At 39.5% G+C, this 288,358-nt stretch overlaps 4 protein-coding genes and 1 pseudogene across 6 annotated transcripts in view; 3 read left to right on the forward strand and 2 right to left on the reverse strand.

Annotated features, from left to right (window-relative positions):
• The first annotated feature begins 86,507 nt into the window (after nt 1-86,507).
• On the forward strand, nt 86,508-241,977 carry COL8A1 (collagen type VIII alpha 1 chain). Of its 2 annotated transcripts, none has more exons than XM_030861014.2 (4): nt 86,508-86,602; nt 185,991-186,110; nt 234,255-234,585; nt 237,387-241,977. In XM_030861014.2, exons 3-4 carry the CDS (start codon nt 234,258-234,260, stop codon nt 239,291-239,293), a joined length of 2,235 nt encoding a protein of 744 aa, XP_030716874.1. In that variant the 5' UTR covers nt 86,508-86,602; nt 185,991-186,110; nt 234,255-234,257; the 3' UTR covers nt 239,294-241,977. The 2 variants fall into 2 exon arrangements, with proteins under 2 accessions (XP_030716874.1, XP_060153953.1); XM_060297970.1 differs by lacking the exon at nt 86,508-86,602 and adding an exon at nt 121,980-122,020.
• Nucleotides 181,199-182,020, forward strand: LOC115855695 (mitochondrial fission regulator 1-like pseudogene; annotated as a pseudogene).
• Nucleotides 241,978-255,666: 13,689 nt separating the features above from the next.
• CMSS1 (cms1 ribosomal small subunit homolog) overlaps nt 255,667-288,358 on the forward strand; it is a 382,976-nt gene continuing 350,284 nt past the window's right edge. The window contains exon 1 of one of the 2 annotated variants that reach the window (XM_030861019.2): nt 255,667-255,854. In XM_030861019.2, the coding sequence (XP_030716879.1) occupies nt 255,791-255,854 (64 nt within the window). In that variant the 5' untranslated portion in view covers nt 255,667-255,790. The remainder of the gene's footprint in view (nt 255,855-288,358) is intronic. The other variant, XM_060297972.1, reaches the window with a different exon arrangement.
• The window catches only part of LOC115855628 (filamin A-interacting protein 1-like), a 163,044-nt gene continuing 141,139 nt past the window's right edge, over nt 266,454-288,358 (reverse strand). The window contains exon 5 of the mRNA XM_030861023.2: nt 266,454-266,586. Coding sequence (XP_030716883.2) covers nt 266,454-266,586 — 133 coding nt within the window. The remainder of the gene's footprint in view (nt 266,587-288,358) is intronic.
• FILIP1L (filamin A interacting protein 1 like) overlaps nt 281,221-288,358 on the reverse strand; it is a 31,621-nt gene continuing 24,483 nt past the window's right edge. The window contains exon 2 of the mRNA XM_030861015.2: nt 281,221-284,336. Within this exon, the coding sequence (XP_030716875.1) occupies nt 281,540-284,221 (2,682 nt within the window). The 5' untranslated portion in view covers nt 284,222-284,336 and the 3' untranslated portion in view covers nt 281,221-281,539. The remainder of the gene's footprint in view (nt 284,337-288,358) is intronic.

Raw genomic sequence — 288,358 nt, forward strand, 5'->3', positions numbered from 1 at the left:
GCATTCATGACACTGTAGGTAAAAGAGCCTGTGAAATTAACTTTTCAGGTTTTGAAACTGATACATCAACATTTAGAAAGATAAAGCATTTAATGAGTGTTCTGCCAGCTCATTTAAACTCCATTCCCAATCATTACTCTTGATTCCCCAAGGAAACAGAAAGAAAACCAGAATAGTATGTTCAGAACAGAACTGAATGCTATTTGGAATAGGGCTTAAATACACACACAACATTTATTTTTACCATTATTTACCACTACCATTCCTACTATTATTAATGTTGTACATTAAAGTAGTTTACAAAGTGTTCTCACATATTTTTTCTCATTCTTACGTGACCTCCCCAATCCTTTGATGTAGATACAATAACAAGTATTCAGGTATGTTAATTTAACATCTATTATCATTATCATCACCACCACCAACACCTCTACTATCAGCAGAGTGAGCACTTACTATTTGCCAAGGTCTACACTAAATGTTTTATGTGGATCATCTCATTTAACCCTCACAACAACTCTATGCAATTGCTATTATTATTATCTCAGTTTTACAGATGAGAAAACATGGTTGATTGGGGCCTAGAATCTGGGGCTTCTGAGTCCAAGTCCAGTGTTCTTTCCACATTGTTTTAATAATATAGTTAAAGAAGAACAAAGAGAATGCTAAAGTTTCCAGTTCATTTCAGACAAAAATAAAGCAAGAAAGGGACCATGAAAAGAAAGTTAAATTTTCAGCCTCTTCCCAAAATAAATACAAAAATGCAGGAGGCAAAAATATTTGCCAGACTCTGGAGCTTTTGTAAATTGCAGTAAGGTTGCAATTCCACTATACTAGCAGCTAAATGCAAAATTCTACTTTTAAACCTGCTACTGACCAAAAAACAAACAAAAAAGCTATGAAAAAAGAAAAGAAAGAAGACTTTGTTGAAAAGCCTGACAGTGTGGGGTGGCCTAATGTGACTGACAAAGCTCTTGTTTCCAAACCACCCTGGTTGCAGCTTGGTTGGTCTTTGGCTATATCAGATTCAATTTCTACTCAGCAAGTATTTAATGAGTGCCTACTGCATGTTTGATGCTGAGGGATATGGTGGTGAACAGGACATTTATTGTTCCTGCCTTTCTGGAGATTATGAACCAGATGCGGAGACAGATATAAGAGATTATTTATAGTATAGTAAGTTCCACAACAAAGGATTCATCCTAGCCTTGGGAATCAGCGGAAGCTTCCCTGAAAAAAAATGACATTTAGATGAAACCCGACAGAATGTAAGAGATCATCTGATAAAGAAGTGGCATGAGGACTCAGGGAAGAGAGAATCTAGGGAGCAGAAATGGGGGTCATTCACAAACTTGGAAGGATATTTACATCCTCCATGAGATGAAGGGGGCTTCCGAGGTTTCTGTAATCTACTCCAGGGTGAAGGTTCAGAGGAGTGGTTATATAGGACCCTACACACCTACACACACACACACACTCACACACACACACTCACACACACACACACACACACACACACACACATATGTGAATATATGTATATGAATATATATAGTCCATCTTTAAAATATTTCCCTTACTTAGCCAAGAATTCCCACATGCTTAAGAAACTAGCCTATAACTCCTTTACTCTGGAAGGAAGCTGAAGGAAACACACTGATAGTTCTTCAGCTAATTACAGCAGTGATTTTATCAATGTCAGGGAAAAAAAAAGGTATTCATTTAAATGGATGTGAGAAGATAAAATGGAGATAGAAAAAGAAAGATGATTGGGGTAGGGATGTAAATATAGAAAAGGAAGGAATACCCTAAATGAAATAGAACCACAGTAATGAAAATAAAAATTTTAATATGATGAGCTCTCAGTTACCTGCCTCTGGCCTGAAGAATTCACAACTCATTATTCATTATTCCCAATTTATACCATACTTAGTATCACAAGAGAAGACTGTACAGTGCAGCAGATTTACTTTCCTATGTTCTGGTTAAGTTTGTGAATGAAAAGTGAATACACTAGAACCCTTGATTCTTTTCCTTTACTTCATGTGTTAGCTCCCTGATTCATCTGAACACTCACATAAGTGTTAGTTTTGGATTGTTAAGGACACCAGATAACAGGATAAGAAAGCACCCCAAAGAGTACTAGGAAAGGAGGAAAATGACAGTTTCCAGAAGTAATTCAAGTGCTAAGTATTCTCTATATGTCCATCCAGATACACACATCAATCTTTTCTACCTTGCTCTGTGCTTAAGAGGTTGACGTGCATCAAGGCATTCCCTTGGGCTTCCAACTGACTGTGGTCAACAGGAGGTACCAGTAGGAGATCAGAGGATAGGAGACCAGTGAGACTGAGGTGCTTCCCCATCCCTGGTTGGTTTTTATTAACTTTGCCCACAACGTTGAAAATAGCCCCTCCGTTAATCGCTCCTTTATGGCCTAAGTTCAATGGGCCATCCCTTTCTTCACGCTGCCCACCCCCCACCCCCCAAATGGAAAAAGACAATCTAGTTACCCAGAAGTGCAATTCAAGTTTAGGGCAAGCATAATTGACAAGGAAAAAGTACATTCATGAGATAATATGTTAGAATAAGAAACCCAGCTGAAAACATCTTTGGGGTTATGTCCATCAATTTTTCTTTCATATCAAGAAGTGAGAGAAATAGCACTGCATTGGGAGGAGATGAGAAAAGAGACAGCTAGAACCATTTTACACAGTGATTCAGGATAACCATCAAGGGATGGAACAATGGGAGGAACTATTTGGAAAGAGTTGATGAGAGGTACACTGGACTTTTCTGTAGCATCTAAAAATAGTAGAGCCTTCCAAACACTTACCTGTGCAGATCTCCAGTGCCCATTTCCCTCTTCATCCAGGCTAAGGTAAGCCCAGCCAGGATGACCTCAGTGGCCTTTTTCTAACCCTTCTTTCCAAAAATGAATATTTTATAAGAATATCTAACAATTTGGCAACAATTTTATTAAGTTACAGACCTCAGGCTGCTAATAATATAAGGAGAAAAGAACTTCTTATCTCTTTACTACCACTGTGGTAAAGTTCTACTGGCTTTCTCTTAGCTATAGGCATTAGGGTAATACAAACTTAGCTAAATATCAGGTACTAACCAATAAATGAATCTCTCTCTCTCTCTCTCTGAGAGGTTTAAACCAATCACCAAATGTTTATCTCTGCTTCTTAGGTGAAAAAAATATATATTACATTATTCCAGATAAAGCTGCTCATTCTAATTTCTGCCATCTTCCTGTGTTGCTCCTTCAGTAACAATGACAGCTAAATTATTTTTTCTCAGCCCAGGAGTAATGTGTTAGGCTTCCTTTTTAGTGACAACAATCTTTTTGTTGCCAAATGCTTCATGTCTTAAATAATGGCTTGAATCTTGGCTGCAATTATAAGATAAGATTTTTCTCATAACGTTTTCACAATGGATTTTCATCAGCTCCTTTGTAAAGGAAATTAAAATTTGCATTTGACTTCAAGCTCATTTATCCAAAATTGGACACACCATTGGCACATTCAGACATGGTATTTAAAAAGGAATAAAATTTGCTTTATAGGGTTTTGTTTAATATTTTATCTCTAAAGAAAAAAGAGAAGAGAAATCTAATTGAAATTCATGAAGAATCAACAGGCTGAATGGTAGAGTGACTCAAAAGATAATAATTTCTGTAAACATAGGGTGCTAACTTCTAAATATGCCCAAAAGAAAATCTATCTACCTTCCAAATTTTCTCAGTAACATTTGAGATCCAGACAAGATGACTATAAGCAGATTTGATGTAAAACAGAATACAAATCACCATATAATAAAGGCCATGATGGCAATAGGTTCCATACAGTGAGTAACACCCTAATTGTTCAGCATAGACAACACAACAGATACAGCCTAATAAAAGCAAGATGTCCCCAGGAACTAGGAAGAAACTCCTTTCAGGCAAAGTAGTCAGCTCATTTTTTCCAGAACCCAAGCTGGGATTTTGCATAACCTGAGAGTAAACATCCCTGACGCCAGAACTTGAGAAATACCAAACTCTAAACTTGTGGAGAAGTGTCTATCCCTGATTCTGGATTCCAGATCCCTGGCTGGCCCCAAATGTCTCCTTCCTTTAATGCTGAGCAAGTACTTCCAGCTTTGATGGTAGGGGAGATTTGCCCATATGATGGTCTCAGATAGGAGAAAACATTTAAAATGAGACAATGGTTAATTCAAAGGCAACATCTGTCGGAAATATGATTGCAAACTAGGAAAGCAAGTTGTCTATCAGGAGACAAGTGATTCATAAACGTTTCTGGCAGGGGCTCACACAGATGGAGTCATGCACATATGCTATTTTTTCCCAGTGGGATTTTTGCCCAACAGAGTAAGTGATTGCAGACCTGAGTATGCATTGTGATCGAAAGCAAATGTAATAAATTTTCTGATCAAATCTCCATTGAATCTCTTCCCTTGTGATATTCCCCACTCTGGCTCCTTCCCTTCAGTAGGCAACTTGGGGACGTTCTTGACTGAAATGTTTGTGCAGATGCAAATGTTGTGACTTCCCTACTGGCAGGGATCTCAACCCTGACAGACTACAAGGAAAAGAAAAATCCCATGTCCACTTCCCAGCAGCTCTAGAAAAAATGCCATCAATCCTATTCGGGCCAAATGAGGTGTGGGAGTTGGTCTCTAGAGTGAAGACACCACGCACACAGAACCTGGAATGTTAGAATTGGGATCTTAAGGCTCGCAGACCAGACTTCTCGTAATACAGAGACTAAGACACAAGGAGGTCAAAATGGCGTGCCAAATGCCTCATAACTAGACAATGACAGAACCAGGGTTATTAATCCAGCTCTCCTCATTCCAAGTTTAGTAGGCTTTTTCTCCACTTTAGCATATAATTTTTTCATTCATGAATTCATTTATACATCAAATTTTTTTTCAAAGCCCACCATATTGCAAGCAATATTCTGAGTGCTGGAAAAAACAGGAAACAAGAAAGACAAAAATCTTGACCTTAATTAGCTTACATTCTAGGGGGAGAAAATAAAATTCAGAAAAAGAAATAAATATATAGTATGTCAGATAATGGTCAATGCTCCAAAGAAAATAGACAAAGGTCAAAGGACAGAGAGTGATAAAGGGCAGCTATTTAAGAGAGGGTGGTATTTGATCAGAGCCTGAATAAAGTGAGGCTGCAAACCACACAAATAGCTGAGGGCAGAACTTTCCAGGCAGAGAAGAGTGAGTACAAAATCCAGGGAGTTTGAATGAACTTAGTGTGCTTTGGCGGAGGTAAGGGGGGGTGTTGCATGAACTAAGTGAGGGGGAACAGTGGAGGTGAGGTCAGAGGAGCCACTAGAGGGCTGATCTTACTTAGATGATTTTTTTTTTTTTTTGCGGTACACAGGCCTCTCACTGCTGTGGCCTCTCCCGTTGCGGAGCACAGGCTCCGGACGCGCAGGCTCAGAGGCCACGGCTCACGGGCCCAGCCGCTCTGCGGCATGTGGGATCTTCCCAGACCGGGACACGAACCCGTGTCCCCTGCATCGGCAGGTGGACTTTCAATCACTGCGCCACCAGGGAAGCCCTTACTTAGATTTTTTTAAACAGGTTATTCTGGCTGTTAGGTGAAGAAAAGACTAAAGAGAGGGGAGAGAGAAAGAAAAGATCAGGAAAGGCAATAAGGAGGAATCTCCTTAAGACAGAAACTAAATTCCTTGAGAACAGGGATTCTTATTTGGCTTGTTCATTGCTGCAAAATCAATACCAAGAATAGTGCCTGGCACACATTGGGGTTTTAGAGGTATTTGCTAAATGAATGGATGCCTGAGAGGTAAGACCAAGGAGAAAGTTGACAGTGGCTTGAATTGAGACAATAGCAACAGAAACAGTGAAAAATGGATGGATTTAGGGGATGTTTTGAAAGTAGAAGTGACAAGAAAAGGTTCAAGATTGGATAAGTATACTTAGTAAGAAAGAACTCAAGAATGACCCCTAGGTTTTTGTCTTAAGCCCTCCGGGTAGATAGTGGTGACTTCTCAGGGAAGAACAGATTCAGTAGGGAAGATTAAAAATTCTGTCTTCATCATGTTACATTTGAGCTGTATATTTGTCTTTCAAATGGAAATGTTGGGTAAGCAGTTGAATAAAAGTGTCTGGAGCTCAGGGAAGAGATTAAGGTTGGAGATAGAAGTGGATGCACTTAAAACCATTGAACACCATAAGGTCACCCAAAAGATAAGTATACATGGGGAACTGAAGGGGTCCAGGGAGCCCTAGGGCATTCCAGTGTTTCAAAGTGTGCAGTGGAAGAAGAATCAGCAGAGAATTTTTTCCCATAAAGAAGTAATACAGGCAAAGAAGTCTGATGAAAGAGGACAACCAGAAATTGAGGTGTCCTAGAAACTAAGTGATATAAAAATGTTTCAAAAGGAAGGAGTGATGAACTGTTTCAGTTGTTCCTGAAAGGTCAAGGTGAGGACTGAGAATTACCTATAAGATCTGGCCACACTGAGGTCACTGGTGACACTAAGAAGTGCAGTTTCACTGGCATAATGGGGACAAACCCTCATTGGAGTGAGTTCAAAGGAAAGGAGAGAAAAGGAAGGGGAGACAAAAATAGACAAATTTTCTAGGAAATTTGCTACAAAAGGAATAAAGAAATGGGGAAGAAATTGGAAGAGGATGAGGGGGTTGAAGGAGGGTTTTTTTTGTTTGTTTTTCAGATGAGAGTCATGACAACAAGATTGTATACTGATAGGAAGATCCAGTAGAAATGGAGGAATTCATGTAGGAGAGAAATGGGATACTTGCAAGAGAACAGTCTGAGTTAGACAAAAGAAAATGGGACCAATGCGCAAGTGGAGGACTTAGCTTTAGAGCAGAGCTGGCACAGTTAACCTGGAAGGGAGGAAAGGCAGAAAACACTGGGGCAGATATGATGTGGTGGTAGAAAAGAGAGGAAGTCCTGCTCTGATTGTTTCTTTATTACCAGTGACATAACAAGAAAGTTCATCTGTTGAGAACATGGAGAAGGAAGGAGTGTCTGCAATTTAAAGAAAGAGACAGTGAGGAAACAGCTGTAGGAGATTGATTCCCAGCAAGACGCTCTATGCAGCACCTGCATAAAGTAGAATAGCCTCGATGAATCAAATACAGTCACGGAGGTGCCAGAAATTGAGGGACACTCTAGGAGCCAGGTGTGGGCAGTTAAGGAGGAAGGGGGGTGAATACAAATAAGAAATAGGTGCAGAAACAGGAGGTGGGAAGTATTTTAGACAATGTTCTCCTACCTCAAAAATTTGGAAGAAAACACTAAGATGGAATAGATCAACATTGCTCTTCACGGAGATGCAAATATCAAAAATTAGTAACAAATTTATTTTTGTGAATTCAGGAGGAAAACATTTTTCACCAAAAAGCTTTAGTTCTTTCATTTGAATAACTCATCATGAAATAATTAATATAAAGCCACACTGTGAACCAGCAACCGTGTATCCATAGTATTACACCATTTAATTATATAGTAATACATCTTGTACAGGACAAAAGATTAATAACTTGTTAAGTTGAAGCAATTATCTAATAATAACAGTAATAATGACAGAATTATACGTTCTCTCAGAGTGCTTCAGTGGGCAGGAACCGGAAAGACTCATTTAATCTGAAGAGTTCTATTTATTCTCTATGGTAGTTTTATTTTTAGCTGCCTGCTTCTTTTTTTAGTGGAAGGTTTTGATTAATTCCTTTCTGTTTTATAAATGTCTCTCTTAAGTACAGTTTTAGATAGCAAAGCAGTTCAAATCTTTGAGTAGTTTGAAGGTTTTCTTTTTCCTTCAACACTTCTAAAGCACTTAAGTTCCAATGTGAGGTCCAAAAAAAGCAAAATAAATAGCTTAGCAATTTTGGACCTCCTCTAGGTTAAAGGAACCACCACATTGTCATTTTCAAACTGGCTTCTTACACCACTTTGTGAGGGAGGGGATTAAATAATAAACCACACACACAGTCGTAGTTTTTGGGGGCTGCTTTAACAAAAATATCATAAACTGGGTGGCTTAAACAGCAAACATTTATTTCTCTAAGTTCTGGAGACTGAGAAGTCTCAGATCAGGGTGTCAGTATTGTCAGGGACTAGTACAACCTGCTGACTTCTTGCTGGGCCCTCACATGGTGGACGGGGTGAGGGAGTTCTTTGGGGTCTCATAATCACATTCATGAGGGTTCCACCTTCATGACCTCATCACTAATCCTAATTACCTCCCAAAGACCTTACCTCTTAATATCATCATATTGGAGGGTAGGGTTTCAACACACAAATTGGCGGAGCAGGAGACAACAAAACATTCAGCATGTAACACATACACATATACACACACACACATCTCGCAGCTTTTTTAAAAAATTCAGAGAGATTTAGGACAAGTCTTTGCCTATCCTTTAGATTTCATTGCAAGGAAGTGTCCTCATAATTATTTTTGTTTTTATTCTGACCTTAAAATGAAGTTTATACTGAAAACATCTTGTGCTCATTCAGGTCTTAATAGAATGTTTTCAAAGTGGTTCAATGCATTCTACTAAGTTAAAACTCTTTTCTGACTTTCAAAATCTCCTTTATTCCCGCTGTTTAATTTCTTTTACCTTTTGCTGGTCCACACTCCCATTGTGTTTCTGGAGGAACGTCACTACACACACAAGATGGCACCTTCATGCACCCATTTGGATTTCTCTGGGTGAAGTAGAAGCCCTCTTGTCCCATATAGTTAAGACTACAACTAGGTGACTACTCTTTTGAATGAGCTGAATTCAGCAGGAAAGAAAGACAAAAGGAATATTGTTCTATAATGTTCACTCTGCTGTGATCAATGCCCTCTATCTAAGCTACTGCGACAAAGTAAGTCACACAATATGGGGGCTAATCAGGAATCTGAGCAAACCAGGACTAGATGATATAAAGGCTTGAGAGTCCAACTGAGATGCAAAAATGGGCCTGGATTGGGACAGTTAGCCAATACAAAGTCATGTAACATGAAGTAAAAAGCTCAGTCTTTGAAGTGAGACTTATGTTCAAGTCCTAGCTATACAATTTGATGGGTGTTTAATCTTTAAAATGTTATTCAATTTCTCTGACCTTAACTATAAAATGGGGATAAAAATGGCCATACCTCAGAGAGTTGTGAGCATCAAAAGAGATGATATCATAAGGCAATTAGCATATACAAACATGTGTTATGCTTTTGTTGGCCTAGTTTATAAAGGAGGAAATGGATCTCAGTTAATACTCAAAACAGTCTTATGAGGTAAGCTCTATTATTACCATCTCTATTTTATAGACAAATAAATTGAAGCACAGGAGCTTGAGTAACTTGCTTAAGGACACACAGCTAATCAAAGCCACAGACAAAAATCTAAACCCAAGCAGTCTTGCTCTGGAGTCTGTCCTCCTAATCACTACAAAAAACTACCTTGCAAAGTTCTTTGTTTTGAAAGGTCTGTTTGAAATGGGAGTTAAATCTGTGACAGGAATTAGTCAGTGGGTGGAAAAGAAGAGGATATAGCAAAAATGATGCCAGGCAGAAGTCAACATTAGGACACAGATAGGCAGTACTTGCTCTTATGAATGATATGTCTGTACAAAGATAGACACCAGAAAGTAGGCTGAGAGGCAGGAAAGACTGGAAGAATCTTTGGGGGGGACCCACGTCTATCTGGTGTCCAGTGCTCATAAGGTGAAGCTTCAAAGCAGGGAATAGACATGCAGGTAAGGCTTGAACTACAAGATATGTGGGAAGAGATGCCGCCATATTGCCCTGGATCCTAAGTCTAATTGGTGGGGAAAGTGACTTGGTACACAAAGGACAGCTATAGACCTTAAAGAAAGACAAATCAAAGCAAGGACTGGTATCATGCATTCCAGGGCACCATCCATAGGATTTGTTGAGACCACCCTCCATCAACAGCAGAAGATTTTATACTTTGTTTCCACTGATTAGCACTTTATGATGGTTGCAGATGTAAGATATTAGTCTGGATGTGCTTGGCTGAGTTTGCTTAATAGAAGCATGACTCATGGCTCCAGTTAAGACATAAAACGTTATGCTGGTTTGGGGCTTCTTTTTTCTAAACCTCTGAGTGTCTGCATCTTTTTGTACAACCTTCACCCCTCTTCTTAAACCAAAGCAGTAGCTTGAGGTTGTGGAGATGTAACTAAACTAGTTTTACCATGGTTCTGACCTCTCTAAAAGGCTGTTTTCTTCAATGGGTTACTGGATACATGGCAAAAAATCCCAGGATCAAGTTGTATCTGGTTTCCTTCATACAGTCAAATTAGTATTGGGATTCTCTCTTGATTACCTACAAAGCGGCTGAAAAACAGCAGCCAAACTGGACATCTTTACCCAGTTCAAATTTATATCTTTATATTGTTCCTCTCCACTCCTTTCTTCTCTCTTCCTGTCCCCTCCTGGTCTCTTCTCTCCTCAGGTGTCTCTAGATGGGACTCACCAAGACCACCAGCCTATTAACACACAACTTCTTCCTGTTCCCTGTAGGGCAAAGGAGCTGTGGGCAGTCAGCACCAAAACTAGGGACAGCTCCTTTCCCTGGGGCTTCCCAGCCCGGTTCCCAGTTTTGGTCTTACTGCAGGACTGTAGCTGGTAGCTAGGAGGTTCTCTGATCTCCCACGCTCATCATGGCTTTTAGTATCAGAGTCTGGCTGAACCGTTAAATTTGTCTTCTGCAATATTTTCAGATCTCTCATGGTCCAATGGTAGATAAATGGAGTCAATAGAGATTCACAGGAAACATCCAGTCTTAGCATTTGCAAAAAGGAATAACAACTCCACATCAGCATTTCAGAGTCCATCCTGATCTGAGTTGAACTTGCTAGGCTGGACTCCTGGAATACCTCACTGCCTCTAGGTCCTCACCAACTTCTCTTGATGCTTCCGTAAACTTCCAAGAGGACAGACTGACTGTTCCAGCACTATGTGGACAAACCTTAGAAGCTTGAGCTAGCAGTTCTAGAGTTATCTGAGCATATTTCAGGACATGTTCTCTGAGATATTTTAGACTGTCTCAGGGATTACCATCTCAGGTTCAAAAGTCCTCTGTGGGCATCCAGAGGACTGAGTTGGAATGTCGTTTTGCAGAGTCCGTGTGCGGTGGGGAAGCTTAAGGAGCCAGTTAAGACTCTATAGGTACTAGAAGGTACTCTGAAAAGTATTCTTATTTGGGAACACTGGTTTCTCCAGGTATAACACAGAGTATTGAATTGTGGCAGGGCAGTCACTAGATTTTTCAAACTACCTGTCCTTGCTCACAGAGAAATTCAGGACCTGTCAAAATGGAATTCTAAGCATATATTTCTCCTTTATTAACATAATAATAAAACACTTGATTGTTCACTGACTCTCTTGTTTGGGTCTAGCACGTCTTTTTATATATTTTTAGGGGGAAGTAAGCAAGAGCTCAACTGGTATGGACTTCTTAGGCTAAAAACACTTTCTACAACAAATGGCTTTCTCAGATTCAGTGTGTTTAGCTGAGACTATGCAAGGCAATGCTAAGTGAGCAGACTGACACTTGCCCTCAAGTGTAATAGCAGATTCAGTTAAGTGAGCATGTTTAGAGGAATTCAGAAAATTAGAATCTAGGTCCATCTGTGCAAGAGTGATAAGTGAGTGTGTAGTTACAGTTGCAAGGACTCAGTGATATGAGTACAGCTAAAAGAATGGGCCTTATTTGGCCATCTCTAGGTTGAGGGAGGAGGTCCATTGTATTAATTTCAGGGACTCCAAGGAATCTCTGGATCTGTATTTAGAAATTACTGCTACTGGTGGATCAAGGCATTTTGCAGGGACAGTACATGTTCATCTTTAAGTTCCTTGAGGGAAGGTCCTTGCTTCAGCTGTTTACTGTTGAATCACTGGATCCTAGAACATGCCAGAACATAGTAAATGCCCAGAAATGTTTGCTGACTGATTGACGTGGCAATCCAGAACACAATTCAAATGCCCCATAAGCTTTGACCGATATGGTCAAAGAAGGCTTAAGGCTTCAGGAAATCCAGATAAATAAGGCCTGTGTCTCAGGGTATTTTCTGTGCATCAAGATCATTCTGGTAGCCTGTTAAAATGCATGTTCTAGAGCCTCTACCCCCAAATTCTGATTCAATACATCTCTTAGAGTGGGGCATTAGAACTTTATATCAGGCACCCTATGAGGTGAATCTAAAGTAGTCTGTCATTTGATAACAACTGCACTAAAACCTCCAGAGATGTAACTGAGTTGGGCTCCAGTCCTAGAGTGAGGGGCATGATTAGATTGGGAAAGGAGTACAGGGCACTGGCTTAGGTCTCTTTAGGCCATCTCTAGAACAAACTCTTCTCCCAAGAACACCCAGAAGCTTGTCTGAATGCAACCAAAGACATTTGAAAACCTATGTTCAAAGAACTGCTTCAAGTACAGGTAGGGAATATGAATTTTTATGGGCACATCATTTGGATGATGAGTATGACAGTGCCTTTTCCATCCTGAGTCTAAGGAACAAATTTCTCTATAATTTCCAGGCATCCATAATAATAAAATTACCCTAGTTTCATATCTTTACATTGTCTTGATGACGAGAGCTTGTTCTGGGCTCCAATATACCAAATCAAATTGAGATATAGATATTCCCCAAGTATTCAAGTGGGGCCATTGTGACTCCACAACATATCCTATCCTACCACTAAACTCACTCACCTCTGTTTGATGGGAGAGCAGAGGTGAACTGTGTTCTAGAAAATGTCAGGAGCAGCCAGTCAGCTACAGAGATCTCAGGAGATGGAGAAGGACATTTCTAGGCACTTTTACTGAAGTATCTTATCTATGGCTGGATAAGATATGCATTCACATGTGAGTTCCTTTGGTGAGAAGTCATGAACTTATTATAAGGTAGGGCACAGCAGAGTGATTGTGATCCTAGATTTTTACTCAATAAACTCCTACATAATTCCAGAAAGAATACTTAGGGAAAAAGTTTCTCCTGCAAGAATTGTATTAATAATTTAACATTTTCCATGTACCCAACAGTAACTCGTATACATGTCAAAGTTACTTGAGGTAATGGTGTCTTTGAATGCTCTTATAGCTCAGCTGGATTCCAAAGTGAAGCCTCCTGTAACCTCAGGCATGGTGAGGGAGCAAAAGAAATAGTGGATCATTGGAAACTGACTAACAACAGACAAAGTCTTGGCCAAAGCAGCTGAACACATATACTTTTGAATTATTAGTGTGTAGAGGTCAAGTGATACTCTGCTAGAATTGGCCTCTAGTTGAAGTCCCTAGAAGCTCCAGGAGTGTATACATGGATTGAGAGCTCAAGAACAAAGCCAGAGCTTCAATTTAATTCCTTATTTAATCCACAAGGCAAAGATAAACTTCTAAAATCTGATAGGGCCAAGAGTTTTACCGAAAAACCACAAGTGGATTTAGAAGGTCTGTCAGTCAACTATTACTAAAATAATGCTGTATAACAAACATCTACAAAACATCAGTGCAACACAATAATAAGCACTTAGTTAGCTCATGCAGTGTTGGTTGACTGGAGGTTAGCTAATCTAGATTGAACTTGGCTGGATGGTTCTGTTCCACATGTCTATCAATCCTCTCCTGAGACTAGCATTAGTCTGGGAATGTTTTTCTCATGAATATAGCAGAAGCACAAGAGAACAAGTGGATACACAGCAAGTCTCTTAAGGCCTAAGCTCAGAACTGGCACAGTGGACTTGCACCTGATGCTATCAGCCAAAACAAGTCTCAATGCCAATCCCAAACTCAAGGGGTGGGAAAATAAACTTTAGACCTTTAATGGGAGAAACTGAACAGTCATATGGCAAATTAGATGAATGCATGGAAGATAATGTGATCTGCCACAAAGGTGATCAACAAGCATGCCAGATGCAAAGGGGACCATGATGGGACTTCTGCAAAGATGTGAAGATGACCAACAGACCTGTCATCCTAGGTCGGGCTGCTTCTGCAAAATACATTCCCCTCACATATTGACCTTTGTTACTACTGACTCCAGAGCAAGAATAATGAATATTGAATCAAATCTCCTCTGGTCAATGTACACCTTCTGAAATAGCTCTACAAGAATGAAACTAGTGTTCATTCTTCCCCTTAAACATTATTCTTTAAATTCACTTAGCATATCATTAATACTTGTGAATTAGCATATCACTAATACTTTGAATAACAAATCAGTTATTATCTGGATGTAGAAGGGGCTTACTACTTATTGTACAATAATTACACACAGAAGGAATAAACAGCCTCTCTGCCTTTGCCAGGCTTTAACGGTCTGATCATCTGGGTGTGGAGAGAATGAACTTCAAAATCTCTCTTCAGAGACTTCCAAATGCATTAAATTCTCAGTAGGTTTGGCAGTAACTGTAAAAATAATTGTGTTATGACTGCCAAAGGAGAAAGCTGGGTCTATCAGTTGGCTACCCAGGAATTATTATAAAATTAAAATCAGCTCAATTGGGTCTTGGCAACTAACCATATCCTTGAATTCTGAACAGAGTATGAATCTATTCAAATTGCCTTTCTGCAGATTTCATAGAATCACAGAGGAATTAAGACACAACTTGTCATTTCTTTAATTTTTGGATCATACCTTAAAGATTGTTCTGTGTCTTCACAAACTTTCTTCTTTTTCTCTTTTATGTGTCTTACCAGAGAATTTTATCTCAGAATACTTCACCAAGTACAACTCAGCAGCTGTTCTCAGTTAATAGATTAAGTCAGTACACAAAATGTAAACTAAAACCTGCTTTGGGTGTTTGTTTTTAAAGTCAGAAAGTACATACACAGCTTTGAGACTTGCATTTTCCTCACAGGAGTTTCCAAATCAGGATGTTCCAAAGAGATCAATTAGGTAACTGCACTTGGAAGAGTGGGTATAGTTTTCAAAGAAAAAAAACGTCATTAAGGGAAAATACAATGTGTATTATGTTGGTTACCTGGATAATCAATGACTATTATCAATACTAGAAAAATGGATCTGCCTGTATAACCATAGTTTCACAAAGGCATCTAGCAACATTAAATAAAATTTCATTCACTAGATAATCCTCTTTATTTTTCTAAATAAGGCATGCCATCTAGCTTCCAAGGAAAGAAGTAGTATTTCAAAATACTCTTTCTCCAACATGGCAGTTAAAAATGTAAATTGACCATACATAAGGAAATCATATGAGGGTTCTTTATACCTTTCAATACTTGTTGAAGTAAGGAGTTAAATGACCAAAATTGCCACAGATAGGACATTTGTGAATGTGCAAACAGAAGTCACAGTTATAACATAAGCTCATTACTCCATGTAGCCACTGCCTAGACCACTGGCTTTCAAAATTTTTGACCATGACACACAGTAAAACACAAATTTAACATCACAATTCAAATACACATATTCACATCCTCAAACACACACACATAAACTGAAATAACAGATTCAGGAAATGGGTACTTAACTCTCATTACATATGGTACAAGCTGATGATTTGTTTCTCCTCTATTTCATTGTTTCCAAATGCTGATAGCAATGCGTTATAAACGATTTTATAGCCTACTAATAGGTTGTGATCCCTATTTGAATTTTGGAGAAGTTGTTGAGCCTTAGTGGGTATCAAAGTCCAGGTTCCCTGGAAATCAGACCCCAAAGAAAAGCTTTAGTGCTTTGAGAGTTTTTATCTCAGGAAAGCAAGAGTGAGAGGAAAAGGAAATGAGTCAGGGGAAAAGGAGGAACACATATAAAGTGGTACATTACTGATTTGGCCACAGCTTCATAAGAAAACACAGCTGGTTGCTTGGTCACAAAGGAGGGACATCTCCAGAATATCTGCATAGAAAAGTCCTTTGTAGAGGGTGGAGGAGGAAGGCAAGCTTTAACTGTAAACTCCTTCTCATATATAGTCTCTCATTGGTCAAAATTCACCCCATTTCAACTCCCTTACATTTCTGGATTATGTCGCCCAGTTCATCTGGGCAGAACCTCTTCCAGTAAGGTCAGACCAGGTGTTAAGGCAGCTGGGTGGGGTACCTGCCCATGGACCAGATGCCGATGCCCATATCTCGTCCTTGAGGGAGGCTGAGACAACCTGAGATGAAGGGATGGTCATGGCAGCCAGTCTTTAAGACCCTGGAGAGGACACAAGTTGTCACTGTTCTTTAGCCAGGAAGTGGGACAAGGCCCAGGAGTCCTGTAGAGCTGAGCACACATGGGAGGCCCCCAAATCAGGGCCACTGTGTTGGGGAAAACACAGATCTTGGAGTTGGACAGGCCTAGGTTCATACATATCCATCTCCACTTTCCAGCATGTGATATCTATGTAAGTTGCTTTACTTTTTTGATCAATGATAATTATATCCTTATAATTTCCTCCAAAAAGTCCTTTCGTATCTTTATTATACTTATTCTTAGTTATATTTTTTATGCTACTATAAACGGTACCTATAAACTTTATTTTTGTTAATTAATGCAATTAACTTTATATATAGCAAACTTGCTAAGTTTTTATTAATGCTAATATTTTACCTGTAGTTTTTAAAATTCTCTATGCAAAGAAACCATATCTGCTATTGATAATTTTGTTTACTACTTTTTAATCCCCTAATACCTTTTAATTTTTTTTAACTTTACTTTCTAGAGTCTTCAGTACAACATTGAATAGAATTGTAAAAATAGGCACACTTGTCTTATTGCTAATATTGAAGAGAAAACATTGTTTCACATTTAAATTTGATATCTGCTGTAGGCTTTTTTAAATTATAGTTGCTCTTTATCAAGTTAACAAACTCCCTTTTACTTCTAGTGTGTTGTTTTTTTCATGAATGGATGTTGAGTTCTATCAAACCATTTTTCAGCATCTATTGACAATATTTTTTTCTTTGATCTGTTAATGTGGAGAATAAAGTTGATTTTTATACTGCTTTTTAAAACCTTGCATTTCTAAAATAAACACAACTTGGGTATGATATATTTTTTTTTTAGACATTGCTGGATTGGCTCTGCGAATATTTTGTTTAAGATTATTGTACATATGCTCCTGAATGAGATTCACCTGCAATTTTCCTTTCTTGTTTTGTCCACATCAGGTTTTTGGTATCAAGGTTACACTGCCCTCATAAGATGAGTTGAGAAATATTCCCTCTTTTACTCTACTTCAGAATAGTGTCTGTAAAATTGAAATTATTTGTTCCTTGAATGTTTGGTTGGACTCCATGGTGAAACCATGTGAGGCCTGGAGTTTTCTCTGTGGGAAAATCTTTAACTATCTGTCAATTTTCTTAATAGTTAGATGACTTTGCATGTGTTTTATTTCTTCTTGAATCCGTTTTGGTAAGCTATATTTTTCTAGGAATTTGTTCACTTCATACAAATTTTCCAATTAACTGGCACGAAGCTGTTCATACTACCTTTTTATTATCTCCTTAATGCTTGCAGTTTTATCCCCTTTTTCATTCCCCATTGTTTGGTTGGGACAGCTCATTTTTTCTTGATTAATCTTGCCAAAGATTTGTCAATTTTATTAGTCTTTCCAAACAACCAAATTTTGTTTCTGTTCATCCTTTTCATTCAATGCTCATTTTCTATTATGTTAATTTTAGCCCAAGTCTTCATTATTTCCTTCCTTCCATATTCTTAGGGTTTAATTTGCTATTCTTTTCCTATCCTCTGAAGATGAATGTATCACTCATTGACTTTCAATCTTTGCTTCTGTTTTGATATAATCATTAAAACCTAAAATTTCTAATTGCTGTTCTATTTGCATCTCATAAATTTTGATAGTAGTATTTCACAATCATTCCATTCTAAATATTTTCTACTTTTATTATGATATTTTCTTTGATTCGTGATCTTCTTAGAAATATACTTCTTAATTTCTCAATATGTGGAGTGTCTTTGGTTATTGATTTCTAGCTTAACTGCACTGTGTCCAAAGAACAATACAGGACTTTAAAAATTATTGAGACTGCTCTATGGTCAATTTTTTCAAATGTCCCTTGTGTTCTTATACAGAATGCATATTCTGTTGTGGGGATATGTTACTATCCATGCCCATTAGGACATGATTATTAATCATTATTTAAATCTTCACTTTCTTTACTGATTTCTTTTCATCCCATCGCTAAGTTTCTGAGAGGTACATTAAAACCTCCTTTTGTAACTGTGGACTCATTTCTCTTTTAGTTCTATCAGTTTTTGTTTTATTCCTTTTGAGATATATGAGGTACACACAAATTTTACATTATTATATTTTCCTCATGAATTAAATATTCTATCACTAAGAAGAGATTATCTAATTATGTTTTTTACTTTAAAGCATATTTTGGCTGATATTAAAATAGCTACAGCATTTTTCTTTTGGCTACACTTGCCTGATACATTTTTCAATCCTCTTCCAATCTATATATTTTAGCTGAAGCATTTATTTCATTTACATTTTTTGTAATTATTGACTTTCACAATTGTATCTACTATTTTTTTTGCAGTACATGGGCCTCTCACTGTTGCGGCCTCTCTCGTTGCAGAGCACAGGCTCTGGACATGCAGGCTCAGCGGCCATGGCTCATGGGCCTAGCCACTCCATGGCATGTGGGATCTTCCCAGACCAGGGCACGAACCCGTGTCCCCTGCATCGGCAGGTGGACTCTCAACCACTGTGCCACCAGGGAAGCCCTGTATTTACTATCTTAATTGGTGTTTTCTATTTATTCTGCCTTTTCCATACTCCTAATTCTTCTCATTTCTTGCCCTTTTAAAATTATTTTCCTCATTCTTATTTTCCTTTGCTAGTTTTGAAGTTGTATACCCTATTTTTATCCTTATAATTGTCTTTCTATAAATTATAGCATGTATACCATAAAAATCAACATTTTTACCTCCCTCTCAAACAGTACAGTTTCTTTTTTTTTTACTTTGTTGCATGTATATTTTAATAGAATTTAAAAAAATTTTTTATCCACACCAAAAGTTGAGTGCCAGGCTGGTTTTCTCCTGCTTCAAACAACACAATTTCAACTTCAGCTACTTTCTTCCCAACTGTAGTTCTATTGATTTCCAATATTTTAGTTTTGCCCTTTATTTCAGTATTTCAGTTTTAACCTACTCCTCATTCCCATCTTTATTTAAATTTACCATTGTTTTTGTCCACCATTTCTTACTGAAGCTCAGATTTTTTCATCTAGGATCACTTTTATCATTTCTGAAATACATTCTTTGGAAATACATTCTTTAGAAATCAGTTTAGTGATAATATTTTGGAAGTAAACTCAGTTCAGACTTGCCTGAAAATGTCATTTTGCCTTTGATTTTACAGAATAGTTTTACTGGGTTTAGAATTCCTAATTGACAATTATTTTTGCTTAGCATACTGAAGATATCACTATACTGGCTTCTGGCTTCTATTACTGCTGTAAGAAACCAGCTGTCAACCATTCCTTTGTAGGTGGCCAGTTTATTCCTTCTGACTACTTTAAAGTTTTTTTTTTTTTTTTCATTTTTCATGTTCTCTAGTTTCAAGCTAATGCATTTTGGTTAGGATTTCTTTTTTAATATCTGCCTCGGATTCTTTGGGGTTTATGCATCTGAGGATTTATGTCTTTCAATAATTCTGAAAAATTCTCAGCCATCATCTTTTTGGATATTGCTTCCCGTTCTCTTTATTATTTCTTTATGAAACTAAAATTACAATTCTGTGCAATATCTCATCCTCTCCTTTGTGTCTCTTAATCTTTTTCATATGTTCCCTGTATTCATCTCTCTGAGTGGAGGGGCAGCATCTACAGTTCATCTTTATGCTGTGGGTAGAGTGCTCTTATCCCAGCTTCTGGGAGGAGGCTCCTTTATTAGACTCCACACCTGAGTTTTGTTTCCTGTCTCATAACTCAATGAGGAAATCGAAGCTGAAGATTACTAGGTTCAACAAATGTCCTCAAAGGGACTTCCCTGGTGGCCGAGTGGTTAAGTCTCTGAGCTCCCAATGCAGGGGGCACGGGTTTGATCCCTGGTCGGGTAACTAAGATCCCGCGTGCCCTATGGTGCGGCCAAATAATAATAATAAAAAAAGTAAAAAAAAAAAAAAGTTTATTTTCACCAAGGGGGGAAAACCGCGGTGTGGTAGGGATGGTGGTGTGCTGAATTGGGTGATTGGGATTGACAGGTATACACTGATGTGTATAAAATTGATGACTAATAAGAACCTGCAGTATAAAAAACAAAACAAAAAAACCCACAAATGTCCTCAGAATTAAAGTGAAATTTAGAGCTAGCTTAGCACTCTGGATCTCTGTCTTCACCTACCAAGATTTTAGCCTGATAATTCCTTTCTTTGTTGCTTACTCATTGATGATTTTAAGTACAATTACATAGCATTTTTAGTAGTTTTCAATGGGAGGGTTGGACTGCATGTCTGGCCCACCATATTATCAGAAATAAAAGGTGATATTGTTCATGTAATTATAAGGCATAGACTAGGCATTCAATAAACAGTAGCTATTATTATTGTTATAGCTTATTCTCCGAGCCTAAACAACATATCTGTTACCTTCTTCCCCTCATGGAATCATCATACATGAAAAGAAATTAGATGTTTTTAAATCAGTAAGGAACTAATTCTTCATTGGTTTTTTAATTAACAGAATGCCAAGGCTGAGTCCTGAATTCGAGTAATTTGAACTAAAAAAGTAAAATGCCATGGCCATACATATATTCCAAGGCTCTCTAATTATAAGACAGGAAAAAGAGAACCAGCTCCCTTTATTTAGGTTTGAAAACAATACTTTTGATCATGCAAAACACCGTTAAGAACTGAAAAAAAAAAAAGCAAAAAAAAAAAACCAGATCAAATTATGCAGCAAAATCTTTTCCAGAAAACAGAAAATGAAAGACCCATTTTTCCACATAAGTCACTAACATCAATTGGTTAATATAAAATAAAATGTTTTTCATTGCTCTGTGGCTGCATCTGATCAAAACTCCAGTGTTTGGTGAGTGTTGCTGCCTCTGTCTTCAGGAAAAGGAAAGAGGTTTGACACTATAATTTCAGAACTTCTAAACCAGACAGGGTCACTGTAAGGATACATGAAAGTCATCATAATCCTAAATCACAAAAGTAAATATGAACATGCCTAAATGCCAATATCTTCTTAGTATTATCTCTTGCCAAGTTTGTACTGACAAATCAAATTAGAGGAAAAGTGACATTTTTCCACATTTATCTCATTCGTAAAATATCAACCACATGACTAGCTTTTGAACTGTCAGGATGATGGCAACATTTAACACTTCTCAAGGGAAGATGTCAAAGAGAGACCCAAGCTGTTACTTAATACTGTTGCCCCTTTTCAGATGTGAAGCAACGGTTCCAAGGACAGCAGTACTCCAAGAATGGCACATCTGTAGAAACAGAATCAATCACGATAGAATAGTTCTTTTATTTGTTTATTTGGTTTTGACCAGATATGTTATATGGATCAAAGTTACTGAAACCCTAAACTCTCCCAGTTCTGAAATGTGAAATGGTCATTAGCCATCCTATCAAAATTTAAGAGTACTTGGATATTTCCTCACAAGTACAGGAATCATAATGGACATGAAGCTTGGAGTCATTTAGGGTGCATCCCCATTCCCAGCCTAGAGATAAGCAGTAAAAGGAAGGGAAGTAAGCCAGTCAGAAGACAGTTTGGAGTTAGTGCAAACTATACAGGACCAGTCATTTGTGGGTTCCCAGAACCGGTCTGGGGAGAGAAACTGAGAACTAGGACCAGTGGAGATCAAAGGAATGAGGAGGCAGGCTTCAGACACCTGCCTGGCACATGGGGGAACTTCACCCTAGAGCATCAAAATGCAAAGGCAGGACCAGGGCACCCTGCACAATCTCAAACAGTTACAGGGGGACAAATATTTGGTAACTATATGTTGAACACTCATACAAGTCACTAAGGGAAAAGCACTAGTTAAGAATAGTTACATTAAATTTTTGAGAAGCAGATACAAAATAACTTCTGAGTTTGCTGATTTTTGTATCTGCTCCCAGCCTTACAACCTGGAACATATGTTGATGGTTGGGGCATTTGAACCATGAGCCACAAAGACTCATAATTAATCTTAGTTACAGAACCAAAATAGGAGTTACATATTTTAAAGGGAGAAAAAAAAACACCTAAGCATTTAAAAGATTTTTTTCATCTTCACTTACAATATAAATTGAAGGCCAAACCACAAATCAGAAAGTATTCTCTAAAGCATAACTTCCAGCCCACACTTAAGTCTTTAGTTCTTTACTCCCTAGCACTGTGTACTATTCAGCCAAGTGTATTTTAAAGCTATTCAGTTTAGTAGGACAAATAGGAGTTAGTACCAACTGTGTGCCAGGAAGGTTTCATGAGACAGAGAGATGAATAAGACATGGTCTTAGCCATTGGAGCAAACATTCTTTATACAGAGGCCATCAAGTCTCTGAGAGGAACCTTGCATAATTACTTATTTTTAGTATTTATTTAGTGTTTGTGTCCATGTAGCTCTAGACATTTGGACACAAGGCAAGAGCTCCATAAATGTCACTGAATTAAAAAGTACCACTAATTTGGCTCATGTATTAGTTTTGTAAATAAACACAAACTTAGTGGCTTATAACAATACCCACTTACTATCTCGCAGTTCTGTGGGTCAGAAATTCAGGCACAACATGTCTCAAGGTATTTCTATTCAGGGATCACAAAGCAGAAATCATGGTGTTAGCTGGGCTGGGATATTATCTGGAAGCTCTGGGGAAGATCCCACTTCGAGGTAGAATTTAGTTCACTGCTGTTGTAGGAATGGGATCTCCATTTCCTTGACAGATGGCCTCTTCATCTTCAAGCCAAAAACACACCTCAAATCTATGACTTCCTCTTCTGCTCCAGCCAGAGAAAGATCTCTGCTTTTCAAGGGTTATGTAATTAGATTAGGCTTGACCACATAATCAAGGATAATCTCCTTAGTTTAAGGTCAGCTGATGAGTAAGCTCAATACATCTGCAAAACCCATCATGCCATGTAACATAACATATTCACAGGAGTAACATCAGGGGGACCAAAATTCTGCCTACCACAGTTCATTTGATTGCAAGTGATGTAAATCTGCCCCAAGTAGTTTAAGCCAAAAGGAAATGTATTGGCTAACTGGGAAGTTAGGAGTGATGCTGCCTGCATCATAGATGGATCCATGACTGAAGACATTAGACCTCAGACTCCATCTCTCAGCTCTGTACCCTCCTAAGTATTGCTTCATTCTCTCCTACTGCAGGTTGATCTCCATCAGTTCCAATTTTGTATGTTCTCAGATTACTGACCCACAGAAAAAGGGAACTACTCTATTCCGATATCCAATCAGAGTCCCTCTTTTTGGACTTTGGATGTAAGCAGAGTGTTCCAATAATGACGAAATCGCTCGTGCTCTTTCATTCCAAAACCATAATAATTCATTCTTGATACTGAGACCCACTATGTCCTCCAGAGCACTCTGGGTTTTGATCTTTTCTGAGTCTTACCTCCTTGCCCTCCTTTAGTAGATGTTGTGGTACCCTGACCAGATCCCCTTTACCAGCCAGGGTATTCATTATCCACCTGCTATGTGTACTGCATCTAGCAGCTTTTACCTGCAACTTTCTCCACAGCGTCACCCTTAGCTGACTGGGACACCTCACTCAGAGATATCTGGGAGGATTCAGTATCCTCTACCCCAAGGCAGCCAATAATGGACTGATAGGGAGGTGCAAAAGTTCAGCCTCCTTGCCTTAAAATACACACTTTCAAAGTAATAGTAGACTTTACCTGAGACCACATCCTTGCTTAGCTCCTCACACTTACCTATACTGTTTTCCTTCTTCCTTACAAGTTTTCCTGAAGAGCAAACCCTCAATGAATCATGGGGCCCTCAATCTCTATCTCAGGCTCTGCTTTTAGGGAAGCAGATACTAAGATACTTCCTATTAACTCTGCTGATTGCCTAATGCCCCAGCCAAAGCCCAATTTTTGCTCGCCTCAGCAAGAATTCATTTCTTTTGCTTAAAATCTAGGAACTCCAACTAATATCCTAAGAACAGATAAAGGGAGGAAAGGGGAGAGTGTTCCATAATGACAAATGCACTAAAGCCACCTGGAGCAGAGGGAAAGGTTGCGATGGGAAAAGTGGTTACTTCTGAGTATCTTAAATCCTTGACTAATTTGTATGATCCAGGAAATCAAGAACCATGTTCCAGTAACCTTTATATCCTCCATAGCATGTAGCAGAAAGCCTTGCACAAAGCGGATGCTTAATAAACATGAATGGATCAGTCTCACAAAGCTAAATCCCCCCCGAGTGATTACTATCCAAAACACAAAGTGGAAACAGACAAATTGAAAACGAATAGAAGTGTTTTTCTTACATGGATCACATTAATTACAACTAACATTTACATAGTAAATTACAGTTTACAAAATATGTCTACATTCATCATTTCAGTTATTCGTTTCAGTTATCATGCAAGATGAGTTAGCAACAGGCCCATTTTACAGATGAGCCTCAGGGAGGTAGAGACTTACCCAAAATAGTATAGCTAGTGAGCACTGAACAAGAATATCTGATCTGGGCTTCCCTGGTGGCGCAGTGGTTGAGAGTCCACCTGCCGATGCAAGGGACATGGGTTCGTGCCCCGGTCCGGGAAGATCCCACATGCCGCGGAGCGGCTGGGCCGGTGAGCCATGGCCACTGAGCCTGCGCGTCCGGAGCCTGTGCTCCACAATGGGAGAGGCCAAGACAGTGAGAGGCCCGCGTACCGCAAAAAGAAAAAAAAAAAAAAAAGGAGTAAGGAAGACCTCATGCCATTCAGAGCTCTCAGGGTTAAGTTATATTGTTACTCTCCTCTAATTCCTGGCATCTATTGTTTCAGCTGCTGAGCACTTTTGAGTTTCTTCCCCAAGAAAAAAAGCAAGGCCAATCCAATTTCTCTTCAGTTACATAGTTTCACTCACATCCTTTAAAGTGTAATTAATCAGGGTGGTGTGTGGCCACCTCCCACCCAAGCAGGAGCCAAAACTTTCCCTTTAACCATTAGGAAAACATCTCCCACCAGGGAGAAAGCTCTCCTTGCTTGTTCTCAATGCCAGAAAGCAGAGAGTGAGAACAGGTCATCTGTCTTGAATCCATAGGTATCATCTGGACCCCATGTCTGGTCTTTGAGGTCCAAGAAAACACAGAATTTCATCTAAGTAGCTCTTGAAAAATCCTCTGCAAATCTGTCTGAAACTGTCTGCTGACGAGTTTTCACACTCACACCGATAGTGTCTGATTTTCCATTCTTTTCTTTAATAACGTTTTTCTACCTGAGGCCGCTGATTTCAAACCATTTTATTTTAGGGCTGTCAGGCTTCCTACCAGCTGGAAAAACAGGAAAACCCTCCTGTCTGTCACCAGGCTTCCGCTGCCTGCCCACCACCCCTACAGGCTCAACAGCAATCATGATCTTGTCTGGCAATGTCCTCAATGTCAGCCAGATGATCCTTCCAAGTGAAATCCAAGTACACATTGAAGACAAAATTATCTGCCCCTATACATTTGTCCTTTGACCAAGAATTTTAAAGCCTCTTCCAAGAATCAAAAGGTGAAATCTCCCTCCACAGACAATATTTTTTTGGCCAGTATTGCTACAGCCAAAATGGTCCCAGTCACACATTTGCCTACATTCTGATTTAAGGGTCAGAGAGGGTAAGGGATATGCCCTAAATCATCCAGGCATTCAGCAATCAAGGGTTTCTTGTCCACAGTTCTCTCCCTAAGGTTCAGGTTGGTTGTTTATAAACACAATTTTCTTTGAAAGGGCTTGTTTTTCTTAAATCAAACCAATTATCTTGGTGCCAGATACCAAATAAAGGACTGCTTCACCACCTCTTCTTTTTCATCTTCCCTATTTAAAAGGTTTTTTGTTTTAACTGAAATAACATGTAGTGCTCATATTTCACAGAGAAAAGGCATAGGGTTGAAGAAAGAGGGACTAAAATCCATTGGAGGTCCCAACAAGAAAGTGGAGACATACTCAAAATAGGATAATTCAGAGCAAGGCTGTATTCCAGAGGCATGATTCACAAATGTGTGGGTTTAGGGGAGCTACAAAAGTAAGTGCAATGACCTGGAGGTAGCTGAGATTTTAGCACCAGTGGGACTGAGGATAAAAGGGAGGAAGCCATATCAGAATCCAGAAGGAGAGAGAGCTGGGTGGAGTCTACCTTGTGAAGAACAGTGACTTTTGGTAGCAGCACACAGTTTGGTCTCACAGGGAAGGAGCCAAGGGAATACATCCTTGAGGTCACTGTCAACCCCCACACACAGCTTCCTGCAAGAGCTTTCCTTTGGCCAAAGGCAAAAGAAAGCCTGAGGGCTTGGAGAACCCTCTTGATTGAATCCATACAGGTCAGCCTCTCAGGATCAATCATTTTGCTGGGTTGTGAAGATTAGAAATTATAAAAAGAATCATTCCTGGTATGTACCAGGCACTAGTACTTTATTTCTTCTAATCCCTTTACCACCCTCTACTGTGCGTATTTTATCTCTATCTCACATATGTGAAAACTGAGGCTCAGAGACTTTCAATAACTTGCTCAATGTGGTCACACAGCTAATAAGTATCCCACCCTGATTTTGAACTCCATTCTGTTCTTTTTAGGATGTCCCACTACATATAAAGTGCCCATCATTGTGCTTAGTACACAATGAGTTCAGGCAGGTAATACTGGGTTGACCCAAAAGTTCCTTCAGGTTTTCCAAGTTACGGAAAACCCGAAAGAACTTTAGGGTCAACCCAATGCTATTAATGATGGTAAGAAAAGAGCTGCTTCTTATTATGCAAAACTATGTGCTATGCTAAGCCCTTTACATACATAATCTCAGTTAATCTTCATAGCCACCAATGGATCTCATCCAAGAAAAAAACCTTTCCTTGTCACTGAAGAGATATACAAATTTTGACCAAGGACTACATGGTGACCATGAGAATCTGCCTCTCGGATTTCCCTGTGTAGGGAGTGTAACTGACTAAGAGCTCCAGGGGCCACACTCTAAAATGTCAACCCTGCCTTTGCTCCGAGATCACACTTCCCACCAGCTACTCTCAGCGACTGAGTACAAGTAGGATACTAAGTCACACCGTTTCCTAGAAGATGGAGAATTCCTTTGATAAGCAACTTTGGCTTCAGAACTCCCCAGTGGCCTCACCAAACTTTTCTTAGAACTGCAATTCAGTCTAACATGTTTCCACCCACCTCCCTCCCTTTCTTCTTTCCTTCCTTCCTTCCTCCTTCCCTCCATTTCTTCCTTCCTTCCTTCTTATTCTCTCTCTCGTTTGGGGTCAGACCTGCATTATACTCTGATGTCTCTCCCCATTTTTGCTCACAGGCATTTCCCCTAAATTTTTCTTGCAAGTTTAATCCTGCCTTGGTGTCTACGTTTTGGCAGACCTGCCTCTTGGAAGACCCTACTAACATGGACCATGGCAGTCTCATTGAAATTTGTCTTAAATATAGTATTTGATAGATGATTATTGAGTATCTGTTGAGTATCCTTTACTGAGTTGCTAGAAAGGACAAGAGAAATCAATCAAGCACTTATCCACAAGTAGCTTACAATCTAGCAACACATTTAATATGTACAAAGATAGCTGTCAGCTAGTTACCTGATATGACAGAAGAGATCACACTGGATGGTCAGATTCCATCCTTTTGTGTTTTATGCTATTATCAGTGGGAATTCCATGCATGTTCCCTGGCAATGTTTCTTTGAAAATTTGGTTCTGAATCCAATATCAAACTGTGGTTTTTTGAATCCTAAGTGGAAATGGCTTGGCAAGAAGAAAAAAAATGAACGGCTGTCTTTGTCCAACTATTTAAAATATGTATTTTCCAAGTATCCCGTTCTTTCCACTGTTTTTTTGTTTTTTCAACAAAGACCCCACAAAATATGTTTGCACTCAGAAAGTCCTCTTCTCTTCTGAGACAGATAAAGATTAGCAAAAAAGTCATTGGTCTAAGCATTCTTTTTATTTATATAACAGGCTACTACGTGCCCCACCCAAAGAAAACAAAAACTTTCCCTGATATTTTCTTATGTAGATATTTGACCAACATTCTTCTCTTTCTTCGTAATGAATTTTGGGGGTGTATGTGATATACACAAAGAGAGAGACACACACACACGTACATACACACAGAAAGACAATTCTGGTTATCTTTGTTGTTGGGTATAAAATATATCTTGCACAAGTCAAAGAATTAAGAAATGAAAGACAATTCCAATTTTCTATTATTTTCTCACTTGAGGGAATTCACAGTCTGTTTGTTTAAAAGAATCCTAAAGTCCTAAAAATAACTACCACCTTTTTAACATGCATAGAGTCTATAACAACTAATTAATCACTCTGGAGACAGGATGAAGTATCTAGAGATAGACCATTTTAGTAACTTCCAGTTATGTTAAGTTAATTTACTTAGTGATTCAAGTGATTTCTCACCTTTGATATGTTTTTGAAAAACCGAACAAAAACTTTGTCAAACTATTGGCTGAAATAAAAAGGGAGCCTCCAAAGCTTGACATATGTCTTCATAATTTCCAGGATACCCATTTGTACTGAAAACAGCCTACAAAATGTAAGCAGGAAGTTAACGGAAAAAGTCGCTGCTTTCCTAAGGGTGTCTAAGTTATGTGGCCAGATGTCTTCAGTTATTATACTTGGGGCATCCAGCTGATTCTGAGAATCCCAGCATGATTGTGGATAAGAACTCAATGAAACATGGGTCCTAAGGAGTTATCTCCTCAACTGTGATCACAAGTGATATCTCATCCAGCTTGACCACAGATCAGAGCAGAAGCCTCCCTCAGCTGCATGGCATTCAAGACACCTATTCAGCTGAAGGGGCAGAATCTTCTCTACCTTCCCTTTCACACACCCCAAAGAATTACCCTTATTTGAAAATAATTCTTGACAGAGCAGAAGGAAAATATGGGAGGGTTTAAGATGAAATGAGGAAAATGGCCATCTCTGGTCAGTTTCATAAACTTCATTAGAGTTCAATAAACGCCTATTCTTTTTATAGAAACTTGCCTCCCTTCTCTTGGTCTGTAAAATTTCACAGCCTTAACACAGAATTTAGTCTGAATCTGTTTTAAATGAATCTGTTTTATACTTATCTTCCTTTAATGTAGCTTCTTGAGGGTTAGAACCAGGCTGTGTCCTCCCTCCCCCTAAACCACCCCTCCCAGCAAAGTACACAGTGGTTTGCACTTAGTAGACCAATAATTAGGTAATAAAAATTGGATGACCAAGAAAAATAAATCAATTACTTTTGCCTTCACGTATATTTTAACTTTCTGCATTATTGATTCATGAGTAATTAAAAGAGAAGAGTTTCAAAAATTCATAAAGATCTTTTATGTAAAAAAAATATATATATATACACACCAATATTTGTAAACTGAACAATATTTATCTTTAAATTTCTGTGACCAAAACTATCTGTGTGACCACAGAATTGTTAACTGGTTATTTTTGTCATTTAGAGTCATTTTTTAATTTTCTTTCTCTTTCCTGGCTCATTTTCCTTCATTAAGTCTTCCTGGGAAATTTCCCTTTCAGATTGGGTCAGAAGGCTGTGGCTTTTCTACTTTCTGTGAGGCAGCCCACCAGAGAAAGATGCTAACTGACCAGGAGGGGTAGAGATAAGATTCCTCTGAGGAATAGTTGAACTTTAAGAATTATTCTCCAATGTTATATGGAATGACATTTTGAGATGGTTAAGTCAGAATTGTGGTCATGGGAGGGAATCAAGATTACCGTAGGAAGGTTAAAGCAGTCAAAAGCTGAAGCAGAAATGATCAAGATTTAAGGAGCTGGGCTTCCCTGGTGGCACAGTGGTTAAGAATCTGCCTGCCAATGCAGGGGACACGGGTTCGAGCCCTGGTCTGGGAAGATCCCACATGCTGCAGAGCAACTAAGCCCATGCGCCACAACTACTGAGCCTGCTCTCTAGAGCCCGCGAGCTACAACTGCTGAGCCCATGTGCTACAACTACTGAAGCCCGTGCACCTAGAGCCCGTGCTCCACAACAAGAGAAGCCACTGCAATGAGAAGCCCACACACCACAACGAGGAGTAGCCCCCGCTCACCGTAACTAGAGAAAGCCCACACACAGCAACGAAGACCCAACGCAGACAAAAATAAATAAAATAAATAAATGTATTTAAAAAAAGATTTAAGGAGCTATCTGGGAAGTAATTCTGACCCCACAAGCAGCATTTACCAGTCTACCCATTTTGTTTCATGCCCAGAATTTTTGGAGAGATGATAAGAGAAGAGGCAGGGCAGGAAGAGGGTAAATGCTTAAAGAAAGCTTGCCATGCCAAAAGCTTTTATCTTCCTTATATGTTCCCTTAACTAAGCAACAACCCATAATTCGTATGAAAGATAAACACAACAGTGGCCATTTTCACCTAAGAGTTGCACTCTATAGCTGAAGCTACCATGTCTTTTCCCAGCACATATGGTGTTACTAATGACCTGGAATATGGAGAGATTTTTCTAATCCCTCAAACAAAAGCAAAAGTGGCCACATCAGTATGCAGCACTAAAGAGAATTTTGAGCATCTTCAGTATTTAAGTAATTAAGATGGCCCAGAATATATCGGTCTGTTATTAAGCACAGATAAAAATGAAGTAGTTTCCACAATTTGAAGATGCACTCCCCTTCTTATCTTACTTGTATCCTCTAGAGCAGGGGTCTAGACCTGGGCCGTGGACCAGTACTGGTCCTCGTCCTGTTAGGAACTGGGCTGCACAGCAGGAGGTGAGCGGCAGGCAAGTGAGCAAAGCTTCATCTGTATTTACAGCCACTCCCTATCGCTCGAATTACTGCCTGAACTCCACCTCCTGTCAGATCAGCAGCGGCATTATAGGAGTGAGAACCCTACAGTGAACTGCACATGCAAGGGATTTAGGTTGTGTGCTCCTTATGAGAATCTAATGCCTGATGATCTGAGGTGGAGCTGAGGCAGTGATGCTAGCGCTGGGGAGCGGCTGCAAATACAGATTATCATTAGCAGAGAGGTTTGACTGCACAGAGACCATGATAAATCAATTGCTTGAAGGTTCATAACAAAACCCCATCAGTGAGTGGCAAGTGACAATTAAGCTGCATCTCGTGGCAGGCTTTATAGTGGCAAGGGAGTTGATGTACTTCAATTGTACAGCTGCATCTGGTGGCAGGTTTTAAGTCAGAATCTGACACTTATTTTAGTCCTCACATAGCCCACCCATTATTTTATTTACCACTTCCACCTGAGCCTCTTTCCCACACTGTGCACTTGTCTCAGGCACAGTTTTGGTAAGCCCACAAGCTAACCCTAGTCAAAATGAGTAAAAAACAAATGTCACTGTAGGGCTTCTTTGAAAAGGGGGAAAGACCCAATGATGAGACAGCAGAAGATTCTAAGACTGCCAACAAAAAGAAAGCTGCATTTAAAAAAATACCAAGAGTCCTACTTAAATTACGAGTTCATTGCAACAGGTGATTCACCTTCTCCAAGCCTGCTTTGTGTAACATGTGGCGACTGGCTATCCAAGGAAGTCATGAAACCTTCAAAGCTGCTTCGCCCCCTGGAGACCTAGCACTCTGCGTTAAAAGACAAGCCTTTGGAGTTTTTCAAAAGAAAAAAACGTGAACACAAAGAACAAAAGCAATTATTGAAGGCCACCACTTCATCAAATGTGTCTGCACTGAGAGCATCATTCTTAATGGCTCACCGCATTGCTAAAGCTAAGAAGCCCTTTACTATCATTGAAGAGTTGCTAAGGATATTTGTCGTGAACTTTTAGGAGAGGCTGCAGTTCAAAAGGTGGCATGTGTTCCTCTTTCGGCTAGCACCATAACTAGATGAATTGATGAAGTAGCAGAGGATACTGAAGCACAATTGTTAGAGAGGATTAATGAGTCGCCGTGGTACACAATCCAGGTTGACAAGTCTACCAACTTTGACAATAAAGCAACAATGCTTGCTTTTGTGTGATATATTTTTCAGGAGGATGTGCACGAGGATATGTTATGTGCAGTTTTGTTGCCAACCAACACCACAGCTGCAGAGCTATTCAAGTCCTTGAATGATTACATCTCAGGAAAACTGAATTGGTCATTTTGTGTCGGTATGTGCACACACGGAGCCATGACTGGACGGCTTTCTGGTTTCACTACTCAGGTCAAAGAGGTCACTTCTGAATGTGAATCTACACACTGTATCATCCATAGAGAAATGCTGGCTAGCAGAAAAATGTAACCTGAACTTAACAACGTTTTGCAGGATGTGACTAAAATTATCAACCACATTAAAGTACATGCCCTTAACTCATGTCTGTTCGCACGGCTCTGTGAGGAGATGGACACAAAGCACACATGTCTTCTCTTATACACAGAAGTGAGATGGCTTTCTAAAGGTAGATCACTGGCCAGAGTTTTTGAGTTATGAGAGCCGCTCCATAGATTTCTTTTAGAAAAACAATCACTACTGGCAGCACATTTCAGTGTCACAGAATGGGTGGCAAAACTTGCTTACTTGCGTGACATATTCAACCTGCTCAGTGAACTCAATCTGTCACTTCAGGGGAGAACGACAACTGTGTTCAAGTCAGCAGATAAAGTGGCTGCATTCAAAGCCAAACTGGAATTATGGGGGTGATGAGTGAACATCGGGATTTTTGACATGTTTCAAACATTGGCGGAGATTTTGAAAGAGACTGAGCCAGGGCCTTCTTTCTCCCGGCTGGTGCATGATCACCTATCTCAGCTTTCAAAAGAGTCTGAGCATTACTTCCCAATGATAAAAGACTCCTGAACTGGGAAGGAATGGATCCACGACCCATTTGTGAATAAGCCAGGTGAATCAACTTGTCTGTGCTAGAAAAGGATCAACTGCTTGAGATCACAAATGACGGTGGCTTTAAGAGTGTGTTTGAGACAACTTCAAACCTCCAAGCATTCTGGGTTAAAGTCAAAGCGGAATATCCTGAGATTGCCACAAAAGCACTGAAAAGGCTGCTTCCGTTTCCAACATCCTATCTTTGTGAAGCAGGATTTTCTGCAATGACAGCAACCAGCGACAAAATGAGATTACGGAGTAGACTGGACATGAGCAACACACCTTGGGGGTCACTGTCTCCCATCACCCCCAGGTGGGACCCTCCAGTTGCAGGAAAACAAGCTCAGGGCTCCCACTGATTCTGCATTATGGTGAGCTGTATAATTATTTCATTATATATTACAATGTAATAATAGAAATAAAGTGCACAATAAATGTAATGAGCTTGAATCATCCCAAAACCATCCTCCCCGCATCCATGGAAAAACTGTCTACGAAACCGGTCTCTGCTGCCAAAAAGGTTGGGGACCACTGCTCTAGAGGTTAAGCCCTGGACTTAGAGTTCCAAGAACTGTAACTGAGCTCCAGTACCACTTAGTACCTTGTAACTTTGGGTAGATTACTTAGTCTCTCTGAGCCTGAATTCCCCCACCTTCAAAACTGGAATATGTTTATCTGCCTTAATTAGACAAAAGAGGTTTTGTAAGGCTCAAAATGAGAAATGGATGGAAAAGCATTTTGTCAATTATAAAGCACTTTGCAAGAAATTGTATTAAATGGATTATCTGTTGGTGGGGGCCCTTTGATGATCTTTACTTGAGTTCTACCAACCATTCAACAGTTGATCGGTCCTGACATGACCACCATCCAGTCCTTGGGCCGATCTTCCATTGCCTAAATACAGCACCGAGTAGGGTATAAATGAATTGAGACCAAAATCTGTGTTCTCCTCGTTCCTGACAGATCTCCTGGTAATCAGAATTCTAGAGTTGTTTTCAAAGATAAGTGTTGGGAGAGAAGTCATAATTACATCAGTTTAGGTCCTTAAACTGTAGGGGACTGTCTGTTTCATGTATTTTATTAAATTATTTTTGGAGAGCCCAAATTAAATTATATAAGTGTATGTATTTCATAAGAATGTACATAAATATTCATGTTCTTTGCTCAAGTTCTAGAAAACTCTTGTGAAAAGTATTCCTTTGCCCCTTGGATTTCAGTAAAGATGTTTTATTCTTCCTTTTAAACCATTTTAAATTATGTTCCACACCAGCAGTGTATGTGACATATCCTGCCAGCCAATAGCTAGACTGCAATGGCATTCATCCAGATTCTCATTTGTACATAAATTGTTTTAAAACACGTTCTCTATATTACATCCTAATCTCATTCCCAGCAAAATATACATGATTCAATATAATGCAAATAATATGATGATGAGAAAAAGTTACCAAGGAGCCAAAATGGTGTTATAAAGTCTGACTATAAAATCCATATGCTCACTCTGAAAATGTTCCAAATAAGCACTAGAAACTGACAGTTTAATGTAGTACTGAAAAGGTCATATCAAGACGCAGGAAGGCTCATGAAACTGAAGCACATGCAAAGGAGATAGTCAAAAGAGTATCAGAACTCCTGTCAAGAATTCAGTATAACATGAGGCCCAAACTTCTAGTCCCAAACTTAATATACTTCTGTTCATATCAGAGACAAAATATCCTATCTGTATTAGAAACATTGGGAAAGCAGAGTAACATAGGTATCGTATGTTTGCACTAATCCAAATCAATGAAAATTTTAGCCACAAGATTCCTTCCTTAGAATTAATAAATGTGAACAACTAGATTTTAAATTTCCCCACATACTAAGAAATTATACATCCATCTGCCATTTAATTCACTTGTCTGATGAGAATTCTTCATGTGCATGATACTTGACTATGTCTTCTATACAGTTTGCTGCTGGCTGTTTTAGGATAATGTTTCAGGCATGGTTGTTGGCTTATATATTCCCATGGTGCTTTCTCAAGATGAATCTCTTAAATAATTTTTTCTTAAGTATAGCTTCAAATGTGCATCTTATAAAAAGGACGATGAAAGATTTGCCAAGGCCTTTTAATTATTTTAAATTTATGGTCTACTATAACACCATCCCTATATTTCACCACATTTCCATATTCCAGATGGAGAAACTGAGGCAGAAAAAGGAAACTCTGATTCAGAACATTCAGTGATTGAGACAGAACTGTTGTTTCCAAATTCCAAATTTACAAGAGTTTTCTGGAGCTGCCTTAGAAGACCTTCCTCCAGGCATGATCAGAACTCTGACACACAACTAACTGCTTTTGTAAACAAGACAATGGCTACTGGAACGCCCTCTAATTGGCATGAGTGAAATCAAAAGCCAATAGAACCAAATAACCTTGGCCGAGGCTACATGACAATTCTGACAGTAAAACTCTGAAATGCAAACATGCAACCATTTAGCAGAAAAAATTAGAAGCTTCAACATGTTTTTCAATCCAACATAAATCAAAACAAACATTAATGGAGTCATGAGATGCTTCCAAACTGGCCTGGACAAAGCAAATCACTAAGCTGCAAAATAAAATATTCGAGGAGAAGCCCTCTTCCTTGAATGAGGCAGCAGACCCCAAGGTAATGTGTCCTTCCGTCTTCTACTTTTCCCACCAGTGTAGTCAACTGACTCAGTCTGAAATGGAACTGCTGCCTCATGCACTGGGTCCCATGGGAAGTAGCAGCCAACCTTCAACCTCCATTTAAATGAGAACAAGAGACAACACAGTGTTAAATCGGATATTTTCTGTATTGAGGAAAAGCCCAAGAAAAACAAAAAGGACCAGAGAAATCATAGGGGGAAAGTAAGCTATCCCAGCATTCTCCTACCCTGGGATGAGAAGTTGGTACAATGACAAGAGGAGACAGAATTTTGAGGATTATCTGGTTTGCGGCTACTGCTACATACTCTTATGTTTTGATTCAAACTTTATTAACTCTTACAGCAACATTGCATAATTAGAAATTGGCTTTTAATTCTAAAATTGAGATACTATTTCTCCCTCAAAAAGTATCCTAATAAATTAAGAATTAGAAAAAAATACAAATAACAATGTCAAAGCAATCAATTGTAAGTCTCTAAAACTGATAGTAATAAAAGTAAAAATCCTAACTCACTAGCTCAGACACACTGCTCTCCCCTTTCAACAACGTTTGTTACAGCATAGGTGTAATTTTATGTCTACTTCGCAATGTGTTTCATGATAAATTCTTCCTCAGTTGAGGGATCATTTTGAAAATATTTTGAATGGCAAAGTGCAGAATTCAAGGCAGCAACTTCCCTGGTGGTCCAGTGGTTAAGAACACGCCTTCCAATGCAGGGGACGTAGGTTTGGTCCCTGGTCGGGGAACTAAGATCCCACATGCCACGGGGCAACTAAGCCCACATACCACAACTACTGAGCCCACACGCCACAACTAAGACCTGACGCAGCCAAATAAATTAATAAATAAATAAATTATATATATATATATATAAAAGAATTCCAGGCAAACTAAAATATGTAAAACTAAATTTTATACAGCTCCTAGATTTCTAAATTGAAAGCTATTCGAAGAAATTATCTGTTCACATATATACTAGTATTCCATCTGTTACAAATTCATGACTTTTTGAAAGGAAACAGTCCATTAGGAGCATAGACTCATAAACCTGATAAACTAAAGCGTTTGGAGACCACTGATTACAATCCCCCAATAGAAAAAGGAAACTGGGTTAATAAGCCAAATCCTAACCTTCAACATGACACACTCAAATAGAAAATAAATCTATCAGCAACTTGCTAATGACCTTTTAAAACACGTTGCAGGATCTTGCTCTTCCATTAAAGGCTCGTTCCATTCCTCTCCCACTAACTCCAAAAAAGAATTCAGATTTGACATCTTGTAACTTGCTCCCTTAATATAAGAAGTTATGTGTACACTCAGCAAGTTCTTTGTAATTCTGATTCTCATATATTTTTTTTCTATTTTCTCATCCCTTAGAAGATCTTTTTCAAAGTTATGTATGGGAAATGTGGGGAGGGTTAGAAATATCATGAGCACAAAGGAAATCTGAGTAGATGTCTCTCTGTGGCCATTGGAAGAAAGTAATGACTAGTATTCATGGCTGCATGTAAAGAATTTTCACTGCTGAACTCATTGTGACATTTCAAGGAGAAAAAGTCCCCAGATACCTAAATAGTTATACTGAATGTATCATAAATTACACCAACTGGTTGTGCTCTCTTCCTGCAAAGAGAATGTATTAAATTCGTAAACATGAGCCAATACATTAGAATGTGCCAGCTCATGGAGTTCCTTTCACCCAAAGAAGAGACTCCATTTGATAACTATTCTTCTACTCCAAATAAATCCAGATCGGAAAAACACACCTTTCAGTAAAGTTGAAGGGCAGATACAAAACAGCATGATTCCTGCAAATCCTCGGAAACAAGACAGAAGCTTATCTGTCAAGGAACTGCAGAATCCTAAAGGTCAAGACCATCTTGTTGAAAATCCTCACTTCAAAGATGAGAAGCCTAGAGAGGTGAAGTGCCCTGCTCAATGTCACAGACAATAAAGGGTGGTTCCTAACTAGAACTCTGAAGGCCAAGCTCCTGGAGTTCTCTAGTCATTCTTCTGACTAGTTCTGTAAGAGGACATAGGACAGGTGATTAATTGTCCTTCCTGAAATCAGAATGTGACCTATATGTTTACTTGAATTGACTTTTTCATCTGTGATTCTTGGTTGGTACTCAACTATCATGTTGAGCTGATACTCACATGTTTATAAAATAAGCCTAAACTCCAAATCCTCCACACTATTACGATTAAAAATATTTATCTTGTTCCTTCAAACTCTGTAAACCTGCTCTTAAAACTTTTACATAAAAGTCCCAGACACGAGTTGTGGAAAAAATATTTATTAGATTTATAGATAGAATAAGATTTGTAGTCTGAACTTAAAAGCTTAAAGAAAAAAAATACTTCATTTCTTCAATATATTGAATATCTTAGAAACCAAGTCATTGCAATCAGTCCTTCATGAGCACAGAGGTTGCCCTCAAGGACCCAGAAAACTCCTACTGTCTTCTCCTTGGGATTTGTTTGAACTGAGGCAGGGAGAGAGCCTCCCTTTCCCCACCAGGCTTGAGCTGAGAAGCTGCTGGTCCAGGGCCGTGGTGTGAAGCAGGCTTACTGCTTTGAGAGAATAAGGGGGACGGGGAGAGTGTGTTCTGGGTATTTTGATCCCAGGTTCCTGTCAGCCCTAGGGCCAGCTCTGCTCCCACCTTTATCATGAGCAGTTTAGGTGAACCAAAGTATTCTCCTTGTTAGCTTTAGCTGGTTGGTTTGGGTCTTCCAACTAAAGAGTCCTAATTACTGTTGAGGAATGAAGGGAGAGACCTATGTTAATGCCCTTGTGGGTAGAATTAAGCTGTATAATTTGGAGAAAAAACCCCATAATGACACATATTTAATATTTGGGTCCTCATATAGCTTCTTCCTGAGGAAAGTTTTTCTCCCATCTTCTTGCCTTTTGACAACTCTGCAGGTTTGACCCCTCTCTGCCCTCTCCAGGGATTCCTCTCACCAAAGTCAAGGATCTGGTGGCACCAGGATGAGCCAGAGGGCACGGTGTGGACCATTTCCTCCTCCTTTCTTCTTCCTTTTGGTTCTGGGATATGAGGGAACCACAGTCACTGTGGATATTTTCTCAGCTTATTATGTGACTGGTCTCCAGATTTAAAAAGAAAATACTCTGGAAGAGTTATCAGTCTCTGATGAAGACATTAAAACTGTTTAAGCCCAACAGAGTACAGAGTTCGGATGGTGCCTGCATCCTAACTTCAACAGCTGGGGGACTATGGTGCCATTAATTGAAATTAGAAACTCAAAGGGGCAGATTTAAGGATAAAAAGGGTTCTGTTTGGTACAAAAAGAGTTTGAGGTGCTGAGTGATACCCCTTAGGTAGTGTGGTACATGGTTCTAAAGTTCAGGAAGCCAACTGGTGTTGGAGTAGCATGTTTTAGAATGATTGCCATTAAGTTGGTTTCTTATGTTTTGACTCCAAGTTGCTCGTTGTAAGACATTTTGTTAAGTGCTGGGTAGGGCACTGTATCTATTCTAGGAATGAGTTTGGAGCAAGAAATATAAAACCATCGTAGAGTTGATCAGATAGATAGTGATTTCTTTCTTTTTAAAAAAATATATATAATTTATATTTTATTGAGATAAAATTGACATATAACACTATTAGTTTTAGGTGTACAACATAATGATGGGACATATATATCTCAAAATGATTACCACAATAAATTAACATCCATCACCAAAATTTAAAAAAAGTCCCCCACACTACTGTATATAAAATAGATAAACAACAAGGACCTACTGTATAGAACAGGGAACTATATCTTGTAACAACTCATAATGGAAAAGAATCTAAAAAAGAATACATGTATAACTGAATCACTTTGCTGTACACCTGAAACATTGTAAATCAACTATACTTCAATAAAAAATAAAAAATAAAATTAAAAAATTAAAATAAAAAATTAAAGTCTCACCTATAATTTAAAGAGTATCTTAACTCAATCTCCTCCATGATTTTCTGCAGTCTTCAGCTGGAAAGGGAACTTGCTAAGCCCTAGGATACCTAACTTACACCTCTTATTTAGCATTTGCTACATACTTCCTTGTATTGCTGTTATTCATATATGCATTTCATCTGCCTTGCTGTGTCTAAAACACTTAGAGTTTAGGTCAGGACAGTGCCTCTCCCTCAGTTATACTCCTAAAATACATTTGTCTTTTGGGGAAGCCCATCAGCCCTTTGGAAGTCACTATCTGATTTGTATCAGAGTGAATTACTTATGGATCTGGATCCTGCAACAAATTAGGAAGTCTGCTGATTTTCCACCATTTTGTCTGTTTTGTTGTCATTGTTGTTGTTGTTTTTAAAAGCTCCCATTGCACTTATTTTTGTATCCTACACTTAGGGAAATTAAGAACTAAAATAACATCATGCCTGGCATAAAGCATGTACTCAAAAAATATAGCTTTACAATACTGTGGAAATCTTTCTAAGGTGCTATTATAACACTAATCCATTCTTTTAAAAGCTGTGCAGTATTCCATAGCATGAATAAAGCCACTTTATCCAGTCATGTCCCTATTGAGAGTTCTTTGTTTCCAGTTTTTGGTCACTACAGAAAGAAAAAAAAATCCTGCAATAAACAGCCTTCCACACTAAGTTCTGCTATAACATGATATACGCATCCCTAAAACTCACCTGGCTATGCAAAATTGTGCAATAAAAACCACAGGGCTTCTGCAAAGTATGCGGTTTGGGAGCACAATGTACAAAAACCTTCCCCAAGAAAGCAACATATTGAAAACTAGGACCCTAAAAACTGGTAGCACAATTTCACACATGATAAATGGTTAAGAAATACATAAATACTGCAATAGCTATGTCACTCAACCTTGAAAAAGACCTGAAATCTGCTTTAGGAAATGGGCATCAGAAGGGTTGTTGCTTGTGAGTTATCGTGAAGTGGTGGAAGAAGGGTTATCTGGAATCAGATAGAAAGTTATAACGCCAGATGTGGACGGGTGTAGCTCCTAACACACACAGTGAACTAAGGTAACTGGAGATGTATGAGGTGTATTTTGTGTTTTCCCAGGCAGCTGGGTTCAGCTGGGTGCAGTTTCCTGCCATCCCTTAGTATTTTTTGCATAGGAAATTGTGTATAAGCCAAAGCAAAACTCATGTTATGCTCAAAGTGTTCCCTAATATATCAATTGCATTGGAACAAATTCACATTTTCAGAGTAAAGTGTTATAGCAGAAGTGACTGCATAGTATCTTTAGATGCCAGTGTTTTCATTCCTGTGGGTTAGATTTCCAAGACAGAGATTGATGGGTTGAAGGATTTGTGCCTTATGTTGGTTTTTAGATACTGTCAGATTGCATCCTAATCAGTTTTAACAATTTTAAGAGATTTTCTATTTTCATATCCTCAGAGAAAACAATTCAGTCCCAGACTCTACACCCATTTCTTCCCCAATTTGAGATAACAACTCTCCGACTTCCAAGAAGAGACCATGGACCCTGCTTTGCACTAGCCAAAGCAGCCAAATGGTTAATTTAAAGGACAAGGCATTTCCTGGGAAAATCAGAGAAGAAAGCTACTCCTACTTACCTGCCCTTCGTCTCTGTCTATGCTGCTAAGGGAGAGAAATAAAAGATTCTTCAGACCCCCAGGTACTTTTTAAAAAAAAAATTTTTTAATCTCTTTTGAAAAAGGTTGAACTACATAAAACAGAGAAGGAAAATAACATTTACTTATGACTCTACCAAGTAGAGATAAGCATTTTTAATATATTGGTGGGCTATGTCTGTGTGTTATGACATCATGTAACATTTAGTTTATCTTGACTACCTCATGTCATCATTATCATTAAGGTGCTGCTTATTAACACTATATACCTGCATAATTCTCCATTTTACAATGTACCATAATTTACCTGGACACTTTTCTATTGTTAAAAATTAGATTGTTTTCAAACGTATTCTCTCTCTTCCACTGGTATTTTTCTGTATATATAAATACATATGTGATTCTTTCTTTTATATATATATAATATAGTCATATGTAAATAATTATATGTAATTACTTCTTTAGAATAATTTCCAAGAAGAAGAATTTCTCAAACATAAAGAATACGTTTAAGGCTAATGACATAATTTGTAAAATTCCTTTTCAAAAAATTTACACCAATTTACAGTTCCACAAGTCCAGCCTTAACCAGATTTTAATATTATCTTTTGTGAACCTATCTCACTTTGATGTTTGAAATATTACATGCTCTCATAATTTGCATTTCTATTACTTGTAAGAATAAAATATTTTATCCTGGGCTTCCCTGGTGGCGCAGTGATTGAGAGTCCGCCTGCCGATGCAGGGGAAGTGGGTTCGTGCCCCGGTCCGGGAAGATCCCGCATGCCGCGGAGCGGCTGGGCCTGTGGGCCGTGGCCGCTGAGCCTGCGCGTCCAGAGCCTGTGCTCCGCAATGGGAGAGGCCACAACAGTGAGAGGCCCGCGTACCACAAAAAAAAAAAAAAAAAAAAAAAATTATCCTGTTTAACAGCCACTCGCTATCCTCTTCTGAAAATTTTCAGGTTCTGTATCATGCCTTTTATTAATATTCAACTTTAAAATAATGGTACTAATCCTTTGTCTATTGTATTTACTGCAAATATTTTAACAGTTTATTGTTCATCTTTTTATTTTATGAGGTTTTATAATATTAGAGATTTTACTAAAGTTTAAAATTTTTATCTAATGAGATTTGTCAGTTTTCCTTTCGTCACTCCTATTTGTTTACAGTTTGAGGATTTCTTTTTAATTTTTCAATTTACATACAGTAAAACTCACTCTTGTTGTACAGTTCTGTGGGTATTAAAAAAATAAATGGAGCCCTATGATACCATCACAATCATGCTAGAGAATGGTTCCATCACAGCAAATGTTCCCTCCTGCTCCCCTTTATTGTCAACAACCACTAAGCCTTAATTCCCAGAAACCACTAAGCCCTAATTGCCAGCAGCCACTGCTCTGTTTTCCATCCATGTAGTGTTGCCTTTCCCAGATGTCATATGATGAAATCATACAAGCTGTAACCGTTGGGGTCTGACTACTTTCACTTAGCAAAGCAAATTTGAGATCCATCCTTGTTATTGTGAATCATAGTTCATTCTTTTCATTGTTGAGTAGTAGTTCATGGTATGAATGTACTACAGTTTGTTTATCCCTTAACTAGATGAAGGACCTCTCAGTTGATTCTAGTTTGAGGCAAATATGAAGCTACTATAAACATTTCCATACAGAAAACATGTTTTCATTTCTCTTGGATAAATATCTAGAATAAATTCTGGATCATGTGGTAAGTATATGTTTAACTTTATAAGAAAATATAAAACTGTTTTCCAAATAACAATAGATTTTTGCATATCTATCAGCAGTGCCTGAGAGTTCCAGTTGCTCCAATCCTGGTGAGCACCTAGTACTGTTACTTTTTTTTTAGTCATTCCAATAGATAAAGTAGTATCTCATTATGGTTTTAATTTCCATCTCCCTATGACTGATGAAGTTGAGTGTCTTTTCTTGTGCTTATTTACCATCTGCATAATCTTCTTTGGAGAAGAGTGGGTTCAGAGGGTTGTTGTTGCTATGGTTACCCTCAGTGAACCTCAGGCTTCAAACCGAGGTTTGAAGAACTACTTTGTGTTTACGGTGGGGATAGTTTCCCCAGATGGGTTTTCTCAACATCTAATCTGCCCTCAGTCTTAGGTCTTCCCTTTGCATTAACCTTAGAGAAAGTATGGTCCCACACTCTTGAAACTCCCCCAGGAATTTTCCACTAATATTTGTTACTTGACATTTGCTGGCCTAGGGTGGGCATGTGGATGTGGGTGTGGGTGTGTGTGTGTGTACGTGTGTGAAGGGGTGGAAAAGGGTGGAAGCCTCTGTTCTGATTAAGAATCAGTGTTAGACATGCACTTTGACCCTGGATCTGGAGCGTGTGTTATTCTCAGTGTCCCTGCCCCTCCCTCAGGGATAGAGGATATTTTTCTATTCACTTCCCCCAGATGCAAACACTTTTTACCAGTGCCCTCCTCCCTGCCACCCCCCACCCCACATAAATTAAGCCTTTGGAGGATATAAGAAAGAAGGGTCCTGGTGGGGTTTTGGACATTCAGCAGTGATAGGAGCTCTATCAGTCTTCATGAGTGGCAGCCCACGCTCTTGGGCTCATACATAACGGCCAGCACTAGGAAGACCATCGTGTTCGATGCTCCCTGGTAAGAATGAATATCTGATAAAGAGATCTTCGCACTTTTTTCCCACTCCATAGATCTATTCATGTGCCTCTTCCCCAGACTTCCTTCTAATATTCCAATGTTTCTCCTTTCATCACACCTACCACACCCTAGTTCAACCACAAAACCATTAACAACTCAGGAGTCCATGTATATTCTTACCTCAAGCTGCTTTTCCTTCCACATAAAGTAGATGACTAAAGCTCTGCTCATTGAATTTTCCCTCACTACTGTCTTTCAGGGTTATCCCAAGTGGGGCTTCAGGGCTATCCCAAGTGGGGCTTCAGGGCAGCAGTAATCCTTTTCTAACTTGCCCCTATATATCAAGCCTACACTTACACGAAAAAAACTCTTTTTTCCTCCCTCTATTGGCTGATTTTAAGGAACCCCCATGATTGGAAACTGAATGAGGGGCGCTGGTGCAAAGTTTTAGATGGCAAGTGAATACAAAACCACTTGCTCTTGGGACTTCCTTGGTGGTCCAACGGTAAAAAAAATGTGCTGGGTCACTGAATCTTCAGAGTTTATTTCCTACCGTGTATCTTACCAAGACCTCCAACATTCTTGTTTGTCTGGTACAATTAACATGGTATCAGCAATAGATCAATGTGATGTTTTATGGAACATCCAGGTGGTCCAGATCCTGTTGGTCCATATCATGACAGAAGGTAGGAGAGCTAACAGGGCCCTGGGGTAAGGCCACAAATGTATACTGTTTTTTATCATGTGAATGAGGCTTGCTTCTAATCCTTCTTCATAGGTATGTGAAATAATGCATTTCTTAGATCCGTGGTTACATGCTTTGTACCTGAGGTGCTTTGTTAATCTGCTCTAGCAAAGATACAGAAGCTATCATTGGAACCACCCCTTGACTGATTTGCTGCCATCCTCTGGGATCCAGTTCTTTCTTTTAGGGGCCAGACAGGTGAATTAAGTGAAGATGTGATAAGGAACTCCTCTTCTGCATTCTTTAAATATCTAACCATGGCATTCATATCTGTCACCACCCCTCTACCTGAGATGTGTATTGTTTTATCTCACTGTTCTAAACCCAGGCTCAGAACCCAATATGTGTATTCTGCCATCTACCATGTATGGCTGTTCATTCAAGGATGGGGTAACTAACAATAGGGTGAGCCCATGGCTCTAGTGAGTCCATGTGAGCAAGACTGCGGCCAGGACTCCTATATAACCCCATTCTAACAAGGTACCATGATGATTCTTCAGACCCTTTTGTATCAGAGTCAGCTTGGGCCCTGTGTCCACTAGCCCTCAGAATGCCTGGTTATTACCCTTTTCCCAATGAAGTTATCTGAGTAAATAGTCAAGTTCCTTTGGGGAAGGACTGAGGGAATTACTGCTATATACACTTGCCATGGTGTTTCAGGGTTCTTCCTTGTCGAGACCAGGCCTCTCCCTGTGTCAGTGCATCCAGGAAGCACAACTTTTGTTCAGGTGTCTGCTTTGGCATCTTGATCACTCATTCTTGATTTGTTTGTATAAATTAAATAATAACCTCATTGGCTCCCCATCTATTCTGCCCCTGGGAACGCTGAGTGTTTTTCAACCAGGGCCAGAGCCCTCTGCAGGTAAAGGTCTCTGGCTGCCATGGTGCCTGTGATATTCATTATGGTAACTGCACCCACCTGGCTTATTATGGTTAGTGCTACCACCTGGTCTTTTTACCCGCCTCCACTTAAAGAGGACAGCTACCAATTAGCTTCTCAACCATGCAGATACACCTCTCACAAGCAGATTGTTCATCACCTAGGTAAATAACATGTCGTTCGGGCTCTCCCATGCAGCACAGCCAGCTGGTGGTTAGCCTAACTTAGATGTCCACCCTGCTGGCCCTGTCCTCTCCAGCCTTTTGATCCCGCCTCCTCCATCGGCCATAGAAGTCCTGACATTTCTACTTCACTTCACGTGGGCCATGATTCCTCCCTAAGCCTCCAAGAACCATCTTAGGAGCATATTCGCCCCATCTCCTGCGTTCTTGATAGGGTGTTAAATCCTGTAACCTGGGAGAGTGCTCTCATGGAGATAGATTTTCCCTTATCCAGCCTAATGGTCTACCTCTTTGCCTTGATCCAGCATCCTAAGGATACACACACACACACCCTCCTGGCTCCTGCCAATACATATTAGCCTGGCCAAATAGTTCCTTGGGTTTAAGACTCTTTGCTCCCTTAGCAGGTGCAGCACTCCTTGACCACTTTATATTGTGAATTAACCTTAGGTCTTGGGCCAGTGTCCAGAAATGAAGGTAAGGATAGCACTGAAGGGAGTGTGTGTTGTCTCTCAAAGCCTGTGTGTCATCTTCAAGCAGCAAGGGGGACTAGTATCTAACAATGTGGAGTGGGCCACTTCTGTGGGTCCAGAGTTTTAGGAAATCTGAGGACTCAAGGATTTGGAAGACAAACACAGATGTCCCCATTTCAAGTCTCCAATCCTACTACTTTCTAACCAGGGCCTTAATCTCAGTATACCAGACTTGCTGGGGTTGAAAATTCAACCTTCTCTGAAGTTCCGCTACCCTCATAATCAACCCCTGGGCTTGATCTTCAACTTTTTCTTCCTCTAGTTGTAAGAGACAAAATTTTATTTGTATTCTGTCAAGAAGACCCTCTGGCTTGCATACTTTACCTTAAAGTTATGAGTTATTACCTCTTAGCCCTTGCCTTTCTCCAATGCACTGCTTGCACATAGTAAAAGCCATCTGATTGCATTTGTCTGATAATTACTACTTTACCAGAACCTCTCAAATGCCTAAGGTATTGCACCTGGCAGGGCATTTCTTCCACTGGATACTACCCTGGTTCACCACTTGTGCAAGTTCTAAATGCACTGCTACGGCATCCCTCCACCAGGGATGGGGTTCTCATTGCCCTCCAGATAGCAGGTAATCCAGCTCCAAAATTCCATTGTACAGTCTGGATCCTCAGACCACTCCTGATACCAACAAGTATTTAAGTTGGGTTCCCCAGAAAACAGATTTTAAGGCTGAACAACACCTGTAAAGGAGTAAGGAAGGAGGACTGAGCAAAGGGAGAAGCTGAACTTCTGCAGTGCAGTTCTAACAGGGGCCTTAGCCAATCCTTCAGGAAGCCCTGGATCTAGAAAGGTCTTTCAGAGTTTTCTAGAATTAAGGCAAGGAGGCCAAGTCTTTAAGGTACACCCACATAGACCAATTACTTAATTGTGAGCTGTCTCCAGGGAGTGGGTGTAAACTTGAGCAAAGAAGCTATCTTTATTCTAGAGCAGTTTCCAAAGAGATACTCAGCTGTGAGATATTTGCAGCCATTACTCCCTGCAGGTGTGGGAACAGGGGCCACAGACCTGCAGGGAGAATCTGGGTGACACACTACAACACCCACTACATACTTCCACAACAACAACAAAGTGGTAGTTGGAAAAGATGTTCATGGAGGTCAGTATAATGATCAGGTAGGAGAAAAAATGATGTTACAAATGGGGAAGTCAATAAGTTCAAGCAAAAGGGGAGTTTTAATATTAAAATTATCAGGAAAGATGTTCATTAAAATCATCATAATGAACAGGTAGAAGAATTAATTGTATTATAAATGGAGAAATTAATATTAGATAGCCACCAGTAAGTAAAAATAGGACCAAACCAACACTGGCTAAGAGATAAACTCTCCTAAGCACAAGATGTGTTCTGAAGCTGCACAACTGCCCCACCCCTGAATCAATCTCCATCTTAAAGTTGCTGTGCTGCCTCTACACAAATGTTCATCTGCCTTCCTTCCATGCTACTACTAGCTGTGCTCAGACCCACAGGCAGGAACAGCAGTAATGGTGGGAGGTCTTGGTTTCCAAATGGATATTGTTTTGTGCAATTACACCAACCAGCACTATTCAGTCAGCTCTCTGCTTTAAGTGGGATGATGAGGGCCTGGGGGATGGGGTCTGGTTTCTGGTTCCTCGTGTAAGGAGCTTGGAAGCCATAATCCCATTCTAACAATAAGTGAAAGGCTGAAAAGACGACAATCAACAACTCATCCTGTATCCATAACAGAGGAGAGGACACAGGGCAAACCACTGCTGCCAAGCTTAGAGAGACAGGCAAATATAAGGAATTACCTTTGGGAACCAAGTGTAGGGCAGGAAGCCGGGAACTGTAATTGACGAACTGATGGCGGTTCAGCACGGACAAGTCTGAGAGTTAAAAATCTCCATGGAAATCCAGTAACAGGGGGATTTACCTCCAAGAACCCGACCAGATTCCCTCATAAAACATCAGAGAAAAATCCTCTCATGCTTCCAGCAGAGAGAAGGAGATAAGGAACCATTTTGAAATATCCCACAATGCTCTGTTCTTGATAGGCTTGCCCTCAGGGGAAACTAGTTAACCAGAGCCTCACCTGCTGGGTATTAACAAAACCTAACTGACTTGGGGGAAGGGAAATACCCAACTCCAGCCCACTCTAGCCATCCTGTCCCACCTAAGGAGAAAAAAAACAGAAAGCTTGTGAAGTTCACAGTCCAGAAGCATAGGCTCACCAAAAGACTGAGGCCTAGTGATTGGACTACAGAATGCTTCCCCTCTTCCACACCTCACCACCTCGTTACTACAGGCTTATTTACAGCAGTTCCTCTTACCTGTTACAGTCATGTTCAGCTACCAAGAAAAAATAACAAGGCATACCAAACAGCAAGAAACACACTTTGAAGGACAGAGCAAGCATCAGAACCAGACATGGCAGGGCTGTTGGAATTATCAGACCAGGAATTTAAAACTATCATTAGTATGCTAAGGGTTCTAAGAATAAAGTAGACAACATGCAAGAACAGATGGGCAATGTAAGCAAAATCCTAAAAAAGGACCAAAAAGAAATGCTAGAGATAAAAAAAAAAACAACACTGTAACAGAAATAAAGAATGCCTTTGATGGGTTTATTCAGGTAAGGAAAGAATCTCTGAGCTTGAGGGTGTCTGAATAGAAGCCTCCAAAACTGAAAGCAAGGAGAACAAAGACTTAAAAAAAAGAACAGAATATCCAAGGGCAATTACAAAGGGTGTAACATATGTGTAATGGGAATACTAGAAGGAGAAGAAAGAAAGGAACAGAAAAAATATTTGAAACAATAATGATGAGAATTTCCCCAAAATTAATGTCACATACCAAACCACAGATCTAGGAAGCTCAGAGAACACCAAGCTGGATCAATACCAAAGAAAAGAGATTGAAATTACTTGAGTCCTCTTCCCTCCCATCTGAGGGGTTTTCTTTTTAATTGGAATATAGTTGATTTACAATGTTGTGTTAGTTTCAGATGTACAGCAAAGTGAATCAGCTATATATATACATACATACACCATCTGAGGGTTATTAATCAGCATAGATTATTGTAGGAAGTGTTGTCAAACCCAAGTTCATGTGCCTGATGCACAGTGAGGCCAAACAAACTGAAATGTCAGACTTCAAAGCAGAGAAAAGTTTATTGCAAGGGCCAAGCTAGGAGAATGGATGGCTCATGCTCAAAAAGACCCAAACAGGGAAAAATTTTTAAAGGCAAAATATGGAGTGAGAGCTGCAGGGTGTGTGACTTTCTTCTGATTGGTTGGTGGTGAGGTAACAGGGTGGTGCTCCAGGAATCTTGCACTTAGCCTCAAGTTACCATCCTCTACTTGGGTGGGAGCCTAAGTTCCTGCAGAAGAACTCAAAGATATACTTTTATGTATACTCCTTGAGGAGGAACTAGGTTTGACTGCTTTTCCTTTGTTTCTGCATTCCCTCATTTACCTGATTAGTAACTGTTTGAATCTGCCCTTTGGAACTCAGGGAAGGTCTAGGAGGGCTGAAGCCTTTTCCCTACAAACCAGAAACAGGGGACACAGAAAGGCTTTTGTACCCAGGAGGGACCCACAGGCCCTGCTTGATTTCAGAAGCATGCTTTTCAAAATTCTGTGGCCTGGATTATTCTTACCAGTTTTCTAGATCAGTCTTCTTCATCCAATTTGGCATGTAAACTACTCTAGTTAGAGACTCTTAAGACCCACCAGTCCCACTTCTGTTTCTCCTGACAAACAACATTCTTAACCCCATTAATGGTAGGAGCAACACCATTTTAAATAAAAAGAGTCAAATGAGGTGGTTTCTGAACTTTATTAAAGTCACAGATAAATTATCATGCTATAAAAATTATAGAAGTTATTATATTGTAAATATAAATATTCTACTAATCCTCCCAAGGCCAACTTTCAACTCTCATGAGAACTGGCAATATTGAGACAGGAGGGAAGGAGACAGGGCACAGCGATTAAAAGAATGTCACATCCATTGAGAAGAAAAGGACACAACAAAAACTGGTTAGAATCTACTAGGCTCAAGATGGTGAAAGATTCAAATTCAAGTAGACCTGGAGCCTCATTATACGCTTGTTGTAACGCATAAGCGTGCTAATGACACACTCACAGGAGCCATGACAGTTCCAACACTGACCATAAAAGGCCAACACAGTGGGCAGTGGCCCAATTCCTGGAAATCTCCACCCCTCCCCCCAAATAGTTAAAATATTCCTCCCACTAGTTAGCCCATGAAATTACCCAGTTCATAAAAACTAATCACCCCATATTCCGGGGCCGCCTCTCACCCTCTGAGACGGCACACACTATCTATGGAGTGTGTTTCTCTCTAAATAAACTTGCTTTCACTTTATTATGGCTTGCTCTTGGATTCTTTCCTAAGCGAAGCCAAGTACTCCCACTTTGGCGGCCCATTCCAGGGAGTCAACAGAGACCTGGGCTGTGACCATCCTCTCATGTCCCATTCTCCTGCAACAGTATGACCTAGCCTGGTCTTTGGACTTAAATAAACCTCAGTCCTGGCTCTGCTATCCTGTAACTCTGTTTTTATGGGCAAATCATTTAACTTGTCTACACTTCATTTGTCTCTTTCATAAGCTAGATATATTAATGATACCTACTTCATTGAGTTGCAGTAAAGATCATTTTGCAATAGCATAAGCAAATAGCATTGGACCTGGCACAAAGAAAGCCCTTAATTAATGATACCTATACTAATTAGTATTATATTTAGTGTACGAATTACTATTATTTGTGTTACTATTAGTCACCGTGTAAGCAATCTCCTTTCTCGGTGTTCTTGGGTTGTCAGAACACAGCTTAACAGAAGCAAGAGTTGATCTTTTCGTGTTTTAAATTGTGGCCCTCCAGAGGAACAGCAACTCAACCCTGCTTGTTTAATGTGGTCTGTTCTGCACCATATGCGTGTGGGCTATTAATAAATGATGTTTGATGATGATGATGAGTTCCTAGAGACAGAGCAGCATTCAGCAGAGTCACTACATTATGCTTGGCCTAGCTTTCTGCTACTCAACTCCAGGAAGGCTCTTGTGAGCAGTACAGAAACTTCTGAAAATTTCCATTTGAGGTGAAGTACCATTGCCAGCAAGCCTTGTGAAAGGAGTCATTAACCCTCACCTTTTTTTCTTGTGGCTCCTTCCAAACTGACCCTAGAAGGACCTTCTCTGCAGGCTGCCTGGTTCTCAGCGGTTCCATGCATTCTACAGCAGTGCTATCTGCCTTGAGCTCAGTGGGCCAACACCCAAAGTCCAAACTATGGAGAACAGTTTACCACAACTTCACCAAAAGGAAAAACAAAACCAAGGACTCACAGTCTTCAGTCCCTAATCCATGCAAAATGAGCTTACAGCTCCAGGGTCTCAAACAGGGTTCAAACTTTTATGAAATGTTTGCATTAAGAACAGTGACATGTGAGCTTCCCTGGTGGTGCAGTGGTTGAGAGTCCGCCTGCCGATGCAGGGGACACGGGTTCGTGACCCGGTCTGGGAAGGCCCCACATGCCGCGGAGCAGCTGGGCCCGTGAGCCATGGCCGCTGAGCCTGTGCATCCAGAGCCTGTGCTCGGGAGGGGCCACAACAGTGAGAGGCCCACGTACCAAAAAAAAAAAAAAAAAAAAAACAGTGACAGGTTAAACACCAAGGCTGAAAACTGAGATCAAGTGCAAAGACTTTTTTCCCCCATAACTTACATTAAAGTGACTGGGAGGCAAGAAGGGCTTTTTATCCAATGGGGATCAGGCCACATGAAAGAACACAGGCTCTTTTCCATAGGTAGCTCGCTTTCCAATCCAAGAAGAGTTTTCGACTTAGTTTTGTGTTGGTAAGTTCTCCTCACTACTGTAAAACTATATTTACCAGCTGTATTTGAATTAAAAGTCTCTTTTGTTTCCAACGTGTCCCCTTATTTTTAGAAGATAAAGAATTTCTTCTAGGGTGAAACGTTAACTTTCTTACCTAGGAAACTTCTACCCACCTGCCCAAGAGTTGTAGTTGGAAAGGGTCTAGTGACCCCTGGTACAGCCTTCCCAAGTAAGGATGCTTTGGACAGAGTGCTGTCGATGAACAATGCTTCCTTTCAGACAACCTTGGTTCTCCAAACACAGAGATAGCTGTGATGCTTTGCCAGATCTGGAGAGAGCCTGTGTTTAACAGTGATGACCTGGACTGGCAGCAACATTATGAGCTTTGCAGACAGTCTGTCTATGCAGGCTTGGACCTGGTTTCTAAGGTTCATTGAGACTATTGCCTGAAATAGAGGGGAAGAGTGAAAAGAGATTCAAGAGAGCAGAAGGACATCAAATCACATTTGGGGGCAAAGGGGACACAGGGAGAGGCTTCAGACAACTGTGCATCTCCTTGGTAAACAACAAGAAGCCTATGAGTTTAATGTTGCAAAAGTCACAGAAATGAGAAATCTTGCTTTGCTGCACCTAAGTTTATGTGTTTGCTGTTACACTCCAAGCCACTCTTTGATCCATTTAATCAAATTGTATAGCCACTTGATCAATCATTTCATCAAGCTTTTAAATTCATCCACAGAGACTTTGCAACATTATTCTAATTTTTTTCTTTTTTTTCATTGTGGACAAGTCTGTTGTTACTGGCAATGTGTGCAGGAACTAGTCCTGGTGACCTCTCTGTGAACCCACCTAAAAGTCAAAATTTGCAATTTCTTGTGCAGTGTAAAGCTGAGCTTTGACCTTGAGGACTTTGTTGTGGTGGCTTTCCCCAGGAAATCAGAGAGACTGGTCATTTCCCAAGTCCCCAGAAGCAGCTCTGTTGTGAGAATCTCTCAGGGGCCTCTGAGTAAGAATCTTCCAACTTAAGGGTTCAAGTACCAGTTTTCATTGGTATACAGAGGCTATAAACTAAATCTCAAGTCTTTCAAGAGGTGAAAGGAAGACAAAAGGAAGAGAAAAAAAAAGAAGAAGAAAACTGTTTCTGAGAAAAAAAGAGGTGAGATAATATAAAACATAATAGGAGGGGGTAGGTTTGTGCTGCATGACCATAGCAGTATTTGCATCTTTTGGGAGTGTCTCATTTCTTTTGTCAGCCCCCTTCCATTGTTCTTGCCGGCTCTTCTCATGTAGAGAGCAAATACTTTCTCTGCCAATTACAATTGAATCTCTTACACTTCTGCTGGGAACAATCTGTATGTTGGACTTTACTCCAGTTTACTTGGATGCCCTTCCTATTGGCCTTATTTCCATTGTGTATCATTTATCAGCTCTCCCTGAGAAATTAGGTACTGCTAATCTACACCTCACTCAGATATTGACATAACTTTTTGTCACCTGCAATTCTACTTGTAAAAAGCAATTGTGTATGCAATCAGATGTCCAGAGCCCAGCAGATCATCTTTACGATACACTTCAGCAAGATGCTCAACTTGTAGATTTATTCACCCATATCCTTCTCCTCTTGTTTATCCAACCCATGAGACCACTTCTCTCTCTTAGAACCACATGGCTTTGTGAGGGCCAAGATTAGTCAGTAAGTATTTACCTTTATTTGCCAAAACTTTGTTAGATAAACAAAATATATATCATGAACAGAGCTAAGAAAGACACTACAGGTTTAGTCTAAAAGTGTCATGTCTCATACAAAGAAATGGAGATCTAGAGAGGTAAAATAATTTTTTCAAGTCACCCTACAATATTGTGGTAGGACTAGGACATGAAAACAGTTCTTATCACAACTGCTGAGTTTTCACATGTTCATGGGGCTTCCAACTAAGTTGCAATGACATCTTAAATTCTATAACATCATAGCCCCAAAACATTTCCATGTGAACTTACATAGTCCCCTCTAGTTAAAAACTTCTATGCTGTTTGAAAATGCTTATCGATGCCTCATCTTCCTAATATTTTCCACAAAAGCAAACTCTAAAGAGAAAGTTAATGAATTCTTATATATTTTTCATGGTTCAAATTCTCACTCACCTCATAAGTCCTGGGAAATCTTCCCTATCAACAGTCCCAAAAGAGTCATAAAGTAACACACAAGTCAGCAGGGACCTCAGTGAATACAGAGCTGCATTGGACAGGAAGTCTGTGATGAGGAAGCCTCAGAATTGTATACAGGAATTGAAAGATGGTAACTCTTATTCTGATCAATAACAGTTCTGGTAAATTAGGCAAATAAAGCATGCAGTCAAATCCAAGCTAATCCATTCACTGCTAAACACATGTGCCTTAAGTCTGGTCCAAGGTCCCTTCAAAGCAAGCATGCACATGTGTGTGTGCATACATGTGTGTGTGTTTCATCCACACAACTTTCACTTAGTGAGAATTTGTAGAACAACTACAATGTGCAGAATAGAGGGACTTAGAGAAGAAATGAGAGCACAGTCCCCGTGTTTGAAGCCATCTTGCTCAGCCTTCAAACACACCTGCCTTCATCCAGGTGTCTCATCATTTGACTTAGACTAGATATATCCCAGGTGCTGAGAAGAAAACACATGAAGAGCAGCCTCTCCTTCAAATGGCTCCTTTCAATACTTATTCTATGCTGAAGTTCATTCTTGCTTCTGGTATGTGTAGTCCCACTTTTTCAGATCTATTGAGTCAGATCCTTAATCTCTTGTACAAACCTTTGGCTTGTATTATTAATACTGTATCTTCTGATATTGCCTGGACCCTTGAGCCCTTAAAGGTCTCTCATTTTCCTGGCCTGGGTTCCCTGTCTCTGTAGCCCCCGTTTCTTACTGACTTTAACACAAGACACCTTCTTGCTCTCTTTGAATTTGACATAGTATGCTCTTGATACAGTAATTGCTAGTGTCTTTCTGACTTTCCAGTATCTTCTATTTCTGATGTTTGAGAAAGAGATTAATATTGACAAACAGAAGATGTGAGTAAGGTCTTAAAGAATATCAGGCTGTGGATAAAACCCTCTGGGGCACAAGCATGATCAAAAGTTATTTATTAAGATTTAGAACAGCTAGTAAATTAGCAGAACCTGCTTAACTCTTACTTTCAAATAATCCAAACATTTTTTTAACATGTTCAGCCTATTGTTAGAAAAGTTAACAAACTTACATAAGGAATTGGTCTAAAAATTTTCTCCCTAAATGTATGTCCTGGGTTCAGTATATATTCAGAATGAGCTCTTGCATTCCATATATTCAATTCCAGAATCTCACACCAACGGTCCTAGAGCAACGATAGTCTTTTCTTCATTGATTTAAGATTAAAATGGCCACATGACCTTGTGCAGACATAAAGTAGTAGCAGACATTGATGAGTGTTGGAATAATTTTTAATATCAAAAGTTTGGCCCCTTGGACTTCCCTGGTGGCACAGTGGTTGAGAATCTGCCTGCCAATACAAGGGACACGGGTTCGAGGCCTGGTCCAAGAAGATCCCACATGCTGCGGAGCAACTAAGCCCGTGCACTACAACTACTGAGCCCATGTGCCACAACTGCTAAAGCCCGTGCTCCACAACAAGAGAAGCCACCACAATGAGAAGCCCACACACTGCAACGAAGACACAATGCGGCCAAATATATAAATAAATAATAAAATATGACTCAATAGGAACGAACCTATAAAGTTAAAAAAAAAAAGTTTGGCACCTTAATTTTTCAGCAAAAACTAATTAAATGGACAACACTAACTTCTAATATTTCAATTAACTGAAATTTTAAAATATTTAACGTAAACATTGATTAAATATTTAAAATATTTTAAGATATTGAATACAGTGGAAATCTAGTATAACCTAATTTGTTAAATGAGTTTTTGTCTGAGAGCTGAATGTCAGTTCCCTAAAATATGCCTGCACTGAGATGACATCACTAATCTTGCATCAATCAGTAACTATACTTAATTCAGTAATTTAAGGTCTTTAAGCCTCAATTCTCTCATGTGTAAAATAGGCTGGTATGTGTTCAACTAAATGACACTTTAAATTCCTTCCAACTGTAAAGTTATTTGATTATGTGAATTCTGTAACACTGTGTCATATCATAAATATCACCAAAATATTAATCCTGTCCTCTGGCAATAAAAGGAAAAAAAAAAACATAAGCACAAAATAAAGTCTCATACAGTGTCTCCAGTGCTAAATAAAAGCCTGTAATTCTCATTGACTCTAAAAGGAGTTCTGCAGATGTGGAAGGAAGAACATAAATACTGTGCCTCTGTGAAGTGAAACTGAATGACTGTGAACCAGACAGCTGCACCAAGAATGACTTCACTTGAGTTGAGCTTTTGTACCTGGTACTCAAACCAGCTATGTACAATCTCAGATGCAATTTTATTTGCAACAAGAAAGTGTTAGGAGATGCAAGGGAGACAATGTATTTACCTGCAGGAGATTAGAGATTGAGAGATACCATAACTAACTTGCAAGTCATTGGTGACTATAGGAAATTTCTCAAACAGAAATATTTGCTAGGTTTTTCTGTTTTGTTTTATTTTGTTTTAAACCAATATCCACTTGAGCATCTACCAAGTCCCAGACTCTGCAGAGAAAGAAGGATAAAGAAAACAGCTCTTGCCTTCAACTCTGTAGGGGAGATAAGACATACACAAATAGATACATATACCACATAGATATAAATGATATGTATACACACACATACACACACACACACACGTTACAAGTCAAGAAATATGACCATGGTAATTAAACATTTTAAGAAAACAATAATGAACTGGATAAACTTGGTGAAAATTCAGTGAGCATATAATTATAACCCTAATGACTGTTTTATCTCATTAATAAAAGTGTTGGCACTTGTTTTAGCAGAGATTTGTAAACCTGTTCAAATCATTTCATATGTATCCTTCTATTACATAAAATATTTCTTGGAAACACTAAACTAAGAGCAAAATGGATGACTCCACCCCAACACACTGTTCCTTGGAATTTCTGACAATCTTGTTGAAAACCTAGAGGAGTAAAATTTCTAATCTTGTTTTTTCATCTAAATAGTTTTTAACGAAATCTTTAATATCTTCAGTGGAAATAGCACACTAAATAGAAAATAAAGAATAAACCTGAATTTCTATATACCAAGAGCTTAAACTTCCTTATAAGTTTGGCCACATGCATATAACTCTTCTCTCCAAAAATGTGCTAAAATATCAGTAGAGGTATTACCACTGCCAGCATGGCAGTTCCTTCCTTTGCCTGCTGGTCTACTGGAATGGGGATCCCAGAATGCCATAATGTGGCCTCTGTAGTTTTAAATTAAGTTAGATTCTTATTATATTCCCAGGTGGAAGAATTCCCCTTCCAGGAACCAGGATCGCTAGACCCACAGAACCAAGGGTTGCATAGTGATGGTGAGCTGGGTTTTCCATACATCCTGTAGGTCTCAGATGCTTATAGGCTACTTGCTAGGGACAATGCAACATATAAAGGTCACTGGTTTAGGACAAATACCGGATCCTGAAGGACAGTGTCCACCATAGGCAGCTGTCAACAGGTCCCTAAATTGTACCATCAAGAGGTCATCCCAGGGACTTCCCTGGCAGTCCATGGTTAAGAATCCACCTCCCAATGCAGGGGATGTGGGTTCGATTCCTGGTCAGGGAACTAAGATCCCACATGCCGTGGGACAACTAAGCCCATGCGCCACAACTACTGAGCCCACGTGCCTCAACTAGAGAGCCTGAGCGCCACGACAAAGAACCCATGCACCACAACAAAAGATCCTGCATGCCAAAATGAAGATCCCACGTGCCACAACTAAGACCTGATGCAGCCAAAAAATAAAAATTAAAATAAAATAAAATAGGTCATTCCAGTGCTCTATCAGGCCAGCAGCATCTGAAGAAGACTGCAGATGTAAGCCATTAACAAAATAACACCCCCTGAAGCTGGGGGATGCAAGCACCAATCTATTAAAGGGAATCTGGCAAGGCACCTACAGCATCTGCTACGGGAAGATCAATAAGAATTGAAAATTGAGCCGATTCATGTTTCAAAAACCCCAAAAGGCTAAGGACTCCAAGGAAACAAGTAACACAGGGAACAAAAAAACGAATCATCACAAAGTTTAAATTCTCAAAAAGGTAAGAAAGAAATGGCATTAATTCAACCAGAGAGGGAGCATTAAAAAAGAAACAATCCAAAAATAATAAAGAACTCAGAGAAAGTAGAAATGTGATAGACAAAATTTTAGATTCAGTGGAAGGATTAGAAGATAAATCAAGGATATCTCTCAAAAATAAAATGAAAAACATTAAATGGGCTGAAAGTTGCTAAGAGTAAATCTTAAATTCTCATCACAAGAAAAAAAATTTTGTGACTATGTATGGTGACAGATGTTAACTAGACTTACTGTAGTGATCATTTTGGAATATACACGAATATTGAATCATTGTGTTGTACACCTGAAACTAAAATAATGTTGCAGGTCAATTATACCTCAGTTAAAAAGAATGAAATGATTGAAGAATGAAAAATAGAATAGATAGAATGACAAGTTCAGAATATTCTAATATTTGATAAATGAGAGTTCCAGAAACACAGAACAGATTAGGGGAAAATTTATCACTGAAATAATTCAAGAAAATTTCCCCAGCAAGACATGTGTCCACAGATTAAGAAAATTCACTAAATGCTCACACAATGAATAGATCTATAGGGCACGTATCATCACAAATATCCACAAGCATCCAGGATAAAGAGTGCAGAAACTTCCGGAGAATAAAAGGGGGGGAGGTGCAGTACATGCAAAAGAATTAGAATTGTATTCAAATTCTCAAGCGATACATCAGATGCTGAAAGACAGTGAGAAAATGCCTTCAGAGTCCTGAGGGAAGATTATTTTCAACCCAGAATTCCACATCTAGCTGAACTATCAATTAAGGATGAGGAAAAATAAATTCTGCCTTCCCGGCATCCTTCTTTGGGAAGCTGCTAGGGGACGTGCTCCAGCCAAATAGGAAAAGACAAGATGCAGGACATGGACATAGAACATAGAAAAACTAATATGGATGTAAAACCCAGCATAACAGCTATGCAGAAGGCTTGAAGAATAATCAGTCTAGAATGGAACAGAAGTACAGAGACCTCAAGGAGAAAGGTCCCAAAAGAGAAAAAAAAATTATATGTTAATCAAAATGTGTCACCATTCGAGAAAATATACTGATGGGTATATGACCTATCTGATAGAACAAATGAGAAATAGAAAGAATAGGTACAAGAAGACTGTGTAGTATAAAATAAAGGTACATAATTAACTTAAGGAAAAATAGGAAGATGCACAAGAAAGTAAATGAACCCACAATACATTGTAACAGAACAGTGGAAATATTTGCATTATTTTCTGTTATTGTTATTTTGTGTTATTATTGGTATGACCACTGTCTACTGATTTAACTAAAAATCTTCCTTTATCATAAAATAAAATCAATGGATAAAGGCTAAAATTGATAACCCTATATAAGAATTATTATTTAGGAACACAGAAGCAACTACCAGAAGAAGTATCTTTTTAAGAGTTGAAAGTGTTGTCTCAGAGAGTGGTGATGATTGAGGGATAGATCAGAGAATTGCTGATGATCTTTATAAGCCTTGTCTATAAATATTGCATTATCTAACCATGTGTATGCATTACCATGATAAAAATTTAAATATTATATTAAGAAAATGAAATAATCTGTGATAACAAAAAATATGTTTTACATTTATAACTGCCCTGTATAGATAATACAGGTAATTCTCAACATGCTAAGAAGGAACATATGAGCAAAGTTTAGCAAGTAGAAAAACCAAAGGTAATCAAATGAGAACCTGAAAGCCTAACTTGACCCCCTCTTGATTCTCTATCTGCTTAAGATAGCACTAATCTTCATTTGTCTTCAGAATTATTTTTATAAGCTTAGTTTGAAGTATTATTAATTATTGTTTTATGTATTTATAAAGTGCTTAGGACTATATTCATAACTTTACAAATCAAATTGCACAGAATATTGATAAAGCATATATCTGATAAAGAACTTGTATCCAGAATATAGAAAGATCTCTGATCCAATTTATAAAACAACCAAATTTTTTAAAATAGGCAAAAGATTTGAACAGATACTTCACCAAGGAGATATATAGATGGCAAATAAGCACATAAAAAGATGTTTGCCATAATTAAACATTAGGGAAGTGAAAAATAACCACAATGAGATACCACTACACACCTATTACAATGGTTAAAATTAGAAAGATTGTCCATACCAAGTGTTGGTAAAGATATTGAGAAAATGCAATACCCATAAACTGTTGCTGGTGAGAATGTAAAATGGTGTGCAATCACTTTAGAAAATAGTTTGGAAATTTCTTTTTTTTTTTTATAAATTTATTTTATTTTATTTTATTTTTGGCTGCGTTGGGTCTTCATTGATGCACGCGGGTTTTTCTCTGGTTCGGCGAGCGGGGGCTACTCTTCGTTGTTGTGTGTGGGATTCTCATTGTGGTGGCTTCTCTTGTTGGGATCATGGGCTCTAGGCATGTGGGCTTCAGTAGTTGCAGCACGCGGGCTCAGTATTTGTGACTCACAGGCTCTAGAGTGCAGGCTCAGTAGTTGTGGCACACAGGCTTAGTTGCTCCGCAGCATGTGGGATCTTCCCAGATCAGGGCTCGAACCCATGTCTCCTACATTGGCAGGCGGGTTCTTAACCACTGCGCCACCAGAGAAGCCCTGGAAATTTCTTAAAAATTCAAAAGTATACCATATTTAAACATCATACCATAAAATATAGCCATTCTATTCCTAGGTATTTACCCAAGAGAAAAGAAAGCATACTGACCCATACAGAGACTTGTATGTAGTTCAAGTCTCATTGAAGTATGTACACTGTGAACAAGATACATTGTTCATAGTATCTTTATTTGTAATAGCCAAATGCTAGGAGCAACCCAAATCATCAATAGGTGAATAAACACACAAATTTTGGTATATCCATATAACCAAATACTACTCAGCAATAAGAACTAGTGAATTTAAAAAAACAGAAATGAACTATTGACACATGCAACAACAAGTCAACATGGATGAATCTCAAAATAATTATGCTAAGTGAAAAAAGCCATACAAAAGGAGTATATATTGGGGGCTTCCCTGGTGGCGCAGTGGTTGAGAGTCCGCCTGCCGATGCAGGGGACGCGGGTTCGTGTCCCGGTCTGGGAAGACCCCACATGCCGTGGAGCGACTGGGCCCGTGAGCCATGGCTGCTGAGCCTGCGCGTCCGGAGCCTGTGATCCGCAGCGGGAGAGGCCACAACAGTGAGAGGCCCACGTACCGCAAAAAAAAAAAAACAAAAACAAGAAAACACTACCTTTGTGTCCAACTGGGATCAGAAAGTCTAGCAGTATAAAGAAAAAAAGAAAATTTAAAACAAGAAGAAATGGTGTAAAAAGCAAGGAAACTGCTTTAAATAGACATTTCTCCAAAGAAGATATGCAAAAGTTAACAAGCAAGTGAGAAGATGCTCTACATTATTAGTCATTATGGAAATTCAAATCAAAACCACAATGAGATACCACTTCATACTCATTAGGATGGCTATAATCAGAAAGACAGACAATAAGGTTATAATAAAAAAAGACAGGCAATGACAAGTGTTGACTAGGATTTGGAGAAATTGGAACTCTCATCCATTATTAGTGGGAATGTAAAATAGGGCCACCACTTTGGAAAACAGTCTGGCAGTCCCTCATACAGTTAACATAGAGTTATGAAGTGACCTAGAAACTCCACTCCTAGGATATACCCAAGAGAAATGAAAACATGTTACTACACAAAACTTGTACATCAATGTTCATAGCAGCATTATTCATAACATCCAAATAGTGAAAACAACCCAAATGTTCATCAACTGATAAGTGGTAAACAAAAAGTGGTACATACATGCAATGTAATATTATTTGGCAATAAAAAAGTAGTATGATGTACAGATATATGCTAAAACATGGATGAATCTTGAAAACATTATGATAAGTGAAAGGATCCAGACACAAAAGGTCACATATGTACGATTACATTCATATGAAATGTCCAGAACAAGCAAGTCCACAGAGATAGAAAGTAAATTAGTGGTTTTCAGGGAAGTGGAGAAGGATAAAATGGGTAGTGACTGCTAAGAGTATGTGTTTTCTTTTGGAGGTGATAAAGTGTTATAGAATTAAATAGTGGTATTGGTTGCAAAACTTTGTTAATACAGTAACAATCACTGAACTGTACACTTTAAAACCATTAATTTTATGGTACATGAATTAAACCACAATGAAAAATACAAAAAGGAAGCAAACCACATAAAATGGCAAACTTATGCAAAGTAATCTTTATAAAAACAAATTTTAATGGTGCTGTATATAACCTAATACAAAGTGAAATGAAATATTAGTACCCATTGAGTCTCATGAGGGAGACTGAAGGAAACCAGTGTTTAAGAACCTCAGTGGGCCAGACACCAGCATAAGTGCATTTCCTGTTTTCTTATTAATCTTTTGAGGAATCTATTACTCATTATAAAGATGAAGAAACCAAGTCTCAGAGAAGTTAAGTAATTTTCCCAAGATCACACAGTAATAGAGAACAGACCTGGGAATCCTGTTCAGAAGCCTAATTCCAAAGCATATTTTTTTCACTCTAGCACAAAACTCCTTAGATGGTTTTCAAATTCCATAAAATTCATACTTGTAAGTTCCTTCAGAAGTTGTGAAGTAAACTAGAACAGACTTATTTTCAAAAGCCTATGCAAATGTTGGACAAAATTAATAAGCCCAATGCATGCCCTGATTTGTCCCACCTGACTTCCTGACCACCTCCTGCATGACTGCCAAAGTTGGGGAGAGCAGTTTACCCCAGAGCTTCTGCCTATAGCCAGTGGATACTGTATCCCTGCAGGATGTCTAGTCCATCGTTATAGTTCCCAAGCACTCAACTGTACTTTGCATTCAGTGGGGTTCAAGGCATGATTGTGGTGATTGAGTAAACAAACATTTTCTTCCCCTTAAAGTTCTTATAATCATTGGAGGTGTAAGCTGAGGACACAGTAAAATAACCACTTTACAATTCCATGGCCAGGTGCACCCAAGAAACCTCTTTTGCAGGAGAACACAGCTGTGGACAAACTTAACAGATGTGAAGTTATTCCCGAATCCTTCTGGTAGAGGATTATAGACTGATGGCAATGGGCATTTTCCACATAAATGATAGGCTTATACTCTATAGCCCTCTTGGGTGAGACCACATGGCTAGGCTGAAAGTCAAAGGGGCAGATGTTACTTCTGGACTAGGCATAATTGCTGACCTCTTGTGCAGCTCCTTACCGCTGCATAGTGGCGGGCAAGTGCTGAGATGGTAGCTGTTCCACCAGGCACACGAGGAACTGTGGAGCAGAGCTCTCAACACACGCACGTGGGTATTTTATAAGTCACTAAAATTTTGAGGTTTTTTTGTTTCTATAGCATGACCTACCCTGTCCTGATTGGTTCAAGTCTCTAAAGTCAAGATTACATGCAAAAAATAGGGAGAAGTACAATTTAACTGGAATAGGCTTTACCATGAGGAACTGGAGGAGATAGGATCCGAAAGATAGTTTGGGGTCAGATAATCCAAATCTTTGAAACCTAGTCTAGTGTAGAAGGTCTACTGAAGGAGAAAAGTACTATAGGAGGGAAAACTAGTTATGTTAAGTCCAGAGAAACTATTGTGAGAAAGGAAACTAAAAGCTGAGCAATGCACAGTTGGTAGCAGATATCATGGCATGGATGATGCCCTCACTCTGAGATCCAAGAAGGGCTGAAGGCAGTCAACTGAGGTCTGTGTAGAGGGGCCAGTAGACAGGAGATACCAAAAGCCAATCTGAGAAGTACAAAAGCCCATGGCTGTGAAGGGAGCTGTATTAGTTTTCAATGCTGCCATATCAAGTTACCCCAAATTTAGTGGCTTGAAATAACCCAGATTTATTATCCTGCAGACCTTAAATGAGAAGTCTGACCTGGACCTCACTGCCTAAAATCAAAGCATCAGCAGGTCCTTTCTGGGGGCTCGAGGGGATAATCCATTTCCTTGCATTTCCCAGCTTCCAGAGGCCACCTGCATTACCTGGCACATGGCCCCCTCCGTCCGTCTTCGAAGTCAGCAAGGTCGCTGCCCTCTGACCCTTCTTTTGTAACATCTCTTTCTCTAAACAAGCTAGGAAAGGTTCTCTGCTTTTAGAGACTCATGTGATTATACTGGGCTCATTCAGATAATCCAAAATGATCTCCCCATCTCAACTTTCTTAACTTCATCACATCTGTAAAATCTCTTTTGCCACATAAGGTAACATGTTCACAGGATCTGGGGATTAGGCATGGCCATATTTGGAAGGCCATTATCCTGCCTACCACAGTAGCCAACTATTAAGAATGAGGAAGAGTCAAGGTATCAAGAAACAAGAGTGTGGGACTGGGCAGGACAATGACTTCATTTTAATGTACTCTGAACTATAGCGGGCCAGCCCTGTGTCCAGTGGCTCTTGTTCTGAGACCCCTAAAGGGCAAGTTCAGTGGTCTAAATGAGAAATGATTAGGCCTGTACTTTGCTTGTGGTAGGGGATGTTGTAGACAGCAGTGCCCACGATGCCCTGAGATTAACCCTTTGCATGCACAAAGTAGAGGCCCAATAAATACAAGCTGATGAATGGGTGGGTGAATGAAATGTTGCCCAAATAAACAAGACTTGACAACAGTCTGGATGCAAAAGGTGATAAAGAAGGAGAAGAATGAAAAAAGTTGACAACCAAGGAAGCGGCCAGGAGAGGGGCAAGACTAGACATTGAGGAAAAACATGGCAGAGCGTTACATGGGCTTTTTTTCCCAACTGTGCTCTGAAATTTCATTGTTTTTCAGAATTCCTGTTACAAAGCTGAAGGAGTAAACATACTGGCAAATAGATGTAAAGCTTGAGAAATTTAAGAAACTATATTAAATGTATGTTTAGAAAAGGATTCTTGGGCAGATATTTTTCAGGAAATCAAAAACTAGACATAATATTTGTGGAAAAGAATGGGGGGAACTTCTAATTAGGAGAGTAGGATCATTTTTAAAGGAGATTTTATATTCAAAGAGATCTAAAGAGATAGAACCATGTTTTAATTGTGAGACGATGTTTTTGAACGTGTGTGCCCTAGATCTTTCCAGTTAGGTATGCTGCATCTGGGTCCATTGACTTAGTGAGATGTGGTGGAAACTGAAAACTATAATAAATCACACCCCCTGTGGGCAACACCCGATTAAATTTCTTTCTGGCTTTTGCACAATGGTGGCAATGGCTTTAATCCAGAACATAAACAAAAAGCCATATGGAAGCAACAAACACATTAAAAAAATCTTTTATTATTCCCCAGTCCAAAGAACTTTTTGTCTAAGACTTTGTCTGTGACTTATTTATATTACTGAGTAACTCCATGCAAGAACGTAAAGCACAGATGACTACAAAAAGGCAGAGTTTACATAGTCTAATGATTCCCATATAAGGGCGATAGATGTGCACGCCAAGAAGTTTGGCAATTCCGTTTTGGAAATTGATTTAATAAGATGGTGATAAGATGGTCAGTCCCATGATAACCCAGACATTTCTATTCTCATCTCCAGAAAATCAAGCCCATTCATTCTCCATTACCAATGTGCTTCAAAGCAACATGTAAATAATGGGCAAACTGCCACATGTTGAATTTGCTAAAATCAGTCCCATGGTATAAATAGAAACCGGAGCTATAACCACTACTAATGCAATATGATAGTTGACGAGAATGACACAAGTCTTAAACCTCCTGTTTCTTGAAGCTTACCCTAGGGACTTGACAAACATCGATAAAGACCAGAAAGAATCAATTCAGCCTGCCACTTGCATTATGAGTTCTTCCAGATATCCACAATGAATATCCTACTAATGTAAATTGTCTCTGGTTAAACTTTAAATGTATGCTGGTTTTTCCTGCCATGCAATACATTCTTGCTGACAGCGGATCTGTGTATGAGAGTGCTGCTTACCTAGGAACACTATCTACACAGGAAATGAATCAAGATTTGAAATTCCCATTAGATCTTGCTACTTTTTTTATCAGTATCTAAAGGGGTTTGCATCATTGGGGATTTTATAAACATCGGTCAGGAAGAACTGATCCCACACTGTGGAATAGTTAACAAGTATATGCCGGCATGCAATACGTCTAACGTAAAACCATGAGAATGTATATCTGGAGTTTACCACCAATCCATTTAGCCTTTAATGAGGGTGGCTAGAGCCACACTCTCAACACACTCTTGGTTTCCTTCTGTTTCTGTTTCCAACCCTATGTCACTTTTAATCCATCCAAAACCTGGCACCATGAGGTTTTGTCTTTTCATCTTTAATGCCCTTTCAGACTCTTAGCACAACACCTTGATTTCCAACTTGCCTTTCCCCATCAGACTTGGTATTTTTACCTGGTGCCCTTGTCATTTTCATTCATCAATCCATATTTTCCCATAAATATTAATTGAACCATGGTAGGCACTGAAAATATATTGGAGAGCAAGACACCAATGTTTGACCCACAGCTTCACTAACAGATCAACCTTTAGCTTGGTTTCTCCAGGTATGGCCCCTCAGTCTTGAAAGGTTCAAGAGAGTCCCTTGGCCCACTATCCTGCCACTGATTATGATGCAAGTATCATAGCCAAGCTGACCCTGATCCTCCAGCAGGGACATAGAGGAGATCTATAGAATGTCAGGGCCCCTGGCCTAGATTGGTCCTTCAGCATCCCACACTGCACTGTCTCTTTTTGGTGTTAGGGCAGATTCTACAAAGATTTGTAGGCACTCAGCCTGCAAGTGTTCAAAGGTCATTGCCTAAACCATGGTGGAAGAACTCTATTGCTCTTAGGTATTTTTTCACTTTGGTTATTTTTTTTATTTCTGCTGTTAATGGCTTTGCTTAAATCTGTGCCATTCAGGGACATCAGGAAATGAGTCTCTTTGATACCACTCACTGCCTTTATACAACACTAATGGCTTTTGCTTCAAAGGAAGAGGGATGTAAACGGGAAAAATGGATTAGGTATAGGGAGGAATGCCTTTTTAGAGAAATGTTGTCTGGAAGACTCACTCCCATTACTCACAAGCCCTTTTCTCTCTGTCTCTCTCCAAATGTCCTTTCAAAGGAAAACAAGAAACAAAAAACTCTGGTTACTAAACTAATTCTATAGACTTAGGTAATTTCTATTTAACTTCTGCTTGCCCACAACATGTTGTTTACACCCACCCATTGAAAGTAGCTTCATGTTAGTATCAAATGGAGAAAATCATAAACAGTTATGGAAATTTAGTGCAGACTACACACATCAAAAATATATGAATTTCCAAATACAAATTGGGGACAGAGAGAAGTTTCTAGAGCATCCCAATGAGTGGTCTGTGTTCAGAATTTCTAACAAATCCGTATAAAATTCTCTGTTATGAATGAAATGCTTTGGTCAAATTTCAACCTTTTCCTCCAATTTTCTCCCAATTGTATTACGGTCTGTTTTACATAGGCAAATGCACTTGGCACACTGACAGTGAGTCAAACCATCTGAAGTGTATCACCCTCCACATGGGACAGTGTCTGAAATCATGTGGATATCACCTCACGCAGTAGAAGAGTTTCCTCTGGGTAGGGCGCTGAAAGGGAGCAAAATGTTTGCAAAATAAAAAAACAGAGAAAAATCCTACTCTTTATACTTCCAAGGATTTTCTAGACATGGACCTGTGTTCTCTTTACCCCTAAGCAACTCAGGAATTCTCTGACACACTGCGGCAGCAACTATTGGGATAATGTGTCTCCTTTCTCATCTACTAGGTTGATAAATTCATACTTGCCCTACCCTAATCACAGCTAATGAAAATGACATGAGATAATACATGTGGAAATGCTCCAAAAAGCATCAAGTGCTATCTGTACTTAAGAGGGAGTGGTGATGTTGGTATGAGTGTTGGTCCTGGTGGTGCCGGTGTGGCAATTTCTCTGACAGGATTTCCCAATTTAGGGCCCACAGAGCACTAGTTCTGTGAGAAGTCCCTTGGAAAGAGTGGGGAAAGAATGGCTCAGTGTGGGTAGGTTCAAATAGTCTTGGAAAACACTATGTATAACATCTGCATTTTAGAATTTGAAAAAAACACATTAGCCATGGAAGCTTGGAATAGCCCTGCTGTAAAGAACTCTATCTAATTTTAATAATCCAGAATTTCTGAAACATAAATGTATTGGAAGTATTTTTTCATACATATAACACCTATTAATATTCCAAGGCACCAGAGTCCCACAGAGAATTATTATTATTCAGAGGGGAAAGAAAATTAGATTCTCACCTGGACCAAATGCTTAAGGTATCCAGTCATCACTGTGGGTCCAAAAATAAGTGGTAATGAGTAACAGGCCAACTCTTTTCCCTCATGAGAAGGTATGCTAACAGCATGAAAGGAGGGATATTTTTATTTTAACAACTTTATTGGAGTAAAATTTCTTTACCATGGTGTGTTAGTTTCTGCTTTATATCAAACTGAATCAGCAATACATATACATGTACCACCATATGTCCTCCCTCTTGCATCTCCCTCCCACCCTCTCTATCTCACCCCTCTAGGTGGTCACAAAGCACCGGGCTGATCTCCCTATGCTATGTGGATGCTTCCCACTAGCTATCCATTTTACATTTGGTAGTGTATATATGTCCATGCCACTCTCTCACTTAGTCCCAGCTTACCCTTCCCCCTCCCCATGTCCTCAAGTCCATTCTATATCTCTGTGTCTTTATTCCTGTCCTGCCCCTAGGTTCTTCAGAACCTTTTTTATAATTTCTTTTCAATTCCATATATATGTGTTAGCATACAGTATTTGTTGTTCTCTTTCTGACTTACTTCACTCTGTATGACATACTTTAGATCCATTCACTTCACTACAAATAACTCAATTTCTTTCCTTTTTTTGGCTAAGTAATATTCCACTGTATATATGTGCCACATCTTCTTTATCTATTCATCTGTCGATGAACACTTAGGTTGCTTCCATGTCCTGGCTATTGTAAATAGAGCTGCAATGAACATTTTGGTACATGACTCTTTTTGAATTATGGCTTTCTCGGGGTATATGCCCAGTAGTGGGATTGCTGGGTCATATGGTAGTTCTATTTTTAGTTTCTTAAGGAACGTCCATACTGTTCTCCACAGTGGCTGTATCAATTTACATTCCCACCAACAGTGCAAGAGGGTTCCCTTTTCTCCACACCCTCTCCAGCATTTATTGTTTGTAGATTTTCTGATGATGGCCATTCTGACTGGTGTGAGGTGATACCTCATTGTAGTTGTGATTTTCATTTCTCTAACGATTAATGATGTTGAGCATCCTTTCATGTGTTTGTTGGCAATCTGTATGTCTTCTTTGGAGAAATATCTATTTAGGTCTTCTGTCAATTTTTGGATTGGGTTGTTTGTTTTTTTGATTTTGAGCTGCATGAGCTGCTTGTAAATTTTGGAGATTAATCCTTTGTCAGTTGCTTCATTTGCAAATATTTTCTCCCATACTGAGGGTGGTCTTTTCATCTTGTTTATGTTTTCCTTTGCTGTGCAAAAGCTTTTTAGTTTAATTAGGTCACATTTGTTTATTTTTGTTTTTATTTCCATTTCTCCAGGAGATGAGTAAAAAAGGATCTTGCTGTGATTTATGTCATGGAGTGTTCTGCCTAGGTTTTCCTCTAAGAGTTTTATAGTGTCTGGCCTTACATTTAGGTATTTAATCCATTTTGAGTTTATTTTTGTGTATAGTGTTAGGGAGTGTTCTAATTTCATTCTTTTACATGTAGCTGTCCAGTTTTCCCAGCACCACTTATTGAAGAGGCTGTCTTTTCTCCACTGTATATTCTTGCCTCCTTTATCAAAAGGTGACCATATGTGCATGGGTTTATCTCTGGGCTTTCTATCCTGTTCCATTGATCTATATTTCTGTTTTTGTGTCAGCAACATACTTTCTTGATTACTGTAGCTTTGTAGTATACTCTGAAGTCAGGGAGCCTGATTCCTCCAGTTCCATTTTTCTTTCTCAAGATTGCTTTGGCTATCCGGGGTCTTTTGTATTTCCATACAAATTGTTAAAATTTTTGTTCTAGTTCTGTGAAAAGTGTCATTGGTAGTTTGATAGGGATTGCACTGAATATGTAGATTGCTTTGGGTAGTAGAGTCATTTTCACAATGTTGATTCTTCCAATCCAAGAACATGGTATATCTCTCCATCTGTTTGTATCATCTTTAATTTCTTTCATCAGTGTCTTATAGCTTTCTGCATAAAGGTCTTTTGTCTCCTTAGGTAGGTTTATTCCTAGGTATTTTATTCTTTTCGTTGCACTGATAAATGGGAGTGTTTCCTTAATTTCTCTTTCAGATATTTCATCATTAGTGTATAGGAATGCAAGAGATTTCTCTGCATTAATTTTGTATCCTGCTACTTTACCACATTCATTGATTAGCTCTAGTAGTTTTCTGGTAGCATCTTTAGGATTCTCTATGTATAGTATCATGTCATCTGCAAACAGTGACAGCTTTACTTCTTTTCTGATTTGGATTCTTTTATTCCTTTTTCTTCTCTGATTGCTGTGGCTAATACTTCCAAAACTATGTTGAATAATAGTGGTGAGAGTAGACAACCTTGGTTGTTCCTGATCTTAGTGGAAATGCTTTCAGTTTTTCACCATTGAGAACGATGTTGGCTGGTTTGTCATATATGGCCTTTAATATGTTGAGGTAAGTTCCCTCTATGCCTACTTTCTGGAGGGTTTTTATCATAAATGGATGTTGAATTTTGTCGAAAGTTTTTTCTGCATCTATCGAGTTGATCATATGGTTTTTCTCCTTCAATTTTTTAATATGGTTTATCATATTGATTGATTTGCATATATTGAAGAATCTTTGCATTCCCACTTGATCATGGTGTATGATCCTTTTAATGTGCTGTTGGATTCTGTTTGCTAGTATTTTGTTGAGGATTTTTGCATCTATGTTCATCAGTGATATTGTCCTCTAGTTTTCTTTCTTTGTGACAGATTTGTCTGGTTTTGGTATCAGGGTGATGGTGACCTTGTTGAATGAGTTTGGGAGTGTTCCTGCCTCTGCTATATTTTGGAAGAGTTTGAGAAGGATAGGTGTTAGCTCTTCTTTAAATGTTTGATAGAATTCCCCTGTGAAGCCATCTGGTCCTGGGCTTTTGTTTCTTGGAAGGTTTTTAATCACACTTTCAATTTCAGTGCTTGTAATTTGTCTGCTTATATTTTCTATTTCTTCATGGTTCAGTCTCGGAAGGTTGTGCTTTTCTAAGATATGTCCATTTCTTCCAGATTGTCCATTTTATTGGCATAAAGTTGCTTGTAGTAATCTCTCATGATCCTTTGTATTTCTGCAGTGTCAGTTGTTACTTCTCCTTTTTCATTTCTAATTCTGTTGATTTGAGTTGTCTCCAATTTTTTCTTGATGAGTCCGACTAATGGTTTATCAATTTTGTTTATCTTCTCAAAGAACCAGTTTTTAGTTTTATTGATCTTTACTATTGTTTCCTTCATTTCTTTTTCATTTATTTCTGATCTGATCTTTATGATTTCTTTCCTTCTGCTAACTTTGTGGTTCTTTTGTTCTTCTGTCTCTAATTGCTTTAGGTGTAAGGTTAGCTTGTTTATTTGACATGTTTCTTGTCTCTTGATGTAGGATTGTATTGCTATAAACTTCCCTCTCAGAAATGCTTTTGCTGCATCACCTAGGTTTTGGGTCATCGTGTTTTCACTGTCATTTGTTTCTAGGAATTTTTTGGAAATAAGAAAGTGTATTCTGTTGTGCTTGGATGGGATGTCCTATAAATATAAATTAAATCCATCTTGTTTAATGTATCATTTAAAGCTTATGTTTCCTTATTTATTTCTTTTTGGATGATCTGTCCATTGGTGAAAGTGGGGTGTTAAAGTCCCCTACTATGATTGTGTTACTGTCAATTTCCCCTTTTATGGCTGTTAGAATTTGCCTTATGTATTGAGGTGTTACTATGTTGGGTGCATTAATTTTTACAATTGTTATATCTCCTTCTTGGATTGATCCCTTGATCATTATATAGTGTCCTTCTTTGTCTCTTGTAATAGTCTTTGTTTTAAAGCCTATTTTGTCTAATATGAGGATTGCTACTCCAGCTTCCTTTTGATTTCCATTTGCATGGAATATCTTCTTCCATCCTCTCACTTTCAGTCTGTATGTGTCCCTAGGTCTGAAGTAGGTCTCCTGTAGACAGCATATATATGGGTCTTGTTTTTGTAACCATTCAGCTAGTCTATGTCTTTTGGTTGGAACATTTAATCCACTTACATTTAAGGTACTTATCAATATGTATGTTCCATTTTCTTAATTGTTCTGGGTTTGTTCTTGTAAATCTTTTCTTTCTCTTGTATTTCCTGCCTAGAGAAGTTCCTTTAGCATTTGTTTTAAAGCTGGTTTGGTGGTGCTGCATTCTCTTAGCTTTTGCTTGTCTGTAAAGATTTTAATTTCTCCATTGAATCTGAATGACATCTTTGCTGTGTAGAGTAATCTTGGTTGTAGGTTGTTCCCTTTCATCACTTTAAATATGTCCTGCCATTCCCTTCTAGCTTGCAGAGTTTCTGCTGAAAGATCAGCTGTTAACCTTAGGGGGATTCCCTTGTATGTTATTTGTTGTTTTTCCCTTGCTGCTTTTAACATTTTTTAATTGTATTTAATTTTTGATAGTTTGATTAATATGTGTCTTGGTGTGTTTCTCCTTGGATTTATCCTTTATGGGACTCTCTGCACTTCCTGGACTTGATTGACTATTTCCTTTCCCATATTGGGGAAGTTTTCAGCTATAATCTCTGCAAATATTTTCTCACTCCCTTTCTTTTTCTCTTCTCCTGGGACCCCTATAATTCGAATGTTGGTGCATTTAATGTTGTCGCAGAGATCTGTGAGACTGTCCTCAAGTCTTTCCATTCTTTTTTCTTTATTCTGCTCTGCAGTAGTAATTTCCACTATTTTATCTTCCAGGTCACTTATCCGTTTTTCTGCCTCAGTTATTCTGCTATTGATTCCTTCTAGAGAATTTTTAATATCATTTATTGTTCTGTTCACCTTTGTTTGTTTGCTCTTTAGTTCTCCTATGTCCTTGTTAAATGTTTCTTGTATTTTCTCCATTCTATTTCCAAGATTTTGGATCATCTTTACTATCATTACTCTGAATTCTTTTTCAGGTAGACTACCTATTTCCTCTTCATTTGTTTGTTCTGGTGGGTTTTTACCTTGCTCCTTCACCTGCTGTGTGTTTCTCTGGTTTCTCATTTTGCTTAACTTACTGTGTTTGGGGTCTCCTTATCGCAGGCTCCACCTTCATAGTTCCCGTTGTTTTTGGTATCTGTCCCCAATGGGTAAGGTTGATTCAGTGGGTTGTGTAGGCTTCCTGGTGCAGGGGACTGGTGCCTGTGCTCTGGTAGATGAGGCTGGATCTTGTCTTTCTGGTGGGCAGGACCTCATCCGGCTGTGTATTTTGGGGTGTCTGTGACCCTATTATGATTCTAGGCAGCCTCTCTGCTAATGGGTGGGGTTGTGTTCCTGTCTTGCTAGTTGTTTGGCATAGGGTGTCCAGCACTGTAGCTTGCTGGTCGTTGAGTGGAGCTGGGTATTAGTGTTGAGATGGAGATCTCTGGGAGAGCTTTCACCATTTGATATTACATGGAGCTGCGAGGTCTCTGGTGGACCAATGTCCTGAACTCGGCTCTCCCACCTCAGAGGCACAGGCCTGACACCCAGCTGGAGCACCAAGATCCTGTCAGTGACATGGCCAAAGTCTACAGCTGCTCCCAAAGTCCACCGCCTCAATTTTGGGATAATTCGTTGTCTATTCAGGTATTCCACAGATGCAGGGTACATCAAGTTGTTTGTGGATATTTAATCCGCTACTCCTGAGGCTGCTGGGAGAAATTTCCCTTTCTCTTCTTTGTTCGCACAGCTCCCGGGGTTGAGCTTTGGATTTGGCCCCGCCTTTGCATGTAGGTCGCCTGAGGGCGTCTGTTCTTCGCTCAGGATGGAGTTACAGGAGCAGCTGATTCGGGGGCTCTGGCTCACTCAGGCCGGGGAGGAGGGAGGGGTATAGATGCAGGTCGAGCCTGCAGCAGCAGAGGTCAGTGTGACATTGCACCAGCCTGAGGCGCGCTGTGCATTCTCCCAGGGACGTTGTCCCTGGATCGCGGGACCCTGGCAGTGGTGGGCTGCCCAGGCTCCTAGGAGGGGAGGTGTGGATAGTGACCTGTGGTTGCACACAGGCTTCTTGGTGGCTGCAGCAGCAGCCTTAGCGTCTCATGCCCGTCTCTGGGGTCCACCCTGATAGCCGCGGCTTGCACCCATCTCTGAAGCTCATTTAGGTGGTGCTCTGAATCCCCTCTCCTTGCGCACCCCGAAACAATGGTCTTTTGCCTCTTCAGCAGCTCCAGACCTTTCCCTGGAGTCCCTTCCGGCTAGCCGTGGCGCACTAGCCCCCTTCAGGCTCTGTTCACGCAGCCTACCCAGGTCCTCTCCCTGCGATCCGACCGAAGCCCGAGCCTCAGCTCCCAGCCCCCACTGGCCCCGGCGGGTGAGCAGACAAGCTTCTTGGCCTGGTGAGTGCCGGTCAGCACCGATCCTCTGTGCGAGAATCTCTCCGCTTTGCCCTCCGCACCCCTGTGGCTGCGCTCTGCTCTGTGGCCCCGAAGCTCCCCCTTCGCCACCCGCAGTCACCACCCGCAGTCTCCATCCACAAAGGGGCTTCCTAGTGTGTGGAAACCTTGCCTCCTTCACAGCTCCCTCCCTCTGGTGCAGGTCCCGTCCCTATTCTTTGTCTCTGTTTTTTCCTTTTTCTTTTGCCCTACCCAGGTACGTGGGGAGTTTCTTGCCTTTTGGGAGGTCTGAGGTCTTCTGCCAGCATTCAGTAGGTGTTCTGTAGGAGTGGTTCCACATGTAGATGTATTTCTGATGTATTTGTGGGGAGGAAGGTGATCTCCATTTCTTACTCCTCTGCCATCTTGAAGGTCTCTGCGGGATTTTTTATTTATGAGTAAAGTCAGTGATACCGTTCCTCCTTCAAAAATTATGACCCAGGTTGGGATCTAAGAAGAGGGTCCCAAATACCTACAATTCATTATTTTTTAATAATATGCCTATAACTACTTTTGTCATAAAGAGAAATAGTCAGATGCAAATATATTCATGGATTTTAAAGATGTGCCATCTTCAAAGTCTGAAAACACAACAAATCAACAAGTGTTTATTAGTGCACTTAGCCCTATGCTGGTACTTTGAGCAACACAGATTTCTGCTTTCAAGGAGCTCATAGACTTTTTAACTTCTCAATTTGAGAAATTTATAATCTAGAAGGCAGAAGTGAAGAAAAGATTACACAAATTAAAATAACAAGTAATATCCATGTCTGCTGATATAAACATGGCTTAACTTCAGAAATGTCCAGTATGAAACCCTCTTGGTCTAGTTGTAGAGAAAGTGGGGATCGGGGAAGTCCATCTGATCCTGAACAGTGTTCTTCCTGTGCCAGATGGCCAGATGTGATCTGAGTACCTACCTGAAACTCTCTGGAAAGAAATCCAACACAGAAAGTAATAAAAATGAAGGTTCCAGAAAGGATACAAAAGACATACAACAAAATTAAATTTAATTGAAAACTAGGAAAATGAAGAAATTGGAACATGGAAGAAATGAGGATATGAAAAATAAGATGAAACCAAGATAGCATGACACAGACACCTTCTCCAAAATCCAACAGGACCAAAACTATAAGTAGCAAGTTACAAGAGTTCCATGGGACCTGGCCACTTTTTGCACAGGAATTTAAGTCTCACTTCTTAACAGGCCACTTGTTTTCCCATTCCCCTACGTAGTGATCTAGAGCCCATTTACCCACATGTCAATAGCTGTGATGTTTTTAATGTTATCTTGCAAATAGACTTGCCTATTTCCTTATACATAGAGTGAAACTCGAAGATTGTGACTTTCCTTCTAGGAAAATGAGTGGACTACCAGATACGAAGAGATCTCATATTGGCACACTGAGTGTGCTCACAAAACCATGTGGTGGCCCTAAGCAGAAATTACAGTGGCCAACCATTATATGCCCACATTTAGGAAATAAATTCATGAATAATACAGAAGCCAGCATAGAACTCTAAATTGTTGCCTTTGTTGTCATGGAGACTCTCTAAGGCTATCTTGGAAGATGTTTGCCTTTAAAGGAAATAGATGGGAACCAGATACCCTGAGGTGGTGTCCAGCCATCACAGAGCATCCAAAGACAAGTGGCACCAACCCTTTTTTTTTTTTTTTTTGCGGTATGCGGGCCTCTCACTGTTGTGGCCTCTCCCATTGTGGAGCACAGTTTCCGGACGCACAGGCCCAGCGGCCATGGCTCACGGGCCTAGCCGCTCCACGGCATGTGGGATCTTCCCAGACCGGGGCACAAACCCGTGTCCCCTGCATCGGCAGGCGGACTGTCAACCACTGCGCCACCAGAGAAGCCCAGCACCAATTCTTAAGTGCATTCAGCATGAGGTGCAGCCTATTATTCCTTCATTTAGTCAGTCAAAACTCTTAGTGTGTGATGGTGTATAACGGGAGAGTGTATTCAGGTCCCCTTTTTCTTTTATTTCAAAGCAATATTGAAACACATCTACTCAAATAAGCATTGCACATTGACTGAATTGCCAGGCAGGAAGGCTCAGTGTTCAGGTCAACATGCAGACTGATCCTCCTGGTCCCACACCAAAAACACAAAGCATATCATTGCATTTTCCCCCCAGCAGGCACAGAGAAGGACCAAGCTTTCCTTTTTTGTGTGCTTCTTGATGCCATCCTAGCATTCAGAGTAACCACCAAAGATTGCCCTCATGAGCAAGGACCTTCTCTGAGCTCCTGTGGTGCCCAGAACTTAGCTCACCCATAGTATTGACCATATTGCATGGAAATTGCCTAGTTATCTCTGTCTCCCCAAAAAGACTGTTTAAATTCCGCAAAAATGGGAACCAAGCTATAATGGTCTTTTGAACCCCGGTTTCTATGACCCTGCTAGAAACATACTAGCAGCTCTAAAATTTTTTTGAGTCAAATGGAGTAAAAGGGGCTAGGAATAGAGAAAGATAGGAAAGGATTTAATGATTAATTTTCAAAGAATGTCCTACAGCTCCATTTTTCATTCTCAAGATTGCTTTGGTTATTCGGGGTCTTTTGTGTTTCCATACAAATTGTGAAATTTTTTGTTCTTGTTCTGTGAAAAATGCCAGTGGTGGTTTGATAGGGATTGCATTGAATCTGTAGATTGCTTTGGGTAGTAGAGTCATTTTCACAATGTTGATTCTTCCAATCCAAGAACATGGTATATCTTTCCATCTACTTGTGTCATCTTTAATTTCTTTCATCAGTGTCTTATAATTTTCTGCATACAGGTCTTTTGTCTCCTTAGGTAGGTTTATTCCTAGATTTTTTGGTGCAATGGTAAATGGGAGTGTTTTCTTGATTTCACTTTCAGATTTTTCATCATTAGTGTATAGGAATGCAAGAGATTTCTCTGTATTAATTTTGTATCCTGCTACTTTACCAAATTCATTGATTAGCTCTAGTAGTTTTCTGGTAGCATCTTTAGGATTCTCTATGTATAGTATCATGTCATCTGCAAACAGTGACAGCTTTACTTCTTCATTTCTGACTTCAGACTATACTAAAAAGCTACAGTAATCAAAACAGTATGGTACTGGCACAAAAACAGAAATATAGATCAATGGAACAGGATAGAAAGCCCAGAGATAAACCCACACACATATGGTCACCTTATCTTTGATAAAGGAGGCAGGAATGTACAGTGGAGAAAGGACAGCCTCTTCAATAAGTGGTGCTGGGAAAACTGGACAGGTACATGTAAAAGTATGAGATTAGATCACTCCCTAACACCATACACAAAAATAAGCTCAAAATGGATTAAAGACCTAAATGTAAGGCCAGAAACTATCAAACTCTTAGAGGAAAACATAGGCAGAACACTCTATGACATAAATCACAGCAAGATCCTTTTTGACCCACCTCCTAGAGAAATGGAAATAAAAGCAAATATAAACAAATGGGACCTAATGAAACTTCAAAGCTTTTGCACAGCAATGGAAACCATAAACAAGACCAAAAGACAGCCCTCAGAATGGGAGAAAATATTTTCAAATGAAGCAACTGACAAAGGATTAATCTCCAAAATTTTTAAGCAGCTCATGCAGCTCAATAACAAGAAACCAAACAACCCAATCCAAAAATGGGCAGAAGACCTAAATAGACATTTCTCCAAAGAAGATATACAGACTGCCAACAAACACATGAAAGGATGCTCAACATCATTAATCATTAGAGAAATGCAAATCAAAACTACAATGAGATATCATCTCACACCAGTCAGAATGGCCATCATCAAAAAATCTAGAAACAATAAATGCTGGAGAGGGTGTGGAGAAATGGGAACACTCTTGCGCTGCTGGTGGGAATGTGAATTGGTACAGCCACTATGGAGAACAGTATGGAGGTTCCTTAAAAAACTACAAATAGAACTATCATATGACCCAGCAATCCCACTACTGGGCATGTACCCTGAGAAAACCATAATTCAAAAGAGTCATGTACCAAAATGTTCATTGCAGCTCTATTTACAATAGCCCAGAGATGGAAACAACCTAAGTTTAGTCCATCATCGGATGAATGGATAAGGAAGATGTGGCACATATATACAATGGAACATTACTCAGCCATAAAAAGAAATGAAATTGAGTTATTTGTAATGTGGTGGATGGACCTAGAGTCTGTCATACAGAGTGAAGTAAGTCAGAAAGAGAAAGACAAATACCGTATGCTAACACATATATATGGAATTTAAGAAAAAAAAATGTCATGAAGAACCTAGGGGTAAGACAGGAATAAAGACAAAGACCTACTAGAGAATGGACTTGAGGAACTGGGGAGGGAGAAGGGTAAACTGTGACAAAGCGAGAGAGTGGCATGGACATATATACACTACCAAACGTAAAATAGATAGCTAGTGGGAAGCAGCCGCATAGCACAGGCAGCATAGCACAGGGAGATCAGCTCGGTGTTTTGTGACCACCTAGAAGGGTGGGACAGGGAGGGTGGGAGGGAGGCAGATGCAAGAAGGAAGAGATATGGGCACATATGTATATGTATAACTGATTCACTTTGTTATAAAGCAGAAACTAACACACCATTGTAAAGCAATTATACTCCAATAAATATGTAAAAGAAAAACAAAAAAAACGTTAAGGAAGAGTTACATGTACAAATTAAAAAAAAAAAAAATAGAACTCAGGCCCATCGGACCTACTGAATCACAATCTGCACTTTTACAATCTCCCCAGTGTACTCGTGTACCCATGAATAGTTGAAAGGTACATTTCTACCTCGACATGTCTTTTCTGTCTGAGAAATACACGCTTTTTATCCAATTTGATGTAAATAAAACACTCAAAAATGCAAAAAAAAAGTCCTACAATTCACAAATATATATTGACTACCTATGCTATGCTAGGCCTAGCATATATAGTCAATATATATTTCTTTTCAGCGGAAGAAAAGGTTAAGCCTTCAAGGAGGGAGCAATTAATTTGAGGAGAAAATAAGTGAGTATATGTAATAAAATAGTAAACAGTGGAAAATGTCTTAAGTACCAATTTCCCTGGGAGGTTCAGAAAAAGGATCAGAAAACATTTCCTAAAGAAGGTGGTTCTGAAGTAATAAAGAATTTGAGCAATTGTCCATATTGATCTGGCAACCGGTGCTCCATCGACCATAACATAGAAGATGAAGAGCTGAGCGCACGGATATTGTGAAAAGCAAATTTTTTCCCCTAGCTGAAGCACAGGGTATATAAATGAAATTGGAAGTGAAGACTGGGCTTGAATCTTGGAGTGGGGTCTTAAATGCCAGAAGATGAATTTGAATTTTTTAATTGAGGTATAGGTGATTTACAATATTATGAAAGTTTCAGGTGTACAACATAGTGATTCACTATTTTTAAAAGTTACACTTCGCTTATAGTTATCATAAAATATTAGCTATATTCCCTGTGCTGTATAATATATGGATTTCTTTATAAATAGTGTGGTGTCACTAAAGGTATCTGAACGAAGACATGACATAATCATTGCTGGGTTTAGGATGACTGCTGTGGGAGCAACAGGCAGGTGATTTGGGGATAGGACGTGCCAGTCTAAGGTCAGGAAAACTGTTAGCCCTCTTATCTCAGACAAACATTTTTGCCTGTCAAATTGGAGTTTTTCATGAAAATCTTAGGTTATATAAGATATAACTCAGCAGGAAACATGGGATTTATTAAAATTGAACATGAGGTAAATATTAATAAGAGCATAAGAGAGTAAACCACAATTAGAAAGAGTGGAAGATAGAAAATAAAGCAGAATTACGAATTATTCAGCAAGGGAGCTCTAGGGTCAAGACATTCCCATTTTTTAGATAGGATCAAAGATGGCACATGGTAAGAGTGAACTACATTTCTCTATTACCTTGGAAAGCTTTTACTTTTCCACTCTTGAGTAAGAAAAAAAAAAAATCCCTGGACGATATTTCTCCCTCTTCATTGCACTGCCCCCGTGAGAGAATTCCTACAATGAAATTTTTCAAGAAACAGAAAAAGAATGGAGTGACTTAAGGTGTCACTGGTTATGGGGAGGGTAAGAGCTGGAAAAAGGTTCAGAGATCCTAGTAAAAGTCTATTAGTTTGAGAAACTACAAAGAACTATAATAATTTAGTCTATATTGAAAAGGGCAATCAAAGTTTTCCTAACTAAAAAAATAAAGAGGTGAAGCACGAGGGAGAGGGAAGAATTCACAGTGGGAGAAGAGTAGAGAGCTTCTTAGGAAATCAAATCAATGTATTTGGACATCAAGCAAATTTGGCACAAGAAATAGAATTTTCAGAACCTGGGGCTCTATGTGGGCTGGTTACATTTACATCAATCAAAAGGAGAATTACTACTTGATTCAGAAGAAGAAAGTTAAAAGGCCTCAAGGTTTAGAGGCTGATGGCTAAATCTGGGAGACTTCTGCCAAGTCCTAGACCTAGAGAGACAATGGTTACTGTTAAGTGACAACGGTATATTCCACCTTTGGGGATTCTCTATCTAGAATACAGACCAGGTTTAATGTTGGGGTGTGACCCCCTTGTAGCAAACACTGGACTAATGTATTATGAGTTCTTACTCCTGTGCCTAAAATTGAGCACGTGTATCACTGAATATCAGGTTGGCTTCATGGGCATGTTGAGTAAGAGAAGCATCTACCAACTAGTACAGAGCAGGCATCTAAAAGGTGAAAAGAACTTTAGAGAATGCCTAGTTAAGCCTCCTTATTTTACATACAGACCCTGAATCCAAAAAGGATAAAACATCTGCCCCAAGTTTTCATGGGTCATTAGTGACCCAGCTGGGACTAAACCCCATATTTCCTGACTCTGTGTCCAGTGCTCTTTATAAAGCCAGCGGGAGCTGTGAGGCAGTCATCTGTGGGATCACCGGAGTCAGTCAGCTCTCCACCATCTGGGCCAACAGGGAAACAGTGACTCACAGAATCCAAAGTTCCTTTGGAATGCAAGAGAGGTGTGCCTTTCTTCTGTGCTCTGAGCCTTTTCAATTTTTGTAAATAAAACCCTACTTTAAATGTCCTAGGAGAGCTGGCAATTGTAAGTGCCTTGCGGTCCAAGATCATATTTGGTGATACTTAGCAGAAGCTTAGGCTGCTGACTGGTGGGTCATTTGATAGATGGTGAATACATTTCTGTACATCGAACTTCAAATCATCAGTGATTTTTGTTTAGCCCCAAAGCCATGTTCATTTGCATTTTGATGCCCTCAGGAGTGGCAGGAAAAATTGGACTTTGAAATTTGCCAAGGGTAACACACAGGAAATAATTCAAAGTATTAAAAAAAAACCCATAGATGTGATGGTATAGTTTTTAATGCCAGGGTCCACTGTTTCCTAATCCAGGAACATTGAAAATGCAAGGATCTCTACATCAGACCTATTATCTCGGGACTGATACTTTTTGACAACATTAAAGCTACAACAGGTGAAGAAAAGACTGGTTCCTCTGACACACAGAGCACCCCCACACTTCACATTAATCCCATCTATCATCCTGGCCACACCCTGGGAGAATTCTGCCTTCCCATCTTCTTACAGTCACCCAGGACACTGTAGGGACACTCTGGGTGAGAATCACCATTGCTTCTGCCACCTCACCCAGACTTCCAAGTCTGCAGGACACAGACGCTCTGTTTTCTCTGTTCCTAAGTATGCTAATGGCCCTGGACATACTGGCAAGCATTTATATGCAAAGCTACTATAAAGAGCCTATTCAAAGAAAAGTAAATTCTTAATAATATGCCATTTCCATCATGCCATTCTACTGCTCAAAAGTCTTCAATGACTCCTCATTGCCTACAGTATACAGTTCAGACTACGAGGTGACATTTAATGCCTTCCCCGGGCTGACTCCATCTCTCCTTTCCTGCTGCTTAGCTTCATTGTTCTGCTACACAGACCCTTCACTTAAGTCATGCCGGCCATTCACCATCGCCCAAATATTCCTGTGCCTTCCCTAGTTGTATACATTTCCTCCCTTGTTGTACTATTCATCACTCATCTATCCCAATGTTACTTTCCACAGTTAGCTCAAATGCCAGCTCCTCGCTGAAGTCTCTTTGCTACCCAACTCTCAGGAATTTCATGCTTTTTTTTCTTCCATGAGAGTAAATCTACATACTTGTTTTCCTCTGCTTTGAATACCCCACACTGCCTGTATCCATTCTTAATAAATATTTGTTAATTGAATAATTCTAAATAAGAAAAAAAAGCTTCCATTTTCAAAGCCCTTTAAAATAAGGTAATCATCTGTAGTTGTTATTATATTCACACAATGGAAACTTCAGAGCCATCTAATATGTTGTCATTGGATTCCTTTCTTTCTACAAAAGACCAAACTAGGTCATTTCAAACCTAAGTCACTTTCAAGAGATTCTAGAAGGGCACTCTAAGAGTCAGCAAAGAGATCACATTCCTGGATTCCTGACTTGTTGTCCAGATCTGCTACTGAATCAGATTCAGGCAAGTGTGAACTGGAGAAACAAACTAATCTTTAGCACCATCCAAACAAAATGAAAGGAGCTCTTTTGTTACCGTGGCTGGACATTCAGGTTTGAAAGGAGGAAGTGGTGGAGGAAAAAGGAAAAGAAAATACAGCCATCAATTGCCTTCCCTTTGAACGTGCTTTTCTTGCCTTCTCTGTTTCTTTTTTTCACAACTATGTGATGGAACTGGAATGTTTGGAGGCATTAAATTAGAACTGAAAAGATGATTTGCTATAACCTGATGAGGCTATCTACTAATACGTTTATCACTCAGACGTGCCTCTAACTGGGTCCTATTTAGTTTGCCCAGAAAACATTTCTTTGCTAAATTATAAAGTTCCAGAAGTGGTACCTTCCCTGTAAAATCCCATTTGGTTTCAGGGGTCAGCCCCAGAAGAGTCAATGCAGTTTTATTTCTAGGTCCGGTTACAAGGGTTGTTCATATCATAGACTTCTTTCAGTGGATTTAGCCACGTTCTCAAAACACAACATACTATTTCTGAAGAGGGTCTAGAGATGAAAAATTATACCTATTAAGGCAAATAATTAATGTCATGAAACATCATGAGTAACATTCGAATAACTGTTCTAACATCAAATTTGTGTTTATGACAAAGAACTTAAAATTTTCATCTCATACGTCACTAATCCTCCTTCATACCCTGGGCACAAGGGAGTCTACGACTCCCAGGTGTAAAAAATTGAGAGTAAGCTTAGTTACAAAGAAAGCAATTGAGACTTTGAAGTCTAGAGGCAGACAGATGGAAATATGAATATGTAAAAACTATGTCCAGTGTAACCTTAACACATATGGCAGCTATTATTACTATTATCCAAATGCCACTTTGGGGTATTTTCTTAATGGATTTCTTTAAAATCCTTTTACATAGTTGTGGACCTTTTAAAACCAATGGTTCTTAAAGGGAGGAGGGTACTTTTGCCCCCTGCCCCCCCCAATTCGGCTAAGTGTAGGGACATTTTCAATTTTCATAACTCAGGGAGAAGGGTGCTACTGGCATCTGGTGGGCAGAGGCCAGATAAGCTGCTCAACATCCTACAATGCACAGGAAAGATTCTCACAAGAAAGAATGATCTGGCCCAAGATGTCAATAGTACCCAGTTCAACAAATCCTGCTCTTGGCCATCATTTTTCCTTCTCTTGGAGTCTGGTAACACCCCGTCCCCCCAAACCCCCTCTCCACACACACAAAGACATCAGGACCTAACCTGTGACCGGGCTAGGTGTTCTATACGGTGGTCTGATGCGCAGAGTGCACATGCTTTGCAAGATCACCAGCTGTGGCTCCCCCTCTTGTTAGCCTGAGCTAATTGCTTAACCCTTTGAAATTCCTTTCTTAAAAAACGAGAAAAAAAAATCTACACAATATGAATCATACCTAACCTCATAAGGTTGTGGTGAACACTGAATCAAGTTTTATATACGCATATATATAGCTATACATATTGTATAGTTATGTATCAATATTTTCAGTAAAAGTTATTTCCCTTATTCTTTTCAGCCCCACCCATCCATCTCCCGGTCCCTCCCTTCCCCCCCCCGCCCACCCCCCCCACGGTCAGTGTCCCTCATCCCCTAGGGTTCTCAGGTTCTCTGAGGGTTCTCATCCCTCAGGTTCTCTCTTTTAAAATGCCTTAAGTCCTTTGGTGGCAAAAATCAAGCTTGGACTAGGAAGTGAGTCACCACTCAGCAGCTAAAGGAGTTTGTTTTTCTTTCTCTGAATGTATTTCTTAAGAATTTCAGCCTGATCCTTCAGCCTCTTGTTGGTTGAATCCTCTCTTAATGTTTAAGACACACAAAGAGAGAGCTATGGCACCAAGACGCTTTCCAATTGCTAGGAATGAAAGTTTTTGAAATACCGAAAATAACCAGAGGGCAGAGAGCCCTGAAATCCTGTTACATAAGCAGATGTTGGAGGACCGGGCTGGTTTTGAGGTTCCTTTCTCCAAACGCCAATCTCCGCTGATCCTTTCCAACCTTTGCTGGATTTGCCTTAATGCTGCAGAGAAGTCTCAAGAGGGGCCTCTGGATGCTGCTCACTACCGGCAGCACCAGGAGAACTTGCTTGTCAAAAAGCACAGCCAGGAGTGTTGAGTGAAGGGCCGGGTTTTACCAGCGGCCGGTGGGAGACAGGGGCTTCGGGGCGCAGCGGGCAGCGGGATCGCGGCCGGCGGGGGAGACCTCTGCCCCGCGCTCCGCCTGCTCTGCGTCCCCCAGCGCCTGGGATGTGCCACTCCGACGGCCAGCTTCCCCGCCTTTCCCTCGCCTATGAACTCTTCAGTAGCCCTGAACCGTTATTTAGCTTTTCAAATTCGCAGAAAACACCTTTTGTTATCACGATCACCCACGACTCCCGCCCCCCACCATCATCAAAAATGTCATACAGGGGCTTCCCTGGTGGCGCAGTGGTTGAGAGTCCGCCTGCCGATGCAGGGAACACGGGTTCGTGCCCCGGTCCGGGAGGATCCCACATGCCGCGGAGCGGCTGGGCCCGTGAGCCATGGCCGCTGAGCCTGCGCGTCCGGAGCCTGTGCTCCGCAGCGGGAGAGGCCACAACAGTGAGAGGACTGCGTACTGCCAAAAAAAAAAAAAAAAAAGTCATACAAAATGGAAAATAATCCATTTCCCCTTTCCTTCTATATATTGCTTGTTTGACTGTCTCTGTCTCCTATTCATTTTCTCCCCAACCCTCTCCCTGTCTGTGGGCTACATCTCTTTGTCTATATCTATTTCTCTTCGTCTTCTCTCTCTGTCTCTCTCTGTGTCTCTATCTCCCTCTCTCTCTCTCTTTCTCTTTCTCCCTCCCTCTCCCGTTTCCACTGCTTCCTCCACTCCTGCACCCCCCCTCTCTCCCTCCCTCCCCGTCTCTCCTCCCTCTTTCGGGCTCTTTGCTCTGCCCTCCCCGCCCCTCCCCAGAGAAGAGTGTCCAGCTCCCCCCGGGGCTGCTCGCCCGCCGCTCCTTCTCTGCCCACCTACTGTGAGAGGCAGCTCCTCCCACCTGCGCATAAAAGCCAAGTGCATGTTACCAGCAGCGGATCAGAGCACTTTCCCGGTCCTCTCCTGTGGGAGTCCCCGGCCTCTCTTCTGGATCTTACGTGCTCAAGGTAAGATAACACTTCTGCAGGCATCTGACCTACTAGGGGTTGCTTCGGGGGGAATAAATTTCCTCTGGTCAACATGCTTACTGTTTGGGTAGAGCTGATTCTTACGGATTCCAGATCAGCTGCTCCTTTAAACCAGCAACTGGTTTGAAAACAAACTTCTGTTTGAACGGTAGAATAAAAGTTCATTTGGGGCAGAAACAGCAGCATAAATATTGCAAAAACCTTTTCTCCTTCTAAATCACTTTTCCCCTTTTGCCGGCTGTTGCGGAGGTTAAAGTGTATCTGTTGGGGTGCTTTCCTGACCGTTTTTCATTGTAAATATTTCACATATCAGTGGGGCAAGGAAAACTTTGTCCCATTGTCAAAAATGTACTTTAAAAGAACACAATGAGTTTCCTAAAAATATCACAGTCAAAGGTCTGCTAACAATTTTGCGATGTTTTCCAAACCCCCAAGACAGCTTCTGTGAGTCCTTTAAAAAAATATCTTTCCAGGTTTAAGTGCTTGGAAAAAATGATGCGAATGGGTGCCCTTTGCACAGAGACGGTAATCAGGTGGCTGGTAGATAGGAAAGAACAAATCCAAATTGACAAGCTGGGGCACAGTGTGAGAGCGCATAGCTATCTTTTCAAGACGTCCTAAAATGAGAATTGTGTTGGAATAAGAAAGTGTATAAAAGAACTTCATGAATTTCTATACACACACCTGAACATAAAGCGTTTCAATGTGTTTCACAGTCAGAGAAGAATACAGGCCAGATTATCCAATACCTCTGTTTACACCAGAGGGTTGTAAAGAATGATTAGCTAAGAAGCCTTTGGAAGTTTGATCCCTGCTTGTCACCCTCTTTTCCCTCATCTAGTAAAAATTGACCTGATTGGCACCCGATTCTTGCAGAGGTATCATCTTTAAGCTACTCTAATTTTTAAAGACTTCAGTCTTTACCTTCTGATTTCTGAAGTCTGAGAATGAGTGTTGTGCACCTGTGAAAGGAAAAACGTCTTCCGCAGCTACTTCTGGAAAACCAGACACTTGGTCCATGAAGTCTGCCTTCAGAATCTGTGGGCTGTGTGGGATGAAACTCTTTCATGTGGGAGAAAAACCCTCTTCAAATATTTCCTCTGGGGAATTGCAAAAGGCTGCTTAGAGACAGCAAACCAAAGCTGGCAGTCAGGAAACCAAACCACTATTTCAGCCCTCAAGGTTCTTAAAGTAAGAGAGGAAAAGTTTTACTTTTTTTTTTTTTTTTTTTGGTTTGCTTATATTGTTTCACTTGAAAGGGGAAAACTCCAAAGATGTAAAAAATTCTTCACTATTAAAGAAAATAGAATCATTAGAAGTCTAACTGAGGGTCTTCCAAACCTTTCCTCCTTGTTGTTTGCATATCAAAAGAAATAATAAAGGTATTTTAAATGCCTATTTGGCACAGAGAGGATTCAATGCTATTATTCAAATGAAAGAGTCATATGTAAAACTTTCTGTCATGTGAAATTTTGCTTCATTGGAAAAAAATTATTGCTAGGAGTGCAGTTTCCTTTAAGAAAATGATATAAAATTACTATTGGCCATGATAATATGTGACCTGAGCATATTAAAATACCTTTTATCTTGAGCCACAGTGCAGACTGCTTGCTTCATATTTGCAGTAAGTGGGTAATCAACCATGACAAGAGCACAGGTATGGGACCAGGCCAAACCAAGTATGTGGTATGTCCAAGCTAATTCCTCTTTTATGTTAGTGCCGGACTCACACCCATCATCACAAGGGTGAAAACACACTGCTTCATTCACCAGATCCCCTTGAGGAAAGCTATCTTTTCTGGGAGGAAAAAAAAAGTGCTGCTAGTATAAAAGAGCTCCCTGTTATTCCTAAATTTGGGGATGAAAAGTGTTCTCCCACGGTTTGCTTCTGCTTTTCCTGGCAGTTAATCCACTCTACCGGCTATGAACCATTTAACCGTAACTGCCTTCCCCATGTGCCATCACATTCAACACCCTAAATAACTGGGTGAGATCATTCTAGGCTGCTTATGATCTAACTTTCCCAGGGGTCTTTCCCAGACACTCAAAGTGATGCTTTCTCCACACTTTCCTTCTTAAATGTATAGAAAAATCAGTGGTGGGGTTTCATGGAGTTACCCCAATGTCTCTCCCTTTGCACAGGATGTGGAGGCATGAGTCTCATCTATGCCATTATATAGCTGCCCCCGGATTGGCTTCATGGCCATACCTACCCAGTACCATTCCAGCAGGCTTTGAGTGACTCTTTTAATGTTTCTCATAAAAGAAAAGATAAGCAGCTGCCTGTTTCACTAGAGACACGGGGAGAGCGCTCTGTTGATTTTGAGGGCCTGCTACACTTAGGGAGACACACATTTTAGATCTTCTGCTATTCCCAAAATTATAAAACAATATTCTTTCAATGATCAGAAAGTATACCCCACCTTAATTCCATTTGTGAAACAAATATCAAGGAGGGGAGGATGGGGGTGAGCAGAGAATTGAGAGAGAAGCTGGGCGGAATCACTCCTAGGAAGTACCCCAGAAGAGAAAGATCAGAATCTCTGTTACAAATGCAGCTGCTGTTTGCTCTTATTTATGTGGAATATGGGGAGACACTGAAGAGCAAAAATCCGTATCTGCTTTTGTTTTTTTTCCTTAAATCAGTGAGAGTATTTCCAGTAATAAGTTAAGATCCATCTCTACTATGTCCTTCTCTAACAGAAGAGAACAGCTCGGTTCTAAAGACCAAAATGATTTCAGGTCTGCCCCACATTAAAACCCACAGAAATGGAGCTTCCCTAGTGGCGCAGTGGTTGGGAGTCCGCCTGCCGTTGCAGGGGACATGGGTTCGTGCCCCGGTCCGGGAAGATCCCACATGCCGCGGAGCGGCTGGGCCTGTGAGCCATGGCCACTGAGCCTGCGCGTCTGGAGCCTGTGCTCCGCAGCGGGAGAGGTCACAACAGTGAGAGGCCCGCGTACCGCAAAAAACAAAACAAAACAAAATGCAGAAAACCCATAGAACTTTGCCAGTTATAATTTTAAAAGCTACATTATGAATATAAAAACCTCAGAACATATTTTTAACTAATGGGTGGTTCACATCAACAAATCCACCCCTAACTCTCCCAAAGGGCCCCATGTTCAGTAACTACGCACAAGTTAGAAGTTACAGGCAGCAGTTTACTCCTTCCTATCCATGGTCTTCCACTTTGATATGGCAACTTGCAGCGCTATTGAGATGCAGCCGTATTTCCCAACCTCTGGTCCTCCAAGTATCCCTCTGAAAATCAGGTCTTTCTTCAGGCCTTGGTTTTCTTCTCTTCCGCCAGGCCCCCATAAACGTACATATGCATAATTCAAAGAAGGTATAGATCTCCAGACTAGAGTGCACTCTTCTGAGAGTTTCATTGTTCTAGCTGTTGAGTGAAAAGAAAAAAAAAAAAGAGACAGAGAGAGAGAGGGGAAGTTAAGAGAAGAATGAACACCCTATGGAATTTAGAGAATCTTTCATTTTAACATTGTGTAAAAAGAACCCCTTACTACCCAAAGCATCTAGAAATTTAAATTGAAAAAAAAAAAAAAAGGGCCAGATTACAGGTTGTTACAAAATGCTAAGGATATAATGAAAAAGATCTTCCAATGACCTGGCAGTCATTGACATCAGTTTATGCCCCACAGTACCAAATTAGAGCTCTGCTAGACTTCCCCTTTGCAGAGACCCAAGGAGTGAAAACTGGGAAAGAATATTAACCACATTTCAGCACCAAGAGAGAAGCCACTAATTAGACATTCCACTATCACTTTGGTAACTATGTTTGCTGTTTAAGGAAGGAGGTTCTTAACAGTCTATCCTCAAGCAAATGGATTTGCAGCAAGAGGGCTAAAGAGGGTCACACACAAGGTCGGAATGTCTATGATCTGGGGGCCCTATGAACACAAATCCACAAAGCAGTTGGAACTGCATGGAATCAGACTGAAGTGAATGAAACAAAAATGTTCCCAAGAACTGATCATAGAGTAATCAGCTAAAATAATAATGAATTCTAACTTCTCAATGTAACAAAAAGCAAAAGCACCTCAGGACACCCATAGCTGACTATGTAAAACATTAAAACACACAGATGGTCCACTTTCAATCTCCTCTATTAATTTTGGGCTCACTTCTATTGCCCTTCCTGGAAAACAAAAGCTGTCCTTCTCTCCTTCAGCACAGGGTTTGCAGATGTGGTCATGCCCCTCTGTGCTACCTCCTTTTTTTCTTTCAGTGGAAGAAATCTCTTTTCAATGCTTATAGATCAAGTTTCTGGAGTACCACTCATAGTTGTGTCATTTCTCATTATCAAAAGTCTCATACTTCTCTTAAACAGGATGTAAATTTTCACTCCAACAAATAAAAAGGCTTTACATTTTTCTAAACCACAATTCATATACCTAGAAGAGAGGTAATTTAAACTTGCTACATGCCTCCAAACTGAAATGAAGTTTCTAAGCATTTTATTTATCTAGGCCCTATTCTAACTTCTTGGGGTTTAAAAATTTATTTAGGGAATCACACAGTATAAATTTTGGAAGGATCCTCAGAGCTAATTTTAACTAAAGTTAATTTTACAGATGAGAAATGTCAGAGAGGCTGATGTCTTGCCTAAGATCACCCAGATGTGTGTAGGAGAAGCAGGGCTGGAGTTCATATAGCCAAACTCTCTGATCAGCACTCTATCTGTAATAACTATAATGTGTCTTCCCCGTATAGTGTGTATCTAAGATGTTTCTAACTATGCCGAGAATTCTGTTGGAACATAAAATATAGGATTCTCAGAAACCATAACCTGGTAGAGGTTTGGGGCTGCAACTATACCTCTGCAGAATATTTGGAAACACTGATACAGCCCCTTGTGAAGAGTGAAATCATTGTCACCATCACAGGGACCTTGTGTGTTTTTCTTCATTCCAGGGTCTGATACGTAATAGCTGCTTGGTAAATCTGTGTTGAGTGGGTGAATGAATGAAAAAAAAAAACCAAAAAGCCTAAGTATAAAATATCCATATTTCTTAACTCCTTCCATAAAAATCCTTATGAGTCTATAGGGACTTAGAGAGACTCAAATCTCAAGTATATCAAATTTAAGATTCCTTTGTGCTTTAGGAAATGTAGGAGAGTTCATTTAGCCTTATCAATGGCTAAGCCCTTTCCCTGCCTGCAGTGTTTTCACTAGTCCTTACATTTGCCCGAGTTCTAGAAATAGTACTAATTTTTGCAGCAGGCTTAAGATAGAGTTCCAATTTCTATGTGGCAGAAATAATGTATTATTTTTATGTGATGATTTACAGAATAACCTTCCTCCTCTCCTACCACATTGACAGTGTGTTGCCAATATAGCCACCTAGCATCTCCCCAGGTCTTTAATGAGAGAAAGGGCAAGGTATGCATAATGGACCATCAGAGGAAACTTTGAGGGACATACTGGTTGAGGGGTGTAGGCATGAGAAGTGTTATGACACAGGGGAGGGGTCATCAAGGGGCCAAGAGTATAGAGAGAGGATAGTGCAGTTAAGAGGGTCCATTCCTCTGAAACAGAAGAGGGAGAAACTCTGGAGAGTTTTGAGGTGCTAGAAAAGAGACTTTTAATACGATCATCTGAGCTAAGACCTACTCAAAGTTTTGGGAGGTGAAATCCTCTTTGGGGCAGGCTTCTTTCGGTGTAACACCATTCAAGGACTGCCTCACATTGGTGAAAGCTTTATATGCTTTACATCTATTAAAACTCTTCTTAACCCTTAACTGGACTTCCAGTTAAGAAAGAAAAGAGACCTCATTGTAGACCTGACTCTGACCCAGAGTACTAACTCCATGGATGTCATGTCATCAAAATGTTCTCTGCTAAGATAGCAATACAATTTTTAGGAATACATAAAGTTACCGCAATGTGGAAAATGATAAAGGTAGAAAAGAATATTCTTGGATGTTTTCTAGAAAGAAGTTACCCTGTGGACAGATGTTACCCCAGATGCTTGTTCACTTTCCTGTGAAGCATGCCTGACAATTGCGTATCTTTGAAACAGTCACTGTGTTTCTGAAATTGACTTATTGTGTGTTAAAATTTACATGGTCTATGACTAAGCATCCTTGTGAAAACATAGTTTTAAGTAAGTCTTTCTTGAAGACTGTCTTTCTTAAGCTCTCTTGATGTGTTTACATCTCAGGATGTTTAGCCGTTGGCATCATTTGATGTGCTGAGGTTAAAGACAACTAGTCACTTCATGTACTACTTTTCCAACTCTAACTGAATAGGCCTGGGTGCGGGTGTCAGCTGTTGGCTTCTCCAGGAAATAAAAGGTATCAGCCTGTTGGGGAGCTTCTCCAGTCCTCTCTGTTAGCGAGATAAAATAGAAATTCTGGGCCATCATTAAGGTTTCATGTATTAGGGCAACTATGGCTTGTTTATGCAGATATTTCACTACCCAGTAGCAGAGTGGCTAAGCCACAGCTGTCCTCAGTTCAACAGGAGGACAGCAAACTTTCAGAGCTGGTTGAAGGGCATTGTCCAGGACAGCTGGGAGATGTTTTGTCAGCTCTCATCCCATTTACTGTGTTCCTCTATCATGCCACGTGCACGCTAAAGATAAATCTAAATTTGGTCCGTAAATTCAAAGTGATGGCTGCACATTATTATATTTCCTTAAAGATCTGTACTTAACAATTGTCCTGTCTTAAAGTCCAAAGGTCATGGTGTTCATCAGTGCTATAAATGCAAACAAGTGGCCTCTTGTTAAAGGGCAGACACAAGGTAATGCCAAGGACTACATGAAGGGAGACGCTAGGTAGGGCTAAGAATTTGTGGCTGAGGCGGCCAAGACTGTTGAGGTTGGAACAATGAGGGAAGAAAAGGGATCTGCAGTAAAAATATGCTATTGGAGTCACAACCCCTAGTCTAACATCTTGTCTAGTTCCCCACCTAGCTCCCAGTTGATTCCAGTCCCCTGCTGTTCAAATGAGTGGGGAGGGAGGTTATGACCAGTAGAGGGAGCCAGGGGGTTGAGTGTCTCAGAACAGAAAACTGACTTGTTCCCAGAGGGAGCCTTTAGATTTGCATTTTTCTGATAAAAGGCAGAACAAGGTGTCCTTTTCAACCAGTGGCTAAAATGTACCACAGGAGTATATCACATTGTTGGTTTTCTTTAAAAAAAAAAAAAATCCCAATTTAAGCCTCTACAAATAAATCACCTTCATTTCAGCAATGCCAGAAATGTCCAGGCTTGTAGAAGTCTAGTTGAAAGAAAACCAAGGCAATCTTAGAAAACTTTCCTTCCAAGGCCACCACCAGCCAAGACTAAATGCTCAGTTCAGTAATAAATAAACCACAGCAGCTGGGAGTCAGTGAGAGACAAGTGCAGAGAGAGCAGAGAGCCGAGAAGATCTCATGGGTTCCAAAGGGAAGACCCAGTGTCCTGCCAGGACCAGCCCCTGGTCACCAGGACAGGGGAAGGGAAATGCAAGAAAGATGGAGGCGGAAATGGGCCAGACAGGCTTCTCCAATCGAGATGGCCCAGAACCTGCACTCCAGGATCCTGGTCTCTCCAGGAGCAGCCAGAGCGTTGCCTAGGCCGAAGTGAATACCCTTCAGTTGAACAGTTCCATTGCGCAGTGGTGTGGGGATGGCTTGTTAAGACTTGAGACAATTGCGTGAATTCAGAACGCTCTGGAGGATAGAGATCAATTAGGACCATTAAAAAAAATCCTTGGCACACCAGGGAAGGACCGCTTGCTTTGTAAAAATTATGACATTCACAGGAAAACAGAGCAGTCCTCTCTCTAAGACTATTACTGATCTCAATAGAAATGAAGCTGTGAAGTTCGTATGCGTGTGGCCTGAGAATCCCGTTTCAGAAAATCTTCAGTGTTTTAATTCCCATAACACCTTGCCTCATTCTGAGGCCTTGATCATCTGTGTGCCTTAATTTATTTATCTTAAATAGAAGAACCATTCTCAAATAACCACTCTCTTTACCATTTAGAGACACTAGAGGTCTTGCCAAGTATTTTACAGAATGGTGCTGCTTAAGCATACATACATAGTAAACGGATTGTACTCACGATACCTGGAGAGGGCTCTTGGTATTTATTCAGAACCAAGTCGAAAGGGAATACAATTCCAAATAAGCAGGCAACTTGCCAAGATGTACCAAGGGCATTTTTATTTCTTAGAGTACCAAGAACAATTCTGCATGTCTCAAGGGGCCAGATAAGGTCAAGGGTAAGTAGAAAAAGGAAAAGAAACAGTAATTAAACTATGACTTAAAGAGTCTCAAGAGGCCTATATGTTCCCCTATCCGTATTTGACACCAGTCAACAGATAATTCCTCATATAGAAAAAAAGGTTTTGTGATTTTAAAATTCTATTTTAACTGGAGAAAGATATTTTTAATAATGACGGTTACATTGTATAAAATCTCTGAATGTCACTGCTTCAACATTCTCCAAAGTGTGTTTCAAAAACAGTAATACCTGGGATAGTAAAGCATTTATGCAGAAAAAGGTTCTGTGGTCAAATAAATTTTAGAAATACTCAATGAAATAATATGACCAATTTTATTCACTGCAAGATTTCACAAAGAGCTTAATATGCTCTGTATATTTTCATTCTTCAAAAACGTTACAGTAAATAGTGTGCCCTCAACTTGTTTGATGACAAATCTTCCCAACTTGAGAGCATCTTCCTGGTATTCTATGGTACGGCTTGGGAACAGCTTAGGAATCACTGTCCTATTTCATTATTTCAATATCTACTGGGACATGGTATTTTCAGTGTTGCTAGTTAATATGTAATACACATGGAGTGTCAGTATATATTATGTGCTATGTCAAACCATAAAATAAGAAACAATCCCAGTGTGATTTCCAAACCCAACGGAAAAGGGAACAAAAGAAACAGATGACTATGTCTTGGTCCCATGGCTCAGTTCTTTATAATAATAACTGCAGAAATGTCAGAATAATTTGTTCGTTACATACAATAGGTGAGAGAGAAAAAGGGGGGTGGGGAGTGATAGGAAGAAAGAAATATAAAGGAAGGAAGGGAGGGAGGGAAGAAAGGAGGGAGGGAGAATATTGGATAGATTGAAATGATCTCTTCCTTCCCTCATCTTTCCCTGTGTCTGGATATTGTTACAAATAGAGAAGTGGCCAAGAATGAGCAATAAGTCAGTAAACAAGAAGCCCAGATAATTTCATGAATTAGCTCAACAATCTCTGAGCTGATAATTCTGTTTCATCATAACCACCACTAATTAACCAAGATCATTAACCAAACATCTTTCTTGAGCATTTACTTTTTCACCATCAAAAGGGAGCTAATTCCTGGAATAGGAACACACTGATATTCTAATATATCTTGCTACATCGGATATTATTTGTTTACCTGTGACACTCAGACCTCCTGCCCCCACCAAATTGACTATTTCTCTTAGGGCCCTACTCTGGGACTTCTCTTTTCCCTTTACAAAGATAATGCCTGGAGGCCAGTATCCCAAAGGCAGTGTGGTATAGCACCCTCTGCTTTAAGAAAATAAGTAGCCCACAGTCATCCAAGGGAGAAACTCAAACTCATCATTACTAGTTATAGTAATAGATACTATCTAGTAATGTACTGCTCTCATTATCTCTGTTCCTTACATCAACCCTACAAGGATGGAATTACATTCCCAATTTAAAGATGAGAAAAATGGAGCCTCTATTTGGTCAAGCAACTTGCCCAGGCTCACACAGCTGGAAGTGGCAGAGCCAGGACTCCCATCCAGGTCATGCTCCAAAGCTCATAGTTTTCCTGCTTCTTCATGGTGCCTCTCGTGAGGTCTTGTCATATCTTGAAAGGAAGAAAAAATACTGACTCCCTCTGTCACTACCTCTGACTCATAAAGAAAGTGAGAGAATTCCAGTGGCTCTGTTCCTAGACACTGCCAACCGGCTCTGCTTTTTGTTTAATACTGTGATTTTAATTTCTTTTTTTTTTTTTTTTCCTAAAAGCATGCTGCCACTTCAGAGCCAAAGAAGTAAGGGCTGTGTGACTAGAAAAATAAACAAAAAAAGCTATCAATTCTCCCTAGGGTGATTTATAAGGGCTAAGGTTTCTCCATAAATTCTCCCCAAGTGATCCCAAGTTGCCTGGCATGAGGCTGGGAAAAAGAGTGACAAGCTAGCATGTCATTCCTCGGGCAGGAGAAATTCCCATGATTATATGAGAAACAGACGAGAACAAAGGCACTACGGCATGTTAAACAAACTTGAATCCAGCACCCCATATCATTCTCTTTGGCGTTACTCTTACTATATTCCATACCCAGGTGATGAGAGTGAAGACAACTTAACTGAGGTCCCAAGCCACGTGAGTCACCTAGACAAAAGTCTGTGTTGTCTACACCGGCTGCTTAACCTGTCTGAGCTTGTACAGGTGTCCCCCGCTTTTTTAAAGTTCACTTTATTCCACTTCACTTTTACGAAAGACCTACATTAGTTCCTGTTTTCGCTAATGAAACTCAAAGAGGATTTTCACTTTTATGGAAAAAAGCGAAAAGCAAAAATAGCATCCAGCATCCCTTTTGCAGCACCGCCAAGCTCCTTCCTCAGGAACAACACTCAGCATCAAGCCACCATGGCTTTGAACTGTGTCTGGGAGCACCTGTGCTTCATCTGGATTTATATTTTGCATCCATTAACAAGATGCGTCCCAAGGTACTTGCTTCCTCGCTTTACGCCATTTTGCCTTACGAAAGGTTTCATAGGAATGCTCTGATTTCGGAGAGCAGGGGAAGCTTGTATATAGAAAATAATATACTTCGAGCCCCTCCTTTGTGCTGTGCCAAAGACAGAAGAGGAAACAAGGTCTAGCTCTTTCCACGTGGTCACATTCTGATGTACTTCTTTGCTTGTGTACTGGATCTTCCCTCTCTGCCTGGAGCATTCCCCATTTGATCTACTGAATTTATTTGTACTCCTCCTCCAAGATTCAGATCAGGAAACTCCCCCTCTGAAAAGACCTGCCTATACCAGGCCTGTCTTGTCTGCATGTGAACCTCCCCAGGCACCCTAGTACTCTGTGCACAGCCGTGTCACGGCCATGTCCACGCTGTAATGGCATTAGCTAATTTTTTGTATGAGACAGTGAGCTCCTTGCAGGATTCATGTCTTGTTTATCTCGGTGCCTACAATGCTTAGCACACAATAGGAGCTTAATAAATGTTAAAAGAAAAAAAGGGATGTGGGAACAAAATGTAGTGATGGTAAATGAGAAGGCTCTAAATATGCTTTTCTCTATCCCCATAAATTTTTCCAAGAGATACATTCTCACGCACACTGCTGTGCACGCATGCACACATGGTGTTACTAGGCTCAACTCTGTAGCTAACCGTGAAGCACAGGATGAACTCCCATTAGTAGGCTAATATTAACTATAAGCCATCTGTGTACCAAATTACATGAGGAAACATTATTTTCTGGGTAGTGCCACTGTCCCAGGACTGTCAGTACCCTACTCAAAACCATTCAGTGGCATTAGAAAACAGGACTAACACCTTAGCTTGCCAGCCAGTCCCTCTGTCTCTCACCCCAATCCAGCTTTCCATCTTCATCCCTCCCCAGCCTACACCAGGAATTTGACCTAAGCCAGATGGACTATTCTTCCCCTAAACATTCTTTTCTCTTTTCTCTACTGAATATCCCCTACTGCCCTTTACGCTTGTTAAAATAACCATAAATTCAAGGTCCTATTAAAGTCTTCCTAAACATTGCCACCTGCATTGATTTTCCCCTATTCTTAACTGACAAGCAGTTATTATAAATGTCACCTATGTGTTGCCTATACCCTGTATTGAAGAAATCGGGGCTGTCTACTAGAACTTTCTGCAATAATGGAAATGTGTTATATCTAGGGTAGCCACCAGCCATATATGGCAACCAAGCACTTGACATGTGGCTAGTGCAACTGAGGTACTGACTTTTTAATTTATGTTTTTGTAACCTCTTTAAATTTAAAATTAAATAGCCACATGTGGCTAGTGGCTACTGTACCGGACAACACGGAATATTTAACTTTTCATGTGCTATGTCTCGTATCCTCGATGAGCATATAAACTATTGAAAAAAATTGAATAAGATGCTTTTTTTGTATCCCCAGGGAATGCCATGACCACAGTAGTATTCATTAAATATTGTGTTCAATGCATTACTGGCTACTGGGTCTATCTCTAATAGCTATAGTCGCTTAAAGAAGTCCTCTCCCCTACATATAAAATTTTAATAAAGCAGCACAGATTGTATTTGCTTTTTTTTTTTTAATGGTTTAAACTCACTTAGAATGGCACTATATCACTACCTGGATCCTTTAGCACTCTACAAACGAAATGAGATGAAGAATGATTTGAACTGAGTCTCTGAAAGAGAAAGTTCAATTATTCATTACTATCTCATTTTTTTCCCCTTTAGGGGAAAACATGTTTTAAATGTTTTCTAAATATGTTTCAGACCTGCTGAGACATAGAATTGCTTCAATTTTCAATATGACCTTTTCTACAGAAAAAGACTGTCCCCAGGGACCTGAAACAAGCTCAGCCACCAGATTTTTGCTTTTCTTTCCCCCTGAAGCCCCATCACTTTCTGAAGGAAGGTGGTTCTCCATCATAGATTTTCCCAGAGTATTCTTGTCTCTATATCTAGTGAACAACCTGAGCCTCTTTGAAGAAGACTAAACCTCTACCAGCAGGTCAGTGGAGGTCACAGGTCTTTGGAATTTGAATGATGTGCCCCTGGCACTTGCTGGCTCACCGATGGCCCTTCAGGAATCATCAGGCCAACAGACCAACCACCCAATAAAATCCCATGCCTGGCAAAGCCAAGAGCAAAGTGATCAAACAGTCTGGCTGAGATTAGATTCTGACTTATTAATAAGCTTTCAGAAGATAAACCAGAATGTGTCTCTAACAGCAACAGTTTACAGGAGATGTTTAATGATTTTGGAGGTGGGCCACACCACATGCCTTTCTTCTGACTCAGTGAAGACTGGGACAAGGGCAGAAGAGACGCACGAAGCCAGGGCAATCCGCTGTATCTTTTCCATTCACAGCTAAGTTTATTTGGAGTGACTGGAAAAACATTCAATGAAAACTGTTTTTCTTTAACATCTTTATTGGAGTATAATTGCTTTACAATGGTGTGTTAGTTTTTGCTGTATAACAAATTGAATCAGCTATACATACACATACAACCCCATATCTCCTCCCTCTTGCGTCTCCCTCCCACCCTCCCTATCCCACCCCTCTAGGTGGTCACAAAGCACTGAGCTGATCTCCCTGTGCTATGCGGCTGCTTCCCACTAGCTAGCTATTTTACATTTGGTAGTGTACATATGTCCATGCCATTCACTCACTTCATCCCAGCTTAGGCTTTTCCCTCCCGGTGTCCTCAAGTCCATTCTCTATGTCTGTGTCTTTATTCCTGTCCTACCCCTGAGTTCTTCAGATCCATTGTTCCTTTCTTTTTCTAGATTCCATATATATGTGTTAGCATACAGTATTTGTTTTTCTCTTTCTGACTTACTTCACTCTGTATGACAGTCTCTAGGTCCATCCACCATGCTACAAATAACTCAAATTCATTTCTTTTTATGGCTGAGTAATATTCATTGTATATATGTGCCACATCTTCTTTATCCATTCATCTGTCGATGGACACTTAGGTTGCTTCCATGTCCTGGCTATTGTAAATAGAGCTGCAATGAATATTGTGGTACATGACTCTTTTTGAAGTATGGTTTTCTCAGGGTATATGCCCAGTAGTGGGATTGCCGGGTCGTATGGTAGTTCTATTTTTAGTTTTTTAAGGAACCTCCACACTGTTCTCCATAGTGGCTGTATCAATTTACATTCCCACCAACAGTGCAAGAGGGTTCCCTTTTCTCCACACCCTCTCCAGCATTTATTGTTTGTAGATTTTTTGATGATGGCCATTCTGACAGGTGTGAGGTGATACCTCATTGTAGTTTTGATTTTCAGTTCTCTTATGATTAGTGATGTTGAGCATCCTTTCATGTGTTTATTGGCAATCTGTATATCTTCTTTGGAGAAATGTCTATTTAGGTCTTCTGCCCATTTTTGGATTGGGCTGTTTGTTTTCTTGATATTGAGCTGCATGAGCTGCTTGTATATTTTGGAGATTAATCCTTTGTCAGTTGCTTCATTTGCAAATATTTTCTCCCATACTGAGGGTTGTCTTTTCTTCTTATTTATGGTCTCCTTTGCTGTGCAAAAGATTTGAAGTTTCATTAAGTCCCATTTGTTTATTTTTGTTTATATTTCCATTTCTCTAGGAGGTGGGTCAAAAAGGATCTGTGATTTATGTCATAGAGTGTTCTTTCTATGTTGTCTTCTAAGAGTTTTATAGTGTCTGGCCTTACATTTAGGTCTTTAATCCATTTGGAGTTTATTTTTGTGTATGGTGTTACGGAGAGTTCTAATTTCATTCCTTTACATGTAGCTGTCCAGTTTTCCCAGCATCATTTATTGAAGAGGCTGTCTTTTCTCCACTGTATATTCTTGCCTCCTTTACCAAAGATAAGGTGACCATATGTGCATGGGTTTATCTCTGGGCTTTCTATCCTGTTCCATTGATCTATAGTTCTGTTTTTGTGCCAGCACCATACTTTCTTCATTACTGTAGCTTTGTAGTATAGTCTGAAGTCTGCGAGTCTGATTCCTCCAGCTCTGTTTTTCTTTCTCCAGATTGCTTTGACTATTCGGGGTCTTTTGTATTTCCATACAAATTGTTAAAATTTTTGTTCTAGTTCTGTGAAAAATGCCATTGGTAGTTTGATAGGGATTGCATTGAATCTGTAGATTGCTTTGGGTAGTAGAGTCATTTTCACTATGTTCATTCTTCCAGTCTAAGAACATGGTATATCTCTCCATCTGTTTGTATCATCTTTAATTTCTTTCATCAGTATCTTATAGTTTTCTGCATACAGGTCTTTTGTCTCCTTAGGTAGGTTTACTCCTAGGTATTTTATTCTTTTTGTTGCAATGGTAAATGGGAGAGTTTCCTTAATTTCTAATTCAGATATTTCATCATTACTATATAGGAATGCAAGAGATTTCTATGCAATACTGTTGTATGTTGCTACTTTACCAGATTCATTGATTAGCACTAGTAGTTTTTTGGAAGCATCTTTAGGGTTCTCTACGTATAGTATCATGTCATCTGCAAACAGTGACAGCTTTACTTCTTCTTTTCCTATTTGGATTCTTTTTATTTCTTTTTCTTCTCTGATTGCTGTGGCTAAAGCTTCCAAAGCTATGTTGAATAACAGTGGTGAGAGTCGGCAACCTTGTCTTGTTTCTGATCTTAGTGGAAATGGTTTCAGTTTTTCACCACTGAGAATGATGTTGGCTGTGGGTTTGTCATATATGGCCTTTATTATGTAGAGGTAAGTTCCCTCTGTGCCTACTTTCTGGAGGGTTTTTATCATAAATGGTTGTTGAATTTTGTCAAAAGCTTTCTCTGCATCTAATGAGATGATCATATGCTTTTTCTCCTTCAATTTGTTAATATGGTTTATCACATTGATTGATTTGCGTATATTGAGGAATCCTTGCATTCCTGGGATAATCCCCACTTGATCATGTTGTATAATGTTTTTAATGTGCTGTTGGATTCTGTTTGCTAGTATTTTGTTGAGGATTTTTGTTTCTATGTTCATCAGTGATATTGGCCTGTAGTTTTCTTTTTTTGTGGCATCTTTGCTTTTGGTATCAGGGTGATGGTGGCCTTGTCAAATGAGTTTGGGAGTGTTCCCCCCTCTGCTATATATTGGAAGAGTTTGTGAAGGATAGTTGTCAGCTCTTCTCTTAATGTTTGATAGAATTCGCCTGTGAAGCCATCTGGTCCTGGGCTTTTGTTTGTTGGAAGATTTTTATTTTCAATTTCAGTGCTTGTGATTGGTCTGTTTATATTTTCTATTTCTTCCTGTTCAGTCTTAGAAGGTTGTGCTTTTCTAAGAACATGTACATTTCTTCCAGGTTGTCTATTTTATTGGCATAGATTTGCTTGTAGTAATCTCTCATGATCCTTTGTATTTCTGCAGTGTTAGTTGTTACTTCCCCTTTTTCATTTCTATATCTATTGATTTGAGTCTTCTCCCAATTTTCTCTTGATGAGTCTGGCTAATGGTTTATCAATTTTGTTTATCTTCTCAAAGAAACACCTTTCAGTTTTATTGATCTTTGCTATCATTTCCTTCATTTATTTCTGATCTGATGTTTATGATTTCTTTCCTTCTGCGAACCTTGGGGTTTTTCTGTTCTTCTTTCTCTAAGTGCTTTAGGTGTAAGGCTAGGTGTTTATTTGAAATGTTTGTTATTTCTTGAGGTAGGATTTAATTGCTATAAACTTCCTTCTTAGAACTTCTTTTGCTACATCCCGTAGGTTTTTGGTCATCATGTTTTCAATGTCATTTGTTTCTGGGTATTATTTGACTTTCTCTTTGATTTCTTCAGTGATCTCTTGGTTATTTAGTAGTGGATTGTTTAGCCTCCATGTGTTTGAATTTTTTACAGATTTTTTCCTGTAATTGATATCTAGTTTCATAGTGTTTTGGTCAGAAAAGATACTTGATACGATTTCAATTTTCTTAAATTTACCAAGGCTTGATTTGTAACCCAGGATATGATCTATCCTGGATAATGTTCCATGAGCACTTCAGAAGAAAGTGTATTCTGTTGTTTTTGGATGGAATGTCCTATAAATATCAATTAAGTCCATCTTGTTTAATGTATCATTTAAAGCTTGTGTTTCCTTATTTATTTTCATTTTGGATGATCTGTCCATTGGTGAAAGTGGGGTGTTAAAGACCCCTACTGTGACTGTGTTGCTCTCAATTTCCCCTTTTATGGCTGTTAGCATTTGCCTTATGTATTGAGGTACTCCTATGTTGGGTGCATAAAGATTTACAATTGTTATATCTTCTTCTTGGATTGATCCCTTGATCATTATGTAGTGTCCTTCTTTGTCTCTTGTAATAGTCTTTATCATAAAGTCTATTTTGTCTGATATGAAAATTGCTACTCCAGCTTTCTTTTGATTTCTATTTGAATGGAATATCTTTTTCCATCCCCTCATTTTCAGTCTATATATGTCCCTAGGTCTGAGGTGGCTCTCTTGTAGATAGCATATATATGGGTCTTGTTTTTGTATCCATTCAGCCAGTCTATGTCTTTTGTTTGGAGCATTTAATCCATTTACATTTAAGGTAATTATCGATATGTATGTTCCTATTCCCATTTTCTTAATTGGTTTGGGTTTTCTTGTAAATCTTTTCTTTCTCTTGTGTTTCCTGTCTAGAGAAGTTCCTTTAGCATTTGTTGTAGAGCTGGTTTGGTGGTGCTGAATTCTCTTAGCTTTTGCTTATTTGTAAAGGTTTTAATTTCTCTGTCAAATCTGAATGACATCCTTGCTAGGTAGAGTAATCTTGGTTGTAGGTTTTTCCCTTTCATCACTTTAAATATGTCCTGCCACTCCCTTCTGGCTTGCAGAGTTTCTGCTGAAAGATCAGCTGTTAACCTTATGGGGATTCCTTTGTATGTTAATTGTTGCTTTTCCCTTGCTGCTTTTAATATTTTTTCTTTGTATTTAATTTTTGATAGTTTGATTAATATGTTTCTTGGCATGTTTCTCCCTGGATTTATACTGTATGGGACTCTCTGTGCTTCCTGGACTTGATTGACTACCTCCTTACCTATATTAGGGAAGTTTTCAACTATAATCTCTTCAAATATTTTCTCAGTCTTTTTTTTTTTCTCTTCTTCTTCTGGAACCCCTATAATTCGAATGGTGGTGCATTTAATGTTGTCCCAGAAGTCTCTGAGATTGTCCTAAATTCTTTTCATTCTTTTTTCTTTATTCTGCTCTGCGGTAGTAATTTCCACGATTTTATCTTGAGGTCACTTATCCGTTTTTCTGCCTCAGTTATTCTGCTATTGATTCCTTCTAGAGGATTTTTAATTTCATTTATTGTGCTGTTCATCATTGCTTGTTTGCTCTTTAGTTCTTCTAGGTCCTTGTTAAATGTTTCTTGTATTTTCTCCATTTTATTTCCAAGATTTTGGATCATCTTTACTATCATTACTCTGAATTCTTTTTCAGGTAGACTGCCTATTTCCTCTTCATTTGTTTGGTCTTGTGGGTTTTTACCTTGCTCCTTCCTCTGCTGTGTATTTCTCTGGTTTCTCATCTTGCTTAACTTACTGTGTTTGGGATCTCCGTTTTGCAGGCTGCAGGTATGCAGTTCCCATTTTTTTTTTTTTTTTTGGTGTCTGCTCCCAGTGGGTAAGATTGGTTCAGTGGGTTGTGTAGGCTTCCTGGTGGAAGGGACTAGTACCTGTGTTCTTATGGATGAGGCTGGATCTTGTCTTTCTGGTGGGCAGGACCGCGTCCAGTGGTGTGTTTTGGGGTGTGTGTGACCCTATTATGATTTTAGGCAGCCTTTCTGCTAATGGGTGGGTTTGTGTTCCTGTCTTGCTAGTTGTTTGGCATAGAGTGTCCAGCATTGTAGCTTGCTGGTCATTGAGTGGAGTTGGGTCTTAGCATTGAGATGGAGATCTCTGGGAGAGCTTTTGCCATTTGATATTTGTGCGGCCGGGAGCTCTCTGGTGGACCAATGTCCTGAACTCAGCTCTCCCACCTCAGAGGTTCAGGCCTGACACCCAGCCAGAGCACCAAGACCCTGTCAGCCAGATGGCTCAGAAGAAAAGGGAGAAAAAGAAAGAAAATAAATAAATTTTTAAAATGAAGTTATTAAAATAGAAAAGAATTATTAAAAATGAAAAAGTAATAAGAAAAACGAAAGAGAAAGTAAAAAGAGAGCAACCAAACCAAAAAACAAATCCTCTAATGATAACAAGCGCTAAAAGCTGTACTAAAAAAATAACAAACAAAAAAAACAAAACATGGACAGTCAGAACCCTAGGACAAATGGCAAAAGTAAAGCTATATAGACAAAATCACACAAAGAAGCATACACATACACACTCACAAAAAGAGAAAAAGGAAAAAAAGAAAATATATATAAAATAAAAAGGGAAGAGAGCAACCAAATCAATAAACAAATCTACCAATGATAATAAGCTCTAAATACTAAACTAAGATAAACATAAAACCAGAAACAAATTAGATGCAGAAAGCAAACGCCAAATCTATAGTTGTTCCCAAAGTCCACCGCCTCAATTTTGGGATGATTTGTTGTCTATTCAGGTATTCCACAGATGCAGGGTACATCAAGTTGACTGTGGAGATTTAATCCACTGCTCCTGAGGCTGCTGGGAGAAATTTCCCTTTCTCGTCTTTGTTCGCACATCTCCTGGGGTTCAGCTTTGGATTTGGCCCTGCCTCTGCGTGTAGGTCGCCTGAGGGTGTCTTTTCTTCACTCAGACAGGACGGGGTTAAAGGAGCAGCTGATTCAGGGGCTCTGGCTCACTCAGGCCAGGGGGAGGGAGGGGTACGGATGCAGGGCGAGCCTGCAGCGGCAGAGGCCAGCATGACATTGCACCAGCCTGAGGCGCGCTGTGCGTTCTCCCAGGGAAGTTGTCCCTGGATCACGGGACCCTGGCAGTGGCAGGCTGCACAGGCTCCTGGGAGGGGAGGTGTGGATAGTGACCTGTGCTTGCACACAGGTTTCTTGGTGGCTGCAGCAGCAGCCTTAGTGTTTCATATCCGTCTCTGGTGTCCGTACTGATAGCCACAGCTCACACCCGTCTCTGGAGGTTGTTTAGGTGGTGCTCTGAATTCGCACACCCCAAAACCATAGTCTCTTGCCTCTTAGGTAGGTCCAGACTTTTTCCTGGACACACTCCCAGCTAGTCGTGGTGCACTAGCCCCCTTCAGGCTGTGTTCACAGAGCCAACCCCAGTCCTCTCCCTGGGATCCGACCTCTGAAGCCTGAGCCTCAGCTCCCAGCCCCCACCCACCCCGTCAGGTGAGCAGACAAGCCTCTCAGGCTGGTGAGTGCTGGTCAGCACCGATCCTCTGTGCAGGAATCTCTCCGCTTTGCCCTCCGCACCCCTATTGCTGTGTTGTCCTCCGTGGCTCCGAAGCTGCCCCCCTCCGCCACCCCCGTCTCTGCCAGTGAAGGGGCTTCCCCGTGTGTGGAAACCTTTCCTCCTTCACAGCTGCCTCCCACTGGTGCAGGTGCCATCCCTATTCTTTTGTCTCTGTTTTTTCTTTTTTTCTTTTTCCCTAGCCAGGTACGTGGGGAGTTTCTTGCCTTTTGGGAGGTCTGAAGTGTTCTGCCAGCGTTCAGTAGGTGTTCTGTATGAGTTGTTCCACATGTAGATGTAGTTTTGATGTATTTGTTGGGAGGAAGGTGATGTCCACGTCTCACTGCTCCGCCATATTGAAGGTGCCCCCCCAACCTTTTTTTAAAATAATAAAATAAAAGAATTTACCCTGCGATCATCAGCCAGACAACGTCAAGAAATAATTATGGGTGTGTATTTTCCTCTGCCTTGTAAAATATTTACAAACTCTAGGATAAGCAAGTCTTAGAGTATGGTAAAGATAGTAATAACATTTCAATTGTAAATTTTTTTATATTTAGTCATAAAAGAATCACCATGTGTTTAAATAACATTTGAATATATATAAATAAAATTCTCATCTGCAGACAGGAGCCAGTGGCTAAAGAAAGAATCCATGACTCCTTTGTAACAGAGCAAGAACTCTGGAGAGGTTTAGTATCTTATTTTTATAAACTAGAATTCATTATCACCACATGAGCAAGAGAGTGTTAGTGATTATCTTAATTTGGGGCCTTTTAAACATGAAGATAGTGATATGATAATAACCTTTGTAGAGAAATTTACAGTTTATGACATATATTCTATATACTTTCTTTTATTTGAATTAGAGATTTTTATCTATATTTTACACACGAGGCTGTGGAGACTTAGAAAGATTAAGTAAATTTCACATCATTTAGATACTAAGTGTTGGAGCTGGAAGATGAGCCTGAAGTCCTCTTCTTTCTACTAACCTAGGCTGAGACTTAACGGTGTCACATCCAGGAATGGTCCTGGCAGCATAAATGAGAAACTGCAGCAAAGGAAAGCAAAATGATCTTTAAGGGTTACTTATCAGATTCAGTGATAGAGAATGTGCTTTTCAAGAAGTTAGAACCCAAACTCCCAACAATGATAGCAGTTAATGTGTATTGAAGGTTTACTCTGTGCCAGTCAGAATGATGAAAGCTTTTTTTTTCTTAGGTATTATTGCATTTTATCCTGATCACTTTCCTGTGAGACAGGAAATGATGTGAGAGAGGTTAAATAACTTCCTCAAAGTCACATAGCTAGAAGTAAAGTTAACCAGAATATGAAACCAGTAGATCAGATTCCTGAGCTCTCCTCTTTAACTGCGACATCATTGACATTTTGTGACATCAGTGACATTCACAACACCCTATTAATAATCTGGGGACAAACAGATTTGCAGTGGTAGAAGGACCAGCAACATAGGAAATGCCATTAATAATCATCAGGAATAGTTTTGTAGGTTGTTTTCTGTACAGCTTATGATTTTAAAGAACACCCAATTCACTTGAAACCCACCTGTAATTTGTAAAGGGTATTTTTAAATCCCCCTTTTAATTAATGCCAAAATGCATGTCATTTACAGGAGAAAAAAATGAAACATCTTAAATCATCGATGAGAAGCCACTGTCATAAATAAAAGCACTAAATTTTGCATAAGAAGTCACGGGTCATGTACTGCCTCTGCTACCTAGCAACACAGACACCCTGGGTGAGACAGTGGGTCTCATCCAGTGTTCGTTTTCTTTGCTCTGAAATATGTCTACCTCTCAGGATTGTTACAATGTTCAATAAGATAACATATGAGAAGTGGTTGGCACTCATTAGGTACTCAGTAAAAGTTATTTGATAATAATGACTACGAATTATTGAGGGCTTACTTAAATATTGCTTTCTACATAATGCAAATAAGGGCACTAAGGATCTCTTTGCCTTGTAATTCATTTGATGAACTCTGGACTCCTACTCCAGGGTGCTTCTTTGAGCTCATCATGGTGGCAGTGTGGGCTATTTATAGGCTCATCTGTAATTCTGGTCTTCTGAGGATTTTTGGTTTTGGAGTGTAAGAGGGTTGTTTTTGTTTTGCTATTGTTGCTATTTGTTTGTTTGCACTAAATGGCACTACATCAATGTCCCCACCAGTTCCCCAGTGGAGGTTTCTGCGATTGCATAATCCCTTTCCAGTTCAAGGCCACATCCCTCCCTTCACCATGGCAATGTATGTCACATACAGGCAGTTGTGGTATCATCAGAAAAAAGATGGCCATCCTGGGTGCCTCATCTAAGGTCTTAGCTCATCCCATGGGCTTCTGGAGCTTTATGCTGCTATGCCCTGTACACTCCCATTGAGGCTGCTAGCATCCCAAATGCATTTTGATCCCTTCACTTTGATGGAGTAATATACCTTCTTTTTTTATTGAAGTATAATTAACTTACAATGTTGTGTTAGTTTCTGGTGTATGGCAAAGTGATTCATATATATATTCAATGTAAATATTCTTTTTCAGAAGTAATATACTTTCTTAAGCCATGCCCACTCTCCCTACAATGTTTAATGTCAGCACATCAGGATCCTGTCTTATGTGAATCCCATTTTCCTATTTTAAAAAGCCCTAGTCTTCTTATCTCTGTGCCTTAATTATCAAGAAGACTTTCCATCCAGTCTCTCTCAATAAATGGCTCTAAGAAGCCCAATGTTAGAATAAGAAAAACTGCAAGCTATAGTGAAGGCATTTTAGTTCATAAAGACAAAGCAAAAGGGGCCATAAGAGTTTTTAAATACTGTCTCTCAAGTTCAATTACCCTAGTTTTGTTTGTTTAGGACTTCAATCTCAACCTTACTTACTCATTCACTCAACATATAGCTTTTGGGGACCTATTATGTGCCGAGTCCTGTGCTAGACACCATCAAGGACTGTTTCACCTGCACTTATGACTAGCAGCTGAAAGGCCTAGAAACCAATAAAAAGCCACTTGGAGCATAAATGCACAGGGAATATAAGAACTCCTTTTTTCTTTTTCTTCAAAGGGGAGGCCACTTTTGGGGCCTTTTTCATGCTGGTCATGTGTTCTGAGCCTTCTTAGGGGCCAGTGTCCTCTCACAACACACCCATCCTCACTCAGCAAAAGGCTTTCACTCAACAACTGTCAAGGATTCAAGCCCCATCCCACTTTCTAGGTGCCAAAAATGTAACAAGTCAGTACCTTAATAGACACACTTCAGACATTCAACACACATACATAAAAATGTACAAAACAGTAAACTATCTTTTTTATGGTATTCTTTCAACTAAAATTGTTATGAAATCTTCTTAATTTTGTTGCCAACAAGATAAAATGAATAGTGAGTGTCCTAGGGATGACCCCAAGACAGTGAGAAATCCTAGGGCCCTGGAACAGAGTCAGGCACTTTGCTTTCCAATAAATGCTGGTTGGATGAATACTATCTGAATCACTGGGAAAAAATAAGTTATTCCAAGCTGAGTTTCAGAATTAAAATATATTTAAGGTAACTTTTCATTTATCTAGCATTCCAATTTCTGAAAACTTCAACCCTACAGAACGCAACTGAGGACAAAAAAGTAAGTCAAAAGTGCTCAGAGGTGAAAAGATGGTGGTCATTAAGGTTCATATTCCTAAGCAATTACAAGAAGTCCTCGCATCGAGCCTATTTACTTCTATTTTGCAAATAATTCTAACAAACTTAGTTCTCTGAGTCCTGAGAACATAGCAAACTTGAAGTACCGAATTTGAAAAGGGAAAGGGGATGCAGTAAGTAAGTGCACTAACAGCAGGAAGAAATAGAATTGTAGAAGCCTAGCAATACAGGAGGAGGAAAAGAAGCTATAAAGTGATAAGAATTTCTAAGGCGTATAGCATTCATTGAGATAAATTGTTGTAAAGCCTTAGGAAGTTCCTGGGGGAACCACTGAATCACAGCTGAATATAAATATTGACATATTGAGTAGTATCTTTTAAGAATTAAGGAAATTCTATATTTCAAATATATAATATCAAAAATATCAAAATAATATCAAAACAAGAATATTTTGGTCCTGATGGGTCTAAAACATCAGCTATTAGGAAAATTTTAATTATCCAAAATGTCTCATTCCCTAAAGACTCAGGAAAGTTGATGTTATTCTACTACGTATGAGTGTGTATGCACGCACATATGCACACATGTATGTAAATTATATGAAGTAGAATTACTATTACGATAGAATTCCTAACATGTAGTATAATGGATTATTAACTTTTTGGTTGTCAGCTTCCTATAAAAGCATGATCAAAGTGGTTACCTGGAATCCAAAACCTTGGGTTCATGCTTTCTTTGTTTTTTTCATGTAATACAACTGAGATCAGGGAAATTACTTCACTGCTCAGTGACTCCATTTATCTATTTGTATAATGAGAAAAACAAAAGCTTAGCTCACAAGGGTCTGGTGGACTGTTTCCATTTCAAAACCTGGAAATGTTTAATGTAAATCCCAATAATACCCTGGTTTGTTTTTGTTGTTGTTGTTTTGTTGTTGTTGTTGTTGTTTCTTGCGATACATCCCGGACGGGGGCACGAACCCGTGTCCCCTGCATCGGCAGGTGGACTCTCAACCACTGCGCCACCAGGGAGGCCCCTGGGGTTATTATTTTTTAAGCAAACACTGATCAAAAAAAAAGATGCAAAGGAAGTCAGTCTTTCTTTCTCCACAATCTTTCCAAAGAACACAACAAAGAAACAAAGAGCCAAACGCTCTGACTCATGCCTTTTTCTAACCGCGTTGTGGTTAATTTGCTCCTGCATAAAAAAGTAGTCATGGGGCTTCCCTGGTGGCGCAGTGGTTGAGTGCCATAGCTCTTGTCTTTTAGGGCGTTCATTCACACTGTTCTGTCTTTTTGCCTAGAACACTCCTCCTTCTCATCACTTCCCAACTCCCTAAGCATTCCCAGAAGCCTTCCTTGAACCCCAGAACTGGATTAGGTGGCCCTGCTCTATGCTCAGACATTGCCCCAACATCCCTCTATGGCATCTAACACTCTCACCATAACTTTTTAATTAACTGACTCTCTCTCCTGCTGATGCCATTATAAATCCCATGATGGTCTGAATTGAGTCTGTCTTACTAAGCAGTGTGTTCCCAGCACTGAGCCTAAAACCAAGCACAGATATTCAATATTTGTTGAATGAAAGAATGAGTGAAAGATACACAAATGATAATCAGAGAAGCACAGATATCAGAGACAAATCAGCAGATTCAAGAATCAACCAGGGTTCTAGAAAAAGTTAGTGGTCAAAAGTCTGGTCAAAGAAGTCAGAAATCAAGAAGTCTTTAACAACCAACAGTGCAAGTGGGGAAGAAAAGGTCTAAGACAGGCCCTTACCAATAACAGCAAGCAAAATCTGATAGTCACAAAGCCCAGCCAGTCCCTCATGCTCATCCTGGGCAAAGTTCCCCAGAGTATTAGAGTGTGGTACAGGAACTATGTGCATCATGAGTCTACATCCCCACCTAGCCTTACTGACTCAGAATCTCATGGGCTGGGGCCATAAATCTTCACTTTCAACCAGCATCCCAAGAGATACTTATGCACCTTAAGGTCCTAGGCTGGAAGTGGGCATAATCACAATAGCTGATTGAGTAGACAGAACAAGAGTGAGAAGCAAACACCCTTCCCTGGTGGTGTCTAGCTCAGCATCGTGAGCCCCCAGTTGCTCTCCATGTGGTGTATGACTCGTGGATAAGGATACTTTTGCCCTGGTCCATCCATAATGAGCTAATGCACAGCTGGTCCATGGTTGACCCTTGAAGTTCCAACAAGGGTCATGTGCATTGGGTGGGGGGGGGGGTCCTTTCACGGCACTTTAGTCATAACTCCCACTTAGCTTCTCACTGTGGCCTCCCTTCTCCTATTCGGGGCGTGGCCCAGTATAATCCATCTCTGCATTCTGTCTGGACAGAATGAATATTTAACCAACATTCAATAAACAATATTGCTTTGTCCATGACCTGGACAAAGGGCTAATAATAATAATAACTATGAAGAATTCATTGTAAGTTATCACTCCTCTGAGGAAAACAAAAATGTCCCCTTTAGCCCCACTAAGCCTGTGGTTTTAAAACCCTTTCCAATTCTGCGTTATTGTCAAAGAAAAATAATTAGATATGGATGACTGAAAAAAAACATCTAGAAAGTTCTATCTGAGGAAAAGAAGTTCACCTCAAACCAAAATTTCCTGTTTTGATCTTGTGCTCCAAGCAGTCTCAATTTTTCCTTTGGGTTTTACATATAGTTTTGTCATTTATGGTCATGCCTGTAATCTGTTATGCTCACAATGAGTCCAGGATAAACACTGATTTTTGTTACTATTCTATTATTTATAGCTTAATATTACTCTTCACCTTTCTCTCAAGACTCTGTTCTAACACAGCCATTTGACGTCAGTACAAAGCACCTTAAGTCCCCAATAAACCAACATGTATGTGATGTGGGCAGGAAAAACAATGCATCTTGACTTTCCCAAAGTCATTTGAATCAAATGTTTTAAGTGTAATTGAAAACATATTTTTGTAAGCAAATAGAGCCAATAAACTAGAAAAGCTCTATGGAAACACCAGGCTCCACTTCTCTGGTTTTTAATAAACTGCAGTAGAGGACCTTAGGAACAGTGAGGCAATTGTGTCTCTACATGGAATCACACAGGAGGACAAATGCTCATCCACAAGCATGGTTCATCTCTCACAAGTGCTCTAGGTAGAAAGTCTAGCAGGGAAAGAAGAGGAAATATGTCAGGGCCCCAAGGCTTTGTATAACCTCCCTCCTGTCAGTGTGTGGACCTGATATGCCTTTATACAGGTGGTAAGATTAAGGGGGAGAACCTCATTGCCTTTGTGCCCCTATGACCCCAAGATCTAAAACCATGATTATCTTCCTATAATTATTTTTTTAAATAAAACCACAAAGGAAATATCCTCGTGGGCCAGGTCCCTTTCTCAGTTGCAGTGACGCAACTCCCACTAAATCTGTGTGATACCATCATCTTTCTTCCTAATGTCAAACATTCTGCTTGGTCTTTCCAGCCCCTGAAACTGGAATCCTATACTGGTGCAGTGGGGCTGGCACTGGGAAGGATTCTGAATGATGAGATTGAATCCTTGGCACACATTGAATCATTCTGGCACGTTGGCTTTTCCTATAATTTCTCTAGCTATGAATTGGAGCAGATTTATTTATTCAATTTATAAAATGGCACGATTCATTAAAGTAAATCACTTGATGTAAAAGAACTAATTATAGAGCTTTTAGTAAAAATAAGTAAAAGCTTTTTACCCTAGCGCTGGGGGCAGAACCAATTTCTGAACTATAGGTTTTTGCTGTGTGTATGTGTTAAAGTTCCAGGGGACATGATTTGACCCAAATTTGTTTAATAGCTAAGCATGATGTAACAGGCTTTTACTTTATGAAGAACAGAATAGCTATGTAAAAAAATATCCTTTTCACTGTCTATGTCTATGTCAATTTCTTTCCTTTTTTTTTTTTTTTTTTGCGGTACGTGGACCTCTCACTATTGTGGCCTCTCCCGTTGCGGAGCACAGGCTCCGGACACACAGGCTCAGCGGCCATGGCCCACGGGCCCAGCCGCTCCGCGGCATGTGGGAACTTCCCGGACCGGGGCATGAACCTGTGTCCCCTGCATCAGCAGGCGGACTCTCAACCACTGTGCCACCAGGGAAGCCCGTCTATGTCAATTTTTAAAAATGGATCTCTTATGCAGTGCTGACAAGGGAATGGAGATAGGGAAATGATCATACACTATTGGTAAGAGTCTAAATTGCTACAACTTTTCAAAGTTGAACTAGTAACTCCACCCCAAGAATCTATCCTACAGATATACTCACATGTTTGTTTTAAGATATAAGAATGATGATGTTCATCAAAGGACAAAAATCAACAGAGTGACAAGGCAACCTTTGGAACGGGAGAGAGTATTTGCAAATCATATGGTTGATAAGGGGTTAATATCCAGAGAACTCCTACAACTCAACAACAAAAAGTAAACAACCCAATTTTAAAATGGGCATAGGATTGAATAGACATTTCTCCAAAGAAGATGCCCAAATAGCCAACAAATACATGACAAAGATGCTCAACGCCACGAATCATTAAGGAAATGCAAATCAAAACCACAGTGAGGGGCTTCCCTGGTGGCGCAGTGGTTGAGAGTCCGCCTGCCGATGCAGGGGACACGGGTTCGTGCCCCGGTCCGGGAAGATCCCACATGCCGCGGAGCGGCTGGTCCCGTGAGCCATGGCCGCTGAGCCTGCGCGTCCGGAGCCTGTGCTCCGCAACGGGAGAGGCCACAACAGTGACAGGCCCGCGTACCGCAGAAAAACCACAGTGAGATACCATCTCACACTCATTAACATGGCTAACTATTAAAACAAAAACAGAAAATAAGAAATATTGGTGAGGATGTGGAGAAATTGGAACCCTGTGAACTGTTGGTGAGAATGAAAAATGGTGTCACTACTATGGAAAACAGTATGGCAGTTCCTCAAAAAATTAAAAATAGAATTAACATATGACCCAGAAAATTCCACCTCTGAGTATATACCCCGAATAATTGAAAGCACAGTCTCAAATATAAATGTTTACATTCATGTTTGCTACATAGCAGCACTTTATTCACAATAGCCAAAAGGTGAAAACAAGCCAAGTGTCCACTGATGGAAGGATGAATGGATAAATAAAATGTGGTATACATGTATAATGGAACATTATTCAGTCTTAAAAAGGAAGGAAATTCTGACACATGCTACAACATAGATGAAACTTGAAGACATTATGCTAAGTGAAACAAGTCAGTCACAAAAAGACAAATATTGTATGATTCCATTGATGTACCTAAATAGATACCTAAGTAGTCAAATTCATAGAGACAGAAAATAGAATGGTGGTTGCCAGGGGCTGAGGGGAGGACAGAATGGTGAGTTATTATTTAATGGGTATAGAATGAGAGTTTTGCAAGATGAAAAGAGTTCTGGAGATTGTCACAACAATATGAATGTACTTAACACTACTGACCTGTACAGTTAAAAGTGGTTAAGATGGTAAATTTTATGTTATGTGTATTTTATCACAATTTTTTTAAAAAAGAATAATGGTGTTACAGTAATCATGAAAAACAGAAAACATGCAAATCCTTCAAATGGAAAACAGCTATTGAATAGAATTCCATGCAACCACTGAAAAATGTTGTATATATAAAGTTATTAACTTGGAAAGATGTCCAGGATCTATGTTTTGAGTCAAAAAGCAATTTTCAGAGCAACATGCTTATATTGACTGTATTAGTTTGCTAGAGTTGCCATAACAAAGTACTACAAACTAGATGACTTAGAACTGTAGAAATGTATTGTCTCACAGTTCTGGAGGCCAGAAGGCTAAGACCAAGATGTCAGAAAAGTTAGTTCCTTCAGAGGACTGTGAGGAAGAATATGTTTCATGCCTCTCTACTAGTTTCTGATGGTTTACTGGCAATTTTTAGTGTTCCTTGTCTTTTAGACAATGCGTTACCTGAATCTCTCCCTTCATCTTCATATAGTATTCTCCCTGTGTGCAGGTTTATCTCTATGTCCAAATTTCCCTTTTTCATAAGGACACCAGTCATATTGGATTAGGGGCCCACCCTACTCCTGTATGACCTCACCTTAACTAATTACATCTGCAGCAAACTTATTTCTAAATACGGTCACATTCTAAGGTATTGGGGGTTAGCAGTTCAATATATGAATTTTGGGGGGACACAATTCAACCCATAACAGGGACCTTGTTTTTTTCTTACTAGAAAAGCTATACACATTACATATGCATATATGTGTATAAGTGGGTAGATGCATATATGAATATATAAAGGACTGAATGGTGCACATCAAACTGCTAACTGAAGTTACCCTCTAGAAAATGGTGGGGAGTGAGGAGGGTGGGTGGGCAGTATTTATACTTTTAATCTCCACACTTTTGAACTGATTGAAAAATGTTCAACAGGCGTGTGTAACTGTTGCAAATTTAAGCAAGCAAATTATAAGTTTTTAAGGCACCTTATAGGTGTTCATCAAGGTATATAGTTAGGTTGCCTTGAAGAGAAGTGGGAACTACAACAATTAGGTAATCCAAACTTGTTGGAATACTTTTCAGCTATCAAAATGCGAAACAGTAATATTTCATATGTTCCCCCCAAAAAGGGCTTATGAGTCAGCGGCAGAGTGGAAATAGCACTGTACTTGGAGTCCAGAGAGCCAGAAGGAGCTCCATTTCCGCCACTAGCTGGCTATGTGACCTTAGGTTCTTAACTGCATTGGCATTTGCACTTTCATCTTTAAATGTTTCTGTAAATTCCAGATATGCAGTCCCTTGGTCTATGTTTATTCCTATCTGGCTTATACATGCATGTTTTATGTCACAACAAAATTTGACCGAGCCTAAAAATAGCCAACCATCACTTCTCCCAGACAAAGATCTGAACACAGAGGCCATTGATTTGAACTGTGTGCTTGAGGACAGCATGTAGATGATCTGTTATATAATCAGGTGGCCTGATTCTTCCACTCTGCCTCTGCAAAATGTCTATGCCACCCTTTGCTATTACTGTGGGAAGGACAGCTTCCACTGCAGATCCATATAACAGAGTTGAACCCCACAAACCTACGTCAGTCTTTCAGAGCTTTTCTTCATTCCTCCGTTCAATCAGGAAATAATTATTAAGTACCCACTGTGAGTCAGGACAATAGCAGGCCCTGGGGATTCATTGATCAGCAGAATAAACAAGGTCCCTATTCAGCTGAATGAGGTCAAGAAAACACGTAATTACAAGACAATGTGGAATGTGTTTTGGTAAAGGAATTGCAGTGTGCTCAAGGGATTCCAGTTCTCTGAGTTAGGGGCCCCTAACTCAGACAAAGTTTTCGAAACACTTCTTTCCACAGAATTGCGTCAACTCAGCTTTGAAATCATGAGTTAGGTAATTTTGCCCACTACTGGCTTTCCAAGAATTCTGTCTTTCATTTGGGTCTGTGGTTGCTGGGGAGAGGCAAGGCCCAGGAAGGGAGTAACCAAGCCCCTGTTGTTCAGCTGCCCAGTGAAGAGAAACAATGGCATCTCTGACTGGGAGGCATTCTTCCAACTTCCCAGATGGTGCCATGTTTTCACTCAACGTAGGAGAATCCACTCTGCCAAGTTCAGGTGTAAAAGGGGTCAGATATTTGATCACAAGGCCTGAGCATAATGAGAAATACTTATTCCTTCCTCATCAGAGTCAACATCCATCACAGCCCACTCCTCAGTTTTACGAACCAGTACATCAAACACAGTTTCTCTTTGAAAGTCTATATGACATTCTGAAAGTCTTTGGAGGGCGCGTTTGCTAGTTTCCTCAGGCACAGCACATGACAAGGTGATATGGCTCTGGTGTCTCTAAGTCCCCTCAGAATTCTTGTTTCCTGTCCCCATAAGGCTTCTCTACGTTGACCTGCAGAGCTCAAGCAAATATACAGTTGTGTTTTGTAACATTTTTTAAAAGGAATTCTGATCAAAGTGGTAGTGGTAATATTTTGTTTTGTCTTGTCACTGCAATAAGCTCTACAAATTTACTAAATCCCAATGTAAGCTGATGTCTGACTCTTTGACATCTTATTTTCCAGAAATGCCCACTGTCATTTTTTTTCCATGGCAAATCTACACTAGAGGAAACAAGCTTGATAAAAAAGGGATGGAGATGATGAGGTTTTTTTCCCCACAGACAAGGATATACCTGTATCCCTTATCGAAGCCAGGTTTCTTTGGAATTTTTAAAAATACGGACATTTTTAAAAATTTCCTCTTGCATCTAAGAAAAAACAATTGGTTAAGTTTTTTCCTAATCCTGCCTCAATTCTATAAATTCCTGTACCACAATTTTCTGCATACAATGGACATTTCATCACAGTTCCCTGATTTGGAGGCTCCAAAATCAAAAGGCCTACCTCCAATTACCAAATATTCACTGCATATAGCAGCAACCTCAGACCTCAGTCTATCCATGGGATCTATGTAGGATTCTATCACACTGAATGAATAAGTACATCCTCCCACCATAGAAAGGATGTGGTTATGTAGAATCCAATGTGCCACTATACTATTGCCTGTTTTTTATTCATTATTTGTTTTACCCCACTTGAATGTAAGCTCCAAAGAGCAGGGTCCTTATTTTGTTCCCTACCTGGTGTCTCCCCAAGGCCTGGAGCAGTGCCAGGTACAACATAGGCCCTCAACTACTATTATTGAATGAATGACTATAACAAGGTTATTTTTCTCCAATGGCAGCTCTCAGACTGGCTCTTCTGAATCATCTTTATCTTTTGATGACATCTTGGCTAGATTCTGTAACTTCCTGGTCACTTTCAGCAATGAAAGGCTCAATCCAGTTTAAAACTTCAACCTCAAATCCAGTGCAAATCTTTCTTTCTCTGTCTCTGCTCTTCCACTCTTCTTCCCAGCTATGGATGCTGGCATGGCCCAGCTCTCCTTTTAACACCCTTTTCTCACTCCCCTTTATGGAGGCCTAGCTTTTGAAGTGTTTGGGGTAGGAGGAGGGAGAAGAAATGGACCAGCTTTTTTTAACTTAACCTCCTATAGTTGAAGTACTTTTTCTATTGATTAAAGCATCTTTGCTGGGTAACAGGTACCTTCTATGAAGTCCACCTGAATCCCAAGAAACTAACACATCCTCACCACCAAAAATGGAAATGGGGGCCGTTCCATGTCCTTTCGTCCTCCTTGGTATTCCCATCTCTCAGATTAGAAATCCAGGGTGCCAGGCTTCCCTTCTTGCAGGGATTCTCAACTTATTATAAGAGAGGTTCGTGAAGACCCCCACCTTTCTGGACCCAGCCTCTCACTTGGCTTTGAGGAGTGGAAAGCACCCACCATCTCCCTCCCTCCCCCAGGAAGAGCTTCTCACCATGAACACACTCTCTCTCACAGGCTGATGTTCTCAGTTCCCAACCCTTCCCATCTTCTTATACTTTCTCAGATAGAGTGGGGTGGGTGTGGGGGGAGGAATAAGGAATGTTAAGTATGGTTGCCTTGGGGCTGGCACTTTGGGGGTCTCTCTCAGTAAAGCCACATTGAGGTGTGAGGAGAAACTGGTGAGTCTTTTAAGATTTACCACCTTTTTGTTTCCCACTGGGACCCTACACATCGACTTCAATGCAACAGGAAAAGTCCTATCAACATCCTGTTATTTCTGCTACAAAAATGACTGTCTATCTTTTAAATTTACACCTCTCTCCAGGCCTGGTATATGCCTTGTTCTGTAGCAGTTACGGAGACATTCAATAGATATTTATAAAATTCTTAATACAGGATGAGGTACTTGAGATGTTGACCAGAAATTCTAAACTTCAACCTGAAAGCTGCTGAAAATACCTTATGGGAATCAATGTTACAAATCCTGTTGAAACCAAAGAGACTTCAGACCCATGCAGGAATTTCTAAACCCCGCTCCAAACGTTTACAGGATTCAGGGCTGGGGTTCCCCAAATGCTCCAATCATCAGAAAATCTCCCATATGAAGCAAGAACAGGGACAATATTTTTTTAATTAAGTACATGCTTAGGGAGAAATTAAAAACAGAAACATCTGATAATGAGGCAGTCTTTTATCTCTGTTTGCTGCAAGCATCTTGGGCTTCAAAATGTCTCACTGGCTACTGAAACCTAATGTCACCAGAGTCCCAAAACAGATATATTTTGCCACAAATCGCAGATGCTTAGGAATCCTCCTCCTTGAGATTCGATTCATATTGTGTGCCTTGACACTGAGTTTTCTCTCTGCCACAACTCAGAAAAAGTTGGTGGTCTATATGGTTTTGCTTTCACATTCACAGTTTCACCAGCTTTCTTGGATCCTCAATTATCACATTAATTGCATCCCTCTGTAATATATGCATTCAGGGAACAGAAGTTCAGATCAATGTGGAAAGTTATTGGGAAGGGTAGATTAATCTAATTTTGTTGGTTTCAACTTTCCATTGAAACTTGTTTCCCGTCATTATATAAACCAGTTTCCCTCTCTGTACTTTCCTTGCTCTCTCAGTAATAAGGGACATCTACTTTTCTCAAACAAATACTATGGCAATTTAATTGAAGAATAGATGTAAAACAAAACTTGCAGTTTATGGAAGAAATCTCCTTTCTTCCAGCAAAAGTTCTGTAATTAACCATACATCCTTTGGGAGATCTTAACCTCTAATCTTCATTTTCCTCATCTGTCAGTTTAAGGCCAGGCTCATGTATTGTCCATTTATTGTCTATTCTGTACCATTTATTGTCTATTATCTGTCTGTTCTATGGAAAGCATTTATCATGTTACTATTTTGTATTCAAAATAACTCTATATAAAAGGAATTATAATCTGCATTTTGTAGATGAAGAAACAAATTTAGAAGGTTAAGTAATCTGCATAACATGTGGCTTGGCCAGTCGAAGATAGAACCTGAATCCAAACCCTCGTTTCTTTAGTTCTAAAGCCCTAATTCTAATTGCTGTAACATGCTATCACCTAAATGAGCTCTGAGAGCCCTAAACTATTCCTTCAGGTTCTATGTTCTGAGCCATGGAACTATTTCATGTCCTTGCAAGAGGCATTATTGGTAAATTATTATTCCTGGCTTTATATAGAATAAAAAATAGTATACCTCAATATTTTGTAACTATTTTTGTATTGTGAATGGTGGAGAAAAAAGAACTATCAGGTAGCTTCATCTTCTTTTTCTTCCAAAAATATTCTACCTAAACAAATGTTTTTTTCTTTTTTTAAAGACTCCCTCAAATAGAGATGATACAGCCTTCCTTAGAAGACCACCTATTGCTTAATATTGGGAAAAAGAGTTTTTCTCTGTCTGGTGTGGCTCCCTTCAATTCTAATTTATTGTCCGTACATCAGAGTGAATTTGATCATTGTTTCTTATCCCTTTCTTCTTGTGGGAAATAATAGGACAGGATGTGCTTAAGGGGAGATATAAAAATATTGTATTGAGACACCACAAGGAATGTTAATTCCTTCTTGCAGTCAGTGTTTTAAGGGGTGTCTGTACAGAGTAAAAATAGATGGACAGATGAAGAGTGCAAGTCTCATGTAAAAGGAAAGTATTCATCTTCTACTCTTCTTTTAAATAACAAAATTTCAATATCATCCGTGCCTAGGTTTTCTGGACTTGGAGAAATAACACTTAAGGAAGAGGGTGGAGAGGAAGGAAAGGTAGGTCCAACTGATAGTTAACTGATTTCATCAAGAATTATCTAATGGGCTTAATAAGAATTATCTTCTCCATATGTGCTGGCCTAGAAAATGAAAAACGTCTTGTCCATCAGTCTTTGAAGAATTGAATCATCATTTTCCTATCAGATAAACACTCAGTGTAAGAAAGAAACATTTGAGAAGATAATACAGCAAATTTAAAAAAAGATAGAAATGAATGAGAATTTGTAGACCTTTTTTTCACTTTGGCAAAGCTATTATAGATAGTATTTTTTCGAGCATCTGGCTAAAACAAAACAAAGGTTTCCTGTCAGCATGGAAAAAGCAATTCCTGTCTAAAATTGTGTTATCTGTTTTTTAGTCCACTTAATTAAGAAAGCTGCTAAATGTCATGCTACATGTCATCAAATGCCCTTTATAAACTGATTTCAATTTTTCATGGGTTCATCCAGTTTTTGTGTTCTCACTATTTAATTCTTTAGGGTTTTTTTAAATGAGAGTCTTCATTTCTAAAAGTCAAAGATACACTATTCTTGCTATAATTACTTTTTGCACATCACAGTTAAAAATATACCAGAATATAAAAATCCATTGAAGATCAAGTCATCTACTAAAATATAATATGGTCTCACACATATCATTGACACTTACTTTTAAAGAGAAAAACTGAGATATGGAAACTGCTTGAGTTGAATTGAGCTATATTAAGTCTGACCCTCTAATTTTTCACATAGAAAACCTGAGTCTCGAACTTGAATGAAATGTAGATCGCAAAGTTAGTAGTGGAAAGCTGACATGAGCCTGCTTCACTACTACGCTGTTCAAAAAATATTTAACTAGTTATTCTGTGCCAGGTGTAGTGTTAGGTTTTGATGATTCAAAAGTGAAAAAGACAGGGTGTTCAGTCTGAAGAGTCTTATAATCCAATGGGAGAGTAAAGTAAATAAATTGATAAGTAAATTTTTGTGTAAAAAGTAACTTACACACTTAGTAGCTTAACAAATTTACATTTATTATCTTACAAATTCAGTGGGTCAGAAATTGAGTATTTTAGCTGGATCCTCTGCTTCAGGGTCTCTTACAAAGTTTCAATCAAGGCATCAGTCAGAGCTGAGGTCTTATCTGAAAGCTCAACTGGAGAAGGCTATATTTTCAAGCCCATGTGGTTGTTGGCAGGATTTAGTTCCTTGTGGTCTGCCAGACTGAGGTCCTCAGTGTCTTGCTGGCTTTTGTCTGAAGGCCATCCTCAATACCTTGCCACGTGGACCTCCCCAACATGGTTGCTTCTTTTATCGAAGTGTGTAAGTCAAAAAGGCAACAGTGAGAATCTGCTAACAGGATGGAGGCAGGGATAATTGGGGGCCATCTTAAAGTTTATCCACCACAGAATTTTATAGTAAAACATGACAAATGTTGTGAAAGAGAAAGGCACAGGGGTAGTGAGAGCACAGGAGATAGGATCTAAACCAGACTAAGGAGGCTGGGCTATCATTTGAGTTGAATTTTAAAGGATGAGGAGTCATCAGATCAATGAAGAAGGAAAGATGGTCATTCCAGGCAGAAGTAGGGCCTATAAATACGTAGAGGCATTAAAAAGTACATTTTTCATGTCTTTGTAGGTAAGTTGGAATGGCACAATATTAAATAATTAGGAAGGATGCTTTTTGCTTAGGATCAGCAAATTTTAGAGTTGAAGACTCCAGATGGAACAACTAAGGCTCAGACATATTAAGCCTAGCACATGGTAGATATTTAATAAATGTTGAACAAATTAATGGAATGTCTTTGTAGCACTAGAAATGAGCTTCCACTCTCATACCCCAAACAGTAACCACATAAGTCAGCCTCCATATCTTTAAGAAAAATAGGAAAGATAAAATTAGAAGTGCTGGGAGATAGATAGAAGAAAAGTATGTTTTATAGTAAAAAGAATTCTAGAGACAGCCAGAACCTACTGGAAAAGAAACAGAAAGTTAGATTTCAATTCTAATTCCTATTCATAGAAGTGAAAATAAAAGGGGAATTGCTATGGTGTGATACCAGCCAGCCCTTTGGGGAAAGAAACAAACAAACAAAAAAGCTTTACAGACATATAGGTAATAATGAAATTTTTGCAACTAATTCTTTCACTTCATTCCAAAGGAAAAAAAAGTTTTCCAGAGTCTTTTTCTTGAACTTACCAAACTGCTATACAATATCTGACTCAAACACAATACACCACCTCTAGGATCCAAAAAAGAGATGGCTTATATTTCACATATTTATATCAGGCTTAGCATTTTTTTCCTCGGTCTGAAATATACACATGTTTTATATTTCAGCTGAAGAGCTTATTTTCCAAATGAGGTTAAAAAAAAGCCAAGGTACTACCACTCTGACATTAGCAGTAGTTACCTAAAAATATATATATATTTTTAAGTCATAACCATTTTAGGAAGTTTTTGAACCAAAGAGGAATTTGAGTGATAATCGTCATATATCTTGTTGCATGTCAGGTATGATTGCCTGAAATGCGGTGAATGGAACGACACATTTATGATTCTTTCATTCATATAAAGTTAGCCTAATGTTAGTCAAATTCAGTCATCCTGTTGTCCCATGCTTATGGGTAAACCCACTTGGAACCAGCTTTTGGAGAGAAAGCAGGGGACTGTTAAATCTATCAGTGAAGAAGATACCCTCTTTTCAATGCCTCTGGAGATGCTGGATTGTTTGCCTTCTTTACTTCTCAGTGTGGCACACCCAGTCTCTCCTGTTGTGTGTGTGTGTGTGTGTGTGTGTGTGTCTGTCTGTCTGTCTGTCTGTCTGTGTCTGTGTGTCTGAGTCTGTGTGACTGGTGGGGAGGGAGTGTTTAAAACGTGTAATTCCTTTTTATCAATTCTCTACAAATCTGCAAACAAAATCCTTGAGGAAAAACATTTTAAAGAGTATGGAGCATGTATTAATATATTTAAAATAGATAACCAACAAGGACCTACTGCATAGCACAGGGAACTCTGCTCAATATTGTATAATAACCTAAATGGGAAAAGAATTTGGAAAAGAATAGATACATGTATATGTATAACTGAATCACTTTGCTGAACACCTGAAACTAACAGAACATTGTTAATCAACTATACTCCAATATAAAATAAAAAACTAAAAAAAAGAAAAACGAAAAAATAAAAAAGAATATGGAGCATGAATCAGGGGGAAGGAAGATGATTTAAAAGGAATAGGAGTAAAATTATTTTTTAAATATGAAAAAGTAAAGGTAATAATTAAGATGTATGTGATATCAAAACCTTCTTTGAGAGTATTATAGAAAAGACAATTCTTCAGATGCTTTACAGCTCAGAAACATTTTTTAATTTCTTTGATGAGAGGATGTTTTAAAGTAGAAAAGTTAAAACTCTTGATTATGTACACCAAGTTTTAAGAGGAGTAAGTACTCAATTATCTAGACCATCTCTCCCAAATCTGCTACAAAAGTAAAAAGCAGGACTTTGGGAACTTTGGCTATTCATTTGATTGTCTTCTCTATAGAACATCCTAATTAAATTATATGGAGTTATCCACTTTAGAGCCTGAGATCTTTTAAAGAGAAAAGACACAAGTAATCTGGAACTATTGATACCTGAAGGGCTCCACAGAGGCAGTCAGCAAATTAATCCATAGGGAGCCTCCACAGCTCAGAGCAGGAAAAATTAATTAAACTTCCACATTTCCAGAAGAGCTATTGAAAAGAGAGGTAGAAAACCTATTCTCTATTTCAATATCTAAATTCTTTTTTTCTAATTGAAGCATAGTTGATTTACAATGTTATGTTCATTGCAGGTGTACAGCAAAGTGACTAAGTTATACATATATATACATATTCTTTTTTCGTATTCTTTTCCATTATGGCTTATTACAGCATATTGAATGTAGTTCCCTGTGCTATACAGTAGGACCTTTTTGTTCATCTATTTTATATATAGTAGTTTGTATCTGCTAACCCCAAACTCTTAATTTATCCCTCCCCCACCCCTTTTCCCCTTTGGTAACCATAAATATTTTTTCTATGTCTGTGAGTCTGTTTCTGTTTCATAAATAAGTTCATTTGTGTCATAGTTTAGATTACACACATAAGTATTATCATATGGTATTTGTCTTTCTCTTTCTGACTTACTTCACTTCATATGATAATCTCTAGGTCCATCCATGTTACTGCAAATGGCGTTATTTCATTCTTTCTTATGGCTGAATAGTATTCCATTGTATATACGTCCCACATCTTCTTTATCCATTCATCTGTCAATGGACATTTAGGTTGCTTCGACATCTTGGCTATTGTAAATAGTGCTGTGATGAACATAGGGGTGCATGTATCTTTTCAAATTGGAGTTTTCTCTTAGTATATGCCCAGGAGTGGGATTGCTGGATCATATGGCAAGTGTATTTTTAGTTTTTTAAGGAACCTCCATACTGTTCTTTATAGTGGCTATACCAATTTACATTCCCACAAACAGTGTAGAAGGGTTCCCTTTTCTCCACACCCTCTCCAGCATATGTTATTTGTAGACTTTTTAATGATGGCCATTCTGACCAGTGTGAGGTGGTACCTCATTATAGTTTTGATTTCCATTTTTCTAATAATTAGCTTCAATATCTAAATTTCTTATATGTAGGTGACATTGCTTCTTCTTTTATATAAAAAATAACTATTACTTTGATTTATAGGGAAGATTTTTGTACTTCCATTAGATGTATATTGGAACTACTCTTTCCTGTCTTCCATGTTTTCTTAACTTCTCTGATATTTTCTATCTCCTTATCTCTCTGGTCTTCATTCTGAGTGCTTTCCTTATGCCTTCAATTTATCTAGGTTTTTGTTTAACCCATCTCTTGGGTTAGACTCTAGTTGTGTTTCTGCACTACTTGGGTTATTCAAACTCAGGTCCCACAAGAAGCCTGGATTTGGACTTCCAATTTCCACCATGGCCAGGGAAGATGATCTGTTTCCAAGCCATATCCCCATGCTATATCCTAAGCCTGCCTCTGGACTTCTACCTCCTTGTATGAATTAGACAGGCTATTCCCAAATATATTTCCCCATTGTACAAAGTCCTTTAGACATTAGCTTCTAAAGCATATATCCATGGTAATATCCTTGGCCCGCATGGCATCAACCACCACTCATTACAATGATTTAAGTTCCCTCTATTTCTTGCTACTTAAAAGATTTCCCTTTCTGGCTTTTGAACTTAGCTTTGTAGCTAATAGTTTTTAATTTATATTATAGCTGGCATTACTACATAGTTCGAGTTAGAAGATATGCTTCCTACATTTGCTTAGTCAGCCAACCTTTCCAGAAATCAATTTTGATGCTGCAATAAATAAATCGGGGGATTTTTGTAGCTAGATATCTTATTAAGGTAGTGCTTTACAAGTAAGAAACAGATTCACTTCTTTGAATTAACAAACTTTCACTTCTGTTGACGCTTCCATTTCTGGTGGACTTTTTTTCTTTTAACATTTAAGAAATGCTTTGTAGTGAAAAATAGTACAAGGTCATAAGTCCATCAAAATTATTACATGTGGTTATTGAATGGGCAACACATAGTTTAGTATCACATAATTTGGCACCAAAAGTTGAGGGAGAAGGGCTTGGTGGACCTCCTTGATTAAAGAGTAAAATTCCTTGAATTTTCTAGTGAAAAAAAGGCTGAGTGAATTTTCAGATTCGGATATTAGAGACATCCTCGTTGCCTTCAAAATCTATTATGAGACTACCACCACCCATGAATTTGCCTAAATCATTTTATATTTCTTTATAACAGTTTTAAAAACAATTTTTTGCCTTTGGTACAAATAACTTGAGTTTATTATTCATTAAATTAAACAGTTTCTCTATTATTTGTCCTTAACATTTACATGAAAGTAAATTTTATACACCACTTGAGGAGCAAAAAATTTTTTTGTTTTTCATTATAATTTTATTTTCCTGCCTTTGTTTCACTCCTATTCTGATTCTGAGGCAACTGTTGATCTTCAGGTATTTCTTTTAAAATCTATCTTATGTTCAATTTTAAAGAAGTAGCAGAGCATAGGTGTTGAGATTCCCAGTCAGATTGCTTGAGTTTGAATCCAGTCTCCACCACTTACTACTAAGTGTGCAACTGTGGGTAAGCTTTTTAACCTCTGTGTACCTCAACTTCCACGTCTGGACAATAGGGATGATGATGATGATGATGATGATGATGGTGGTGGTGATGATGATGATGATAGTGCCTACCACATAGGGTGTTATAAAGACTAAATGAATTAATATAGAGAGAGCATTTAGAACAGCCCTCAATGTACATTAATTATTATTGTTATATTTCAAATTTCCATGTGGCTTTTTGCACAGGCACCTCTAAGAGAATGTTTCTAACCATAACCTAGCCTAATGATTTCATAGTTTTATGGAAAAGTCTCAAGGTACAATATCTTGAAGCATATTTAAAAAAATCTATCCTTAATGCTATCTCTTTTCATGATCACTTGCTTTTTTTCATGAATGGATGCCTTAAAGGTAATGAACCCACATAACCCTTCCTTTTTTCTATCAAAACCCTTTGTTGAGACTGTTGACAGGAAATCCCTTGGGAATGGAGGGAGTTGAGGCAAAAGAAGAACACTTCAGTTTAGTGGCCAGAGGGGGCCCTCACACTCCCCTGCTGGTGCTTTGAGCCAAGATAAACAGGCTTGGCAAGGGGTGCCTTACTCACTCCATCCTGTCAACTTGGAGGTGAAGGTTTTCAACTGTGGTATTGCTACTCCACCCAACTTCTGTTCCATTTTTAATATACCTTTGTGATAAAATGTACTGTATCCATTAAAAAAGTCTTGAAGGTGTGGCTGACAAGAAGGAAAGCAATATCCTGCCAATGCCTCAGACTTGAAAGGCCCTCCAGCCCTAGCTCATGGACCACCCTCTCTATTCTGGCTTGTACAGCACAGGCTCCACATTTTGTTCAGTAAAAGCAACAACATCCACATACCTCACCACCTGGGAAAATGCCATAAATTGTCCCTAGTCATGTGTGCCCTGGCAAACACCCAGGTAAATGACTGAGCTCACACTGGCCAGTCACAGAAAGAATATTAGTGTACCTTGCTTCCCTCAACAAATGTGTTGCTGAAACTGCATGAAAATCAAGTGTTTGCAAGTTAAATCACTTCTTGAATTCACCAGGAATTTGCTACTTAATAAATGCTCAGCGGGTTACTTACTGAATAATAAAAGTCCTTTGTAAAGTAATAATTACCCTTTAGTTTATCTGTTTTCACATTTCAAATTTTGGAATCTGGTTTTCCTTAAAGCAAGACACATCTGTAGCATTAGTTTCTCTACTATAGGTGTCACTTAATCTTTGAGGGCTCAGTTCTTTTTTAGAGGAATGTTAGGACACCAGACTCAATGACCTCTACAGTCTCTCCCAGCCCGAAATTCACTTTCCTACAAAGGCAGTCTAGGAATAATTATAGAAATGTCTTTTTGTTTGGTTATTCTTTCTGCTTTTATCATTCCATTCACAGTCTAAGGAAAGTGTGCTCCCAACATCAGTTTCTGGAACAGTTCCTTCTGATGCTTCACAATGGCATAGAGAGCTATAGGCATGGTCAACTGACATTTTGAAGTTCCTCAGAGATCTCTTTCCATTGCTACCTTTCCTGCTTTAGTTTTGGCCCAGAGAAAAATTATCAAAGATCAGAACTGCTTCCATCAGCTTCATAGGCTAAGACCTTCTTTCTGGATGTTGCCTGGAGCATAAGGCACTACATACAATATCTCATTATTTGCTATAAGCATCAATGATACACAAAGGGAAAATCATGTTAACTCCACTTCATATCTTGTAAAAGAGTACCACAAGATACTTAGGTTACTCACCCAAGTCACCCAGTCAGTAACTAATGAAGCTAAACATGATTAATTTTGTGACAGAATTACTAGCCTATGCTACTTGAAGTTGAAATTACTGACACCAGAAATATTTTAGTAAAAACTTCCCTTATCATCCCCACTGAACATCACACTTTTCATTTAGGGAATCTATGCATTTACCAACACATCCTTGGAATAATCTCAAGAACAAAAGGCAACTGAAAGGTGATATTTATGAGCTATTGGCAGTATGCCTCAGGTTATACAAGCCACAAGTCTCCAAAAAACAAGTATAACTAGCATTTGATTCCCCCTGTGGCTGAAGAAGTACTTTCATATTAAATGTAAACATTTGATGTCACAGAGATAAAAAAGAGTGTGCTATTCATGTCAGTATTATTTCACCTCATTTAGTTGTGTAAATTTTTGTGATAATAGGAAATGGCTTGGCAAACTTCAAGAACTGATCATTGTATTTGGCATTATTACTGGTTGTAGAAATAGCATTGTAAACTATCAGCTAACAATTAAAAGATTATTAAAAGATATTATGAAACACTTTATGCCAGTAAATATGACTATTTATATGAAATTATTACCAGACTGACACCAAAAAAATAGAAGACCTGAATTGTCTGATATTATGAAAGAAATTAAAACTATTTTTATAAACCTTCCCACAAAGAAAACTCTACTTTCCAGATAGTTTTGCCAGTGAATTATCTCAGAATTTAAAGAATAAATAACATAAATCTAAAACAAATACTTCCAGACAGTAGAAAAAAGGGACAAGAGACACTTTTCTATTATTTAACAGCCCAGCAGAACAAGGACATTACAAGAAAGAAAAATAGCAGACACATAGATGCAAAAATCATAAACAACCTTAGCATGACCAAATGGACTTTTTTCAGGAATGCAAGGATGGTTTATGATTCAAAAATCAATCCATGAATTCACCACATTTACAGAAAAAAAGAGAAAATCACATAATAAATGTAGTAGTTTCAAAAAGCATTTGATAAAATTCAGCACCCATTGATAATGAAAGTACTTAGCAAACCAAGGGGACTTTTTAAATCTGATAGTGTACTTACAGAAGTCCTACAACAAACATTTTCCTTACTTGTGACTTTTGGAACAAGGCAAGGATGCCTACTATCACCATTTTTGTTCTAATTATACTGGAGGTCCCAGTCAATGCACAAGACAAGAAACAGAAATAAAAGGCATAAGGATAGGAAAGGGAAAATATATAATTTTTGTTATTCATTATTAGAATTAATAAATGCATATATCAAGTCTGTTGGATACAAGGTCCAATATCCAAAAAGCAATTAACTTCTATATGCAAACATTAAACAAATAGAAAATGAAACTTTTAAAAAGACATCATTTACAATAGCATTTAAAACATTAGCTTATCAGGTATGTGAAAAGGAATTTAGAGAATAGACCTCAAGAAATTACTGTTTTAAGAGTAATAATCTGATGGGACAAGTGCTAAAAAAATAGATCAAAAATCCATATAAATATAACTAAATTGATAGTAATTTTCTAAAACCAATCCTCATATCTTTCTTCCTCTTTCTCTCTTTTGTTAGCCCCTACATTTCTTAAAAGCAGGATATCACAGCTATTTGAATATTCACCAGTGATTCCCTGATAACATCAGAAAATAAAAATGGACTTTAGGAAAATTTCCATTGAAACCACTGGTTTTAAATTGGTTTTATGTTTTAGAGGGAGAGTACCAAAAGGAAAAAAATTAACACATGATGGTCAAAGGTCTTTCTGGCTCTCTTAAAATCATGTAATCAGATAGCTTCCTCATGCATAACATCTTATATCACATGAAAATATACAAGGTGTCTAAAGAAGCAGTTTTGAATAGAGGATTTCTGAATACCATCTCAGGCAAGGTCTAGAGAACTCAATATTATGTGATTTTATGATAAATTTTCTAGACAGTATGGCCGACTACAAGTCTTCCTTTGTACTTTTCTGTACAGTTCCTCACTCAGAACAGATCTAGCTGTCTATGGGAAGGTTCTGCAGGACAAAGAGCTAAGATTTGGCCACTTACACACAGACCAAAAATGAATTACCCAGGGTATGCTAGCAGAGGGACTTGAACTTAAGGACAGGGGAAAATCTGCACAGGTTGCCAATGGTTTGTCAGAGTTGTAAGAAAAGAAATGGGAAATTAAAAAAAAAAAATTCTTATTGGCATAATTTACATTGGACAACATGAGCACATTCCAGTCAACCTACTTCACAGACATGATCTCATTGGTCTCCCCAACATCCTTACAAGGAAATGAGAGGGACAAGTGTGACTCCACCCTTCAGGCCAAAAGCCCCATTGCTCACTCCCACTTGTGGGTAGGAGTGCGTGGAACACCTTTATACAGGGGAACAAATTATCACCTTCCTGGCTTCCCTGCAACATGTGGGTGAATAAGTTTGCCTTTCTCTCCTTGAGGCCATACAATTCCCAAAACAATTTGTCTGAAATGTTGGGGACTGAGTCACTGGCCAGTGATATTCTCAAACAACTGCTGGGTTGTTTCTCAACCATTGTTTTGTCATTATGACTTGGACTCGATACATCATGTAACATAAGTGCCTGTGATGAAATTTTTCTCATTGGCCTAGAGGAGACTTTTAAGAAAGGGAAGACGATGGTAAACATGGAAGAGGAGTCATTTTACACTTTTGCAATAGAAGGATATGTTACCAGCACTGCGCTCATCTAGAATATAAGATTTGAGAACAGGTAAAGTCAGAACATTGAGTATCCAGAAGTTCTCTCATATAGTAAACTAGATATCCAATGTTCTGGGTGTTTTTTGTTGTTGTTTTTGCAACTAGATTGCCTCTCAAGACTATTTTCACTCCTCCCTTTGTGTGCTTAAAAATAATGTCGCATGGGCTTCCCTGGTGGTGCAGTGGCTGAGAATGTGCCTGCCAATGCAGGGGACATGGGTTTGAGCCCTGGTCCGGGAAGATCCCACATGCCATGGAGCAAATAAGTCCGTGTGCCACAACTAATGAGCCTGCGCTCTAGAGCCCGCGAGCCACAACTACTGAAGCCTGTGTGCTGCAATTACTGAAGCCTGTGAGCCTAGAGCCCATGCTCCGCAACAAGAGAAGCCACCGCAATGAGAAGCCCGCACACCACAACAAAGAGTAGCCCCCACTCGCCGCAACTAGAGAAAGACTGCGTGCAGCTACAAAGACCCAACGCAGCCAATAAATAAATAAATAAGTAAATAAAATAAATCTATATATTAAAAAAAAGTGGCAGAACTGTTCAAATTCTCCATCAAAACAGTTACTAGTAATTATAATTTTGAGGAGAGCTCATTGGGAAAGAGAACATTTTAATAACAAAAATCCACTGGAGAGTGTTTTTCACATTAGGAAACACAGGATAATTTATTCAAAAACCAGCTTCTTAGGACTCACTGGAGTGTCCTATACTTAAAGATATGTTTAGATTTTTCTTTCTCCCACTACAAATAAAGTGTTCCAAATACTGAGGGATGAAAAGCACAGGAAATCATTCTCCATATAAATGTTGACACACAAACTCACTCTAACCACATATGGATATCTCTTATGGATATAGAACTCAGCAGCTTCTAGCAGTCATCTGAGATGAGCACCATATGTGACATAATAATGCATTATTTCACTAAAGCTTTCAGAGCTTAAGAAAATAGCCTGAGGAATAAGACTGCTCCTTTCTGAGCCAAGGTTGCAATCTTCTAAGTCTAAAACATGCTTAAAGACAGACATTAGGTAATTGTAAAAGCCAAGGGAGATCAGTTTAAGAATATGGAATAATATTACTACCAACTGCCCTTTTCTGTGTTCAATCCAGATAGAAGCTGGACACATAGGAAGTGACATTTGTATAATAACAAAGAAAAGGAGAATGAGAGAGAAACATTTATTACTATCTGCTCTTTATAACCCCAGAAAATGGGAAAATTATATTTGTTCAAAACATTACGGAAAGTCTTCCTCTGTCTTTCTATGACATAGATTCAGGTCATTATTAGGCAATTTCATTTCATATATCAATAGTAGCCTATTTGTTTATTGAAATCAACATAAAAAGCAGCTCTTGATATCAAATAAAGAGGCTTGAAGTCAGAATACTTCACTCCCACTAACTTGGTGTATGGTCATGAGACATGAGATAAATTATCTCAACAGGTCTTTCCAGAATTATTCTATTCTTTTTGCAAATTGGTTTATATTTGTAGAAAAGGTTCAATCTGTTTCTGGCATGGCAATGGCCAAGTCAGAATCTCTATTTGACACAGTCAGAAAAATAGGCCAACACATTACACATTTACAAGATGAATTGCTGTGGATAAAATATACATAAACATGGATTGGGGTGTATTTTTAATATCCAGGGAAATTTTCATCCCTGAGTTATTTCATTAGCAACTGTTTCATCACATATCCCTGGCTGAGAGTTTCCAGTAACTCTAGGTCAGCAATTGTAGACTCTATTTTCAAAGAAAAAATCTCTTATATTTTCCATCTGCAAAATTTTTACACCAATGGCCTTGTTCCTTAAGGGTCCAAAAAAGACTGAAATATTGGAGGAAAAAAAAAAAGATTTATGTAGAAAAACTTTCTGACTGGGGGGTGTATTTAGTCTAGAAACAAAAATTCTAAAGTGTGGCTGGCTTAATAAAAGTCATCACGAATATGAAAGACCAGCTGCTCTGAATTTCCTCAGAGACTAGAACCCGAGGAAATGGCCTTCAATTACAGCAGAAAGTGGTGCTTTGGGTTAGACACAAGAAGAATTTCCTGGTTGGGTCTCTGAAACAAGTCACTAAGGGAGACTGTCACTGCCTCTCAAGGATATTTTGACACTTGAGACAGATACTAGCCCATGTGTATGAAGGGCTTCTATATTCAGGCTCCACATTAAGCACGTATGTTGGTTATCTCCTTTCATCAGTACGGCAGCTCTATGAGAGAAACGTTATTGTTGTTCTCATTTCATGGATGGGAAGACTACCGTTTGTTAAGTAGCTAGCAAGCAGAGGAGCTGGGATTTGAACCCAGAGAGTTGGACTCCAGAGCCAGCTCTTTTCACCATTAGGATTGATGCAATGGCTATGCAACAAGAAAGAGAAGCTATTGGATTTGACCTTCAAGTGTAGGGAGACCCTTAATACAAAGAAATATAATCTGATATTCTCCATCTCCATCCACTTTGAAATCATTGGAAAAGGTTTAAGTGGCTTAGAGTTGTGTAAAGGCCACAGAACATATAAGAACTTACCAGTTTTGTGATTTAAGGCATGTCACGTAACCTCTCTGATGCTGTTTCCTCTTTCACTTATTTAACACTATTCATTGAGCACCTATTACACCAGAAATTCAATGGTGAATAAAATCTTGAAAATGAGAAAAATACTAACTACCTCCCACTGGCCGTGGTTACCACTCAGTCAGCACCAGTTCCCCTCCCACTCTCCCTTCTACCAGGGACTCAGGCTACAGAGGAAGAACTTTCTGACGTTAAGTTTTGTGAAATATGCTTCTAAGTGCAGAAAGAAAGAATAGAGAATTGTTATCTTCTGAATGAAGGATGAGTTTTGCAGAAAAAGTTCAGAGAGAAAAAGCACCAGATTTTAAATTATTTGTTTTCTCCTTTGTACTTTCATAGAATTTTTCATACCTCTATTATAGTGCTTATCATATTTTAATTATTCTTTCACATGTCTTTCTCCCCAGTGAGACTCTGGATTCTAGAAGACAAAGTTTATCCTTTGCTCCTTTCCATATTTACCAAAATCATACCAAGCCCTGAGCCTAGCATATTGTAGGCACTCATAAAATATTTGTTAAATAAATAAATATTCCTGGTCAGAAAAAGGAGAATAAAATCATAGGAAAGAAAATATAAATTTAACCTTACTTCATATACTAAGATTGATAGACCATTCATTGAAAACGGAAATTCTTTTTTGCTTTATTTAGATGTGGGAAGAGCTATAACTAGGCACAATACATAAGCATCTTTGATGATTGTTTAATACCTCCAGAACTCCTTCTCAGCAGCTCTTAAGGGATAGGACAAATTCTGGTTTGTGAAAGGGAGTGTGGGTGGTCCTGCTGGGAAGCAGGTGGATAGGACCACATGATATCTTCCAGCCTGAGCTTCAGTGATTCAGTGATTCCAAACGAACCCTTAGGAATCCTTCCAATCATATGATTCCAGTTACCCTGACTGTGCCTCAAATAAACTCATATAAAAAGAAGAGTCCCGGGGCTTCCCTGGTGGCGCAGTGGTTGAGAATCTGCCTGCTAATGCAGGGGACACGGGTTCGAGCCCTGGTCTGGGAGGATCCCACATGACGCGGAGCAACTGGGCCCGTGAGCCACAACTACTGAGCCTGTGCGTCTGGAGCCTGTGCTCCGCAATAAGAGAGGCCGCGATAGTGAGAGGTCCGCGCACCGCGATGAAGCGTGGCCCCCGCTTGCCACAACTAGAGAAAGCCCTCACACAGAAACGAAGACCCAACACAGCATAAATAAATAAAAATAAATTAATAAACTCTTACCCCCAACATCTTCTAAAAAAAAATACAAAAGTCCAGCTATTGAACCCAGTATTGTCATGTTGTAAACATTCTGATTTTACATCAGTGGCTTCTCTCAGCCAAGCTAAAGTGCTGTGAATGTCGACTAGGAGAGTCCGTGACTTTGCCTCTATATGATCAGAAGAGTAGGCTGAAAAGTCAAACATTTCATGAAACCAGGTTTGGGGGCCAAGACCTGAAATGAGCTAAATTATTTAAGTGGATTCACTAAGTAACCTCTTCAGAACAGTCAGACAGGTTCAGGTTCTGGGACCCTACCACGATGTCATCAGGTCTGAAATCTCAGAGTGTCCTGCATTCACTCAGGCTTTCAGTATCAGGTGATGTAAGCCAAACATGCCATGGGGACCACACTTAGAGTATGAGTTTACAAGAAGTGCTGTCTTCTCAAGTTTAATCACTGTGCAGTGAGCACCTTCTGGGTGAATACGATTGCACTAGACATTTTATATACACTATCTATAATCCTAAAAACAATCCTGGAAGGCAAAGGTCATTATTCCCATTTTATATCTGTAGAAATAGGGCTTCAGAGAGGTTATACAAACTGCCCGGTACTGTCCAGCTACTAAGTTAGAGTCAGGATTCAGATTCAAATGCCTCTCTCTGCTTGCCTTCCTAAAGGAGTGGGGTGGCACACTGTTGATCATTTATAAGCATCTGAGCCCAAAAGCTGTGAAAAGATAGACCAGTCGACTTAAAGCATTATTGAATGGGGAGTTGTTTGTTTGTTTTTTTTTGTTGTTGTTAATGAGAGTTTGTCATTTGGTTTAAAACAGTTGTACATCTTTTCCCTACTGAAATGGAGAGCTTTCAGATCTCATCAACCCATTTCCCTCTGCTATCTGTGAATTGTCAGTATTATTTTAATGATAGAAACATTTCCTAAGGTAGAGTAGGGTATTTTCTTTATAATATCTGAACTTGGCACCTTGTAGAATAAGCTTCTGCACAGGAATTGTGCTTCCATTACCTAATTGCAAAAAGTTGCCAAAATTTAAAAAGGTTCTGGGAAGGGGAGACAGTGTAAGAATTCAAGTAGACCTCAAGGTCTCACTCTTGAAAGAAATGGAAATATTTTTGGACTGTATTGTCATCCTATTTGTTGGTGTAGACAAAAGGAAGGGAAGACCAAAAGGCAATAATTTGTTTTTCCAGTTTCTCCAGTAATACCTACAGTTGAATTATGCTATTCATAAAGAAAATATTTCTGAGAATTTTGCAAATTTTACCATCTTTGAAAAAATGTTAATATACTAGTTTAATGTCTCACTCTAAGCAGTAAATACATTTATTCTTAATGTAATAAAAACTCTAAGGAAAAAATGATGTCAGTCAACTACACTGAAAGCTCAATCAGTAAGAAAACAAATGCAAATAATACAAAATACAGCATAAAAGGCTGACGGAAAGGGATGCACCTTAACACCGTCTTACTATCATCAAAAGTGGTAAGAAGAAAGAATAAGAATTTTTTATACCCGTGGTGTGTCCAAAATATGAATATCTTTCAAATGCCACACATTTCAATCTTTCATTTTGAATTGTATTTTATATGCATAACCATGAAATAATACTTAGTCATATTCTACTGAATAAGAAATTAGTACATTATTTCCATCTTTGCTAATTTTTCTTTCTCGCTTCCCCATGAACTTAAAAATCTGCAAAATAAAACTGTATCAGTATGAAGAAATGAGACCAACCCTTCCCTGTACCGTCTATACCATACCCTATGTCACTATACATTTTTCTCCCCTTTTCTCTATGTTGTAGAATTTTCAAGTCTTAAAAAATTCTCCGGTCTTGTTTTTCCATCTATAATTCTTCTGATGGCTTTCCACATAGAGTAAAAAATTTTATTTTCAATCCAATTATCTCTGGATACTAAAAGCCTATGGCCAGGTCATGTTGATTTTGCTTATTTAAGTCTGTAATATGGTAATAAATAAGTTCATAATAAGAGTGCTAATTCATCCATCAAGGCAATTTTCTGTGATTAAAAAAAATATGGATAGGGCTTCCCTGGTGACGCAGTGGTTGAGAGTCCGCCTGCCGATACAGGGGACACGGGTTTGTGCCCCAGTCCGGGAGGATCCCACATGTCGCGGAGCAGCTGGGCCTGTGAGCCATGGCCTCTGAGCCTGCGCGTCCGGAGCCTGTGCTCCGCAATGGGAGAGGGCACAACAGTGAGAGGCCCGCGTACCGCAAAAAAAAAAAAAAAAAAAATATATATATATATATATGGATATAATAGGCTACCTTACCCACGTGAGGTACTTAGCCGGGGACGTGGCAACCTTTTCAACCATACAAGCATTTATTTTGTATATAAATTTATTTATTTAATTAATTTATTTTGGGCTGCATTGGGTCTTCGTTGCTGCACGTGGGCTTTCTCTAGTTGTGGCGAGCGTGGGCTACTATTTGTTGCAGTGCGTGTGCTTCTCATTGCAGTGGCTTCTCTTGTTGAGAAGCACAGGGCTTAGACTTCAGTAGTTGTGGTGTGTGGGCTCAGTAGTTGTGGCTCATGGGCTCTAGAGCGCAGGCTCAGTAGTTGTGGCACACAGGCTTAGTTGCTCCGCGGCATGTGGGATCTTCCTGGACCAGGGCTCGAACCTGTGTCCCCTGCATTGGCAGGCGGATTCTTAACCACTGCACCACCAGGGAAGTCCCAAGCATTTTTATTTTTGTCTTTTTGTTTTCAATATTACAGAAAATAATTTTGCCTCTCATAAATATTTTAATATTATTGCTATTCTTTGTCAAACCCTGGAACAGAAATCTCCCAAAGGTAGTTACTTTTGAAAATTTCACAACCATGTAGCCCTAAATGGAGCCTAAAATTTCCCAAAAAAAGAAAAATAAATTAAAACAATAGTTTAAATGCATCCTCAAAACAATAGTAGAATCAAGGGTTATGTTTTTGACCAAAGACCTGCACTCAACTTTTAATAGAATTTACCACAATATTATGTAATATTAGTGGTGCACCTTATTCAATTTAGTACTAACCTTTTTACAATATGTGAAAATTAAGAAAAGAGAACAATGAAGTAGTTAATCATTCATTTCACTTCATGTTAGTTTATTCAATAGATTTCAGATGGACCTAGAGATGATAATATTAAGTGAAGTAAGACAGAGAAAGACAAATATCATATGATATCACTTATATGTGGAATCTAAAAAAATGATACAAATGAACTTATTTACAAAACAGAAATAGGCTCACAGACTTCGCAAACAAACTTATGGTTACCAAAAAGGAAAGGGGGGCAAGAGGGATAAGTTGAGAGCTTGGGGTTAACAGGTACATACTACTATACATAAAATAGATAACCAACAAGAACCTACCGTATAGCACAGGGAATTATATTCAATATCTTCTAATGACCCAGAAAAGAAAAGAATCTGAAGAATATATATCTGAATCACTTTGCTATACACCTAAAACTAACACAACTTTGTAAATCAACTATACTTCAATTTAAAAAAAGTAGATTTCAGAGAGTGTAAATGCATAAAAGTGTCCATGAAGCAAGAGCCAGGGGACCCTGGGGAGAGGGCTATAATACAGCCAGGAGCCAGAGAAATACCTTCCCTCCCCCAGACTAATAAGAATAGTGAAGTTTCAAGAGGAGGTCTCCCAAGGCCCACAGGCAGAAAAATAAAGTCTTAAAAGCAAGAGAACGTTGGGTGCCAGCTGACTGGGCCACATATAGGGCACTCCTGCTATATAAGTGCTCAGCATGATCACCACAGTGACCTCGGCCAAGCTCTATAACTGCCCATCTCTGAAAGTCCAGATGCCATGGAGCCACCTAGCAGCAGGCGGACCAGAAAATTTGAGTCCCACCTGCCTCTACTGCCTTTTTGACATTAAACAAATCACCAAAACTCCTTCAGTTCCCATTTCCTATGCTGCAAAATGTTGATAATAACAATGACTGTGCTAAGGATTGTAAGACAGCAGAGGTAAAAAGCACTTGGTGACCTATTAGGCACTCTGCAAATGTTAGTTATCCTTATCTGTTCATGTGTCTCTGTGTGCATGTGTGTACCATTAAATAATTCTAAAATTTTCACATTTCACAGATGGAGAGGGTAGATGAGGGAACTGCACTCAGCGTGATGAGGTTGGATGTGGGGAGCTGTGCCTGAGCAGGAGGTTGCAGCTGTGCACACAGGCGCACCAATGAATACACACACTAGGTGTTGACAGTTACAGGACTTCACATTGCACCCTGGATGATGCCACCTGATTGCTTACAAACATACTGGATATGGGCCAGAAAAAAACCCAATACCATTCTTACTCAGGGTTCAAACTGTAAAGCAATATTTTAGATAGGCTTCAGTAAGAAACATAATCTTATTATAACAACTAATTTAATATGGTTGTTGTAAAACTTAATAAAACCATTCTCATGAGAGCATAACAAATGTTTATAATTTTGGAGAGTTCATGAATAATTGTACAGTCACTATCATGATATTTCCTCACACTCTGCGTCTTCCAAACCACTTGATGAATTATTTTACCCATAAATTGCCTGTGAAAGAAGGCAGCATAGAGAAAGTCGGCTTATTTAAGATTTTATCAACCAGCTGTTACACCACCAGCACTTCTTCACCAGTACGATCATCCACCCTCATGCAAATCCCCAGAGGGCCTCCCACACTCTTAGAGAAAACAAGTTCCAATAGCTATAGGTTGAACTATATTTTGTGTTCTAATACAGTAAAAATCTGAAATCTGTTTACACTATATGTGGAAATACATATCCGTTCTCAAAGCACACCAAATGATAGTGTATTCGTTTCCTATTGCTGCTGTAACAAATCACCACAAATTTACTGGCATAAAACAACACAAGTTTAATATCGTACAGTTCTGGCAGTCAGAAGTCCAAAAAAGTCTTACAGGGCTAAAATCAAGGTGCCAGCAGGATTACATTCCTTCTGAAATTAGAGGGGAAAATCCATATCCTTGCCTTTTTTAGCTTCCAGAGGCAGCCTGCATTCCTTGGCTCACGGCCCCTCCTTCAATTTTCAATCATATCACTCCAACCTCTGCTTTTATCATTATATCTCCTATCTGACGCTGACTCTCCTGCCTCCCTTTTTATAGATAAAAACCCTTGCGATTAGATCGGGCCCACTCAGCCAATCCAAGATAATCTCCCCATCTCAAGATCCTTAACTTAAACACACCTGGAAAATTCTTTTTGTTATGTAAAATAATATATGCACAGGTTCTAGAGATTAAGACTTAGACATTTTGGGGGGTCTAGTATTCAGCACACCACAGATAGTTCACTGTTTTATCAATACTTTTTCTCTGGGAAAAAAAATGCATTGGGCACATTAAAAAAAAAAAAACGCATTTAAATATGCCCACTGAGGCTTTGTGATTGAGTTTTGCAGTCATTATGTCCAATTCTTCCTGCCTACGTCATTCTAACACAAGGTTTCTCACCCTCAGCCCTTCTAATATTCTGGGGCAGATATTTCTTTGTTGTGGGGAGCTGTCCTGAGCATTGTGGGAATTTTAGAAACATCCATGGCCTCTACCCACTAGATGCCAGTAGCACTGCCCCCATAGTTGTGACAACAAAGAGTGTGTCCACACATAGCCAAATGTCCCCTGGGTGGGAAAAAATTACCCTCAGTGGAGAACCACTCATCTAACAGAAAGCAGCCAAATTATGATAGTTGCCTCTTTACAGGCAGTAATTCATAGAAGGCAAAAGGTTTGGAGGTATAGACTGATGGCTAATTTTAAGGGGGCAAACGGGAGTCATGTATCTCAGCATTGTAGGCTAAATTTACTGCTAAGTGTATTTGTCCAAAAGACACAAAACTCAGAGCTGTCTTATTCAATGGCAGTAACTCATCTATGTGATGAGTCCAGTGTGGGTTATGAGGCTTTCAGTGCTTTGGCTATCAGGCTGAGAGTGGTGCCTTAGTACTCAGTGTCTTACAAAAGCTGTGAGCTCTTCAGCAGTGGGACCCATATCTTATTATCTTTCTTTCCACAGAGCATAATCTCAGCCTACAACCTGCAACCTTTCCATTATACTATGATGGTTCTCAAAACACAGGGGTGATGGTGTTTCTGAAGGGATACAGGCCAGGCCCCAGAACTCACTTCTTGGCTAATCCCCCAGGCATTGATTCCCAAGCTTTACTCATTTGAATACCCCTTTCACGATTTCTTTTTATCATTAATTACTCAGTATTTAGCTTTAAATCAACTTGTGGTTTTCAAACATAAATACTACTTTAACAATAATATATGTGAAATCATGTTTTATAATGCTATAATGCTGTAATTTTTCTAAAATGCACTAAATTAAATACGTAACTATAGTTTCATGTTTATCCACATGCCATTTAAAAGTATCTCACCATTAAATACACACACAAGACTTTTAGAAACATTGTCCTGGAGGCAACCAACATCAGCAAAAGCCTCACATTTATTTCTAGATCTAAAGAGGTTTTTCCCATCTACTCAAGTTCCTCACAGGTGAGGGACCATCTCCAAAGTACAGCAAACCAAACTGCTCACAGATGCTGAAAGCTCTCACAATCGGAGGGAAAACCTCAGGCTACTATTTACACAATCTTTCCTAAACATCTTCCTTTTCATTTTCCTTTAAAATAGATAATAGTTAAGATATATGCCCTTAAAAAACGGCATTACCAGGTAGTTTGTACTGATATGTTTAATATATGACATCAGCCAGATAAACACAGAAAAAGCAAACTCTGGGGAAAATAATCCAGACCAGGATTTCCCAAAGTGTATTTCACAGAACATTAATTCTATAGGATCTCAGTAGACATTACATGGAAAAAATGTAGGGGGGGAGGTTGGCAGAGATCTATAGTCAAATAATTGGAGGAACTGCTGTTAAACAAAATTAAAATAATTTTTTATTGTAAGACTTCTTAGAAACTTTCATATTCTACTGTGCTTTGTGAAACTTAAGAGAAATATACATTAAGCATGCAGTCCTAAATTTATTTAATGACAGATATCCTTTTTTTCCCTAAGAGCATTTCATGGAACTGATGTTCGAAGGAACATATTTTGGGAAAGGCTGTTTACTCTGGATTAGAGAAAATTTTATTTTCCTGAGATGAAGAAAAAACTCTAGGATAATGGATATTTTTAAATGCATGCTATCTTATTTTTTTTTAATATCTAGAGGTTCAAGACTGTCTTTTGTGGATTAACTTTGTTAATCCCTGCCTTGCACTTCCAGAGACTCAAAAAACATTACTGGATGCGAATGGCAAATAAACATAAAAGACAACGTGGAAATTCTTTTAGGGGCTATAGCACGGTTTATACTGGCTACTTCTTTGCTTTGAGAAGTAAATAACTTCTTTTTATCTTAACTCATGAAACTCCACAGAATGTGGGCCCTGATAATCTAAAACCAATCTTTGCTCAAGCTGGTATCACCTGAAGAGCATTAATGGACAGCTGTCATAGCAAACAGGATATTTTCCTTAGTGGATTCTTATTTCCTCTCCATGCACAGAACATAAACACACAAGGGCCACTCTAAATGGAGACTAAGGCCATGAACTGGAAATTAGTTAATTTGTCAAATTTGATTTTCCTAGCAACTGCTACATATGGTTTGACATGAAATTGTGAAAGTAATGAGATAGTGTAGCCAAAACACTGAACTCAGAGTGACTCCTAAGAAATGTAAAGCCCAAATGTCATCAGAGTTTTAGCTTTGGAAGAAATACAAGAGATGTAGAAAGTGGTATCATCATCAAACCAACAATCATGACACCCGGGATTCTCATATGGGGTGCACTACTCGACTGTTGGGTGAGCTTGGACAAATCATGCTGCCTGTTTATGACCCACTTTCATCTACAGAATGAGAAAGTTGGGAAAAATGATCATCCAGCACCTTGTAGGGATCAGTAGCATCAGTATCACCTGGATATTGTTAGAAATGTAGAAACTTAGGCCTCACGCCAGACCTACTGAGTCAGAATCTGCATTTTAACAAGATTCCTTGATGAACTAATGTTATACACTGGTTTTCTAACTCAGTTCCTAGCACCTCAGACCATGCCCATCCTACCCATCCTCACCACCACCCAAGCACCCTCACGGCAGAATTAACAGTAAGGACTAATTTTTTTTTTCTTCAGTTCTGGTATTCCAAACTCTCTCTTTCGACAGGGAAGGAAACTGAGGCCCAGGGAGGTAAAGCAGATTTTCTGAAACCACACAGCTAATTAGTAGCAGAACACAGATTTTGTTATTAGTTTTCCCAGTGCAGTTGATTGTACTGTTTCACGAGAATGTTACCAAAATGATGTGATTAAATTGCCAAGTGTTAATGTTATAACAAATGAACAGTGATGCTTTTCTTCTCTTGGAAAAGACTTTTTCTTTAGTTTAAAAATGACTGCTTTTTAATGAAATTATTTTATTTCTGGAGATTCTTAGAGAGGAATCGAGTTACAGGATGTCTCATTCCTCTCCCAGGTGGTAGGAAGACCTCTAGACATAAGCCAGATGCTTACTCTCCCATTTCCTCCCTCTCTCACCACTGACACCCCCGTCGGTGTACACACACACACACACACACACACACACGCACACACCCAATGCTGACAATGTGTAATTCCATTACGAATGACAGCAGAAACCACGAGTCCACGATCCAGGATGCTCACAAGTCCAGCTTTAATTAATAACCCCTTTAGCAACCAGCATTGTGCCTTGTCTAAAACAACTGAAACCTTCTGCCACTTGAAAACCAAATCTATCTCAAGTAACCACAAAGAAATGGATGGATATATATAGGTGGAGAGAATAAATAATATATGGTCACATTAAACAAATTTCACTAATTCAATATTGAGTATAATGGGCATTTGTATGTTCCCCAGTGATGAGTGTCTCTTTTCACCTTGGGACAATCTTTCCTTTCCATTTTGTTCCCACTCCTCTTTTCACTATTCCCATTGAATGGTGACCTTGAAACAAGGGAGATAGGACTCCAAAGTCAAGAAGAAGAGCAAATCCACCTGAAAGAACAATCGAGCACACTGTATTTGGCTGTAGAAATACTGTCAAAGGGGTTTGCCTCCAGACTACTCTGGGTTTTGCCTCAAATCAAAGCCCCAGGTATTATATTTTTGTTTTTGTTTTTGTTTTTGCGGTACGCGGACCTCTCACTGTTGTGGCCTCTCCCGTTGCGGAGCATAGGCTCCGGACGCGCAGGCTCAGCGGCCACGGCTCACAGGCCCAGCCGCTCCGCGGCATGTGGGGATCTTCCCGGTCCGGGACACGAACCCGCGTCCCCTGCATCGGCAGGCGGACTCTCAACCACTGCGCCACCAGGGAAGCCCCTATATTTAAAATGGGGAAAATATAACTGCATGGTGCCATGTTTACCCTTTGGAAACGATCTTTTCTTTGTCTTCTCCCTCATAGCATTATCATCTGAGAAATGTCAATCCAAATGCATCAAACCAAAAGTTAATTTCAGTATTTCTTTTATGCTTGATAAATCTCAAGCATCTTCCTCACTCTTTAGTTTCTTGCTGTCTGTAAATCTTTGTAAATTGGGGGAATTCTTGTTCTTAGTTTCTTTTTCTTATACAAAATTATAAGATTTTTTTTTTTTGATAGTTCAGCAGCATTCAGTGTGACAACATTAGGTGATTTACAAAGTTTAGCCAAATAATACAAATATCTAGCTTGTGGATGGGGACCAAAGAATAGATCAAAATGCATACTCCCTCTTTTCAAGAAATTTTCGACTGTTGGCAGAAGTAAAAACTGTTGTGGATCTTTATAAAAGACAGGTGTTAGGGGATATAATTAACCAGCTCCCCAACCAAATTCTATATTTTCTTCTTTTAGTAATAATTGTTAAGGGCACACATCATGAACCACAATCCATCCAAAATAATAAACAAATTTTCACACCAAGATTCTGTAGCAGTCTTTTCAATATAAATATGAGAGCCACATAAGTAACTATAAATTTTCTGGCAGCCATATTTAAGATTAAATACATAAAATTAATTTTAGTCATATATTTTGTTTAACCCAATGTGTTTAAAATATTATCATTTCAATATATAACCAAAGTAAAACTTTACTAAAGAGATATTTTACATTAATTGTAGTAGTCTCCATGTTAATCTAAAAAGATTAGGAGAAGAAAATAGGATGGTTTGTAAGCAAAAGCGTTGAAAAATTATTGAAAAAGTATTCTCAATAATGAACTAGCATAAGCCCTAAGATAATTGAATTATAATAGCCTCCTACTTTTTGTATCAATAAATCTCAAAAGAAAACTGAAGGTTTCTCTCATCACTACTTATTTTATGAGTGAGATTTGCAGTTAGTATTCAAGTTTCTCCATAAAAAAATTAAAAATAAAGATAATTTAAAATCATAAGACCAGCTGGCTGTTCCCTCTCTCTCCCCCTCCCCCTATACTTGTATTTGCTTCCATCAAAGCAGTACCACAATTTGTAATCATTTCATTTATTTGTTGGTTTCCTTCCTTTTCACACGTGTTCAGCAGAATATAAGCTCTGTTGGAGTAGGAACCACAGATCATGTTATGTTCACTCTTATATACAGAGTACATGTCCTCCTGCCTAGCAATGAGAATCACTCAATATTTGTTAAAAGAATTAAAAAACCAACTAAGGGACATCAGCTAGGTCAGTATAAAAGTAAGGGTCTTTTTTCATTCATAACACACACTAGAATTTTAAATATGGTTTATCCTAACATCTGAATTGAACAAAGCAGAGAGAGTAAACATATCAAAAGTTTCAACTTCTGTAGCACATTCCTGGGCATTTAAGAATAACTTCTTCCTCCAAATGTCAAGACTAACAAGATTTAAAGCTTGTCTGAGTCCCACCCCAAGGTTAGGAAGGATCTGTGCTAGGTAGGGGCACCTACCACAAGAAGCCTGGACCAAGGAGAAAGATTCTGAGAGTTGAGGTATTTTCACCCAGAGTAGCCAACAGCAGCTCAGTCAGGGAGGACCTCTGAAACAGGATCAAAGAGGGAAACTAAACGTGGAATCCACAGCAAGGCTGAGTGAATATCCAAAAATCCTTCTGAGGGAACAAACAGGGGGCACAGTACCCTGAAGGGCTGGAGGCCTGTTTGCACACGGCCAGCAACTCACAGACTAGACCTGGAGGGCCCCCCTGCACAGACTCTGAGCAGCCTTTCGTCCGGCCCAGGGTCACGTGGTTACCCCACCATCATAACAGAAACTAAAACCAGCCATGCTCACACCAGATTATTACTACTAGACCTTAAGGTGGTAACCAAGGTAGAAATAGGGGTATTTATTTTGGAATTCATGTGACAGATTTATGCATAACTCCTTCAGATCTATGTGCCATATTTTCACCATCCTCCTCTCAATCCCACTTTTTTTTAAAGTTTTCTTCGTTTAAAAAATGTACTGTGTAGTAATTTAATGTTTGCTATACTCTCTGCCTGAAATAGACAAAAATTTAAAACCACACACAAAAAACCTGAGTGCCTCTTTGAGGTATGAAATGCTTCCTGTTAACTACAGGAGATGTTAAAGGAGTAGCTGCCAAGAAGAAACCTTTGGGATAATTAGATCTGATAATAAACTTTATAGGTTTATGACTCAATTAAATTAGCCAGATTAGGAAGTTAAAAGGAAAACAAGCAAATTGTTTTAAATGCTGGCATTCCCTAAAGAGATGGGGAAACTGAGATGAAAGCATGTTTTAGGGAGTTAACTGAAAATGCTTTGGCACGAGAGGTGGTTTGAGAATCTTTCAGCACCTAGGAGTGACTCTAGCTTGAAAAATACACAATTCTAACAATGAGGGTTATAAATTCTCACTGACAACAGAGAGTCAAAGGAGATTGGAGATACGCAAGAGTCATTGCAGCTGCTTACATTTGGGAGGCCAATTTCTTTGGGAGGATTTGTGAATATACATCTATGCAATTTGTTCTTTACTTCCTAACACATAACCCTCTTTAGACCCAACTGTATGTCCGCCCCCACCCTGCCCCGATACTGATAGCACTACTGCTACCTGGCCAGCTCAGAATACAAACATTCATTTAAGGGAAACACCAGAATTGATGACAGAATAGGATCTACAGTAAGCATTCAACTGACTGGGCATCTGGACCACATTTTGCTTACTTGGAAGTCCCATGTCTACAGACATGTGGGTTGTCTTCCACTTACAAAGTTCTAGTAGCTTCCCATGTAGAGGCTTCCTCACCTCCCCATAACTTCATGATTTTGCTTCTGGTTCCAAAGTACAGAAGGAACTCATTTATAAGAAGAAAGACAAAACAAGAGGAATATTCAGATAATAGTATGTTTCTTTTCCTCTGTGAGGACCAATGGACAAGCTCACTGGAGAGCATCTAAAACCGTAGCCAGGCCCTGGCTGAGGGAACTGGGAAACAGCACTCATTTTTAGTTTAGTCTGTTAAGCAAAATATCAGCCTTGAATTAATTTGGTTTCAATTTACCGTTCACAAAACACGTATATAGTGAAAGATCTTGTGCTTGTGTTTTCCTTGCTGCTTGCAAATTTCACCCCATTTAAAATGTAAAAGGAGAAAAATAATTGTGCTAACCAGAGCCAAGCATAATATGGGTGGACACAGTACAAACTTTCCCTTAGAAAGTTTTACCCGTAGCCTTCATGGGTGAGATTTCTTCTTAACAGAAAAAGAGAAGCATATCCTCTGGCAGTAGAGTATTTCGGATACAACACATATCCCAGTAGGATACAACACATATCCCAAAGGATCTTCATTCTCCTTAATTTTGGGGAACCCCACCTGCTCTAGTACAGAAAAGAAAATTGGACACATTGAGGAAGCAGAAGTGATATACATTATCCTCTCAATTTTGTCCTCTTTAAATAGAAGTTTGATGATTATTCTTGAACTGCCAGATCCTTTTCACAGTCCACATCTGAATCCCACACACCGTTAACCAATAACATTCACAAAAACTTATGCCCACCCTAACTTCCCTCCCTTAAAAAAAATCTCAGCTATCAACTTCCACTTAATTATAGAACTCTAGAAATCATTAATTTCAGATCTGAAAGACTGTGAGAAATCATATCCCATGCATGCGCGACTGAGGTCCTTCACAGTGAAATATTAATATTTCTTAATTAGAGACAGGGCCAGGTCTTCTAACTCTCAATCCCATGCTCTTTTCATTATACCAGTTTTACATGAAAGAATGAAAGCACTAATTGGAAAGCACTTTGGTATTACTGGGGTCCATTATTGTCCTCTGCCCTCTCATACTTTTGTTGTTCAGAAGGAGTGTGCCTGTAAGTGAATGATGAGGTGATCTAAGCCACTAACTATGCATGGAAGTCTTCCCCACAGTGTCATTTCAAGTGTGACGGAAAGACCTTCTCTGTCTGCCTCCCAGCCCTACCATACACCAACAGCTTCCACCATGAGGGATTCTGAGCGTCATGCGAGGCACCACTCTATTCCGTGTCCTAGCTTAAAATTCAAACATTCTAAAAGGGATGATACTTTTTTTGTTGGTGAGTCTAGCTAAAGGTTTGTCAATCGTGTTTATCTTTTTAGAAAAACCAGCTCTTAGTTTCACTATCTTTGCTATTGTCTTTTAAGTCTCTATTTCATTTATTTCTGCTCTAATGTTTGTTATCTCCTTCCACATACTAACTTTGAGCTTCATTTGTTTTTCTTTTTCTATTTCCTTGCAGCATAAAGTTAGGTCATCTGTTTAATACTATTTTTGTTTCTTGAAATAGGCACTTATTGCTATGAATATTCCTCTTAGAACTACTTTTTCTGCATCCCATAACTTTTGGTATGTTACATTTCCATTTTTGTTTGTCTCAAGGTATTTTTTGATTTCCCATTGAATTCTTCTTTGACCCATTTGTTGTTCAGTAACATGTTGGTTAATCTCCATATATTTATGAATTTTCCAGTTTTCTTCACATAATTAATTTCTAGTTTCAACAGAGCCAATATTTTGTAATAATTGTAAATGGAGTGTAACCTTTAAAAATTGTGTAGAAAAGGAATCAACTAAAGGATAATTAAATTTTAAAATAAATAAATAAATAAAAATTTTCTAGTTTCATACCATTGTTATTGGAAAAGATGCTTAACATGATTTCAATCCTCTGAAATTAATTCAGAGTTGTTTTTTGGCCTAACACATGATCTATCTTGGAAAACGTTCCGTGTGCCCTTAAGTATATATATTCTGTTGCTTTTGGATGGAATGGTCTGTAAATATCTGTTAAGTCCATCTGATCTAACGTGTTATTAGGTCAAAGTTTCCTTATTGATTTTCTGTCTGGATGATCTATCCATTGATGTAAGTGGGATATTAAAGTCCTCTACTATTATTGTATTGGTATCTATTTCTCCATTTAAATCTATTAATATTTGCTTTATATATTTAGGTGCTCCTATGTTGGGTGTGTAAATTTTTACAAGTGCTTTATCTTCTTTTTAGATTGACCCCATTATCATTATGTAACATCACTTTTGTCTCATATTACTATTTTTCTTTTAAAGTCTTTTTGTCTGATATAAGTATAGCTACTCCAGCTTTCTTTTGGTTTCCATTTCCATGAAATATCTTTTTCCATCCCTTCACTTTCAGTCTGTGTGTGTCCTTACATCTAAATTGTGTCTCTTGTAGAAGCATGTAGATGAGTGTTGTTTTTTTATCCATTCAGCTGCTCTATGTCTTTTGGAGAATTTAGTTCATTTACATGTAAAGTAATTATTGTTAGTTATGTGCTTATTGCCATTTTGCTAATTGTTTTCTAGCTGTTTTAGTAGTTCCTCTCTGTTCCTTTCTTCTTCTTTTGCTCTCTTCCTTTGTGTTTTGATGACTTTCTTTAGTGGTATGCTTATATTCCTTTCTCTTTATCCTTATGTATTTACTGTAGGTTTTTGTTTTGTGGTTATCATGAGGCTTACATATAACAAGTTATAACAAGTTGTATTTTTACATAAAACAAGTTTTATCCTTACATATAAAATAGCAAACTATTTTAAGTTGATAACAACATAAGTCTGATCCCATTCTAATGTTCAACATTTTTACTCTCCCCCACCCCATGTTTCACGTTTTTGAAGTCACATTTTACATCTTTGTATCTTGTGTGTCCCTTAACTAATTCAGACATATTTTGAAGATATCGTGGTCAGTTCTAGACAACCACAATAAAGCAAATATTATGATACAGTGAGTCACATGAATTTTTTGGCTTCCCAGTGCATATAAAAGTTATGCTTACACTATACTATAGTCTATAAAGTGTGCGATAACATTATGTCTTTAAAAACCAATGTACATACTGTACTTTAAAAATGTCTTATTGCTGAAAAAAAAATGCTAACCATCATCTAAGACTTAGCAAGTTGTCATCTTTTTTCAATAGTAACATCAAAGATCACTGATCGAAGATCACCATAATAAGTATTATAAAAATGAAAACATTTGAAATATCACAAGAATCACCAAAATGTGACACACAGACATGAAGTGAATGGTGCCAATAGACTTGCTCAATGCAGGGCCACAAACCTTTAATTTGTAAAAAAAAAAAAAAATGCAGTATCTGAGAAGCAAATAAAGTGAGGCACAATAAAACGAGGTATGCCTGTATTACAGTCATAGTCATTTTTTACTATAATTATATTAGCTTTTATAAGTAACCAATTCAGTGCCTTTACTATATATTTACTTTTCCAGTGAGATTTATTCTTTCATATGTGTTCTTGTTACTAACTGGCACCATCTGTTTTTGGCTTGAAGAAGTCCCTTTAATAGTTTTTGTAAGGACAGTTTAGTGGTGATGAACTCCTTTAGCTTATGCTTATCTGGAAAACTCTTTATCTCTCCTTCAATTCTGAAGGATAACCTTTCCACATAGAGTATTCTTGATTTTAAGGGTTTTTTTTTTTTTTTTAAGCACTTTAAATATATCATGCAATTAGCTTCTGGCCTGCAAATTTTGTGCTGATAAATCTGTTGATAGTCTTATGAGGGTTCCCTTGTACATAAAAATTGTTTTTCTCTTGCTGCATTTAATATTTTCTCCTTGTCTTTAACTTTTAACATTATAATTACAATGTTTCTTGTTGTGGATCTCTTTGTGTTCATTTTATTTAGCACTTTCTGGGCTTCCTGGATCTGGATGTCTGTTTCCTTCTCCAAGTTAGGCAATAAAATTATTCAAGGAAGGAAAAATTCAGCCATTAATTTTTCAAATAATATTTCTGCCCCTTTCTCTCTCTCTTCTCTTTCTAGGGACCCTGTAATGTGAATGTTAGTTCATTTGATGTTGTCCCATGAGTCCCTTAAGCTATCTTCACCTTTTTTCATTCTTTTTCTTTTTGTTGTTCTGCGTGAGTTCCACTATCTTGTGTTCAGATTGACTGATCCCTTCTTCTGCTTCATCTAGTCTGCTGTTGAACCCCTCTAGTGTATTTTCAATTCAGTTATTGTATTCTTCAGCTCTGTGACTTCTATTTGGTACTTTCTTATGTTTTCCATCTCTCTCTTGAAGTTCTCACCGTGTTCATCCATCCTTTTCCCCAGTTTGGTGAGAATATTTATGACTGTTACTTATAACTCCTTATCAGGTAAAGTACTTACCTCCATTTCATTAAGTTTTTTTCTGAGGTTTTATCTTTTTCTTTCATTTGGAACATACTCCTCTGTTTGACTCTCTGTGTTGGTTTCTACACAGTAGATAAAACAACCACCTTTCCCAGTTTTGAAAGAGTAACCTCGTGTTGAAAATGAGTTTTTTTATTCAGCCCTGCCCCAGCTTCTTGTCATCTCTCAAACATCTGTGCTTCTCAAGCAGCCTAATATATATATATATTTTTTTTCTTAACATCTTTATTGGAGTATAATCGCTTTACAATGGTGTGTTAGTTTCTGCTGTACAACAAAGTGAATCAGCTATACATATACATATATCCCCATATCTCTTTCCTCTTGCATCTCCCTCCCACCCTCCCTATCCCACCTCTCTAGGTGGCCACAAAGTACCAAGCTGATCTCGCTATGCTATGCTCAAGCAGCCTAATATATTTTTAATAGCTCCCAGTGGTTGAAGACATGCCAAGACCTTTTTGTGTCCCAAAGGGAAAGAGCTCAACATCTAGATCAAGCTGCCAGGAAGTCAGACCTTCAGGCAGCTGCTTTTAAGAATATGCAAATATATACAGTTCTGAGGGACAACAAGCATAAATCTTGCTGGCCACCAGAGTCAGGTGACCTGAAGGTGTTCCTTGGGCTGCAGTCGCAAAAATCACACTCCAGATGAGTGTGTAAGCTTCTTTCTGGAAGATAGTGGTGAGCTGGAGCATGGTAGAAGGAGAGTGCCAAGATGGCATTCATAGCCTACGTTCCTTGAAAGTAGCTCCATCGGCCACTAAATATGTGCCAAATCTAAACCTTGCCCCTCAGGCTGAAGCGCCAGGATAAGAAAAGTGGTGTCCTTCACAGAAAGACTGAAAGGTGTGCCTTAGTCTGCTGTCTGAGCTGTGCCCCGGGGATCGTAAGCCTGCCAAGAACCATCCCTGTGATTGCCATAGTCCCATGGGACCCCAGAATGCAAGCTCCTCCAGCCATCAGAACCAGGCAATCAACGGGTGTCCCATGGGTATCAGCTGCAAAAACCAGGCACCAGACACATGTAAATCTCCCCTCCAGGAAACACTGGCCCTCTGGAGCACAGCAGAGAGTGAGAGTGAAGATAGCACCCACGCTCCAAGATCTCTAGAAAGGATTACAGTTAGCCCCTAGATACATGTTTTATTAGAAGCCTGCCCCTCTGAACACCGTCATGAAGATTAGCTAATAGACCTCCTTCACAGAAAGACTGAGCTCCTAGGTCTGTTGCCTCTTGCTGTGCCCTGTGGGTGGTAGCTATTTAAGAACTACCATAGGTTATAATCCGGTGGGAGCCACCAGAGCCAGGTGATATAAAGGTGTCCCCTGGCAGCAGTCACAAAACTCAGGGTGCCAGACAGGGGTATGAACTCCTTGCTGGGTGACACTGATTATTATAGTCCCATGTGACCAGGAACATAAGCTCCCCTAGCCTCCAGAGCCAAGTGATCAAGAGACATCCGCTGTGCAGCAGCCACAAAAATTGAGGCACCAGACATATGTAAAGGCTCCCTTCTGGGAGATACTGGTGCTCTAGAGCATGGCAAAGGTAGAGGGTGAAGATGGCATCTGCCAGACTCTGTCTACATAGAGTGTTCCAGCAGGCTCATAGAAATGTGAGGTTTTAATATAGTAGATGAGCTTCCTTCACTTTGGGTATGATCAGCTACTTCTGAGCTGGGCCCTGGGACAGGTGAATCCAAGTACACTCGTCCTTTAAGAGCTGTCTCCCAGATCACTACCATTTTGTGAATCTTAGGATACAAGCCCTGTTGGTTTTTAAAATTAGATATTTGGGGGGATCATCCCGCAAGTGCATGTCTTAAAAGTTGAGTGCCTGATGTGGGATCTGAACCCTTTGCTCCTCAGGGAGAAGCTCCAGGTTTTGAGTTTCCACTATGTGGGCCACTATGCCAGGGATGGGGGGTTTATGGCAAGATATGTCCCAACCTCTTCTATCTGCTTTGATGTGGTTTTCTTCTCGTTTTCCCAATGTGTAGTTGTCACTCAGCCAGTCTTTAGATTTTTTAAGAGGAAATTGTTCCATTTGCAGCTGTAGACTCAGTGTGTCTGTGGGAGGAGGTGATTTCAGGATCTTCTTATATCACCATCTTGAACCAGAACATGAAGTTGCTTTTTTATAGACATGGTCAAGGAAGGTCCCAGTATGAAAGTCACATTCAAACAAAGACCTAAAGGAAACAAATGAGTGAGCTATTAAGATTTCTAGGGAAGAGTGTTTCAAGCAAAAGGAACAGTGGGTGCCAATGTCCTAAACAGGGAGTATGATCGGTGTGTTTGAAGAACGGTAAGAAAGCCATTGGGACTAGAGTTTAGTAAGCAAGAGGAAGACTGGTAGAAGCTGAAACCACAGAGCTCCATGCATACCCTTGTAAACCATCATCAGGACCTTGGCTTTCACCCTAATGGAGATTGGGATTCTATGGAAGTGTTGAGTAGAAGAGTGATAGGATCTGACTCATGTTTTTTTTGTTGTTGTTTTTTAAATATATTTATTTAATTTATTTATTCTTCGCTGTGTTGGGTCTTTGTTGCTGCACATGGGCCCTCTCTAGCTGTGGTGAGCGGGGGACACTCTTAGTTGCAGTGTGCGGGCTTCTCATTGCAGTGGCCCCTCTTGTTGTGGAGAACAGGCTCTAGGGTGTGCAGGCTTCAGCCGTTGTGGCTCACGGTCTCCAGAGTACAAGCTCAGCAGTTGTGGCGCACGGGCTTAGTTGCTCCGTGGCATGTGGGATCTTCCCAGACCAGGGCTCGAACCTGTGTCCCCTGCATTGGCAGGCGGATTCCCAACCACTGCGCCACCAGGGAAGCCCCTGACCCATGTTTTTAAAAAATCATTCTGGCTGCTCTGTTTAGATTAGACTTTAAAGAGGCAAAAACAGATGCCTGTATTACTTCAGTTATGCATCACGAGTTATGAGATTTGTACAATTTTCCATTTTGCATGACCAAACAGGGAAGTCATACAGAGGGTAAATAGAAGAACCAGGTTAACAGCCCAGGCAAGCTGGCTCCAGAGCTCATCCTTTTAACCTCTACACTCTCATTTCTCAAGAAAGATGTCAAAGGCTGAGGCAAGAAAATGTTATGCAAATATCATTGGCTGGAGACCACTAGGCGGAAGAAGCATCATTTTGCCTCATTCGATTTCTATTATTTCATGGACTGGCTTGCACTTTGTAGACAATGAGTCAGAAGTACCTGGCTATGTCAATTGTTTAAAAAAAAAAAAGAAAAGTATATTACAAGCCAGAAATATAGGAGTTATTAGCAGAACATAATAGTAAATTTGTAGCAGGTGCCTAAACTGTCAACTCCAATACTGGAAGGGGGCCTTGCACATTTACTTGCTCGAATAGTGCACAGTCAAGGAGAACATGAAAAGAACTGAGATTGTCTTTCGTAACCACTCTGTTGATATTACTCATCAGTGATTCTCAACCTTCATTCCCAGACAACTCGGGTTTCTCCAATTATTTAAAACTTGTAAAGAAATCCTCCACAAAATTGTTATTATCATCATGTCAATTCTCCTCTACAATTCTTTTAAAAATTAAACACCTGGTTGCCAAACCTTCAAAGAGAAAGCTATCATCATGAAATATTTTCAACACCATCTTTGAACACAAAGAAACATAACTAAATTAGCTTCTTCTGTGATGTGCCAGAGTTTCAGAACTTTCACAATTAGAATTTGTAATATTAGTAAAAAGCCATCTTTTCACAAAATTATGTAAAATGTTTACATAAATAATTATGTAAAAATGTGGTGGCATTGGGTTTCCCTGGTGGCACAGTGGTTGAGAGTCCGCCTGCCGATGCAGGGGACACGGGTTCGTGCCCCGGTCCGGGAAGATCACACATGCCATGGAGTGGCTGGGCCCGTGAGCCATGGCCGCTGAGCCTGCGCGTCTGGAGCCTGTGCTCTGCAATGCGAGAGGCCACAACAGTGAGAGGCCCGCGTACCGAAAAAAAAAAAAAAATGTGGTGGCATATATATAAGTAATTATGTAATAAAAATTATACTTCAGGCATGGTGTTTTTTCTCATTCATTTTTTTTAGAGATTGTCAAATAAATTAAATGAATCCCACCAAATAACCAAAACCCAATTTAGCTCAAAGAGAATCTGCTGAGTGCCTTACCATTTTGAAGGGAAAAGTAAAGAAGTAACTAGATATAGGATATTCCTACACTCAAAGAATTTACAACCTTGTCAGAAGGACAAGGCTTATATATCTTATATCAGGAAGGAGAAAAAATGCAGATAGTAGTTAATAACAGTGCTGAATCCACAGGGCAGCTGAGAGCAGTCTTGGGCTCAGCTCCCGAGCAGCCTTGGCCTGCCTCAGCTCTCACTCCCTCCTGCCAGCCAGTTCTTCTATTCTCTCTCGGAGCCCTCCAGACTGTCAACAACATGGGTCAGTTCACTGCATATTATTACACTTCTGTACTCCCCATTTGAATCTTGTAAAGTGCATACACACACTTTTAGGAGTGTGAAGGGGCTTTCCTCCTCTCACCCAAGTGGAAGGCCCCTACACCCGTAGAGCAGGAGTTTTGATTGATTTGAGAGAAGAAAGGTTGATCCAGGCAATTCTGAACATGGATCCCATTAATACAGTGACAGTCCAAGGCAAGGGACCCAAGAGGCAGCTTAGGACAGCAACAAGGTACTAGATGTGCAAGAGTTTGGGAAAGAAGATATTGAAATGTGGAAGAGCTTCCCGGCAAGGCACGTAGGAGGGGTGCTATCTTTCAGATGTGACAGGCAGGACTCAGTAGAGGACAACTTTATCTACATGTTATTCTGCTTTTCCCCCACAAGACATGTTAATGGTAGAGTTATTTGATTCCAAAACTTGGTTTTCCATTAGAATCCCGAGGTAGTTCTGATGTACTGACTCACTGCAAGAGTTTATATATTCATTTAACAAGTTTATGGAGCCTCTGTTATGAATTAAGTGGGCCTCTGAGGACCAGCCCAGAGCCCAACCTCCATTGTTTCTATAGGCAATCTATGTTCTGAGTTCGTGACTACTGATTTACGCCATTGGGAACTCTTCCCGGTAGTAAATAGATGGTTTCTTGTATTCTTTCTGTATTCCACTTGCATGCTGCCTTTTCCTTAATTTAAGGACAGTGTGAAAGTTCAGAAGAAAGGTCTGCATTGCTAGATTTTATTTACTTCTCTCCCTTTATTTGTACTTGAATTATTTGCATGCTGGGAAAAACTCATGTGATGGAATTTTTATAAAAGTCCCAAGAGATATCTATCACTGTAGTGGTTGAGAAAACCGTAATACAAGGCAGATCACTTGATTTACATAACAGTCTGCAGATGAAGAAGTCAAAAACTCACTTTTTTTTAAGAAGCAGGGAAACTTTGTTTTGATTTGTGGGATGAATAAACTCCTGCCCCCAGGTATGACCCTTTTGGGTCATAATAAACAAAGTAAAAGATGAATAAAATGAATAGTTATTTATTCCATTCGCCCAATTTTAACATCTTCCCAGTATAGAATATGGCGATAAATAATTAGTCATACCTGTTTCTAAATGTCAATATATTTTTGTCAGCACACATTATATTTTTTATCTCTTTCTGTTCCACGTTTTCATGAATGTCTTAGGCATTTTAGGAAAAAGTCCAAATTGTATGGTCCTTAATCATAACTACAGTGAACTGAGTGGCAAGTAAAATCAGCGTTAGGTCAGGAAAATTATGTACTGGCTTCAGAAAAGCAAAGGGCAACGTAGTCTTATCCTCCCAACAGCCCCACCCCGCCTGCCTCAAAAATCACACAGGTTGGTGTTTGCACTCGCCCTCCTCAGCACTGGAAAATAGCGACCATGTGAACTCTTGACAGTCAGAAAGGATGTTAATCTCCAGTTCAGGTCTTCCATTTTCCTAACATGATCTTACGTGAAAGAGCAGAGGAAATTGTCTCAATGAAAACCAGCTTTGTTTCCACAGTGTTTTTTTTGAAGTTGAGTCATTTTCTAAAACATAACATAACGTGCTCAACCATATCTGATATGGTCATTTTCCCAAGGAAAAATGGAGAAAAATTGCTGAACCCCGGATAGAATTCCCTGTTGGAATTCCAGGGTTAGAACTCCAAAACTCTAAACGCATTTTCAGGCGGATGGCCTTGTGTTGTTACCAAATGACATTTATATTTGTCCATGATAAACAGTTCGGACTCCTTGGCTGGTTGGGTTTGGTAAATCTGGAGTTTGTCAGCTGCTTTTTCTATAGAACACAGGTTATCTCAATTCAGATACCTTAATGTGCATATTTTCATGTCATTTCTAAATAATTAATTCAGACCTAACCTTTTTACTTCTGCAATGGTAGATTCAGAAACTACTTAAGGAAGGTATATAGATTTTGCTGTTCACAAGTAATATCGGGTTTTCTTAGGATCACTGCCAAAGGGATATTCTTATATAAAGTATCAAGGAGGAGAGCTAAATTTAAGTAAGACAGCTGCCAGGATCTGTACCAATCTAGCTGAATGATCACTGCCTTGGACTGATTTATATAATACGCGTTTTTTAAATGTTTAGCTTTCCTTTTTCTAAAAGGATTTGGGTCAGCTTATAATGACACAGATAATGCAGTAAGATAAAAATAGATTAAAAATAAGTGAAAAAGATGAATCGAAGAGGAACTAAGGGTAAAAAAGTGATATGGAATATGGAGAAAGGGTGTACACTAAACATGCATCATGACGTGCTGTATAGTTGCTACAGGCAGGTCACAGATAGGGCCCAGATCTATCATGCCATGGGGAAAGGAAAACATGATCAGTCACACACACACACACACACACACACACACACACACACACACACACACAAAATGAACCCACTGCTCACACTCTTGTTAACACTGAGGCCAGCTGTGCAGGCCTGAGAAGAAGGGTTACAACGCAGCAATCTGGGCAGAATAACCAGGCCCTCAAGCCCCAAGACGGCACCAGGTGTTAGTTCAATTTTACATCCAACTGGAGAGCACCTCTCACTTTATATTAGTGGTGAAACCAAAAAGCTTCAAAACTTCAGCGAGCTAGACATTATCCTCCTTCTGCCTGTAACAACCCATCAGTTTTCAGGGAAGGCAAGTGCATAACTACCTCCCTGATGAGCCTAGTAAGCATGTTCAGGAAGAGGTCACTGGGCTGTCCCTTGCTTCTGTTTTATTCTGGTACTGATGCCTTAGGCAGGGGTGTAGGAAAGTCAAATGATCTGTGTGATTCCGCCCAGGCCCTGACTAACTTGAGGCATTATTCCTAGAGAGAAAATTGGAGAAAAATGTCATCAAGTAAGAAAAATATAAAATAAATAAAAACACACAAGTAATTAAATTAAAAGCCTGATAGTCTACATTCATGTATACATGTTTAATAAAATAATAGTTAACATTTATCAAGCACTTCCTATGTGTAGATACCACTCCAAGAGCTTCACAATTTAATTCATTTAATCCTCCCAAGACCCTATGAGGTAGACACTGCTGCATTTTTGCAGACCTAGAAACTGAGGCACAGAGAGGTTAGGTTATTTCCCCAAACCACACAGCTAGTAAGTGGTGCCATCAGGATTTGAATCCTAAGGGTCTCACTCCAGAGCTATTCTCTCATCTATGAACCCCAACATCCACCTCACCTCATCCTTCACCATTTTGAACTTCTATTCTCCTTGGGTTATCCTGACCTCCTTTCCATAAAAAAAAAAAAAAAAAAAAAAGTTAAAGGAAAACCTGGAGCGTTATTTGTGCTGCCGGTCCGTCATCCCTTAACTTCTTTCTCAAAGACACGGCTGCTGGTGATGTGTGGTGAGCAGACATCTGAGGAAGCACTGAGCAAGTTCTGTCCTAGAACTGGAAACTAAAAAAAAATGCCTTAATGACAGACAGTCTGCGGTCAGGAACTTAACTCCGGGGGAATGGCTTGTCCCTAATTCCTCATTTCTCCTTCATCGCTGCGTCTCCATTGCTCTGCCTCGTATCCAAAGTTCAAATGTTTACTCCTCTCACTTGGCCCATTGACTTGCCTTGCCAGAAAATCACCAGCTTGAATTATTCTGATGATAAAACCTTCCTCCTGAAGCTAGAGCCTACTTCTTCTGCCCATCTTTGATCTCTGCAGAATTTTTCTTTTTTGGAAAAACCATACTGGCAAGCACACCAAACTCCTTCCACATACTTGAGATTTTACAGTGGCTTTTTTGGAACTCTGCTGTATTTTACATGTCAGTTGATCTCTGCTGGAGAGAGTGCCACAAAGACCTGTTGACACCTCACGGCAGAATTTCACAAAATGTTCTAGGAAGAGATAATTTTCTAATTATACCACCAAATTCTGCTTAGGAAGGCATTTTCCAACCACTCCATTTTCAGTGCTGAGAATAGTCTGAGGGTGAAATTAGACATGGGGTATATACTTTCCTTTTCTTTCTCCCTTTTTTTTTTTTTTTCCTTTTTGGTATTAGGAAGTGTTGCCTAGAAAACTGTGCCTTGCTTTCTACGTGCTCACCTGAGAAAGCAACCCTAAAGAAATGCTATTTTTCTGTGATCCACACCCAGAAGTGACGGAAGGAGGACTCATTCCCTGAACCCATCGGGTTTAGGGCCCCCAGAGGAACGTGGCCCGTCATTCTGTGTCCCTTTTGTCCCATCTCTAAAACATTTCTTTCTTCTCTTGTCTGCCTGGACAGCTCTTGTTCCAACCACCAGATAGAAAGGCAAATCCCTTTTATCCTTTAGACCTTGTTTGAGCTTCGATTCACAAGGCAGACTTTCCTGACCCACTATACAAGTGTTCCCAAAGTGTGACCTATGGACCACTTGCATCGGAATGATCAGGGCCCAGAAAACTGCATTGTAACAAAGTTCCAGGAGATTCGTATGCACGTGAAAGTTTGAGAACTTCTGCTCTATACTGAGTTAATTCCATGCTCTATCCTCCCATAGCCCCTGTCCACCCCCTAATCATAGTGCTGACCAACTTGTTTAATATCTATCCTCTACCTTGGATCATAAGCTCCATCAGGTCAGAGACATAACTGAGTTTTAAGACCTTGGCACTTTCTGGCTTATAGTAGGCACTCATTAAACATTTATTGACATGAATTGAAGCAAATCAATTTTTCAGAACTTTTTTTTTTGTAAGGAATACTCAATTTCTTGAATTAATCTGTTTCCACTTTTAGCAGAAAGTGACAAAGCAATTAAAACAAGTTTATATGAAGAATTTAGTCAAAAACCAGAACCCACAGAATGTTCACATGTCTTTCCATATTGAATCTGACCTCAGATTGGTCTGTTTGACCTGTGTGATTTCCATGAATGTACTGAATAAAAACACAGGCATTGTTGGTGATGAATAATTAATTATTGCCCAGAAGATGAGCCTTTTTTGTAATGTTTTCTGAAAGATTTTCAAGAACAAAGCTTAAAACATAAAGAATTTTTATATCAAAATTCAGTCAAAGAGAGACAATGATACATAAGGAAATCCCTTTTAATCACAGACTCAACTCCCTTCTCGTGTGAGAAAAGCCTGGTTATTTAACTCACTAAAAACATTATATTCAGAAAGAAAATTCTGGGTTATATGTTAAACTAAAAAAAAAAGAGGACTTAGGAATCCCAGAGTAAAACACTGTTATCTATGAAACTGGGATATTTCCCAGACTTCAGCTGGGCTACTCCCCAAATATTCTCTCTCCTTACCCCACCCAAAGAACAGTGGCATCCATGGGAGAGGAACAGGTTGTAAGAAAGGGAAAGCCACAGTACATATAAAATAAAACAGCTGTTACCTCCGTGTGTTCTCCAAGCACCACTAGGAGGATTTAATACAGAAAAATAATAAAATTATAACTCTTGTAAGGGATTCAGTTATGTTCAAATAAAAGGGACATTGTTAAACTAAGTTTCCAGTGCCCCATAAACAAAATTCTAAAAAGTACTGAATGAACTGAAGCCAAGGAAATGCAAGCATTTCACTGACTTTCCAAGAGTTTAATCTACTTGGTCAGCTACTGTCAGAAGGAATGGTCAGTCTGTTGACTTTCAATAATAATGTTTGTGCCAGGCACAGGTATGGTAACATTTGTACCAAGCACAGATATTATTATTATTATTATTATTATTATTATTATTATTCCTATTTTATAGGTAAGACGGTAGAGTTAGAGACATTAACTAACTAGCCCACAGTCACACAAGTCACAAACGGCAAGTGGTAAAGTTAACATCAGGGCTGTACGCATCCAGGACCCAAGCTGCCTACACTGTTAAAAACCTGGAAACTTATGCTATTAAGTCATAATTTCTTAATAAACTGAATGAATGTGAGGTAGAAAAAATATACTATATTTTCTTATGTAATTTATCGCCCCAATCCAGGGCCTTACTTCTAAGAGATGAAATTTGCCATTTTGGAACTCTACCTGGGTACCAAAAGGCAAATCTGTCCTCAAACCAGAAATGATGAAGGGGGGGGGGGTCCCAAGAAAGTTTGGCTGCCCTGGACAATTTATTATGAAAATTAGAAGACTCTCTTCTGGACTTTTTTTTCCAATTTCAAATGTTTACAGTGATCCAGCATTGATTTTTCACTTCATTATCTCACATATGAAATCACTTCCTTTCCTGGTTTAGGACAAGGAAGCAATCTGAAAGCCTTCTGACTTTGAGAAACTACAACAACAAAAAAGAGAAAGCAAAGAAAAAAAATTGTGACAGTTATTCAGTAGTTACATAAAAATGAAATTGAATTAACAGTCTGAAAATTCAGGGAAAGTGAGTCACTTTAATAGAAACAAGTGTAATAGTCACCATATGATTAATTGCTTTGTTTTCAGCCTTCTGAAAACACTTTCTCTTCTCCTCGCAAAACCCTTTCCCTCTTTTCTTTCTTTTTTCAAAACTCCTGGGATTTTTTTGCACATCTGCAAAACCAATGTCAGTTCCAGGTTCCTATTCTGGTGTTGAACCAATCTGGCTTCCAGTCTCAGAAAAGGAAGCTAATTCTCACCAGACAAACAAATGGAGGTGACCTAATACCTGGTGGGGGGGGTGGGGGGCCTGACTGATAAATGACAGAGAATTTCAGGCCTGTCTGGTCCTAGACCACTGACAAACTAAACCACGTCAGAGCTTAGAGGCAATTGATCAGGTCATGGAAAAACAGGTGAATTTTACTTTTGAGTAGAGGGAGAGACTATGGGATAGAGAGAATTGTAAGAATAAGCTAAGTAGTATGGTTCTTTTTTAACAGAATGTTGTTTAGGAAAAAATCAGCAACGTGGGGATAATATTTTCTACCCAACTACCTTCTCAGTGATGATTTATGTCTCCAAACTGAGGCTGGTTTAAAGAAAAGAAAAAACATTTTGATGCTATCAATACATAGAAGTAATGCTCTCAGTTTGTGACTTTCTTTCCACTAATAAAAATCCTTGAGCCTGTCAGGTTTTTGTCAACCTCTATTAAATTCATGTAAATGTGGAAGTGAACAAAACAGAAAATCTATACTCTTTGGAAAGGGACAAAGTTATACTTTGGAATAAAAAATTTTGAAAGGTTAGGAGAGAATGCACTTAGGACCATTTGGGGCTAAAAACAGAATCAGATCTTATTATCCCCATCACGAACCGTGAAGAAAAACTGAGTTATTTGTGACGATTCAATTTGTACTTTTTTGGAGGGAAAAGATCCCAAACAATTCCTGGAAATTCTACTTCTCTGAGAAGATGGCATTTTTGCAAACTGAAGGTAAAGGCATGAGTAACATATGTAGTACATTTCCCCTTATAACACTGACCTGTTTGAAGTTGAGGGAAAAACCGCTTGGCAAGGTGTACTGGCCAAGCCAATGGCAAAAGTCATTTCAGTTTATCCTGATTCCTTTCCATGGTCCACCTCCAGCCTGCCGGACATCCGGGCCCATGATTTATAAGTCTTGATTTGAAAACCAAGCTGCTGAAGATGGCTAGAGAACCCCACTCTCCTTGGCACTGCCTTTTGCCCTATGTCTGCAGAGATGACGTAAGGGAAAAGATCTAAAGATTTTCCAGAAACAAGGTGGATTTCAAAGAGCATCAGACTGACTGTTTTTTGAAGGACTATCTAGCCTAAGAAAGACCTCATGGAACTGGGAATCAGACATGGGATCTTTCCAAAGGTAGAGTGATTCCCCAGCCTGGTTTGCCCAGGTCTTTCCTGGTTTTGGCCCTGAAGGTCCAGCATCTCTGGAAGCCCATCCTTCCATGCAAACTGGCACAGTTGGTCACCCCAGTAGGAGACTTTGGATGCCTTCGTGGCACAAATGTTGAGAAAGAAAAATCCTAGCAATACTGAGAACAATTTGTTCAACGTGAGCAAGGGAGAAAATTGGAATAAAAACCCTGATAATAGCGGCTGACATGCACAGAGCCCTTGTTTTGCACCAGGCCTCTGCTGTGTGTTTTGCAAACATGATTCCAGTTAATCCCAATTACAGCTTTGAAAGTTACTTCTTATAGTCCCCATTTTACAGATAAAGAAACTGAGGAAGAGAGAAATTCAAGTAACTTGCCCAAGTTCACACAAACAGTAAGGATAGAGCCAGAATGAATATCACAAAGTACACTGAATTTAACCAAGAGTGATCCCTTCCACTTTCCACCATTCAAAATCTTCTCAAGGGGCTTCCCTGGTGACGCAGTGGTTGAGGGTCCACCTGCCGATGCAGGGGATGCGGGTTTGTGCCCCGGTCCGGGAGGATCCTGCATGCGGAGCGGCTGGGCCCCTGGGCCGTGGCCGCTGGGCCTGCGCGTCCGGAGCCTGTGCTCCGCGGCGGGAGAGGCCACAGCAGTGAGAGGCCCGCGTACCGCAAAAAAAAAAAAAAAAAAGATCTTCTCATGCCCCATGCACAGCCTCTTTAAGCTTTAAGATGGAATTAGAACAGGACATATCTTTTCTTTGTTTGCTATCCCAGGAACTTGCTAGATGCCAGATGCTCCCTCAAGACATGGACTAAGGAAGAGAGAAAACAATAAAGCTAACGCTCGTTAAATGGCAATTGGTTTAGCACCTCCTAAAACAGAATCCATAAGCTTCTATGGAATAAAGCTATAAACTCTTACAGCAAAATTACTTGCATCCTGCATGACTTAAGACCTTCAGTGCCTTCTCTCTAAAACATTCTTTCAGTCATTGATCCTAGGCACTGGGCAACTTCTTGTGAGCTAAGCACCTTGCCAGACAGCTGCCCAGGAGCCCTGTTTAATTCTTCTCTCAAGGAGCAGTGGTGTTGTTTGAATAAAGTTGCCACTGTCATTGTTTGGCTTACCACTTAAAAGTATTATAGGCTCTGGGAGTGGATTTATGGGAAAAAATTACAATTAAAAGAAATGTTAACAGTGTTCCATTGAAATACAAAGTGTATAGTTGCACAGGAGGAGACAACTTGTCCCAGACTGGTCACTAGAGGATTTATCTTATGGAGAGAAGCTGTTTTACATAAGCTGGTTTCCTGTAGAAAAACGGAATGCTGGAGCTTGTGGCTCTGAGAGGGGAGGGGAAAAAGGCAGTCTGGATGTATCTCCAGGTTAACACTTAAAATCAGGCAAATGGAAAACACATCCAACTGGGAGTCTAACCACTGATACACTTGGATGACAAATTCAGACTTTCACATTTTAACTGGGAGTCCCTGACATCTCTCTCCCTGGACACATCTGAAAACACATGTATCTACCACTAGAGGGCCAGAGTCATGGCTGTAATGCAACTGGCGCTGTCTTTTTTTGTATCCAGACCATCTGTTTTCGACTTAGTGTTTTACTGGACTTCCTAAAACCTGACCTACCTCAAAGTAAAATGACATTCTTTTTCCCCCAAGGGCACCCTCCTCCATGAAAGTAAAACATAAGCATTAGGACCAGCTGACTAGAGGAGGCAGTTTCTAAAGTCAATCACATAAACTTTCCAGATTCTCAAGAAAACAAATGACTCATGGAGATCTAGACGGAGGTGTCCAGTGCGTCCCAAAATTTCAATAGACGTAATGAGGAAATGGAATCTATCTGAGGAACTGACCTTTGTTCTGGGGCTATTGCAACTTAAAGGCACATCTGCATCCTACTGGCCACCTGTAAGCAGCTCCCTTTATGTTTGTTGGCAGTAGTCCCAGGGATCTCTTTCCAACCATCTATCCAGTATTCATCTCTCCTTTCATCCATCCAGTCAACAAATATTTGAGCATGATCTTAAGCTCGGGAGTACAGCAAAGATCAAGACAGACAAAAGTTCAAGAGTGGTGATGGAGAACATTTAAGAGACTGTTACAGTAAACAAATGAGAAATGATGGCGGCTTGGACTAGTAGTGGAGACAGTGAGAAGTGAACATATCAGTGATCCATTTTAAAGAGAGAGCTGACAGGTCTTATGATGGTTTAGGTACGGGAAATAAGGGAAAGAGGAGAATCAAGAATGACTCTGAAGTACTGGGCTTACACCATTGGGTAGGTGGTAGAGCCATTTCCTGAGACTGAATAATCCTAATTCAGGAAGGTAGAATGAGTCCTGTTAACTGTTACTCATTTTATTCCTTGTTTTCTTGAGATGCAAGAGGCTATGTATGCTTTCAGCCCTTGGCATCTGTAATGACAGCTTTTCAATGCAAATCTTTTCTGCATGTATCTCAAAACAAGCAAAAATTTGTTGGAGCCAGAGATACGTAAACTGTCAGCAAAAAGAAAATAACTCTCCTCAGTATCTGAGAAAATGAAAGAATAAACAAAGGCTTACATTCTGATTTTGCAGTCCTCCTTTGCTCCTGAAACGAGCAACTTGATTAAGTCATTAGTAAATGGGAATGCTACAGGTAGGGTTAGGGTGGGGACCTAAACTGTCTACTCTCTAGAACAATCTGCAAAGATTAGTGGATTCCTAGAGACTGCTTCTCTGAACAGCCTATTGTATTTCCATATTTCATGGAGTCTATGAGACAGAATTAAAAGGTCTTATACATTCACTCTGGAGCACTTCTCAAATTGCCTTTATTAAAATAAAAACACTTTATACTAGTATAACCCTTTCATCTAAAGGTGGAAGAATTTGCAATCAGCAAACTGTTTATTTATTAGGTGATACCCTTCAGAATCTAAATTAAACCTGGTGTGTCACATTGTATACCATACCCTGGTACACATAGGTTGGGAATTATAGGGCCAGAAGCAGCCTGGTATAGAGTAGGGTAATAATTCTCTTAGTAGACTTATTAACTACAACTGATCGGTGCATGAACATATGCAAAAGACTTCCCTGAGAATTCTAATTCTCATGTTGGTTGGGAAGCACCCTGTTTATCTGAATTCCTTCAGCCTGTGAAAGTTTATCCATCAGACCAGCCTCTTGAATAAGCACCCAGGGAGCTGCGCTGAAAAAACTACTTCTAGGACAAACATTCCGTCAGAATGATTAGACCAAAATGCAAATTCATTAACTCTGTGAAAATAACACATAGCTTCTTCTAATCATAATGACAGTGGAGTTTTTTATGCGTGCTCTAAAAGGTGCCACAAGAAGAAAGCTTATTAAATAATAAGAATTTCAGTCAGCACATCTTGTCAACAATGCTGAAAAAAATAGAAACCCAGACAGAAAATGTATAGTAAGTAGGTGGTCTTCCTGTCATACCAGATGACTCATCCTCCCCTCAGAAGCCCTCTCAATGGCACAAGCCACAGGTGCAGTCAACCCTCAGCGTTTCTTTGCGTGACATTTGAACTTAGGAAGAAAAGTATTTTGCTAACCCCTTGGTGCTGAATGTTTGACCTTAAAGCTTACCGTTTGTTCCCCTTTTGTCTCAATCCTCATGACTACAAATGCTATTACTAGTCATAAGATTGTTCAGTCCCTTTTAAATTCCAGCCTTGGTATTTGACTCTCTGGCCTAAACATAATAGGGAATACAAAAATCCTATCTAAGGGGCCTAAATCTTTCACCTTTCCTATGAGCTCCAAATTTTCCCAGCTGTATATGGAGCCAGCACCTACGTTAAGTTTTAGCAATATATGCCCCTGAATCCTTCACTGAGCAAGAAGACATTACTAGTTAAAAAAAAAAAAAAAAAAAAAAAAAAAGGCATAGATTTGTGCATGGACAGCCCTGGAACTGAATCTCAGCATTGCTACTGGTGAGTTAGGTGACTTTGGGAAAGTCATCAAACCTCTGTGTTTTTCACAGTAAATGGAAGATACATGAAGGGCTATTATATAAATATACATATATCATATAAAATTCCTGGCACAAAATAAGCATTCAGTAAGCAGCATATATTATTATCATCGACAACATCATTCCATTTATGTAAAGGTAGGAACTGACTGAACACTATTTTCCATTTCAGCCTATGCCCGGCAAGGCTTAAAATCTTTGATCTTATGATTGGACTGTTCATGACCACACAAAGGTATGACACATCCAAGATACCTCTTAGAACAATCCATTTAAGAGAAATTCAGGCTGTTTTGAGTTTAGTCTGAAAAATCCATCCTAGTTTATCCATCATAAAAGATCACATGGGTGCAAAAACGCAAAAAGACTCATAAAGTGTCATTAGACACTCAAAGTGTCATTAGAAATGAAATTGTTCAGCTCATTCTTTATAGATGTGAAAACTGAGGCCCAACTAAGACAAGTAGCATTTACAAGGTCATGCAACTTAGTGATGAGCTAACATCAGAAGAGGACAAAGTCTCAATTAGGTTTATAACTTAAAACCTCTCCTACTCCAGTGATGGTTCTGATACTTTTTAACTAACAGTGGGTTTTCAGAGAGCTTGACTTGCCCAGCATTACAAAACAGTGATAAATTTGAGAGAGATCACTTTGTGTGGATGGAATTGCCCAATTCAAATATTCTCTAAAAGCTCATCTAGCTCTCAATATTTTATTATTGTTCTGCGTATTATTCAAGGAGACCCTTAACTACATGGACACATATTGTTCATCAGTCTCCAAAATGTTTCTTCTCTTCTAGCCAGACAAGTCTCTTTACAATCCCACAAACATTTATTCCATTGCCAAATCTTTCCCCATATGCACAATGATCTCCCCTCTCTTCTCTATTTATCCAATTCCTATTCACTCTGCAAGACCTAGTTTTCCATCTCTTCTGTGATGTAATCCCTCACTTGTCTGGCGTCATGAATCTCCCTTTCTTTGGAACTCCTACAGTCCCCAGGGCTAGCCCACAGCGGAGAACACAATTATTACTGGTATGATGTTCTCCCCACTGTTTCTTGTGTATATTATCTTCCCAAGTAGACTTATGGCCCCTTGAAGACAAGTACCATGACTTAGGCTTATCTAGTTGCAGTGAAGAACACTATGATGGATGAACTCATAGAAAGTATTCAGTTAACACTCAGTTGATTGGACGGGGGGCAGAGAGGAGAACAAACATTTTCTTGTTTCTTTAACCATTCTTGATTAACTTCTGTGAATCCACAAAAGCTAATACAAAAACTTCAAACCAGCAAGTTTGATTGAGGTTTTGAACTAATTAGAACTAATTAGGGAGGACAGGAAAGGACAGCAGATAGGCTGCTCCTAACCCCATCCTACAATCCTTTCTTCAAAATGTGGAGAAAATCAACCTGAGACTTCCCAGGTGACTGACAGCTGTTTTTAAATGAGGTTTCCACTTCTGCAGCATCAATTTCCGGCAATAAGTCCACTCCTTAGAAGTGAAAATTTGGGGGGGATAAGAAAAGTCTTATTGAATCCATGTGATGACAGATGAATAATATGAACCTCCATGAGCCAAAATCATTTAAAAAATCAATTGCATACTTAATTGTACCAGAATGGCACAGCTTCATTATATAAACATGAAGTGACACTGGCGCATCTTAGGAAAAGACTTCTTATCCTCCCTCATTTTCTTTTAGCATGTATTTATTGAGTGCATCTTGACAATGATGATGATAATACTGACAGAATATTAAATATTAAATAAACATAAAAAAGGTAAAAGACCAGATTCAAGAGTCAAACAGTCTGGGTTTGAATTCTGGGTTCACAACTTGGTAACCATGTGGGCAAGTCACTTAACATTTCTATGCCTCACTTTCCTCATCCACTAAGTAGGAAAAATAATAGTATTCATTTGGAGATTTGTTGTAAGGATTAAAACAAGATAATACATGAAAAAAACACTTCGAATGTGTTTTTAAACACATAGTAAGCACTCAGTGAAGATTAGCTATTTACCATTACTATTACTATCATTATTAAATACTTATGTCAGGCACTATGCTAAGCAGTTTATATATATTTTAGCAGATATAAATTTTGTAAAAATGTGTGAGTGTGTTCACTGATAAGTTTCAAACACCAAGAGGAGTTCTTAGCCCACATAGGCACTGAGTAAATAATTTACTCTTCGCCACAGCCTTACAATGAAGCAGGCACCCAGAATATCACAGTGAGCAGGACAATGTCCTAACCTTCAGGTTGGGTGAGGAGGAAGAGGGGCCATGCAGAGAAGACAGACAAGTCAACAGGGAATTCTGATAAAGGTTGATTGCTCTGATAAGATAGTACAGGGCATTTGCGGGAAGGTATGAGGAACACCTAATCCAAACTCAAGGAAACAACAAGGTTTTCCGGAAGAAATGGCATCCAGACTGAGACGTGAAGGATCTGTTCACCTGCAAATTAGAAGTCAGGGTATATGGCAAATCCAGCAGGTGAGAGAGTGTGGTCGTTCCTTTTTCTGTGTATAATTCAGCACAGATGAAATGAGATGGGGAGAGAGGAGCCACTAAGGTCGACAGGGCTCTGAGTGCAGTAACAGGGATGTGGATTCCATCCTAATGGCAATGGGGCCATGCTTCCTCCATCCCACTGGGTTCTCAAGAGTTCTACCATTTGCTTTGAACTACATTAACTTTGGTATTCGTTTGCCTATTTGCAAGTCCACGTTGCTAGAGTTATAATCACTTATGGCTTTCAGATCCAGGCCTGTTTTTGACCATCTTTGTGACAGTGGTTTCTAAGACCAAAGCTATCTTGAACCTTCTGAACCCAAAGCCTGTGGGTGGACAGTTATTATCAGGAATGGATCCAATAGGATCTGTTATTTTTGCCCCAGAACTTCTCATTTGGGTACCTCCCAAGTACCATACTATGATTCACCTGGTCAATCTCTCTCTGCTAAGCTTATAGCAAAAGAGGCAGGTTAACTTTTTGTGCATGGCTGACCCAACCTCAGAATGAGTGTATCTTATATTCTTTTCAAATATTAAATGACAGGTGGAGAATTTTCAGTGAAGGAGATAAGTGGCAAGATGTGGAACAAAAAAAGTTTCAGAATCCTACTTACCTTCCATTTAACATGTTCTTAATGCCAGTTTTTACTGTGCATGTATACTATATTACTCTGGACTTCCTAGGTGATCCCCCAGCTAACCTGAATTTTTCTTTCTAGAATTCAAGGTGATAACATTACGTAAGGATAATAATGATATGTAGATCTTCAGCAGGAGATCTCAAGGGAATTTTATATTCACTAAAAAGCAGACTTTTATATAAATGTGTCATGTCAGTTGGCGTAATTACCTGAGAAAACCTAAATTCAAACAATCTTTTCCATCACTGAGCCATGTGTGAATTGGTTTATCATTGAAGAATGAACTCCTTAGTGGTTAAGGTATTAGGAAAATTTTTAAAAAAGGCTGTGTTCGAAAACTGGAATCTAGTACTAGACTATAAGCTAAGAAAAGGCAGTCGTTGTTTTTGAAATTAAAACCGGTGAGGAAAGCAGATAATTTAAGTCAAACCCTTAGAAGGATGGTGAGGAATTTCAGAGAACCAAAACAAATGGGGGGAAAGACCCCATCATTATTCTCTTAGCCCTACTTTTCCAGCACTGCTTTGTTTGTGATTTCAGTGTAGTGAGAGAGATGAGGGAGGGGAAGACAGGTAAACAAGAGGCAGGAGAGGAGGAGTGGGGAGATGGACGAAAAGAAAGGGATGAAAAGATGAAAGGCATGGTGGAGAGCCTTCTCAGAGCCATTTAGAATTAGGGAATAGCACTAAAGATAGGGGAGTGCAGTAATGCCATGCCCCTTGCTTACCACCAACTCCAAACACCAAGCCAGGAGGTACGCCTATTGGGTGGAAAGTGCAAATGTTACTCAGGGACATGCAATGTGAGTTATGTGGTACAAGATGGGACAAAGACATGTAAAGGACTGTTTAAAATGTCAGCTGATTGCTAAGCTGTCCAGTCAGCCAGCCAGTGAGTCCAGGGCACTTGCTTTGTGCTCAGTTGGTATAAAAGCTGTCATCACAGCCTAGATGGAGAGGGCCTAGAGGGAGAAGAAAGGGGCCTGATGATGCTCACAGGAGGGCAAAGGAAATGCTGCAAATCTACGTAGATCTGCTGTTTGAGGCAGAAAATAAATTGCTGACAAACTGGTAGTAGAAGAAAAGTGGCTCAAGTTTATACAAATATTCATCCTATTTTGATATCTAGAATATGAATCAGACTTCCCTTGTTTAATTAGCCATGAGGTTTGATGAAGAATAGTTTTCAAGTCAAGCAAGGAAAAACCAGGCTAATGCATGAAAGTACAAAAGGGCAGAAGAAAGTATCCACCTTTCTTATAAAATCCCTTAGAATATTTCAGCAGGCGCTGGGTTTCTTAAGTGAGGGAGGTGCTGTGGCTAGCCCTGATATGCCTTTTGATGCTTAATTCAAAGTTCAGCAGAAGTTTAAAAGGAAATGAAATGTAAACTGATTACTCAATATATAATCACTTGGAGAAAGAGATCCACCCCAAAAATATTTTTGCCATGGACTTTTTTCAGTGCCCTATTTTTGAAAATTCTTTCAATAATGTAAATAAAAAAAAAATTCCATGCTACTTAAGTGTTTGAAATAAAAGAATTGTCTTTTACGGAGAACCCTATGTGTCATCATTTTCTCAATATGCTTGCTTTAGTATGTGCTTTAAAAGACCCCAGGGGATGAAAGATGGGAAGCATATTCACGTGGATAGAGAAGATAGAGAATTACAGGCTCCTTTCCAGTGGACTAAAAGCAATTTAATGAAAACAGTCATATATGATATCAGCGGCCTTGCAAAAACATTCAGGCAATAATACACTGAAAAATGATTTAGCGTATGCAAAAACTCATACCCTTTGGCATTAAGGTATCATATAAGCAGAAGTAGGTACCCAAGAGGACTTATATTAAAATATGAATACCTCAGTAAAGAAAAATGTTAAATAGAGTTTAGAGATTCTTGCTTTAGAAATCAGTCATAGGATGACACACAGTGACACACATAGGATTGCCACTATTGTAAGAATAGTGGTTGTTAAGGGAAAATAGCTGCTCTTTTGGGCCAAAGAATACTTAGAACTTAGTCATGGAATTGCTGAACATTAAAGGTATGTAAAACCTTAAAAATATTTTATCTATCTTCTCACTTTATAGTTGTGAAAAACAAGACATTCCCCCTCACCCATTGCAATATCTAGAGGTAAATTCTTTCCCAAGGGATTAAGAGCTAGGAAGTGGCCATTAATAGACTGAGACTATCATCTCACCCATTCCAAGAAAACATGAAATATAAATTCCAATTTCTTTTATATTTTTATGACCTAATAAATAAGACCTGATTGGAACTAGAGAAATGGGACATCTTGACATGTCAATATTTGTAGAACAAACCTCATGAAATCAATTATGGAAATTCACAATTTTAAGGGATCTAAGAAGACTATCTTACCTTGAGAAAAAGTCAGAAGTCAAAGGGGAAAAAAAAAAGTATAAATAGATGACATCTGAAAAATCCTTTGTGTCCAGGAAAGAAATAAGCCTGAGGTGTGTGTTTAACAGCTGTATTCAGAAGAACGGCTATTGGGGGCAGTGCTCTCCTCTCTAATGAGGAAAGAAGAAGAAATGAATTTAAATTACAACCAAAGGAATCTTACTGGCAGTGAAGGTTTTATGAACCCTGGAAAAGATTCCTGGGGAGGTTTTTAAATTCCCTATCTGGATATATTTAATAGAAGAGAGATACCTATCAGCGTAGGATGGTTAAGGTACAGACCTGCCTGGAATTAGCTTTCAGCTGAATTCTGTAAATCTAGATTAATTCCTGACAATGTTCGAGATGTCAAAGACAGCAAGTGCTAGACAATGGCGAAAAGTGTTGCCCCTTATTAAAAAAAAAACTCACCCAAAGTAATCATTTCCTTGGAAAATCAATTGGCATATGCTAGCTGGTTATGAATGGAATGTACAATTATAATACACTCTGGTTTTTATTTTCTTTTTAGCCTGGTTTCCAGTGGAAAGAAGGCTTATGAAATCTCTCTGGCAGGCTATGCCCTGCTTAATACTTTTTACTTTCCTTCTTTAGGCTGGTTATAACCAAATCTCTTAGAAGAATCTAGACTTAAGTAGCAATACATGCCCCTTCAGAGTAATACCTTTGTTTCCCTCCTAATTGAAAGAAGGAGGATGATTCCACCAATGCCATCACCTGCTCGCTCCTTACCCTCACAGACTCCAGCAAGTTCTCTGCAACTTGCAGAATCTCCCCTCATTTCCAGTGCACAGACAGAGCACTTGCACTCACAGTTCATACCAAAATTCTCTAATTTGTTGTACTTCTTTGTTTATACAGCTGTGTGTCTGTTTGCCCCATTGTGTTCACCCCATCTATTGTCTGGTTTTTACTGTGAGCTCCTGGAGGTGAGGCATGGAGTCTGTTTAGTTTGCTTTGCATGACACCACATGTGCACACTGTGCTTGACAGTGATGGTTCCTGGAATGACTGGATACTCAATCAATAGACTCCACGGATTAATCAAAGCTGGAGGCAGAAAACTAAGACTCAGTTCTTAGACTCTATGTCATCCCATGATCCTCCTATATGCAGCACACCAAAGCCATAAGAACTGTCAGGGACCATCAGGAACAAAGCAGTATGGAGAAGGGTCTGACCAGCAACTGGAAAATCTAATAAACCAGGGTCTGAAATGCACAGAAAGTAAGACTGCATTCATTTGGGAGTTTGCCCACCACCATGACCCTCCTTTCTCCTGTGTATAAGCCCAGTCTTGCAGGTGCTCTCACTTCAGAGCATCATCTGTCAAATTTCAGACACTCCACAGAAAACTATCAAGTTCACAGTCTCTCAACTTTCTTATTTCTTTATGTTTACAACCCAGATATTTTCACCAGAATTAATATTTTTCCCTTCCCACCAATCCCTCCACAATCCTCCTTCAACCTTACTTTATGCCAGCCTTCCTCAGTGACCCAAGAGGACAGAGACAAGTCGATCCACGTTTCTTAGCTGGGTTAAAAATTTCCAGTACCTGTTCATCCCTGAGTGTCTTCAGAGTTACATCAAAGGACAAAATGATCGATAAAAACCCCTCCCTCAGGAAAAGCACAGAAAGTGACATTTCATTTAATTCAACAAATATTTTCTAGGTACCAATTATGAGCCATTCATTGTGTGCTGAGGAGAGAAAGGGGAGCAAAACATAAGCTCTATCTTCAAAATGTATATACATGTGTGTATGAGTTAATTTAAAATTTTATCAAAGGATCTTAAATATAAGAAGATTGCTTTATTGTAGAATCATGGTAAGGATTAAATAATATATATGTAAATATACTTAGCACAGAACTTGTCAAGTAAGACATCCTCAATAAGTAATAACTATTACTATTGCTACTGGGTTATGGCTTAATTTAGGGCAGTTTTTTTGTGAAGGCTCTCCCTGGAGATCCACCTTGACCTTGGATTATGGACAATATGTTTGATTGTTATGGGGGTAAGAGGAACCATCACATTCAAGCGCAAAAAAAAAAAAAACCAATTATCATCAAAAACATTGAAGTCAAAATTTTCCCATCAAAAATGGAGCTCAACCATGTTCTGATATTCCAAGAGTCTGGCTGCAGTCTTTCTCTGTGATGATTCTGGAGTATTCAGAACATTGACCATATCCCAAACACACACAGCACAATTTTTCTCCTTCCTGATTCCTTCTACCATGTTCTGCATCAAAGTTATTCCACAGACAAGTGACTACTAAGATACACTTGAAGTTTTTCACACTTATTTCAAAGGTACATAAAATGATTATTTGGGGGCATCATTTTAATTAGTTAGCTGTTACTGAATCAGTATCATCAATTAGTCTTCAATAAGAATAAATCCATTTTTAACTGGAGGTGAAACCAAATCAAATTTTACTCACCCAAAGCATTTTTCTTAAACTTGCCCAGAACAAATTGCTTCACAGGTCAACTTAGATGAGGTATAGTGCCTAATTAATCAATTACTCAATTATTTAATTATATGGATGAATATACTAATGGATCATAATGCAAATGCTAAGGTGATTGAATGCAAGGATGTCAAAATATAGTCAGTCCAAACAAAGGAATTCACTTACTTTGCACTTGTTGGTTCAATTTAAACATTGCTGTATAATGCAAAATATCTGGATAACTGAAAAGAGACTCCATATAAGATTCTCCTTGAATATATATAAAAGCATAGGCTTAGTCTTTTTCCTGAACTCTGTTGTTTAGAAGATCTCTGACCACACCTTGAACCACCATTATATTCTTACTATTTTATCCTGTCTGAAAGTTATCTAACAGTTTCATTTGAAAAGGGCTACAATTTCTCAGCAAGGATGAGGAACTTCTAGGAAATGTTTGATATATTTCTAGCAATGGGAAAAGTGTCAGGAGGATGTACCTAGAATGAAAATCTCATTGACTTCTTCCTCTCAATTATCTCTTCTTAACTTGCATTATGAAGACCTAATTTTAGATTCCAACCATTGAAGCTTCTGCTCTCCAGTTTTCTAAACTAAAGTCACCATTTCTCAAATTTATTTGCATATTGAAGTGTTAATTAATTTCTCACTTCATCCTTCCTTATTCCAAACAGGTAGGAATTTCAGATATACTTTAGATCTTTAGATCTTTTCAATCCTTTCTTCTACCAGTTCATTTATACTTGGCTTCTTTGAACTGTGTAACCATAATATGGGTCTTAAAAATAAAGGAAAATGAGGGCTTCACCAGTGGCACAGTGGTTAAGAATCTGCTTGCCAATGCAGGGGACACAGGTTCAAGCCCTGGTCCAGGAAGATCCCACATGCCATGGCACAACTAAGCCCGTGTGCCACAACTGCTGAGCCTGCACTCTAGAGCCCGTGAGCCACAACTACTGAACCCACGTGCTACAGCTACTGAAGTTGTAGCTTAGAGCCGGTGCTCCACAACAAGAGAAGCCACCGCAATGAGAAGCCTGCGCACCAAAACGAAGAGTAGCCCCCGCTCACCGCAACTAGAGAAAAGCCCACACACAGCAACGAAGACCCAACACAGCCAAAAATTTTTAAAAATAAATTAAAAACTAAAGGAAAATGAGTGTCTCTCTAACTGCAATGTACTTGAAAGTAGGCCAGTTATCCACAATCCAGACCCTCAGTAGTGGCTTAGTACAACCTTAGGAGATTTTTTTCCTCTCTCCTAGTTTATCAGGATTTAGTCATTAATTCAGAATTAACCCTGTTTCAGTAGATATGGGATTTCACAATCCTAGTTTCATCTGAGACATACAACCTTAAGTTTTTATAAAAATCAGCTGAAGGATGAAGGCGTTCCTTCGGATGGGTGGAGAAAAGGAAATGGCCTGCCCACCCCTTGCTCTGGCTCTCCAAACATTATTAATGAAACCAAATCAGATGCACCACTCCATGGGACTGTAAGAATAGCTTCCAGGAACCTCAAGGTACCTCACCTAACTGTCCTTCTAAAGCCCTGGCATTTCTAAACAACTCAAATGCACGTTCCTGTGGAAATCTTGTGCCCAATTTAATAACATTGTTAAATCAATGAACATTTTCCATGCTCCAGACAACTGCCATGAATCAGTTCAGTAAAATACAGTGTCCTTTGAAAAACCTGAAACTAAACCCTGGGATAATGTCAGTGGGATAAAAATAAACAGTTCCTTTGTTTTGCCGATTCCTAATTGACCAATCTTCTTTAATATTGTGTGAGAGAATAGGATCTGTCTTCTGATGACCTTTACTCACTTGTTGCACAGTTTTAAGGATTAAACGAGACCGTAGAGTTAACACAATTAGCAAAGAGACTGGCCCAAAGGATGTGTTTAATAAATGTGTATTTCCCATCCCTTCAAGAATCATAAGAATGCGGCCTGCCTGGCTGTGGAGGAAGTTCACAACTGGTGGGGATAGGCTATGTTGGAACATATCAAAACTTGAGCCTGAGTGTCTGAATGTTATATCATTTCTGAAATGGTGTGGTATATCTATAAATAGCAATTCAGCTTTTTCTCATGAATTTTATAGAAACAGGTCTCATTACTGCAGAATCTTGTGGTCATAGTTGGCCACTGAGACCCAGCCACTAAGGTTCCTGCAGTTCCAGAGTGAATGACACCAAGAGGAACACCTTTAACTCTCATCTACTCAGTGGGGCAATTAAGACATCTCCCCATTCCAGAGGTTTGTTTTAAACCAGCCTCAAAAGATGAAACCCTGTTTTCAGCACTTTCAGAGCTGAAAGGGGAGTCTTTCACTAAGGTTTGCTCCTTACCCAGTAAATAAATCACATGTTCAGCAACACGAAAAATATTGGTGGGAGGTGCACATTCTTCAATTCAAAGCAAAGAGCCTGTTGACTGGTGGTCTAGTTTTGAAAGCATCTGATTTGACAGGGGAGCTCTCATCGCACTACTGAAATAATTTTACGTTGTTGTGATTTTGTTTGTGGGATTTTCTTTTTTTGAAATTGAAGCAATGTACTTTAATCAGAACCATCAAAGCTTTGAAAAATGTCCACAAAACTTACAATGTCTGGTTTTGTTTCAAAAGTACAAAAAGTATTTGCAAGGCATCCAGCAAATATTTATGGATCAACTACCACGTGCCCATCCTTGTTCCAATTGCAAGGGATGTTACAGTGAACAAAACAAACAAGTTCCCTGCTCTCGAGGAGGAGTGGGGAGATAGGAAGGGTTGGTGTTGAATGAATGTACGAATGAATAAAAGGTATGATTAAGTAGGGAACGTATAAGGGCTACTGTGCGATGAAAGAGAATTAGATTAGAGATACATGAAAATGAGTGGCTGACTTTAGATCAGACGGTCAAGAAAAACCTCTCTGAGGAAGTGACATGTAAGTTGAGATTTAAATAGTGAAGAGCATTCCAGGCACGGGAAGAGCAGAGGCCTGAAAGCGGGGACAAGCACGATGTTTCCCATAAGGAGAAGGCCAGTGTGGCTGGAGAATAAAGGGCAAGGAGGAGAGGGGGCTAAATCGGGAGGTAGGCAAAGTAAGAATCATACGGGGCCTGGAAGCTGGGAAAGAAATTTAGGTCCGATCTAAGTGCTATGGGGCGCTATTGGATGTGAGAGCGGGGCTGTTAAGTGGGTAAGTGGCATGATCTGACTTAGTCTTTCAAAGTTTACTGCATCTGCCGTGAGGAGAGTGGAGCAACAGTAGGTACATTTTTAATGCAACTGGAACCATGGAAGAGTTGTTAATAAGGAAATGTGGAGGGGAAGTGAGGGCGGTTGAGTCTAGGCACCGCTGTGGTAGGAGGGGCCGTGAGGGGAGTGAGGCCAGAGCGGGGCTCTGAGGAGGAGAAGCCTGGTGTTCCTTGAGACGGCCTGAGGTGAAAGAGTCAGCCTCCAGCCTACCCGAGCCCCCAGAGCTGCCCTGTGGCTGCCTTGTCCTTCAAGTGCAGGAGCCAGTTGAAACGTGGGGAATGGAAGCCAATGTGACCGTCTCAGTCTGGCAAAACAAGCCGCAGGGGTCTGTTCGAAGCGTAGTGAGAAGGATGGGTACCAACCTGTGTCGGAAGCCATGTCCCCCGGAATCCTTGGAGGTGCTGCCCAACATCTCTGACCTGGGTCTGAGGGCTGTGCCCCGAGTCCCTACCCTGGCTCACATCGCCTGGATGCTATAGATGAAGCAGAGCCTTCTGCCCGGGTCAGGAGCATACACGGCCCCTGAGGAGCCCCTGGAAGCCCAGCCCTCTGATTGTCATGCAGCGCAATGCCTCAGGGCCCAGCCTGCAGGAGATGGAGAAGAGGCTCCTGGCCTCGAAGAAGCCCTGCCGGCCCTAAGCCGCCTATGGAGCTGCAGGATGAGCTGTGCCACCTGCGCAGCCAGATGGCTAAAATCGTGGCGTCTGATGCAGTTTCGGCTTCATTAACAACAGATTTCTTACCTCCAGAAAGTTCAAAGGTCTCTCCCCGCTTACCTTGTTTTGGATCTTCATTCCACTCTACAACTTCCTTCGCCGTTAGTGACATCGCCGAGGAGACCCAGGTAGACTCCCTGAGCTTCCATCAGTCCTCCTGATTTGTTCTGCCAGCCCTGATATTTGCAAACCAGAACACAAAGCTACTGTGTCTCTCTGTCCCAGGCCAGCAGCTTTGCAGACATGATGGGTATCCTGAAGGACTTTCACCGGATGAAGCAGAGCCAAGATCTGAACCCGAGTTTATTGAAGGAGGAAGACCCTGCCTTCCTTATCTCTGAGTTTACTCTGAAGGAAGAAGATATCAGTAGAAGAGGAAACTGATGGCACTGAGCTCTGCAAACTCAGTCTCCTGCTCCGGGAATTCCTTCAATAGCTGCCTTCCTCACAGCAGATGTTTCTGCCTCTCAATTAGAAATCTTCTGCAAGAGTCTTGCCAAAAGCTTGCACTAAAAGAGAAGAGCTGCATTATATGTTTTCCATATTTCAAACTTAGCAGAAGCTAAGGCCTGTTTTGAGCTGAGACATGTTGCAGCTAATTGTATAGGTTGGAATGTCCCAGTTTAAAGGGTGAGATAGAAGTTTCTGTTTTTTTCTTGTCCCTGGGTGAAAACAGGTCCTAAGTGAATGACCAACTTTATTGTATTAAACTCTGGACATGTAATATTAATTTATTTTCCAGAAAGTTTGTGCAATGTATACTCCCACTTTACCCAAACCAACATTTAATGTTATTTTTTTATCTTTGCCAATTTGATAACCAAAATTTTAATTCAATTGTTTAATTCACATTTCCTTTACTTACTAATGAGGTTGAACATTTTTTACATGGTTTTTAGCCTTTTTTTCTTTTGTGAATTTTATGTTCATATAAGTGCTCATTTTTTAATATGGTGTTAGTATTTTATTCTTGGTGATCTGTAAGAGCTCTTTCTCTAGGAAGGGTATTAAGACTGTCTTTGTCAATTTTTGCAGACAAATTCCCAGAGTGACTTTTACATTCAATTTTTAAATTTTTATTGTAAAAATATCACACGTACAAGCAGGTACGCTCCAGTTTTCTGTTGCTGCATAACAAGCCACATCAAAATGTAGTGGCTTTAAAACAACCAACATTTTATTGTAGCTCACAATTTTATGGGTCTCAGCTGGGAGCTTTTTGTCTCTCATGGCTTATTCACCTGGTAGATTGGCTGACCTGAAGGGCCTCAAATGGCTTTACTTGTATGCTTAGTGCCATGGCTGGGATAGAAGGAAGGCTGAGCTCGGCTGGAATTGCCAGCTGGAGCACCTAAATGTGGCTGCTTCTGCACGGTGGCCTCAGGGTACTCAGACTTCTTAATTGGAGGCTCAGAATTACAAAAGACAATATCCCAGAAACAAGGCAGCAACTTCCTGGCCTTTTATGACCCAGACTCAGACGTTACATAGTGTCACCTCCGCTGTGCTCTATGGGTCAAAGCAGTCACGAGCCCTTCCAGATTCAGTGGGAGGGAACACAGAGGAGGGCCAAAGAATTTGTGACCATGTTTTCAAACTTCCATAGGGTACAAAACATTTCAAAGAATAAAACAAATTCCACTTCACCTTTTAAGTTGTTTATAATGTTTTTAGTAAGCAACTGGTTTTTAAGTACTTACATTAATCTCTTTCTTCTTCTTTGTGATTTCTTCCATTGCTTTGTAATTCATTTTTTAAAATTATTTTCAAAGTGTGTGTCTACAAAATCAAGGACATTATCAGTTACTATATTGGGAGAAATGACTTTACGGTCTTTAGATACTTTAAGTACTATGTATTCTGGCTGCATTCATTTAATATAATTCTTAATCCTTTTCCTCTTTAAATTTCCATCAGTGATACATTGGAAAACTCATCTAAAAATTCAGGTTAGCCATACATTTAATTATATAGTTGCTGTGTGGAGGGGAAAAAAAAGAAGTGTGACTAAATAGTTCTTGCTTCATACTTTGCCACATTTCTGGTTCATTCTTCCAAAATGAACTGAAATGCAATGAGCTACATTTGGTCTGTGTAGCTAGTAGTTCCCATCAGGTGTTGCGATGGTGCTCAAATACTGAAAAATTTGATTCATTTCATAAATGTGATTGTAGCACTCTTTCTTACAGTGTTCTGAATGACAAAGCAAAAAGGTGTCCTCCTATAACAGTATTTAATTAGTAATTATTTTAAAGGACATTCTTCTGGCTAATAGAGAGGAAAGAACTCCTTGTAAACATATATTGTAAAAACTCAATAAATGCTAAATGATGATGCTCATCTCATGCTCTAAAAATTTAAGTTGATTTTTTTTCAGTTATTTTCTCTGTTTCCAATAGTGCATTTCAAAAACTGGTTTTGTCTTCTGATTATGGAACTGTGAAAGCTGTGCAGAAAGAACTAAATTGAATAAGATGTATGACACACACATAATCGTGATCTTCAGTGTTTCTATTTATCATGTGTATCTTTCTCCTATTTTATTTTCACCATATCCAGAAAAAAAAAATTGGAGGAAGAAAACATTGGAAAAAATCTTATTGTCTAATGCAGTTAGTCACCATGAGGGCGGGGGTCATATCTTTTTTGTTTTTTTTCAACATTTTACCTGCAGCACTAAGCACTGTGCCTTGCACATAGTAGTGCTCAATGAATATTTAGTGAAGAATGATTTGGGTAGAGGCACAAAAGTATTTACCAGCCTGTTCCTGTGATCTAGTCTGAATCTGGAGAGTTTCTTTTTCATGGAGGCAGCTATGTGTGTGGAGCATCTCCTCCATATCTGTTTCCACTACTTGCTATTCATACCACACAAGCAATGGACTGGAAAAGTCAAGCCCTTGAGTCCATTTACCATCTGAACTTTATTATGAGAGATCATTTGAGATTCCATGGCTTTCCAGAGACAAAAGGTTCTCAAATCACCTATGGTTAGCCCAAACTTTATTTATGTCTGAATATCCACAAGTTGAGCCAAAGTTCAGAATGCTGCTGGGTCCACGCGTCAGGCCCGAGTACACGTCAGAGGTTGGGCCTTGTGTTTTGCGTACACTCGTGTTTTATAGACATTCAGCAACTAGAACCATTCAAGCAGTTCTTCATTTTGTGTTGAACACAGAATACAGGTAAAGTCCAGAACTATACTCTCCAATATAGTAGCCATTACCCACAAGTGGATATTTAAATCCAAATTAATTAAAATTAAATAAAACTAAAAATTTAATTGCTCAAATGTACTAGCCACATTTGAAGTGCTTAAATAGCCATTTGTGGCTAGTGGCTACCATATTGAACAGTGCAAAACGAGAACATTTCCTTTATCACAGAAAGTTTTACTGAATAGTACTGTTCTAGAATACATCACTTATATCACATTGCAGAAATTCTAAATTAGATACCCAATTCTGCACTTATTTCCTAATCGACCAATCCTGGCTTTCAAATCTTTTTATTTATCTAAGTGTCTAAAGCTTCCCTGTTTAAATCTTTTTTGAACAACAAATATAAATAATATTTCCTAAACAAGTCTCTGTGAAATATACCAAAACAAAATAGAGACTATCTACTATGCAAAACACAGAGTTAAATTTCTGAAATTCAGTTTAAATGGGGAGAAGTCCCATATGACTCGTAAAAAGTCTAAATTACACATGGTTTATAAAGCATACTCAACTAAATTACATCAAAAGCTCAGACGAAAACCTGAAAGTATTGCTGAATTAAAGCTCTACCAGACCTGATTTGATACATAATAGAGAATAATTTCTAACTCGAATACTACTGTATGCAAATTGGATGGAAATGTGTTGATGGCAGAGATCACTCCTCTTAAATAAACCTAACTTTTCTCCCTGAGGTATTACTTCCTTATAAATTTCCTTCCTCTGTAGCAACTGCCCACATCCTTTCTAAATTATCTGTAACCTGTATTAATGGAAATTAAATTAATGGGAACCTAGCACCATGAAAAGCAATAACTGCATACTAAAAAAAAAAGGTTTATTTGGACAAAAGCTATATATAGTATATGTATAAAAATAAATAAGTGCATATTTGCATATACAGAAATACAAAAAATTATTCTCTCTCCTAATCAGCATACAAAGACCTCTAATATCAACTAAATGTGCACTTACATTTCGGTCAATAACAGCATCTTTTATTGAAGTGTGTCTTTATACATTGCTGGAATGTACTTTCTCCTATGATCCCAAAACAATACACTTTGATCATAATCCAGCTTCTTGTTGTCTTTCCAATTGAGTAAAAGTATCCTCTTTTTTTCCTACTTCAGAAGCTGTTCCGGAAGTGGAGTAGCGTCGGGTGAAGAGACAGAAACCAGCCCCAGACGTGCCACAGGAAGGCACAAGCAAGGACGGTAGTCCTCGATTCCGCAGGCGGGCCGAGTCTATATGTAAGTGTGAGAAGCCATGGAGGGCGCGGTGGCCTGGGGGCCGGTGGTCCACAGGCGCGGCAGCTGCGGTGGCGGAACTCACTGTCGCTGTTCGGGAGACAGGGGCTGTTGGCAGACCCTGGGGTACCCGGCCTGCCTGCAGGTCCTATCTCCCACCTTCATCTCCACTGCAAAAGTCTTGAGACCATCGCTACTAATGCCAGGTTTTTAAATCCCTGAGAGTAAAATACATGTGCAGAGTGTGATTCGAGCTGATTTTTAAGCCCAGGCATGTTGAATAGAGTCTTAAAATAATCATTGCCATAGGACCTGACTAGATATCCAAGTGTTCACCAGATGCTAGAAGCTAGATTTTGCAAAGGAAAATTGCTAACTTAAGCTTCTTTTCATGATTCAACAGAGGGTTTTAAGTAATAAAAGATCTGGAGATTTGTAAAATAAATAATTCCAGTGCAAATGGGAAAATTAAAATAATCTTATCATCTCTCAGTCATGTCTGTATGTGCTTTTCTACCATTATCAAATTTCTCTTAATTGGCCCAATTTTTTTTCTGGCTGATACTTTACAGTTTTATGAGTTGTAATGAAGAAATGATTCCTATACTACCAAATGTAAAATAGATAGCTAGTGGGAAGCAGCCACACAGTGCAGGGAGATCAGCTCGGTGCTTTGTGACCACCTAGAGCAGTAGGATAGGGAGGGTGGGAGGGAGACACCAAGAGGGAGGAGATATGGGGATATATGTATACATATAGCTTATTCACTTTGTTATAAAGCAGAAACTAACACACCATTGTAAAGCAATTATACTCCAATAAAGATGTTAAAAAAGAAATGATTCCTTTCAGATGACTGAAGTGCCATGTACTAAATTTTCCTAAAGACAATCTAGGATGTTTGAAACAGAGCATGATATAATGTATATGGTTTCATTTATATACAATATTGAATATATCAACAGTGAAAAATAATAACAGCATGCCAGAATTTCTTTTATTCCTTAACAGATCTCTCAGTAGAAGCAATTAAAATGTAAAGTACATCATTAACTTTTGAACTTCGACAGAAAAAAATATCATACATTTCTGACGAGTAGACATTATCTCATAGTATCCACAGCCATCTTATGCATATTACCCTTGCCTGGTCTTCAGTGTGACTTCTGGACACACAACTCAATGTTTCCTAATATTTAATAGTACAATGGCTTTTTATAGTCTACTTAATTTTATTTAGTAATTGAAAGAATGAATAGTTAAGATTCCTCAGATTTTTGTGTTCTTGCTGGAGGTGCACTTGAACAAAAAGAAAAACATAGTATCTAGCTCTATAGTTAATGCACATGACCACATCCTGTCTAGAATGAATCCATTCAGAGTTCCTGGAGAAATGCAAATACATTATTCATTTTCCTAATGTATCACATTTTACTACGGGCACCACTAACTCTATCAAGGCCAGATGTTAGCCAAATGAAATATTTATAATGCAAAACCACTGAATTAAAAAATATATGCTCATTTAAGCAACAGGTTATAGAACTCAAGCCAATCACATATTTTGGAGAAGCTGAAGGAGGACGCCTGACGTGTGTTACATTCATAATGTCAGAGTAAGGTTCTGAACTCAATCCAGAGAAACTGTATAACTGTTGCAGCCAACTAAAGCTCAGCTGCTTCTGGATTTCTTGTAACAAAATCTTGCTGCCAAGGGCACTGATGGGCTCACCCAGTAAAAAATTACAATAATAATGTTAAAGTAAATCATAAAAATGCAGAAGGTGGTTATTATAGGGCAGAGGAAAGGAATTGCTTTTAAAGTTATGATGGAAATATCAAAAATACATTTTATTGAACTTTTAAAAAATTAAACTTTGTTTTTAAACTAGGGTGCAAAAGCAAGGAAATGTAAAGGTTGTTCAATAAACGATTTCATTCAATGGTCAACAGCAATGATTCAGCAAGTGAAAATAAAAATTATATTTATTTAACATAGTCAATTCAGGCAGAACTGAAGCTTATATTCTGATAGTTTTCTAGTAAAAAAATAACCAGATGAAAGTCATTTTTAAGGAGGAATTTTGACTGAAAGGGAACAAAGAACTTGAATGCATGTCTTCTCAGTGAAAATGAACTTGGCATATGCTTAATTTCACATAGTATAAAACTAAATATTTCATGTGGTTTTTAAGTTCTAGGAAGAAATTCATTTGAAACAAATGTAGAAAATAACCCCAAAATTTAAATATGAAAACTATGACAGACTTACATTTAGGGAAATAGATCATAATAAGTAATCCTCTGTATGCTCTCCAAAAGTAAAGAATGTAAGTTTTTAAATTATTTTTTGGATAATCTGGAATTTCCTTTCTGATCATCTTTATACCTTCTGAAAATATAGATTCCTGAATCATATATCATAGACAGTTTGGTAGATTCCATATTTTCCTCAAGTTGAATAACATATTTCTAAGTGACATTTATCAGAGAAACAAGCTCCATTTGCTCCTTAAAATACCTGATGTGTCTTACACACAGTAAGCACTAAATAATATTCTGAATTGAACTGAATTATTTCCACTTTCTGTTCAGAGATTAATGTGTCTCTTGGATTCACACTAGAGAGATGGTGTCTCACACATGTGGATTAATGAGCTACATCTGTAACCAAAAATATCCATGGAAAACCTGCTGAATTGATCCATATCTGTTTTATTAATCAAGCCCAGTGTGGAAGGGCTTTCTTGTGGTTGTACTATATTTTGGAGATAAATAGAGTGGGGAAACCACACTTCAATTTAGAAGTTGTTCGAAACATTGAAGAACGTAGGGTTTTGTATTATATGACAGCAATAAAGTTCAATCCTTGATGGTTGTAATGCTGATGTATAAGTATATAAATATCTTGTATGTATAATTTTACTGCAGAACATTATGACAGTGGCCAAGAAGACCCTAACCATTTAATATGGAATTTACTTCTTGCTGCCACTCTATTCCTTCCTCATTTTTTAAAAACAAAAACGTTTGGGTTTTATTTTTAAGCCAGCAAGTTAGGAACAGCCAATAGTTGAAGCAGATGGCTAGAAGTCAGAAGCCCCAGATTCTATCCTTGATTCTCCTACCAACTGGGAATGTGGCCTTGTGCAAGTCATGAGAGTAAATCTACAATAAAAGGGGGCTATAATGCCTTACACATGCATGGTGCTTTATGATCTTACACAGCACTTTCAAATATGATATATTATTTAACCTTCCTCACAGCCTCCTAAGACCCAGAGACACTAAATCAACTGTTCACAGTCATCTCAATATCAAATGTCAGAGCAAGGAACAGACATATATGAGGATTCCAAGCTGGTCTTTGTCGCCTTTTCTCTATGCCACACTGCCATGCTATGGTACCTCCAAAGCTGGGCTGTCCAATAGGGTAGCCATGAGCCACATGGGGAGATATAGCACTTGAAATGTGGCTAGTCCCAATTGACATGTACTTGATTGTAAATTTACACACAGAATTTCTAAGACCTTGAACAAAAGAAATAATGTATCTCATTAATATTTTTATATTGATTCCACATCAAAATGATAATATTTTTGATATCTTGAGTTAAATAAACTATGTTATTAAAATTAATTACACCTGTTTCTTTAACTTTTTTAATGTGACTACCAGAAAATGTAAAGTCACATACATGGCCATTGTTTCTGTTGGTCAGAACTGGACTAGAGGATTCCATTGTTCAGAGTCCACAGTACGGATTTCACAGTCCTGGACTTCTTTATACACCTGTCTTGAGGTAGCTGAGACCAATTTCCAAAGACTCTGTCGAACATAGAGCAATGTAGATTCGCAACAATAATTCAGTCATTCTTACCCATCTTTTATAGGCAGGAGAAAGTCAGACTTTGTTAGTTGATGCCTCAAATTCCTCATTCATTAAAAGGTCTCATTTTATATTTGTAGAATGATTGAAAAGCTTAGAGTAAAAGTACCTTGGGGGGCTTCCCTGGTGGCGCAGTGGTTGAGAGTCTACCTGCCGATGCGGGGGACGTGGGTTCATGCCCTGGTCCGGGAGGATCCCACATGCCGCGGAGCGGCTGGGCCCGTGAGCCATGGCCTCTGAGCCTGCATGTCTGGAGCCTGTGCTCCGCAACGGGAGAAGCCACAGCAGTGAGAGGCCCGTGTACCACAAAAAAAAAAAAAAAAAAAAAATACCTTGGAAAGAACTATAAATTATATTTATGACTCTGTAGCACACCTTATTTTAAAATGTGTTCCCATTAAACATTATGAGTGAATGAGACATTGGACTATTAGGTGATATAGGCAATGTAAAATAATAACTATATATAAATTTATTATAAAATAGAGTATATTTTATTCCCCCTACCAACTCTTTAAGATATTTTATATATAATCCCTAAATAAGTAGCTTATTTCTGCTTTGAAAAATCTAAGTGAAAGTGCTCAGGAAAAATGGGTTCATATTTAGGAGAAAAAAATATATATAGCAAAAGACAATAATCAGGCTCCCTGACTTCAGACTGTACTACAAAGCTACAGTCATCAAGACAGTATGGTACTGGCATAAAAACAGAAATACAGATCAATGGAACAGGATAGAAAGCCCAGAGATAAACCCATGCACATGTGGTCACCTTATCTTTGATAAAGGAGGCAAGAATATACAATGGAGAAAAGACAGCCTCTTCAATAAGTGGTGCTGGGAAAACTGGACAGCTATATGTAAAAGAATGAAATTAGAACACTCCCTAACACCATACACAAAAATAAACTCCAAATGGATCAAAGACCTAAATGTAAGGCCAGACACTAACAAACTCTTAGAGGAAAACATAGGAAGAACACTCTATGACATAAATCACAGCAAGATCCTTTTTGACCCACCTCCTAGAGAAATGGAAATAAAAACAAAAATAAACAAATGGGACCTAATGAAACTTCAAAGCTTTTGCACAGCAAAGGAAACCATAAACAAGATGAAAATACAACCCTCAGAATGGGAGAAAATATTTGCAAATGAAGCAACTGTAGCAAAACTACAATGAGGTATCACCTCACACAAGTCAGAATGGCCATCATCAAAAAACCTACAAACAATAAATGCTGGAGAGGGTGTGGAGAAAACGGAACCCTCATGCACTGTTGGTGGGAATGTAAATTGATACAGCCACTATGGAGAACAGTGTGGAGGTTCCTTAAAAAAACTAAAACTAGAACTACCATACAACCCAGCAATCCCACTACTGGGCATACACCCTGAGAAAACCATACTTCATAAAGAGTCATGTACCACAATGTTCATTGCAGCTCTATTTACAATACCCAGGACATGGAAGCACCCTAAGTGTCCATCAACAGATGAATGGATAAAGAAGATGTGGCACATATATACAATGGGATATTACTCAGCCATAAAAAGAAACGAAATTGAGTTATTTGTAGTGAGGTGGATGGACCTAGAGTCTGTCATACAGAGTGAAATAAGTCAGAAAGAGAAAAACCAATACCATATGCTAACACATATATATGGAATCTAAAAAAAAAAAAGTTATGAAGAACCTAGGGGCAGGACAAGTATAAAGATGCAGACGTAGAGAATGGACTTGAGGACACAGGGAGGGGGAAAGGTAAGCTGGGACGAAGTGAAAGAGTGGCATGGACTTATGTACACTACCAAATGTAAAATAGATAGCTAGTGGGAAGCAGCCGCATAGCACAGGGAGATCAGCTCGGTGCTTTGTGACCACCTAGAGGGGTGGCATAGGGAGGGTGGGAGGGAGACGCAAGAGGGAGGAGATATGGGGATATATGTATACATATAGCTGACTCACTTTGTTATAAAGCAGAAACTAACACACAATTGTAAAGCAATTATACTCCAATAAAGATGTTAAAAAAAAATAGCCCACAATACTGAAAAGTAAAATCTATTTGGCATTTATTATGCAGTCTCAGGCACTATACTAAGAGTTAGACCAAGATTATCTCACTTAGGGATTTGAAAATTAGCAACAGAGAGCAGAACCAACTTTTAATGGTTAAAAATTCTTAGCCATTACTGCCTCTTAGGTCAGTGCTGTTTGAAGTCACAATGTGAGCTATGGAGACAGTATTAGAATATGAGGGAATATTGGGCAATAAGAGCAGAACTCTGCCCTCAAAGAGGACACAAGTTGGCAGACTTGTGAACATGTTTTTGAAAAATACATGCTTATAAACAAGATTATATGAAGGAGGAATTACTCTTCACTTTCTAAAGGTTTCTTTATGTTACGATAGAAATCTTTATAGCAATGTTCTCCAGTGTGTTAAAACTTACCTATTATTTATAAAGCAAAGGTCTAATGTAAAACAAAACTATATAATATGAGTTTCAGAGCTTTGTTTTTCTCTATGCATAATACCCACTTGGAGGAAAGTAGGCTGAAATAACCTTAAATATTTTCTGGAAAAAGAAGAAATGATGCCAAATAATCAAAATGGCACTGAAAATCACAAAACAGTGAAAACTGAAGAGTTATATAACTTTTTATACAATAAAAATAATATGTTACCTTTGAAGGCTGACATTAAAAATTGTGTATGTAAGCTAATCACATATTAATATTTTTAAAGATTTCAAAATATATAACTTATTGCCAGTTTCTTAATGTTCATGCTTACCTGGAATGAAATTTTAAAAAATATTAACAATAGCCAACTCTAGGTAGCAGAATTTTAGATACTTCTGTACTTATTTATACTTTTTTGTAATAATTCCAGAATAAGCATGTATTGCTTTTATAATAACTGAATAGAAAATTTATTGTAATCAATTCCAAAATTGATTGCAAATGAGAAAGGCAAAAATTATCTTGGGGGGAGCGTAAAATGCAAATTTTGTTCTCAATCACAAAATTTTAAAATAATAATATATTTTATAGGTTCTTCTTTCCAGTCATTATTGCCCTTCCATTGATTCAAGACAAAGCAACCTGTGGACTACTCAGTTTCTCTAGACAGTGAGGGTGAAAGGTAGATTGGGTTTTCTAGATTTTCTTGAGAAAGCAATTTACCCTCAGCTGTGAACATGAGTATAAAGATCAAGGTTGTAATATGAGCTCTTAAAGCTCAAAGTTGTTATTGCAGCAATCAGAAAAGCAGAGCATCATGTAAAGTGTACCTCTTCACCGTAAAACAAACTGACCATAAATCATTTCTAATGGTATCTACTTAAAACTGGCCTTAGACCTTGAGATGTATAAAATGTCATGTGAGAATATATTATATAATCATATCTTTGAGCAGGATAGGGCCTTAGTGATGCTAAAAAGTGAAATATAGAGCTGTCTTAGGCATCTCTTTCAAATATTCATGGAGAAGTATTTAGTCTGCTAACTTCTTTTATGACAACAACACTAAAATTTTACTACAAAGAAAACTCAGAAATGAGTTCCTTGTGTCATTTGATCATTAAATCATAAATCCACAGACCATTAGAGCTGAAAGGGACCTTCTAGACTATCTCATCCAATACCAGTATTTTACAGATGAGAAAACTAAGAAGCATAAATTATTTTCTCAGGAAAAAATGAAACCACTGAAAAATATCCCAAAGTATCCAGGAATTTCTGTAAGTTTTCGTAGGAAGGAGTAGGTATTTCAAATCCTACCAGAACTTGATAGTTTGGTTGTGGGTACTCCTGGGCAAGGAAGAAAATATACTAATATTGGCTAATTCATATAATATATGAAAAACACATTTACAGTGAATGCCTATAAAGTAAAAACCAAAAGCATAACAAAGCCAGTGATTTCAGACTAGATCACTCACTCATTACTCAGCTTCCTTTCTTCAGTGAGTCCAATAATTGAAAGGAGCTTTCTTTGCCACTTTTCATACACAAATCATCTATTATCCTGGCTACTTCCACAGTTGCTGATAGACCAAAGAATAATGGGACATTCATTACTTGAGTTAAAAAAGAAAGGGTGTCAAAGTCCTCCTGATTTTATGCATTTATGAAAAATATGCTTATAATAAAATTATATGTATTAAAAACATATTCCTCATCCCCCCCAAAATACATACTACACGTTATGGACATTGTCCTGGAACAGGTACATATTAAGACTCTTTTTCTAAGTTTGTCTAAGAAACTGAAATAGTAACACTTGGTTTTAAGGAAAATAGGACAATGCATGTACTTGTACTGTCATCTATAAAATAGGAAGAAGAGTAGATTCTCACAAAGCTGTTTAAGGATTAAATCAGTAACAGTTGTAAAGTGCTTAGTTCAGTGCTTGGCACATAGTTAACACTCACTAAGTGTCAGATAGTAGTCCTGGTAGTGATATTATTATTTAAAACATGATGACTCCTCCAGACACACCCTTCCCCTCAGTCAAACCAAACTCTTGAGATTCCCCTCACTGTTTCATGGCACATGCTGACCCCTTTCCAAATGTTCTTTCCCTACTTCCCCTGGTGAACCCATCAGCCAGGGTTCAGCTATGAAATTCCCTCCTCTAACTTGTCTTCCCTCATCCCTGCTCCTGACTTAGCTGCATTCACCCATTTCCCAGGGTGCCCTGCAATATGCCTCTTCTAGCAATTGAGACATGACTTTTTTTTACTTGATTTCCCCCCTCTCCCATCTAACACACACATGCACGCACGCACATGCACGCATGTACACATGGAACTGAAGGTGCATCACACTCAATGCATCACACACATATTTTTGTATCTCTATAGAAACACCTATTGAAATGAATGAACTAACTCCTATATAAAAAAATAAGTGATTTTTTTCTTCATAAGTAGTTATCAGGCTAGAATGTGTATCTAGTGGCCTCAGTTTTGAAGGGGAAAAGGGGTGAAGGATATAGTGGGAGAGCTTGGGGATACAACTTGGCAGCCCTGGGCCCTGGCTCTGCCACAAGACTAACCTTATGGTCTTCAGTGAGTCGTTTAACTGCCTGGACTCACTCTCCTTCTTAGCAAAATGAATGAGTTGGGCAAAATATTCTCTGAAGACCCACTCAGTGCTAACATTTATATGATGCTAAACATTGGTTCATCTCAGTGGTTCTCAAACTTCAGCAGGGATCAGAACCATCAGGTGGGCTTGTGAAAACTGATTCCTGGTCAGCGGGTCTGAGATGGGGCCCAAGAATTTGTATTTTTTATAATTTCCCAGGTGATGCTGAGGCTGCTGGGGGTGATGGTGCACCAGACTTTGAGAACCAGTGGTTAATCTTCTTAACACAGGATATCCTGACGCTGTCCTTTTGCCACCTGGCAGACAGTAAATTCACAGTAGGGTGGAGGCAAATAAACCCAGGCTTCTGTGAAGCTGCCATCAGGAAGACTGTGTACCTTTGGGTGAGTCCCAAGAGTGGCCACAGAAGGCAGACTTTGCTGACCGTAACAGTTCTGTTAAAGACCCACGTTGTGGGCAAGGGACAGCCCGAGTTCACAATGCTGCAGGGCACAGAAAACAAATTCTAGGGTTTGAACCATCTGTTAAAGCCTACTGCTTCTGAAGACACAATGGATCACAACTGCCATCTAGTGATAGCTTTGAATTACTGCATCTAGAGACTGCGGAATGAAATGATGCTTTAATTTGGAAGCTACTACTTTTTACCAAACTGTTCAAGATGAGAACTTCTGAGAACAAGCTCTAAAGTATGCTGGTCTTATCTACACTTGTACCTAGGCACTGTAGAAATAAACAGGCGTATATCACTTACTATGTGCTAGGCACTGTTCTAATACTGTATCTATGTTCAGTTATTCACAGCAACCCCATAAGACAGATACAATTATTAAGCCCACTTTATAGACAGGAAATACAACTACAGATGTACAAAGAAATTAAGAAACTTGCCTGAGGTAGAGTGGTAGAGCTGGAATTGAACCTAGACAGCTCCTGGAGAGATATTCTCTTATATCAGCAATTTAAATACACAGGTAATGGAAACAATTGGTACCTGCGCAGTAGTCCCACCTTTACCGTGGTTTTCTTTTCTGCAGTTTTTTACAGTCAACCACCATCTGAAAACATCAAATGGAAAATTCCAGAAATAAACAATTCATAATTTTTTAATTGCATGCTGTTCTGAGGTAGCATGATGAAATCTCATGCCCTCTCACTCCGACCCACCCAGGATATTAATCATCTCTTTGTCCCATCAGTTAGTCATTTAGTAGCTGGTTCAGTTATCAGATCGACCGTGGCAGTATCTCAGTGCTTGTGTTCAAGTCACCCTTATTTTACCTAATAATGACCTCAAAGCCCCAGAGTAGTGATGCTGGCAACTCGGATATGCCAAAGAGAAGCCATAAAGTGCTTCTTCTAAATGAAAAGGGGGAAGTTCTTGACTTAATAAGGAAAGAAAAAAATCATATGCTGAGGTTGCTAAGATCTACAGAAAGAACAAATTTTCTATCTGTGAAATTGTGAAGAAGGAAAAAGAAATCCATGCTAGTTTTGCTGTCACACCTTAAACTGCAAAAATTATGCCCACAGTGTGTGATAAGTACTTAATTAAGATGGAAAAGACATTAACTTTGTACAATAAGATATTTTGAGAGACCACATTCACATAACTTTCATTAAACCATATAATTGTTCTATTTTATTATTAGTTATTGTTGTTAATCTCTTACTGTGACTAATTTATAAATTAAACTTTATCATAGGTATGTAGGTATAGGAAAAAACATAATACATAGGGTTTGGTACTATTCAAGGTTTCAGGCATCCACTGGGGGTATTGGACCATATCCCCCACAGATAAGAGGTACTACTGTGAATAGTTCCCAGATATGGGTCTGAAAATTTTTATGAAATATATACTGGAGAATTAATTTTTTCTGATTCTTCCAAATGAAATCAGCTCATGTATAATAACTAAAGAAATGTATCTACCTACACAAAGACACCACAATGCAACAAAAACAGCACCAACTTGGAATCAACTTCCAACTTGCTGTGCAACTTTGGACAGGTTGCTTAACCTCTCTGGGCCCCACTTTCTTCATCTATAAAGTAGAAAAAATTAAAATGGAGTTCACGTGGTTTGAAGTTCTTTAAAGCCAGATTAAATTTTTGAGAACTGCTCAAGTTATCCAGTGAATGTGGTCACAAGAGCAAATAGGGAGATAATGGAAAGTAACCATACTTGTTGTTCGCAAATTGTCCTGCACATGGGAAAGGAGACAGAACAGCAGGTTAGATCTCCTGGTCTATTATGCAGACGTGCTTGTGGTAATAATAACACTCATGGTGAATGCAGAGAAGTAGAGCTCAATCAGGGAGATCTATGTTTCACTTCTCTTCCTGAGTGCTGCACTTGGCTTGTGCACGTGAACTCTGCACCCCTGTATACCCCTGCCTTCCAAGAGTCCTCACCAAAGCACTCCTGCAGAAAAGTCGAATCCTTGCTGGTGGATTGAGGTCCAACCCCCCTCACGCCAGACTTCTTTTATCAGATTTCCTTGGATTTAAAAACCTGCTCACTGCTAAGCCTTTTAACTCTTTAACCTAAGACTTCTCAGTTACCAAACCATTTCTAACCTCAATAAACCAAACACTACAGGATGGTTATCAAACCAAAATACTAGTGGTACAGAAACACAAAGGTTGGTTATTTGCTTGGTGCTGAGCTCTGATTGAGCAGAAAAAATCGGTATTTCCAGCACCTATTAAAGGATCTTTTGGATTGAACACATAGAATGTAATTATGTATTACAATTTACATGAGAATTTTCCTTCAAAGAGCTCGTTTCTATAAAGTTATTTTTAAAATAAAGATCCTCAAAATAAGGTGATGGTACCTAAATAATAGTGACTCAGGATACGTTTTTATAGAGAGATCCTAAAACTTGCTGATATGAAAAATGTTTCCTCAGTATTTAAAATAGTCAGACTCGGGCTTCTCTGGTGGCGCAGTGGTTGAGAGTCCGCCTGCCGATGCAGGGTGTCCGGGAAGATCCCACATGCCGCAGAGCGGCTGGGCCCGTGAGCCATGGCCTCTTAGCCTGCGCGTCCGGAGCCTGTGCTCCGCAACCAGAGAGGCCATAACAGTGAGAGGCCTGCATACCACAAAAAAAAAAAATAATAAAATAAAATAGTCAAACTCATACAAACAGGAATAGAATGGTGGTTGTGAGGGGCTGGGGGCAGGGGAAATGGGATGTGCTGTTCAGTGGGTATAAAAGTGTCAGTTATGCGTGATGAATAAGTTCTAGAGATCTGCTGAAGGACATTTTGTTTATGGTTAATGATACTGTACTATACCTTTAAAAATTTAAGAGGGTAGATCTTACGTTATCTGTTCCTACCATGAAAGAAGGGAGGGAGGGAGGAAGGGAGGGAGGAAGGAAGGAGGAAAGACTGTTGCTGTCCAAGTAAGGTCAGACTTTAAAAACCGCAGTAACTTTGAGAAACTATTTTTTAGGGAAATAGGATTAGTTTTCAACATTATTCTTTGTGATCTATGCAATGTCATATAACCATAACTTTCCAAAACTTAAATTCAAAATATTATGCATTTGTCAAAATAAATGTTACATTTTAAAAGGACTATATAAGGTCTCAGAATTTTTGATGCAAAAAAAAAGGAACATATCCTAAACTTTGAGCCTGAGCAACCAGATAGATAAGTGGTAATATCATTTTCCAAAATAGGGAAGCCTGGGGTAGAATTAGTTTTTTAAAACTTATAATCCTCTAATCATGTTAGTTAATTTCATTTCAGAATTAATTTTTTTAAGTGAAAGGAATTTTTAATTCAAGAGGATTTGGGATATGTCACCCCCTTTTTAAGGCTGAGCCATGTTAAGCAACAGTGATATTCCACCACCATGTGGACTCCCACTCTGAGATAGAATTCTGAGCCAGACAATCAGCCTGATCCAGTGTGATGTTTCAAAATATTCTTTTGTAAAATAGTTTCAAAAACCCATGACTGGAGAATTAAAAAATCATGCCTTCTGTCTAGGACATGTTTATACATACGCATAATGGAAGCCTAGCTCTCCACTCTTTCAAGAAGTAAGGTAAAAGTCCATGGCTCAGTTCAAAGGAATGTTAAATACTGGCCTGAGATTTATACTCTTGGGAAAGAATGTTACAGTGGAAACAGGGAAGAAATGTGCTTGGTTTGTGAGCCAGTGGCTCTTTTGTGGGAACCAGAGTCTTGAACTTTCAGGCAGCTGTGTTGTACTGAGTGTGGCCGCAAAGATCTGGGGACAGTGCCATCATCGCATCACCCATATATGATCGCTAAGAGCAAGAAAACCCTTTGGGGGTACAGAGACTTAGCCAAAGTCGCCGTAAATCTGGATAGAACCAAAACTAAGTAAACAGTATTTTAAAAATGGATACAGGAATTACTTTACTTGTATGTAGAGAAAACTGAAGGGACACCAAATTCCAAGGAAATGTGGTTCCTTTGTCAGGTCCCCCTTTTTCAGAGAATGCCTCCTTTTCAATATTTTAGTTTGTCTGATGGATACTAATTAGCTACGATTTTTTATAGATGAAGACATGAAATTCTCATGGCATATAAAGACAGGGACCTTTCCATCTTCTTTATTGCTGTGTCCCAAGCAATTAGAACATTACCTGGCACACAGCACTCAGCAAATCTTTGTTGAATGAATGGAGAAAAGATGGAACAAATAGCTAAGTCAAAGGAAAAAATAGAAAGTAGAAAGGAATATTCTCTTTCTAATTGTTTTTATGTAAAAAGCCATATTGTTGGCTGAAATCTAATAAAAATTACAAGAGAAAATTTTCTTTCGGGGGAGCAGCTCTTGTATAATGCACTCTTTTTCTCTGGTGTCAGCACTGGGTTCTCATTGCCCTGCATATTTATAACATTCATTGGCACTGACTGAGCATTAACAGATCTTTATCTTGAGTTTCACCAGTTTTTATGTAGCCTACATATTTCACCCAGTTTCATAGTCTTTGTCAAGGGGGCATCATCAAACTGGAGACTTAAAGAAAAAATTGAATAATTGACAGGCTGGCAACCACAAAATTTGATTTCTTTTGACCACCCACTCAGTTCTAAGATGCTATGATTCTAATTTGCCTTAAATTTACATCTGTTTGGTCTTCTTAAAAAAAAATTTTTTTTTTTACATTAATTCATTCACCCTTACCAGTTCTGACCTCAAGCTCAAGGGCAGTCTTTTTTCCATTGCTTTCATTCTATCTGGCCGTAGCTATTGAGTAGCTATGGATTGAAGCTAGTAAAGAGAGAAAAATAAGAAACAAAAAAGGAAACATCCTTTTAGGAAAGCATTTAATGAGAAAATAGAAGCCTCACATATCTAAGGCATAGGCTTGCCTGGAATCTGGTCTGGATTTTAGAGGCTGTTATCACTCAGCCTCAAGTGGATCAGCATGAATCTGTTCTTGTATCCAATGTTCTTTGAGATCCTTGACTCTAAGACCTTTTAGAAATGTGTATAAGTCATTCTAAAGTGAGAAAATGAATAGGATGCATTCTATTAGGAAGCTAAGAGGAGAGAAAATAAATCTTTCCCATCTCCCTTTTTGGTGACATTATACTTTAAAAATAGGTATGGGGAGGAGCTCAGGGGAGGAATTTCAGTTAGGCTAATCTACTTACTAATAGAATTTCTTCCAGGATACAAGAGCCTTTGGCAAACATTGGTTGGCACATTCTTCCTAAAAGGTAAAAGACTTTTTCTTCCTTTGGCAGGTTTTAAAAGACACTTAAGAGTGTCAGGCAAACCTTCCAAACCATGGCCAAAAGCAGGTTAATCCAAAACACACAACATCCCCAGCCAGCTCAAGATCAACAACAAAAAATTAGGTCTACGGATTACAGGATGTTAACTGTGAAACATAATCCCGTGATATTTATGGCTCCGGAGACTCGGCAGAGCTACTCTCGAGCGCTGTGAAATACTCCTTACACTGGGGCAATTGCTCATATTTGATGCTGTAACATGTATCGTACTGAAGAGAATCAATTAGTCACAATCTATGCAGTAGGGTCATAGTTCTGAAACTTTAGAGGGCCTAACCATCAACTGGAGCAAGCTTGTAGAAAATTTGGGGTTTTGGTCCACTTCCCAAGCCTATCTAGTCAGACTCCGTGGGGAAGGAGATTGGGAACAAGGAAGGCCAATGAGTAAGGTGCAGATGTTCTGCACACCACACATTGAGAATCACTGCCCTGGAGTCTGGACAAGGTCCCTAAAGTCAGGACTGTCTCCAGCTCCAATTCCCTGCACCTAGCACTAAGGCTGGAACGTGGTAGATACTCAAGGACTATTGAAAGAATGAAAAGCAGTGAGTATTGATGGATGCCAAGGACTGTTGTAAGCACTCTACACATATTAACTCATTTAATCCTCATAATAAAGGACTATTATTAGCCTTGGCACTTGCTGGGCACTCTGCTCCCACACTGTCCAAAGTGTCACCTGACTGGTTCCTTTGTTACATTCAAATGTAAAGTAGCATCAGTTTTACACCCATCCCATCACCAGATCCTGTTCCTTTTCTTTACAGTATTTGCCTCTAAAGTTATCTGGTTTGTTTTTTTTGTCTGACTCCCTTCACTAACATTTAAGCTCCATGAGAATAGAAATCTTGCAAGTCTTATTTGTCACTGTATCTTTAATGCCTGACTCACAATAGACACCAAGGAAATATTTAAATATTTAACTGAATGTATGTTAAAAACGCATAGTAAATGCAAAGTAAAGGAGTTGTGTTTGCTATATAATTTCTTCGTTCTCTCAGAACTTCCAAAATTTATTATGATAAGTATGAAAAGTGAAAGAAAGACTTCTAACCCAGAAATGTCCTGAAGCTGCTTTCCTGATCTACCTTGTCGCAAGTCAGAGACTGGACATGAGAAAAAGGGAGAACCAAGTAAGGGTTAAAATGGAAAGTCTGGAAGATTTTTCACTCTAGGGCATCAATATTTTCTTTGAAATGAATTCTTAGGACATCAGACACACCCATGTTCAAACATAAGTAAAAATCATATTCCGAGATTAAATGTACATGATTTTTAGATTAACCAATGTTTTTATTAGCCACATAATGCCTGCTTTACTAGTTTAAAAAGCTGTACCTACATGACATCAGAAGAGCTAGTTAAAACAATGAAACTCAAGCTGATGCTTCAATTGTGACACCGTGCACCTCAGATTTAGACTTGAACCCCTGTACCGGGACTCAAAACCAGCCTAAGCCCAGATTGGGGCTCGAACCCACGGTCCTTTAATTAGAATCACTCATCTGGTGTCTGGACTTACTGAGGCTCAGGTTCTTTGTGTCTCAGCACAGAAGGAATTCAGCAAGAGGCAAAGTGATAGGCAAGAAGTAGATTTATTAACATAGGATGCTTGTAAGAGACACAAGCGGGCAGGCAAGGGAGCTCTGCCCTGAGGATTAAGTGGGCTACAATTTTATAGTCAAAGGATAGGGGGAAGGGAAAAGACTGCCTTCTTCGAGTAGACATGAGGCTTACATCACTGGTTCCTCCTTCGTATCAGGCAGGAGAGTGTCTGACCCTATGAGGTCAAACTAGGATTATCATAGCGCTTATTCAAATCAGTAGAAGGGTGGTGACATTTTTCTTCCACCTAATGGCCTGGGGCATATCTCGTGCTTTTATTTATGGCTTTATAGTTAAGCAAGCCTGCTTTGTTCCACGACGTTCCAATAGCTTTCTTTTTCCTTTTTCTTTTTTTTTTTTTTTTGCGGTACGTGGGCCTCTCACTGTTGTGGCCTCTCCCGTTGCAGAGCACAGGCTCCGGACGCGCAGGCTCAGCGGCCATGGCTCACAGGCCAAGCCGCTCCGCGACACGTGGGATCTTCTCGGACCAGGGCACGAACGCTCGTCCCCTGTATCAGCAGGCGGACTCTCAACCACTGCGCCACCAGGGAAGCCCCCAATAGCTTTCTTGAGCGATCATTAACTTACAGTGGTCTCCCAAAGTTTCCTAGGTTTCCCTCTCTATCTATAGTCCCCTACTGGGACTTCTACAACTACCTGTATAACTATGCTATTCTATCCCTATCAGTAGTAAGAAGAATGGGTAGACCAGTTCACTCCAAATGGTGAATGTGTCAGGATCATTGACCATTTTACCCTGTGCCAACAAAATCAAAATCAGGAACTGAATGTAGACTCAGGAGAGAGAAAGAAACTCATTTTAACTGGGTTTCTCACATGGTATAGCTCAAAACCACGGGTCCTTTGAAAAAGGCCACTAGCTAGTTGATGTCATATCAATACCAACCAAACTCCGGCAGGATTCTGACCATGGATGATCAAATCAACCTCCCCCTCTTCATTTATGGTAGTGGGTCTCAGGCAAACAATAGCTAGGGCCAAGGGATTGCTGCTGAATGAAGTTTTTTGTTCCAAGTCATTTTTACCACTTGCACTGAAATGCCAGAAATGAATGTTGTCAGGGATGCTGTTGGATAGAACATACTCAAAATCAACTAGAAACATTTAATAAAAAAGTTTTTCTTGTTTTATTTTGAGAATATCTTTTTGCTATGATCACTCAGGGAGTTAGCCAGACCTGGGTTGGCTTCATTAGTCATCTCAGAGACTGTGGAGAGATTATGGGAAAATCTTTCCATTTTTGAGAAATTGCTGATTACCAATCATATTCACTTCAGTGAGTCTTTGAGGCTTAGAACGAAACTTGGAAGTACCAAAGTAAATGTGGGAAGGGGCAGAGGAGGTCATGCAACCAACAGTGAGGTCTCTTCTTACTACAGGAAGGCGAAGATTCTTTGCAAAGACCTTCACCTCGGAAGAATCTTGCTGCCATCCACCCCACCCATTGAGAAAGATTTAATCAGAATTTTTAAAAAGATAGAAAGAAATTTGTTTTCATTTTTAAATTTTGCAAGTTCAATCAACAAACGTAATTTCCTTGTCCACTACCCAGGCCTTCAAAACCATCTGGGTTAACTCAAAGCCAGGTTTAGCACTTTTTGTTTCCATTTTGTGAGCAAAACATGATTTGGATTACAAATTTCTCTGAGGTTCATGCATAGAGCTGAGAGACTCTGTCATTTCCTTATCAGAAGCAACAGGAGAAATTCCAAATATGAAGACTCACAAAGATTTATTGCCTCAATTCCCAGCCTGACACTTGGCTCAGCACAGAGAGTACACAGCCAAAAAGAAGTCCTTTACTAAGGTATGAAAGGAACTGGATGCTTGTGAAATCCAGACTTGGGAGTGACACAAACAGGGGTTTGGGCTTTTCCAAGGCCAGCAGAATCTAGTCTGTTTGAAGTCGGATCAGTTGATTTCTTGAACATTTCAAATAAGCAAAATTCTGCAGGAAATGGGAGCCAGATGCATTTTTAACTCAGGAGTTCCTCGGAAGACAGGCAGAAAATAATCAAACGACATCCTCTAGTTTCATTTTGGCCCTTCTCCTAGACCTACCCTCTAGAACTATACCCCAGACATGTATGTAGAGACAGTGATGGAATAAACTCCAGGAGGGGTACAGGTAGAAGTGTATCTAAATAATAATTTGAATTTATTTAGATAATAATTTAAAATTTATTTACATAAGAGTTGTATTTAAATACAAAAAGAAACAATATGTGTCTGATATAAATGTAGACGAATTTTAAAATACTACATTATTTGGAAGAGGCTCCAAAACATTTTAGGAAGCATCTATTGTAAACTAGGCACTTGGTTGGCAATTTTCACAATGATCCTCTAAGGTAGGTTGTCATTATTCTCATGATACACTTAAGAAACTGAGGCTTCTTGAGATTCAGTGATTTGCCAGAGGCCACAATGACTGTAAATGAAGAGGCTCATCAAAGGAGTCCCCAAGTGGTCCTCAGGATTGAAATCTAAATGGAAAGAATCTAAGACTAAGCTTCTTCTACACTAGCTTTTGCTAGTCCTCCATGTGACCCAGGAATAAATGAGCAGCCTGTGTTGAAGATGAGTCAGGAGTGGTTGGCAGCTGTTGCCTGCGCTCTAGAGCCCATGAGCCACAACTACTGAGCCAGAAACACCACCACGCCAAGTAGGCACAGGCAACCTTCCCCCATGAACTCAGAGGGGAGAAGGAAGATGGACTCTCCTTCTCCAAAAAGCTTTGGCTTCAGACATTTAGAGAAAACATAAGAAACATGAAAAGAAGAAAACAGACTCACTTGGCCACACCTAGTCACTAGCTTGCTAATACCTTGTTCTTTGTTCTTGTGACTTTCACAGAAGATGAAATATTTCTTGCCTCTTAACTTCACATATGCTGCCCAGAAGCCCCCAGGTTTCCTGGAATTAAGGATTCCAAATATTCCAGCAATAATTTTCTGACACCAAGCTTTGGCTGACAGAGAGCAGATAAATACCATGTTTGGTACAACTGATGTCTGGGGATTTTTCCTCTGCTTTTTCTTCCAATGAAACTGTCCCATTATTGGTTTTGATTTATTAATTATGATATTTCCCTTTCCAGAAATCTCATTTGCAAGATAAAAAAAAAGAATAAAAATGGTAACAGATAGCCATCCCTGGTATTTTGTTAGTTCTCCTCGGCTTTTGCTTTTGAACAGTCTGCTCTGTTTCTTGGGCGCTTCTGTGTCAGCAAAGAAAATCATGGACATTTTAGCATGGAATTTTTAATGGGTATCCATGTTAATCAGGCCCACTCCTAACATTTGTGATGCTTTGGGCAAAAGTACAAGTGGAGGCCCTCATACCATACATTTAAGTATTTAAAAGTTATGGATTGGGACTTCCCTGGCGGTCCACTGGTTAAGACTTTGCCTTCCAATGCAGGGAGTGTGCGTTTGATCCCCGGTCAGGGAGCTAAGAGCCTCATGGCGGAAAAATCAAAACATAAAACAGAAGCAATTTTGTAACATATTCAATAAAGACTTTTAAAATGGTCCACATTAGGCTTCCCTGGTGGCACAGTGGTTAAGAATCCGCCTGCCAATGCAGGGGACACGGGTTCAAGCCCTGGTCCAGGAAGATCCCACATGCCGCGGAGCAACTAAGCCCGTGTGCCACAACTACTGAGCCTGCGCTCTAGAGCCCACGAGCCACAACTACTGAGCCCACGTGCCACAACTACTGAAGCCCGCACGCCTAGAGCACGTGCTCTGAGAAGCCACTGCAGTGAGAAGCCTGTGCACCATATCGAAGAGTAGCCCCCGCTCACCACAACTAGAGAAAGCCTGTGCGCAGCAATGAAGACCCAATGCAGCCAAAAATAAATAAATAAAGTTTTTAAATAAATAAATAAATAAATAAAATGGTCCACATTAAAAAGAAATATATATGTGTATATATAAAGTTGTGGGTCAAGTTAACAAACTGTTAAATAGCTTCTGTTTTATCCTCTGCCTTGGCAAATATACATTCATAGCGACCTGAAAGGCCACATTCAGATTTGGAATTCTCAGACTCCTTGAAGTGCTGCACAGGAATGCAGAGGTGCAGGGAGGCCAGCCTACCCCTGGCTCATTTGTTCCCATCTCCAGCTCAGCCGTGGACCACAAGAGGTTTCACAACCAGGCATGTGAAGACGCCACCTGCACAGCCAACCCCATTCACAACCACTAACAAACAGTTGCTCCCTGGCCCCATGTTGGACCCAGAGGTGTACAGCCCAGGGGGACAGTCCATCTCAGGAGGCTGAGCCCTGAGAAGAAGCCCGTGAAGTCACTAGAAAGAACTCAAGATCATCCAGTTAGAGAATTCTAGGGTACGTGTACCCGAGCATGGTCTAGAAGAAAGCAGGCTCTGGACAGCACAATCTCTGGGATCCTTACCCCATGGCAGGTGGAGAAGGTACAGCTTCAGGAAGGTCAGAGCAGAGGCCCCTCTTGGCCTGATCCAGGTAGTACTTGGACTTAATGTCCCCTTTATTGTAACAGCTAAGTAAGAATTAACCTTATACTGGACATGTTTTATCCATCATTTCCAAGTAACAGCGAAAGACATCTCAGAAGGATATTTAGAACTAGAAGCTCAAGATCCATGGTTTCTCATAAGGCGAGGCATCTCCACCTCAGTATCACTGAGGATTATTCAGTTTGCTCTTTGAATTGCAAGTACAGTCATCTGATTTTCCGCTCCAGTTTCCATGGTCCAAAGCCAATGAAGAAACAGAATCTGTTAAATATTCAAAAGGAGACATCATTAACAATGGATTATTATCTAACGTGGAAATAACTTAATTAAAAGAAGGGAGTATAAGTACATATTTCATTGTCATAAATTTCCTTAGAAGATGAAACAAGTAAGAGCCGGAGAAATGTACTCTGGGAGATGGGAAGGAGGGAAGAGTGGGTTCCTTGGGTTTACATTTGTTTCAAGTGAGGTAGACTGTGATTCTCCCTCCTGTCTAATGCCCTGGATCCACTCCTGCCTCTGTCAGTAATAATAACAACAATAAAAACAGGTAATACTTATATCGCACTTACTCTGTGCTAGACGTTATTCTAAGAGCTCTACCTATATTTACTTATTTAATCTGCACAAAAGCCCTACAAAGTAGCTATTATTATTATCTTCATTTTATAGAGGAGGAAAGTGAGGCATAAAAAGATTTTGGAAAAAAGGTAAGCCTTGCCCAAGGTCATGTAGGTAATAAGATTCAGAGCTGGGATTTGAACACTGGCACTAGAGTCTGTGCACTAGCAACACATTCTACTACTTCTTGGGATGGTTTACCACCTAGGGACTGGCCAGCTCAGCTATTGCTCACCCTCTGCTCGGCCCTGCTTCACCAAGCAACCATGCATTTGTCCCTAATAGTTGGAGGTTTGACCTGGAAGAGTGGGTGTCTCTTTGGCTGACCTGGGACTTTCTGTTTGCTGTGGGATGAGAAAAGCTTCCAATAGTTGTCACCATGAAGTGCAATGTGGAACCAAGGACTTGGTATTAAGCCCTTTTCAAGTTGTGTATTAGCAGTGGTTTTTTACTGATGCTAAAATTATTAAAGTCATTTTTAAGATAAATTGTTGAATACTGCATCATTAAAAAAAAAAAAAAAAAAAAAGGAGTTCAAGGAAACCATAACAGCCCCAAATTCTCTCAACAGCTATTGGGACTTTTTTTTTTAAGAGGAACTTTGTATATTGAAAATTTATTTATTCTCTTGTCTTTAAGGTTCACAAAAGATTAGGGGGTTTGTCTTACTTTTCTTTATTTTCAGTTCTTATTAGAGTACCTTACATATAAGAGGTGTTCAGAAATTTTTAAATAAATAAAGTTTTGCCATATTCTTCAATAACCCTCAGTTTTAATCTGGAAGCTCAATGAATATAAAGAGCAGAATAACATTTGCATAAAAATTCCAAATTCAACCATTGTGGGCGGGCATTAATGTGGAAAGTTTATGTATATTCCAAAGTCTATTCTATATTCAAAATTCCTATTCAAAGAGGTGATATGGTATAATAGTTAAGTGCCTAGACCCTGGAAGCAGCCTCCCTGAGTTCAAATCCCAATCCAGCTACTCATTGTCTGTGGGGCTTTTTACTTGTTAAACTCTTTATGCCCCAGTTTCCTCACAGGTAAATAGGAGTGATTATGATAATAGTTTCTGTATCAGGGGGAGTTTTCTGAGGATTAAATAAGTTAATCAACACAAGGTGGTTAAATGAATTAACATAAAATGTTTTCAGTACTGCTTGGCAAATAGTAAATTCTCCATGAATGTTAGCTGTCATGCCAAACCATCCCATAATTTAAGAACAAATATGGTTTCTTTCAGCACATAAAATAGTTGTATTTTTAGGGATTGATAAAGTAGTTAACCATATTTTTTCTTTACGGTTAAGAGAACAGTTAACAAAATAAAACCAGAAATAATAGAATATAACACCTGCTGCATTAGCCACCAAGTGTAAGCAACATAATAAGCTATGTCATGAAAATATGGTTCAGAGACAAGGTCTTGGCTCTCACAGAATCAGCTGACTCACTATCTTCCTCCCTACTCTTAGCAGGCTTCACCCTTCTAAGAATTTAAGGAGCAGGGACCACAATCTTAGCTGTAGTCTGCCACAATTGATCAAAGTCACACCAACAAACACCAAGGGAATAAACTGCACAAGTCCCAGACCAACATCATATCCATTCAGCAACGGGTAGTTGCTGATAGTTCAATGGGAACCCTCAAGCATGTGTTTTTTTGTTTACGCAATGAAGCCAGAGGAAATTACAGCAGGACTGCATAGCCAAAATGTTCCAAAGCATACACACCAGTTTAAATCCTTTTTGGAGTCTAAATTCCTTCCTTCATGATCTTAACCTTTGCTGTAGGAACCCTTCCTGGACTCCTCCCCAGGCCATTCTTCACAGTGAAGCTTGGAGCTCTCATGGTACTACTTCTAGTTACTGTTTACTTCATTGGCATGTGGGCTTCTCATTGTAATATCATTAGCATAAGGCAGGGGTTCCTGCTGGCAAAGTAACCAGAGTAATGTTCAGTTGTCCCTTTAGCTCCTTTTGGTTGTATCCATGTTCTTGGCTTCCAGTCTAAGAATGTTAACATTTCATAGTTTCCTCTTATTTCTTTTGTATATTTCTCCACACAGTCTCATTGGCCTCTTATAGTTTTCCCTTAATTTATTAAGATCTCATTTTTATTTCTTCTAGATATCCTCAATACCTTAATATCCTCAATCCAACACAAGAGATTTCTCTTCTGATGCCTACTCAGAAACATCAAAACTACATTTTTGTTTCAGGAAGGTGTTTCAAACACAATTCAATGCAAGCATATGTAAATATCAGATGCTAGCTCAACAGACCCAGGACAGATTATTTCTTTTAAGGACGGTTTTATTTATGGATGTGCCTAAGATACCATAATTGGTTGATAAAAGATATATTAATATCCTATTGGATATTATGAACTATGGCAATAGCAAGAGTGCAAAGCTATATAAATGCTTATCATGATAGCTACCCTCTTTTGAGTTTCTGCTACTTACCAAGTCACTATAAGACATTTATTATCTACTATGATCTCAGTAAGAATTATTATTCCCACTTTCCAGGCTAAGAAATGGAGGTTCCTCAGTTACACAGCTGGTAAGTGGCAGAGCCAGGATCCAAATCCAGGTGGTTCAGAATCCCTCACCCACAGGCTCTCTCTGCCTTGAAGGCCCCTCTCAGTACATGGCCCCCACTCACTGCAATACATTTCGGAAGGAAGAACTGAAACTCAAACATCTCCGCCAATTGCTGCGAAGCAAATTATCACTAGAATTAACTAAGAAATGAAAACTAAACTTTTATATTCCTGGTTCATTGTATAATCTTTCGTGGATAATTCAATTTCCCCTAGTGTTTTCCTTGAGAGAGAAGATAATAAATCTGGAGGAAAAATATGGTACTACTAAAATTAATATTCACCATAATAACTGGATTTGACTTTAGGAAGCCAGTGCTACTGATAGTTAAAGATGATGTCTTCTTAGGGAGGGAGACTTTCTTATGATATCACATTGCACATTTGTGTAAAGTACTAACTTCTTTAACTCTTTCAAATATTTTTTTGTGTACCAGCTCAACAATAAGTAAGGACCTTGATAACTTCAAAGAGATGGTGCCTCGTCCAAGCCTAAAATGAGCCATGGTCTATCCTTTCCCTGTGGGTTTTATCCCACAGCTCAGAACTGACACCATTTACAATGCAACCCCATTCCCTTTAGAAAGTTTTTTCTCTGGTGATTTGAGATCTTACCAATTTTGCCACAGTTTATAAATCCTGGAGCTCCTCAGACACAAGGTTTTCATTTAATATTTAACTTTGGCACAGACACATTTTTAAGTTTCTCCAGCCCAAAACTTGGAAAAGAGCTAAGGAAAAGTAGCCAGGAGAATTTTACAACAATATTTTTAAAACTTCATATGTCCAGATTTAAAAATAAATACATTTATATTTTCTTCAGAAACAGCAATAACTCTGAGCTGACATGATTTTTAATAATGCTCTTGGTAACAGTTGGTGGACCCAACATGTTTTTTGGGGGAAAAAAAAGAGAAAGAAAGAAGAAAAGAAACCTCAAATACCTCCCATTTACCTGTGATGATCTGGCTCAGTCCTTGAGAGGATTAGGAGCGTTTCTTTCATAAAGTTACATTTCATTAGGATGAACATTTTGCTCCAACCCAAATACATTGCAGCCCATCATCACCATTTAAGTTGATTATCAAAAAGCAGATCAATGTATAATGCATCCCGCCACTGCATCTCGAGTCACAACGCGCAAAGTATGGAAGTGCAAGTTACTACAAAAGACAAAGCAGAGGTCCCAAAACAAAGGAGCTAGAAGCAAGATAATATTAACGATAATAATAAGACATATATCTCAGAATCAGTGTGAGAAACCAACACTAGAATAATTTCAAATTCCAGGATCTGTGAAAGGAATGTTGCCCCATTCTCCTCTTGATTGTGATATAAGGAGATTGTCATAATTTGTAAAATACAATGGAAACTCGTCTGCACATAACTAAAATTTGATTGAAATTGGCACATAACTAATTTCATCTCAAATGAGATTAACTATTATTATTATTTCAAATAGTTGAAATTTTTCCTTTTCTCAAACTGAGAAAGTAATTGGTGACATTAAGGTAAATTAATACTAGTTGCAAGGGCAAATTTTAGCCAGAAAGGTACTACATTCCTGGATATAAGGAACCCCACAAACCCAAACTCTAGAGAGCTAAGCAGCTCCAAAAGAGACCTTTTTTTTTTTTTTTTTTTTTACTCCAGTTGTCCCCACCATCAAGCACCAAACCATCTGGTTTGATTCTGCACGTACTAAAATGACCACATGAGACTCACAGTTTATAATCAGCTGATGGCAGAGTGAGGCCTTCAGGTGGCATGGGCAGTTGCACACCAAGGGCTGACATTTATGAATCACTAACTCCAGGCACTGTTCAGAGCACTGTATACGGGAAAACTTCACTTACTCTTTACAATACCCAAGTGTAATATATAACACCAGTTATCACCATTTTTTATAGGTAAAGAGTGGCAGGTACAGAGAGGTAAGTAACTTGCCCAAGGTCACCCAGACCATGAGTGGCAGAGGGAGAATTTAACCCTAAGCATCTGGTTTAGATCCCATACATGTAACCACCTTGCCATGCTTTGTCTCACACTTACCATCCTCCAGTCAGCCTACCAGTCAGACTTCCCAGTAAACTGCCTTCCAAATACCTGATACAAAATGTCAGGTAGACCCAGCTTGACAGAGTCCTCAGACCACCACCCTTTCCCTTCTCATTGCCCAGAGACTCTCATCCCACCCACGTCTGTTCCTCCCTGAGGGGTCACCCTCTCAGTAATTCTCCAGCCCTCCATTCCAACCTGTACCTTCTCATAGGATAATGACTTCTGTTAGAGGATAGGTAAAAGTTCATCTTCTCAAAATTATTAACACAAATATGTGAATGACTTAATAGGATAACTCAATCCGAGAGCATTTGCATTTCAGAAGAGGGCTTTATTAACCCAAATGAATCGTGCAGGAGGGGACTTTGTTGCTATTTGGTAGTTTTTATGGTGCCTGTGGTACAAAAGGCGCAGCATTTGGAGTCAGAAAGAAGTTGCAATCCTAGTTCTGCCACTATCGCCTATGTAAAGTTGGGCAAGTAACTCAATATTCTGAACCTCTGGCTCCTCACCTATTTTAAAAAATAAAAGCAACTCTTCACAGTAGTGTTGTCACGATTAAGATGATATATGTCTATCACCTAACATACTGCCTAGCACATGGTGGGCATTCAATAACTGTCAGTCTTTACCCTATTCTTCCAAAACTTCCCAGAACGTAGAACCATGGGGCTAACCCCTGACATAGACTGCCATCATTTTGGCAGCGAAGCTGGATCGACAAGGCTTCTCAGTAAGGGCAGCCATCCTGCTATCTGCCTCCTTGGCAGGCTGCCCTCCATTCCTAGGGTCACTGGAGAAGGAGAATGAGTCAGCAGGGACTTTGGAAGGCTAATGAGACTGCAGCTTCACTAAAGACCAATGCTCATGATGTTGGATTATACGCCATAGGCTGTTTTGTAAAGCGATTCATCAACATTGCCTACAAACTTATCCATTCATTCAACAACATGAAATAACTACTATGTGCCAAACATTGCGCTAAGCCCTAGGGAATAAAGAAATTAAAGTAGCCAATGTACTGCCATGTGCTACCTGGTAGCAGAGGTGACAACAAAAGAGAGAACAGCAAAGTCCTTCCCCCAAGAGGTGTACACATGCAGGAACACACACTCACAAGACACAGAACCATACCCTGAGAACAATGATTACCATCCATGGTATCATCCGTTCAATTAGTCATTCTCCAGATTTTTATTGAGCACGAACTACGTGCCAGCTGCTGGGAAACAGCATGTTGAATGAGTCAGGCCAGGTTCCTTCTCTCACAAACTTTATAAACACAGCAGGAGGAATAGACAATGAATATAATAAATGAGCAAGATAATTTCAGTTATTGAGAAATGTTATGAATGAGGCAGTGTGACAGAGAATGACCAGATTTGAACATTGCCTCGGTCAGAGTGGTCAAGGAAAGCTTTTCTGGGGGATGGCATTTAGCTGAGACTTGCATGACACGAAAAGGAGCTAGCCATGTGCAGAGTTGGGAAAAGACCATTCAGGCAGAAGGAACAGCTTGTGCATAGGCCCTGGCAGAAGCAAATTGGTGAATTCAATGAATGGAGGAAGTCAGCGTGTCTGGCCCTTAATCAACAGGTAGAGGTGGAATGAGGGACAGGCACGGACCAGTTGAGATCAAGGTCTGAAAGCAGTGAAGGGAGTTTGGATTTTATGCAAAGAATAATAGGAAGACATTGGAGGGATTTCAGCAGAAGAGTACTGTGCCCTGATTTACATTTTTTTCAATGATAATATTTATAGAATCACACTCTAATAAGGTTAAATGGAGTCAGAAGAAGAATTCCTTTCTCACATTATACATACAATGATCATCAACTTTAAAATAATTATAACATAATACACTGATTCTAACTAGAAGTATAGTTTCAGCATCACTAGGCTAAATGTAATGATTCAGCCGTTCAGAAACATTCAGTAGCTCACGAGTCCATAATGACCATCATTACCCAGGTGAGGCAAAAAAAAAAAAAGCATCCTTTAATAAATTCTGAACAAATAGATACCAGGCAAAGTAAACTCTATTTGAAATTAACACTCCTTCAGCCTAGTGTGCATTCTACAAAACAGGCATATTTGAGCTGTAACCTTCCTAGCTCATCAAGCTGGGTTTGTGATTTATGTTAATCCTGCACAGTGGAGAGTGAGCCAGGTCCTCTTCTGTGTTTTCCAGTCATGAATCCCAGCATGCTAACTGTGAAGGTGCTAATGGTCCAAAGTGTGGCATTAGGCTGGTGTTCAAGGAATCTTAGCTTGCCCCCTCTCTGGGGATGAGGTGCCCTTCTGGTGTGATCCAAGAGGCACCAAGAGGCCACCTTGCCCCAAAGATCTTCCTAGTGATCCTCACGCCCCTGGACTTCCTCATCACAGATTCCTCCTTGAGGTGATGGGAACTTTATTAAAAGACAAATGTCTTATCCAGGAAGAGTAACCCAATGACACCATTGTCAGTCATGAATCCCCTCCAACACTGGTTTCTTAAATTACCTGGTTGTTGCTAGCAGAGTCCATTTGCAGTTTAAGTCAGGGGAGAAGTTTGGAAAGTCAAAAATGTGGTTTTAAAAGGAGCACACTGAACTCTCTAACAACCTATATGGGAAAAGAATCTGAAAAAGAATAGATATATGTATAGTTAAATCACACTGCTGTACATCTGAAACTAGCACAACATTGTAAATCAAGTATGTTCCAATATAAAATAAAAATTTTTTTCTAAAAGGAGAACATTGAAAAATAAACTGTGGTATTCAGCAGTTAAAAAGAAATGTACTATCAGTCTTATTTACAAAAGCCAAGATACAAAAGATTATATATATACATATATATATACACATATATATGTGTGTATACATATATACACCCATATATATACATATATATGTGTGTGTATATACACACACACACACATATATATATATCACACACACACACACACACACACACACACACACACTGCCTCATTGGGCACTCATTTCCATGCCTGCAAAATGAGTATAATAGCACCTGCCTCCCATAGTTGCTGGGATTGTATTAAATGGGTAATTTATGTAAAGCACCTAGCACAGTGTCTGGCACTTGGTAAACATTTATTCAAGATTTTTTACTCTTAATATTTTTATTAATAATAGAATTGGCAGTGCCTAAAACATTCTCAGCCATTACAAAATATGTGTTCGATGAATTAATGACGAGACTTCAATTAACCCCTGGTAGTGCCAGTATCGGAGCAAAGAATGATGTCTGGTTTCCATTTCACAGTGAGACTATTCCAGATGTTAAGGTCAGTGGTAGCCAGGAGTGAGTCAAACCCTCCTCTAACAGGATTCTGCTGAACTTTAGTATATTGTTTCTGCTCTGATTATTGTCTATACCTGTATGTTTCATGAATCTGACAGGACACAAAGTAAATTAAAATTCAGGCTACCTATTATAATTGCTAGTTGCAAAAGATCTTTATTTTGAGGATCTTTATTTTAAATTAACTTTATAGTAACTTGAGCTCTTTGAAGGAAAATTCTCATGTAAGTTGTAATACACAATTACACTTTTTATGTTCAATCCAAAAGTTCCTTTAACAGGTCCTGGATATACCAATTTTTCTACCCAGTCAGAACTCAGAACCAAGCAAATAGCCAGCCTTTGTGTCTCTGGACCACTATGTCCACATCGAAAACTACAGGTGGATGGAGAGAGAAATGATAGATTGGAAGATGAATAGGTAGGTGGGTAGATGATAAACATATATAAAAATGAATTTTCTTCACATGTTTGTGAAAATGTTTTATCATTTGATTTTGGTAGCAGCTGGAACAAGTAGAGTTCAGCAGTGAGAATCAGATTACTCTAAAAAAATTCAGAATATATTATCATATGCTAAATAATATGTAGGTTTACGAATTCTTTGCCTGACTCAGACTTCTCATGGATAACTCATTATTTTTTAAATATGCTTCTGTATAAGGCCAGATGCTCATAGAGATAATTCAAAAGTTATGTTCACTATGCAATGTCTTCCATTTGCATTCTTTGCAAGTCTTGTTGAGACTGATATTAAAATAAGTTTGTTTTTTGTGGATACACATCAAGGACTAGAGTGCAGAAAAAGCCCAATCACACACTGGAAGATGGAGGGAAGCCAGCATGAGATTGTAAAAATGCTGGCAATTATCCTCCAAGTGAGTTGGTCAGCCCAACACACATGAACAGGAGTTGAATGTTTCCCTGTGACTAATTTCGCAGAGATGGAAACTGACCCAGGGAAGAAGTCTGAGCAGTCAACTGCTCAGCTGGCCAACCCCTCTAGACGATGAGTCATTCCAGGACAGGGACCTCATTCTCCACTCAGTGTTGTGTCTACAGCACCTGGCACTTGCTAAGTACTGAACAATGTTGAATGGATGGATCAATGAATTAAGTAATTAAAGGATGAAAGCATTTCTCTGCCTTCCTTATATCTTAGAATTCCAATCCCCAAGTGGAGCACTGGGGGAGGATCTGGAGGTTGTTGCACAAACAAAGGCAAATGGCCAAGTAGTGTTTATAGGGAAATTTTAGAGGGAGGAGCAGTAGCAGGTGTGAGGGTTCCCCCTTGTCCTTGGCACATTCCAGGCAAGGGTCATGCACAAATATCCAGCAGGCCTGGAAGTCAGACTCCAGGAGAGGAAGCTGCCCCTTGGCCTGTGAGGCTTTTAAACTGTGTGACTCGGGAAGCACGAGCCCTTCCTCTGGTGTGATCAGAGGCTGAGATCAAATAGCTCGACAATGTGGCAGAATTTTGGCTCCAATCCCCTTCCTGGATACTCATCAATTGTGACCGAGGGGAGCAGTAGCACCTCTCCTATCTGGGAGATGGGGTGCTAGCCTTGCACCTCCAGATAAATAATGCAGTGAGCTGGTGGCAGGATTTGCCCCATCCATGTGCATGTTTGAGAAGCATCGGTCCCTCCCCTGGCATGATGGGGCGAGGGAGGGCTGGGGTCTGAGCCTTGCAAATGACCAAGATTGTTCATCTCAAGCACGTTAGGGCTGGGCTATAGTCAGTCTCCATGGAGCTTTACTGGAGGTGGACCCTTCTTGAATACATGAGCTCTTGCCTCTCAGTGGGGATGCGGCAGACAAAAATTCATCATGCCATCATGACCAGCCCTTCTCCCCAGGAGCTGCTAGAGATTCTTTGTGGCAAGGCTAAGCTTCAGGCCACCACCTCATGCCTCTGACTTCCCTAAGATACCTATTACCTTGTACCTCCATCTTACTATCTACCGATTCCCAGCCAGGGCAACGCACCCAGAGCCCCTAAACTGCCCCAGGCCCCATTCTTCTCAATTGCCTGAGTCCCAGTGCGTTGGGCCCTGTTCTACATTATAGATCAGTCATTTGTCATAAAAACCTCTGGAATATATTAGCTTTCTCAGGTTCTGGAACTTTAACAGAAATTGTGGGCACTTAGCAGACCTATGGAGGAGGTATTTTGGTTCCAGGTAGGGATGGGTGCTTTTTAACACCACCCTAGTCATCCCACATGGCATTTCCTCCTTGCTTATAAAGACCCTGCCCTTGAATCCAGTGAAGAGGGAAAACGATTTGGTTCGTGTGTCCCACTCTGGCCCTTGAAGACATTGGCTTTTATTCAGACTCAGGTTCGAAATGGGCTGATGAGGTTGTAAACACTAGGTAGGAATCAGAAACCTGGAAAGGAGAAAAAGAATTAGGGATAGAGTTGGGAAAGGACAAGGGAAAGGGAAGAAGCAAGTGTAAGAGAAAAGGGGATAAGCAGGAAGCAGGATCAAGACAGGAAGCAAGACCAGTTTCTTTGCATTTTTTTCAGACTTTGTCTTTGCCTTGGGTTGCCATTGAGGTGGAAGTGACATCTTAGTTGTGCTTGAATCCTTCATGGTTCCTAGCATGGTTCACAAAACGTTTGTTGAATGGGATAAATAAGAAAATTAAAGTGGTATGTGGTAATAAGCTCAGTGAAATGGGTCATGGGTCATGGTGACACTACCCCAACATCCTCACTGCATGTTGTCTGGTCAGCTTCGCTTCTCAAGCGAACAAAAGAAGGGAAAAAAATGAAAGGATTTTATTTTAATGGTAATTTCCATGACAGTAGCTGAAACCCCATCTCTTTGGAGATTTTTTTTCCCCTCAATATCCAGATTCTATTACTCTTACAGCAGAGAAGCTAGAAGCCTAGAAAAGCTGAATGGCTTACCCAAGGCCACACAGAGGCAAGTGTCGAGCTCAGGACAGACACTCCTGTTTTCCAACTCTCAGGGCTACGACTGTGAGAAGGGGAAATTGAACCCCATAGGATGTTCTGTTCCAGAGCAGACACAGATTAAGTATAAGATTCAGGTGAATTAATAAAATATAAAACAAAATGTGGGGAAAGTAAAAATAAATTGTAGACTACACAAAGCTGAAATGGGATCATGACACCCAATCCTTAATCTGTTTGCTATTAGGGTGGAGAACAAGATAGTGCTTTGCTTTCTGGAATTCAGACATACTTTCTATTTATTATTTATAAATTTGAATATTTAAAGGAATACAAGGAAAACTCACACAAGCCAGGCTGGGCCTCTTTATAATGTAAATACCTTTCCAATGGGTAAAAAAAATACTGAAAGATGGTGAGTTTGTCTTCTGACAGTATTTCCCACACTTTTTTATTGTTAGCAAAGCTCCCTTGGAGTGTAACTAAGAGTTTCAGAGCAGTGGTAATGTTAAATCAAAGGGAAGGAAAATTTCAACAAGAATCAAGCTGCCCCAACTCCCCCTTTATTTTTAAGCAGAACCATCAAAGGGCAGCTAATGGAACTATACTTAAGTGGCATTAATTCATCCCTAAGAGGACTCTCCAAGAGTTTTATTGCTACATAAGGGAAAGCCATAAACCAGCAGGAGGAGAAAGCAAAGAAAATAAGTCTGGGGAGTCATCTTGTGTAAGAAAGTGAGCAGGTGGTCCGTAATGTGTCCTTGGCTGGTTTCCACAGTGAGGAGACAGAAATTCATGGCAAGGATGTGGCCCACAAAACAGGCAATCACAGAGAAAAGAATCGTGGGACTCTGCAAAGTGTTGTTGAAGAGTTCACATGAGTATGAAATCATCACATGTTCATCTCTCCCCCTCCTTCTCACCCTCCATCCAATTTCATGTTAATACTCGATTCCACAGCCTATTGCCTGACTCTTTCCAGTGTCTGGCATAATTAGGACAGAACAAAAAAGGACTAGACTGGGTAGAGACAAGGACAGTGAGTTTTTAGACTTGAAAGGAACATTGAGGATCATTTAATCTGACACTCTTGGTTTTACAAATAAGGAAATGGAGTCTCAGAGATTACCTTTATGGAGGGTGAGAACTTCAGAGATTTTTCACTTGAGGTCTAGAGTCCTAAATTGAATATTAAGACTGGGGATTTAGAAAAATGCCTCCGTGATACTGTCATTCAGCTCAGGCCAAGTCTAAGACCTTTAGAGCAGCCATAGAGACTATTACAAGCATCCTGTGATGAATGACAATTATCACCAATCTCAAGATTATGTTACCTTCAACCAACCCTTCCCTGTCTTTACAAAGTTTGTTATTTTTAAAGCAAAAAGAGCACTCGATTTCTAAGGAAGCAAGCCTAATATGTAGGATTTCTCCTTCTTGTGAGTTGGCAGGGGACACTAGAGCACAAAATCAGGAGTGAGAATGAAAACCGTAGACAGAGAGAAGAGGCAGGTTGATCCAGTATTCAGAAACTGTAATGCACTCTCAGCCTTCCCACCACCCAAGATCTTATTTAAACATTTAGAAAAGGCGGGAGAAGATGGGATAAAAATATGGTGCCATTCATTTATTGGCTTGGCCAAAAAAGTTCGTTTGGGTCTTTCTGTGCGATGTTACGAAAAACCCAAACGAATTTTTTGGCCAACCCAACGTTTGTCCAACAAGCAATTATAAAGCCTATTTTGTACACAGTTATGAACCAGGTACAGAGAATCCCCAGAGATAAATGTCTGACCCCAGGGCTCCAGACACTTGAGAGAGCTTTTATATGGAGCTTCCTGCCCCCCATAGCCAGTTGGTAGATTTTATGACCATTGTTCAAAATAAAATACATTACAAATTTGCTTCACTTGGGGGAAAATTAATATTTTCTATTTAAATAAATGTTTGTGGCTAAAAAAGATTTGGGATTTATTTGGTATTTTGGATTTGAGGTTACTACTTTGCACTTACTATAAAAGAAACATATGTTGAATTGAGTCTGTTTTTTCAGATACAAAACTCAATGTAGTTTTGAACTAAGCAAGGATCTATGGTGCGGGGGAGGGGGACATGAATCTTTCAGACACAAGTCTTGGAATATGGTAAACACTAAATAAATGTGAACTATCCAATATTATTATTCCTCAAGTTCCTGAAAATAGTACGAAAAGATCAAGCTTCTAAAAAAAGTGATCTTAAGCTGATTATTTTTCTGACCTAAAAGTATAGCTATTATTACTCGTGGATCTTACTTCCTTCAACAGTAAAATATAGCCTAAGTCCTGCAGCCGCTCCCACAAGGCCAACCTGCTGCCATCACCGCCTAGAAATGTCTTTGGTTCTCTGAATGTTAAAGCCAAAGCCCTTCACAGTCAATACAAAGACAGGCTGCAGTGGCCAGTTCTCTATGGAAAGGGGAGCGAGACGAGATGGAGCACTTGAACCGAGTGCTCTCAGGCGATAAGCAGGTGGGGAAAGGGCTGAGGGGTGGGAACTCAGACGCTACACTTGTTATCCACCTAGTAGGAGCTATCTATACGTGACCTGTCTTTGGTATCTCAGGCAAGGGGACAATTGGGCAGCCTAGTTTTCATAATAGGTCTGGAGCAAAGTGAAGACAAAAAATCATTATCTTTCAAATTCTTCAAAAACAGGACTGCAATTAAGTGTGGTGGAACAGGTGCCCATAATCCCCTCTACTGCTATTGCTTCTCGTCATCCTCCTTCTCCCTCTTTAAATAATAACTAACACCTACCTATACAGTGCTTACTATATCTAAGCACTGTTCTCAGCATTCTACCTGCATTAATTCCCTTCACATCCTCCATAACCTCACAAGACAGACGATGTTACCATCATCCCCAACTTATCTTGAGGAAATGGAAGAACAGAGAGGTTAAGTAACTTAACCTTAACTAGGTCTAAGATCACAGACCTAGAACATGATAGAATCAGGATTTAATGCAGGCAGGTTAGCTCAGAGTTGCTGCTCTTAAACATTTTCCCCTACAGCTGCCCTTTAACTGTTGTAGCTGCCAATGTCTGCTTCTAGATAACACCCTCCACTTCCCTCCTTACTCTGCTGAGCAATTACCATTCATTCTTCAAACCTTAGTTCTAACACTGTCCCTCAAGGACCTTGTGTCTCACCAACCTGCCACCCACACACCCCGTCCAGGTTAAAGTCTGTTTTGTCTTTATTGAAGCACTTACACCAGATTAAGATCTAACTTGCAATAGTTGACTGGAAACTTCTTGAGAGTATGTCCTTGTTTCTCACTTATTTTTATATATAGCCAGCCACTAACATAGTAGTGCCTAAAAATTCCATATAAGATTGTTGAATTTAATAATTAAACAAATCAACGTGACACAGTAGAGAGAAACAATGCCAGGAGTTAGAAATTTAAGCAAATAAAGGCAGGGGAATTCCCCCATACAATGTTTTAGCGCAAGAGAGATGTTAGAAACCATCTGATACCAAGGCACCCAGCAGCCTAAATGTTGGATTCTGCTCGCAGGGAGGCATTTGTTTTTTCTACCAGACATTATTTTTAAAGAAATCAACCCCAAGTGTCAAGATGAAGAGGTTTCACAAAATGTCCCAATGTGTGGCTTCTCTTGAAAACTTGGAAAACCTGCCCAAACCAGGCAAACAAGTGAGTAGTTCAACTACTGCCCCATTGGATAGGGTAGTGCTCCCTAGTTCACTGCAAACTCTGGCCAGCCGACTCCACTCACTCCCCGGTCTCCCTGCTTCCTCCAGGTATTTAGGCTCTTTCCCCCTCTAATTCAATCCCCTCATCTTATAGTTTAGGAAGAGGAGGCCCTGAAAAGCACAGGAGTATAACATGACAGAGAGGTGGCTACATACACTCCAGGTCTCTCATCTCCAATTCAGTTTCCTATCCCCACTAAGTCCTAAGAAATAGCACTTATAAAGCATGGTTATCAGTGCAATTCCTCATTTTTGTGAATTCTTTGTACCCTGTAGCAAGGTTTGCTGAAAAAAAGGAAGGTCTCTTCCACACTCCCAGCCTCCTTCACTTAGGCGTCTCCAAGAACTGGCATTTATTACATAATTCTTTGTCCTTTCCTTTCTCCACTTCCATTTTCTCTGAAAAATGTTCAGTGGATTAACTGTGAAAGCCTTATGATTTCCCTCCCAGACAGCACATCCATCTCTTTCTCCCTCAAAATAAATTCCACCCCTGAAAGAAGCAGAACTTCCAATACCAAGATAGCTGTGGTTTGGTTGCTTTCAGTGCTTTGCCTGTGTTCAAAGGGCAGGATGTTACCACGCGGGCTAATTATCTATATGGAGCTGTGGTTGAAAAGTGGTGGATTTAGAGACTGCCCTCTTTGTGGCTGACAGTTTATCACAACTTGGCATTTTAGGCTTAGCCCCAGCTTGAGAGCTCAATTTTTTTTGTATTTAAATTCATTTTTGGGAACAGTCCTGTGGAATGATCTCTGCTACTCTTAAACCGTGCAAGAGAGAAAGAACAAATTCACATTTTTACTGACCAAGAAATTGTTGAGATTTTTTTTTTAGTTCTTATATAATTCAGAAATTTTCAGGGGTACATATTGTAACTTTGTAGGATTGCTCTTCTGACTGGAGATTAGCCATATGAGTGTGTGTGGGCTGGGGGAGGGGAGAGCAATTACAGAGGAAATTTATTAATTATTTTTATTTCCAAGTGCTGTTGATTTGATTTAATATTTTGCCCATGTGTGATAGAAACTCTAGAGCTTGACTTTTAACATCAAGTCATTCAAGGTTATGTGGCTCAAAGTAATCTTAGCTAAATAAAACTTCAACACCTGAATCCCCCAAATCACCAGTTCGAAAGTGAAAAAAAAGTCAGTTGGCAGCCTCGCGTCCGCTACCTCTCGCCTTTCAATCCACAAAGACACGTATGCATCCATACAGTAATTTCATTAATAAATATCTTAGTATTATGGAAGACGGAAAAGGCTAGGATTTCTTGCTTGGTTTAGGGAATTTTGGTTTGTTTCACAGTTTCCTATAAAAATACTAAAATGAAGAGTCTACCCGCCATGATAGCCAGCTAATTAGAAGAAAATGCTAGCACAGGAAGTTGGCTTGCTTGCTTAATCTTCTGGATATACTGATAGAGTAAATACTAAGTGCCACTCAGAATGGGACAGAGAAAAGAGACCTTCCTGTGCTTTTCAGTCCTTCCTTGCCACCATCGTAGGAAAATATTGGGAGAAACATCCCTGGTGGCAAAGGGCTCTCCATCCTGCTTCCAGGAAGTGCCCAGGCTGGCTGGGAACTGGGCCTGCTGTACTTTATATTTCAACTTTCTCAATTTTCAAAACTTTGACCAGAACTAACTCATTTGAGTGTCACCTAATCTCTCAACTTTTCTTGGGTAAGATGCTGAGCAATAGTGAAGCATCTAGAAGACACAGAGAATTGCAGAAAAGTAGAAGAGGTAAGAGCTTCTAATATGACAGCCTTCCTCAGGAAAAGTTGGAGTCCAAAGGCAGGCCATCTCCTCCTCCTTATGACTCCCTCCCACATCTAGAGGCTACCCTAGGACCCCAAGTTCTTCAAGTTCAGGACCTGGATAAAGGTCATTCAGGAAACAAGTTATGTGCTTTTGTCTTTTTACCTAACTTGGTTTAAACTTTCTAGTCTCTGCAACCTTAGATATTTTGGGAATGAGTGTGATTTTATCATTTTACTTTATTCACTTCATTCATGTTATTTACTAAGAACAACTTCTACAACAACTACCAAATTTCAACTATGCATATGACAAGGAAATTGCTGGATTTTGTTTGGTTGAAATTCACTTGTAATCCCATTGGTCTGCACAGAGTTCAGGATTAAATAAAAGTGTTTGCAGTGAACAAATGTTCCATGAAATGCATATATTTTTTTCCTTCCACTTTTATCGAGATATAACTGACATATGGCACTGTATAAATTTAAGGTGTACAGCGTAATGATGTGACTTACATGCATCATGAAATGATGACCACAAGAAGCTGAGTGAACATTCATCTTCTCCTATAGATACAAAACAAAGGAAAGAGAAAAGATTGTTTTCCTTGCGATGAGAACTCTTAGGATTTACTCTCTTAACGACTTTTCATAGATACCAAACAGCAGCGTTAATTGCATTTATCATGTTGTGCATTACATCCCAAGCACTTATTTGTCTTATAACTGGAAGTCTATACTTCCATGTCCATGATATTTATATGTTACAAAATACATTATAGTTAGTTGCTCTTAACAAATATTTTTACAATGTCCAGTTCAGTGATTTACATTAGATGAGACTTCCTCACACGTCTCCTCCTTGCAAAGGCCTGAAAACACCGTTATTTTACATTGTGTCATTTACACAAGCTGTAGTAGTGCCAAGAAGGCAGAAAGATGCTCATGTGAATGGTAGAGTTCTCTCCAGCCCTTCTCGGTCACACCAGGAAGGAATTTGCCTTGCTGCACATCGCTGGGCCCATGGAATGGGGAGGGTCTTATTCTTGAGAAGCCCTCATCTTTGCCTGCTTTGCTATAGAGCTGCCTCTAAATTTTGGATCTTCCATTTTTCTTCAAAAATGAACATTATAAAAAAAAAAAAGAACATTATAGCTCCTAAAAACGACTACATCATCCTATTCACTTCCTACTTCGCCTTCCCAAGGTGCATACTTTTTATTCATTTGTCATTCCTATGACAGGAGGCATGCATTGATACTTGCTGAATGACTCTGGGGGATATTTTGAGCCTATACATTGTAGGGAGGTTTTATCATTTGTAGCCACTTTTTAAAGATTTCTCAATAAGCTTCAACTTTTAGTCAATCTTCGAATATGGTATAAAAGAGGTTATAAATCACATTTTTATCTGTAAATTTTATTTCTTATTTAGGTTCTTTCTTTGGTTTCTTGTCAGATACACCTTCTTTCATCAGAGGGATACTTGCAGGGGGGCTGTTCAGACCCTTCTCCCTCCCTGTCCACCTGTAGAAGGTGGGGGGAGTGAAATGCTGAAAAGTAACCGGAAGTGTGAGATGACATCCAAAAGGCTTAAGCATGTACATTCATGAAATCATTTGTCCATGAAGTATGGATTTGTTGTTCATGTTCACAGCTACCATAGAGTTTTAGAACTAGAGGGGACCTTGAGGTCATTTAGCCAATGTCCCTGTCCTGCAGATGAGGAAACTGATGCCCACTCAGAGTAGGTGACTTGCTTAGGTCAGAACCAGCATTTAGGTTCTCTGTGCTCTGCAAACAATGATGCCTTCATATTATGGGAAGAAAAGCTAAAAATGAAAAAAGGGTTCCACTTTAGAACTTCCCTTTTAGGGGTTCTCTCAAGTGTTTTATAAACTCTTTGGCAGCTGACATGATTCCAGTTAGAGAAACAAAAGGAGTTAATTGCAGACTTCAAGTATGTGAACTATTATTTTAAGTAAAATATTCTCCAGATGTTTCCCACCTCCTTTGAGAATAGAAAAGAGGAAATGAGCTTACATTTCAGCAAGAAAGATTCAGATTAGATATTAGGAAATGTAGGTCTGTGAATCCTGCAATTGGTTACCAGGGAATGTTGTGAAATCTCCTCTTCTGGAGAACTTTTGGAATGTGGCAGTTGGCCATCCATTTCATAGGGGTTATGTGGGTGGCCCATAGAGCCAAAGACACAACCTAATTGACACCTCAAGTTCTGTAGGTCCCAAGAGGTCATGCTCTGCCCATAGCTAGGTGGTGGGGCCATTCGCTCCTCTTAACTATAGCAAAATTCAGGATTCATCAGTGAAGCACATGTTCAAGTTCAGTTTTATACATGTATCAGTCCTAATAGGTGTAATTGGGTAGACTGACTAAAACTAATGAATGCTTATTGGATATTTTTGCCCACTGCCTTCACTGATTGATTGACTAATATCTGATGGTTTAATTTCTTTGGGATCCATCTCAGCATATTCACCTTGACTTCCTTAATACCTTCCAAGCTTGTGTCCCTAGTCCACAAAGCAAAAAGTAAGGGATCCAGTCCAGGATCTTCTCCTATATACAGGGAAATTCTTTATTTCAACGAAAAAGGCAGCCTTGGAATTTGGAGGACAAGATGGAGAAAAGTGGATGTATAATTAGATCTGCACCTTGTTATCTAATGTATTGATGATATCTCCTAACAATAATCAAATGAGAATTACTTTTTAAAAATTTTTATTGAAATATAGTTGATTTACAATGTTGTGTTAGTTTCAGGGATACAGCAAAGTGATTCAGTTTACATACATATATAAAATTTACACATGTAACATATATTTATATATATATTATTTTCCAGATTCTTTTCCATTATAGGTTATTACAAGATATTTAGCATAGTTCCCTGTGCTATACAGTAGGTCCTTGTTGGTTATCTATTTTATGTATAGTAGTATGTATATTTTAATCCCAAACTCCTAATTTATCCCCTCCCCCCCTTTCCCCTTTGGTAGCCATAAGTTTGATTTCTATGTCTGTGAGTCTATTTCTGTTTTGTAAATAAGCTTATTTGTATCAGTTTTTAGATTCTACAAATAAGTGATATTGTATGATGTTTGTCTTTTCAAATAAGAATTTAAAATTTCTAACTTGGAATGTAACAGTCTTGAATTTCAGTAAAATAATCAACTGTATAAATACAGGATGGGGAGATATCATTTGAGAGAGTTTAGTGTTAAAAAAAATAAAAGACCTAGTAAGTGGACAAAGGATTAATCATATGTATTTAAAGTATGTTCATGGTGCTGGCATAAAGTAAGTGCTCAAAAATGTAGCTAATATTATTATAACTTTGATGTTTATTGCCTTTCCTCCCCTAGCCATCCTCTGGTTCTGGTTTTCTAAATACAGTCACTGATTTTGCCCAATGCTAATATAAAACAGCACTAAACCATTCTTCTACCTACCCCCAAAAAATCCATTCCCCCCAAAGAATTAGGTTTTCTGAAGGTATCATCAGAAGAGTTAGAGTTTCTTCATTTCTGAGGAAATGAAGGAGGGAATTTACAATATGTATCCTATTAGAAACACAAAAAGTTCGATTGAAAAGACTTTTTCCTTTCTTGACTGCTCCTCCATTGGAAATGACTCTTTCCCACGCAGCAATCACACTTAATCTCCTCCGGAATCCCCCAGAAGGCCAACTTTCCATACCCTCTATTATTTAGAGTTGTTTCTATCTTCCTTTAAAACCCAGGTGCCAGCCCATCCAAACGCAGAAGGCTCAGTTTCTACAGTAAAGTGGGTTTCAAAGAGCATCACCTCAACATCCTTACCCACCCTCTCCTTTGTTTTTCTCCATATCATCCAACACACCGTACATTTAAGATTTTATTTAGTTTGTGTCCCCATCATAATCCTCAAAATGTTAAAAACACAATTCTCATTTGTAAGTGAACATGTCAAAGTTTTAAATGATGACAAAGTCAATTTGAAATATAATGTTAAAAATCTGGGTTTTTCATTGTAATGAGCAGATAAAAAAGTATGCTGAGATAATGCTAAGTTTGATACAAAACTGGTTAACATTCTAAACGGCAATAAAACCATAACCTGAGTAGGGTTAATCAACATAGTTTACAGAGTTGTTAATGTCCTGTAATACTAATAAATTATGCAACAAAGTTACATATCCCTAGTTCCATTACCCTAAGGTGGGCTTATTTACATGGCAATAAAAGATCATGTGACCATCTATCTTTTGCCTTAGCCAAGTTGGGGGATATATTTCTTAATACCCACTTCCCCACCTCCCATTAAAAGTAACCTACATGTGCACTGCCATTTATGAATCAAAAAAGTGGGTCTCCCCTATAAGCTGCTCAGATAATAAAAATAGCAACAGAAGTGGCATAAGAAGGTCGTAAGTTGCCTTATGAATGTTTCCATCATTATTAATATTCAGGTAGGAAATATGAAGGCCTTCTGTCAACAACTGTTGTAGGAAGGATTCCAAATGGGGAATGAGGCTGAATTTGATATTTTCTAAAGCCCCTATCAACACTGCAAGTTTTGACTGTAAGGGTTCATCAATAAATGTTGAGGAAGTCAAAAGAATATCACACATTTTCCTGGTTCTCAGGAAACCTACGATTACAGTGAGGTCTAATGGACAAAAAACAATAGGAAAAAAACATAAGGTTGATTAGAATTATATTTAACTTTGTGTTAAACTTTCAGTAGTACTAGCAGAATAATGATGTTTGAGGAGGTAGGTAGGGAAGACTTTACAGAAGAGGTAGGAATTGAGTTGGTCTGGAGGAATGGTAGGTGTTATGGGCTGAGTTGTGTCCCCCCAAATCATATGTTGGAGTCCCGATTCCCCGTACTTCAGAATGACTGCATTTGGAGATAGCGTCTTTAAGGAGGAAATTAAGGGTAGGCCCTAATCTAATAGGACTGGTGTCCTTATAAGAAGAGATTAGGACACAGACATGCAGAGGAAAGACCATGTGAAGACGCAGGGAGTAGATGGCCATCTACAAGCCAAGGAGAGAGGCCTCAGAAGAAACACAGCCTACCAATACCTTTATCTTGGACTTCTAGCCTCCAGAATTGTGAGGAAATAAATTTCTGTTGTTTGAGCCACTCAGTCTGGGGTACTTTTTTTATTGCAGCCCCAGCAAACCAGTACAGTAGGGTTGAAATATGGAGAGGGGTTTAAAAAGAATAAGAATCCTCCAGAAAAAAAAGAATACCATGAAAAAAGAGGTCAAAATGAGGACTGACATAGATGAGGAACAGAGTCTTGAAACAGGGGTTTACATTAATGAATGGCACATACAGCTACCGTCATCATTAATAAGACTCTTTCTTTTTTCCAGTATTGTGTCTTAAGAGAGATAAATAAACCTTTCAACCTTCGCACCTCTATCCAAAATTTACTTCCTCAGAGAGGTCTTCCCCCACCATCTTTCCAAAACAGCATCTACCACCCAAGCCATTTTCAAGCCCTTTCCCCTGCTTTATTTTCTTCACAGCACTTAAATCTGAGATTACAAAATTTATTTTTAACTTGTTAATTACATGTCTTCCCACACTAGAATGTGAGTTCAATGAGATCAGGGACTTACCTCTCTAATTCACCTCTCTTTCTCTAATCCCCAGAACAGTTTGTAACTCTTAGTAGGTATACCATAAATATCTGTATCTAGCGAATGAATTTCCCTGAGAAAAGCAATCAATCAGGAGCGAATTTTCTTTGAGAGGCATGGAAAAGCCAAGAAAACAATTCTGGTAAATATTGGAGGAGTAGGATACTGCGTGACTTTCCCTTGTTTTAGGTGTGGTGAATCTGAAGCCTTGAGAAACTACAAACTCTGTGTGAGGGGGCAAGTAGGGGGCACAGAGGAGGGCCACCCGGCAGCAGATGAGAGAGGCTTGTCCACACCGGACACAACACGGACACACATGCACACACATACCCCAATACAGACATGCTGGGAAAGGGAAAGGGAAAGCTGTCCCATATGAAAGGGAAAGTTGGATTTAGGGCAAGGATTGAAGGTTTAAATACTTAAAACATTCTTTCAGACAGTAAGCCAAAATCTCATGAGGATCAACATACAAATAAAATGCTGAGGAGCGTCTAAAATAATATATATCACATTACTCTGTTATATACATTACAGATCACATGAGGAAACTGAAACTCTCTGCAGCCCTGCCCAAATATAGGGAACCATTTAGGGCTGTTCAAAAAATGACCAGGACTGGCGACTCTGACCCCAGAATGAATAACTGCCTTGGTTCAGCTGTTCTTTCTTGCCATTTTTAACAAGTACGTTTTAATGGCCATTATTGTTTTATTCATGTTAGGTTTATCATTATTGCAGTTAACCTCACATTTACTTTGGCTAGTATCCTTTTTTGAAAGTCTTTGACATTTCAGTTGGTTTTGATTTGTCTTTTTGGTCACACTCCATTAATAATAACAAACGTGAGGAGTGCTTTTCGGCTTACAAAGAATTCATAGTATCATTTGTGCCCTTGAACAGCACTGTGGGAGAGTCAGAGATTATAATTTCTGTTTTATAAGCAAGGAAACTGAAGCTCAGTGAAGATAAGGGACTTGCAGAAAGTCATAAACACAGAGAATGGCAGAGCTACAACTCAACTCCTGCCTTTTGGTTTCTTCTACAATGCGCTTCCTGTATGACATGACACCCATCACTAAGCTAGCCTGGCTGGCAAAGATCCAGTGTTCACACACAGTATGTATGTTTATGTTCACATGTACTCAAGCACACACACACCACATAACGGTTATCAAATAGAAACCCAAGAACACATTAAACAGAACTCACAGCATTATTGTGTTCTACATCCTTAGAAAAAGAAAAAAGAGGCAAGAAAACCCACTACCACCATTTCTCCCCAGCAGGAATTCTGAGGTTCCTTCTTCCCACCAGGTGTTTGTACAGTGTTACACAAATCTGATGTTCTTTTGAGTGATTTGGGGAGAATCTCCACACCACTTTGATCACCAAAAATATCCTCAGGGACAAGAGGGAAATGAGTAAGGATAAGTCAAGTGGTAAATTCTAACCAGGGCCCCTACATAAATATTCAAGCTAAAACTGAATGAAGTTTATTTAAATAAAGATCCAGAGAAACGGCAGATGGCAGATTGAAAGAGGTAGTTTTCAGGAGAGAAAGGCCAAGCCTATGAGAGGAAATAATTGTAGTAGAGCAGAATCCCAGTGGGCCTTTGGTATTCAACTGGTCTTCTTCCAAGCATTTCACCCTCTTCCAATTTTCCAGTGTTTCATTAGACTGTCCTGGTTTGAAGATTATTAAGTAAATCCAACACAGCCACTGAACTGAAGGAAGGGTGAAGGACCAACCATGCTATCTATTATCACTCCAAGTTCAGGGTTTAATAGTGAAACTCATTAACTTCCAAAGATAGAATTAAATCCCAGGCTACACATCACCAGATATTACCACTGTCAGCTCTCTTGTGACTGCCTTAGACATTGAATGTTAGAGTCAGATGGGGCTTAGAGAACAACTGAGTCTTATTTTTAACAAAAGAAGTTGAAGGGATCTGTTCAGATACACAAAATTAAGATGAAGTTCTGGTCTTATGAGTAAAAAAAGTAAGGAACAGTGGTGCGTAGAACAGGCTGTAATTTGTCTTAAATGGGTGTGCATATTCAGAGAATATCTCTGGGAAAATATGAAGGAAAATGGGAAATGTTGTTACTTCAAAGGGAAAGGATTTTAGATACTAAAGAACAGAAGTGAGAAGAAAATTTACTCCCCCCCCCATATCCTTTGCTACTCATTAATAGTTTACACATCTGTCACTCCTACAAAGAAGTGTAAGCTCCTTGAGAGCAGGGCCTATTGACTATATTATAGTCATCTTTGTAATCCCTGGGTGGGTCTCTCATTGTGTCTCATAAATACTCAATAAACCACTGTTGAGTACTTACAACAGATGTTCTTTTTCCATTTAAAATAAATTTGACTATTGAGTATAAATCAATATTAATTTTGTGGCTCTTTCCAAATGGTTTATAACAATTAATCATTCATATAAGGACATAAAATAACAGCTTTCTATCTTCTCCCATTTAGAGTACACTTGAAACAAATAGTTCTCGAAGACTACTCTGACTTATGAAATAGAGAAAGTTGTATAAATCATTTTGCTGACAGATGTTTCTTCATTTTCACCCCAAAGGGGAAAAAATGATTAGTTAGTATATTTAGAAAAATTGTAATGCAGTGAATTTCATGGTGGAGATTTTTACTAAATATTTTCTTAGGTGCTTTTTATTAACCAATTCTTCTGTAGCCTGTTCATACTCTTGGCATTACTCTTGAATACGATGTTGCAAAGTCAACCCACATTTTCTAAGAAGTGGAAAACTATGATCCAGAATTAAGTAAGGCAGAAGCAAAGAAAACAAACTCTTAGGAGAATCGAACTTAAATTATTTACTCAGTTAGTTACTGGATTAAATTATTTACTCAAGTTTACTCAAAGTTTTCCAGAAGACAGTTACATTAAAAATTGTGAGAAACTTGCCACTTCTTTCTCCATCCCCCCAATTCCCCCCTCCCCCCACCCCGCCACGTCCCATCTCTCTCTCTGCAGCATTATGATGACACTCCATTTAGGATTCAGATTTTCGTTAAGTCCCTCTATAAGATGTGGGAGCAAAGCCTTACGTGTAGTTTTAGGACCTCCGGGTAACTGAGCAGACGTCAATGTGTACCACACTTGCCCTCTAGCGGGAATTTGTGAAAACTGCAGTTCCCTGGGATGTTGGTTCTTCAACCCTGCGCGTTTCCAAACACCCATCTCGAGCTGTTTTTTATAAACAGATAAACCTCATTTATACTTATTCTACTAATTACTAATTTGCAAAGGGTGCTATTAAAAGGCTTAAAACAGCTTATTCTTGCGAGTAAACATCTCTATCTTATTTACACAACAAATATGCTTTGTAAACTCCTTTCTTCATAATAGTACAAAGATAAACTTTAATGATCTCCAGGTCCAATTAACCTAATTCTGAACAAATGACTTCATAGTACATAATTAGAAGAAAGAAATGGTATCCCTGTATGTACATAATTATGATGGTGATTTTTTTTTTAATGACATTTTGGGGCTGTCACATGAAGTACCTTCTTTCCAATTCAGAAGATATCTTCGGTTTTTATTGTTGTTCTTGTTTGCTCTTTAACCTTTATATGTTTATGACCACACCAAAGCAGCCAAAGGACATCTGACATATGAAAAACTACTGCCTCTGGCATAAAGCCTATAAATTATTAACTGTTTCCATTTACAATAGAATTTCAGCACTTACTAACAAAGTTATGACTTGCCACTAAGTTTGCTTCATTTTGGAGAATCTATTCTATCTGTTAGGATTAAGTTCAGTGCAAATGTATGGCACCCAAAATAACAATGGCTTAAAGAAGGTAAATCTTTCTCTCTTGAGTAAACAAATTCCAAACTTAAGGATGAATATCAATATATGGCGCCTCCAAGTTCAACCAAGGCTCAGGTTTCTTCTAGCTTGTTGCTCTACCATCCTCAATGCACAGCTTTCACTCCATGGTTCATGGTGTCTGGCCTGTTTCCGGGTAATATATATCCACATTCCAGCCAGTGGGAAGAAGCAAGAGGAAGAACATGCTCACTCCCCTTAAGGAGCATTCTTGGAAGTTGCACCCATTACAACTACACGCAACAGACCAGAACTTTGTCACGTGGCCACTTCTAAATGAAATGCCGTAATTCTAGCCTTGCTCTGTTCCAGCTGAAAGTCAGGGGTGCCAATACTATGGAAGAGGGCAGAGTTCATGTTCAGGGACAACCAGCAGTCTCCCCATAGCTTGCAATCCCACCAGCTGCCTTCATTTGATAGACCCTACTCTTTCCTGGGTTTTGTCTGTTTTCTATTGAAAGGTGACATCTTCCCTTCCATTTGTCTTCCACTCATGAAGTTCTGCTAATAAAGACCATGATTCCTTTTCTTTTTTTCTCCCTTCTTTCTCTAAGTAAACTCCGGTCACCTGGCCTGCTGGTTTTCACCATGTTGGTGCGTACCTTCCTCCACAGGTGATGGCTGGTCCACCTGCCCTTCTGCAGCTGCTGGGAGTACTGCTTACCATTTCCCTGGGTTCCGTCCGGCTCATCCAAGCTGGTGCCTACTATGGCATCAAGCCGCTGCCACCTCAAATTCCTCCTCAGATTCCACCGCAAATTCCGCAATACCAGCCCCTGGGCCAGCAAGTACCTCACATGCCTTTGGGTAAAAATGGCCTTAACATGGGCAAGGAGCTGCCCCACATGCAGTATGGCAAAAAGTATCCACATCTACCCCAATATATGAAGGAAATTCAGCCGGCACCAAGAATGGGCAAGGAAGCAGCACCCAAGAAAGGCAAAGGTAACATACTTCGGTTCTGCTGTAAGACAGCAGCTTTCCAAAACCCTAAACAATACGCTGCGGCGGGGCGGGGGAGAGCTAAATTTTAGACATTTTTCTTTTAGCATGTGTGACTGACATTCATTAACTGCCTGTGTCCTAAACCCTATCCTTGAAAAGTTCAGGTCTTGAAGAAAGACAAAATTATTGTAAGTTGTGCTTTCTTATTTCAACAGCATCAAATGACAAAAAGCATACTTCATAACAAATAAGTTTAGTCCCTTACTCATTATTTCTTTATTCAAACATACAGCAACTAATGAGCATCTCTTTTTGTGTCAGGCTCTAAGCCAAAATGCTAAGGGATATAGCAGTGGAAAAAAAGAAAAAAGAAGTGATGTCAGTCTTCAGAACTAGGAGAGCAATGTTATAAGAACCTGCTGTGTTAAAAAAATCATATAAAAGCACTTTGTAAACTAGGTGCCAGACAAATGTGTTTTTAAGAGTGCTCTAATTAAGTTGTTACACATGTCAATCAATAAATCTACAGAAGGAGCCCAAAGAGTACAGACTATATACCTACCTAGAGATGATGATACCTGAAAATCTCTCCATTACTTTCTAGGCATATTCATTAGTTATTCAACACCAGCAAAATGCCTATCACTGTGAGAGACATTTTCTTTTTTTAAAATTTTTTTAAGTCTTTTTTTTTTTTTTGGCCACACCGCGTGGCTTGTGGAATCTTAGTTCCCCGACCAGGGATTGAACCTGGACCCTTGGCAGTGAGAACACAGAGTTTTAACAACTGGGCCACCAGGGAATTCCCGAGAGACATTTTCTTATAAACTCAGTTGGGTTATAAGAAACGTAGGAAACCTAGCACTTGCAGGAAAGGAATTGCAATCAGAGTAGCAATTCCCTTTGAGGCGGTGGAGGCCATTCCCACTGGTCCCTGCAAAAGCAGGAAGCTCTGCTTCTGGGGAACTACTGGATTTGGTACTAATAGGCCTGAGTGCCTAGAGGCCAGAAAGGAGAGGAACCTAGTCATTTAACCTCTTTGAAACTACTTTTCTTCATTTGTAAAGTAGAATTATTGAGAGAGTCTATGACATAAGGTAAGTACTAAATAAATGCTAAAGTACCATAAAAAACTTTGCTGCAGTTGGTCATTCAACAAAACCTAAGGAAGAACAGAATATACTCCAGGCACGTGCTAGACATTAGGGATTCCTGATGAATGTGATGTGACCCTGCCCCAGATGCTCTCTTGACAAAGGAGCTACACAGTTCCTGCTTAGCAAGAGCACACAGTAGTAATCCTATTAGCATAAAAGAAGTATTTCCAGTTTTCTTCCCTTTAGGAGCTGATATTCCACTTAGGGGATTATCTCAGTCATTTGTTTTCCTTCCTTTCTTGAATGGCCTGCCTGGATTTTGAAACTTCCTGTACTTATTCAGATGGGTACCAGATTGCAACTGAGGAATTTGGAAAATACATGAGTTCTGTGGTTCTATTTTGTTCCCTGACAATAGCTCAGTGAAAAATACAATGGTCAGGATTAAGATGCAACTAATGGTTAATATAAGACTTTGGGACCATCAATTTCATTTTTTTATGTTATTCCTTACTCTCAGTAGCATGAGAGGTCCAGAGTTGTGTTTCTCTGCAAGGCATAGCATAATCAATATAATTACATGTGCTTTGTATTTCGATAACAATTCGAGAAAGCATAACGCCTTTCACATCTATTTTCTAATCTTGTAGTGTGGGTGTATTATTCTTGCTGTACAGACAGGCAAGCAGGGATGCTGATGGCTTAAGTGAACCAGTCAAGGTCTCATTTCAAGGCCAGAAAGAGAAGCTGAGCTTCCTGCTAATCCAGTTTAACTCCTTTTCCGCACTGTTTATCATCCTAAAATACCTTATTCACTACTCCTGTTTAAAAACCAAATTTGCAAGTGAGAAGTAACTTATTAAATTGAAGAATTAATATTTGAGGCTTAGGAAATCCTACAGCATATTAAAGAAATTAAACACATCGATTTGACTCTAGAGGACAGATTTTAAGATGTTATTAAACCACATACAGAATAAAAATAAAATGCTTCTATTCTTCCGAGTCTACATGATAATGACGGTCATCCTCTACATCATAGTATATTTCAGCACAACAGGAAATATTATTTTTCCATATATTATATTTAAAATTCAAGGACATAGAAAAATAGAGTATAACATTAAATAGGGAAAAAATAAAAATGACTCCAACACTGTTTGAAATACACACACACATATATATACACACACACACATATATATACATACATATGTACATATATATAGAACACATGAGATGGAAATACAGATAAATGTCAAGCGATTATCTCTGAGTAGTGGGCTTATAGGCAACTTTGATTTTTCTTTGTCCTTCTTTGAACTCTTTATAGTGAATACACCATAATATCTCCAAGTTTGTACTAGGAAGAATGTTTCTTCATTACTTTTTAGCTGTTTTACTTAACTAATGCTGATAAAAGCAGCCACAGATAACAGTTCCCAAAACAGTATCTCAAATATGACAAAGAAATTATCAGCCTGATTGTCCATTAAGTACTGATAATACAGTCCTGGAACACGAGCACATTATTCCTAGTCTTTCCTCTTGATAAGTAATAGGCAAATGTGTCAGAAGTAAATAATGATCGAAGTGAGGGATGATCAATATTAATCTCTCTCTCTCTCTCTCTCTCTCTCACACTCTCACTCTCCCTCCCTCCCTCCCTCCCTCCTTCTCTCTCTCTCCCCCCTCTCCCCGCAGAAATACCATTAGCCAGTTTAAGGGGGGAGCAAGGTCCCCGTGGAGAGCCTGGCCCAAGAGGACCACCTGGGCCCCCTGGCTTACCAGGTCAAGGGATACCTGGAATCAAAGGAAAACCAGGGCCACAGGGATATCCAGGAATTGGAAAGCCAGGTATGCCTGGAATGCCAGGAAAGCCAGGAGCCATGGGAATGCCCGGGGCCAAAGGTGAAATTGGACCCAAAGGGGAGATCGGACCCATGGGGATCCCAGGACCGCAAGGACCTCCAGGGCCTCACGGACTTCCTGGCATTGGGAAGCCAGGTGGGCCAGGGTTACCAGGGCAACCAGGTGCCAAAGGTGAGCGAGGACCCAAAGGACTACCAGGACCTCCAGGCCTTCAGGGTCCTAAAGGAGAGAAGGGCTTCGGGATGCCAGGTCTGCCAGGCCTGAAGGGTCCTCCAGGGATACATGGCCCTCCCGGCCCTGTCGGACTTCCAGGAGTGGGCAAACCAGGAGTGACAGGCTTCCCTGGGCCCCAAGGCCCCCTGGGAAAGCCAGGCCCTCCAGGCGAACCTGGGCCACAAGGCCCTATAGGGGTCCCGGGGTTTCAAGGACCTCCTGGGATGCCTGGAATTGGAAAACCAGGCCAGGATGGGATCCCTGGGCAGCCAGGATTTCCAGGTGGCAAAGGGGAACAAGGACTGCCAGGACTGCCAGGACCCCCAGGCCCTCCAGGGATCGGGAAACCCGGCTTCCCAGGCCCCAAAGGCGACAGGGGCATAGCGGGTCTTCCTGGGGCTCTGGGACCAAGAGGGGAGAGAGGACCAGCAGGTGCCCCTGGATTGGGGGGCCCACCAGGAGAGCCAGGCCTGCCTGGAATCCCAGGTCCCATGGGCCCTCCAGGGGCTATCGGTTTCCCTGGACCCAAAGGAGAAGGTGGGGCTGTGGGACCACAGGGGCCAATAGGTCCCAAGGGTGAGCCAGGGCTTCAAGGCTTCCCAGGAAAGCCAGGTTTCCTTGGTGAAGCTGGGCCCCCCGGCATGAGGGGTTTGCCAGGTCCCATAGGGCCCAAGGGGGAAGCTGGGTATAAAGGTTTGCCAGGGCTCCCTGGTGCCCCAGGGCTGCTTGGACAGAAGGGAGAGCCAGGAATCCCAGGGGAACAGGGCTTACAGGGCCCCCCAGGTATCCCAGGGATTGCAGGCCCGAGTGGCCCCATTGGACCTCCTGGAATTCCTGGCCCCAAAGGGGAACCGGGTCTCCCAGGGCCCCCTGGGTTCCCTGGAGTAGGGAAGCCCGGAGTGGCAGGACTTCATGGCGCCCCAGGGAAGCCTGGTGCCCTTGGTCCCCAAGGCCAGCCTGGCCTTCCAGGGCCCCCAGGCCCTCCAGGACCCCCAGGACTCCCAGCTGTGATGCCCCCGACACCACCACCCCATGGAGAGTATCTACCCGATATGGGGCTGGGAATTGACGGAGTGAAACCCCCCCACGCCTATGGGGCTAAGAAAGGCAAGAACGGAGGGCCAGCCTACGAGATGCCTGCATTTACCGCTGAGCTGACTGCGCCTTTCCCACCTGTGGGGGCCCCAGTGAAGTTTGACAAACTGCTCTATAACGGCAGACAGAACTACAACCCGCAGACGGGCATCTTCACCTGTGAGGTCCCTGGGGTCTACTACTTTGCATACCACGTTCACTGCAAGGGAGGCAACGTGTGGGTTGCTCTGTTCAAGAACAACGAGCCCATGATGTACACGTATGACGAGTACAAGAAGGGCTTCCTGGACCAGGCGTCCGGGAGCGCGGTGCTACTGCTCCGGCCCGGAGACCGGGTGTTCCTCCAGATGCCCTCTGAACAGGCTGCGGGACTGTATGCCGGGCAGTATGTCCATTCCTCTTTTTCAGGGTATTTATTGTATCCCATGTAAGAAAGAAAAAAAGAGAGAAATTTAATAGAAGAAAAGAAAAGGATGCACCAAAAAATCCAAATGGGAAACATAATTGCTTCAAAACATTTATATAGTTGGAAAGTTATATTTAAGTGAAAGTCTGAACCATCATGTACAAATAAAAACTAAGATGCATGTTTAGTGCTCTGCACAGCAGCTTGTGATTGAAAATGATGGGATAGATTTATGTATCAAGTACTGACACTTGTGTTGTACCCACTGGAATCGTATTAGCTGTTTATGTTATGTGCTTCCATGATAACCTGCTTATTCAGATCAAAGTATTTCAGTATGAAAGAGCATAGCTAATGAAAGTCACTCGCTCATACTGTTTACTTTAAAATATTTATAAATATGACTTAAAGAAATGTCAATGATAACAATTACATACCGTATTTACTTGCATAATTTCCTCTGTATTTGTGCAGATACTTTGCCATGGGATGTGGGAGAGCTCTGCAGTGCTTTTCCCCAGTGAGGCGTGGACAGAGAACCAGGGTAGAGCTTTACTCCAAGGGATGTTTCTCCCCTGTCAGAGGCTGTGTCTTTCACAACAAGAGTTCTACTCAGAATTGTGTGTCTAGTGTCCCTAGAAGAACAACTGTAGTGTATTTACTCGTGTCTTCTGTGTGCCTAGCACTGGATGAGACACTTCTGTGGGGCCTAAGACAGTGCCCCGTAGGGAGCTAACAAACCAGCTGGGAGACATGAGTAGGAAGTAACTCATTTATTCCTCACGGGTTCTTTTTGCTTGTTATTTTTTTTTCCTGTGATTTTTTTTTCTTTCTTGTTGTCTCCATGTAATTTCCATTATGACCCAACTAATATAAACACTTGGAAGTCATAAGAAAAAAAGTAACCCTCTCCCCTCATAACTTTCCAGTTTTGCGGAATGTTCATTATAAATAGCAGTTATTAATTGTGTTTACATGCGTATAATAATCCCCCTCCTTTGCCTACAAACACAAATGACTACAATGAGGTTTCACCCACAAAGGGGATATCAGTACTTTTTAGTAGCTACTGAATTTCAAAGAAATTTCCCTGTGTAGTACACATACAAATCGGTGTGTCATCTGAAGTTCCAAAGTGAATTTCCTAAATCCAAGCCGTCCTTTGATCGGGGAAAGAGGGGGGAGTTTCAGAATTACATAGGAAAATAAATTGTTTTGAAAAAATAATTTCTGAAGTTTTAAATTAAAAAATAGATGTATTACTTCCTGCTGTAGGTACTAAAAATGCAGGAAGCAACCTGTGGAAGAGCCACCTGGAATGTCAGAGGGCAATGACAGCCCATGCTTTTTATGTCACCCCACAAGTACAGGAGTCAATACAAATTTAAAGAGAAAAGTAAATTTTTTTCCAGGTTTTCATTTAGGTACATACTAATTGCTTTGCACATTCAAATCTGGTCTCGAAACACAGACAAAGCATTTCAAGTTGGCTATGAGTCTGCTGCTGACACTATAAGCCACTGGGGGGAATAATGTGGGGCTATGGTGGTGGAGTCTTGTATCTACTCCTCAAAGTTAAGAGTGTTGAAATGAGGGGATAGGTACAGATGGGAAGATACACAAATAAATACGGTATAAACACACATGGAATCGTGTCTATGTCAAATCTGAATCATTTTAACCATCAAGAATATTCTCCTCAGCCTAATATCTGTCTTTTCCCTATATGGTATACAAGCACCATTTCTTCTCAATTTCTTAAAAAGAGAAATGAGTTCATTACCACGTGGTTTCTTACTCACAGCTAATTATATGACAAACTTTTCCCATCAAAAACATATCCCACCCAACCTTCATTTTCAAAGCAGACAGCATTTATGTGGCCAAATATCCTTTGGGTTGGTCTTGAGGATGCTGGTTTTGGGCCGATGGCTATGACAGCCACATGGATCCACTGGGCTCTGTCTGCTGAAAAGCTGCATTGAAATGGCTTGGAGGCAAGTCAGATCAGCTGATTTATAAAACTGTATTTATCTGTACATGTATGGGCTTTTTATTTCCACCAAGAGAGAAAGTAGCTCTTTAGTCAAAACCAAATTTCACTTTTCAAATACCTTCCAACTTATTTATTGGTTGTTACTCAATTGCATGTGTGTGTGCGTGTGTGTGCGCGTGCATGCGCGCATGCGTGTATTATCAGGCATATGCTTCTAACTTTTAGACAGGGGAGGAGAAAAATCTATGCCAGATACTGTATATTCTACAATGGTGCTAATCTCAGAGCTAAATGAATTACTCCATTTAATTTAAAAAGAGTTTTAAATAATTATCTATGTATCTTTGTTTCCCTTTTGAATGTTGCACATCATGTTAACACATTTAGTGTAAAAGCAGATGAAACACCACATGTTCTAAAGTCTAGGGATAGTGCTACAATCCCTATTTAATTCAAAATTAACTAGAACTTTTCCATGTGAAATGGACCAAACTGACAATATTGTTATTTAAATACAGAGTTTTAATGCAGGATGACATCCCACAGGGGAAAAGAATGTCTGTAGTGGGTGACTGTTCTCAAATATTTTACAGAATACTGGTAACTTTGAGTTTCCATGATAGATTTGAGACATGTCAATAGCAAATCATTTTTGTATTTAAATTTTTGTACTGATTTGAAAAAAAAAGTCTTATTAAATACCTTTAAAAGTATGTTTCTCATCTTGTTCATATCACTCAGCTGACATTGTTTGAACTTCGTAACTGTTTATCCCCCAACGTGTTAATTAGCTGCTGACACAGAGACCTAACATAATCCTAGCTTAACGGGACAATTCTTTCTCTTTGACATAACAGCTGCAAGCATAAGCAGGCTGGGGCTCATGTGGCAGCCCCAGTCAGGGCCCCAGGTTCCTTCTATCTTGTTGCTTTTCCACCAAGAGGGCGTGGCCTGCATCTCCAGGGTCCAGGAGAGCTAACCACCACAGGCACATTCCAGTCAGTGGGAAGGAAGAAAAATCAGGAAGGGGAGAGCATGCTTCCTTCTTAAAGAACTCAACCTAGTGGTTGCTTAGATCACCCTCCCACATACCATGCTCTGAATTTAGTCACACTGGCACAACCAGCTGCAAGGGAGTGTGGGAAATGGAATATTTACTGCAGGCAAGCACATGTCCAGCTAAAAATCAGAGGTTCTATTAATACAGAAGAAAGGAGAACAGATATTAGGGAACAATTAGCTGCTGCATCTGTCACATCCAACCTAAAAGGATAAACTGCCACAAATCTCTTTTCTCCCACAAAAAAACTAATCTTCATGTACTCAATTCTGTTACAGTTTGCCACACCAGAGCCAAAATTTTTGAGGGGAGATAGTGATGAGTGGAGCTTCAGAGCAGAAACAGACCTGTTTCAAGAACCTAAAGGTCTTAATAAGCATCACTGATAAGGAAAGAATTCTTTTGTGATGACTTATCAAGTTCAGAATGATCACAGCTTATCATGTCTAGACTATCATAAAGGGACTACTCAAATCATTCAACAAGCAACTATGTAGCACCAGTCTGTGGCTGGTTAACTCACTTGTTTAAACGCATCAATCTGGAAATTCAAGGCCATAGCTTCCATTCCCACATAGCCCAACTAGTTCTATTTCATTCCACAGCCAAAGGCTCTTCCATAACATGGACCAGTCATCTCATGTGCACACAGTGTTGGTCACAAAAGTAAATGGAAGGATAGATACAAGTGACAGAGGCAAGGAGGAATAAATGGTTGGAATTTAGAATGCTGGACAAGCAGGGCAAATCCATCATTACAATAGGTCTATAGTATCCCTTTACATTAAAACAAAACAAAAAGTAGCCCCTACTTTGCACCTGATATTACTAGGCAATGTGAGGGGCACATAAGCAATAGAAAACATGACCATTCTTTTAAAAAGTATCTTTTGTTTAGAGGACATCAAGATGTTTGTTAAACAAGTTGACTTCCAGGTGATATACAAACAAGGGTGGTATGAAGGCAACTGGATGCATAGGTGCTAGCAAAGTTCAGAAAGAGAAAGGCCATTCCATGCTGCTCCCCTCCTGGGAATGCCTTCTCTGACCTATCTGCTCGATAATCCCTCCTCACCCCTCAGGACACAGCACAAGCATCACCTCTCCTTCCCTACTGCTCAGATTTAGTCACTACCCTGCCTTGTACAATCTTCTGTCCCTTTACTTTTCCTGCTTTATAACTGAACTGTTTGTCTGTCTCCCCTATTGATAGAGTGTAAGCCTCTTGAGAGCAGGCACCTGTTTCATCTTTGCATCCACAGCTCATCACAGAGCGCTGGTCCAGCTCCAGGGTGGAGGGAAGAATGAATCTCGCAGGGTTGCTGTGGGAGCTAGTGCTAAACTCGATGTGAGGTGTGACTGAATCCAGCTCTGGGATTCCAAGATTATACAGAAGATTATATGTCCCAAGATTATTTAGAAGTCTACTGTGGGATAAAAGCTAATCTCAGGTAGTTTTTTGGAGAATACGACTTTTAAAGAAATCATCTTTAATTTGACAGAATTTGGATGAATGGAGCATAGGGCTGTGTGTGTGTGTGTGTGTGTGTGTGTGTGTGTGTGTGTGTGTGTAAGAGAGAGAGAGAGAGTCAGAAGGGGCGGCGGGGGTGGAGTGGGGTGGGCAGAGATAAGGGAAATGACCTGACTGGTTCAGAAGAACTACTCAAAAACTAGTAAAGGAAACATTTAATAACCAAAGAAGGATCAAGTGATGTAGGGCTTTACATATAGGGAAGATACATTTATATTTTATCTAATATGCAATAAGAAGACATTGTAGGTCCTTAAGCAGGAAAATGGTATGAACATAAGTATTTTAGAAAAGTTACTTTGATGATTCTATGGAGAATGTATGATACAAGTAGCAAAACCAATGAGGAGATCAGAACAGCTTTAATCCAGGAATGGGGTGATGGGTTGATGGTTCAGGGAGCCTAACCAAGTCTAAAGAGTGAAAGTCACATGTCAGGTCAGGTGTTAGGGTTTAAGGACTGCATAACAATGGAGCTATCTCAAGGGCTAGGAAACGGAATGAAGAACTGAAAACTGAAGAGACAGTTGAAAGACAGAACTGACCCTGGAGACAATCCCCGGATGGCCTTATGAGGGAGAAGGAAGCTTGACTTGAAGGTGGTTTCCTCACTGATACGCTTGGAAAACAGGGACGGTGCCACTGATAGAAATAGGCAGTCCTCCAGTGGAGCCTGCTCCAGGCGGGGAAAGAAGAGACGCTTGGTTTACACATTGACTTGTGGGATCTGCCTGTGACCAGACGCGCATTTGCTAGGCAGATGAGGGTAAAGCCATGAGCCTGGAGAGAGACCTGGTGGCCTATTGTAATAAGAAGGAGAGGAAAGGCACTCAAAATCAGTGGCACCATTTGCAGACAAAAATGATTAGAGTGCTTTAAAATCTCCTCCCTTACTTGCTCCAGGAATTTATTTAACAGATCCTTTCATCACAGATATAGCAAAGGGAAATGGCATCCCAATCCACATGGAATTACAGTGAACTCCAAATACGCAGAGCCAATAAAAAGTGTAAATCAATCATGTTTTCCTATATTTCAGAAAAGTTTTTCTCCTTAATGGTCCTTGTGACTCTAAAATGAAAATATCATGCAAAAGAAAAATATCTATGGAGTAGCCTTAGGGTTATCTTTCTTCTAGCAAACAGTTACACAGAATTTCTGATGCTTTCATTTTCAAAACCAATATTTGTATCAGGATCAACTTTATGCTCAAATATGTTATTCTTTATGATGTCAAATAGATGTTAATGATTTTTATTATTAGAAAAATATTTTTTGCTAATTCCTGGAGATAAGTGCATTGGACTTTCAATTTAAAAAGTGGGGCACATCATCCCATTTTAACAAATTATTCAGAAGTTTCTCATGTGTGTTACTGAAACACAGAACCATCTAACTGAATTTTCCTTTGAGGCATCCAGAACCTTTCTAGAGGTTTTTTTCCTTTGCTATCTTAATGCAAGTAAAAATAGATTTTTATTAGATTCAAAAGCACTTCTAAATTAAAGTTTATGATTCCTGTGGAGACCTACAATTCACATGCTTTGTTAAAACCACCAAGACCTAAAAATTAATTTTATAATGAGCATGGCCAAGTCAGTTCTCATCTAACAAGTGAGTGGCTGGCAGCAACATTCACATCTGCTCTTCATTTGTGGGTGACAGACACAATGGGGAAAGCATGGAATGCTTCCCAGATTCCAACTGCCTACTAGTAAGAGCTGCCTTTCCTCACCAAGGCCAATGCTGTCCTTGTCATTTGTTCTGCCAAACCAGAGTCATCAATATAGAACATGTTAGGAGAGGGCTCTGAGGCCAGGCTCAGAGAACCAATCTCAGCTCCTCTATTTAACAGCTGTGATATCTTGAATCAATTATTTAACGTCTCTAAACTTCAGCTTTTGCACCTGTAAAACAGTAGGTGATAATAGTAACTATCTTCTACATTTGGGAGGGTGTTATGGAGGGGCAACAACCGCTACTATTTACTGAGTGACAACAATGTACCAAAATGCTTTAACTGTTTTTATGTATTAACTTAGTTACTCCTTATCATGACTCTTATTATTAGCTCCATATTACAGCTGAGGCAAAGTAACTTGTCCAAGATCTAATGACAATGCCAAGATTTTAACCCACACATCTGGCTCCATAGTCCATGCTCTGAGCTATTACACCATACTGCCTAAAGGCAGGAGATAAAAGTTCTCGGCTGCCTGAGGAGCAAACAACTGTCAGTGAAGGTTTAGAATAGTAGCTTGCCTCAAAAGAGAGAGAGATGACCTCAGTTATTTCTTAGTTACTGTCCTTACCAGAGACAAGGAAACAGCCAGCTATCAAAAGACTACATACTGACATGTCATGGTGACATCCTTACCCCTTAGGAGATATGAAGGCAGTTGGCTTTAAAAACTGAAGGTACCACCTCACACCTATTAGGATGGCTACTATGAAACAACACAGAACAGTACAATACAAAACATAACAAGTGTTGGTGAGGATATGGAGAAATTGGAACCCTTGTGCACTGCTGGTGGGAAAGTAAAATTGGGCAGCAGCTATGGAAAACAGTATGGAGGCTCCTCGAAAACTGAAAAATAAAATTACTGTGTGACCCAACATTTCCAGTTCTGAGTATATACCCAAAAGAACTGAAAGCAGGGATGCAAACAGTTATTTGTACATTCCTGTTCATAGCAACATTCACGATATCTAAAAGGTGGAAGCAACCCAAATGTCCTTTGATGGATGAATAGATAAACAAAATGTGGTATATACATACAATGGAATACTATTCAGCCTTCAAAAAAGAAGGAAATTATGCTACATGCTACAACATGGATGATCCTGGAGGGCATTATGCTAAGAGAAATAAGCCAATAACAAAAGGACAAATATTGTATGATTCCACTTATATGAGACATCTAGAGAAGTCAAATTCATAGAAGACAGAAAACAGAAGGGTGATTTCCAGGTGCTGGGCGCAGGGGGAGGAAGGGATGAGGAATTATTGCTCAATGGGTATAGGGTTTGATTTGCAAGATGAAAAGAGTTCTGGACATGGATGGTGGTGATGGTTGCAAAGTAATGCGAATGTACTTAATGCCACTGAACTGTACACTTACAAATGGTTAAGATGGTAAACTTTATGTTTTGTGTATTTTACTGTAATTTATAAAAATAATCTAAAAAATAAAAAAACTAGAGGGAAAATATCTGTTAACAGGACCAACCCATGATGTAGGATGTAACTGAAAATGACCTCCAGCAGCCACCCTTACCTCCACGTTCACCAGTGTTCACCAAATGGGTAAGGAGTCTAAGCCGTACCACAGCAGTGGTCCAGAAACTGCAAGTCCCAGCCTCTCCCAGGGAAGTTCTGCAGACCACTGTGGGGCTGCCACCTACTGCACCTCCTCTACTTCAGTGGATATGACCTTCTAGGGAGCTTAAGACCCAGCTGCTTGAGGCAGACAGTCCACCTTCACCTAGTGACTCCAAAGGACAAACTAGAATGAGTTTCCTTTCTTCTTCAAGGCTAAACATGCAATCACCATATCAATTTTCTGGTTCCAAAGGTGAAGTTAAAGATCAGGTGTTTCTTCTTCTAAATGATCTTTAGAGCTCGTACGTATTCAAGATTTGAACTTTTTTTAAAGTAAGTTTTACTTTAGCCACCTGACCTCACCAGGCCCTGTGGGAAGAAAGATGGAAAATTCACTGCAACTCTAGGCAGGGTACCCCGCGGCCCATAGGAGACAGGAAGTAAGCATGGCTTCTAAAACTTGCAGGTTCCCAAAGAACAAGTTCTCCCTCTTGTGGCCAGAGGAGAAACAACAGCTTCACAAGCAGGTTTTTTTCTTACATGAGAAAAGTGGGTCAGGAATTCACTTCTGAGGATACAGCGTGGATGGTTTGTCTCTGCTCCACAACGTCTAGGGCTACAACTGGAGGGGAATCAACACCTGGGGCCTGTAATCATCTGGAAGCATCTTCATTTATGGGTCTGCCTGTTGATGCTGGCTGTCAGCAGGGATCTCAGCTGAGCTGTGGGCCAGTATACCTACATATGTCCTTTTCACGTGGTTCCTCTGTGTGGCCTACCTTGGGCTTTCTCATTGTATCACACCTGGATTCCAAGTGAGCATCCCAAGGGAGCAAGGTGGAAATGCATAGAATTTTTAAGATTGCGCCTCAGAGGTCACAGAATATCCTTCCTACCATATTCTTTCAGCGGAGGTGACAAATGCTTGCCCAGATTCACAGAGAGGGAAGCAGACCCCACCACACAACAGAAGGAGTGTCAAGGTCACATTGTAAGAAGAGTATGTGGGATGGGAGACATTTGTGGCCATCTCTGAAAAACACAACCTGCGATATGTCTACCTGGATATTCAGGGTCTCATCCATAGTGCATACTCACTAGCGGACCTGGACATGGGACACGAAGATCCACACACTTTTGCTCACTCCCTAGTTCCCTGCAAATGCTTCTTCCCAGATCTCTTTGCTATTGAACTCTAAATATTATATCTTCCAGGCCCCTGACCCACTCAACCACACAATTCACTATTGCTCAAGACTCTGTATTTATCCTTAGCTCAGACTATTTCTCTCTCCATTCGAAGGAGATAATTAAATGTACATCTTGAAGCTCTGCCCACTAGAAGGATTCTCCTCACACTGTCCTGTAGGGCCCCCCCCTGAGTAGGACTGTAGTGCAGTAGCAGTCCATTTTCAGCTCTACTAACATATCAAGCCTGAACCAGTCATGAATATTTCCTCTAACATCATCAGCTGGTCACAGGGAACACCTCATGAAGCCATAGGTGTGAGTGAGGAATACAGGACAGAGATCTTTACCTCCTGTTCATGTAAATTACTTATGACTTCTGGACCTGCTTAGATGTGATCCCATATATATCATTTCTATTTTTCAGTGGGTTGCTGCTGTGGGCACCCAACCTTACAAAACCCAGGTCTAAAAGGGCAGCTCTGATAATATAATCATTTGATGCTCCATTGTCAAATGCTCAGTTTCTGCTAGAACTTAGTATCATGCCAATAGCTGCTTTTTGAATGGTTCGGCTACTGAAGGTATGGCCTTACTCTAAAACCCTAGGAATTTCTGAAGGTCATGGTGAACAATAATAAGCAACGAAAAGACTTGGGTCAAAGGAAATTTGTGAATTATTCTCAAAGTAAAATTTCTGGCCTGACACTTTTCAAGAAGCAATCTCATCACCACACCCTTTGCCCTGGGTTTATTAAACAGCCATTTCAAAAAGAAAAATAAATAAATAAACAAAACCCTATGAGTTTGTGCTGTGATTCCCCTTTCAGGTCCTGCCAGACTCCACACAGCATCATCAACTCTCACCTAGCACCTTGGAATCTGCCACGTCATTATGAACTAAGGGGAAGAGCAGCTTGTGTCACAGCCTGGACCCACTGCCAAGGCTTCTCTTCTTTTGACCCTACTCAAAACTGGCAGCCTTTTGACTCAACTGATAAGTGACTTAGAGCAGTATTTCTAAGTGTGGCATAGGCTAGCTGTAAAATCTAAACAGGTGCACCAAATACTGTTCTCTATTTCTTGCATAGGTAGTAGGTGGTAGGAGATGAAAGATGCAATAACTTTTCCTTTCCCTTGAAGGGGATACCAGGCATGCCTCATATATCCAGACTTCTAAAAACATGATCAATGTTTCAGGGCCCTGAATATTTATGATTTATCTCTCACACTCTGGCATGTATGTATTTTCCTAGGGCATCCACAGTACTGGCCATTTCCTGCTCCCCAGATCCAATTAATACTACATCACCAATAAAATGGTTTAAAGTGATGTTTTGAGGAAGAGTTCAAATAATCATAGTCCTTATGAAAAATATTATGACAAATATCAGGACAGTTAACCAGCCTTGAGAATGTTCATAGGAAAATATTCACAACTTTGAGTGAATATGAACTCAATTTTTCCCAAGTGAAGGCAAACTGCTTTTGATATTTTTTCCTGATAGGAATCAAATACAACACATTTGCCAAAGCAAGTGCTAGAGGCTGTGTTGATTGGTTCAACCAAAGATATAACACCTGGTACATCCTCTATGCTTAAAGATACCATGTGATTAAATTTACAGCAGTCCACCATCATTTGCCATGGTCCATCTGGCTTTGGAGGACCATACTAGTAAACCAAACCCCTTGCAGCCTTTAAGTCTTTTAGGTTGGCATTAATCTCTGCAACTTCACTAGAATGAGATAGTGCTTCTAATTTACTATCTTTGAAAGGACTGGGGAAAGGGAAGGCACTTTCAGGGGCTTCCACATGACCCTTCCTACCTTAACGGTTCTTACTTTATTGGTCAGAGGATCAATGTGATGGTCCTACCAGCTGCTAAGTACATCCATCTCAATTACGCACTCAGCAACTGGAGATATGACCATAAGTTGATGAACCCATTGAAGCCACCATGAAACAGATTTAGGCCAGGACTCTGGCACCTGGCCCCTGTATGCCCCACTCTAACGGGGGTTATGGTGGCAGTTTGGATTCCCTGTGTCAATGTAGTTACCCTGTATCCAACAGCCCTTGAAAGAGCTAGGTATTTCCCATTTCTACAGTGGACAATTACTCTGAAAAATGGCCATAGTTTCCTTTGGAAAAGGTATGAGTACATATTGTATATACTGGTTGTGTTGCAGAGAACTTCCTCAGGGGGATCCAGATTCCCTTAAATCGATGGATTCTTGAGTTTGAGAATTGGCTCATATCTGGAAACATGTCCAAAGATCATGCTTTTCCATTTTGGCAGTTAAAAATCTGCCTTCTGCTTACCAGCTCTTGATTTTGTTGTTGTTGCTATATAAGTCAATCAATACCCTCATTAGCTTTCTATCTTGCCCCTAGGAACTCATGGTCTGTGGAACACCACAGACACCCTACATTTCAAGGATCCCTGACCACTGATTAAATTCACTTTGCTTCTGATGGTTCAGCGCTGCCAACTGCTTTCACTATTCTGGAATTCTATCATATTCACGGACACTCGGGCATCTCCTACTGTCACCTCTGGCCTACACAGGACAGTCACCACTGAGTCTCTCAACTAAGTCAGTGCCACACACTACTGCAATCTTATGGTGAAAGAACTGTCCTCTGGGCCCTCCCAGGGAAGAGAGTCAGCTGGTAGGTTCTCTGGTCTCACATAATAAATCCATTCTAAAGTCCACCGCTGAGTCTCCCGACCCTTTCCTTAATAATCTGCCAAGGCAGTCCCTATGTTTCCATCTCATTTACTATAGGTTACCATTGTGTCTAAGTTTTAAGATGCCATCCCCACAGGATGTTAGGACTTCACAGGACATTAAATCACTGGCCACTGGGGAGTGTCTCCATATCAATATCCTCTCTCCTACCCAGCTTCACACACTGCTGGTCCAATACTCTCAAGATCCATTACCTTAAGAAATTCGTGGTTCCTGCTGAATATATCATATATATATATATACATACACACATACACACACATACAGATATATGTGTATATATACATATATATATATATATATACCTATAGTCTTTCTTGTAAATAAATAATTTTCTCCTATAATAGGGGCTGTACTTTCCACTCTGTCTATGCTGAGAACTAACTCTAGTTATTGGTGAAGAAGCAATGAGAGGAGGTGAGGGCTCAAATATCATTTTGTCAGGCAACTGACTACAGTGAGGCCTTGAATGGTCTCCAGGTAATAAGAGGCTATTTTCCTCCAGCAAGGGAGAAGGGGCCAGTTCTGTCAGCCCAGAAGGCTCAAGAATCTGGAAGTTCAGGAACCTCAAGGACATCTACCCAAATGTCTCCATCTCAGTCTCGGTCTCTCCTTCCCTTTGAGGACTTGACTTGACCATAGGTAACATATCGGTCTGTGCAGTCAATCTCTTTGTAGCTCTGCTACCCTTTTGATCAAATTTTGACCTGAATTTATAGCACAGTATGGTCTCTGGTTGCAGAAGGGCTTCTTTTAAGCACTGCTAGGAAGGACTTCTGGTTTTCTCAGCATATTTGGAATTGATAATAACCAGCCAACTCCACAATCTTTAAAATTACAATTGCCCCATATCTTTCAAGTGTTAAAGCTATTGCACAAGCCAGCATTTCCCCTTCCACCTGTACGTCATTCTAATCTACCACAGGTGAGTGACTGTGTTTTAGTTATTGTGATGTTACAGTACACCAGAAGTTTTTACCATTCTTCTTAACACTACCAATTATGTCCTTGTTACCATCTGGTCAGTGAGTAAATTGATTTCCAAGTTTTATCATGAGGGTCTGCTTTCTAGGGTATTTCCCGTACCAACTCTTAATTTAGGTTGCTTCTAAAGCAGACCTTGAGACTAGGACTTGGGTGCAGGTATATTATTTGGGAGGTGATCTCAGGAAGCACAAGTGAGAGACTGGGGAAAGGAGACATGAAAAACAGAAAAGGCAATAAAGTGTCCATCTGGGGACCCTTTAAAAAACTGTGTGAAACATATTTCAGAATTGTGCCACCAAAGGACAGAGAATCTGGAGCATTATCTACTAACACCTGTTCCCTTTTGGTTGAGGGTTGCCCTTGGGAGCATTAACTGCATTGATTCTTGGGCTGAGCAAGCTCCCATGGTGCCAGAGAAGCAGACAGTAGGGGTGCTCAGGGAGGGAAGTTGTCAGCATGATGGAAATAGTCTACCACAGCTACAAAGAAGCTCAGATATGGGCCAAGGGAAAATGGAGCAGGGCATCAATAGTATTGCTTCAAAGTCATAATGGAAGAAGACGACAGTATGATTAAAAGGGCATTGTCTCTGCCCCCTGGCTCCTGACGCAGAACTCCTAAATTCCTTGGAATTTCCTGAGTGGTAGGAGTCTTTTTTTCTAATAAGGTGTCACTTGGTGGGCTTCTGGACAGGGGCTGGTCACCAGAAACACCAAGCCATGATTAAAAGCTTGGAACTTTCAGCTCACTCCCCATCCTCCAAGAAGGGCAGAGGGGCTGGAGACAGATAATGATGAATCATGCCTATATATTGAAGCCTCCATAAAAATTCCAAAAGTATAGGGTTCAGAGAGCTTCCAGGCTGGTGAACAGATCCATATGCCAGGAATGCCACACTCCAACTCCACGGAAACAGAAGTTCCTGTGATTGGGACCCTTCTGTACCTTACTCTATGCATCTCTTCATCTTGCTGTTCATCTGTATTCTTTATATAATAAACTGGTAAATATAAGTATTTCTCTGAGTTCTATATTCTAGTAAACGACTGAACCCAAGAAGGGAGTCCATGAGAACCTCTGATTTATAGCTGGTAGGTCAGAAGCATAGGTGACAACTGGGGACTTGTGACCGGCATCTGAGGTGGTTGGAATCCAGGGCCAATAGGAAGACTGATCCTGGGATAAGATCAGGACAGTGGGAAAGTGAACTCACATGGGAAAGTAGTAAGACTGTCTGGCAGCTTTGAATGTCATTTGAGATAAAGGGTCATTATTTGGAATTCTTAATGAGTTCTTAATGAACAGCACTTAACTTGAATGAAAATTTCTCTTTTGTGTAAGTGGATCTTTTCTTATATTTTAAATTATACAAATAACGTGTTATTTGATACCACAAAAATATATGTAACATACCTATAAGTTATAAAGCATAATACTTAAATGCACATCCACTCTATCTGAATTAGAACTTTGCCAATAATTTACATTTACCTTTGTTCTTCCTAATCTCATCTCTCTGACCACTCCCCTCCCCCACCAATCCATATCCTTTTTTTTTTTTTTTTTTTTGCCTCACCACACTGTGAGGCTTGTGAGACTCTAGTTCCCCGACCAGGGTTGAACCTGGGCCCTCCGCAGTGAAAGCATGGAGACCTAATCACTGGACCACCAGGGAATTCCCCCATCCTGAATTTCGTGCTTACCAGTCTCTTACCTTAAAATCACATATGAATTTTTTTGCCTGAATTTTTTTTAGTTTTCTTTGTATCTGAACTTTACAAAATGGTATCTGAGACTTGGCTTTTTTATTTTTTATTTTTATTTTTTGCTTGGCTTTTTAAAATTAACCATTATATTTCCAAAGTATATCCATGTTATTATGTATGTTCATTCATTTACTCTGCTTAATTGTGCGGTTATATTGTAATTTAGTTATCCATTTTCCTATATAAAACATTTGGGTTGTTTCCAAATTTTTGCTATTATTAACAGTGCTGCTGTGAATACTCTTTTATAATTTCCTGGTACACATACGCAACAGTTTCCCAAATGTATATAGTTAGGAGTGGAAATTGCTGGATCATAAGGTGTGTATGTTGACCTTTACAAGATTTTGCCGTATTGCTTTTCTAAGTGGTTATACCAATTTACACTCACAGCAATAACGTTTAAGAGTTCCTACTGACACACATATTCTCCAGAATTTGGTACGGCCAGACTTCTTAATTTTGTCAATTTACTGAATGAAAAACAGTATCTCATTGTAGTCTTTTTTGTATTTCTCGGATTAATAATGAGACAGAACATCTTTTCATATGCTTATTGGTCATGGCACTTCCTCCTCCTCATTGGTATTTCTTATCTAACTTTTCAGTCAACCACCATAATTTCTGCCATCTACATTTCCTCATGAAAGACACATTACTTTCTATGATCACAGATTATTTTACATTTGGCATATTTATATAGCTAATATCTTCCCTTTTAGAGCGTTTAGGACATACTGATAAAGTCTTATCAGTAATGCATTTATAAGCCACCTATTAGTTGGGTGGGTTTTGGATAATTTTCACATTTGGCTAATCTTATCCTCATCAGATTAAGAGTCCCGGTTGTTTCTGAGAATGTATCCTCATCATTAGTTTAGACCTTCATCCTTACAAGTTGTAGCTCCTCTACTTGAGTTGGTGAAATCTGGAAGGCGGGATCGTATCCTACTCATCTTTAAACCAGTATTCCAATTACAGTGACAGGCACATCACGTGTATTTAATGCATTTTCGTATGATTTTCACCTCATGACTCTCCTGAAAAGTATCGTCCACACACTTAGTTTACAGCTGGCCCCAGCCCTAGGCGCCCAGCGGGTTTTCCCTGCCCACCTCTGCCACTTGAGGGAGTGAGACAAGCACCGTAGGTCGCTTACCTATACTTGGGCAGCAACGGGCTCCCTTCTTCTTCCCTTGTTTCACAAAACCAGGTGTGGGGGGGGGGGCGCAGTCGAAGAGTGTGCGGGGAAGTCGACTATAAACTCTCCGTACTTCTCGGGTCTGTCCGTTGGCAAGCACTTCTGGACCAGTCAACATTTACTTTCCTCATATCGTATAAAAAGAGCAGTACCCTCATCTACAAGAAAGGTCCAAAATTCATGGTCATGACTTGTGCACGATTTTTTATAGAGCAAACTGTAAAAACACACCGACGCCCAAACACTAACACACAGACGAAAACACACCCACGTGCCATGGTTTTCTCCCGCGACTCAAGGCCTTTGAAACTGAACAGAGGAAAACTGTCTTAGCATTTGGTCTCCCACTTTCGACAATATCTATTCGGCAAAAATAAAACCTAAACAAAATGTTTTAAAGGTAGCACTTAAAAAAATGATGTACTCTTTCTGCTTACGTGTCTTTCTTTCTTTCGGCTTTTGTGGGGTTTACTTTAAGTCTCCAGACTGATCCTGCCCATCCGCACTGATGTAGAAACTGCGAACAGTTAGACGCAGCTGCCGGGGAGGCGAGGCGGAGGTTATGACGTCATCGCCGCGGGGCGGAGGCGACAGTGTCTGAGGAGAGGCTGAGCGTGCTGCGACGCCGGCATCCCTCCTCTGAAGCAGCGCGAGTCACGGTCAGCGCCCGCTCCTCCCTGGTGGTCGGGCCACGTCGAGTCCCGCGTGGAGATGGCAGACGATCTTGGAGACGAGTGGTGGAAGACCCAGCCGGCAGGAGCAGCCAGCAGCCCAGGTACCGACTCTGCCCGCGCTCCTGCGGGTCCTCCCCCACCCCACAGTCTTCCGTGCGCCTCAGCCCGGGCCGGCGCTGCCTCTGGCGGTCGCCGCTCTCTGCCTCGCGGTAGTGCACACCGCCGTGTGGTGCACGCGAGCGTCGCGGAGCAAGTGAAGCAAGAGATATACTAACACGTGAAACAGACAAGTGTGACAGTAACTCATACCTGCCCTCTAGTCAGGAAGGACCCTTTTCCAAGCTGTATTTTGTTTGTCTTTATTTCTTAACAGATAAGACAGTTTTCGCGGAGACAGGGAGTTTGGGCTTAGCGGTTAAGGGTTAACTCCTGGGTTAGGTTCAGACTGCTTCTGTTCAAATCGCGACTCCAGCCTTTTAATACTGTTTAGCCTCCTTTTCCTCATCTGTAAAAGAAGCGTAATAATGCCAATTTCATAAGGTTGTCGTGAAGATAATACAAATGATGTACTTTAGCACAGTGCTTGGTACATAATATGTGAGCAGTAAATAAAAGCTTTAGTTTTTCTTGCTATCGTTAGCGGCAGCAGCATCATATCATCATCATATCGTTTGGACTTTTAGAGCCTGAAGGAGACTTGGAGATCCGCTTGGATTCACCCATTTGACAGATGAGGAACATGAAACCTAAAGATATCAAATAACATGACAAGTTCACATAGCTAGTTGGTGTCAGAAACGAGAGTGGAATTCAGTTAACACAGTTCAGACAATGTTTATTATGCTAAGTGTACCTACTGCCAATGCAGTGAATATTTTATCCTTGAGTAGATAGTGTTAAATAACTCCTCACCACAGGCTGGCCTTGAACTTTTCAAGTCTCATGGCTTAATATACAATTTTTTTTTTAAATCATTCTTCAGAGTCTGCCTCTCTTCTTTACTAGATTCTAAGATTTTTTTATGGTAAAACCAAAGCCTGATTCATGTCTGTAGAGTCCACAGGACCCTGCACATGATTGACAGTTGATACATATTTGCTGCAATCATTAATATTGAAATGTGAGTTGAGAAATAGCCATTGAAAACAACGAACATTGTTTCAATGCTGTACTACAGCATTGTTTCCAGAAGGGAAGGCTTCAGATACAAACAGAGCAGATGGCATTTTTCAAAAGGTTGCCAGTATAATACTTCATTGATTAAACTTCTGACTCTTTTGAGGGTTTGTTTTTAGCAAATGTATGCTTGTGCTTGAAGGCACAAATACCTTTTTTTGCAGGCTGTGGTATTTCACGTTTCCTTTAATAGCCCCTGCCCCCCATAACTGAGGTGTTAAAAACTATATTTTATGGTATGATTCAAGGATAAACGCCAATTAAGAAACAGTCAGAATTTTTTGGAGTGGTGAAGGGGATCTTAATTCTTGGTTCTAGTCCTGTTTCTTGCCCTTACCAGCTATGTGTCTCTCAAGTTAGTCACCCTTTGGAAACAAAGAAATTAACATGTATTGAGTATCTACTGTGTGCCAGATGTTTTCATAAATATGAATTCATTGAATCTTCATAACATTCTTAAAGGGTAAGCGTTTTAATTTAATCTTCATAACATGCCTAAAAGGTAAGCATTACCTTCATATTTAAATGAGAAGCAGAAAAGTTAATTGTTCTTAGGAACACACAGCAAGGGAGAGATCTGGGAAGAGGTTAGTCAAGAGTACCTGACTTTCAAAGTCACACTTTTCCCACTATTACTGTGTGGCTTCTCTGGTCTTCAGTGTCATAGTCTGTGAAGTGAGGGATCCTTAGAGATCATCTTTTTAAGGGTTTTACCAACCAAGAGTTTTAAACGTTGAATCTAGTTAGAATTATAAAGTGCTACAGCCTCTTTCATCTAAGTTGCCAGGATTCCCATCAAGATATGTTGGAGTCCCTAGGATCACCCCACTTCTTAGGTTCCTTCTAGCTGTAAGATTGAGGTTTGAAAATTGCTAACATTAAATTTATCAATGGCCTTTGCTTTGTTAACTGCTTTGAAGATAGGTGCGTGTATAAGCTTCCTTGAGATCTGCTTGATTATTTACCAGTGATTTGTTTAAATAATCTGAATAATGTTTCTAATTCAGAAGAAATCACAGCTGCACCAATTCAGGTTTTCTGATCCTACCTATGTTAATAGAGAAAGATCAGCCTAAAATATGTGAATTATATATTGTTTTGAAAGTCAGAGGAGAAATAGTGCCTTAAGTCAGAGAAAGGAAAGATAGTTGTAGTAATGCCATTACTCCTGTCGTGTGTTACGCTACTTGCCTATAAAAGTAAACATCTTTCCTTATTACCTGTTTCCAGTTAGTGCTTATGGTGGCGAGGTGATGGAGCATTTAGTCATTTATTCGGCAGTCTACATCTATCTACAACAAAGGCTTGACATCTGTGGTTATGAATTCTTGTGCACGTTTTCTAAGAGTAAACTGTACAAACACACAGATGCCCAAACACCGACACACACTGTGTATGATATTTATCCAGTTCTCTATCTATTGTCAAGGAATTGAACTATGTTTTTGCGGTTTTCATGACGTCTTAGATGAGGTATGTAACTCAGAGACCCTTACTAAAGCTCTCGATCTACATATGACCCTTTTTGCATATATCTTATGGCTTTTCAAAACCTGTCGTTTTTCTACAGGCATTCCTTATTTTATTGCACTTCACTTTATTGTGTTTCACAGATACTGCATTTTTTTTTAAACAAGTAAAGGTTTGTCGTGACTCTGCATTGGTTAGCATTTTTTAGCAATAAATTATTTTTTAAGTAAGGTATATACTCTTTTTATATGTAATGCTATTGCACAATTAATAGACTACAGTATAGTAAAACATAACTTTTATATGCACTGGGAAACCAAAAAATTCATGACTTGCTTTATTGTGATACTCACTTTATTGTGTCTGGAACCGAACCTAAGTATCTCCGAGGTATGCCTGTATTAGAATCCTGCATTGTACTGGAGTCCAACATGGTACCTGGCACTTAGTTGGTATTTGGTAGATATTAACTGAATTAGTGAATGCATTTTACAGGACTTTTGGTGATAGTATACACAGGTAGATATATAATTTCTCATCCAGTCTAGACATTTTTGAGAGCGGAAGGCCATGCTCTTAGAATTTTGCTGGGGCAGTCCACTTGAGATGTCTGGTCACCCTGTTGCTATCATCATTGGTGGTGATTGGAGTCATGGCCCAGGGTAAGACAACTGAGAATTTCCTCTGCTGAGGTGTGTACAGCACAGTATGCCTCAGGCAACAGAGCCTAGGAATCATCTAATGATATCTAATATTTCGTTTCACTTCATTTCACTTATTTCCTTATTCCCTGCCTACCTTAAGAAATTATTTGATAATAATATATAATACTGCATGTATGGTAGTAAACAATACATGCAGTAGAATCATAATTGCAAAACATTAGTGCTAATGCACCAGGTGCAATGCCTGAGATTTCACGTAGTTGACCAAACTGGGCACTTTCTCAGTGTGAAGCTGAATGTTTATTCACGTCATGGTTTTCGGGACTTATGGAGCAGAGCTGAGAGTTTTTGTTGTTGGAAGTGGTCAGTTGGTCATTCACTTACTAAAGAGAACACCGATTGTTTTCCCTTTTTATTCCAATAATATGCCTATTAAATTACCAAGTCAAGTGTCCAGTAGGCAGCTGGGTATAGAGTCTGGAGCTCCAGGGTTGGAGCTGGAGATAACGAATTTAGGAATTACCGGCACATATATAGCTTACTTTTTTATATATAAATTTTTGGCTGCGTTGGGTCTTCGTTGCTGCACATGGGCTTTCTCTAGTTGCGGTGAGTAGGGGCTACTCTTCATTGCTGTGCGCAGGCTTCCCATTGTGGTGGCTTCTCTTGCTGTGGAGCACGGGCTCCAGGCGCGTGGGCTTCAGTAGTTGTGGCTTGCGGGCTCTAGAGCACATGCTCAGTAGTTGTGACGCATGGGCTTAGTTGCTCCGCGGCATGTGGGATCTTCCCGTGTCCCCTGCATTGGCAGATGGATTCTTAAACGCTGTGCCACCAGGGAAGTCCCTATAGCTTACTTTTAAAGAGGATGTTTTTAGCAATCTGCAAAACTCTTTGCCTCCACTTCTTTTGAGGAGGGTTTTTCATATGCTCCCCTAGCTTATTCTGAATCTTTGATGCCATCTCTTACCAAGAATCTAACTAGAAAACTGAAGTGTGAAGACACTTCTGTGTGCAGTGCCCGGAAATTGCAGGTAACAATACGAATTTGCATTTGTTAAGTGGTCACTCTGTGCCAGATACTTTTTTTGATTGCTTTACATGTACTGGTTCATTTAATCTTTATAAGTATACCATGATGTAGGTACAGTTATCTCCATTTTTTAGATGAGGAAATTGAGGCACCAAGTGGTTTAGTGATTTGCCCAGTGTTATTCAGTTGGTAAGTAGAGAGGCTGAGATTCATAGACAGGCAGTCAGAAACCAGTCTGTGTACTTAAATTTCTCAAAGTTAATTATTCTAATTATCAATGATAAGCATCTCATCTCTAAAATAATAATCCTTTATCAGTTTAAAGAGGCTCATACTTTATAAACCTTTTGTTTAGATACATCATTGTTATCAAATTGTCTATTAACTCTTAGTCTCCCAAAGTGTACTCTTCTAAAGAACACTGATTACTCTGAGATACAAATAAGCAGGTTGTACCATTGGACTTTGAGAACAATCTCTTCCCAGGAACTCATACTTGGTCCTAGAGCTCAAGGCTCACATACCTGGCTGTCTTCTTGATGTCTATACTTATTTGATGAGAATGTCAAATGTAAATGAGGCCCAACTCCTGAATTTTTCCCCAAATCTGCTTTTTCTCCAGACTTCCCTATCTCAGTAAATTAAATCACCAACTGCCCAATTTCACAAAGGCCTAGGCATGTTCTGATTTATTCATGTATTTAGTTCCTTCACCCTTTACATCTGATCTATCAAGTTTTGTCTCTGCCTCCAAAACATATCCTGAATCTTTTTTCCTTTTTTATTTTTGCTTGTTTGTTTTTTTTTGTTTACGCCATCAGAGCACATGCTGCCATCCTCTTGCCTAAACCTCTGCGGTAAACTTCTAACAGGGCTCCCAATTTCCATCTTGTCCCTCTGTGCTTCAGTCAGCAGACAAATTGATCGATCAGATCACATTCCTGCTTAAACCTGTCACTGGCTTCCCTCCAACACACAGAATAAAACCTAGATTGCTTACCATGGTTGGTATCTGCTGGAACTTACTGACTCCCCTCTAGTTTATGCTGTCCCAGCCACACCAGCCTTCACTGGGTGCCTCAACAGGCCAAGCTCATTCTGTCTTAGCCCTTTGCAATAGCTGTTCCTTTTCCTTTCTGGGCTGTCCTTCTGAATTTTGAATGGTTGGCCTTTTCTTGACATTAAGACCTAAGTTCAAACACACCTAAGTTCCTGTTCAGCAAGTGTAGAGTAGCTATCTACTTACATTATCATGTTGCAGTATTTCTCATCAGAGCACTTATCACCAACTATTATTTTCCTTATTAAATTATTACAGTCTCCCCACACTAATATGTAAGCACCGTATGAGCAGAGATTTGTTTATCTTGTTCTTTGCTGTATCCTTTGGGCCTATAGTAGTATCTGGGTACTTAGAAGGCACTCATTAAGGATTTGTTCATTAAGTAATTAATTGTTAATATTTCACAGCCACATCTTGGAGACTTTAACATAGGACTTCTGCGTCTAAAGAAGCTTGGTCCACTGGAAGAGTTGTCAAAATCCTGCTTAGGCTTTTGACGGACTTGGCAGATGTTGCTTTTCTTTTTCTAAAAATACATTAGAAATCTGTGTTTTATAACTGTGTTTACTATCATTTTATTCTAACCATATTTGGGTTTAGTTTTGAAATTATATATTTGAAAGAACAGCAGTCTTTTGCTTTGTAAATGAGCTGACAATTCCTACTGGTGACAGCTTTTGTCACCTAGGATCAGTGTGATTGTTCATTTTGTTTGAGATTGCTGATGTAAGCATTGTAAATATTTTTGTTGTAATATCATTTTATCCTTAAAAATCACATCACTTTATACTGAATTCCTTCTGGAAACGGTGAAGTTGGGGAACACCTTGGATTTTTTAAACCTGAATAACTTAAGTTTTGGGTTTTTTTTTTCCTTTTTTCACACCAGAGTTTCCTTTTCTCACATCTGTAGGCAGCCATGAGTAGTAGATGTTGTAAAGCATTGCCTCTACATATAAAATTCAGACTTGGAATATTTACAGTAGTTGTTGATAACATACAACAGAGGATCAACTTCAGAGCATGGTGTTTTCAAAATCATTTATTGAACTCTCATGCTTGGCTCTCTTTTAAACATTGTAATGGAGTTAGAGGGAAAAACATAATCTGTTTATGGGCTTTATACATTGATGTGGTTCATCAAAATGCAAATGATATTCTTTTAAGACAGATGCTTAAGGGCAAAAACGGGTAGGATAAATTTTAAAAGGTGAGAAGAAGGAAAGAGGAGAGGGATAGGTGCAACATTTTTGTTCTGTACTTGAAGACTGTAACAAAGACCAAGTTTTACTTTACTGTATACAATTTCTATAATTCTTGCAAATGATTAAACAAGTGGTTCTTGACAACAATTATGAACGTTTAAAGGTACAAATTTATACATCTTTCTCTAAATAGCATGTACAGTAGCTCTGCTGTCTTAGAAAATACCAGGAATTTGGAAGGCCTAGAGATAGTTCCATTTCCCCCTCAGATTCAACATTAACACATTACATTATTTTGTGGCACAAATCCTTACTCATCTGATGTTCTTTAGTTGAACACTGTAGGGCTTTCATAGAAGTATACATTTTACTAAATATCTCACAAACAGCTTGAAATATAGTTTCCCCATTTTCATCAACTTTCATAGAATTCTTAATTGCATTCTTAAATTGCTAGCATTGCTTTTAAAAATTAGTTGATTAAGGGGCTTCCCTGGTGGCGCAGTGTTTGAGAGTCTGCCTGCTGATGCAGGGGACACGGGTTCATGCCCCGGTCCGGGAGGATCCCACATGCCGCGGAGCGGCTGGGCCTGTGAGCCACGGCCGCTGGGCCTGCGCGTCCGGAGCCTGTGCTCCGCAGCGGGAGAGGCCGCGGTAGTGAGAGGCCCATGGACCGCAAAAAAAAAAAAAAAATTAGTTGATTAAGCTCTTAAGCTCTTGAGCTCCTTGTTAGTCTAGTTCACACTAGACCAGAGGTCAGGATACTTTTTTTGTAAAAGGCCAGGTAGTAAATATTTTAGGCTTTGTTGGCCAATGTCACAGCTACCCAACTCTGCTATTGTAGCATAAGAAATGATCAGATAATAAATATGTAAACAAATGAATGTGGCTGTGTTCTAATAGAACTTTATCTGTAGACAATGGTATTTGAATTTCATGTAATTTTCACATCTCACAAAATATTCTTCTTTTGATTTTTTTTTTTTCTGTTTAAAGACGTAAAAACTATTCTTAACTTGCAGGACATACAAAAAGACAGTGGGCTGAATTTGGCCTGTGGGGTCTTTACATTTATAGACCCCTGCCCCAGACTCAGTGTCAGACCCCAAGAGTTATGTCACATGTCCTCAAAAGCAGGAATTTGAAACACATCCCAGAGAGAATTACTCCATTACATCAGTTACTCCATTACTCAGTCCAGAATTATCAGTTATGTCTGAGATCAGTCACTTTCCTGTTACAATCAGATACTTTATTCTAAAAAGTTGCAAGGAGATTAGTTCAGAAATCATTGAAGCTAAATAAATGAACAGCTGAGGAAAGACTCCAGCATACAAAATCATACAAAAATTAAAATTTTTGTTACAATTTGAATGTGTTTTTGCTCACTTGGATTTTTATCTGCTTCCTTTTAAAAATGTAACTTAATAAAATCACTATAGAATTATTAGGATAGCTTCTTTTATTTTTATCTTTGGAGGCATCACATTTCTGCAGAAACCGGATTATGTTCAGGAGGCAGAATTCTTTATATTTTGGTTGTGTTATAGGTCAAACACCATTTTGTTGAACTTATCCCAGGTCTAAGTTGTTTATGCATTTTTATTGCATTACATATTGCTTTAAAATAAGCATAGTTTTTGTTAGGATAGATTGTGTTATTTTAAACACTTTTGTCTCAATGGGATTAGAACTGTGTTACCATTTAAAGATAGGTTTCTGCTGCTTTCCATAGAAGTGTAGCTATTTTCCTATCCTTTTTTTTAGTTATTTGTACAATATCTTGTCTTTCTTATCTTGCTTGCTCTTGAACTTATGCCAGCTTGGCATGAAAATGTACTTTAGGGAGTCTCTTAACATAGCAGAAAACAATTTTGAAACCTCTAACGTAAAATATATTTTGTGTTCATCTTCAAGGTAAAACATTCCCAGGGTATTGAGTCTTTCTAGTACTGTTGGTGCTTGTTTTTCCTGCTTTGTTTCATGGTTTTCTTCAGTCTATTTGGGTTCCACCCTAGGAGGTTCAGTGTTTTTCCTTTGCATTAGCATAATTATCAGTACAGCATATCTGCTTTTCCTGACCCTATCATATACCATTGCGATCTCTTAGCACCTTTTCTCACTTATGTCTTGACTGAATGGCCCTTCTCTCCCTCATTCACTCATTTCTCTGTTCGCTGAATATTACCTGTTAATGTCAGGCATAGCCCTAAGCCCCCTACACATTTTCCCACTGCACCATCCACCCGTTACTGCCCTGCACTTCCTTCTGAACTGTCTCTCTTGTATCATTTTCTTGTCAGAGGGTCATCATCTTTTTTTGTAGTCCACTCCTTCCATTCTCTTACTGCTTTCATTTAACTTAGACTTTTCCACTTCGGGTTTTTAATTCACCCAACCTCCTCACCTTCTCCCTGTGCCATTTCCTGATCATCCCTCTCTTTGGCTTGTATAGCTCAATGCTCCCCAGGCTACCAGCTCCTTCTCCTCCTCCTTGAAATTGAAGTGGGTCCCAGGGACATTTGTATAGTGACATCAATGCATTGAATTGGGCTTGGCTGGATGAATGCGAAGAATGGCAGTTCCTTTGCTCCTGCTCTGCTGACTTCATCCCAGGACAGCCAGCTAAAGCACTGTCCTTAACCAGAAGGATTTCCTCCAGGATCATGCATCCAGTTCTTAGTGCCGAATCACAGAAAACCTTGGGTCGTGCTCTTCGTAGAATGTATTTATTTTTTCTGACTGAAGTTTTGTGAGATACAACTGTCTCCCATGTCAAAAATGCCTTATTTGTCTTAAAATATCATTGTGTTACTCTATCCACACTAAATTACAGATACATGTTTCCCTTGATTCAGTGAGTTTTTAGTGTGAAGAAAAGAACTACTTTAGTTTACTGCCAGGGAACTGAGCCCCGCCTTGTAGATGACTGGTTGAATTCAGTTTTCGTAGTTGACGTACTCATGGATGATGAGAACTGGGAGGGACCTGAAGAATTATTCAGCTTTTCTGTTTTACATACTAGAAACTCAAGGCTTAGACTAATGAACACCAAGCTCAGTGTCAAATGAGTGAAAAACTGGAATTGGAATTTGAGTCTCCTGATCCCAAGCTTTTTTTTGAACCAACTGAGTTTTCAATAGTGTTGATTCAGATGTGATTAAAGAATGTCCATTGAGATGATAAATTGTCTTTTTTTTTAAACATCCAAGACCTTGATTCATATCTCCCTAAAAGATCTTAGTATTAGTGACCTTTGACTCTCAGATGTCCTGATTACTATAGAAAGCAATGATACCAATCTAAAATGGTTTGCTTTACAAGCCTAGCAATGAGATTCCATGGCCTGTATATACAGGAGGGGCAACTTACTAGGGAAAGTGGGACAGAAGACTACGTGCCAGCAGCCAAGTGTGCACACTACACCAGCATTTATCAGGTAGGCCACACAAAGGACGTGTTCGGCTGTTACTCATTTTTGTTGTTCCTTTCTTCCTTGTAACTAAGAAGTACCACTTGTTTTTTTCCTCCTGGTCATAAAGAAGTCATATTTTTAGAACTTAAAGTATGATTTTAATTGTCCTGCCATTTTGATGGAAATAATCTGACTTTCTTGAAGCAGATTAGGAATCCTTGATACCACATCTTCTTGGCAAAGTTCTGTGGAATGAATTACTTCTGGGTTCACCAGAAAACTTTTGAACTGTTCTAATGAATTCAGTCCTATTCCTGGCTAATGATAGTCCAACTTTGGGTTGGATTACAAGTAGGATGATGAGTTGGGAGGATTTGGGGTGTGTGTCTGGGCCTGTGATTGTGTGTATATGCATATACATATATAGTTAAAGTAATTGCAGATGTCCTGCTCTTTCAGGATGATATTCACCAGGTCCAGCAACCTGTGAATGAACCAACCGTCTGTCTGTTTGCTGTTTCACCATTTCCCGGAGAGACGGCCCTTCATCTTTGTCCTTCCATACTAGTAACACCGGCTTTCCAGATATTTCTGTAGGTGAATGTATCCAGGCAGTACATTTGCATGACTTACCTTTTCCCTCCCATGTGGAGGAAGGTATTAGAGGTGACAGTCCTTATGATGTGTAGCTTCCCACAGCCAGTCTTATCCATAGGCCCTGGGAGAACTTTAGGGGAAATCTTAGCAATGCCTGTAGATTTTGGTTTAGGGATCCGTGTTGGGATTCTCTGCTTGCATACCTCCTTGATCTTGAATTAAACAGAAAAACAGAAGGTGGTTAATGGTACAGTTGGTGGAGAAACAGACATGTTCGGGACATAGAGTCAGCTTGGAGATTTTGGCTTCTTTGAAAACACTAGGTTCTAGGGACACATCAGACTGTCAGGTTGAAGAAAGAAAATTCAGTTAAACAATTCTGCCAACATGAGTTAAGTGTGTGCTGTGTGCAAGGCCTTCTAGTGTAGATAATGTTAGATACAAAGATAAATAGGTCATGTTTCTTGCTTTTTGGCAATCATAGCGTAGTGGGAGATAAACAAGAAAAGTGTCCCAAATTCATCTCAAAGGGTAATGAGATTGCCAGAGAAAGGTTAATTTCAACTGAGGGATCTAAGAGAGCTTTGCTGAGAAAGTAACATTTGTCTTGGGCCTCCAAAGACTTTTAGGATTTTTAACAGCAGGAATGGGAGAGCATTCCAGAGTAAAGGAATACTTTTGGCAGTGTCCCTGGGGTAGGAAGTTGGATACAGTTGAGAAATGGAATGACTTCAAATTAGGTTGTATTTGAGAAGCAGAATGGGAATGTAGACTGGGGCTAGATAGGGAAAATTGTACCTGATTCTATAGACAGTGTGTGTGTAGTAGGGGGATAGTAAGGACTTAGGTTGGGGGGAGGCACATTATGGAGGTAGAATTGTATTAATATTTGTCCACAGTTAGCCTATGAGGGTTGAGAGAGGAATCACAGATAGGTTGAGTGATCTGGACTGGGAAAGTGGGCTGTAGAGTGTGAAAGAGTAAAGACTTGATTTACTTCATATTTGCTTAGAAATATACTCTTATTTTCATTTATTTAGGAAAAATATTCTTGGGTAAGAATACTTGTTGGTAAAGAGATGGGAAAAGGTCTCAGCTAACTGTAATTCTCATTATAATCCACAATGATAATGATGATGATGATGATGATGATGATTTCCCCCTCTTTTGCTGGATCGTCCTTTCCTTGCTGTGAGCTCAAAAATAGAAATCTTTTAAAAATGCAGTGTAGTTTTCATCATAGATTCTAATACTGTTCTTGTGGAAACCCTTCTTGTATTGTTTTTCATTCTATAGAAATTTGTTTCCACATTTTTTTTGTACTGATAAAGTACAGTAAAGCCCCTTGGTCTCTTTATGTAAACATTCACTTATTTTAAATGCCCCCTAACTATTATAGCAATCATATTTAGATTTTCAAATAAACACTACACAGAATTGGCTAAAAAATGTGAGTCCTTCAATAAAGGATAGACTATATGGGGAATATGCTTTCTTTTGGTACAGTCTTCTCTATGCCTAGGCACTAGGAGCGTTTTAGGCTTTAGTGTTCTTACTGACTTTTTTTTGTGGTACGCGGGCCTCTCACTGTTGTGGCCTCTCCCGCACAGGCTCAGCGGCCATGGCTCACGGGCCCAGCCGCTCCGCGGCATGTGGGATCTTCCCGGACAGGGGCACGAACCCGCGTCCCCTGCATCGGCAGGCGGACTCTCAGCCACTGTGCCACCAGGGAAGCCCTGATATTTTTTTTTTATACTTAATCCTAAACATAGCAAATGAGATACTGATACTCTGATATTATTCTCCTGCCAGGAAATAATCAGAGATGTAGGCAAGGCTCTTTGTTTTAGCATTATTTATAACAATGAAAACTGGACACAGTTTAAGGCTCTAACAGTCAGGATAGAGTAAATGAATTACACTATAATTACATGAAAATATCATGCTGTCTTTAAACAATTATGCTTTTCAAGATATGGGAAAGTATTTATTCAGAAATGTTAAAAGCAGGATTTAAAACTATATACATACTTTATGTATATTTGAAGAGAAAATACTAGGAGAAAATATACCAGTGCTATCAGTGTTTAACTCTGGGTAATGGAGTAATAGTGCTTTTTATTTTTCTTATATCTTCTATATTCTCCACATTTTCTAAAATAAGTATACAATTTAAAAAAGCAACACTAAGTTACATTAAGGCATAAAAAAGGAAGGAAATACTTCACAGATCAGGACATTTCTATGAACATCTGCGTATTGTGCAAACCATGAATAAGTAGCAGCTGCACTTGAAATCATAATTCAAGTCAGCTGATCTTGTAACCACAGCATTAATAATAGCCTTTACAAGATAGGTTTCAGTGATGTCCTTTAACTTTGTCAGGCTTTAGACTGGTTGTCCTATTTAGTGTACAAAAACCTATGATGGGATCCTACTTAAATTGTAGATTCCTGGGCCTTACCTCTAGAAACTGTAATTCATTTGTCTATGAATGCACCCAGGAATTCACATTTTTAATAAACCCTCAGGGTGGTTTATCTGATACAGGTGGTCAGCCTGACATACTTTGATAAACACTGCCATAGTTGAAGCTCATTTAGATGTAAGCTTTAAGGTCTTTCTAACCCAGAACTCTGACCTGCCTGGGTGTGGGAGGTTCAACACTGTGGAAGGCCAGGGTTTCATGGCCCAGTGGTCCTAGATGCTCATCAGAACCACCTGTGGGGCTTTTAAAACACTGCGATGCCCAGATCCCATCTCAGAATCTACTGACTCAGATTGTCTAGGAATGTGGTATGAGTACCACAGGTTATTCAGAACTGAAATCTGTCCAGTAAACTAATTGATATGGAACACAATATTGATGGGGCTTTTTTCTTATAAGCTATACTGATATGTGTTGGTGAAGACAGTATGGCTTGGAATGGTGGTCATTGGTAGGGTCAGCTGCCTGAAAGTTATTGGGCTCCCATTGTTTCTACACCATTGATGGCTGCAAGTTGATTTTGCTTTTCTTGATAACTCTTGATGTCACTACATAGTTTTTACCTCTAGATGGCAGCAAAGGCTAGTTATATTATTAGGACAACTCTAAATGTCATTCTCAAATCTTTGGAAAAAAATGATGCTATTTTTGTTTTCTTCTATGAATTTTATACTTGGACATGTTTCAGTAAATGAGGTATAGAGCTTTAAAATGTGTCATCTCTTGGATCATTTTTTAGAACACTATGTCAAATAGCTCCAAGAAAGTTTTATCCAAATTTGGAGTGCATATTGCAAGAGGAATCCGTGCATATGCCTCTTTTAAGACCACACAGTGAATGTTCTACTCAAGAGTTGGAGGCTCCTGGGTTTCATCAGAAAGCAGATGTCTTGGAGGAGATTAAGCATGTTGGAAAGCTCATTCATAGAAGAAAAGTTTTTTGGGGTTTTGTTTTGTTTTGTTTTTAATGTTTAACTCAGTTCAACATGGAGATTGGGATTTGGAATAGATTACAGGTCTGAAAGATGATGAGTTTATTGAGGCAAAGGCCTTGCTTTTATTTAGGGAACAATAGAGAGAAAAGGAGTATTCATTAAATTCTTTAAATGTTGGCTTGTTTGGTCTACAGGTTCTTAAAAGAAGCGGAGCTATCTATGAGACTCTGTGGTTATAGCAAGTCATTAGATGTCAGTGAGCCTTAGTGACCAAAAGAATTATAGAGAGGTGAAAATGTTTTATTCAAAATCTTAATTCTATAACCCAGTTTCTACTTGATCCTTGTGCTCCTTCATGTTATCATGGAGGGCAAACATCAGACCAATATCAGCAATTAATGAGGAAGCTGTCAGATCCTAGTTATACAGTTGGAGTCAGGATGTTTCCTTTTCTCTAAATGAGATTAATTTTGTAAGTGCTTTGAACCTTTTTGGAGATGTATTGGCAACATATTGTGTAAGAAAGCTGTGTTCCCTCAGGAATGTTCCTGACTCCAGGGACTGCAGGGCCTCTCATTACACCTTTAGCTCTAGGGGTCGAAAGGCTCAAGGCTCCCAAAGACGGTGGGTCATTTTCATTTGTGGTCATTGGGGTGGTGCAGGGAGGGGGCGGATTCAGGGCTGCCTGACTCCCTTAGGGACCCAGCTGTGGAATGCTTGGTCAAGGCCGTGTGTTATCAGAATAGCAGTGCTTTGTATTTTTGTTTTTCTCTGTTTAATGGGAAAGTACATGAGTAATGATGATGGATATGGTGATGAAAAGGAGGAAATGCTAAATTGAGAAAAAAAACCTTTGAAATATTATTGTCTTCTTTTGTCTTTTATATTGTTTGGTAAATCACTGCTAATTTATTAATTTTTTTATTTTTTTAAAGGAAACAACAGGTAATGAATCTGGCAGATAGCCTAGAGTTTCATATGCTGCTTTGGCTTTTTTCTCTTGATCTTCTCAGAACTTCCTCATTATACAATAAAACTTTATCACTAAAGATTTTACAGTTTTATATGGCAGGGGGTCCTTCAAAAGGAAACTCTGTAGTTTCATTAGCTTATTCTCACTAACCTCTTGTGAGAGAACATTTGGTTTTAAATAGAGCTACAGTGCTATGATTTGTATTTAAGAGTTGTCCAGTTTCTGAGGTGAAGGCTAGAGGAAATTGATGCCTGTATTTTATAATGTAACATGGTTTGTGGTTGTACCTAGTCACCTCCCAATCTCTCTGTAGTAATTACACCATGGGCAGTGAGGGCAATCCAAGAATAAGCATTGAAATACAGTTTTCAAAAATCCTTCCTAACCTAGTTGCTTCCATTTTGTGCCCAGGCACATAGCATCACATGTAGAAATAGAATGTTAAAACATATTAATCTTGAACGGTTTTGTTTATTCCCTTTCTTTTTATTCATCTGTCAGGTTTTTCACCTCAGTTTTTTTTCTTCTTCTGTTTTGGTACCCACTCCTCTCTTTCTCATTCCCTCATTTGCACCCATGTAATTTTTAAAAATCATTCGCCAGCTTATATTTTGCAACAGCTTTGGATTAGTGGCTAGAGCACTGGCTATGGAGCCAGATAGACCCGGGTGGGTCCCCATTCTGGTTCTGGCACCACCTAGCTGTGTGTCCTTGAGCAAGCCAGTTAGCCTGTCCAGACCTTAGTTTCCTCATCTGTAACCCTTATTTGGGGATTAGACTGCCTACTTGCAAGTTCCTTAGTTGGTAGAGATATTGTGTAGAAAAGTCCCGGGCACATCTGAAGTGTCAGGTCTGTGTTTGTTGTTACTAATGTCAACATTATTATCTTTGTCTTTTTCCTTATATCTGTTCTTAAGGTGCTTATTTCTTGATCCTAATCATAACTTATCTTCTTGTTTATTTTACCTTTCTTGTTTTTCTGCTTTATCCCTTGTTCTCCCATCTCTCCAATTAATTATTGGAGACATGTTGCTAAGCATAGCAGTTGCGGCAGCTGACCAAGCAGTGTCAATTACTGGGCTGTGTTTCTAACCACCTCTGGCCCAGAAAAGTATCTTCACATCCTTTTCCCTCCTTATCCTACTTAGTCTATTCATTGTCTTTCTGTTTTAGAGTTCACTTGAAAACATTTTTTTTCTAGTCTTTCCTGTCTTTTTCTATCTTTTAATTATTCAAAAAACAATGCAGTTATACCAACTATAAAGCCCTTTGACCTTGACATTCAATGATTCAATGAAAAGAACAAATGCGAGCCAACTGTGGCCACCAGGTATGTTGTTAGACCTGCGCACCTTTATCGAGCACCTATTACCAGCCGTATTTAAGTCCTGGATAAGGTAGGACAGTGGTTCTTAAACTTCATAAGCCCAAGAATGACCCAGGCAGCTTGTTAAGATGCAGATTCCCTGAACTAGATTTCATAGGTGTGGGTATGTAGAAATCTGTGGAGTCCTTGGTAATTCTGATAAATGTGATCAGTGACTGCATTTTGAGAAACATTGATATAAGAGTTTCAAAACTAAATGACAGCTGATTCTTGCTCTCAAGAGAGTATAGTATAGGAGGGGTAACAAACGATTATAATGAGGCAAAATGAAGTGCTGTAATAAAAGTACAAACAGAAGTGTTTTGGAAACTCAGAGGAAGATTGAGAAAAATAAAGAGATTTCTAGAGGAATTGGCACTTGAGGTAGGAGTAAGATTTCAATACAAGGGACAAAGAGAGAAGAGCATTACTGCCCTAGGAACAGCATGAGTAAAGGTATAGGGCTAGAAGCCCTGCTAGTGTGTGAGAGGTTGGTGAGTACTGTGTCCTGGTGAGGGTGCAGATTATGTCCAGGGTTTCAAAAGGAGATGAGGTGGGAGGTGGAGGTCTGATAGAAGGTTTGGATTTGGGGCACTCGGTAATGTAAGTGCTAAGTAAGTGCTGCTTTTAGGGGAGGGACTGAAGAATTGCCATGATCAGGACAGTGTTGTAGAAGGATCACCAGCAATACAAGTGAAGGTTGGATTAGAGGTGAGGGATTAGAGATGCTACTATTTTACAGTAGCATCTGTACTGAGGTGTGGATTTGGGGAGTACTAGCACAAATAAAAGGGGGAGGGCAGAGGAAGAAATACCGGGGCAGAGTGGCTGACTGGATTTGGGGGATGAGAAGAGAAGTGGAGAATGGGACCCAGATTTTGACCCTGGGTGACAGAGAAGGTGCTGGACCATCACCAGAAGTGAGACAAAGCAATCCAAAGAGCAATCCAAGAGTGACAGTGCACTGGGGTGGGGGCACATGCCAAGTGTGAAGTGTAGTTGGACCTTCCACACATGGAACTGTTTGGTAGGCACTGAAAACTTGGAGTTGTTGCTTTGAGAATCATCATAGAAAAGTTCTTGATACCATTCAAGTAGCTGAGACAGCCCAGGGAGAAAACGTAATTCCTCCTCATCTGCCCCTTTTTTCTTCTCCCACCATGGGTACTTCTATATCCTTTTCCCAGAGCCTGAGAGGTGAGTTTTGTTGGGCCCTATCCTGTGCCCACATTCCCTCTACAAGGCTGCCTATCTTAATAACTGATAAGAGTGTAACTAGTTCTGAGAGCAGCCCTCTGAGGAGGCATTTCTTTCCAGTACTTGAACAATGCACAGTGATTGAACCATTTTCCAGGCACTGATTGGCTAGCTGGGGGGAAAGAAATTCTGCCTCTCTTCTGCAGTGACCAGGCTGTCCCCTGGGCCATTGTGTCTGGGCTGAACAGATTACATAAACTCACACTCTGTAGGGGGATCTGCCACTCCTTAGCACAGGGGTGATCAGTAATTACAGGATGGTCCCCGTATAGCACATTTCCTTCCTCATTGGTAGTCTGAGAATGCCTGGAATAGGGCCATAGTTGATAGGATGACCTAAAAAAATAGTAGTAGTTGTCCATTGTTCTCCCTAATCCTCTTATTACCCTTCTTAGAAGCTGAAGTCAGCGGCTCTGGCAGCATTTATATTTTCCGAAATTTTTGTAATAAATATGTACTATTGTTATAATCAGAATAAAAAGTTTTATATAAAAAAATTGTGCTGCTTATGTCTGTCACTATGAGAGATATTATCCTTCTCAGAGTAATCCCCGCTGCCCTGAAGGGACTGTCAGGTGTTTAAATGTTTCTTATGTTATGGACTCTTTGGGGATCTATTGCAGTTTTTAGTTAACTCCTCTTTCTACAAAATGATACTTTTCTGAGGCCTCAAAACTGACTGATATCAGTGAATTCAGGCAAGAACACAATTAAAAGGCAAAGAACAGAAAAGGAATAGCTCTTTTTTTTTTTAAAGAGAAGGGAAAAAAACAGCCAACTCTCTAACGGTAAAGGATAGTAATTCTTGAGGAATTGCTTTGACTGGCCGCATTGAAGCCGGTTTTTATACGCACTTAATTGTTATGAGAGATAATTGGAGACCAATTTGAAGATTTTCCTCTAAAATGGCAATTTTATTTGTGATGCTCCCTTGGTTTACAGTCATTTAATCCTGAACTGGAAGCAGAATTTAGAGACTGACAAGGATGAACCCTAACATTTCTCCCTCTGAGCTCAAAAAATATACAATGCTTTTTTTTTTTTTTTTTTTTTTTTAGTGATTTTGGGACCATAAGTCTTTCCTTATAAGTCATGATGTTGCTTGAGAAATGGAAACCCTGAATTAGGGTATACCATCCCAGGAAGATTTTCAAGGGTTCTGCAAAGGCAGAAGTTCCACCACCTCTGGGCTAAGCTGGTGGTGCTTGTCTTTTTGATGGCTAAACCTTGATCCCTAAATTGCCTTTTCTGGAGGTTTTTGATCACTGTCAGGACTGTCAAGGTGGCCACCTACTTATAAGCTTTGATGTGCATGCTTGTGATGCTGTTTCTATGGATCATTTTCACTTACTTCTGATGCTTTTCACTCCAGCCATCTCTGAGGCCGATCAGGTACCTCTGTTCTTCACATGTTGATAGCCTGTCCAAACTCATTCTTCATGCCTAGAATTTGTGCCTTTGCTCATAGACTCCTGCTTTAGGATAGAGTGGACTTGGACTGCAGCTTTAGTGCTCGCTGACAATGAGGACTTGTACCTCTCCTTGGTCTTGCTTTCTTCCGTCTCTTATCCACTGCACCATCCCCAGGTGAATCTTCCCCATGCCTGCTCATTTGTGTGGGGCTTGGCCTTTCAGTTAACCTAACAGTGGCCTGGAGACGGGAGGAGTTGAAAGGGGAGGCAGATTGACACTCTCGTCTGTGGTGATCATGGTAGGCTTCAGAAGAAGTAAGGCTTGAGCCAGACCTTTCAGTGTAGATCACTTGATGAGAGAAGAGAAATCTGTCCAGGTAAAGCAATGGGGAGGAGGCATACCTAGGGGTGTTCCGAGTGTTCTGGCCAAAGCGGCAGGCTTCTGAGGCAGAGCGCAGGCAGGTAATGTTAGGCGCCCTGTCTGTGTCCCTGGGCAGTGGAGAGCATTAGGTACAATTTATTTTGCTCCCCTCCTTGCACTGAGGTAACTTCTCAGTATGTTGCCATGGGACAATGGAATTAGACCTGTGTTCATGTCTCTTTTTTGTCATACAAACAGAGCCACCTGGAACAATTTTCTTTACCTCTCAGAATTTAAATTTTTTTAATCTTTAAAATTGTGATGATACCCACTTTATAGGGTTATTATGAAATAAAATAACAGTGTATAAAGGATTAGTTTTCTCTTATCTCACTGCCCAGAAACCTTTGAGGACAGAGTGCTCCCTAGCACGGTATTAATGGCCCTTTGTGGTCTGACAATACGTGCCCTTTGCACCTTACCCCTGCCCCAGCTATCTCAACATCAGCCACACTGCATTGCTCACTGTTCCTTGAATGCTGGTTTTCTGCTCTCCTGCCTGCCTCCATACCTCTGCACTGAGCATCTCCTGGAAAGCCTTTTGTCTTCTCTCTATCCCAAGTTTTCCTCCTCTCCCAGCCCACCACCCCTCCTCCGGTCAAATCTTATCTGTTTCTGAAACCTGACCCCTGAACCCTGCCCAGAGTAATCTGCTCCTCCTCCAAACTCCTATAAGTGCTTTGCTATCTATAGAATTCCTTTCTGTGTTGTGCTCTTAATTACCTTTTAAGGTAGTCCTCAACTCCTGCCTTAGATTCTAAATCTTAACACCTGCATAGCTGTCCTGCACAACAATGAGTAATATTAGGTGCTTCATAAATATTTGTGGGTTCATTCTGTAGGTGATTTGTCGAGGAATGAATAGAGCTTGACAATTGTGCCTGTGGTGGTTATAAGCTAATACAAATGGGATTGAAACTCCTCAGAGAGGACTCTTTGAAAGGTCTAAACAGTAAAGGGTTATTTCTTAAGTTCTTGGGAATCCTGGTGAAACCCATTTTTCCCCCATTAAGGCAAAGTTGGTTGTTTGTCTAGATCTCTTGTTTATTTCTCCCAAAGGCATGTGAGAAATGGAAAGCTCATCTAAAAACACTGGTTTATAGTATGGTATCTTTGAAAGAGACAGAGGTACAAGGTAGTAATACAAATATAAATGTTCAAATATGCACGTGCTCTGGGCCAATCTGTCAAGTTAGTGGAAACAAGCCTTATGCAATGAAACTCTTCAGTGCAGGTTTTTAAATTTGTTTTGAGGCTTATATTTAGTCAGATTCAAGATTCTCATCTCTACATACCAGACAGAAGCTCTTGAAGGACAGTGAATCTTTTGTCTCCTTAATAGCCACCCAATTCAGTTTGTCATGATCAGTGGATTGATCAGTTGTGTCCACGTGCTTTGAAGAGAAGACACTGCATGCTGAGACACTGTGCATGTCACAGAGACAGGAGTGCTATGTAAGTTAGTAAACGCCACTCCACCCTTCCAGGGACCTAAAGAATGGCAGAGAGTGAGACAGCCTTTGTAGGTCTGTAGGGCCTATTGTTGGTTATCCAAAGATGACTAACCTTTAAAAAAGCAAAACTAAACTAATAGGCAAAAAAAAAAAAAAGGTCTCTTTCAGGTAACCTTACAAAAATATCATACAGAACCATTTGGCTATGCAGGAAAAAGGAACTCACTAAAATAAAACTAATTTCAGGCTTTCAAAAAATTATCTCAAATAATTAGATAACTTTTATTTCTCTTGACCAATAATTTTGTGAAAAAATAAGTGAAATTTTAAAATGAGGCCACAAGAGGATTATCTCTAGGATTGTTGACTGCAGTGCTAAAGGTTAGCCCAGATTACATTTTTATGGCACCATTCTAAGTGTTGTAAAACCTGGTGTCCTGATAGAATATTGACAGATTTGTATGTGTTGCCATATGAACAGTGTTAATTCATTATCAAATTATAAAGTACTTAGGAGTGTGTTGGCCAGTTAACTTGCTGGACTCCCTAAGGATTCCTTACCCTACAGCGTTGCCTTTGGGGGCTGCCTGCTCTGACATATTTGACTGCACAGTGGAAGGATCCATCTGTTGGAAAGGAAAGTTTAATCTAAATGAAAATGAATTTTAAGGGGGTTTAAGGTTTGGGGATTTTATTGAACCGCTTATCTTCCTTGTTCTTGCATTTGCTTCACTGTGGCCCAAGGTGAATGGAGTCCTTTGTTTTGGCTCATCCAAACTGCTCTCTTTAATGTGTGTTCTGGACCATTCCCAAGAAATGCTGTAGGGTTTATGTTGAGGGCCTGGGATCTGAGGGAGAAACAGAGCTTGTAGGTGTCAGACAGCCTGCTACTGCTGAGTTAATTATTCAGGCATCTATGCTTTGCTACAGTTATAAAACTGGGAAACATCCCACCTATAAAATAGTAGATTTTATTGAGCTTTTCTCTTGAATAAAAAAAAAACCCTGGAGACTAAGCCTTCTGTTTGTCATGATAGCCACTAGAGGGTGGAATAGGCACGCTTCCTGAGACAGGTGTAATTCATTCTGATAGAGCAAGACTAGAGTCAGAACATATTTGCTAGTGTTTATCAGTATAGAAATTCCTAAAACAATGGAATTCCTTCTTTAGGTACGTACTAATCAGCAGAGGAACTTGTTAAAAAATGCAGCTTCCGCGGCCCTACGCTCAGAGATTGTGACTTTTGATAGCTCTGGGTGGGGCATCAGGGGATTCTCATACATGTGTTTTGGATTTTACTTTCAGAAACATTGATCCTAACGTTTCGGGCATGCATTATTCCCTGATTATCTTTTCTCTTAGGATTGCAAAGTAAAATGATTATTTTGGAGGAGGAAACAATAACAGAAACCAAAATGTAGGGAAACTGTACTGTTATTAAAGCTCTTTTCCTGCCTTTGTCTAACACGTTTCAAAGGAGACTCACTTCGTAAAGAATTGGAATCAAAAAAGCTATTAAAAATATGTTTTTGTGTGGAGTTATATTTTAGTCAATAAAGATCACAGAATGCTTAGGCTACAAGTCTAAGAATTTTAAATTAATTACCCCTTTTATGGCCATCTCACAGTGCAACTTAATTTATACTTTGGGCGTCATGAAGACCCCATGCCTAGTGTCTTGGCATTGTGAAATGTAGTTGTAGAAACCTTCTAGGTAGAGTTTATATAATCCTGTCATCATCTTATAGAGACTTTCCTTTGTGTGTGAAGATCTAACTATAGTAATGCACATTGTCCTTCTGGAAGGGGTGACCCAGAGAGCAGTGGCATCCTTGGGAAAGCTTTGCAAATGCTCTTAAAAGGGAAGAAGAATGTGGTAAAATCATTCAAATCTGTGATAGAATGCTGCAGCTCAAAAAGTTAAAGGGATAGGGGGACTGAGTAAAATGAATCTTGGTTCTGAAGCTGGGACTTCAGATGAAATGAAATGAAAGGAAGGTATTTTTTCAGATGTTTATAGAAACAGTCTTGTCTTCTGTGAGCCTCTCAAAGGCTTTCTTTTCTTCAGGAATACAACCCTCCACTTTCACATATCTCATATGAAGATTTTCCAGTGTCACTTCCTCTCTCCTTCCTAGTTTTCAAGGTTCTTCCATGATTTTATGTGAATGAAAAAGAAAATTCTGTAACCTCCCAAACACACATGCACACGTGCGTGCACACACGCAGAGTTATAAAAAATTATTTTTGAAATTAAAGGCCAAAAATCTAGGATGTGTCATTCTTTGTGTGATTTTATGGAAAAGGGAAGGTACTTTTTTCAGAGATGATACTCTCTTTACCATAAACTTTAATTAGTAGCACTTTTAGTAATCTATATATGTTATTAATATGACAGCGTTCCTAAATTTTGATGTGGATATGAGTCATTACACTGAAGTAGTCCTAGTAGAGGAACCTCTAAAAGAGGTTCAGTTCCTTGAAAGTCCAGTAAATTTCCAATAATGTTAATTACTTGGGAAGCCTATTTATAGTTAATATCTGGAGCAGATGATGAAATGAGGATTTGTGCATCCTAATCATGGAGCACAGGACTTGTGGTATTAACTTTATTGTATAAAATTGCTCTGGCTCACAAAAGATAAGAAATTGAATCCTCACAAAACAGTTCTACTAATGAATAGCCCAGAGCCTCTCAAACTCTATTAGTTACAGGTGTGCCAAAAATGGATCTTTCCTTCAGTACAACAGGAGCAACCTGGGGATGACAGGAGTCCCTGATCAGGAGTCCCTGATCATCTCTGCCTCTTTATCCATTGTATCCAGTGTGTATCCAGTGTGTTTTCTGTTTGTGTCATTATGTGACAAAATTTGGGAAGTGCTGGGAAGACTTTGTCCTTTAATTCTTTCTGGTTTCTGTTTATTATTTCATGATTAGTTGATCACTACCCACCAAAACATTATATGTACTCTCTTATTATCTAGAAAGACATCTCATGCAGCAATGTTATCAATGTCTACTTTGAAAGATGTAAAATGATGTATGTAGTTTCTTCTAAAGTTCTAACCCAAGGTGACTTAAAAATAAAAACAATTTTGGAAAACATTTAGACCATCATGTATGTTGTAATACAGTTGGGTCACTGCCAATTCCCAAGATAAATGTGTTTAAACAGAAGCTTTCTCATTCATCACTAGCCTCAGCTTTCATCCAAATTTATTTAATGATGATGCAAGTCCACAGCGTTGGTGTTGCAGTTCATCACCATGGAAGTGTTTCTGTCAACAAATCCTTGCTTTGCTATCATGAAATTGATTTTGCAGGGAAAGGAGGATAATTGTGAAAGATTCCTTTTACTCCTAAAGATCTTCACAGTTTGCCTGGGTGTCTAAATGAATTGTGTTTAAAATCAATAACTGGCAATAAAATTGACCACACTAAATTAACAGTTATGAGGTTGGAAAAGGGAAAATGGCAATGAGCTACTTTGTCTGAAATCATCTTTTTTGAATGTGGCTTGGGGACCAGATATGTAATTTAAAATGTTCCTCTGAAAGCTGTTCTCTGCTACAGAAGTACAAATTATGCTGAGTCCCATTAGCAGAGTACCAGAATTCCTAGGATGCTTTTTTTTTTTTTAAGGATTACTGAGTTTTTCTCACCTATCTTGAAAATGGCATAACAATAATCACAGGAGAAACTTCCCTCAACTAACATACTGTATTTTTTTTTAAATATGCCTTTTCTATAACTTACATTGTAATTATCTTTGGTTTTTATTTGCTTGTTGGGAGGTTAAAAAAACACACACACACAGTTAAGTTTAAGCTTCTGAATGCAGCCCACTAGCAAACAAACAAGGTAGGAAGCACCTACCTTAAGTAATTCAAATTATGGGAACCTACTAGGAAAAAGTAACAAGAAAGACATTTTTGCTTTGAAGCAGTGTTCAAGAGCATATGTCTTAGTGGCTGATTCCAGGTTTGGATGTAGACATAAATGTTTTAAGGGGATTTTCATCTATGGTAGAAATACAGTCAACTCTTGATTGTGAAGGTAACTTGTATTTCCAAATGTGCTTTTTCTGGCTTACTATCACATTTCAAAGCTTTTTACTTTCACCATCAGCTCATATGTGCTCACAAAAACAAATTATTTAATATTGTTTTATTCAGTGATTTTCAGTAAACATTTATTAAGTAACTAAATTCCTAACACGTGCTAAGCACTGTGCTGGGCACCAGGGATATTGAGATACATCTCAAGCATGAAGTTTGCTCCTGAGAGATCTTATAGTTCACTTTGAAATCAAAGAGCCATAAAATTTCATTTATTTCAACTACTTCCTCCTCCTCCTCTAATATGTGATCAGAAGTTGACTGTATATGGGAAGTAGGTCCTGTTTGTTTTTAAGGAAGAATTAATAGACATTATGAACAGGAAATAAAATTCTATTATACATGCAAAAAAAAGAACACAAAATGACCAAAAGAAAATTCAGCAAGCAATGGTAAAAATAACAAATTATTTACTGCTTTATAATGTTAAAGTATTTCACCAAGACAAGTTGCAGTCACATTAATGTGAGTTATGGAAAATGAAATACATAAAGATGTATTTATACAAGTGCAGACTAAATATTTTCCATACAGGTATGTAAATGAAAAAATATACAGTAAGTGCACGCTTGATATGACTATGCAGGCAACAGTTAGTTTCAGATACTCTTGGACGGTTCATGCATAAACCTTCCCAAAGTACAAGTTCAGTCAGTCTTTTGAGGGATGTGGAGGGATAATTAAAAAGGACTGAGTTCCTTGCAATAATATCGGTATAAACCAAATAAGGGAGGGTGGTCAGTTATATATATTACTTACTGTAATTTGTGATTGTCGAGGAAGAGGTGTGGCTGTTGGTGTGATAGTAATACTGCTGGTGACTTTATTGGTTGTTTTGTTTAGTGCCCCATTAGTTAAGCTTTGAGTTCGGTTATCCTGCAGTGATGCTGAAGGGCTGGCAGGTCTCACGGAGCTAGCTACGGCTTGCATGTAAGGACTTCCTAAGTGAATGTGGATTTTATTATCCTCAGTAGTTATCACACTTGAACTGTTACTGTTTGAACGCTGAAACTGCCACGATGACTGCCGATCAGGGGAGACTCTGAAAATCGCGTGCTTGGCACCGATTTCTATCGGCTCTGGAGAGCGTCCCTGCTCAGGGGAGCTAGTTGAACCAGTAACAGCCAAAACCTGAATAGGTGACATTGTCCTTTCTGGAGTTATGGAACCACAAGACTCTGGGGTCTGTGCCCTGGCAAATGTTGCCATGGTAATTGGTGACATGCCTTGCTCTAAATTCATAAGGCCTTCAGCAGAGGTTTTTGATTTCACTGGAGTTATGGAGGCATTTTGGAGGATGGTTATCCTTTGCTTTGGGGTGCCACAGTTTGGTATCACTGCAGTGCTTGTGTAAGAGTGAGGACTCTCTGTGGTCGGACTTGTGATTTCAAGAGTGGCTGTGTTTTGGACGTGGTCTGGAGTAACCTTTATATGCAGTGGCTGCCCAGGTGTGTGGCTTAGGACTAGATCTCCAGGTTGCACGAAGTTGCCATTGGGTTTAGTTTGTATTTTTCCATTCTGAGGATGGCCCTCCTTGGACTTCATCCAAGGAATCCATAGCTTCCTGTTAACAGGACAGGGAGTAGATGAGTTGCATTTGAAGGACAGCACGGACTCCTCATCATTAGGGTCCTCATTCTGGTCCTCACTCTCCTCATATAACTGACCGTTGATGACTGCTCGTTCCAGAGGAATGAGACTCTTGTAATCAGGTGGCTCATTGTCTACTGCTTCTGTTTGAACTTCTTTAGAAAATACTTGAGGGTCAGAGATTCTTCTTCCATTGAGACTGGGCCGGAGGCTCTTACTGAAATGACGGTACCGCTCTAACTCTTTAGTGAGGTTTTCGATCTCTCTTCCTAAATCTCTGTTCCTGTTTTCTTGTTGACTGAGTTTCTTTTGCAGAACTGAATGATCTCCCTGGAGGAGACATATCAGGTCCTCAGTTGCCATGTATTCATGAATTTTCTCTTTCAGTGCATCCACTTCTCTTGAGAGGTGACCTGATTTAGCTTCTTCTTCCTGAAGCCTTTTGAAAAGCCATTGTTCATGACTGGAGTCTGTCTTTTCTGCTAACTTGTATTTGGCAAGTTCCATTTTAACATGTTCCAGCTCTTCAGATAAAAATTGAGCTTTGTCTCGTTCATTAGCATACCTTCGTTCTAGAGTCTCATACTCATCTTCAGTTTTCATGAGGTCATCCTCAATGGATTTCATATCCTTTAACTTCAGCCTCAGTCTTTCCACTTCTTGAGAGAGCTCTTTAATCTTATTGTTCTCTTGGTGTAATGCTATTGTGGACTTACCAGAATCTTGATTTAATTTGTTTTTTAGGAAATCTTTCTCAGTTGCTTCCAATGATTGAAGCCTGTTTTTCAACATGTTCACTTTGGACAGGAGATCATTTCCTTTCTCTTCTTCTGCTTTCAGTTTGTTTTTTAGATCATCTCTCTCTTTCGTTACACTGTACATTTTTTCTTCCACATCAGTTTTGGACTTCAGTGCCCTTTTAGTTTCCTCAATTAACTTCTCAGTAACCGTTGTCACTTTATTTTGCTCCACTTGAAGCTGAGAAGCAGCAGCTTGTAACTTATCTTCAGTTTGCTTTAATTTTTCACTCATTGTTTTCCGTTCATCTACCAGCATCACAGTTAATGTTTTCAGTTTAGTTAAGTCCTCTTTTAGGGTGAATTCTGTCTTCTCCAGCCTACTTTCAATGGCTTCTAGCTCTTTGATCCTTATCTTTAAACTCTCCAGTTCCTGAGATAACTGCTTTGTGGTCATCCTTTCTTTTTCTAAATTACATTTCAGAGAGTAACATTCTTGTTTGCTTTTGTTGAAAGCATCTTCTAATTTTTCCAGAGCCATAATTCTTTTATTGAGTTTTTCAACCTCGAGTTTAAAGTCTTTACTCTGTGATGTTTCCTTTTCCAGCCTCTTATTGAGATCTCTGCACTGCTCCTCCATTTTTATGAGCTCTTCATCCTTCCCTTCCATTTCTAGCACACGTTTCCTGAGCTCCTCCACCTCAGCCATGATACTGGAGTTTCCATATTCTCCCTTGTTAATTTTTTCTTTTATATCTTGCAGCTCCTCTTCTGCTTTTCGTAAAGATCTGTTTGTCTCTTCTAACTCATCAATTTGCCGGCTGAGTGCTGCCAGCTTTTGTCGAAGCTGGCGATTTTGGCTGTCCTCATTGGTGAGCTTCGCCATAATTGTTTCTTGGTTCTGGTGAAACTTTGTGGTCTGCGTGTGCAGATCGTTCTCTAGTCTGGTTGCCTTCTGCTCTTCTTCCTGAACTCTGGCTTCAGCAAGGGCTAGTTTAGCATGTGTTTCCTTTGCACTCGTGGTTAGGTCTTGGATTTTCTGTCTTTGAAGGGCAAGCTGTGCCGTCAGCCTTTGTTGTTCGTCCACCACCATCAAAGCAAAAGACTTCAGTTTGGTCAGCTCCTCTTTCAGGGCAGTGACCCTCTTCTCTTTTTCTTGCTCCTTCTTCTTCTGGGACTCCGTTTCTTGGTCAATTAACCTTTTTAATCTGAAAAATACAAGAGCACATTCTATTTTGTAACTGGTGCTTTAGTAACTTGTCAGCTGTGAGTAAACATTTATGTAATTTAGAAAGACAGTATCGACTCATACAGTATATGGAAAGGAGTTCCTGAATTTGATGGGGGAGGAGAATCTTTATTAAACAAATGTCTTGCTTTTTTTGTTTTCACTACCTGCTTTCCTCCCACCCCTCATTGATTGGTAACAGTTGCAGTTCACCAGGAGGGCAAGAATATTTGGTTTAAATTGCTTGTGTAACGTATAATCAGTAGACATTGTAGCCTGAAGGCTGTAAAAACAGACACAAGCTTGAGATTCAGTTGGAGGAAGCTTCCAGACTGGCCCTACTCTTACCAACTAATTAACCTGGGCAGTTATTTAATATCCCCAGGGCTTCAGTTTCCTCTATGAAAAATGGAGGCAATAATTGTATTATCTCAGGGGCCATCTGTGAAAATTAAATGAGATAATTTGTCTAAGATTCTCACAGTGCTGGCACATAATAAGCATTTGATAAGTGTTGTTGATCCATTTTATTAATGTGGTTATTATTATATTTATCAGATGGTTGGCTTGAACCATTATGTGATACATTAATGTTTGGTGATCAGCTTCCTGATTCTTAGTTAAGATAAAATTTATTCACATTGCTTAGAAGTTAGGCACTTTACTGATGGACCTATTTGCCAGTTTAAATTTGGTTTACACTAGCCTGACATTGTGTCAGGAATCAATTCACATATATCTCTGTCCCCACAGTGGATGGTAGTTGAATGAGAGTAATTGACAGGCACCTAAAGGGGTTTAGAGTGTTCATAACACTTGGGAAGAGCATGGGATTTGATACAAAAGAGCTTGATAAGTGACATGTTAGAAATGATGGAGGAAAAATTCTTATCAGGAACATAATGAGTCCCTCTTGAATGATGACTCTATGATAACATGTTATTTTTTTTCTTTATGTCTTAAGTTTGTCAACAAAACAGGAGGACATTTTACCTGCAATATAAACTGTCTCTTCCACACATTTTTTCCCTCAGTATTGAGGTCATAGTTTTAAATTTGTGGCACTCCTTAATTACGCTGGTAATGGGCTGATTAGAGAGGATGTAATTACAGCTTTGCAGTATTGTTATACAGAAGCTAAAATAGGATGGAATCCCTGAAAAATTGAACTAAAAGACTTGTCATGGATGAGAAGTTATAAATATTTGTTTTCTGATCAAGCATAGAGAATTCATAATATTTTAATATATCTTTTCTACTAGGAATGAGTTAACTATCCAATGCATGTCTTTACTCCTTGCCACAGAACTTTCTTTTTAAAGTTGTTTAGGATTTGAGGGGACATTTTACAAGGAAGTTAACTTGGGGTATTCTTCTTGGAAATAAGAGTCCTTTTTGAGATTCTAATCCACTCTTCTGTAATTACACTACACAAGAGGAACATGTTTAAAATAATTGTATAATGAAAGAACTTTCAAACTTTTTTATGGGGAGGATCCACTTTTAGTTTTTCCTGTTTTGAGAACCTGACAGGCTGGCCCAAGGGCTGTGGGCTGTGAAATCTGAAGAAGCTGGTCTGGATGCCGGGGTGGGGTGGTTGATGATCTCATCCACAGTCTTGGCAAGAGGCTTGCCCATGGCTTCTGGCTCTGTCCCACTCCCTGTTTGAGACACATGGGAATCTGAGAAGAGAAACACGGCGGCTCCCTCCCGAAAGGTAGTGACTTCACAACCCAGTGGCAGAGTCCATGGGAAACTGCTTTGGTGGTGAAGTGGTTACAGAAACTTTGGCAAAGTACTTCTTCCTCCCACCTTAGCATTAGAATGGTATTTAACAGTACTGCAGTGAAATATTTTCCCCTCTCTACATCACAGTTCTTAGAATTTTATTAGAGAACAGTTTCACAAAAACTTTTCAGGATTTTTCAACTTATTAAATAATACCATGTGCTATTTCATTTTCATGAGAAGAAGGTATGTTTTCTTAGGATACAAAGGAGGGAAGACTGTTTGAAGTATAATGAAAAGAATATTAACATTGAATGGTCATCAGTGAATCTTAGCATTGCCATAACTGGCAAAAAAGATTTTGAAGACGCTTCAGTTTCCATTGTGTTCAGTGTTTTCAGCAGCAAGCATGATGCATCTTTTTCAGCATGGTGCAAGTTCATTTATCTTTTTCATGGTTTCTGAAAATCAGCTGGTATCCCCATCTGTTTCCAAGCCCCATCTTACACAGTTAGACACATGAAACTGACAATTCGAATACATTTGCTCTCAGCATTTCGTTACTACTTGTTTCCTAAAAACCTGCTATTCCCCTGGACCAGTCCCATAAGCACACCTTAGGACAGTCAACAGGCTAGTCAGGTAAAGCCTTTCAGGGAGGAAAATAGGAATTTATATGCAGAAAGAGTTATACTCCCAACCATCAACCAATGTGAATCCAGGATAGGAGGGAGGCCCTGATGGAACCTTTCCAGAGCCAGTTGGGTGCTTGTAATGCTGTTACACATTGCAGGGTTGTGATGTATGTATGAGAGAGAGAGGAAAAAAAGAGAGAAGCAGAGACACTGGTTATGCTACTGAATTGTAATCAGCACTTCTGGTATGGTGAATGGGTTGATCCTAAATCATTCACTATTTCTTGCCTTATATCCAGAAGCATTTTGAAGGATAAAGTTTGAGGTTAATTTATAGTCTTGAAGAAAGGTGTTTCTTTGTAAAGTTAGCTGGTCTTACAAGATTTGAAGCTGCAAGCCTGGCGTGTTGTGCACAGTGCCCTAAACAAGGAAGCTAATTGCCACAATGCTAACTACTAATGCAGGGATATATATATATATATATATATATATATTTATGTGAGTGTATAATACAAGTGTGTGTGTTTATGTGTATATACACACATATAGTTGACTAGGTTATTTTTTTTTCTTTCAAATATATATTTGAATGCTTTCAGCAAATATTTGCTGAGAGTTGACTGCATTTTAGTTATTTGAGGTCCACAATCACTTATCTAGAATTTCCAAAGCCAAATGTTTCCAAAATTCTAGAGTTTTCAAATTTTAGAAGGGCAGTAAGGAGCATCCACCATATATTACATAACAGCTTCAGTAAGGCCTGTGGCACCACCTCCTATAAGCAAACCTCTGAATACTTCTACAGTGAACCATGTGAATAGTTACACTAAGTGGGATAATTAAGATAATAAATAACCTCACATCCATTCGGGTTTTGCTGCCAAATGAGTTCAGATAAGAAGTTTTGCTGCCACAATTTAGCAAAAACTTTATGTAGTTTTTAGATCTTTGAAATTGCAGACAAGGGACTGTGGACGTGTACAATGAGGGTATAGACTTGGTATCTTTTTGGTAAGAAGGGTGTGGAGTTTGAGGGTCCTAAGGCAGCTTCCTTCTTCAGTAGGATTGGGTTTTAAACCAAACAGTAACAATTTTCTGTCTCCATTATTTTTCTTTGCATATTAACAGGCTCTAGGCATTGATGCTGACTGACTTTATATGCTAATACAGATTATCATTGACTCTGGTTTTGCTAGTAACAGCAGATAAGTGATTTTGAGAGCTTTTAACCAGGGTACTCATAATCTTGAAAGCAGCATAGACCTTGGGATGTCCAGATATGAAATTCTTCCCCTCAGAACTGTGAGGTCAAATTATTGCTCCTTTTCCCATGAATAGTTCCAATTAGTATGCCTTTGTGCCTTTTCCAATTAATATGTTTGTATAATCTACGCTAGGGTTTCTTCAACGTCAGCACTATTGACGTTTTGGGCCAACTGATTCTTTATGGTGGAGGGCCTTGTAAGATGTTTAGCAGCATCTTTGGTCTCAGTAGATGCTCGTAACATCTCCCCAGTTGTGACAACCAAAAATATCTCCAGACATTGGCCAGTATCTTATGGGGGTGCAGCATCATCCCCAGTTGAGAACCACTGATCTAAGCCTGTGTTCGTGTTGTGTGTGTGTTTATACACGTGTA

Source organism: Globicephala melas, chromosome 4 (assembly GCF_963455315.2).
Source record: "Globicephala melas chromosome 4, mGloMel1.2, whole genome shotgun sequence".
Lineage (NCBI taxonomy): Eukaryota > Metazoa > Chordata > Mammalia > Artiodactyla > Delphinidae > Globicephala > Globicephala melas.

Bases quoted from the DNA above. Each gene is read 5' to 3' on its own strand.
- COL8A1 (XM_030861014.2), top strand. From the start codon at position 234,258: ATGGCTGGTCCACCTGCCCTTCTGCAGCTGCTGGGAGTACTGCTTACC. The intron at 234,586-237,386 runs GTAACATACTTC...CTCTCCCCGCAG, and splicing joins AGCACCCAAGAAAGGCAAAG to AAATACCATTAGCCAGTTTA.